Genomic DNA, 288358 nt, shown 5'->3' with positions numbered 1-288358 from the left:
ATATGCCCAACCGCAGAAGCTGCAATGAAATTCTGTTCTGGGTTTGGTGCTGCTGTGTTACGGTTCTTCCTCCATCTCTTTTTATCCTCAAGGCCACCCCTTCATGCGTTTTTGAAGGAGGAGACAGACTGATGAATGGAATGTCGCCAGGCCGCATAATTGGAGGCTAGAGCAGACCACTGGCGATGGTCAATGTGTCCTTATACATCTTCTTCGGAGCCCCTCTGTCATGGTGGCCAGTGGACTGATCACCATACAGCACAATCTTGGGCAGGTGATGATCCTCCATCCTAGAGATGTGCCCTGCCAAGCAGAGCTGTGCCTTCAACATCATGGTCTCAATGCTGATAACCTCTGCCTTTTCGAGGTCTTCAATGTTGGTGACAAAGCCACTCCAGTGGATACTGAGGATGGTGCAGATGCAGTGCTGGTGGAAGTGCTCAAAGTGTAGTAGGTGGTGATGGTAGGTGACCCACGACTCAGAGCTGTACAGGAGGGTGGTCAGTTCAATGGCTCTGTACACATTGATCTTTGTGCCTTTCTCAGATGCTTGTTGTTCCAGTCTCTTTTGTACAGCCTGCAGAATGCACTGTTTGCCTTTGCCAGTCTGTTGTCAACCAATATACAAGGTTAGAGAAAAGTAGAGTTAAAATAGTGTAGGGGTTTCATCTTTTACCATTGAAAAAAATCATTCAAGCAGGAAAGAAAATGTCCTTGATTTTTGAGGTAATGTATCTTCTGCTGATGGAAGAGGAGGGGGAAGGGAGTGCGGCCTGGTTAGGATGAGGTCTTTAATATGTTAACACCTTTGAGGGGAGGATGGATTGTGTGAAGGTCTGACTTGGGTTTACAACCCTGCAGTTTCTTGCAGTCTCAGGCAAAGCATTTGCTATACCTTGCTGGGATGCGTCAGACAGGATATTTTCTATGGAATAGTACTACATTTATTTTTAGAGCAGAGCTAAACCAGTGAAGTTTTATTTTTTGGGGGGATCTTATTTGCATTTTTATGATAGGAATCTGTACTAATGTGAGTATATCTGGAAAATTAGGTCTTTTTCATGGTTTCAGATTCAAATCCTAGAGGCAAAATTTAAACACAAGGATCTAGGATTCATCCTTTAATACGGAGGGATGCAACACTCATGGAAGTATGTTAACACGTGCCACCTCCATCCATGTGACTGTAACTGTTTAAGAATTCAGTCTGAAGTTCAGGGACTAGTGGAGTTCCACAAGGATCTGTTCTGGGACCCTGGTCTTTGAGATCATTATAAATGACCAGGATGAAAAGAGCGAAAGGATGGATTAGTAAGTTTGTTGATGATACGAAGGTTGAAGGAGTTGTGGATGTGTAATGCAACTGATTGCACTCAGAGACGTGGGAAGTACAAACACGCTTTTAATAGCTTACAATCAATGGCCGGTAGACACAATGGTCCTCAGGTGAATCTGAAGTAAGGTGGGAAAACCAGGGTTTATATTGGGTTAGGTGAGGGTGGAGCCAAGGGAGGAACCAACCATCTGAACAACACACAGACAGTGAATTCCAGTTCACTGCAGAATGTCGAAAGTTACAAGAAGATATAGACAGGATACAGAGTTTGGCGGTAAAGTTGCAGATGGCGTTCAATCCTTTTAAGTGTGAAGTGATGCATTTTGGAAGGACAAACCAGAAGGCTGAGTACAGGGTTAATGGTCAGAAACTTAGTAGTGTGGATGAACAGAGGGACCTTGGGGTCAAAATCCATACATCTCTTAAGGTCACTGAGCAGGATATTTAAGAAAGCCTATGTGATGCTGGGATTCATTAATAGGGGGATTGAGTTCAGGAGTAGAAAGGTCATGTTACAACTCAACAAATATCTGGTGAGACCACATGGAGTATTCTGTTCAATTTTGGTCACCTCATTATAGGAAGGATGTGGAAGCTATGGAGAGGGTGCAGAGGAAATTCACCAGGATGTTCCCTGGATTGGAAATTAAGTCTTATGAGGCAAGGTTTGCAGAGCTGATGTGTAAAAGGATGAGAGGAGACTTAATAGAGATTTTCAAGATTATGAGAGGCATAGACAGAGTGGACAGCCAGTGCCTTTTCCTCAGGGCAGGAAATAGCAAACACCAGAGGAAATATATACAAAGTGAAGGGAGGGAAGCTTAGGGGAGACATCAGGGATGTTTTTTTTACACAGAGCATTGTGGTGCCTGGAGTGCCTTGCCAGGGATGGCAGTGGAGGTTGAAACATTAGGGGCATTTAAGAGACTCTTAGACAGGCACATGGATAGAAGAAAAATAGAAGGCTATGGGGTAGGAAGGGTTTAATGTTTTTTTAAATATTATAGGTCGGCACAACATCAGAGGCTGAAGGGCCTGTACTGCACAGTGCTATAATGTTCACTGGACTTAAACCTGATGGATTTATATCAGCAAAAAATGGAGAGACTGAGAAAAGAGAATGGGACTTAACTGAACTGGATTAGATACTGAGAGTGGAGAGGATGTTCCCTTGTGTGGGAGAATCTGGAACCAGGAGACGATGCTTAAAAATGAGGGGTCTGCCACTTAAGATGTATGAGGTGATTTTTTTTTCCCTCAAAGGGTAATGAGTCTTTGTAACCCTTCCCTAAAGAGTCTGGATATTTTTAGGGCAGAGCTAAACCAGTGAAACTCAAGCACTGTAAATCCTGGAATCTTGAGAAAACAAAGAGAAATATGAGAGACTCAGCAGGTCAAGCAGGCATCCATGGAGTGAACTGGACACTCAACAGTTTGGCTCTGCTTTCTTTGTTGAACTAAGGAACAAGGTCATATTCATTCTGGCAGTCCAAACCCCAATAGAATGAACATTGCATTCTCTAATTTCAGATAACTTCATATCTATTCAGCACCAAATTCTAATTGTCCTTTGTATGGTGCTAAACTTAGTTTTCTCTCTAAATCCGACCACTCTCCATCCCTGACATCTTCCCCTGCCTTTATTGCCATATCCTATTACCTTATCCCAGCTTTATCTCCCACTCCTCCCCCCTACTTTATATTTCCCCTTCCCCAAGCCTCAAACATGTGTCCTAAAAGGAGAATATTAATCAGTTTAAAATGCATGTTTGAGAAACACAAGGAATTTGAGCACTCAGCTAATCCCGTCCTCATAATATACAACCTCACCTGCAAATCCTGTGTGTACTTGGGGTATTGTGTGTAGTTCTAGTTGCATCACCTTAAAAAGAGCATGATGGAAGTGGAGAGGGTCCACATAGCCTGAACTGTACCTTTCCTCTTCAACGGTGGACATAATCATCAACGGCCTCTATTGGCTCTGACTGATTTATCATTTATTTCCTCCTGGAATTTGAAGAGACCTCCTCTGGTTCTCACCTTCCACCATGCCAGCCTTTGCAGTTTCCACCAGCATTAACAAGGTTAGAACTCTTAACAAGGTAGAGTTCCCTTTCAGCATTACAAAGGGATCATTTGTTCCACAACTCAGTCGTCTGCTATTCCATGCTCATCAATCATTCACAATCACACAGTACCATCCTATGCAACAACAGGAGGTGCAACAGCCATTGTTTTTCCCCTTCCCTTCCCATCATACAGTTTTTTACAGTCGAAGCAGGGATTCATTCGCACTTCTTCCAATCCAGAGCACTCTATTCACTCTTCACAATGGGAGGAAAGCAGGGTGGAAATGGAGAAAAGACATTAAGTGATTACTTTGCAGTTAATCTATGTTCATTCAGCAGGAATGACACCTTGGCAGCCTGCCTCTTTAATTCCCCAACCCATTCCTATTCTGATGGCCTCACGCACCATGACAATGAGGACCAATGCAAGCTGAGGAACTACCACTCATCTTCTCTCTTGGGCACATCGCAGCTTATAGGACTCAACTTTTTTCTCTGTCTTTCTATCTGTATCAGAACTGGCATTGCCTGTCAATCTTCTACGTGTGACTTTGACTCAGCTTTTCCTCTCTCCTTTAGTTAGCATGGCTGGCTAGACATATCCCACAGCTCTGCTATTAGCAACACAAACTCAATTGGCCTCACCCTTTCAGAAAAATTCCCTTTGTTCTATACATCCCTTCTCTGTTACTGAAACCCAATCATTTTCTCTCTTTCCCTCTTCTGATGAACATTCTCAGACCTGAAATATTAACTTTGTTCCTCTTCCTAAGCTGCTAAGTGTTCCCAGCATTTCATGTTTCTGATATATATTATTATATTAATTAGCCACTGTAAGTTGTACCAAATGATAAATGACATTTGTATAGACAGGTACGAAGGAGCATTGGACAGGGATGGATGAAGGGTCCTTTTCCATGCTGTGTAATTTGAAGAATCTAATGTGAGGGAGTAGAAAATGTGACTGGATTCATGCAACTTGATGCTTGATGGCATGGACTTCATGGACTGAAGTACTCACTGTGGGAGGACCTTTGAGGAAGATTGATCAGTTAGTGTTGTGTGTGGTTTGTAATGAAGGAAAGCTGCTTTATCATATCTAAAATAAAAGTAAACATTCATAAAATCCCTGATCCAACTCCCAAAGCACTTCACAATTAACCACATAATCCTGAAGTGTGGTCATGGTTCTAACATAGGAAATGCAAGGCCATTTTGTGACCTGCGACTCCCATGGCCAGATAATCTGCTTCTAAAGATGTTGGTACAGGGATAAATACTGTCCACCATTATCTTTTTTTTTAAACACTGCCATCACTAACTCCTCGGTTATCCTTATATGATTCATGACCTCCCCACTATTTTTCTTTACTTCAACTGGTACAATATATTTTTCCCTAGTGATTTCCTCCAAGGGTATTCAAAATAGTGACCTTGGATCCCTTATGTCCTCTTGAGATGAAAACCTAGGCCCTAAAGACACCATTTCATCTGATTTGAATTTTTGCCAGATCATAAATCTATAGTTACTCAAGTGCAAGTAAAGAATGTAGATCATGAAGCAGAGGCTGATGCTTTATTGGTCAACAGCAGGAAAATACTAACAAAATAAGCTGATTAAAAGAGATGATTCATTCTAAACTATTTGAACATGTGTGAAGCATTACAAAAATTCAAAACATAGAGACCAAACAGAAAATGCAAAAATACATGATGAACTGAGGAACGGATGATGAAACAACAGCTGTCAATTATGTCAGAAAGAATGAAAAACTTTTTTTTGCTGAAAAAAAACCTTTGAAATCACGCTTCAGAGAAAATGCCAGAGAACCTGTCAGACTATCCAACACTTAAGAGCCTTGTCAAAATTCTGAACCACTGAACCTTTCTAAAGTATCAAAGACATATTTTTGGTACATTTTTATCCATGTTAGAATATGCTCTTCTACAATGACCAATGTAATTTTTTGTAAAATTTAAAAGTAGTTTAAAAAAAAAACTAATATATATTTCACTATATCAGTCGACCAGTGTATAAGTCAACCCACATTTTTCAGCCTCATTTTAAGGGTATGATGGTATATCTAGTGCATAAGTTGACTCCCATTTTTTGAGAGATTTTTTGGGTTTCACGACTCAACTTATATGCTAAAGTATCTTTCTTTCTTCTTTGGCTTGGCTTCGCGGACGAAGATTTATGGAGGGGTATGTCCACGTCTGCTGCAGGCTCGTTGGTGACTGACAAGTCCGATGCGGGACAGGCAGACACGATTGCAGCGGTTGCAAGGGAAAATTGGTTGGTTGGGGTTGGGTGTTGGTTTTTCCTCCTTTGTCTTTTGTCAGTGAGGTGGGCTCTGCGGTCTTCTTCAAAGGAGGTTGCTGCCCGCCGAACTGTGAGGCACCAAGATGCACAGTTGGAAGCGATATCAGCCCACTGGTGATGGTCAATGTGGCAGGCACCAAGAGATTTCTTTAAGCAGTCCTTGTACCTCTTCTTTGGTGCACCTCTGACTCGGTGGCCAGTGGAGAGCTCGCCATAGAACAGGATCTTGGGAAGGCGATGGTCCTCCATTCTGGAGATGTGACCCACCCAGCGCAGTTGGGTCTTCAGCAGCATGGATTCAATACTTGCGGACTCTGCCAGCTTGAGTACTTCGATGTTGGTGATGAAGTCATTCCAATGAATGTTGAGGATGGAGCGGAGACAGCACTGATGGAAGCGTTCTAGGAGCTGTAGGTGATGCCGATAAAGGACCCATGATTCGGAGCCGAACAGGAGCGTGGGTATGACAACAGCTCTGTACATGCTGATCTTTGTGTGTTTCTTCAGGTGGTTGTTTTTCCAGACTCTTTTGTGTAGTCTTCCAAAGGCGCTATTTGCCTTGGCGAGTCTGTTGTCTATCTCGTTGTCGATCCTTGCATCAGATGAAATGCTGATACTCTGATATGCTAAAGTATACAGTAAATTAAATCATATTTTCCTGGATAACAATATTTGTGTTAATTTTCCTTTATGGATTGTCAGTTAAAAAGCCCTGTTTACAACTTTTGACCACAGTAGTCAGGAAAAAAAGAGATTGTTCTTTGGAAAACTCTACAGAACTTCATCATGAGAAATAAATTTAAATTTGAAATTTAAAAAATTTAAATTTAGACATACAGCATGGTAACAGGCATTTCGGCCTACGAGCCCATACTGCCCAATTACATCAATGAACCTACAACCCCCAGTACGTTTCAAACGGTGGGAGGAAACTGAAGCTCCTGGGGAAAACGCACGCAGACCCGGGGAGATAGCGTGAGATTCAAACCCTGGATCCGATTGCTGGCACTTTAATGGTGTTGCGGTAACTGCTACACCAACCGTGCTGCCCTATTTGGTTGAAAAACTTGATACATTTTGGACTAATTCTGCCACGCCAAACTTGAACTTTTCACCTTTCCACTACTGTACAGGCAAACAAGTGTCCAATTATTTGGACCAAGCCAGTTTCACATGACTCATCCGCTGTGTGGGTTGTACAGAATTAAAGCATTTCATAGTTGGACAGATTCAGGATCAACAGCTATGTCTGACACAACCGGTTTTGTTTGCTAACACAACATTGAAAACTGGAAATTGACTGTGGTCTGCTTTCAGGTAGTGCATATCCGAACCAGGTGGCCACTGGGAAAAGAAAAGTAGCACGAGTGCATACATTGGGCTGGTGTCCAGCAACTGTTATGGCATCACAAGCAGCACACTTTAACAGTTATTCATAACCTATTTCTTTCCACTCACATATCACTTTATATAATCCATATGCCATAGGTTAGTAAGGGATTACTTAAGGTGGTATATGGGTGGAAAGAAGAAGTTTGAAAACCACTGTTTTAATTGTACCTCATTGACTCGTTATGTGCACAGTTTCATAACTCCAAAGGAATTGGGCCAATAACAATTTTACTCAAGCAAAATATTTCAGTAACAATTGGGTCTAGAGCAATGATTCTTAACCTCCCCTTCCCACTCACATCCCACCTTAAGCAATCCCTTACTAATCACGGAGCACCGATGGCATGGGATTCTTAAAGTGGTATCTGAGTGAAAAGAAAAAGGTTAAGAACCACTGCTTTAGATCATTGAATAAAGAGAGTGAGCTCAAAGTAGGTCAAATTAAAAGGAAAGCATGAGATAAGGGAGAGTATTGAAAAAACAATTTAATGAGAATTATTGGTACTAAGTAAATATTCCTTTTCTTTTTGATTTCTCCCTTCAAAAAAGTGCTCTCCAGTTAGAATGAAACCTTAAGGATTCTGAATGAGCCAGGCTTAGATTCCTAACAATCTCCTCTGAAAGGATCTTAATTGCTTATTAAGTAGGGTTTCCTTCAAGCATCATTTCATGGAGGAATGTTGTCCTCCAAAATGAATGTTCAGTTTTGTAGGGAATTAATATCTTTCTTGACTGCAAGACCACAATTAGTCCAGGTGGCATCAAAATTTCAAGTCCCATCACTGGTGCACCTCAGGACTGGGTGCTCAGCCCACTACTGTTCACACCTGCTGACTCACGACTGCACTTCCAGATTCAGTTCAAACAGAATCATCGTTTGCAGATAATTCAACAGTAGTTGGGCCTCATCAGCAACAATGATGAGTAAGCTTACAGAGGGGAGGTTAGGAGGCTTGTAAAATGTTGCAAGGCCAACAAGCTGAGTGGTAATGTGGACAAGACAAAGGAAGGACTGTAGAACAATGGTAATCGATCACTCCCCACTGCACATCATTGTGGAGAGAGTTATGGCAGACAAAAACAAATTTTGTGTAATATTGCACTGTTTTTATTACATGACAATAAATTGAATCTTGAATTTTGAATTGAAAGCCCAAAATTCTTTGGTGTATATAAAAAAGACGACATATCCTGGACCCTCAATACCTCCTCATTAGTCAGGAAGGTGCAGTAGTGCTTATACTTCCTAACGAGGCTAAGGAAGGCAAGGTTACTGGGTCCCAACTTGACAGCATTTTACAGAAGCATAATTGAGAGTGTCCTGTCTTGCTGCATCATTATGTGGTGGTAACTGCAAAGCATCGGACTGTAAGTCAATACAAAGGATCCTCAAAATGGCTGAGAAAATCAGTGGGTCTGCTTTTCCTTTATTGACGCATTTACCAGGGTGGCTTAAATAGGGCTCAAGGAATTTCTGAGGACCCTTTCATCCAGCACAGTATCCTTGACCCAATACCATCAAGAAGGAGGTACAGGAGCATGAAAATCAAATTTGCATGGTTGGGAATAACTTCTTCACGCAGGCTGTGAGATTAATGTAACTGAATAAATCATTCCAAATATTTATGTATATTTATTTTAAATTATATCTCTGTATGTACAGGATCTGTGATTATTGTGTGCTGTGTACTGTATGTGTATGTGTGTGCACCATGGTTTGGAGAAATGCTGTTTCATCCAATTTTATGAATACAATCAGATTATAATAAACTTGAATTTAAACAGCTTGCTGTGCAAGGCTGATGATTTAAACACACATATTCATTTGACAGTCATTTTTTTACACAGCATTATGAATTGATTTCTCAATGTGAGATCTTGGCCATAACTCTCTCCATGATGATGTGTAATGGGTTGCTTATGTTTTGAACTTTGAGCAGACACAGAACCTTTGCAAATTCATCTGTAGGAGTACTTGTTCATTCACCTAATAAAGGAAAGTAACAAAAGCTAGCACTGGACTTAGCAGCGAAGATTTTTGGTAAACACTTTTACATATCAGAAGATCAACCACAAAGGTAAAGTTCAAGTTGATTTATCATCATATTGCGCTATTACAACCTGATGAAACAATGTTCTCTGGTCCTCAGTGCAAAACATGTATAGATATAACCAGACATATCACACATACAGACAACCAATATATACACAGGAAAAATATACATATTCAGTATAAAAATAGATAAATACTGTTTAATAAATAGTAGCATCTCAGATTATTAGTGTGAGCAGTTCATTAAATCATTCAGCATTCTCACTTCCCATGGGAGAAAGGTGTTTCTCAGCCTGGTGGTGCTAGCTCTAATATTCTGGTATCTCTTTCCCAATGGGAGTAGCTGAAAAATAACCTAGTCAGGTGGTGGACGTCTTGGTAAGGGACCATTTTGGTGAGAGTGACCACAACTCCCTGAGCTTCAACATACCTATGGAAAAGAATAAAAACAGACAAAATGAGAAAGTGCTTAACCAGGGAAGAGCTAATTATGAAGGGTTGAAGCAGGAACTAACGAGAGTAAATTGAAAACTGATGTTCAAGGGTGAAAGCACAAAAGTAAAGTGGAAGACTTTTAGGGGCCATTTCTGCTGGGTTCAGGTTTGTCCCATTGGGTCAAGGAAAAGATGGTAGGAAAAGGGAATCATGGCTGACAAAACAGGCAAAGCAACGAGTCAAGAGGAAGAAGGAAGCATATGTTAGCTATAGGAAGCAGGAATCAGGAAGTGCTCAAGAGAAATATATGGTAGCCAGAAAGGAGCTTAAGAAAGGACTGGAGAGCTTGAAGGGGGCATGAGAAGGCCTTGGCATGTAGGATTAAGATGAACCCCAAAGCCTTCTACTCATATGTGAAGAACAGAAGGAGGACAAGAATGAAGGTGGGGCTGCTAAAGAATAAAGAAGGCAACATGTGCCTGGAGGTGGAGAATGTCGTGGAAATTCTAAATGAATACTTTGCTTCAGTTTTCACAAGAGAAAATGACCTTGATCAAGGTGAGGTCGAAATTGAACAGGCCTGTGTGCTGGACAATGTGGACATTAAGGAAACAGAAGTGTTGGATCTTCTTAACAACATCAAGATTGATAGTCCGTGGGGCCAACGTGATATACCCCAGGTTGCTGTGGGAAGTGAGAGAAGAGATAGCTGGGGCAGTAGCTATGATCTTTGAATCTTTTTGATAATTGGGAGAACCCTGGGAATTATAGACCAGTGAGTCTTACGTTAGTGGTGTGGAGAGGATTCTTAAGGATAGGATCTATGAACATTTGGAGAAGTACAGTCTACTCAAGAATAGTTGGCATGGTTTTGTGAAGGGAAGGTGGGTCCTCACGAGCTTAATTACATTTTTTGAGGAAGTAATAAAATAAATTGATGAGAGTAGGGCAGTAGATGTGATCAACATCGATTTTAGCAAGGCATTTGATAAGGTCCCCATGAGAAACTCATGCAAAAAGTTATGAGGCATGGGGGTCAGTGGAACCTTGGCTGTGTGGATAAAAAATTGGTTTGTAGGAAGAAAGCAGAGAGTAGTAGTGGAAGGAAAGTATTCTGCCTGGAGGTTGGTGACTAGTGGAGTGCCATAGGGATCCGTTCTGGGGCATCTGCTCTTGGTGATTTTTATAAATGACCAGGATGAAGAGGTGGAAGGATGGGTCAGTAAGTTTGTGGATTATAAGAAGGTTGGAAGATCAGTGGATGGAGCTGAAGTTCGTTGAAGGTTACAAGAGGATTTAGACAGGATGCAGAGTTGGACAGAAAATTGGCAGTTCAATCTGGATATGTGTGAGGTGATAGATTTTGGAAGGACAAACCAGAAGGCTAAGCACAGGATTAATGGTTAGTTACTTAAGAGTGTGGATAAACAGAGGGACCTTGGGGTTCAAATCCATACATCACTCAAGGTCACCACACTGTTGATAGAATAGTTAAGAAAGCCTATGGGATACTGGGCTTCATTAATAGGATTGAATTCAGAAGTAGAGAGATCATGTTGCAACTTTACAAATCTCTAGTAAGACCACTGGTCATCACCTCATTATAGGAAGGATGTGAAAGCTATGGAGAGGGTGCAGAGGAGATTTACCAGGCTGTTGCCTGAATTATCAAGTCTTATGAGGCAAGGTTAGCAGAGCTTGGTCTTTTTTTCTTTGGAGTGAAGAAGGATGAGAGGAGACTTGATAGAGGTCTACAAGATTATGAGAGGCATAGTTAGGGTAGACATCCAGCACCTGTTTCCCAGGGCAGGAATAGCAAACACCAGAAAAAAAAGTGAAGGGAGGGAAGTTTAGGGGAGATATCAGGGGTAAGTCTTTTACACAGAGAGTTGTGGATGCCTGGAATGCCATGCCAGGGATGGTGGTGGAGGCGGAAACATTGAGAGCATTTAAGAGACTCTTACACAGGCACATGGATGAAAGGAAAATAGAAGGTTATAGGGTAGGGTGGGTTTAGTACTATTTCTTTAAAGAATATATGAGCCATCACAACATCGAGAGCTGAAGAGCCTGGATTGTGCTGTAGAGTTCTATGTTCTATACGTGTGGAGTTGAAGAGGTCCTCAATGATTTTGCACACCCTCTTCTGTCAACGATCCTGGTAGATCATGTGGATGGGGGGGGGGAGGGGTGGGAGGAAGACCCCGGTGATCCTCTCTACCAACACTTTTAGTCCTGTGTATTGACCTCTGATCTCCTTCTCTACAGCAACCGTACTACACTGTGATGTAACCGCTCAGGACGCTCTCAATAAATCTCCTTTAGAATGTTAACATGGTAGTGGCTGGTAGTCCTTCCCATTTCATTCTTCTCAGGGTGCAGTTGCTGTTGAACCTATTCCAAGCATTTAAAGTGAGTGGGAGGAAGTTTAAGGGCGATGTGCGGGGGCAAAGTTTTACACAGGAGTGATTGTTGTCTGGAACAGGCTGCCAGGTGTAGTCGTGGAGGTAGATAGAATTGTAGTGTTTATGAGGGATCCATATCAATATGAAGGGTTGGGGGGATATCTATCAGGTGCAAGTTTTGGTTTGATTTGGACATCATGTTTAGGATGGAAATGTGGGCCAAAGGACCTGTTCCTATTCTGTTCTATGTTCTATCCCTGTTCTCTTTGGGTCTCTTATGCCATTGAATTTTTGCACAGAGCACGAGTGATACAAAAATCAGCCCCATAGGTGGGAGAAAACCAAAGAAAACTGAAACCTCTGGCATCCTTTAAAGCTTTAACAGTGAGCTCATCTTCTGCAGTATTAGAAATCTACGGTGGTTTTGTGACTTGGAGTAATTTTAGTTCTGAGTAAATTACTTACACAATCTAACTGACTGAAAATCAGACCACAGATCTGAAATTTCACACAGATTTCAACATTTTTCAGTGCAAAGTCAGGGAATGTCCAACACAAAAAATGGAGAAGCCTCTTTCTCCAGTCAGAAGGACTGAGGCAATTATGGGAAGGTTGGCAGTATAGATCATCTTTCAGGTGATTTAAGTCATTCTGATGCAGATAATGAAATGGCTTCAACTTATGTTCTATGTTCTATATATGATATGATATGATACTTTTATTGTCATTTAAGACCAGATTGTAAAACAGTCCACAGTAATAAATTTCTCCAAACCAATGCTACCAACACATCATGAGATTACACAAAAACAACATAGGCAACACAAGACTACACTCTTCCTACACCAGACAAACACTACACAAGACTGGAACACACCTACACAGTGAATAAAAAAAAACTGTGCGAACTATAGAGCAAAAGATGAAAAAACAATTAGACAGTAGTCACAGCACAGACAAGTTACATTTTCGTTTACTTCAATTAAAAAAATTCAAGTAGCTTGAAGTGAAGAACCACCACACAGTTCACATATCCATATGGGCCCGCAAGCTTCAGCACAATAGCGATAAAGAGACCCAACGACCCCTTTGCTGACTTCACCATCCACTGCAGGGCCCCGCTGTCCAAGATGACACAGCCTCCAGAAGGTCCAGGCCAGGCACTCGACATGGCCGCTCCAGGCTCCCCGACACTTCCACTGCAGAAGACTCTGCATCCTACCAATATCTCTCTGTAACTTCCAACAAACCTCCAGACTTCAGATCCTCCCAGCCAGACGCAAAATGCAACCCATTCTGGCACTGTAATAGTATGGATTGTACTCATTGGCCGGGCTGGCCTGCCCCCTGATGACACTCTCCCCTGGACTCCTCCCCGTGACCCAGGCCATAAAGGTCGAGCCACCTCTCCCTTCCCGGCACTTCCCTAGCTTGGATCCGGGCCAGCTCAAGTCTTATGTACAATAAAGCCTATCATTCTCCTCAGTCTTTGTCCTTGTAATTATTGGGGCAACTGGTAGTACCCAACAGGCACATCTCCACAAAACCCACCACAGTGTATCCTCCTTGGCCACTGGCAGCAAACAACGTCAAAGTCTGGAGGCCTCATCCCCACAACTGTACTTACCACCAGGCAGCTTAAAAGAATGTTTCCTCATGTTCACCAATTCAGCCCTGGGAAAAAGCCTCTGGCCATCCTCTCATCATTTTATTCACCCCTATCAGGTCACCCTTCAAACTCTGTCACTCCAAAGAGAAAAGACCAAGTTCACTCAACCTATCCTCACAAGGCATGCTCCCTAATCCAGACAACATCCTTGTTAATCTCCTCTGCTCCCTCTCAATGGGATCCACAGCTTTCCTGTCGTGAGGTGACCAGAACTGAATATAATATTCCCAGTGTGATCTAATAAGGTAATATATAGCAGCAATATTACATCACGGCTCCTGAACTCCATCCCATGTTTAATGAAGGCCAACACACCATACTCCTTCTTAACAATACTATTACCTATGCAGCAGCTTTGAGTGTCCTATGGACATCAACTCAAAGATCTCTCAGTTCATCCACACTCTCAGTAAATTCAAATTTGACCTGCCATAATGAACATTTTTCCTGGTTAAACTCCATCTGCCACTTTTCATCCAAGCTCTGCAGACTATCCACACCACCTCTAACTTTTGTATCATCTGAAAACTTCTGAACCACTTCCTCATCCAAGTCATTAATAAAAATCACAAAAGGAGGAGTTCAGGAACAGATCACTACAAAACACCACTGGTCACTGACTCTATGAGCTTTCTTAGAGATCTCTGAGTAAGAGAACATCCTTATCAATTCCCTAAATTCATTATAATGAATGAAACTATGCCTTTAGTAGCCCCATTCACACTGCCAACCCTCCTAGGAAGCGGGTAAACTATCCCACAGCACCATGATTTACCTGGTTAATTGGCAACCCAGCATTTTAAGGGGAGAGGGGTCCTGCCTCCAGTGGCAACAATGCGAGAGCAAGTTGTGCTTTCACACCATCAGAAGCCGATTAGTGAGTTAACTCAGCCGGGCTCCAACATTTGGTGGAAGCAAGTGTCAGAACCCAGTTGAATTTAACTCGCCCTGCCATGTTGGGATGTTTCACACCGCATGATTACCGGGAACGGACCCGTTAAATTAACCAGTTAACCTACATGTAATTGGTGGTATGAAAGGGGCTTCCTGTGGTAGGAAGCTGGCAATTGCGGATTATGTTCAGTATGAATGAGAGTTGGGTCAGATGAATCCCAGGCTGGGAAATAGCTTCTTCTCTCAGGCTGTGAGTTGGCAGGGCATTACAGGCCCCCGCTACCCTCTGCGTAAACAAACTTAACCCGTGATGATGTCTCCCCTAAACTTTCCCCCACTTCACTTCACTGGTATTTGCACTCCTGGCCCAGGGAAAAAGGCGCTGGCTGTCTGTGATGTGCTGCAGTGCGAACAAACAAGCACAAACAATGAAAGGCTATACAACAGGCTTTAATTAGCTTAAAACTTGCACACCAGGTTCCTTATCCTATCTGGCTCTGTGCGCACATAAGGGTCTGGCGTGAGCTTTTATGTGGGCCGGTGGTGATTAGCAGAGAGTAAGTGGAGCCGATCTCCCAGGTTACCTCCCTGCAGGAACAGTGGATTGTCTCCTGCATTAGGCAGTGCAGGAGTGCGGACAGGTGCATGCAGTCACCGACAGGCCAGTGGTTGTATCACCACATTCATACCCTTCTTAGAATGAGCCCGGGACTGGAGGGAAAAACAGTGTCCACCCACGTTGTTGTGCCAAGTGTCTGCTAGATACCGAGTTGTTGGAGATAAAAACAAATATTTACAAAGTTTACAATTCGGGCAATCTGGTGGTTACCATTGCCTCTGGGACTGTCGCTGGACAGGCTGCTGGTCAATTGTTGGTGGAGACGGGAACACCTGAAGGTTGGCTGGGTCAGGGGTGGCCGGGGCGACCAGCAGTGTGAGCAGGGTGGTGCATGGCAGCGAGGGGGTGTAGTCAGGGGAAGGTCCGCAGGCAGCAGGGTCCTGTGGTTCATGGTGGGCGGTGGAGGATATTGGCTCCAGGGGGGTCCTGGAGGTACCAGGGGCACCCAGAATGGTCCGCACAGACCCGACAGGACTCAGTCATGGTCTGGACTTCCTGGACCATGAAGGGGAAATTCCGGGATTACACAAAATGGTACAAGCATGTGACACCCTGGTGGCAAAGGGTGTAGTGCAACGTCTGAAGTTGGTCAGACTGTGCACTGGTGCAAGACTGGGACAGAGCATCGGGGGAGTTATTGAGCTTACCCAACCTATACTGGATGTCATAGCTGAACGTGGCTAGCTCGACTCTCCAGCACAAGATCTTGTCATTTTTGATCTTGCCTCTGTGGGTGATGCTGAACATGAACACCAGTGGCTGACTACTTCTACGATTTCTTGGCTTTCTTTTCGATGGTGGAGTGACTCAGCTCTGAACCGTGGAGGGTCTGGGAGTAAAAGGCCACAGGTCTGCCCCCTTTGTTGAGAGTGGCAGCGAGGGCAACATCAGAGGCATCGCATTCTACCTGGAAAGGGGTGTTTTCATCCACAGCATGCATCTTGACATTGACAATATCTTTTCTGATGCAGATGAAGGCCACTTGCACCATGGTGGGGAAGGGAAAGGTGGTGGTTTGGGCCAGTGGGTGGACCTTATTTGAGAACTGGGAGACCCAGTGGGAATGGTAGGAAAACAGCTCTAGGCACCTGTGCCGCCTGTGGGGGAGTGGAAGTTCCATCAGGGGGCGCATGTGTTTGGGGACGGGACTGATGACACCATGTTCCAGGATGGTGAGGTGGGCGGTGCTGAACCCACACTTCTCCCTATTGTAGGCGAGATTTAATGCCTCTCCCATCCAGAGGAACTTCTCTGGGTTTGCTTCGTGGTCCTGCTGGTCGTGGCCACAAATGGTGAATGAGCCCGGGACTGGAGATTGCTCTTAGGTTATGTGGGTCTACCAAATGATCCATCTCCCTCTGGAACACATAGACTCCATTTGTGGCCCAAAAGATTGCTCTTAGGTTATGTGGGTCTACCAAATGATCCATCTCCCTCTGGAACACATAGACTCCATTTGTGGCCCAAAAGGGACCTGACAGAACTGGTAAAGGTGCCCGTCAGCTTTGAAGGCAGTATGGGGCTTATCCTGGGCCTGGATGGGGAGCTGATGATAGGCCGAATTTAGGTCAATGGTGGAGAAAACCCTGCACTGGGTTATCTCATTGACCATGTCGACAATACAATGTAGTGGCTAGGCATCCAGCTGGGTGTACCAGTTGATGGTCTGACTATAGTCAATGACCAACCTAGGCTTACTGCCTCCTTTGACCACGAGGACCTGAGCTCAACAGGGAATAGTGCTGGGCTCTATTACCCCTTCTGCTAGAAGCCATTGCACCTCGGCCTTGGTGAGGGCCCTGTTGGCTGCACAATAGCGCCTGCTGTTGGCCACAATGGGCTTGCAGTCTGGCGTCAGGTGATTGAAGAGGGAGGGAGGGGGTGCCCAAAGGGTGTACAGTCCACAGGTGGAGCAGGGACGGTTGCTAAGTTTAGTGTTGTGCATGGTGAGAGGGGGGAGTGGGCCTCCGAAGACCAGTGTGACACTGCGGAGATGGCACTGGAAATTGAGACCAGGCTAATTGGGGGACAGAGCTATGACATGATCAGGACCCTGAACCTTTTGTAAGTTTCCCCTCCCTCAGTCAAATTTACTGATCAGTACCCCAGGGTTGAGATGGAGTGGTCCTAGGCCGCAAAGGCGATGGAAAAGTTCGCTGGGCGTACATTGAGCATCAGGTTATGGACCACGGGTAAACTACTATAATCGAACAGACATTTTATTACCTTCCCTTTGACAGCGATGTCCATCATTGAGCACCCAAGTCCATGGGGGATGTTGTCATTACTCCCAGTTAGCAGTAGTGAGTAGCGGTTTGTAGGTGCAGTCCCAAGGAGCCAGGATGATGGAGGCATCATCATCTGTGTGGCGTGGGTCAGCATGGGGAGCGATGAGTGTGCAATTGGCGGGGCAGAAGTGACATGTTCAGTGCAGGCAGAAGTCAGCCAGTCCAAGATGGATGTGCCCATGGGAAGCACATGGTGGCGGATTGGTTCGACGGCTGGGCTGGAAGTGAGATCACTGGTGCAGGTGTAAGTGACAGCCAGAGCAATGGTGCTGCCCAATATTCGCATATGGAGGCACCTGGAGGGTTGAGGGGTGCTTCCGGCTGGTCGTGAAGGGCCGTGGCACTCCCAGTAGGTTTGGAGAGGCACACCTTGGCAAAGTGGCCTTTCTTACCACATCAGGAGTGATGTGAGTTCCACACGGGGCAGTTCTTCCGGGAGCGTCTGTCAGACCCACTGTACTTACAGCAGCAGGATGCATCAGCAGCAGCAATCGCTTCTCCACAGAAGGGGCCCTCGACGGCAGCGGTTGTCTGCGTCAGCCAAGCCGAAGGGGGAGGCAGGCGAGCATCGAATGCTTCTGAATGATAGGTTGCAGCTTCCAGGGTGCAGACTATATCAAAGACCCTCGTGAGAGAAGCATTGCTTTCTTCCAACAATCTCTGTCGGGTCGCCCTCGATCACAGGCCTCACACACACACACACATCCTGGATGAGTCGTTCCACTTCCCCAGTGGTCACCCCAGTCTTGGCCATGCATAGGCACGCCAGTTCACACAGTGCCCCAAAGTAATCCTCTACTGTCTCACCCAGCTAATGTAGCCTGGTGCTAAGCATGTACCTGGAGTAGAGAACATTCGCTGGCGGCTTGTAGATGCTTTCCAGGATGGCCATCGGTCCAGTTATGGGTCAGTTGGAATGCGAACGGGATCAATTTCATGTGCAGTACCCTGAGTTTATTTTGGCCTGAGTTGATGACCTCAGCCTGAGTGCGAATGATTGCCCCGATCGCATGCTTCCAGACCTCAAAGTGTGCTGGAGCTTCCGGGCGTTGGGGGTCGATATCCAGCTTCTCTATGCTGAGAAACTTCTCCATGGTTCTTTAAAATTTAAGCTAATTAAAATGTGGTGCCCTGCAGTGCGAACAAACATGCACAAACAACAAAAGGCTGTACTACAGACGTTAATGAGCTTAAAACTTGCACATAAGGTTCTGTATCCTTGCTCTGCTCCTGCCCAAAGGCCAGCATGAACCTTTAAGTGGGGCTGTTGATTGACAGGGAGTAGGGGACCCAGTCTCCCAGGTTACCTCCCTGCAGGTACAGTGGGTTCCCCCCTGTAGTGGGTGGTGCAGGAGTGTGGACAGGCGCAGGCAGTCACCAACAGTCCAGTAATTGTATCACCACACTGTCCACTTTATAATCTTGTAGGCCTCTATTACATCACCTCTCATCCTTCTTCGCTCCAAAGTGAAAAGTCTGAGCTCTGCCTCATAAACATATTTTCAACATATTTTGCAGCATAGGAGTTAAGTTTTTTCACAGAGAGTGGCGGGTGCATGGAATGCACTGGTAGCAATAATGGTGAAGGCAAGTACAATAGGATCTTTTAAGAGACTATTAGATAAGTACATAGAACTGAGAAAAATGGAAGGTTATGCAATATGATCATTCCAGGTAGTTTTAGAGTACGTTATTAGGTTGGTTCAACACTATGGCCCGAAGTTACTCTACTGTAAAATTTTATGTTCAATGTTCTGTATTCAAGGTTCTATGTCCAATGTTCAAGTCAGTGAGACCAGAGAAATGAGTTTCAGCATTTTGCACAGCCCTCAAACAAAAATCCCCTCCTTCCCTTTAGACAAACCAATTTATTTTAAGTTGGTTAACACATTCACTAAAATAGAAGAGGGGCAAGGCTATTAATGTTTTGTATCACACAGTATCATTTCAGAGCATAAATGTAATCGAACAATACTGAGCAGAATACAATTCCCCCTACTCTGGTACAACAACACATGTCTGACTAAACCCCACAATCTCATGGATCAGTAGAAATATTTCCATTTGTTATAAAGGCACTCTTCAAGTTTGTCTGACTCATTTTACCATCTTTGGCCTAAATACACACTTGGCCACACCCAAAAGATTTGAAAATGCTCAAACTTGTATTTTGAAGGTTCATTTAATGGGCAACATTAATGTTATAATAACAACTGGACTCTTGAACCACAGAACATTACACAGAGAAAAATCAGATCAATGAATAAAATGATAGAACAAGCTTTTGGAGTTGAAAAGTCTCCCCCTGTTCTCACATAGCGAGGACGAGTTGAAAGAGAAACGACAAAAAAATGGCGAGCTGCTGTAATGGCAGTGTTCTGGACCTGCAGGGAGCCGGGAGCAGAGACAGTGCTCCTCAAGGGTCAAACCACTTAGCCCAACTTCCGTTGGTTCTGAACAGGCTTTAAATGGCTTGTTAATGGAGCTGGCAGTGGTTTTATTTAAAAGTTCTGCAGCCACAGGGTCTGCACCCGCCATGAGGGGAAGCAGATGACTGGTGCAGGGCACCAGAAAATGGGGAGAGCAGCCCCCCCCCCACCCCGCCGAGAAGAAGAAGCAGAGGAGTCGACCCATAGGTCAGTGACCACAGCAGCAGACCAGTTCTGAAGGTTTTCTGATTGTATCAGAGGTTAGAATCTGGACCTTGGGCTGTTGATGGCTTGGAATGGACTCTATGTGGCTGTGGGGGCTGTGACAGCTCTAGAAGGGAATTCACAGGCACTCGGTGACTCTGAGGGCACTCTCTTTTGCTTCTCTTTCTCTGACTGTAAGAGGTACTTCAGGCAATTTCTCCCAATGGTGAATCTGTCTGCCTTACAGCAGATGAAAGCAAATTCCTTGTAATATTGCATTGTTTTTAATTACATGACAATAAAGGAATCTTGAGTTGTTGGCCATAATTGGAACATTAAGAGATTCACCAAGGAAGTCTAAAACAAAAGGATGTAATATGGTAAACATTCAGTCAGTAAGGAGGGACCTGTCTAAAATTTACCTGGGAACCTTTCAGTTAGATGTCAAACGAACAATTTGGATTTCAGCATGTGTGAACACAACAGCTTGTGAATTCCCAAATTCCCAGTGGGGTGGAGCTGATATTAAATGCCTGCCTTTTTAATCCTTGCAATTTATTAGAGTTTAATTGCCCATGTGCTGAAAGGCTTCAGGAGATATTCAAGTAAGTTTGCTTAGTAAAGTCTCTTACTTCCCTGACTGTACTTCATCCATCATAGATGTTACAAAAGTCAGTCATCCCTGCTGGATCATTTCACATTGATCAGAAAACAGCAAGTGGAGCATTGAAGCCCTCTGCACAAGATTTGTGGGGTGTTTTCAGTCATTTTATTGAATGATCTTCACTTCAAACCACATGATACAGCATGGCCACAGAGTGCATGGTTAATCAGACTAATTAATTTTTTTCAATTTACCCCAAAAGGCACTGGGAGCTGGCAATACATTGAGTGGAATGTTTCATGCATACCTCATGATTGCTGGTATGAGATGAGGTAATTTTTTTTTGTCATACAAATTACTATAATGGACAAATGCACTGAAATTCTTGCGTGCTACCATTACACAGGTACATAACATACAATTTATAAATTAAATTGCCACATGGAAGAAAAAAAATCATAATATAAAAGGATGGATAAATGTTCACAGTTGTAGTCAGTGCAAAAAGAAATGTGATGTTACAGTTGTACAGACAGATCCAAAGTAGTTTATGGTTCGGATAGTATGAGCAGGTTCAAGACCTGGATATCTGTTCGGAAAAATCTATTCTTGAACAGAGAAGTGCTGGACTTCAGGCTCTATACCTTGTGCCTGAAGGTAGTTCCAAGAATAGATTATGATGGGGATCCTTTATGATGCTGGATGCTTTCCTGAGGCAGCACCTCATGTCTGTTGGAATTCTATTGGTAAACAAGTTATATGCTGGGAGAAAAGAGGTGCTACTATCTTTAGAGCAAATCAGGAACTCTTGCTGTCAAAATGGGAAATCTTAGATGTGAACCTAAGTGGATGGACACAAGAGTACAAGAAAATAGAAGCAGGATTAGGCCACTTAAGTCTGCCCTACAATTCAGGATGATCATGTCTATCTCTACTGGCCTCAGCTCCTCCTTTGTGCCCATAACCCTCACTTCCTGGATGTGTGACTGCACATGTGCATATGTGGGAGAAAGGAGTTTTCACAGTCCTAATGATAACAGGAACAGGAAAATACTTAACTCAGGGTGATCAGGGCGTCTTAATTAAATTATCACAAAGCTTCCAAAATTTAAACTTTGCGATTTCTACGTGCAGGGGCAAATTTTTGCACCTCGATTTTTTCCAATCAATTTCTTTGACAGCAGCAGACTTCTTTTTTGCACCACTGGAGGAAAGAACTTGAACAAACCTCCAGTTGTGGAGCTTTTCAACACAGAAAGAGGCCCTTTGGCCCAATTTTCCATGCCTACCAAGTTGTCTACCTTAGCTGCTCCCACTTGCCAATGTTCTAAACCTTTCCTATCCATGTATCTGTCTAAATGTCTTTTGAATGTTGTCATCATACCTGTCTCCACACTTAGTTCCTTCATTGTAGCATGGCTTTTGTTGATTGGCACAGTGGATCTTCACTTCCATTGCTCCTCCATCATACAACATTGAACCCTACAGCACTGTACAAGCCCTTCGACCCTTGATGTTGTTCTGACCCATATATTCCTTAAAAAATACAAAACCCTCCCTACCCCGCAACCCTCTATTTTTTTCTTTCATCCATGTGCCTGTCTAAGAGACTTTTAAATGTCCCTAATGTTTCAGTCTCCACCACCATTCCTGGCAAGGAATTCTAGGCACTCACAACTCACTGTGCATAAAAACCTTGCCCCTGATGTCTCCTCTAAACCTCCCTCCCTTCACTTTGTACCTATGTCAGCTGGTGTTTGCTAACCTTGCCTCATAAGACTTTTATTCCAATCCAGGCAACATCTTGGTAAATCTCTGCACACATAGCTTCTACATCCTCCTTATAATGAGGTGACCAGAATTGAACAGAATACTCCTAAGTGTGGTCTCACCAAAGATTTGTAGAGTTGCAACATGACCTCCCTCTACTGTTGAACTCAATCCTCCTATTAATGAAGCTCAACTTCCCATAGGCCTTCTTAACTATCCTATTAACCTGCACTCTCCATTTAGTTGAAATGATCTGTGTAAGCATATTAAACCCATTTGTTGAAACTAAAATTAAATCTAATCTATCCCCTCCTTCTAATCAGGATTACCTTACAAATTAATTTTTAAAAATCAATAATGTGGAATCACTGGCGACCCTTGAAGAAATGGCAATGAAGGTACCTAACCTTGTGACCACAGAAAATGGTACATTTGTGCCTTCACCACCTTCCAAGAGAAACAACACTTTTAAAAAATATTTTATTTAAAAATGTTTAGACCATACATGTAGTCAAAAACAAAATTTAAAAAAAAATGAATACATAAGTAGACAAATTTATGCTGCATGATGACTGAAATGCAAACCGTCCAAACCACACGCCCCCCCCCCCCCCAAAAGACCCTGAAAAAAATGTATGTGAAGAGAAAAAGGAAGGAGAAAGAAAAATAGAGTGGGAAAATAAGAAAGGTTGCTGGAAAGTGCCGTTCACTCCATGGATTTCAATTCATTACTTAACTAGTCTTCTTTCAAGAAGGTTAAAGTGGTTTCGAGGACTGGAAGAAACTCAACTAAAGATTTACATCTGAGATCTGTAAATATGGTTTTCATATTTGCAGAAATGTCATACTTATTTCTTAGGTTGTAAGTAATTTTCTCAAGAGGAACACAACTAAGCATTTCTGCATCCAGATGGGAGTCAGACTTCCAAGTAACTGCCATACACCTTCTGTCCATTGCCAATGCAATTTTAACAAATTCAACTTGATATTTAGATCATTTCAATTTTGGTCTAATCCCCATCATGTTTCCCAGTAAAAACAATTCTGGGTTTTGGAGAAATGGAATTCCAACAATCTGTTCTAAAAAATGTCCTAAATCCACCCAAAAAGGTCTCACTTTGGAACATGATCAAGTCGATGTAGGAAACTTCCTATCTCCTCACCACATCTAAAATATTTATCTGATAAATCTAATTTATTTAATTTCTGTGGTGTGAGATATAACTGATGCAAAAAATTGTATTGTACTAATCAATACCTTACATTTATTTTGTAAATCAGATCAGTTTTGCTCAGCAATATAGTCTGATACCCATCTCTGTCTAGACTTATGAAGCCCGTGTTTATGACCTCATGTTTGAAGTAAGAGATACATTGCCAAAGTGAATTTCTTTGTGTTTCCCTTTCAAATCAGAGTCTCCACATCACTATACTTTGATAAAAACATTGTTGGCCCCAAATTTTTCCCTTATGTATGCTCTTAATTGAAAATAGAAGAAGATAGTACTGTTAAGGATTCCATATTTATTTTTTAATTGTTCAAATGATGTAAGTTGCCCTGCTCATAGCAATCCTCAATATATCTGATCCTTTTACAAGACTAAGTTTCTAAAACGTTATTACCCATTGTAAAATGGATTTATTTTATCCCAAATATTCAAACATTACAGCACTGTACAGGCCCTTCAGCCCCACAAGTGTGTAGAACTGTATAAAAGTGCTAAACTCTCCCTACCCTATAACTCCCTACTTTCCTTTCGTCCATGTGCCTATCTAATAGTCTTTTAAGGGCTCCTAATGTTCAGCCTTTACCACCACTCCTGGCAAGGCATTCCAGGTCTCAACAACTCTCTGTGTAAAAAACTTACCCCTGATGTCTCCCCTATTCTTCCCTCCCTTAATCTTATACATATGTCCTCTAGTGTTATTCCCACCCTTGGAAACAGGTATTGGCTGTCCAACCCATCTATGCCTCTCATAATTTTGTAGACCTTGATCATGTCCCCTCATCCTTCTATGCTCCAAAGAGAAAAGTCCCAGCTTTGGCAACCTTGCCTCATAGAACATGCCCTCCAATCCAGGCAACATCCTGGTAAATCTCTCCTCTGCACCTTTTCCATAGCCTCCACTTCCTTCCTATAATAAGGTGACCAGAACAGGACACAATACTTCAAATGTAATCTCAGCAGAGACTTATAAAGCTGCAACATGACTTCTCTACCTTTATACACAATCCCTCTATTAATGAAGCCCAGAATCCCACAGGCTTTTTTAACTATCCTATCAATCTGAGCAACGACTTTCAGGGATGTATGGACATGAACCCCAAGATCCCTCTGTTCATCCACACTCTTAATTAACCGACTGTTAACCTTGCACTCAGCTTTTAGATTTGCCCTGCCGAAATGCATCACCTCACACTTGTCTGTATTAAACTCAGTTTGCCATTTTTCTTCCCAACACTGCATCCTATCAATATTCTCTTACAACCTCTGACAACCTTCAGCTCCATCTACAATTCCTCCAATCTTCATGCCATCTTCAAAGTTTCTCACCCAACCTTCTGAATCATCATCCTGATCATTTATAAAAACCACGAAGAGCAAGGGACCAAGAACTGATTCCTGTGGTACTCCACTAGTCACTGCCCTCCATACAGAGTACTATCCCTTCCACCACTACCCTCTGCCTTCTTTCTGCAAGCCAATTTTTTATCCAGACAGCCTAAGTTCCGCTGATCCCATGCCTCTTGACCATCCAAATGAGTCTCTCATGAGGGACCTTATCAAGCGCCTTACTGAAATCCATATAGACTACATCTACCACCCTACCCTCATCAATTTCATTTGTCACTTCCTCAAAGAACTCAATTAGGCTCATGAGGCATGATCTTCACTTTACAAAGCCATGTTGACTATTCTTGAGTAAATTATACCTCTCCAAATGCTGGTATGTTAATGTAGTTAACAAAACCTATTGAGTCTCTATTGAGTAGGTCACATTAAAAACACTTTAAAACAGATCTTATTTGAAATACTGGAGCTTTGCCCCATGCTAGACATATCAGCTCCACAGCTTTTGCAAGAGCTTTGAAGAGTGCTCAAGAGACCTCTAATAAATTGTTGTTTACAAAAGACAACAGATGAAAGATCTTGTTGGAGTCGCTTTCTGTCTGGAAGAGAGCTTGGTGTTCTAAGAGGATCATGTGGTTTTGCAAGCAGAGAGAGTCAAACAGGCTTTCTCTCAGAGAGAAAGAGATAGAGAGACAGATAATTTGTACAGTGTTACAGCCAGCAGGAAGTAGCTGGGACTGGAACAGGACAAAGTGGCAAGCTTATGGAAAGTCCCCCTTTGGAAGACAGCCTGGTCTAAGCCTTTGTGGTTCATGCAAGAGGAGAGGACTGGCTGCCTAATGTTTCACTTGGAATAAGGGAAACAAAAAGGAACTCTGTGGTGACCTGAAAGAAAGAGGTTATCATCTGAAGAACCCTGAAGGGGCATGCACATCAGTTGTGGATGTCCTGGAACAACAAATCTCTCTCTGAAAACCGAGAAGAACCTTTCTGAGTGGTAACCATTTACCTTTCAAGCACCAAAGCCTGGTGAACTTTATAAATGTTAAATCCTGTACATATATAAGAATTTCCTGCAACCTGTGAACTTGGAGGAATGTGAAGTGAGATTGGACTGTGAACCAAAGAACTTTTCTGAACTTACACACACATTACATACACGTGCGCTTAAAATTAGAAGGGGGTTAAGTTAGGTTAAGTAAGTCAATAGAAATAAGTTAAAGTTTGATTCTATTTTCATGTTTAAAGATCATTAAACGCAACTTTTGTTTAAGTAACCATTTGTCTTGGTCAATATCTATTGCTACTGGGTTTTGGGGTCCTCTGGGCTCATAACACTATTTCTATCAGGAGTATGATGAGTAATTGACAACATTTCTTGCGGTTTCTATCGGGCATACATCGGTAATGTAGGTTCTTGATTTTGCTGGTGTCCGCAGGGATTTGGAACCAGATGGATAGGGTTTTTTGCTCCATTTCGTCTTCCTTAGTTTCCTCTGTGTTTTATTTTTACCGCTTTACCCAACGACACATAGTATTCAGGTTTTTAGCGGAAGTCTAATGTAATATGCTCAGTTGCTGGATGAGCCTGGGCCGGTGCTATGGCTACTAAGGCTGACTGTGCTGATTGCAAGGCTTGAGGGAAGACGGCCTCTTGGACCTGGGGCAGAGACGGGGGTGGGTGAGCCCAAAAGGAATCATCTAACTCCTCAACCTCATTGTTCTGCAGAAATAGTATTGCCATGCCTGATAATGGATCCCAGGGGTTTTTCTCTTTCATTATGTTTATTAAACATTTGCTTCTTAGCTCTGTCTTCATCTCTCATTTGCTTTTTCTTTTGATTATCATACCATTCACATTCTGCCTGCAGAATCTCCCACTCTTTTAATGCACCTTCTCATGCACATAATTCTATCCCCCTACATTTCTGCCCCATAATTATTTACCAGCTTTTTCATTATCTTGTATTAACCATGTTCTCATTTTTGGCCAGGTGTCAATACCCAGCCTGTTTGTTAACACTGCCCACAGCAATCAAAAATCTTTATCATACTTCAGGTACATGTTACACATTTGCTGTACCGGGGCAGATTCATCTGCCATACCCATTTTCTGTCCCATATCTTATTTCCTGCCTGTTTCACAAATTAAAACCTTTTTACTGGGCCTCTCTGGCCAAATGTTCAAATTAAATTGAATCTCAGGCCTTATAACCTTATCACTGCAGTCACATAACCTTAAACCTTATTTATCCACTGACATGTATGCTTTATTTCTCTTGGTTCTTTTGCCACTTATTCCATCTGTGTCAATTCTTTCTGCGTAATCCTGCCAACTACGCCAATGTGCAAGTCAGCCCGTGCCTCTGAAGTTAAATCAGACTGCAAAAGAACACACAGCAAAAATATCTCTTCAAAGCTTGCAGGTTTTATTGTAAATGTTTAATTCATATATGGAAAGTGAGGATGACTAGTAAGGAGATGTCTCAAGCAGACATCTCCTTGAAGTCTTAGCTCTCACTTCAAAGATACAGATGGTTGCTTCTATATTTATATAATTTCAAATGAGTAAGGGGCAGAACGACCCTCACTCTTAATGTTACATCATTCTATGGCACCTGGCTTTTTGGTGTTTTCTTTTCATAAGACAAAATAGAATGATGCTAACTTTATCTTTATTTTTCCATTGCATCTGCCCTTGCAAAGTATGCACAATCAGTGCCTATTCTCAAAGCATGTTTGCAAGGTCATAGTTCCAGGTGTCTGTTTTCAGCCATCTTATGTCACACTAAAAGTTTGTCAGCCATCTTGTGTTAAAAGCAAAAGCTTTAGCATTGAGATATGTCAAAAGCATTAAAATATAAGTGAGATATAAATCATTCTTCCACAGATCCTATCCTAGAGAATCCTCTCCAATAGTTTACACACCACTGACATGAAACTCACTGGTCTATAATTCCCAGGTTTCTCCTTATTACCTTTTTTAAACATTTCCCATTTTCCAATCATTTGTCATTTCCCCCATAGTCAAAGAGGATACAAAGACCATAGCTAATGCTCCCACAATTTCTTCTCTTACCTCCCTCAGCAACCTAGGGTATATCTCATGTTGCCCCGGGGACTTATCTATCTTGATGTAATTTAGAAGATCTAACACTTCCTCTTCCATAATCACCACATTCTCCAGCATATAGTCCTGCTCTATTTTGAATTCATCCTGATCAAGGTCCTTTTCTCTTGTAAATACTGATGCAAAGTATTCATTCAGGTCCTCCCCTACCTCCTTCGCATCTAGGGTCATGCTGCCCCTTTTATCTTTTAGTGGCCCTACATTCACTTTCATAATCTTTCTATTTTTTACATACACCTAGAATGCCTTGGGGTTATCCTTAATCCTACCTGCCAAGGCCTTTTCATGCCCCCTTCAAGCCCTCCTAATTTCCTTCTTATGCTCCTTCCTGGCTTCTATATATTTCTCATGAGCCCTATCTGTTCCCCGCTTCCTCTATCGAACATAGGCTTGCTTCTTCCTCTCTACAAGTCGCCTTGCCTGTTTTGTCATCAACCGTTCCCTTTTCCTACCACTTTTTCCTTGTTCTAGTGGTACAAACCTGTGCTGGACCCAGCTCAATTGGTCCCATAACTTCCTCCACATTAGTTCTGTAGTCTCCCCCTTGAACATCTCTTTCCAATTAATATTCCCTAGTTCCTATCCAATCCTTTCATAATTAGCTCTTCCCCAGTTAATCACTCCTATTTAGCCTGAGTTTGTCTTTTTCTATGGTTATACTGAAGCTAAGAGAGTTGTGATCATGTTTACCAAATTAATTATATGTTTCAACAAGGGGGCTTCTTTCCCACCAAATACAGCATTAATTTTGCTTCCCATTTATACATAAAATTTTCTGCTATTCTCTCTCCTACTTTTTCTAGTTTTTTTTTCAACCATGCAGATTTGTCTCCTTCCTCAAAAAAGAAAGCAAGAAATCTCATCTGGACCACTTATTAATAATTTTTAAAATTTGTGAGCTGTAAACCTCCCAAATCATATTTCCTTGTTAATTTTTATATGGAGGCTCTGGACACCTTACCCTTCCAAAGAAATTTTCTGACATATTTATTTAACTCCAGAAAAACCTATTAGTTAATGGAATGGTCAGTGTTTGAAATAGGTGCTGAATGCTTGGAAATATGTTAATTTTGATACAATTAACTCTTACAAATAATGTTATTGTAAAGCTGTCCACCTGTTCAAGTCTTCTTCAACCTTTTTAGGCAAAGGTGAGTAATTTAATTCATATAAATTCTTTAAATTGTTATTTGTATGTATTTCTAAATATTTTATCCCATTAATGCCCACTTAAATTGCGTGCCTCTTTGGCACTGAATATAATCCCCTTATGAAAGTGGCATAATTTTGCTCTTATCCCAATTTATTTTGTAACCTGTTACTTTCCCATAATCTTCCAGTTTCAAGTACAGTTTCTGTAACAAAGTTACTGGCTCTGAAAAATATATCAATACATCATCAGCAAATAAAATTATCTTATATTCCTCCTGGTTTGATCCTGAATCCCTTAATGTCTGAATCTCACCGAAGTACTTCTGCAAGCACTTTCTATAGCTAGAATGAAAAGAACCAGAGATAGTGGACATCCTTGTCTACTAGATCTTATCAATTGGAATAGTGCAGAGACTTGACCATTTGTCACTACTTTGGCTTTAGTAACATTGTACAGTGTCTTAATGCAATTTATAAAAATTTGCCCTAATCCAAATCTTTCCAGTACTTCAAATAGGAAGTCCCACTCCAAATTATCAAATGTTTTTTCTGCATCCAAGGCCACAGCTTCACTCAGATCACCTCTCTTTCGTGCCAGAAAAATTATACTAAGCAATCTACTTAAATTATCAACAGGTTGCCTCTTTTTCACAAAGCCTGTTTGGTCCATATTTATTAATTTCAGCAAAAGGCTTTGGCAATTATCTTATAATCTGAATTTAACAGTGAAATAGGATGATGATGGTTTTAATGGATCTCTACTTTTTTTGGCATTACTGTAATTATTGCTATTGAGAATGATTCTGAGGGGGTATGTGTTTCCAATGCCTGATCTAACATCTCTATAAAAAAGAGGAATCAGCAAATATTTATAAAATTCAAAGGAGAAACCATCCTCTCCTGGAGTATTACTGATTTGCAAAGAAACCAGCACCTCCCTCACATCCATATGAGTAAAGGGGGCATTAAGTTCTACCTGTTCTTTCAGGCCTAACCTTGAAAGCCTAATTTGTGAAATAAACTCTTCTATCTTCTGAATGGCTCCTTGAGATCCTGATTGGTATAACTTGGAGAAAAATTGCCTAATAGCCTCATTAATTTCTTGAGGCTTGTAACTGGTCATATTTACATTTGTTTTTATTTCATTGATTGTTCTTGAGACCTGTTCTGCTTTCAACTTCCAACAAAGTACTTTATGGGCTCTTTCACTGAGTTCATAATAGATCTGCTTTGTTTTTGTTATTGCTCTTTCTATTCTATATGTTGGTAATGTATTATACTGAAGTTTTTTATTAATAAAAAGCAGTCTACGCTTCTCTTCAGAACCTCTCATTTGAAGGTCCTTTTCCAAGTAAAGTATTTTTCTTTCCAGTTACTCCACCTCACTTGTATATTCCTTCTTGATCTTAGAAGTATAACTTATAATTTGTCCTCTTAAATATACTTTCAGAAGATCCCAAATAATAAATTTATCAGTAGTTGAATTGCAATTGGTCTCACAAAATATCTGAATTTGTCTCCAAATAAAATCACAAAAGTCTGTTCTTCTCAACAGCAAAGAATTAAGATGCCATCTATAGTCAATATTTTCTTTATCTGACATCATGATAGTCAACATAAGAGGTGAGTGATCTGATAAAATTCTTGCTTTATATTCAGAATCCATGATCCTACCATGTAATTGGACAGATATCAAAAATAAATCAATCCTAGATTAGGAATCATGTCTATTTGAATAAAAAGAATAATCTCTTTCTCTTGGATGGAACCTTCTCCAGGTGTCCACTAAGTTCAGCTCTCTCATTATTCTCAAGTGGCTTTTGCTACTTTTGCCCTTATCACAGCCCTTGTTGCTCTATCTAGAATTGAGTCCAGACAAAAACTGAAATCTCCTCCCACTAAAATATTTTCATAGGCATCTGCCAATTAGGAAATGTTTCATGGATGAATTTCTCATCATCAACATTTGGCACACATAGATTCATAAGGGTCAGAATATATCTGACAGTGCAACATAACATACCTACCTGCTGGATTTATTACTATGTCCTCTATTTTAACTGGAAGGTTTTTCCACATCAAGATCACACTCCTTTTGCTTTTTAATTGAATGACGAGGAGAATACATTGATGCTCTTTTTCAACTAAATGACTTTCTTGAAGGAATGCTAGACCAACTTCCATTTTTTAATATGTCTTAACACTTTCTTTCTCTTCACCAACCCATTCAAACCATTAACTTCAAAACTTATAAACTTGACTGTTTTATTCATTTCTACAAAAGCTCATTTTACTCTCTTTATGCTCAGCTATCCCCACGCCCCACGTGCCAGCTCCAAAAGGTTGCTTATTCTTTTTCTTCTGTGGTGAGATGCACAGCTTCTAGCAAACCAAGTAGGAAAAGAAAAGAATATAGTTAAAATAAACCTAACATATGCTGTGTCCATAATAATTAAGCAAACCACCCACTAGCATTGTTAATATAGTATACAACACTACCCCCCCCCTCCATTTTATGGTTGGTGGCAAATGCCACATGACATAATAGGGATCAAGTTGCCATCACCCCCAAATTCCCAGAAAATTCTCCATATGATAATTACTCAATGTTTTTAATACAAGAGTAACATCTAAATAAAACCAAAATATAGAAAGTTGTCATTAATTAATTAATCAATCCACTGGTCTAACATTCTGCAATGGTTTCTCAAACTCTGCTGCAAATTTAAAACCTGGAAAAAAAATATTTCCACCATCTGGCAGAATGATTTTCAAACTTGTAGCTTTTCTGCTAGAGAGATTTTTTTAACCGGATTGAATTCTCATCTTCACTTCAAAAGAGCCACATTTATATCCGGATAGAAGAATGCACTATTTCCTTCATATTCCAGTGAACCTCCTTGATCTATTGCACCTTTCACCACTGCAGCCAGTATTTACTTTCCCTGTTTTGATGTCTTAAGCATTTTATCAATATAGAACGTGGTTTTTGATCTGGTGCTGGTCCCGGTGCCCTTTCAGTTTCAATATTTTGTTCAATCTTTTCTGCTGCCTGCATTCTTGGATCATTGGGATCTCTTTTGGGGAAGACATGATCTTTACAAGAGGGACGGATTGCACCTAAATCCAAAAGGTGTCAACATTTTGGCAAGTATGTTTGGTACAGCAGTGGGGCAAGGTTTAAACTAATTTGGCAGGGGTATGGGAACCAGAGTGATAGGGAAAAGGGTAGGGAAGATAAAGTAATGGCCCGGAAAAGTAAAATAGGAAAAGTAATGTTGGGCGGAGAAAGTAAAAAATCAGATGGTGCAGTGAGTTTTTGGATCAATGATAGTGTTAAGAAAATTACAAAGAAAAAGAGTGGACAGAAAAATCAAAAGAAAAGGTAACAGAAGTCACTAGATATTAAAAGGACAAAGAGCATAAGGGCACTTTATCTGAATGCCCGCAGTATTAGAAATAAGGTTAGTGAACTTGAGGTGCAAATCGGTACCCATGCCTATGATTTGGTAGCCATCATGGAAACATGGCTATAAGGTGACCCTAAATGGGAATTAAACTTTCAAAGGTATCAGGTGGTGCAAAGAAATAGACAGGATGGTAAGGGAGGTGGAGTTGCACTCTTAATCAAAGATGAGCTCCAGGCAGTAGTGAGGGATGATATAAGATCTAAAGAGCATAATGTTGAGTCCATTTGGGTAGAGATAAAGAATAACAAAGGGAAAAATTATTGGTGGGTGTTATCTATCACCCACCAAATAACAACAGTTTAGTGACACAGGAAATAAATAGAGAGATAAGTGAGGCATGTAATAATGATATGGCAGTAGTCATGGGAGACTTTAACTCCCACATAGATTGCGAAAATCAAGTTGGTCGTGGGAGTCTGGAAGAGGACTTCATAGAATGCATCCGCAATAGCAGATGTTAAGGAACCAACAAGAAAAAATGCTCTCCTGGATCTAGTGTTGTGCAATGAGATAGATAGAGTAAATGATGTAATAGTCAGAGACCATTTGGGAAATAGCGATCATAGTATGATTAAATTTTTCATTCAGATGGAAGGGGAAATAGTTAGATCTAAAACTACTATATTATGCTTAAACAGGGGTGACTACCATAGGATGAGGGAGGAATTGGGCAGAGTGGACTGGGAGCACAGGCTAACTGATGAAACAGTTGAGGAACAGTGGAAGATTTTCAAAGAAATATTTTGTAATGCTCAACAAAATTATATTCCGGTCAGGAAAAAGGCCAGCAAGGGAGGGAAAAATCAACCGTGGTTAACAAAGGAAATAAAGGAGAGTATAAAATTGAAGGCGCAGGTGTACAAAGCTGCAAAGAGCAGTGGGAAACTGGAAGATTGGGATAACTTTAAGAGACAACAAGGGGTTACAAAGCGGGTAATAAGAAATGGGAAAAAGGATTATGAAAGTAAATTGGCACAAAATATAAAAACAAAAAGCAAAAAATTTTATAAATATATAAAACGGAAGAGGGTGGTCAGAGTTAATATAGGACCCTTGGAGGATGAGAAAGGAAAACTGGGAGCAAAACATGAGGAAATGGCCGAGGCATTGAACAAATACTTTGTGTCAGTCTTCACTGTGGAAGACAGGTCCAGCATGCCCAAGGGTGAAGTTAAGGATGCGAATGTTGGGGAGGGCCTTGATAAAATAGTTGTTACAAAGGAAGCAGTGATGGAGAAACTAATGGGACTAAAGCCAGACAAATCACCTGGTCCTGATGATATGCATCCAAGGGTTCTGAAGGAAATGGCAGAAGTTATAGTTGATGCATTGGTGGTCATATACCAAAATTCCTTGGATTCTGGGCAGGTCCCGGCAGACTGGAAGACAGTAAATGTCACGCCACTTTTTAAGACAGGATGTAGGCAGAAGACTGGAAATTATCGGCCAATTAGCTTGACATCTGTAGTTGGAAAAATGCTTGAAGCCGTCATTAAAGATGAAATAGTGAAACTTTTGGAACCTAATGGTTCAATCAGGCAGACGCAGCATGGTTTTAGAAAGGGAAGATCTTGTTTGACAAACTTGTTAGGATTCTTTGAGGATATAATGGGTGCGGTGGATAGAGGGGAACAGGTTGATGTTGTATATTTGGATTTCCATAAAGCGTTTGATAAGGTGCCGCACAAGAGACTTCTCAGTAAGTTACAGGAAAGTGGAGTCCGGGGAAGTATATTGGCCTGGATTGAAAATTGGTTGTCTGACAGGAGGCAGAGAGTCGGGATAAGTGGGAGTTTTTCAGGTTGGCAGAGAGTGGTAAGTGGGGTGCCACAGGGGTCGGTGTTAGGCCCACAACTGTTCATCATTTACATTGATGACTTGGAGGAGGGGACAAAATATGGTGTAGCCAAGTTTGCAGATGACACCAAATTGAGTGTAAGAGCACATTGTAATGAGGATGTGGAGAGTCTGCAGAGGGATATAGTTAAGCTGGATGAGTGGGCAAAGGTCTGGCAGATGGAGTACAATGTTAGTAAGTGTGAGGTTATCCACTTTGGCAAGAAAAATAAAAGAGCTGAATATTATTTAAAGGGTAAAAAAACTACAGCATGCTGTTGTGCAGAGGGACTTGGGAGTGCTTGTGCATGAATCGCAAACGTTAGATTGCAGGTGCAGCAGGTTATTAAGAAGGCAAATGGAATGTTGGCCTTCATCGCTAGAGGAATTGAATTCAGGAGTAGGGAAGTAATGTTGCAACTGTATAAGGTACTGGTGAGACCGCACCTGGAGTACTGTGTCCAGTTCTGGTTTCCATATTTGAGGAAGGATATACTGGCTTTGGAGACGGTCCAGAGGAGGTTTACTAGGTTGATCCCTGGGATGAAGGGGTTGACTTATGATGAAAGATTAAATTGTCTAGGATTGTATTCGCTTGAGTTCAGAAGAATGAGAGGAGATCTTATAGAAACATATAGGATTATGAAGGGTATGGATAGGATAGATGTAGGAAGGTTTTTTGAGCTGGCCGGGGAAACTAAAATGAGAGGACACAGTCTCAAGATTCGGGGGAGTAGATTTAGGACAGAGATGAGGAAAAATAGTTTTTCCCAGAGAGTAGTGAATGTTTGGAATTCTCTAACCAGGGAAGTGGTTGAGGCTGCTTCATTAAACATATTTAAAATTTGATTAGATAAATGTTTACATGATAGAGAAATTAGGGGATATGGGGAGAAGGCAGGTAGGTGGAGTTAGGTCATAAATTAGATCAGCCATGATCTTATTGAATGGCGGAGCAGGCTCAATGGGCCATTTTTGGCCTACTCCTGTTCCTACTTCCTATATTCTATGTTCCTATGTATCCATTCCTGGAAGAAATGAATAGGATCTGGACCTTCCGTACCTTCTTTAAGTCCAATAATATTGATATTATTCCTTCTACTAAAATTTTCCTGTGTATCCAATTTTTCCCATATTTCGTTACTTTCAGTGGTCCATGCATTTGCCTCATATTCTTCTTTTTCCACTCTTTCCTTTACAAATGCCATTCCATCTTATACAGTCTTAACTCTTGCATCCAAGTTACCCATGGAAATTTGCATATTGTTCACAACCTTAAGATACTTGTTCATTTCTTTATTTGAAATTCTCAGTTCTCTCAATTCTCTCATTGCATCTTCAAGGGTACACAGTGCTCTCTGAGCCTTTTGGCTGTTCTCCTTTACCAAACAGTAGCGCTTTCTTCTGTGTAGCTTGTTGTTCTTCTTCCTCTGCACTGTTATTGCTGTCCAGTGAGTCCATTATGACTTCATCCTCCTCCTCCTTCGTGTCCTGTTGCAGCAGTTAGAATCTGCTTGTACTAGCAAAAGCACTAGTTGTGCCAGCAAGCAGTGGAGATGTACCTCCAGTTGCCCCAATGGGTGAGCTACTCACTTGAGGAGCGGACCGAACTCCAGCACCAGGTTTTTTCTGGCCAGCAAGCCTCTAGCCTTCAACTGCCCATTGGACTCTGGAAGACCCTGCAGCAGGTTTGTTCCTCTTTGGTAACATTCTTGGTGTTTAGATAGATTCTTTTCTTCAAGGTTGTATTTTAAAACTTCACTTATTAACTCTTTTAAATCACTTTTGCGGGAGGTTCGGGTTCTCGCTTCCTAACCCTGCCACATCATGTGACTTCCTCCAGGTAAAAAACACTTTCATGGAAATCTGCAATGGTTATCTACTGTATCCAGTGCTCCCTTTGTGGCTTCCTCTACATTGGAGAGACTGCATGCAGATTGGCAGTTCACTTCATCGAGCACCTTTGCTGTGCCCACTGAAATAGCAGGGACCTTCCAGTGGACAACTATTTCAATTCTGCCCCCCATTCCCACACTGATAGGTCTGTCCATGGCCTCATTTGCTGCCAAACCAAGGCAACCCGCAAATTGGAGGAACAATAACTAATATTCCGTCTGGACACTCTCCGACCAGATGGCATTAACATCGACTTCTCCAGTTTCCAGTAGGCCTCTCCCATGTCTCTATCTTTTTCCCATTCCTCCTCTCCCAACCTTCAGCTACCCACCCCCTTCCCTGTACATTCAGAGAGCTAGCCTGCGCCCCTGTGACTTCCCAGATTATTTCTCTTCTGTTACCCCACCCATATTCATTTATGACTTCTTTCCTGTTGGCCTGTCCTCCTCCTACAGCCCCTCCACCCATTTGTTTATTCAGATGCTTGCCTGCTCTTTGTTCATACCTTGACAAAGGGTTCAGGCCCAAAACATTGGTTATATTCCTTTGCCATAGAGAACACTGCATGACCTATTGACTTTCTCCTGGAATTATTTTGTATTAAACTAAAATCACAGCGTCTGCAGACTTTCTTGTTTAAAAGCACTCATCTTCTGTTTGAATATACCCCCAAGGTTATTTGCGGTAACCTTGCAGCAAAATTACAGAGGATCCTTCCATGAAAGTACATAGCAGAGAATTTGTTGCAGAAGTTCCTTGAATTTAATTTGCCTTCCTCAACAGTTCTATGCTTTCAGCTTGCCTGCACAAATAACATTCAACAGAATTAGTAAAAACATCACATTTTAAGTACAATAAATGGTTTTAGTCCAAAACGCTGACTATTCTTTTTCTCCCACTGATGCTGCTTGACCTGACGAGTTCCTCCAGCACATTGTGTTTAGCTTCCGATGCCAACATCTGCAGTCCCCTGTGTGCTGTATTGGTGTTGCAGTAACCGCTACACTAACACAATGCCTTAATACAGTGGTTCCCAACCTTTTCTTTCCACCCACATACCACTTTAAGTATTCCCTATGCCACAGATGCTCGTGATTAGTAAGGGATTGCTTAAGGTGGTATGTGGGCGGAAAGAAAAAGGTTGAAAACCACTGTTTTCATCGTACCTCATTGACTCGTTATGTGCACAGTTTCATAACTCCAAAGGAAATGGACCAATGACAATTTGTCTTGAGCAAAATATTTCAGAAACAATTGGGTCTAGAGCAGTGATTCTCAACCTTCCCTTCCCACTCACATACCACCTTAAGCAATCCCTTACTAATCACAGAGCACCAGTGGCATAGGGAATACTTAAAGTGGTATGTGAGTGGAAAGAAAAAGGTTGGGAACCACTGCCTTAATACATCATTGAATATATCAAAATGTGTTACAATTTGATGATGGGCTCGGAGTTCCCTTGTTTAGAATTTTTATTGTGGGGTGTGAGTACAGGTATGTTCTTTATACTTCCCACTTGCCATTTTTCTCCCTTCTTGGCACTAAAATGACAATTTTGCTTTTACTGAATGAATTTACAAAAATTTGTGGGAATCTGATATCATTCCTTTAGACTGCCAAAATACTGGATCTCATTCATCACCAATATTGGGACATAATACCATTTTTACTTCTTGGTTAAGTCTAAGTTTTAATTAAAGTTTCAGCAGAATTCTGGATAAATATTGATTCTATCATTCCTGTGTTGACCACAGTTGCTCCCTTCTACATTCCTGGCTCTCCTGGCTGGGTATATGAACACAATTTGCAATGGCAGCTTGTGATCTTAATATTAGATTGCAGCACTAATTAGACAGCTTTACTTTTGACATTTTTGCCTATTCATTTGTTAGATATGTTACAGCTTTTAAAGTGAAAATAGACAGCTGTTCAATTTTTTAGAAAATGAACTTCAGTGTGATGATATTCATGACATGCACTGTACTTTGAACAATTGAAAATAATGTCTTGATGCCAGTATCGTGAAGAGAAGTAATGCATATTAATTGCATGAATCAACTAATTGTTCCCTTTCCAGATATGGTGGAACAGAGAGGAAGTCATAAGAGATTTGCATTTGTGTCTCAGCACCATGAACAGGCAACCATTGTATTTCGAGATGACAGCCTACATTATTGTGGGTGACAAACATTACTAAATTTACTAATATAGATAAAGGCATCAGATTCAACAAATTCATCTTTATTTTGATGCTGACAAAGTTAATTTGATAATCTTGAAGGGTTTCGGACCAAAGTCTTAACATTTCTTACCCCCTCCCCCCCCCCCCCACCCCCACCACCACCACCACCACAACTGGCCAATGCTGCTCAGCCATTGAACTCCTCCAGCAGATTGCTTTAGCTTCAGATACCAGCATCTGCAGTCTCTCGTGTCATACCTTTATTTTGTTTCATCAGAACCTCTCCGTGATGCCTTCTCACCATTGACATTTTCTCTTTTCACTCTAATTGCCTTTTGAATATTTTAATGATATTTGTTTAACAACTTTCCCAGGTAACTCATTCTTAGAAACCTATTAACCATTGTACAATTAAAGTTTGCCTGACTTCTTAATTCCTGGCATCAGGATACAGCAGTCGAGGTGTGTAGAGCTCGTCGAAAGAATCAAAGACTTAGTGATCCAAACCAAGGCTTTTATTAGCAAAAGACAGGAGCTCTTCACAGGTGGCCGACCAGTCCGGAATGATCTGACCTGGCTAGGGACACAACCCTTTAAGGCCCAGACAATAGGCGTGGCTTAGCTCTCAGCCAATCGCTGTAAGCACAGTCTAGATACAGTAACTATATACACTATGTACATTGGTGATAGATCTGTACTATCACAAGGTGAGATACAAGATACATGCAAATAAAGGATCAACTGGAATGGACAGAAATTAGATGTAATGAAGTAAAACTGATCAGTATGGCTTTAGAGTGCAAGAAGTATTGCAAGTCAAGGTGACAAGATACAGGCTTGGCTTGCCTCGTGAGGAGACCTGATTTAAATATAGGAAGGAATGGGAACTGAACATACTTTGCTAAAAATGTATTCCAGAGAAGTATGCAAACAAAAATCATGGGCATGGGTTTATTCAATGTTATCGCTTCTTGCAGAGGGTGATGATCATTGAAATCCTTTAGCCCAATGGTTATGGAAGCTAATTTACTGGAGGTATTTAAAGAGAAAATAGATACTTGTTTTTGAAGGTTACGAGGAACTGTCCCTGAGGAGGAAATGAAGCCAAGAACAGATCATGTATGATCATAATTGAATGGTATGAGAGGCTACTTTTGTTGCCAGTTATTTCTGATCTTATGAAAGATCATCCTCAATAGTACATAAACTGGAATGCTCAAGGATCAAAGCTATTTGAATATAACTGTAGAACATAGTTACTACATAGCTGTCACATAGACACCCAAATGTTTGACAGGAGAAAGAGGAGCTAACATTCGTGTAAACCAGAAAATATAAAAGTAATTGAGCAGTAACAGTACAATAATTCAGGACATTATCATAGCCTTGGAAAGAGGACAGAGAAGGTTTAACAGGGTTATACGAGGGCTGAACATACTGGAGAAAATGGAATTGTTCTTCTTGAAGCAGATGAAGACCTAGCAGAGTCTTCAAACTGATGTCAAGTTTCAAAAGAGCAAATAGAGAGAATTTAATTTTTCTGGCAAGAGCGGACCTACTTGATCACCGTCAATCTGCCTGCACCTTTGACACAGCTCATTTTTTGCATTATCAACCAATGTGAAAAGCTAGTTATTTATTTATTTTATATTTATTGCCTTTTCTTTCTCTTCTTGGCACCTTATGTGTTAAGTATACTTAAATTGTTCTTCTTGTGTTTAATGTACCTGGGAAGCTGCAGCATGTCAGACCTTCACTGCAACTGAACATTGTACTTATGTCATGACAATGAATTCTTCATACATTCACTCCTTCCTTCCTTCCTTCCTTCCTTCCTTCATTTCTGACCCTTCTTGGGTCATCCAATCCTTATCCCTCCCCATCCCCAAAACATTTTATAATTGCTATCTCCCCTTTCCACTTTATGCTCAGATGTCTTTGATAGGTATACACTGTAAAGGTTGACACAAAAATCATTCTCCAAAGGGCTTGTACTGTGCTGTGCTGTACTGTTCTATATTCTATTTTTCTCCAAAGTATATTTATTGAGCATCAAAAACAGCTTCATACATGTATATTTTGAGGAAGAGCTCAGGCCCAAACGTTGGTAATATATCTTTACCTCCTATGGAGGCTGCAAGACCAACTGAGTTCCTCCAGCATTTCTGTGTTCTGGCTGCAATCATAGAGTCTGAAGACTTTCATGTTTCACTCAATGACCAGATAATCCCTTCCAGAAAAGGAATTGAAGAATATATTGTGGCCAGGGTTCTGGAAATAATTCTTCCTCAAAAGTGCAATTATATCCCCTTCCTATCAGTGTTAGTGGTAACTCTTTCCAATGTTCTAAGTCATCTTGTAATTTCTTCATTAATGGCTGATAATTTAATATGTATAGATGGCCTAGATTATTATCTAGTTGTATACCTAGGTATCGGATTGCTTGTGTTTGCCATTTAAATGGTGATTCTTTCTTAAACTTTGTGAAATCCACATTATTCATTGGCATCGTTTCACTTTTATTTGCATTGATCTGTTGACCCTGATATTTCTCCATATTCCTTCAATTTCTTATGTAATTCTTTTATTGATAATTATGATGTATACTATGATGTCATCTGCAAATAGACTGATTTATATTCCTTCCCTTTTATTTTTATCCCTTTTATTTTATTTTCTGTTCTTATCAGTTCTGCCAAGGGTTCTATAGCTAAAGCAAACAGTAAGGGAGATAGTGGACATCCCTGCCTAGTTGACCTGCTTAATTTAAATTGGTTGGATATATATCCATTTACTGTCATCTTCACCAATGGTCCCTTATATAATGCTTTAATCCAATTAATATATTTCTCTGGTAGGTTGAACCTCTGTAGTACTTTGAATAAATAATTCCATTCTACCCTGTCAAAGGCTTTCTCTGTGTCTAAAGCAACCACCACTGTTGGCGTCTTATTTCCTTGTACTGCATGGATTAAGTTAATAAACTTACAGATATTGTCCGTTGTTCATCTTTTCTTAATAAATCCAGTTTGATCTAGTTTTACTATTTTTGGTACACAGTCTGCCAATCTAATAGTTTTGTTATCTTATAATCTGAGTTAAGTAGAGATATTGGTCTATACGACGCTGGTGTTAGTGGATCTTTCCCCGTCTTTGGTATTACTGTAATTATTGCTGTTTTACATGAATCTGGCATGTTTTGTGTTTTTTCAATCTGGTTCATTACTTCCAGGAGAGAAGGAATTAATAAGTCTTTAAACGTTTTATAGAATTCTATTGGGAATCCGTCCTCTCCAGGCGTTTTATTGTTCAGTTGCTTTTCTAAAATATCCTGTATTTCCTCTATTTCAAATGGTTTTATCAATTTGTTTTGCTCCTTGCAATTTCAGTAGTTCAATTTTAGCTAGAAACTCATCTATTTTTTCTTCTTTCCCTTCATTCTCAGTTCACTATAATTGCTCGTAGAATTCTTTGAAGTTTTCATTGATCTCTGTTGGGTTATATGTAATTTGTTTGTCCTTCCCAAGGATACAATACCTATTTCAATCGTTACCATTTCCCTTAACAGAGAAATTCTTCAATGAGCTAAAGAAAATAATAAGTAAATTCTTATGGAAAGGGGGGAAACTTAGGATAGCGCTAGATAAATTAACAGAATGGTACAAACAAGGGGGCTTACAGCTACCAAACTTTAAGAATTATTATAGAGCAGCACAATTAAGATAACTATCAGATTTTTAACAAACAAAGGAAAAACCAGATTGGACCAGGATAGAGCTAGATAAAATAGGGGAAAAGGTACCAGAACATATACTTTATAAGTGGGATGAAAAACTGGTGCAACATAGAAGTTCACCAATACTGCACCATCTGCTCAACATTTGGAAGAAGATTCACATAGAAAGGAAAAAAATGAATTACCAACTACCAAAGTTATTATTGACGCAGAATCAACTAATCCCTTTCATAATAGATAACCTTTCCTTTGGAGAATGGGAGAGAAAAGGGATCAAAAGAATAGAAAATTGTTTTTTGGGAAATAATTTATTATCTTTTGAACAAATGAAGTTCAAATATGGTATAACTCATGGTAAATGTTTGCATACCACCAACTGAAAACCTACTTAAAGGACAAATTGGGAAGCAGGCTGAGGTTACCAGAAGGAAGCAGCTTTGAATATGTGATTACAGACACAATGATAATTAAAAGATTTATAACAAACATGTACATCAAGCTGCAAGAGAAAGAGAATGATGAAATAAGCTGTAAACCCAAACAAAAGTGGGAACAAGATCTAAGCATAAAGATAAAAAATTGAAAAATGGGAAAAGCTATGCTCTGGAACTATGAGAAATACAATAAACATGAGGTTATGCATGATACAATATAATTGGTTACACAGGCTATATACCATGCCCCAAAAGTTAAATAAATGGGACCCAAAAGTATCAGATAGATGTTTTCACTGTAAGAAGGAAACGGGAACAACAGTACATGCAATTTGGGCATGTGAGAAAGTGAAAAAGTTTTGGGAAGATCTAAATCAGGTATTAAATTAAATCACAAAAAGCAACATACCAAAAAATCCAAAGATCTTTCTTCTAAGTAATATAAGAAGTAAAGAATTAGGCCTCAAATTGGATGAAGCACAAAAAAGATTTATTATGATGGCCTTAGCTGTAGCAAAAAAATGTATAATGTCAACCTGGAAATCAGAAGAGAGCCTGAGAGTACAGCAATAGTACATAGAAATGAATAAATGTATTGCATTGGAAAAAATAACATATAATTTAAAAAATAAAGTCACAGTATTCGAACAAATTTGGGAACTGTACATGGAACATAACAGAGAGGGCCTACCGTGGTCCTTCACTCCCTAAAATGATAGAATGAGAAGGAGACGAAATGAACTGACCCAGTGTGTAAAAGTAGATGACACAATTTTCTTGTTTATTTTCATTATGTGATGACATTGTTTAATGGGTTTATTGTATTGTATATGTTGAACGTTTAGTGGGTAGGGAGGGGGATGGGAAGGGGGAAGGAAGGGAGGGGGGGAAAAGGGGAGAAAATGACACTGTATATTCAAGAGGGAAATGTTTGTGTGTAATTTGGTTCATAGTGTGAAAAATAAAAAATTTTAAAAATAAAAAAAAGTGCAATTAAATGCATTTCTTCTCTCACTTCCCCTCTATCAACTCTATCTTTACCTCCTGCTGGCTTGGGAAAATAGCCAACATAGCAGAGCAAACAAAAAATTGCTGGAAGAATTCAGCAGCTAGACAGCGTCCATGAGTAGAAACGATCTGACAGTGTTCGACTCTGAACCTATATCAAGATGAAGATAAAGCAGATAAATTTTCATTTAAAGGGGAAAATAAGCTGGGGAGAGGACCAGAGGTGATAGTATGTGAGGATGTAGAGGCAGGTAGAGGGGGAAGCATGAGGGGGGGGGAATGGGGGAAGGGGTTGGAGGAGAAAAAAATTGGAGAGAGAAAGAGAGAGAATATATGAGTAGGATCCAATTTAGTTGATTACCTAAATAAAGTAGAAAAATCTATGTTAATATCATTATTTATTAGGCTGTCCTTGCCCTGACAATGGATGATGCCAAAAACAGACATGTTGCTGTGGAAATGGTTGGAGAGTTGAAATGATTGGCTACAGGAAGCTAAAATTTAGATCCACACACAGAGCACAGGTGCAATCATAGTCCCCACAAATTCACCCTGTAACCTATTCTCCACTTATTTCCCCAGCATTCTAGCACTCTTCCACACACCAGGTGCAACATATACTGATCAATTGACCTACCAAGTAGCACATTTTTAGGATCAGGGAGGAAACCAGAGCACATATTCCCCAGGCAATAGCTCCAGTTGCTGCACCAGTGTATCAACCAAACTTAAACTTACAACCTGCTGAGCCCAAAGTGCTGCTATATGAGTACCCATTGCTATTACCTGATTTCATTCATGTAAAGATCTGATACTGATCCTATCGTTCAGTTTACCTGCACCTCTGATTGTCACAAACCATGATGATAACATTATTCATCATATATCATTGTTCATGGGAGTGAAACACAAAAGTCTGCAGATGCTGTGGTTGTAGTAAAAACACATCGAAATGCTGGAGGATCTCAGCTGGTCTTTTCAGCATCCACAAGATACAAAGATATATTACTAGCATTTCGGGCCTGAGCCCTTCCTCAAGGAATAAGAAAAAAGAGCCAGAAACAGGAAATCTCAGAATTCAGGCTGGGGGAGGAATCCAGACCAACAAAAGATGTTAATTGGATATGCTAAGGGAGGATGTAAGATTCTATCATGTTTGTGCGATAGGAGACAGAAGGGAGACACCAAGCTGGGGGAAGGTAACGGGGAAAGAAGTGGGAGGTGAGGGTTAACAAAAGCCAGAAAAATTAATATTAATGCCATCCAGTTGGAGGGTGCCCAGTCAAAAGATGTGTTGTTCCTCAGTCTGGCACAGTCTGGCAGTACATGAGATCATCGACATACATGTCAGCAAGGAAATAGGATGAGGAATTGAAATGGGTGGCCACTGGGAGATCCATGCAATTGCGATGAACAGAGTCGAAGTGCTCAACCAAGTGATCTCCCAATCTGCATCCAGTCTCTCCAACGCATACTGGAAGATCACTTGGTTGAACACCTCACCTCTGTCTGCTGCAATAGCATGGATCTCCCAGTGGCCAACCATTTCAATTCTAAAGGTCAAAGCATTTACCATTCTTTTTCTTCCACTGATGCTGCTTTACCCACTTGAGTTCCTCCAGCAGATTGCTTGTTGATCTAGATTCCAGTATCTGCAGTTCCCCATGTGTATTCAATGTTTTGCAAGGGACCAACTTTAACTCCAATTGGAATGAACACAGGGAATGAAAAGAAATGCACTGATTTATGAAACTCGACAAAATTTAAGGCTGTTTTAACTGTTGATACATTATCATGTGAACAAATATTCCAACTTGGGAGTAATACTGACCTGGTGTTCCCCAACCAGAAGATCTGGATGAATAAGAGAATCTGCAACCTGCTGAGGGCATTTAAGGCCAGGGATTGAGATCTTTACAAGAAGTCCAGGTACGACCTGTGGAAGCCCATCTCCGAAGCAAAGTGGCAATTCCAGGGAAACTAGAGACAGAGACAGATACATGCCAGCTATGGCAGGAAGTGCAGGCCACTACAGTCTACAAAGCGAGGACTGTGATGCTTCACTACCCAATGAGCTGAACACATTTTATGCCTACTTTGAGAAGAAGAACCAAACTGTGCCTACTAGAATCCCTTAAAAGGCTGAGAACCCTATGATAGCTGTCTCTGTGGGCAATGTCAGAACATCATTTAAGAGGATGAACCCTCGCAAGGCATCAGGCCCTGACAGTGTACCTGACAGGGTACTGAAAATCTGCACCAAATAACTAGCTGGAGAGTTCACAGGCATTTTCAAACTCTCATTGTGGCAGTCAGAGGTTCCCACCAGCTTCATAATGGCATCAATCATCCTGGTACCCAACCAACTGCCTCAACGACTACTGCCCAGTAACACTAACTTCTACTGAGATGAAATGCTTCAAGAGGCTGGCCATGGCCAGAATTAATGCATACATAAGTAAAGATTGGACCCACTATAATTCGCTTATCATCACATTCACTCCACAGCAGATGCAATATAATTGGCTCCTCACTCAGCTCTGGATCACCTCAAACAGCAATTCATAGATACGGCTGCTCCTCATTGACTACAACTCAGAATTCAATACCATTATTCCCTCAGTGCTGGTCAAGAAGCTACAAACTCTAGGTCTCTGTACCCCACTCTGAAACTGAATACTTGACTTTCTCATCGGAAGACCACAGTCAGTACGAATTAGAAATAAAGTCCCCTCCTCACTATTCATCAATACAGGTACACCCCAAAGATGCATCCTTAGCCCACTGCTCTACTTGTTGAAAACCTATGACTGTGTGGCCAGGCATAATTCCAATGCTATATACAAGTTTGCCGATGACAACATAGTTGTCGGCAGAATCACAAACGGCAATGAGAAATCATTCAGGAGGGAGAGAGATCAGCTCATTGAATGATGTAATGACAACAACCTTGCACTCAACGTCAGCAAAACCAAGGAAATGATTGTGCACTGCAGGAGGAAGTCAGGAGAACACGACCCAGTCCTCATTGAGGGCTCAGTAGTGGAGAGGGTCAGGAACTTCAAATTCCTGGGTGTCAACATCTTCGAGGATTTGTCCTGGGGCCTCCACATTGATGCAATTACAAAGGCCTGCCAGCAGCTATACTTTGTGAGCTGCCTTAGGAAATTTGGTATGTCACCAAAGACTCTCGTAAAATTCTATAGGTGTGCAGTGGAGAGCATTCTGGCTGGTTGCATCACTGCCTGGTATGGAGGCACCAATTCTCAGGACAAGAATAAACTCCAGAGGGTTGTTAATTCAGCACAAAACTTCACTCCATCAAGGTCATCTGTATGAGGCGGTGTCTTAAAAAAGCAGCCTCTATCCTCAAAGACCCCCACCACCCAGGCCATGCCCTCTTCACCACTGGGAAAAAGGTACAGGAGCCTAAAGATGAGCACTCAGTGTCATGGACACCTTCTTCCCCACTGCCATCAGATTCCTAAATAATCAATGAACCAAAGACATTGTCTTACTTTTTGTGCAAAATTATAGTTATTATTATTTTATTTTATATTTTATAGTAACCTTGTAAGATAGTTATAATATGAATATTTGCTCTCTGATGCTGCCACAAAACATTAAATTTCATGACTTGTTCATGACAATAAATCTTGATTCCGATTCTATTACAATGAAGAAGTTCACTCAGAAAGCAATCAGAGAGCATGAATTTGAGGGGCCATGGTCAGTGCCATCCCAAATGAGTTGTGGTGACCCCCCACCCCAAAAAAGCTTTTGATAAGCCAGAATGGGATTTTTTTATTTAAAGTATTGGAAAAATTTTGGTTTGGATCAATGTTTATAAATTGGATTAAGGCAATATATAAACAACCTAAAGCTAGAGTTGTGACTAATGGAGTTTTATCTGATTCTTTTAATTTGGAGAGATCTACCAGACAGGGGTGCCCTTTATCACCCGCATTGTTTGCATTGGTGATTGAACCTTTAGAACAATTAATAAGACAGGAAAGGAATATAAAAGGGGATTAAATCAGGATTGATGGAACATAAGATTAGTTTATTTTCAGATGATGTACTAGTATATTTGACTGATTCAAAAGAGTCTTTGAAGGTCTTACAGGAAAAACCGTTACAATATGGGGAATTATCTGGCTATAAAATGAATTAGAAAAAGAGTGAACTTATACCATTGTTGGAGACTGATTACTCTGGTTGTAAGGGAGGGATAAGTTTTAAATGGTCAAATTATATTAAGTATTTAGGTATTAAAGTGAATAAAAGTATAAATCAATTATCTGATTTAAATTATCAACCATAAATGTCTGTAATAAGAGAAGATTTGAATAAATGGAAAGATTTGCTGTTATCTTTGGTAGGTAGAGTGAATTGTATAAAAATGAATATATTTCCTAGACCAGCATTTTTTCAAAATATTCCTTGTAATATAACGAAAAGATTTTTAAAAGATTTAAATGTAATGGTTAGGAAATTTTTATGGAAGGGAAAATTGGTGAAGGTCTCTATGCATAAATTAACTTGGAAATATGAGTTAGGGGGTTTGCAACTTCCAAATTTTTAAAATTATTGTAATCCCACTCAACTGAAAATTATAAATAGAATGTTTGATTTAGATAGTCTGGTAACGTGGTTAGATATAGAATTGAAAAGAATTGGAGAGGATAGAAGAGATTATTTTATTTATAAATGGAATAGTAAAGTCATTAGTGGTTATAAATCTCCTATTTTTATCTCATTTGAAAACGATTTGGGAAGAGGTAAGTAAAACTATTGGAATTCAAGTTGAAATGTCTAGAAATACACCTTTGTTTCAGAACAAATGTTCATTTACGGTTGATAGCAACCTTCTTAAAATTTAGAATCAGAAATGAATTAAAATGATAAATGACTGCTTTGAGTTGAATCATTTTTTATCATTTGAAAGGATGAAGAAAAACTAATTTCTTGACTTGTTCATGACAATAAATCCTGATTCTGTTTCTATTACAATGAAGAAGTTCAGTCAGAGAGCATGAAATACTGTTTGAGGGGCCAGGGTCGGTGCCAAGGCGGGCATTGCCATCCCAAATAAGTTGTTGTGACCCCCCTCCCCTAACCAGCTTGCAGCCATTGCCCCCCCAAGTGAAGTATTGCATCTAGCGTCACAGCAGGATCAATGGGCTTCTTTGTTACCCATAATTCCCCATGTAGCTGGAACCACTCTGCAATACCAGTGCTAGAAAACACAAATGCCTGTTGCCCGCAATGCATCACAGCAAGGTTGACGATAGAAAGCAGGAGAAATCTCCAGGAGTCATGGGTGAGGAGCATGGGGTGGAAAGGGTCCATGCAGCAGCCCGAGGCATCGCAACCACCCTGCAGTGCTGAGTGCCTGTTGAACCAGCCTCAGTCTCCATGCTGATGGATGCTGTTCCCCTGCTCTGCCTTCCAACCTGCCACCTGTCAGGGAGGTGCACGAGGCCTTTATATTTTTTAACTTTATTTTTGTGCATGTGAGTGATTATTATGTCCTCTGTGTGTGTGTGTGTGTGTGTGTGTGTGTGTGTGTGTGTGTGTGTGTGTGTGTGTGTGTGTGTGTGTGTGTGTGTGTGTGTGTGTGTGTGATTGCGCACGCTTGCACTGTGGTCTGGAGAGACACTCTTTCATCTGGTTTTATATGTACAGGCAGAAGATAATTAACTGAACTTGAATTGCAGTGTAAAGAAAGAAGAAAATCTTGCTTCTGGGACTGTTTATCGTAGACTACCACACAACGCGAAGGGGGTCATAGAAACCCTTGGATGTGCTCCATGAAGCATACAAGTCGGACAGCGCTGGGACTCTGTGGACACCCGAGAGCTCCTGAAGGAGACCAGGCACATGCTTCAAGACCAGATGCCAATGCCGGAAGGGAGCTCTCAGGCTTGTGCAAGACAACACCACCACCACTCCTCCACTCCCCACCTGCTGAGTGAGTTTCCAAAGGTCAGATTGTGCTCCCGCTAAGATTTGTTCTGGCGCCAACCCTGTGAAGGACACAGAAAATATCTATACTTGCAAGTACCAGCAGAGAAGTTCAAAATAACTTTCTTAGAACCATGGATGTTTGGTGGAACACAGTACTGTGGGCATGTCCAGGAATATCCTCATTCTGCCTTCTGTACCTGTAGTCCTTCCCCATAAGATCCCCTTGAGCCCTAGTCTCATCCCTCATATCTACCTTGGATATAAGCCAACAGCATGAAGAGGCATGTTTGGGTCTTCTGATCAATAAAGCCTTTGACTCTTGCTTCGTGTCAACCAGTGATCATTGATCACGCCACAATTTATTGATGAGAATTTTGAAGTGGCATCAACTGGAGAAGCTGGAGATTGATCTAAAGGATCCAGAGGCCTTCTTAAAGTTTGATACGTGCTACACAGTTTGAAGACCTACCTGAGGCACCACAAAATCACAGCCGATAGTGATCGGTTCAACCTGCTCTTCGCAGCGGTGGGCCACCGAGCGTACCAAATAATTTGCGACTGTACTGGATATGAAGAGGCAATAGCTCTACTCCAATGCAGTACGGAGCCCCAAGGAACGTGCTTCCAGCTTGGTTCCCGATGCCAGGATCCGGATGAGTCAGTTGATGATTTTGTGAGGGCCATGCAGGAACTGAGATGAGACTACAGGTGCCAGAATGTGACTGCGGCGACCTACCAGGAGAAGCTCATCCGTGATGGGCTAGTCGCTGGGTTCTGCTCCCATCAAAGGCATTCAGATCCTACTGGAAGTGGTGCAGAAGGCCCGAGCAATGGAGACTACTTAAAAGAAAGTTGAGGTCTATTTAGCAGGCCACATGGTCACGAGATGGGGAGAATAGGTGGCAACATCTTGGGACTCAGGGTCCCTGACTGCTGCTGCCAGCACCGAGCACACGAGGTGCAACTACTGCGGCCGAAACAAGCACACACAAACGTACTGTCTGGCCCATAGCGCGATCTGCTCGAACTGCCAGAGGAAAGGGCACTATGCCAGGGTACATCATTCTAAGCCCCTCTCTAACAGTGCCGCATGCGGACCGTGACCCACATCACCATCTTGGGCTGACCCACTTCCGTCGTCATTTCTAGTTGCTGAGAACCAAACTTCCAGGCCAAGGGCACAATGACACAGGGGGGCGTCACATCCAGCTTCAGTTCCGGACTCCACCGTGTGCAATCCATGAGGATGGCCATCTTCACGATCACCAGAGTGGGCATTTTGGTGGTAGCCATCCCAATGACATAGCAGCAGTGACTTGGACAGTGAGCTGATGTTGGCTTCCATTGTGCTGGACCAGAGTAGACCACAGCAATTAGGACAATCAATGATGAACGTTGAGGTAAACGGTCACACTACTGAGTGCCTGTTTAATATGGGAAGCACTAGGAGCTTCATACACCTAGGCACAGCTAAACGTTATTCCCTGACTATGTCCTCAGCCAAGGGCAAGGTAGCACGAGCCTCCAAATTCCTCTCTGCAGAAACCACAGGAGATTCATCCTAACCGTGGGGGCACCAAATATAAGAACTTCAGACTGCTGGTGATACCCCACCTCTGCACACCCATCACATTGGGGATGGATTTCCAGTCCAGCTTAAGAGTGTGCTGATGCAGTTTGACGGGCCCCACCCCACCCTCACCATCAGTAATAACCAATTCCAGGAAGCCCCTCCCCTCTCCTCGAAGAGGCCCAATCATTCACCCAAACACTGGCCAAGCTCCCAACCTGCGGACTGGCCACCCTTCGGGTCCCTCCATCTCTGCTGTTCCAAAACCTCACCCCGGACTGCAAACCTGTTGCCACTAAGAGAAGGTAATACAGCCCTGAGGACAAGGAATTCATTAAGACAGAGGTGGAGTGACTGCTGGAGGAGGGCATAATAGAACTGAGTAGCAGTCCCTGGAGGGTGCAAGTAGTGGTGGTGAAGAGTGGGGAGAAGTACTGGATGGTGATAGACTATAGTCAGACCATCAACTGATTCACCTTACTGAACTCCCTTTGCCCTGCTTAGCTGATATGGTGAACGAGATCACCAAGTATAGAGTCTTCTCTACCATACACCTCAAATCGGCGTACCACCTGTTATGTCTCTGGAGTTACTTGGGAGGTTTCTTAAATAACTTAAAAGATGCAAGATTCAAATAATAAAAGAGAGTTTATTTACTTATGCCTTCCACTATCTCTGGAAACTGTTCACACACACACACACACACACACACACACACACACACACACACACACACACACACACACACACACACACACACATATGCATGTGCCCCACAGTGGTGCACTACAGTTACTACAGTGAGAAGAGTGTATTCTTACGCAGTTACAAAATAGTTCACATTATCCTGACTATATAACATCCCTCCTTCTCAAGGTAAAGCAAAAATTAGTGTTCTTTATCACTTTCTTTTTAGTGCAACCTAAGTAACTGAACTTGTACGCTAATTTATTTACACAACTATTTTTAAATAGTTCTTATCGATATCGCACTGGCAACAGTATGTTCCTTCGCCAGCTTGTGGATTTGGCTGCGTCCATTGGGTTCTGTGTTGCTGGTCCACATGTAGGTGATGTAGCTTGTTGTGGTTCACCTGACAACTGCTATGTTGATGTTTCGGTATTAGTGGTTGTGGTCTCTTCACTTGATACCTCCATTGATACTGGTGTTGCAGGCTTTGCTGGTATTAAAACTTTCTGCTTCATCACATCTTGTGTCGGCTAGATGTAAATTCTGTTCCTCCTCAGCTGATTGCTAGAGTCTGTCTCGACAATGTATGATCTTGGTGTCTCAGCTTCTCTGATGACCTTTGCTGGGGTCCATGTTATCAACATCGGCTCCTGAATATGCACATGCTGCCCTCTGAAGAGTTCTGGCAATATTTGTGCATGTTTGCTATGATGCTGGCATCCTTCCTCTTGTGAGTCAACCAGTCTTCTTCTGGTTTCCTCCTGGTCTTCTGGAGGATGTATTTTGCTTGGCAGAGTTGTTTTATACCTCCTGCTATTTAGAGGTTCTGCTGGTGAGTCAGCCCTTAAAGGTGTTGCTCGTAATGATAGAAGAGCAAGGTATGGGTCTTTTTTTTTGCGACACTTAACCAGTGTGCGTTTCACAGTTTGCACATGTCTTTCAATGAATCCATGACCTTTGAGGTAGTATGGGGTTTTATTGTATTTTCTTTTGTTTTAATTTCAGATTTGTGCATCTGCCATTTTATTTTCATTTTCTTTATTTGGCAACTCTACTCAGGATAAAAACTGATTGGTATATCCTTCCTTATATTTCACTTCTATAAATATTTGCTCTATTACGTTTACAACTTGCTCGTTCAATTTAGTTATCTGAAAAAAAAGTTTTTAGCTGTGACACACATTCATTGCTGACCCATTAAAAGTCTTTCTGTTCTCTTTAACAATACAAGCAATATTGGCATTATAATTGTGATAAACATGCAAGGTGTTTCAGTGTTTATTGGATGGTGGAGATCATTTTTTGTCATGTGATTATGAAACTACTCTGGCTACAGTGGGTAACAACGTAAGATTTCCAACACGTCTTGCAATGTGGGAGCAGAACCATCCTTTATGGTTACTTCTTCTTCTCAGAAATGGATTTTATTCACTGGAGCGTCAGAGAATGAGGGGAGATTTGATTAAGGTGTGCAAAATTATGAGGGATATAGGTAGGTTAAATGCAAGCAGGCTTTTTCCATGAGGTTAGATGATATAAGGACATAGGTTAAAAGTGAAAGATTCTCCTAGTCCTTGACAATGCACCTGGACATCCAAGCACTTGAAATGACCTTAACTCCCCAACACCACATCACTATTTCAACCAATGGATTAGGGAGCTGTAGCCTCCTTTAAGGCCTATTATTTATGGTGGGCCTTCTCACGAGCAGTCAGGCCTACCCAAGATGATGTGATGAGGCTTCAGGGAGTTCTGGAGGAATCATAACATTTATGATGCCATCAAAAATATTGCTAATTCTTGGGATGAAGTGAAGCAGTCAACTATGAAAGGAGTGTGGAACAAATTGTGTCCCCAATTTTCACATACTTTCCAGGGGTTTACAGATAACGACATCATCGAAGCCAGACAGGCTGTGGTTGATATTAGTAATCAACTGCAGTTTGACATCAGTGAAAATGATGTTGTAGAGTTACTCGACTCCCATGCCGAAGAACTGACCAATGAAGACCTTATGGAACTAGAGCAGCAAATGATAGCATTTGAGGAAGAAGACTGAGACCTAAAAACTCCAAAACCAAAAATGTTTTTGATGAAAGGCCTGGGTGGTGGGAATCATTGAGGATAGAGGCTGCATTTTTAAGACATCACCTCATGTTAATGTCCTCGATGGAGTGAAGTCTCGTGCCTGTGTTGTCGCAGGCCAAGTTAACAGCCCTCTGGAGTTTTTTCTTGTCCTGGCAGTTGACGACTCCATACCAGGCAGTGATGCAACCAGCCAGAATTCTCTCCACAGTACACCTGTAGAAGTTTGCGAGAGTCTTCAGTGACAAACCGATTCTCCTCAGACACTTCACAAAGTATAGCCGCTGGCAAGCCTTCTTTGTGATTACATCAATGTGGAGGCTCCTGGACAGATCCTTGGAGATGTTAACACCCAGGAATTTGAAGTTCTTGCTCCTCTCTACTACTGCACCCTTGATGAGGACTGGGTTGTGTTTCCCTGACTCCCTCCTAAAGTCCGCAATCATCTCTTTGGTTTTGCTGATATTGAGCGCAAGGTTGTTATTGTTACACCATTCAACAAGCTGATCTATCTCCCTCCTGTATGATTCCTCATTGCTGTTTGTGATTCTGCCGACAACTGTGGTGTCATTGGCAAACTTGTAGATGGCATTGGAATTGTGCCTGGCCACACAGTTATGGGTGTATAACAAGTAGAGCAGTGGGCTAAGTACACATTCTTGGGGTGCAGTTCAGTCTTCTCAGAGATAGCATGGCCTCAGGAACCTAATTGAATTTTTGGAGGAAGTTTAAAAAAAAGAAATTGATGAAGGTTGAGGTGCAGATATGTTGTATATATGGATTTTTGCAAGGCATTTGACAAGGTCCCCCATGGGAGACTCATTCAGAAAGTCATGAGGCATGGGACCATGGCTGTGTGGATTCAGAATTGGCTTGCCTGTAGAAAGCAGAGAGTAGTAGTGGACGAAAAATATTCTCCTGGAGGTCAGTGACTAGTGGAGTTACATAGGTCACTGGGACTCCTGCTCTTAGTGATTTTATAAATTAAATGGATGAAGAAGTATAGGGATGGGTCAGTAAATTTGCAGATTATACAAATTTTGAGTCTATTTTGGACAGTGTTGAAGGCTGTTGTAGTTTAGAATAGCATATAGACAGGATGCAGAGTTGAGCGGAACGGTGGTAGATAGAGTTCAATCCAGATAAATGTGAAGTGCTGCATTTTGGACAGTCAAACGAAGCCAGACTATATGATTAATGATCAGATATTTAACAGTATGGAAGAATAGAGGAACCTTGGGTCCAAATCCATAGATCTCCAAGGTTGTTGCACAAGTTGATGGAACAATTAAGAGGGCCTATAGTATAATTGAGGGATTGAGTTCAGGAGTCATGAGATAATGTTGCAGCTCTATAAATCTCTGGTGAAATGACAATTGGAATATTGTGTTTAGTTCTTGATTTAATTTAATTTAGGCATACACCACAGTATCTGGTCATTTCGTCCACTAGCTCATGCCACCCAATTGCAACCAATTTACCTACAACCCCTGGTACGTCTCAAATGGTGGGAGAAACTGAAGGCTGCAGGGAAAACCCATGGAGACACGGGCAGAATGTACAAACTCCTTACAGACAGCACAGAATTTGAACCTCAATCTCAATCACTGATGCTGTAACAATTTTGCACTAAACACTACGCCATCCGTTCTGGTCACCTCACTGCAGGAAAGATGTGGAAGCTATGGAGAGGATGCAGAGGATATTTAGTAGGATGCTGCCTGGATTGAAAAGTATGTCTTATGGATAACATAAGATTAACAGGACTTAATAGTGCTTTGGCTTTTCACTTTGGAGCGAAGAAGAATGAAAATTGTCTTAATAGGGTCTACAAGATTATGAGAGGTATAGATAAAATAGACAGTCAGCACCATTATCCTAGGGTGGATGTAGCAAACACCAGAGGAAATCTGTACAAATTGAAGGGAGGAATGTTTAGAGGAACCATCAGGATTGAGTTTTTTTACACAGAGTTATCAGTGCCTGGAATGCATTGCAAGGGGTGGTGGTGGAGACTGGAACAATAGGGGCATTTGAAAGATTTTGAAACAGCCACATGGATGAAAGCAAAATAGAGGGTTATGAGGTAAGGAGGATTTCATTTTTTTTGGTAGGTACCGGTATAATTTGGGTCGGCACAACATCGTGCACTGTACTGTGCCTTGCAGGTTTTGCATCTTCAAGCAAAGGCTAGGAGAAGGTAACTCTGACTTCAAATCCCCAGGCTTGGCTAGCCCAGCCATCAGGTCCTGGAAAGGGCCCCAGCTATGGGCAAATAACACATGTCAATCTGGCAGCAGGGGCTGGCAGCTGTGACAGAGCGGTCTGCAGCAGCAAACTCTGTGGGCGAAGGATCCGTAAAGACGATGGCCAGCAAGCACAGTCTTGGAACAGACCACTGCGGGGCAATCCCATGTCACTCTGGCTGTCGTGCCTCACACTCCGCAAGGCCCAGAGGCGTGGGACCCAGAGAGAGGCGTTTGTCCTGAGCAAGCACTCGCCTCCAAGTCCTTATGCTGGCACATGGTGCCTAAAGCTCCATGGAAAACAGAACAAAAGTTCTGTGAGGACAGAAGAGCTACAAGGCACCGTGTTCATCTTTGCTTGTGAAGGGATTGGCCATGAGAGAGAGAGAGAGAGAGTTCTATGTAGAGCAGCCACAGAGAGGAGACACTGCGGGGATCCTCCATTCACACATGTTTCTGGTGCAAAAGACAGAAGCTTGGAGGGATGCTTTGTGTCGGGGGAGCCACTGGTAGAAAAGTCTGGTGGGAAATAATTGAATTAACATTGGCCAAGAGAAAGAACTCCTAAATAATCAGCAATACTGCAAGAAATTTCATGGCCTTTCTAGCAGGTCAAATTGAGCTGCTAAACAACAAAAAAGAATGCCTTTTCATACATAGGCACCCATGTACAGACATGCTTATTAAAAGAACCATCCCACCTCCTTCAGCCGCTCTTCCTCCAGTTTCAAGGACAGAGTTGCTCCCCTGCCATTATCTGTCAATTAATTAGACTTATAAGTAGAATAATGTTGCCTCACACTGTTTTAATTGAATATGGTTATATGGTTATATGGTTATTTTACTCAGTGACACGATACACTACACTTCTGTTTTGATTTGCACTACTTGTACACAATGAAAGGTTGACTTGGATGGATATCAGGAGAGACAATGTTTTTCACTGTGTCTTGATGCACATGAAAATACTTCAATTCAATTCAAATTTACAATTGTCTCAATTTGATAAACAATCCCTTTCCATGAAAATGCACTAAGCAGTCCAGTTTCCAGTTAAATTCCAGCCCAGTACAATTCTCTCTTCTTGAGTTCCTTTTTGCACTCCACCCAAGCAATACTGCATGCAAGTATTCAATTACCAAAAGCTGATCCAACAAGCTTTCATCTCTGTGGAAAAACATAATGGAGATACGCACAGAACTTCTGACAATTTCAGATGTGGAATATACTGTATGTTCTATCATCTATTTATTAAAAGTAATTTAATAATTCTGACAAAGCAAAGTGTTCTGTGGCACCCTTTCAAAAAATGGGATTAAATAAAATTACATGGAATTTTATTACATGGAAAGGCATTCAACCCAACAGGTTTACGCCAAATGACAACCCTCCTAATTTACTTCATCAGTATCACTTCATCAAAATCTCTAATTCTGATACTTCATAAACCTAACATTTGATTTTGCTCTCTCGTTGATGCATCTAGACTATAAACCAGATACTCTCTGATTTAAAATTATATCTAATTTAGGGTGGCACAGTTAGTGCAATGCTATTACATTGCCAGTGTTATAGAGTCCAGAGAACCCAAAAAACCAGTAGCAATAGATATGCACCACAACACAGGGTTACTTAAACAAAAGTAATTTTTAATTATATTGGAACAAGAAAACAGAATTAAACTTTAACTTATTACTTAACCTACTTACTTAACCTACCTAACCCACTTAATCCCCCCTCTAATACTAAGCGCAGGTGTGTGTAATGTATATTTAAGATTAGAAAAGCTCTTTGGATCACAGTCCAATCTCACTGGTTGCAGGCAATTCTTGTACTATGCACAGAGTTAGCATTAACAAAGTTCACCCGTCTTTGGTGCTTAACAGGCAAATGGTTACCACTCAGGAGGGTTCTTGCTGGTTTTCAGAGAGAGATTCCTCTTTCAGGACTTCCGCAACTGATTCCTTCTCAATCAGTTTTGCTGATGAAACTTGTCCCCTTCAGGGTTCTCCAGATGATCCTCTTTTTTTCAGGTCACCTTTCAGACCGCCAGTCTTCTCCTTTGACCAGGCAGCCTTCCAAAGTTTGCCAGCTTGTCCCTCTGGAACTGATTTCTATGTCTCCTTCTCTCTCACTCCCTCCCTCTCTCAGAGCAAAGCTGTTCAGTCCCTTGCCTGCAAGGATCACAGGCTCTCCAGGCAAGCTGCTGCCGTTGCTACTTCGTTGCATTTTTGCAAAAAGAACTCTGCAAAAGTCCTGCAAATATCCAGAGTTTTAAAATGTGTGTGTGTAGGCTGCTCCAGCAATTCCTCCCAAACCACCTCAAAATACTCTGTCACAGCCAGCATCCTAGGTTTGAATCCGGCATTATCTGTAAGGAGTTTGTACGTTCCTCCCATATCAGTGTAGGTTTTCCCCAGATGCTCCAGTTTTCTCCCACCCTTCAAAATGTATGGGTTTTTTGAGGTTGATTGGTGTATTTGGGGTGAGGAGGCATGGGCTCGTGGCCTAGAAAGGCCTGTTACTGTGCTGCATGTCTAAATTTTTAGGATATTTAATTTAAATTTCTCGATTGAATTTATATAAAGTCTTAAGGCATAGGAACAGAAATAGCCTACTCAGCCCATCGAGTCTGCTCTGCCATTTAATCAAGAGCTGATCCATTTTCCACTCATCCCACTGCCCATCCTTCTCCCCATAACCTTTGATGCTCTGGCTAATCAAGAACCTATCAATCTCTGCCTTAAATGCACCCAATGACCTGACCTCCATAAATGCGTGTGGCAACAAATTCCACAGATCTACCACCCTCTGGCTGAAGAAACTCCTTTGCATTTTTGTTCTGAACAGATGCCCTTCAATCCTGAAGTTGTGCCCTCTTGTCCAAGACTCCCACCATGGGAAACAAACTTTCTACTTGCTATTTGATGGCTATCCATCATTTCATAATCTCTTTTTGGTTATATCTTTGACTATATGAGGGATACAAGTCCTTAGTGTCAAAATAAAAGTTGAACTTCTCCAGATACTTAGTTAAATGTGTTATTCCTCTATATTATAACCTCATATTCTGCTTGGGCACCCAAATGATATGAACATTGAAATTTGCACTTCCCCTACCACACCCCTTACCCATCCACATCTCCCCTCCCCTCCCCTTTGATTCCACCCTCTCCTCCCTCACCTCACCACTGGGTTCTCCTGTTCTCTCTCCACCGCTCTCCGCCTTTTCAGTTCTATCTGGGTTCAATCATTCTTTACCTCCCACTGATGCTGGTTGACCCGCTGAGTTACTCTCACAGACTGTGTTTAGTTTTGGATTTTGCAGCATCAGCTGTCTCCGGTGGGTTTCCTGTACCAGTCTTTATTACCTGATTAACATTTGAAAAGGAAGACGATAAAAGGGTTTGGGGATGGGTAGGTAGCTCCAGATGAAGAGCAAGCATTGGAATAGCAACGATGCTCTGACCTCCACTAGCAATGTATTCTCAATCATCCAACAACGCAAATTATTGCACTCGGTATAAACTAGGTTTGTGTCTGGAATATGTGGAATAACCCCTGTAAAACAGTCCATCAAATTTCCTTCTGTTTGCTGGGGGTGAGAATCAAAATCAGAATTTATTGTCATGAACAAGTCATGAAATTTAATGTTTGCAGCAGCGTCGTAGAGCAAATATACATATCATAACCATCTTAAAAACAATAATTTATATTTTTAAAAATTAGAGCACAAAGAGTACGGCCGTGTCTTTGGTTCATTGAACCTGATGGCAGCAGGGAAGGAGTTGTCCCTGTGCCATTGAGTGCTTGACTTTAAGCTCCTGTACCTTTTTCTCAATGATAGCAGAGTGAAGAGGGTGTGGCCTTCATGATAGGGGTCTTTGAGGATAGAAGGTGGTTTATTATGACACCACCTCATGTAGACGTCATCTATGAAGAGCATCTAATCATAGAAAATTATTTTGAATGCAAAGATCAGGATATTTTTTCACTTGGAGGCTTGCTTGCTCCAAATATGACCCATTTGTTTTCTGTATATGTGTTTTATGCATGCTATTTCCTCACAACTATAAATTTTGTACCAAGTCTGAGGTCTTGATCTTCCAATACTCTTCTTCAATCCACCAAAGGCTGAGTGTGCCCAGTGAAGGGGCAGTGACTCTTACCATTGAGTAGGCCACACTGTTCACATACCTGACACCAACTCTATTCCAAATTCTGTCATGGGTAGAGATTGCCAGGCATACGACAGATGTGCTCAAAGTCTCCTTGAAGTAGGGAAACCTCTGGTCTATGTTGCCCCAAATAGATACAAAGCACACAGGATTGGTTTGGAAACTAGAAGCCACACGTCTTGAGCACACTGGAGACCTACACAAACAGCAGAAGGAGGATATCACCTCACAATTTAACTACCCACAAACCAGCCTCATCTGGGGAAGAATCAGCAGTCCAATATTTAGCCCCAGAACCTAAATGCCAGCGATAAAGTAAGTTAGTTAAACTATGGTTTTAATGCTTAAACTATCCTTAACACTAAATCTATCCCCAACTATGTGCAGGTGTACTAGTGTGTGTGTGTGTGTGTGTGTGTGTGTGTGTGTGTGTGTGTGTGTGTGTGTGTGTGTGTGTGCGTGCGTGCGTGCGTGTGTGTGCGTGTGTGTGCGTGTGTGTGTGTGCGTGTGTGTGCGTGCGTGTGCATGTGTGTGTGTGTGTGCGTGCGTGTGCATGTGTGTGCGTGTGTGTGCGTGTGTGTGTGTGTGCGTGTATGTGTGTGCGCGTGTGTGTGTGTGTGTGTGTGCGTGCGTGTGTGTGCGTGTGTGTGTGTGTGAGTGTGTGTGTGTGTGTGTGAGATATACCCAAACCATTATAGTCCAGGTAAATATCTAGAAAATTACTTCAAAATTCAGCATTTAAACTCAGTGTTGAACCATAGGCCTTTGAAATTTGATGCCCAGAATTAATGATGAACTGATGGGAAGACTGGAGTTGTGGCTGCTACAGAGTCACAAATTCTCCTTGTGTTGCCTTTGAAGAAATGTCCATCCACACGAGCTGTAGTCGCAATACTCCTGGTCATTTTGTAGGCGAGACTCGAACTGGATGGCCTTCACAAAGCCACCAAGATCCTGGCGCCAGTCTCTCCAAGTGATCTTCACTGTTAGTCACAATCAAAGTGAAGCATTTTGCTTCCCAAAAGACCCTCCTGGCACAGGACAATCCACCGAAAAGGCCCAGTCATTCATAGAGCATGCTTTGCTCTGAATTCCACCAAATGGCTGGTCACAAGAGCTTCAAAAAGCTGTTTTCTCTTCAGCAGTCTGAATGGTGCTCCCCAGCAAAATCACAGGGTCTTTACAAATGTATCGAATTCTTGAACACACTGTGACAAATCTTCCCTCAGTTCTGCCAGTGTATCAAATTGTCGTTGGGCTATGACTTGTGTTATGAAGTTGCTTTTGTGAAATGTTAAGTGCTATCTATGACCATTCAGTTCCCCTGTCTATACTATCCCTCACAATGATAATTCCATTTTACTAAAACGGGAGCTTGTAATACCTCCTACAATAAGGAAAATTTAGATCTGTAAGAGAAAATTTTTTAACTACTATCTACAACATTAAATAATGTCTTCACTATTGATATCTAATAAAATACAGACAAATAACATTCTTTTAGAAGCATATACAACTAATAAGTTCTGCTTAATGTGAAACATTGCAAACTTAACATCTGAAAAGGCAATCAGCAATTATGTTATGTTTTCCTTTAATGCAAGTTATCATTAAATTATATTCTTGCAGAATTAAACTCCAGTTTAATAATCTTCAATTTTTGTTTTTCATCTTACTTAAGAACACCAAGGAATTATGGACAGTATACACAATAATTGGTCCTGAGCTGTGCAGATATAAACATCAAAGTGCTGCAAAGCCAGTACAACAGATAATAGTTCTTTCTTGATGGTTAAATATTTTTTTTTGATGTTCATTGAATTTCTTGGAAAAGTAAGCCACTGCATGATCAATAGAATCACAATCATTCTTTAGGAATAACACTGCTCCCACAGCCTCTTCACTTGCATCCACAACTAAAGAAAATGGTTTGTCTAAATCAGGAGATTTAGAATATCTCCTTTAAGTTTTCTAAAGCTCTGACAAGATTTTGTCCACACAAATTTCTCCCACTTCTTCAGAAGTTTGGTTAAAGAACAGCAATTTCTGCAAAATTCTTGTAAAACTTCCTTCAATATCCTATCATTCCTAAAAACCTTCTTACTGCTTTCTTGTAATTGGGAATAGGGAATTCAGAAATTACCTGCACTTTTGCTTGAATAGGCCCAACTTTGCCCTGACCAACTACATGTCCTAAGTATGTCACAATAGCATGTCCAAATTCACTTTTAGCTAAATTGATAGTTACGTTTGCTTCAGATAATCTTGCAAACAATTTCTCCAATTCTATCAGATGTTCTTCCCATGTGTCACTTTTTGTGACCAAGTCATCAATATAACCATCTTTGAGTTTTAAACCTTGGTTTACAGTACTTATCATCCTTTGATGCATCACTGGGGCATTTTTCATGCCAAAAGGCATCACTTTATAGTTGTACAATCCTGATGGTCTCACAAATGCAGAAAATCCCTTCATCTTTTGGTTAGTGGCATGCACCAGTAATGCTTCAACAGATCTATCTTAGTAAGAAATTCAGCTTCCCCAATTAAAAACAATCATCAATTCTAGGAATGGGATAAACATCTGTTTTGGATACTGTATTAACCTTTCTGTAATCTGTCAAAATCTAACAGTTCCATCTATTTTAGGTACCAGAACACAAGGAGATCTCCAATTTGAGTTCCAACATGTATTCCACCTCCTGATCCATTATTTTACTCTTTTCAATGTTTATTCGATAGGGGTTTTGTTTTATGTCCACATCATGACAAATCACTGATGTTCTTTGAGGCACATTGGGAAACAAATTTTTTAATTTTAGAAGTAGCTGTTTCAATTGCTCCTTTTCCTGGGGCTGGAGATGATCTAACTTATCATCCAGATTCTGCAAATAATTGTATTAGACAGCCGAACTGGAACAATGTTTTGTTTAAAGTGACCCTCACAAGAGTCAGCTTGCACTATCTTGCATTATTCATCAATTCCTTAACCTTGTCAACAACCAATACCTCTGGGGAAGGTTGTTCGTTACTAGCACCTGAACTCTCAAAATATGGCTTCAACATATTTGCATGATGATTTTGTGTTTTGTGTCTCTGATCAGGTGTTTTAACCACATAATCGACTTCATTAATCTTTGATCCTATTTCATATGGTCCTGAAAATCTACCCCTAAGTGGATTAGAGTTTGTTGGGAAAGAGTTACCATGACACTAGCTTTCCTATCATACCAGATCTTCATCTTTTCTTGAGCCACCTTCAAATTCTCTTGAGCCAATTCCAGTCTTTCTGCAAGCAGTCTTTGAACTTACAAACATAATCCAATAAATTTAACTGCACATCCCCATTAACCCATTTTCTTTCAATGCACATTAAAGATCCTCTAACTTGATGTCCAAACACCAACTCAAAAGGACTGAAGTCTAACGATTCCTGTACAGACTCTCTTACTGCAAACTGAAGCAAATAGACACCCTCATCCCAGTCCTTCACATGATCACACCAATAGGTCCTCATCATGGTTTTGAGAGTCAAATGTAATCCCTCCAAGGTTCCTTGAGTTTCAGTTTGATACACAGATGATGTAATTTGTATAACTGCCAATTTATAAATGATTTGTTAGAAAAGTCCTGATATAAAATTACTTTCTTGATCCAAATGAATTTCCTTAGGCAATCCTACCAATGTAAAGAATTTAACCAAAGCTTTGGTTATGGATTTAGCTTTTATTCCTAAGTGGAATAGCTTCTGTAAACCTGAAAGCTACCCACATAGCACTTAACAAGTACTGATTTCCAGCTTTTGTCTTAGGCAATGGACCAACACAAACCACAATAACTCTAGAAAAAGGTTCTCCACAAACAGGTTGAGGTGGTAATGGTGCCTTTGGCAGCTCTTGATTAGGTTTATCCACAACCTGACAATTGTTACACATCCTGCAAAAAGTCACAATGTCCCTCTTTAAACTAGGCGAATAAAAGAGTTTTGTTAATGTATCTACAGTCTTCTTTATTTCAAAATGACCACCCAAGAGTGTTCTATGGACCAAGTTTAAAAACAACCTGATGAATAACTGCCCATTCTTCATTAGCAGGTATATCCACTTTCTCATAAGCATGCCATTTTTAAAAATAATATCCAACTGGCACTTTCTCTATTTCCTTCTCAGATAATACCTTATTTCTCACCTCAGCAAGAGGGGAGGGTTGGAGGAAGGGGGAAGAATGAAAATATCACTGTGTTTATTGTAATTATGTATATTTGTATATACTATTATTGACATGGTTCATGGTGAAGGATTAAATAAAAAATATTTTAAAAAAGCAAGATCAATATCTGTTTTTTGTTTTCCTATTAATTCCTTTTGTGATAAAAAAAAATCCTTACTTTCAGGTTCAACATCAATATTCTGGTCAACAAGAAAAGTTTATGACAAATCCACATAATCTAAAAACTCTTTTGCCTTATCAATAATTTTATCTTCCTTATCAAGTTTCTCTGCCATTGGCCAAATCACTGTGCAGGAGAAATAGATTTCAAAATCTGTCCTTACCTCATCAATAACTGGCTTCTCCATCAATTTCACCACAGGACCCACTTGACCTTCTGTCAAGTCATTCTCCCAAATCAATGAAACTCCATCTATTAGTAAACTCTCTTGAATCTCGATAGTAACCATCCGATTAATTCTTTCTGACTTCAACAATATCCTATGCAATGATACCAGTTCCATTTCACCACCCAAACCTCAGATTAAATTTATTTCACCCCTGGCAGTCTCATCACCAAACTTTAAAATACTGTTCAACACAAGTGACTGGGCTGTCCCAGTATCTTGAAGTATGTTCACTGGTACTTGTAGTTCCCCTTCCTTTACCAAACCAAACCCTCTGACAAAATATTTAAGCTCATCTCTAATGTTGTCAGCAGATCTGAACCTTTGTTTCCAGGTCTCTCATCTTTTTGAACACAGGTGACTGCCTCTTTCTTTTTCTTCACCTTGTAACAATTTGCCATCACATGACCAGATTTTCTACAATAATCTCAAAGGGGGCCTGCTGGTTTTTCCCTTTCCTACTTCCCTTCATCTTTAATTTTCACATTATTTCCTCAATTATTTTCAAATTTACTGGATGAACCACATTAACCTTTTGAGAGGTTTTATTGGGTATAAACTTAGCCTTCATTAGCTAATTTAGCATATTCTATCCAAGTTCCTACTTCTCTTTCATCCAATTATGATTTTAAATCATTAGGAACACATCTTTTGATTTCTTCAACTGACATCAGTTCTCTTAATCTGTTGTAATCATTCTTCATTTCTTTTGATGTGCACCATAGCTTTTTCATAAGCAAAATTCATAAAAGACTGATTCACTAATTTCCTCAAAGTCCTGAATTTTTGTTCTAAGCTTCAGGAACCAATTTGTAAGCTTTAAGCATGGCTTTCTTTACTATCTCATAGTTACCAGCTTGTTCTGTAATAAGCGCTGAGTAAGCCTGCTGTGCTTTCCCTTTACTTACACTTTGTAGCATGAGGGACAACTGATCTCATGGTCATTTTAAACTTTCAGCTACCTTTTCAAAATATTGAAATTATTTATCAATTTCATTTTCATCAATTGGAGGAACTAACGTCACCTCTCTACTGGCTATAAACTTCTCAATTGGACTAGAAGGTAGAACTCTGCTTTGTCTCTGCTCTGCCTCGAATCTCCTTTCTCTCTCTTTTTCTTCTGCCTCATATCACCTTTGCCTCTCTGCATCCTCTAACTCCATTTTTTTAAACTTGCCTCAATCTTTTTAAACTCAATCCTTTCCATCACCAGCTGCTGCTTAATGGAGTTACTCTCAGGAAATTCCTCTAACTCTTGAAACTTTCCCTCTTTTACATATTTCCATGCTATAATTTCCTTTATCTCCACCCTTCTTAGGGATCATTTTCCTTCAGCAAGTCCCAACTGTTGAGCAATATTCAACAAATCATCCTTTTTTTTGCCTTCTGCAACTCTGCAGGAGATGGTAACTCCAAAATTCGTTCAGTTTTCATTGCTCCTATTACATATACACCCAAACCTCTGAATTAATTTGCAAAAAGGAATTTGTGATGTGATGTGATACAATTTATTTTCACTATGCTGATAAACCAGCCCATGAAACATGATTAGCATCAACCGGGATATAAAATAGAAAACAATATAATAAACACATGCAATAAAAAAACACACAATAAACCATGTACAATAAAACCACAATATTCTAAAATAAATTGTTAAAATAAGATTACTGATTCTGAAATATAAGTGCAGCACCACTCAATGCCGTGAGTTGGTATTTAACATTATCACGGCTTCATGAGAAAAGCTCTTTTTAAGTCTAGCAGTTCTTGAGCGAAAGTTCTTGGGCATCTGCCCAATGGTTGGAGAGTAAATAGTCTATGTGTTGCAGCTTTAATGATATTCCTCACCCTGTCCAAACATCATCCCCTATAGATAGATTCGATGGTAAGCAATTGCATTCCAACAATCTGTTAGGCAGTTTTCACTACCCTCTGGAGTGTCTTCCTATCTTGTTCAGAACAATTCCCGTACCACACCAAAATACTCCATGTCAGTATGCTCTCAATAGTACGTCTATAGAAATCCAACATCACTCTGGGGCTGAAGTGTAACTTTCTCTTACATCTCAAAAAATAAGGACATTGTTGTGCTTTTTTGATGAACATTCATGAATGCAAAGACCATGTGATCATCAGAGATATGGAACCCCCCCCCCACCCACCCCAGGAATTTGTAGCTCTGCAACCATTGATGTAAGTTGGGGCATATGTATGGCTTTCTGCCCATCTAAAATCCATAATGATCTCTTTTGTCTTCTCGGTATTGAGTAACGAATTGTTCTCAGCACAAGGCTAGGTGCTGAACCTCAACCCTATAAGCCGTTTCATCGTTCCCTGTGATCAGGCTTACCACTGTGGTGTCATCTGCGAACTTTATAATTGAGTTTGAGTTGTACATAGGATCGCAGTCGGAGGTAAAGATGGAATACAAAAGGGGGTTCAGCATGCAACCCTGGGGCATTCCAGTGTTCAAAATGAACTGGAGGAGAAAATATTGCCCAACCTAACAGACTGGGGTGTGTTAGTAAGGAAATCCAGAATCCAATTACAAAGGGATAGCTGATACCATACGAACAAAGTTTGGTTATCAGCTTTGATGGTACAACAGTGTTAAAAGCTGAACTATAATCAATAAATAGTAATCTTGCGTAAGAATTCGGTCTAGCCAGGTGAGTCATGGTAGGCTCGAAATGTTATCGGTTGGTTACAAAGCTTCAAATTCTGTACTACCTTCTGTAGCACATATAATATAAACTCCCCAATTTGGTTAAGGTTCAATTAGCTCCAAATGTGGTAAAATCCCAGAAGATGATCCCCCAATTTTGTTATGAACTGCATGTAACGAGCAGCAATAGACAATTAACTCGACAGTGTTTAATTTTAAAACACATTTTATTTCTAACTCTTCAACTATGCTGTGCACAGGTGTGTGTGTGTGTGTGTGTGTGTGTGTGTGTGTGTGTGTGTGTGTGTGTGTGTGTGTGTGTGTGTGTGTGTGTGTGTGTGTGTGTGTGTGTGTGTGTGTGTGTGTGTGAGATATACCCAAACCATTATAGTCCAGGCCAAAATCTAGAAAATTATTTCAAAGTTCAGTCTTTTAAATTCAGTGTTGAACCATAGGCCTTTGAAATTTGATGCCCAGAATTAATGATGAACTGATGGGAAGACTGGAGTTGTAGCTGCTACAGAGTCACAAATTCTCCTTGTGTTGCCTTTGAAGAAATGTCCATCCACACGAGCTGTAGTCACAACACTCCTGGTCATTTTGTAGCCGAGACTCGAACTGGATGGCCTTCACAAAGCTACCAAGATCCTGGCGCCAGCCTCTCCAAGTGACCTTCAATGTGAGTCACAATCAAAATGAAGCTGCTTCCTGGCACAGGTCAATCCACTGAAAAGATCCAGTCATTCACAGAGCATGCTTTGCTCTGAACTCCACAAAAATGGCCGGTCACAAGAGCTGTTTCAAAGGGCTGTTTTCTCTTCAGCAGCCAGAATGGTTCTCCCACCTTTCCTCAGTTCTTCCAATGTATCAAATTGTCGCTGGGCTGTGACTTGTGTTGTGAAGGTGCTTGTGTGAAATGTTAAATGTCATCTGTGACCATTCAGTTCCTCCTGTCTATACTATCTCTTACAGTGATAATCCCATTTTACTAAAACGGGAACTCATAATAATCCTCATTTCTAAGGGACTGCCAAAAAAGTAGGAATAAGGAGATTTTACCACAGTCTACCTACCGCCCTGTGCACGGCATTTTCTAGCTACTCCTGTTGGGAAAGAGATACAAGAGGATCAGAGACCGAACCCCCAGGCTGAGAGCAGTTTCTTCCCACGAGCAGTGAGACTGCTAAACAATTGAAGAACTGCTCATACAAACCCTCCGTGACTCTGCTATTGATTTAACAATGATATTTATTTATTTAATATTTGTATATACATAAATGTATCATTTATCTGTATGTATATTATGTCTGTATGTGGTTTTGCAGTGTTTTACACCGACAATCAGACAATGCTGTTTTATGGGTTGTACATGTACAATCGAATGATAAATGAATTTAGAGTCAACCAATCAGAATGCGGCTCAGAACATCAGGAAAGTTTCTCTCCCCTTCATGGACTCCATCTAGCAAAGTCAGCCAACATACTGAAGGACCCTCTACATCCCAGACACGCTCTCCTCTCCTTCCTCCCATCAGGAGAAGGCTTAAGAGTGTGAAATCATGCATCAACACCTTTAAAGACTGTTTCTCTCCTGCAGCTATCAGGCTCCCAAATGAACCTCACAGCAGGTCTATCGTGCTGCCCTTGCTTGAGACTAATGAATCTTTTATTCATTGTAATTCTATATTCTAAAGTGTGTTCATACTCTATTCAACTGCACGAATGTTAGAATTAACCTGTTAGATGGCTTGTGGAAGAATTCTTCACACTAAGGATTTACAGGTACAATGTGACAAATAAACTTAAATTTAAAATTAAACTTAAACTAACCAATGAAATAATCATTTATGGCCAGGATCGAAGTGATTTGCAGGTTTATTAAGTGTGGAGGCTTTTTAACCGCATACTGCCCATGCACGTTAAGGGCATTTCTCTTTAAACAGAAGTCCAAAAGTCCATAAAATTACTGTCCCAACTTTATGACTGTGAAAGCTGGGAGCTTGACATTTCCAGAAATGATAAGTATCTAAATCCAAGTTCCTCAGAAACCTCGTCATACATACAGATATGAATTCCCCACCTGTTTTGTGTTGGTCACACATCAGGTTTTGAATTAAACTAAGAAAATGCATCTGATCTCCTGACCTGGAAGGGATACATCCATCCACCTTACTAACAAGCACTGATTTAACCTTCAGTTCAACTTCATCAGCACATGTACAGTGTTCAACTATTGAACCCACAACAGGAAGTTAAAAAGTTCCACCTACTGATCAGAAAGTGATAGGTGAACAATAGAATTAATTTGAATTTGCTTGTACATTCCAAGAAAACAGACTATGACGTACTGCCAACTGAATCAGGAATCAGGTAAGGGTGTGTGAAGTTTCCTTCTGCTTATCATCACATCTCTAATACTAACAGAAAAATATGCATTTTCACCAAACAATACAGCTCATTCTCCAATGAGCAAGGTATTAAATTAAACCAGGTGGACAAAAGAAAACATTTTTAATTTAAAGGTAAGTTATTTGAGTTTTCACACATTCTATTCAAACAGCTTCCCTGTACTGTAAACTAAACTAAGGCGATTTGAAAAGCAAGTTTCAACTCAGCTGGGAGAGTTTAGCTAGAGGGTGTTACCATAGTTAAACATTGTTCAAACCAGGTGCAGAGTGCAGAGGGTGGAGGGCAGGGCATGGGGGAGTAAAAGGCAAAATGAAAGCATCTAAGGACAAGGCAACAGACACTGCTAATCAAAACAAGAACGGAGAAAAATCAGATCAAATTATAACTGTTTCTCTGCAACATATGCCAATAAACAGAATCTGTTTTGTCATTGAACAATAAAAATCAATATATTATAAAATATTTCCAGTTATCGTTTCAATCCATTTTGTAATGGTCCCAAGGTGATTTTCTAGTCCATTCAATACAGCCAAGATCAATCAAAATCAGTGATTCATGTGCATACATGCAGCCTTTCAAAAGAGGTTAAAAGTCGGGTTGGATACATTTAGCAGTGAGTGCCCCAGGTTGTCGTTGGGTGTTTACTGGCAATTAGCATAATTATTGATTTCCAGAATTCATTCTAAAATGTATTTGTGCACCACATATTTTCTAAAACATACAGGCTATTATTAGAATGGAGAATTGAATAAAATTTTTTTGCAGAAAAATGTCAAAGAGTCTCAGTTTGCAGTGTTGCGATAATAGAAGGCTGATTAAACACCAGGATCTGGATTGGGGTTTTAAGATATGTTTTAAGTTAGTGAAGTGTTTGCTTTTATTCCAGGTGTCATTCCACATAAACAAACCAAAGTGGGATGATTTAGAAGAAGAGATAAAGAGTTGTCAAAAATAAGCCGTCAAAATACACCATTCACTATGCTCCAGAATTCTCTCCCCAAATCATTTCACCTTATATCTCACTTCAAAGTCTCCTGAACACCTTGTTTATTGACACTGATGTAGGTTTCAAAACACATCTCCAAACCAACACTCTATTCCATTATTCATTGCCAGAATTAGCTCAATGTAAACACATCTTCCTGGAAACCAAGAACCACACAAGACTTTGTTTCTCTGTGGCAATCTACATCCTACTCACTGCCCTATTTCTTTAGACATATAGCACAATAACAGGGCATTTCGGCCCACATGACTGTGCCAACCAATTACACCCAATTAACCTACAACCCCTGGTACGTTTTGAACAGTGGGAGGAAACCGGAGTCCCCAGGGAAAACTCATGTAGACACAGGACAATGTACAAACTCCTTACAGACAGCACAGGATTCAAACCCTGGTCCCAATTGTTCATGAGGTAAAGTGTTGCGCTAACTGCTACGCCAACTGTGCCACCTTTTTGCATTATGCTAAGGGCTGTGATTTCCATAGCTGCCTCTAGTAAAAGCCCGATGCTGAAGGAACTCAACAGGTCAAATAGTGTATTTTATATTGCAAAGATAAAGATACAAAACCAACGTTTTGGGTTTGTTTTCCATCAAGACATGATAAAATGTAGGCAGGCGCCAAACAAAATGGTAGGGGAAGGGCAGGGGGAGACACACAGTCCCACAGGCAGGACGTAATAGGTTTGACGCAGGTTTCTAACTTGGCCCCGGCCGACCCCCCCCCCCCCCCCCCCCCAACCACCAGAAAAACTCACCCAGTCATAGCTGCTTCTATAGGTACACGATCCTTTATCCAGACATCTAAAATCCGGAAAGCTCCTAAATCCGATAAGTTGGGAGAGAGGCGGCCGGGCAGCCAATGCTTGGGGGTGGCGGCTGGGCGGCAGGCACTTGGGGGAGGCGGCCGGGTGGCCAGTGCTTGGGGGAGGCAGCTGACGGACCAGAACTTGGGGGAGGTGGCCGAGGGACCGGTGCTTGGTGGATATGGCCGGGCGGCTGGAAGGGGGTTGGGATGGATACGGCAGCATGATTCGGGTGGGCTTTCCAAAATCCGGAAAAATACGAAATTTGGAACACACTGTCCCCCAAGGGTTCCGGGTACCTGTACCGGGTATCTACCCTTCTCCTCTTCACTGCTGCTTTCCTTATCCATTCTTCTGCACTAACTCACTCAAATTTCATAGGCTCGTAGAACCATGGAGTCATGCAACATGGAAACATGCCCTTTCGCTCAACACCTCCATGCTGAACATCAAGCCCACTTCAGCCAATCCGACACTAATCACATTTTATTCTCCCCACATTCCTATCTATTTCTCCCAGATTCTATCACTCACCTGCTCAACAGAGGATATTTACAAGTGGGCAATTAATCTATGAATTTGCATATCTTTGGAATATGGGAGCAAACTAGAACACTTGCAAGAACCCCATGTGATAACAGGGAGAAAGTGCAAACTTCACATAGACAGCATTGGAAATCAAGATGGAAGCCAGCATCCTGGAGCTGTGAGGAAGCTGCACTGCACTCCATGCCACAGTGCTGTGCTGCCATTTCACACTATCTCCCAGCTTCCCACAATCCCATCAGCTCATTCGCTCCAAGAGGACTCAAACTAATTGCTTGCCCTTCATCCACCCTATGGTTTTTGCTTGGAAACAGCTTCAATGCTTGTCTCTTACTTTCAAATCTACTGTTACCTGTTTCTTCGAAAAACACAGCACAGGTTCACAAATGATATCTGCTGTGACTAACAGTGACTTTGGTTCTTACAATCCTGTTCTCTTCCTCCAGAGTGCAACTACATCAGGCTTCCCTCACTTACTCCACTCGATTCATCTTTGCAAACCTTTCCAAAACATGTTAATCTAACCCTCTAGATCCAATTCTATGTTCTCATTGTGAGGTATCATGAAGTCCCTTCTGTATTCAAGGCATTGCATTGGTGTTCTCATCAAAGAGGATTTCTGTTCCCTTGAGACTTCCTGAAGTTGGCATTGTATGGAACTCTAACTGTAGCCTGTGGCAACATAAATTCTCGATGGAGAAGTGAAACCCTGTCTCAGAATCCCATCAGTGCCATTGACTTCTGACCAATCAGAAATGCAGAAATTGATCAGGAACTTCATCTTCACTCTTGTGTCTCTACTGAAAGTTCGATACCGTTACCAGATATCATCAACCCAAAACATCTTTTCTCTCTGCAGCTGCTGCATACCCTGTTGTGTATTTTCTCTTTTTATTTTGGATTTTTGGCATCTACAGATTTTTTTGTCAGTTTTTATTTATTGAATGTGTTGCACATGTCCTCATGGACAATTCTGCTTACCGGAAATAGCCCAAATGATCTTGTTACCTACAGCCAGACAATTTGTGAAATGTAACTTTTCTCAGCTCCAAAGCCTCTGATTACTGGTCCCTTGTGTATACATCAGTGTTATCACAACTTCAGCTGCATGTGGTGAATCTTGGAAGGTAAATTCAATTCCAGGAGCCATCAGCACCCATCCTGATTCAATCTTCAGTCAGTGGCCACATGATAGGTTAATTTGACAACAGTGATTCTTAATCCAGGATACTGACACGACGACTATAATCCAAGGCAAGATAACTTAACCCTGAATGGGGATATTTGTGGCCTGTGCTTTTCAATTGCACTACTTTGCATCAAGAATTTGATTCTCAAAGGAGCATAAATGGTGATAAAAGTCAGCTACTGCTGATCTCATGTGACATTTTAGTATTCTTGTTTGAACTGCAGCAGCAGTGTTTAAAACCTTCTTTGAAGAAACTTGCAGGGTTTCTAGAGTTATTCAGTATTACAGGCTAAGGTCAAGGAACAGCAGCACCAACAAAGGAAGATGCGCAGAATGCAAAGATCCCAAGATCTAAAACTGGCAAACAAGGGATGGGACAGGCAGTGGAGGGGACAAGTGAAAGAGTTTGCAGAAGCTCTTGGCCCACTACTTTCTTTAATTGAAGTACGACAAGGTCATTCCAGATGGCAACACAAGTAGTGTCATGGAAGTTGCAATCTATTACCGCAGAACATGCATGACGGCTATCTGATTTCTTGTAATCCTCTTCTTCTCCAAATGGGCTGGTGGGTTGTTTGCAACAATTTGACAGCATTAATTGAGGTTAGGTTTAAATCAATGATCTCACATTTATGTCAAAAGGTTATGGGTTCAAATTCTTTGCCAGGAATGTGGAGCACTAAAGTCTAGGCTGATGCTGCAGCACAGTATGGAAGTAGATTGGACTTTGCAGAGGTGTTGTTTGGGAAATGCGATTGGAGATGTTAACTTTGCATGAAATGTTATATCAAGGCCCTAACTGCTTCATTAGAATGGTTCCAGAACACCATTCACCTATTCCTGCTGTCGTGGTCAACTTTTGTTCCTAGAAAAATAAAAGCAGGTTAATTTGGCATTATCAATTTACTAGATGTGGGAGGTTTCAATGCAGAAACTGGCTTCCAAATTTCCCAGCAAACAAAAACAATTTCTTTGAATTGACTTTCTTCATTGTCTATAAACTGGTTTTTATTGAAATCTAAAATAACAATAGAATGTATCAAAATACTCATCATGTCAGACTACCCCTGTGAAGTGGGAAGCAGCTAATGTTTAATTGGTTGTAAATCAATTTGCAACCAATAAGAACTGGAGCATCTTGAGCATCTGAAAGATAGAATACAAAGCAAATCTTTATTATAATTTCTATAATCTCCTCTACATCGGAGAGACTAGGCACAGACTGGGAGATCACTTTGTTGCACACCTTAGCTCTGTCTGCCACAATAGCATGGATCTCCTAGTGGCCACCCATTTCAATGCCCCATCCCATACCCTTGCTGACATATCTGTCTATGGTCTCATACACAGCCAGACTGAGACCACCTGCAAGTTGGAGGAACACCACCTCATCTTCCAACTGGGCACCCTCCAACCCGATGGCGTTAATATTTACTTCTCTGGCTTTCATTAAAACCCTACCCCCACTCCCCCAATTACTATTTTCCCTGTCACCTTTCCCCAGTTTTTTCTCCATCCCTTTTGCCTGTCTCCTATCACACAGACAAAATCAATTTTCACCTCTCCCCTTTCATATCCAATTAACATGTTCTGTTGGTCTGGACTCCTCCCCCAGCCAGAACTGTCTCTTTTCCATCATTTCCTGCTTTTATCTTATTCGCTTATTCTATACTTATTCCTTTAAAAGGGCTTAGGCCTGAAACATTGGCAATATATCTTTGTCTCCTATGGACGCTGAAAGACCAGCTGAGTTCCTCCAGCATTTTGGTGTGTTTTTACTACAATCACAGTGTCTGCAGACTTTCGTCTTTCACTCTGTCATCATTATTCAGGCTCCAGGAACCAAAAGATGTGTCTGCATCACTTTTTTTTACTAACTATAACTACAGATATATATTTATCTATATTTCTATATTTATAGTGTATGGAAATGGGAAAAAGGCCTTTTGGCCCAACTTGCTCAAGCCAACTAAAATCTCCTACCACCCTAGTCCACCTGCCTGTGTTTGTCCCATTAGCCTCTAAAGTAAACCTATCCTATCCATGTATCTGTCCAGTTTTTTCTTAAAGGTTGCAATAGTACCTGCCTCAATCACCTCTTCTGGCCGCCCATTCCGTACAAAGACCACCCCCCTTAGGTCCCTGTTAAATCTCTCACCCCCTCACTTTAAACCTGTCCTCTGGTTATTGATTCCTCTATTTTGGGAAAAAGACTGTGCATTCACCTAGTCTATTCCTCTCACAATTTTGTATACCTCAATGAGATTGCCCCTTATCCTCCTGTGCTCAGAGGAATAAAGTCCTTGTCTGTTCGACCTCACCCTATAGTTCAGGCCCTTGAGTCCTGGCAACATCCTTGTAAGTCTTCTCTGCACCCTCTTCAGGTTGACATCATCTTTCCTAAGCAAAGTGATCAAAACTGAACACAATACCCCAAATGGAGCCTCACCAATGTCTAATACAGCAGTAGCATGACTTTCCAATGTCTATACTCAATACTCTGATGAAAGCCAATGTGCCTTTTGTAGTGATACAACCACTGCACTGGCCACACTCCTACCAGCCCACTTGCAGGGGATAACCACTGCACCTGCAGGTAGACAACCTGGAAGGCTGGCCCCACCTGGCTGGCTGTCAATCATCGGCCTGTATAAAGACTCGAGCCAGCCCCTTCAGGGGTCAGTCGGACGTGGAACCAGCAACGATACTAAGACGTGTACAAAGTTTAAGCTAATTAAAACCTGTTGTACAGTCTGTGGACTTTGCATCAGAATCATTCATACAGCAGCGCTCACAATTTAATTAGCTTAAAATTAAAAGGACCATGGAGAAGTTCCTTGAGAGGCCGGATATCAACCTTCAACATCCAGACACTCCAGCATACTTCGAAATCTGGAAGCATGCAATCATGAAGATTATCCACACACAGGCTGAGGTCATCAACACTAACCAGAAGAGACTCATGGTACTTGGAACCAAGCTGGACCCACACGCTTTCAAGGTTAACCGAGACTGCACAAATTTTGAACCAGCGATGGTCATCCTGGAAGGCATGTACCAGTCCCCGACAAACATACTCTACGCCCGGTACCTGCTCAGCATCAGAGTATAGCAGCCAGGTGAGACGGCAGATGCTTACCTGGGACACTGCGAGAAATAGCATGCCCATGCGTAATTGAAGCTGGGGTGACTTCTGGGGAGGTGGACCGACTCATCTAAGATACCTGCGTGGAGGAGAATAATGTCTCCCTTACCAGGATCATGATGGTCCACTTCCTAGAAGCTGCAGCTCATCATGTAGAGGCTTTCGATACTCGCCTTCCCCAACTTCGGCCAATGCCGACGACTGCAGTCGTTGAGGGGCCCCACGTGGAAGAGACAATTGCTGCTACTGATGCAGTCTGCCGCTGTAAGTGCTGCTGGTCCCGGTATGGATCAAACAGGTGTTCCCGAAAGAACTGCCCTGCGAGGAACTCACATTGCTCCCGATGCGGCAAGAAAGGCCACTTTACTAAAGTGTGCCTCTCCAAACCCACCAGGAGTGCTGCAGCCCTCCATGACCAACTGGGAGCCCCTTTCGACTCTCTGGACGTCCCCACATGCAGATGCCAGGCAGTGCCATTACTCCTACCGCCATTTCCACCCGCACCGACGATGTCACTTTCGGCCCAGCCATCCAACCACATCGCCACCATGTGCTCACCACATGTGCCACCATCTTTTATCGTCCAACTTCCGCCCACACTGACAATGTCACTTACTTCCAGCATCACTTCCAGCCAAGTTGCCCGACCATACCAATGCCATGTACGTCTCCTGGATGCCACTATCATGGGCCAACTGACCCCCGACCATCTCAACCCACCTGACTCGCTGACCAGACAACATGGTCAACTTGCTGCTACTACTCACCACAACCGTTGGGAAGCAGCAACTCAGACCCTAAGGAGGTCCTTGTATCCACCACACTGATGGAGGACATTCGCTACAGACTCAGGCATTCGATGACGGACATCACTGTCAACAGGAAGGTAATAAAATGCCTGTTTGATAGCAGTAGTACTGAGAGCTTTGTGCACCCGAATGTGGTCTGTACGCTGAAACTCAATAGCGAACTTCGCTATCGCATCCCAGGACCACTCCATCACCGCACTAGGGTGCTGCTCAGTGAACTTGACAGTGGTGGAGGGAACATATCAAGGGTTCAGGCTCCTGGTCATGCCCAAGCTCTGTGCCCTGGATATCCTGGGACGAGACTTCCAGTGTTACCTCCACAGCCTCACCCTTACTCAAAGCACAAAGTACAGCGATTGCTCCCAGACTACCTGCATGCTCTCCACCCTACGGGTGCCCCCTCCATCCCTCTTCAACTACCTGAAGATAGATTGTAAGCCCATAGCTGCCAAGAGCTAAAGGACAGGATCTTTATCAAGGCTGAGGTGAGACGGCTTCTGGCGGAGGGAGTTATAGAGCCCAGCATCAGCCCCTGGTAAGCCCAGGTCATTGTAAAAGGGAGCAGCAAACCGAAGATGGTCATCAACTATAGCCAGACCATCAACCGGTACACCCAGCTGGATGCCTATACACTGACACGCATTGCTGACATGGTCAACAAGATAGCCCAGTACAGGGTTTACTCCACAAATGACATGAAGTTGGCCTACCACCAGCTCCCTATCCATACCCGGGATAAATATTATACCACCCTTGAGGCAGATAGATGCCTCTACCAGTTCTGCATGGTCCCGTTTGGGGTCACAAATGGAGTCTCCAAGTTTCAGTAGGAGATGGACCATATGGTAGGCAGGCACAATCTCAGAGCGACTTTCCCGTACTTGGACAATGTCACCATGTGTGGCCATGACCAGCAGACCATGATGCCAACCTGGAAAGATTTCTCCAGACGGGAGAGACACTTACAACAGGGAGAAGTGCGTGTTCAGTACCACCTGCCTCACCATCCTGGGCTGCATCATAGAACATGGATCAGTCCTGACCCTGAACTCATGTGGACCCTGAATACATGTGCCCCCTGATGGAACTGCCCCTCCCCTACACACTCAAGGCCCTCCACAGGTCACTAGGGCTCTTCTTTTACTACTCTCAATGAATCCCTCGCTTCTCAGACAAGGTCCGACCACTGGCCCAAGCCATTACTTTTCCCCTCCCTGCCGAGGTGCAAGTGGCCTTTGCCTGCATCAGACAGGACATCACCAATGCCACGATGCATGCCGTGGACATGACCATCCCATTCCAGGTGGAGTGCGATGCCTTTGATGTTGTCCTCTCTGCCATCCTCAATCAAGGGGGCAGACCTGTGGCCATTTTCTCCAGGACCCTCCATGGTTCAGAGCTTGTGAACTCCACCATCGAAAAGGGGGGCCCAGGTGATCATGGAAGCAGACAACCACTGGTGCCACTACCCGGCAGGCAGGAGGTGCACCCTTCTCAGACCAGCACGTGGTGGCATTTATGTTCAGTACCACCCACAGAGTCAAGATCAAAAACAACAAGATCTTGCGCTGGAGAGTTGAGCTGGTCACATTCAGCTACAACATCCAGTATAGGCCGGGGAAACTCAATGACTCCCCCGATGCCCTGTCCCAGACCTGCGCCAGTGCATAGTCCGAATAGCTTCAGGCAATGCTTGACACCATTTGGCACCTGGGCATCACATGCCTGTATCATTTCATTAAGTCTTGGAACATCCCCTTCACTGTCCAAGAAGTCTGGCCCATGACTGAGACCTGCAGGGTCTGTGCAGAGTCCAAACTGCGCTTCGTCCATTCGCCACTCGGCCCTCCAAGAAACTCAGCATCAACTTCAAGGAACCACTGCCTTCCACGAATAAGAACTTCTATTTCTTCTCAGTCATAGACGAATACTTCTGTTTTTCCTTCGCCAACCCTTCCCCTGACATCTCCACCGCCTCCATTATCAAGGCACTGGCACAGATCTTCACCATTTTCGGATAACCAGCATTCATCCAGAGCGACCAGGGGCTCCAGCTTCATGAGTGAGGAGGTACAACAGTACCTGACAGTTCAAGGCATTGTGGCTAGTTGCATGACTAGCTACAATCCCAAGGACAATGGGTAGGTGGAGCATGAAAACAGGATGATCTGGAAAGTGGTCCTCCTGGCCCTGAGGTCGAAAGGCTTGTCCATCAACTATTGGCCAGAGGCCCTTCCTGAGGCACTCCATGCCATAGGTTTGCTCTTGTGCACGGCTACCAATTAGACCCCTCACAAACCCCTTTTCTCCTTTCCTTGGAAATCAGTGACTGGCAGCGACCCTGCCAGCATGGCTGATGTCTCTAGTACTCCTCCGTAAGCACATTAGGACCCACAAATCTGACCCCCTGGTCAAGCAGATGCACCTCCTCCATTCAAACCCAAATACTGCCAACGTCAGGTATCCCAATGGATGTCAGGACACCGTTTCGACCAGGGGCCTGGCACCAGCAGGGGCCCAGCCCTCTCAACCTGGAAACCCCTGGCAGCAGGATCCCCTGGGAGCCAATTCCCTCCCCGCCTCTTCAGAGGATCCCACTCCCCGTGGACCCACCCCTCCCCTGTCTGTCAGACACCATCCCGCCCACACCACCAACCACCCCGAACCCAGCCAACCCTTGGGCAGCCCTGCCCCTACTGACCATTGTCCAGGAGCCTGTCCTGTGACAGTCCTAGAGGAACAGACGATCACCAGACCACCTAAACTTCTAGATACTACCGGGCACCGAGGACATGCCACCCCCCCACCGGACTGATTTTACTACACTACACTGGCCACATTCTTAATGGGTTACTGCAGGGGGCAACCACTATACCTGTATGTCGGCAACTTGGAAGGCTGACCCCACCTGCTGGCTGTAAATCACTAGTCCGTATAAAGACTCGAGCCGGCCCCTTTGGGGGACAGTCAGACATGGAGCCAGCAAAGATACTAAGACTGGTGTACAAAGTTAAGCTAATTAAAGCCTGTTGTACAGTCTGTGGACTTTGCATCAGAATCATTCACAAGGCAGCACTCACATTTTTTTGACAACCTTACCTCTCTGTGATGCCACCTTCAAAGTAATATGAACCTGTTGTCCTAGATCCATCTGCTCTACAACACTCCCCAGGTCCCTACAAATGTGTAGGTCCTACCCATGTTAGACCTTCCAAACTGTAGCATCTCATACTTCTCTGCATTAACTTCCATCAGCTAATCCTCTTCCTGTCTGCCCAACTGTTCAAGATCCTGCTGCAATTTGTCTTCACTCTCTACAATTCCTAATATTTCAGTGTCACCTGCCAACTTGCTCGTCGTGACATGTATGTTTTCATCCAAATCATTAATTTTGAAATCAAACAGCAATGGGCCCAACACCGAACTCTGTAGCACACTGCAAAATCACAACAACCTTCCACCATCAATACAGCAATTTTCTGTCCAATCTGCTATCACCTTGGACCTCACCTTCCGAGCACCCTACCATGTGGAAACTTACTGTATGCCTTGCTGAAATCCATATACACAACAAACAGAACACTGCTTTCAATCTTCTCAGTCACATGTTCAAAAAACTCAATCAGATTTGTGAAACATTTCATCGCATTAACAAAGTAAATACACAATGCTGGAGAAACTCAGCTGGTTGAACAGTGTAATTTATGTAGCAAAGATAAAGATACATAACCAATGTTTCTCCAGTGTTGTGTTTTTACTTCTTCCATGGTGTCTGCAGACATTCATGTTTTACTTCCGTCCCATTAATAAAACCATGCTGACCATCCCTAATCAGCATTTGTCCATCTAAGTACATGTATATCTTCATATTTTCTCTCTCAGAATACTCATTAGTAACTTAACAACCACATATGTCAGGTTCAGTGGCCTATAGTTTCTACGTTTCTCCCTGTAGCCCTTCTTGAATAGAAGGACAACAATTACCACCCTCTATTCATCACCTGTTCTTAATGGTGACTCAAAAATCTCAGGCAAGGTGGCTTCAATTTCCTCTCTAGCTTCCCACAGTGTCCTTAGATATATTGAAGGTTCAACATTCAGATTTATTGTCAGAGTATATACATGACATCACATATAACCCTGAGATTCTTTTTCCTGTGGGCAAAGCAGAATTACCACTTACTGGTGGTACAAAAAAAACTGTACACAATGTACACAGTAAAAAAAAGAACTGTAAACAGATACTGAATGTAAACAAACTGCAATACAGAGAGAATTTAAAAAAAACAATAAAGTGGAAAAGCAAGAGTCCTTAAATGAGTCCCTGATTGAGTTTGTTGCTGAGGAGTCTGTTGGTGGAGGGGTAGCAGCTGTTCCTGAACCTGGTGGTGCAAGTCTTGTGGCATCTATACTGCTTTCCTGATGGCAGCAATGGGCACAGAGAGTGTGTTGGGTAGTGTGGATCCTGATGATTGCTGCTGCTCTCCAATGGCAGCATTCCCTGTAGATGTTCTCATTAGTGGCGAGGGTTTTTCCTGTGATATCCTTGGCTGTGTCCACTTCCTTTTGCAGGGCCTTGCACTCAGGGGTATTGGTGCTTCATATCAGACCATGATGCAGCGGGTCAGCACACTTTCCATCAAACATCTGTAAAAATTTGCCACGGTTTCTAGTGTCATAGAAAACCTCTGCACACTCCTGAGGAAGTAGAGGTGCTGATGTGCTTTCTTCATGATGCCATTAGTGTGTTGGGTCCAGAAAAGATCCTCCGAGATAGTGACTTCCAAGAACTTAAATTTGCTCACTCTCTCCTCCTCTGATTCCCCCAAAGATCACTGGATCGTGCACCTCTGGTTTTCCCTTCCTGGAGTCAACAATCAGCTCCTTGGTTTTAGTGATATTTGGTGTAAGGTTGTTGTTTGCATACCATTCAGCCAAATTTTCAGTCTCCCTCCTCTATACTGATTCATCACCTTTCTTTATATAACCCACTACCATGGTATTGTCAGCAAATTTGTAGATGGTGTCATTGCTGTACTGAGCTATAGAGTCATAGGTGTAAAATGAGTAGAGCAGGAAGATTAAGACTGTACTGATGGATACAAAAGAGAGAAATATAAACAAACTGACAGTACAATATAGAAAATTAATATTCAATACTAAATAATGTGTAAAGTAAGAGTCCTTAAATGAGTGTCTGATTGAGCTTTTGGTTTTGCAACTGTTCCTGAACCTGGTGATATGAGTCTTGTGGCACCTATACCTTTTTTCCTGATGGCAGCAATGAGAATAGAGCATCCTGGGTGGTGTGGATCCTTGAACCTGTATCATCAAGGACCCTCACCACCCAGGCAACGCCCTTTTCTCACTGCTACCATCAGGAAGGAGGTACAGGAGCCTAAAAAAACACACCCAACATTACATAAACAGTTTCTTGCCTTCCGCTATCAGATTTCTGAACGGATAATGGACCTTTAGACATTAACTCACTTTTTCTCTTTTCATGCTAATTATTTATTTTAAATTATTGTATTTACATAACTGTAATTATAAGCAATTTTTGCACCTGTAATGTGTAGCTTTGTTGCCGCAAAACAAATGTCATGACCTGTTCCTGACAATAAACCTGATCTTGATTCTGATGATTGCTGCCGCCCTTCAATGACAACGCTCCATGTAGATTTTCTTGATGGGGGTGTTTGGGGTGTGATGTACTGGGCTGCGTCCACTACCTTTTGCAGGGCTTTCCACTCAGAGGTATTGGTGACCCTATACCGGGACATGATACAGCCAGTCAGCATACATATCTGCAGAAGTTTGCCAAAATTTTCAATGTCATACCAGACCTCCTCAAACTCTTGAGGAAGTAGAGGCTCCAATGTGCTTTCTTCAGGATAACACTCATGGGTCGAGGCGAAGACTGATTTATTGCTCTGCCAGCTCTGTCTATATTCACTCCCTGCCTCTTAGAACAGGAGTGACATCATCACAGCACCAGCCTCCGAATGACCGGCGTTCCTGCCATTGCCTGTTGTTTCCCACCATGTGGGAGGTCATGCAGGATGATGGACGTTGGTCCCTACAGGGACCTCGCAATCGCCGTTTGTCAACCATTTTGTGAACCAGGTCAAGATACGGTTCATGGGCTGCTACACAACACCCTCCCAAAGCCGCCAACCAGAGTATCGATTGCTGTTTTAGATGGCTAACCTCTGCGTCACGGGGCTTGTATCTCGACTGCTGGCTAACGACTACATGGACCAGTTTCAGGCAGTTGAGGCGGAAGGTCCCTCTCTGCTGGCAATGTCAAATACACACATTGACCCATTATGCCTGACAATTCTCCCCTTTGTACAAAAACATATTCACAGGTGTGCAAGTCTTTGGGATGAAAGATTTGGGCTGGCCATGCGGCGGAGGCTGTGGAGGGTACCCAGGCTTACCCTCAACTGTTTTAGTGCCACCTTGGGGGGTCTCTGGATCCTTGGCAGCAGCCAAGAACCACCCCCAGGTGCACTGTAGACCATTTCCGCTGCAGAGGAATTAAAGTCCTCATTAGGCACGGTGCTTATCCCCAGAAGGACACAAAGCAGTTCACCCAGTTCATCCACCCAGTTGAGCCCCTTGAGCTGGGCCATCAGGGCTGCTTCTAAGTGTCTATGGAACTGCTCCACCAACCCATTGGCCTGCAGGTGGTATGCCGTGTTGTGGTGGAGTTGGGTTCCCAATAGTGCCCAGAGCCCAATGGTAAACTGTGCTCCCCTGTGGGAGGTGAGATGTTCTGGGAGTCTGAACCTGGACATCCAAGGGACGATTAGTGCCTTGACACAAGCCTCCGAGATTGGGTCGACCATCGGGACACCCTCCAGCCACCTTTTGGAGCAGTCAACCATAGCGAGGAGGTATCTCGCCCCATGAGAAACCAGTAGCAATCCCACAATGTCAAAATGGACGTGGCTGAACCTATGCCATGCTGGCTCAAAAGTCTAGGAAGGTGCTTTAGTGTGAGTTTTCACCTTGGATGCCTGGCAGAACATGCAGGTCTTGGCCCACTGACTGACCTGCTTGTGGAGCCTGTGCCAGATGTACCTGCTGGCCACCATCTTTTCTGTGGTTGTGATGGCCAGATGCGCCAAGTTGTGCACCACATCAAATATCTGCCATCTCCATGCTGCTGGCATAATGGGGTGGGGTTTGCTGGTGGAGACATTGCAGAGGCATGTCTGGTTGCCAGGGGCAATGACAACATCATCCAGTTGCAGCCTGGAAAGCGCCTTCCTATTCATCGGGATCTCAGGGTTCTCGTGTTTTGCCCTGGCTAGGGTTGAAAGGTCTATGCCCTGTGATAGGGTTTGGACAGACTCAATGACAGGACAGGAGAGTGCATCGGTCACCATGTTGCTCTTGCCAGCAATGTGCTGGATGTCCATGGTGAATTTAGACTCATAGGAAAGGTGCCTCTGCTGCCTGGCTGACCACAGGTCAGACACTTTGTGGAAGGCAAAAGTCAGTGGTTTGTGGAGACCTTGAATTGTCTGCTTTCCAGAAAGTATCAGAAGCACCTGACAGGCTTCATTGAACTGCCGACCGGCCTCCACCTTCTCGGGCAGTGGTTTCGCCTTGTACTTGTCGGACCGATGACCCAAAAAGTCAATTGCATCCCACCCGAACTTACACTTGGTGGGGTTGATGTTCAACCTGAACTCTGCAGGCAGCTGAATAGTTGTCTGAGGTGGGCTGTGTGTTCTGAATGGTGCAGCTGGCAGTAAAGATATTGTCCAAGTAGATGAGTAGATGAACATGAATGGGAGGTCCCAGCCCACTGTATCCATCAGCTGCTGGAAAGTTTGAGCAGCATTCTTAAACCCGAAGGACATTCTCATGAATTTGAACAGCCCGAAGAGGGTGATTATGGCAGTTTTCGGTATGTCTTTGGGGTACACTGGGATTTGATGATAACCCCTGTTTAAATTGACTTTTGAAAACACCTGTGCCCCCTGTAAAGTCTTGGATATGGGGCACAGGATATCTGTTCAGTAGCCTTGTTGAGGCATCAGTAATCACCACACAGCCTCCAATCTCCAGCTACTTTCGGAACGATGTGCAGGGGAAAGGTCCAGGGACTGTCCGACCACTGCACCATCCCCAATTCCTCCACTTTCTTAAATTCCACTTTGGTAAGGGCAAGTTTTTCGAGAGGTAAGGCAGCGCACCCTGGCTTGGAGATGGGGGCGCGGTGAGGATGTGATGCCCTACCCCATGCTTTGATTCTGCAGAGGAGAATTATGGTGGCATGATTGCGGGGTACTCCACCAGGATGCATGTGTAGGCATCTTTGGACAGCATGATGGAGTTGAGGTGGGGGTCCGGTAGTTTAGCTTCCTCCAGGGGCATCAGTTGAAAAGTTCTGGTGTGCACCAAACGGCACCACCTTCAAGTCCACCAGAAGGCAGTGGGTACGCAGGAAGTTGGCTCTCAGGAGTGGTTGCGCCACCTCAGCGACAGTAAAATCGGTGGCCAGCAAATCGTAAGGGGACGGTGCAGGTGCCATTAGTTTATTTAGAGGTGTTGTTCGCTGCCCTCAGTTCTGGGCCCAGCTTGGTGTTCCAGGTGTTGTAGGCCATGGGTAGAAGGAGACATATTTCGGCATCGGTGTCCACGTGCAACCACCTTCCTGACAGAGAGCCCTACACCTTCCATCCATCACAGCCATTAATAACGGCTGGCCATGGTGTAGCCCAGAAATGTGCAAGGTGGGCAGCATCAATGGTCCTGGCACCCCATCGTTGATGGCAATAACAATGTGGCTGGGTAAGGGGATCCACTTGCCTCTCCATCTGCTGTAGTCTTGTTGCCAGCTGGGATCATAGCTTGGCGATCTGTTCCACTGAGATGTAATTTTCTTTCTTCACTCTCCAGAACACGTCCACCCCGGCTGCAACTTTCCATGGGTCGCTGAAGTCCTCGTCGGGAAGCAACAGTCAGATATCCTCAGGCAGCTGCTCCAGGAAAATCTGCTTGAAGAGCAGGCAAGGCTTGTGCCCCTCAGTGAATGTAAGCATCTCGTTCATGAGGATGGATGGGGTCCCTCTCCCCCAACAGGTAGCGTGCTCGCACCACGATAGCCCAAAAGTGCAGGTTAGTAGCTCTTTGAGGACCGTATTTGCCTTGCTCCAGAGGCTGCCATAGGAAATTGAGAGCCCTCTCTGCCATGTCCTGGGCAAGCGAGCTCACTACATAGTAGTAGTGGGTGTCAGTGGCAGCAATCTGTCAAAGGTGGAACTGAGCCTTGGCTTGTTGGAACCACCCATGTGGCTGTGATGCCCAGACATTGGCAGCTTGAGCGAGACCTGCTTGGCCTGTTATCTGTGGTTGGGGTCACCAATGTAGCATGCCGTGCTACGCGGTGTGGAGTAAGAATAACACACACACACACACACACACACACACACACACACACACACACACACACACACACACACACACACACACACACACACACACACACACACACACACAAAATCGAGTCGAGGTCAATGACTGATTTATTGCTCTGCCAGTTGTTTATGTTCACTCACTGCCACTGACAACAGAAGTGACATCATTGTAGCGCCGGCCTCTGACTGGCCAGCATTCCCGCTGTTTCCCACCATGCGGGAGGTCATGCAGGACAACTGTTAGTCCCTGCGAAGACCTCATGATCGCCACGTTCGCCGTCTGTATTGTGAGCCGGGTCATGACTCAGTTCAAGGGCTGCTACACTTTCACATTTTCTCTTTTTTTTTTCTGGTTGCTAGCCAGCTACTTCACTGATCCCTGTTGGTCACCTTTGGGGACTCAGATGATTCAGTGAGGGGAGTTCAGAGGTAGAGGGGAATGATAAATCAGAGCTTGGATGAGGGATGAGTGAGGACAACAGTAATGTGGCAGAAAAAAGTCTCCCAAACCTACCAACTACTTGTGTGAGCTGCTCCAACCCATTCTCTTCAGGGTGTGACTGGGAATATCTGTCTCACATGATCCACCTTTGGGGAAAGTAAAAAGCGCAGGAAGTGTGGAAATATACAAACCCACTATAGTTCAGTAACTTGATATCTACAGCGGGGATTAAAGAACAGGGCAGGGCCAAATCATGAAGCAAAATTGTGTAAATAAAATAATGACTCATATGGGACACATACAGGAGTTAGGCAAATTGTAAATGAAGCAATCTTACAATTATGAAATATAAACATATTCATATGACATGAATAATATTTTGATTTTCTGCAATTTATATTACACTCTTTAAAATAGACAAACATACACACATGTGTGTGCATACACATGCATATGCACGCATGCACACTTGCAGATAAAGGTGCATGCACACACGTCACTCACTCATTCATTCACTCACTCACACACAGAATGGAAGATAATAGCAGAATTCAAGCTCCAAAGTGGCACTGATCATTCCTGAGCTGATTGCCAGTAGTAGATCATAGACAATTGAAAACAACTCAATTCTTATTCTCAATCCACATTCCACACCTCAGTCAACTAATGTTCCACGTCTTCCAGTTCTGATGGAGAAAGTGGAGACAGTGAGGGTGGAGAAGGGGTTGGGGAGGGATAGGGTCAGAGCATGAGTGGGGAGAAAAATCTGTGGATGAATGCGGAGGGATGATGGGCAACAGTTATGATTCTCTTCCAAGTGCCTGCTGTTTAGGTTTGCATTTAGACATGGCAGTGAGGTTGAGATGTGTTGGGAGGGATCTGGGCTCATGGTCATTGTTGAGCTAAGGTAGCTCAAGAGGAGTCACAGCAATTAGGAGGAACTTACCTGCACTTGGTCCCAAGCATCAGGCTCCCTGAGCTGGGACTTCCTCAGTTAACTCACTCCTCAGTTGAAGCACACAAGTCAGCACTGCCGACCTTGAACCACCACTCCTCCATTACCTTCCCTTGTTAGCACCACGTTGGTGGAGAGGACTCAAGAGTAATTGCACACATTTTAAAATAGGGTAAGTATCTAATTTCATTCAGCTTCTCCAATAATATTTAACCATATCACGCATATACAGATGGCAATATGCAGTAGGGCATTGTTACTCAATTTATGGGCTGCCAAGTGATACAGTCCACCACTTTGAGACTGAACCAGGAAGGAGAGAATCCCTGCACATAGAGCTGAGGAAAGAACTTCTCCAGGGGATTTGTTTTTGCACAATTTCCCCTGAGGAATTTGAGGGTGCAGTTTACAGGTGAAGGCTAAAACTTATGAACAATGAAATACTTGCTGCCTTGGCAGGCCTGCTGGGAAGCCTGAACTGCACTGCAATGTCAGATCTCATGGAGAGGCTTACGATGAACTTTGACCCAAACAGTTGTGCACTGCTTGGAAGTCCGTCAGTAACTCCACCAGTGTGCATGACCACCTCCAGCTGCTTGTTCCTCTGCTCCTGCTCTTTGCTCATTATCCTTCTCATACTCTATCCTCACATTTGCAGGATTATTCGACTGGTGAATTTTAATTTCATGGGACACATAATTCTCTATTTTCTCTCTGCAATACACAGATAATATGGAGTAAATCAGCAGGTCACACAGCATCCATGGAAATTGAAGGGCAATCAACATTTCAGCCCTGGGCCCTTTGTCAAATTTTACTGTTTAACTAATTTCTCACTTCTTGCTTTCTTGAACAGCAGTGGAATTCCAATTCACTCAGATCGTTCCAGAATCTAGGGGCTTCTGGAAGACCATCATTGATTGTACTCACTGTCCCTGCAGCCACCTCCAGAGGAGTTGATCTGACCTTGATCCAACCAGCATCACAACCTGCTGGTCTTCTTCTGTTGCTATGGTTATCTTACAACCAAAGTCCTTAGACACATTGGGAGACATGAGGTTAGTGTGTGGAGAACAGCCACAGCTTCACATATTCTTACTGGATTGTGATTAACTGAAATTTAAGAGGAAAGTGTTGTTCAGTCAGATTTATATATGACCAGCCAAACACTACATGTCAAAGTGACACAACGACTGGGAGGACCTGCTTGATGTAATGCTAGCACCTCATCAGATTAAAGCCTCAAACATCCTAGCTGTGGGATTCCTGACATCTGAACTGAGGTGGCAACACCCTTCCTCCCAAACTAAATGGGTCTTTTGTCACTGCCCTTCTAGGCTTGAGAGAACTGACATGTCAACAGAGAAATTTTAATCCAGTCCTCAGTTAGCCTTCTTGAAATGGTGGACGAGTTGCATACAAGTATCCAGCCAAATATGCACTGCCGCCATGACAGTGAAGTGTAAGGCTAGTTGCATGTACACAATAGTAAGGCTTGGATCTCCACTTACAGCCATGGGAGAACCACTGGCCAATATTGTGCGAAAATCATAGCATTCCCAACCTCTGTGCCTGGGCACTGTGGAGTGTAAGTCCAGAACACACAGGAAATCATATACCGGCATATCTAACCTCCACCTCCACTGCTAGACAGAATGCTGACTTCAGCAATGGTGCCCAGTAATACCCACTGAGGGGCTTGAAATTTTTTTTTGTATCTGGCCCCTTAACTTTATGTCAACCGATTATTATTTCAAAGGGCTTCCAACCCCTAATGGAAAAGTAAGCAATGGTAAAAGATTTGTATTTTCTTTTATTTTAATTACTGTTACTGTCTCATGTTAATTAATGTTAGTGTATAGTGATATGCAAAGAGTAGTTCACGGACAAGTTTCTCTTGTGTCTTGGTGTGAGCTTGCAGGCGCCTCAGATTGAAGAGACTGCCATCCGTGCGGTACCGGATGTAAACAGCGTCTTCATTGTTGGGGTCTTTCATGGCTTGGTTCAGCATCATGCTGAAGAAGATGCCGCTTTAGTTGCCCATTCAGAGTTAGCTCTTCAGCGCTTGACGTCCTGCTTTGCGGAAACTGCCAAAATGTTTGGCCTGGAAGTCAGCCTGAAGAAAACTGAGGTCCTCCATCAGCCAGCTCCCCACCATGACTACCAGCCCCCCCACATCTCCATCGGGCACACAAAACTCAAAACAGTCAACCAGTTTACCTATCTCGGCTGCACCATTTCATCAGATGCAAGGATCGACAATGAGATAGACAACAGACTCGCCAAGGCAAATAGCGCCTTTGGAAGACTACACAAAAGAGTCTGGAAAAACAACCAACTGAAAAACCTCACAAAGATAAGCATATACAGAGCCATTGTCATACCCACACTCCTGTTCGGCTCCGAATCATGGGTCCTCTACCGGCATCACCTAAGGCTCCTAGAACGCTTCCACCAGCGTTGTCTCCGCTCCATCCTCAACATCCATTGGAGCGCTTTCATCCCTAACGTCGAAGTACTCGAGATGGCAGAGGTCGACAGCATCGAGTCCACGCTGCTGAAGATCCAGCTGCGCTGGATGGGTCACGTCTCCAGAATGGAGGACCATCGCCTCCCCAAGATTGTGTTATATGGCGAGCTCTCCACTGGCCACCGTGACAGAGGTGCACCAAAGAAAAGGTACAAGGACTGCCTAAAGAAATCTCTTGGTGCCTGCCACATTGACCACCGCCAGTGGGCTGATATCGCCTCAAACCGTGCATCTTGGCGCCTCACAGTTTGGCGGGCAGCAACCTCCTTTGAAGAAGACCGCAGAGCCCACCTCACTGACAAAAGGCAAAGGAGGAAAAACCCAACACCCAACCCCAACCAACCAATTTTCCCCTGCAGCCGCTGCAACCATGTCTGCCTGTCCCGCATCGGACTTGTCAGCCACAAACGAGCCTGCAGCTGACGTGGACTTTTACCCCCTCCATAAATCTTCGTCCGCGAAGCCAAGCCAAGCATAGTGATATGCAGTCTCTCGCGGCGAAGCAAATGACAATGCAGAGGAAATGGATGGTGCTAAAATGTACCTCAACTATAATTAAATTTCTCTCTTTATCAGTAGAAAAAGGACTGATTATTTACAGTTTTAGTGTTATGTGTACCAAGGTACAGTGAAAAAGCTTTGTTTTGCATGCTATCCAGGTAATTCAACCCATACTTAAGTACAACAGGTAGTGTAAAATCAAATTTAAGTGCAAAGTTAAGTGTTACCGAGGAAAAGTTTGATCAGGGTGAAATGGTTCTTTTATTACGTTGGCTGCTTTTCTGAAGCAGTGGGAAGTGCAGACAGAGTCAATGAAGGGGAGGTAGGTTTGTGTGAGGGGAGGTAGTTTCAGGCAGAGCTGTTGTGATGGATCTGGACACGATATTTTCTATGGCACATCTATAAAAAATTAGCAGGAACCATTGGGGATGTTCCCCATTTAAGAAAGTATAGGCACTGGTGTGCTTTCTGAGCCGTAGCATCGATGTGGTTGGATCAGGACAGATTGTTGGTGACATTTACACCTAAAAACTTACAGCTTTTTACCAGCTCCACCTCAGTACTGTTGATACAGACCAGCAGATGTTCTCCACCCTGCTTCCTGAAGTCGATGGCCTGCTCCTTTATTTTGCTGACATTGAGCGGAGGCTGTTGTCCTGAACCATGCTACTGGACTCTTCATCTTTTTTCCTGTGCTCCGCCTTATCACTGAGAACACTTACAATAGTGATGTCACCTGCAAACTTACAGATAAAGTCACAAGAGTGTAATGTGCTGAGTAAGCAGGCCTTGCTGAACACCAGCAGTCAGGATTATTGTGGAGGAAGTGTCGTCGCCAGTCCTCACTGATTGTGATTTGCAGATCAGGAAGTCGAGTATCCTGTCACAGAGAGGCGTGCTGAGACCCAAGTTTAGGAGTAGAGAGAAGAATTGATTTGGATCTATGCTGTGGAAGTTGGAGCTATACTCAAAAAGAAACCATTCCACTGACGAAGTTATAGCCTTGTCCCTTTACTCAGTTCTGACCCACCTGGAGGACGATGCCTCATATGCCAGGCTGCGATTCATTGACTTCACCACAGTGTTTAATACGATCATTCCCCAGAGCCTGGTGGAGAACCTGTCCTCTCTGAGACTCAACATGCCTCTCAGTAACTGGATTCTGGACTTCCTAACAGAAAGCCACAGTCTGTCCAGATCGGTAGCAGAACATCGAGCACCATCACGTACTGGTGCACCTCAAGGCTGTGTACTCCTGTTCATGTAACTGACCCATGACTGCAATACCAGATTCATCTCTAAGAGTGTCATCAACATTGCAGATGACACCCAGGCGTTGGCTTCATTAGCAACATTAATGAGTCACACTGCAGAGAAGAGATGGAAAATTTCTTCATATGGTGCAAGAGAAACAACATGAGTGTCAATATGGACAAATCAAAGGAAATGAATGTGAACTTCAGAAGGACTGGGAATGACCACCCTCCACTGCACATTAATAACTCAGTAGTGGAGTGAGTAGAGAGCAGCAGGTTCCTTGGTGTCCACTTAAGAAGTGACCCATCCTGGATACACAATATCTCCTCACTAGTCAGGAAAGCCCAACAGTGTCTACATATCCTAAGAAGACTGAAGCAGGCAAGGCTACTAGCTCCATCATGTCAACTTTCTACAGGAACTCTGTCAAGTGTCTTGGCTGGCTGCATCACAGTGTGGTAAAGTTGCTGCAGAAAATTGGATTGAATGTCAATCTGCAGGCCCGAAAGAGTGGCAGAGAGGATCAATGTAGTCTCACTACCTCCCATTGACGTGACCTACTGGGATCATTGTCTGAGGAAGGTGCACCAAATCTTTAAGGATCCCCTTCCACCTGGCCTACAGCATCTTTCACCTTCATCCGTCAGGATAGAGATACAGGAGTGTATCAGAGTCAGCTCCGCCAGGCTGAGGAATAGCTTCTTCCCATGGTCAGTGAGAATGCTGAATGATCAAAGGAACTGCTCATACTAACCATCCAAAACTTTCATTTGTACAAAGCAATATTTATTTATTTATGTATGCATGTTATGTCTGCTTGTGTATCTATATGTTTTGCACGAAGGACCTGAGAATTCTGTTTCATTAGATTATATTTCTGCATGATAACAAACTTGACTTGAAATAATAGGAGTCTGATACAGCTGTCCTTGTTATGTCAGTGTTCCAGTGCAGAGTGTAAGGCCAAGGAGATGGTGTATGCTGTTGACCTCTTGCATCTTGTGGACAGTGAAGAAGGTTTTCAAAGCTTGTAAAGGGGTCTGGACCATCTAGAAAAATGGGCTGAAAAATAGCAGATGAAATTTAATACAGACAAGTGTGAAGTATTGCATTTTGGAAGGATAAACCAAAAAAGGACATTTCTACCGTGCTTCTCGGTGCCCTACCTTTTACTGTGTATGTCCTACCTTGGTTTGTCCTGGGATCTGGGAATAGAGATACATAATTCCCTGAAAGTGGTGTTAGGTAAGGTTGTAATGAGAATTTTTGGAATATTGCCCTTTATAAATTAAAGTATTGAGTATAGGAATTGGAATGGTAAAGTTGTATAAGACATTGCTGAGGCCAAATTTGGAATATTGTTTGCAGTTTTGGTCATCTAACTATGGGAAAAGTATCAAAAAGATAGAAAGAGTGTCGAGAAGATTCACTCGGATGTTGCCCAGGAAAAGTTAAACAGGTAAGGAATATATTCCCTGAAGCATATAAGAATAAGGGAAGATTTTATAGAGGTACAGTATTTAAAATTTGAGGGAGATATACGGAGTAAATGTAGGTTGGCTTTTTTCCTTTGAGCATAGGTGAAATACAAATCAGAGGACATAGTTTAAGGGTGAAAGGGGAAATGTTTAGGGGGAACATCAGAGGGAACTTCTTCACACAGAGAGTGGTGGAATGAGCTGCCAGCTGAAGTGATGAATATGGGCTCAATTTTAACATTTAAGAAGAATTTGGACAGGTGCCTGGATGGGAGATGTATGGAGGGCAAAGGAGATGGTGAAGGACAGTGGGACTAGGCAGATAACTGGTTCAGCACAGACTAGAAGGGCCAAAGGGGCCTGGTTCTCTGCTGTAATGTTTTATGATTCTATAAATGGTCATGGATCAAGGTCCTCTGGAAGACAGATCTCTGTGCTGGGGCCTCCACACTGATACAATCACAAGGAAGACTCATCAGCAATTATATTTTGTGAGGTGTCTGAGGAGATTTGGTATATCACCAAAGACACTCATAAACTCATACAGAGACCATTCTGGCTGGTTGTCTGATTGCGTGGTAAGGAGGCGCAAGCTCTCAGGACAATAATAAACTCCACAGACACCAGATCACTCCATCAAGGACATCTACATGAGGTGGTGCCTTCAAAAAGCAGGCTCTATCCTCAAAGAGCCCCACCACCCAGGCCATGCCCTCTTCATCTGCTACCATAGGGAAAAAGGTATAGAAGCCTAAAGATGAGCACTCAATGGCGTAAGAACAGCTTTTTCCCCACTGCCATCAGATTCCTGAATAATCAATGAACCAAAGACACTGCCTAACTTTTTGTGCACTATTATTTTTATATTTTATAGTAATATTGTAAGATGGTTATAATATGAATGTTTACACTATGATGCTACCGCAAAACACCAAATTTCATGACTTGTTCATGACAATAAATTCTGAATCTGATTCTGACTCATGACTAGTCTGACAAAGCACTTTGACGATGATGAATGTTGGGTCTACTAAGCACTAATTGCATTGGTACCTTACCTTGTTTTCTTAAAACAGGTGGAAACATAATCTCACAACCATCAAACTCACCTCCATGGTTTTAACCACCTCCAAGCCTCCCTTGGACCATCTGTTAATGGGACCCTTGTTAATGGTTCAGTCTCCAAAATCCGGACTATTCCATCCCTTCTGAGGTACCTTCTTCCATGAACTTCCCTTGAAAAGCTCTTCTGCCAGGACATGGTTAGAATTAAATCCTGCTTCCTCATTATCTCGGGCTCCCAACCTTCCAATGCTTCCATTTTACCAGGAATAGATGGTCACTTGGTCCTTCAAGCCTGCCCCTTCATTCAACATGATCTCTCCCAGGCTTCAATTCTTCGCCTGTCCCATTTTCCCAGAGACCACCATTCTCTGATCATTCAGAAACACAAGAATACAAGAACAAATCAAGTCAGACATTTCTGAGTGCTGCACCTGAACTTTCCCAGTCTAGGCTTCCTGACATGTCGGTGTCATCCCTTGAATTTCCTTGCTAAAACAGTCAACTCAACAATTGCAGGTTGGTACAAGTTGCAAAGTCATCAGCTCATTAATCATCCATCAGACTTCATGCGACAAAAAGAAATGTGAGTCAAATCATAACAAGACCTGATATATGTGAAACTATTAGAATCCATTGCATTCCTCCAGGAGTTAATTGTCTTTATTTGTACCTTCTCTATTTAACCCGTAAAACATTGCTTCTACTGTGTGCACTTTAAAAGTTGATTCTTTGAAAAAGGAAACATTGAGTACATCCTTCACATTCTCTCCAATGTTCAAACCAACTTTGTACAACTGATATACCTTGTCTACTGTTGCCCAGTTTTCCTGAGTGATTATATCTCTTTAGCATTCAAAGTAAAACTCCAATCATCTGGCCTCTGATTGTTCAGAATGTCTGATGGTTTGGCATTAGGGTCGCTCATGAGACTGGAATGTCACCTGGGGATTTAGGGTGAATCTGGGGCTGGGGTCCAGACTACAGATAGAGATGGGATTAGAGTTTGGAGCACTAGTGTGGGAAATGTGGAAAGATTTGCAATAGGATTCGAGGTCTGCAATGCATGTTTATTTCATACTTCCTTTAAGCTCACTAGGTTCCCCGGAAATCTGTTATTCTACTGTGTGAAATAAAAATGAATTTGAATTTTAACAGGATAATGTCAATAGTTGAACAGATTACTAATTTGGCATTATCAAAGTCCCAAATGATGCCAGATTATCGGAATTTTACTTTGGCATCGTGTTTGGTGTGGACATCGACTGCTGAAGGGCCTGTTCTTGTGCTGGACTGTTATTCTATGGACCCCCCCTCCCTTGGGCCACATTGCTAAGTCTTAGTTCTTCCAGTTCTGATGATGTCACTCTACAGTCATTATCTTTGATACATTCTGGGACAGGCTGAGTGTTTCAGGGCTCTGAGCTGTTTTAAATCATTGCCCCTCTGAACTGGGTATGGTTCTCCAGGGTTGGAGGTAATACAGTATATTTAGAGTTGGGTGACACCAGTGCATTGTTGGTTTTGAGGTCTGGAGAACTATTTGATGAGTGTTTTTAGCTGCAACAGCGGCTGCACTACTAGCTGTGACACTATTTCTAATTAAACCAATCTACCTTTTATTTCTTGACTCTGTTACACTGTTATCTTGATGCTATCTCCATTAAAATGGCACTCTCAAGAAAAAGGAGTCATCATGGAATCTGGAGATCCAGGGAGAATGATCACCACATGTATCCCTGAGTGTCATGTACACAAAGGTTGAGCAACAGGAATTGATCACATTCACTTGATCAGCCATACTCACATTGAATAGTTGTCCCAGCTCAAAGGGCTGAATGGCCTACTCGATGATCCTATGGCATATGCAGATGGTGCCAACCTGTGGACAGACATCCTCTTGCAGTAGAATATTCTGCACAATGTCATTCCCATCCACGAAGATATAAACTGAAATACACCTGACTTCTCCATGCAAATTAAATGGTTCATTTTTAAAGTGCCCTGTCATGCTTGAAACATGTTCATTCACAGAACATGTACTCATGGAAAACTAGCTCTCTGTTCTTTCTGGCAAACTTCAGCGAGAGATGTGGCACACAAGGATTTCTGTAAAATCAGGAGGAGGCCACAATCCTGAGAGAAACCATTTCAGTCCCATTTATATTAGATTTTTGACATTTGGTACTTTTTCAGATTACTTTGAACAAGTTGACTAAAAGGCTATCATTCTTCGAGAGAAGGTCATTATTTTAGTTTAGTTTATTTATTTAGCACATTTAGAACCACTCACATTGACCAAAGTGCTGTACAGATTATAAATTACATCTTAACCTAAGCAGCTATTTAAAGTGCTGTATAAAACGGATACCCGAAGTTCAGAATTGTGCATATAACATGGTAACAATCAACAATCACCTCAAAACGCTTGCGAGTAAAAATACAACTTCAGCCTGGATTAGAAGAGTAAAAGGAAGGGGCTGATTTGATGGAGGGAGGAATGTTGCTCCACAGTTTGGGGGCTGCTATTGCGAAAGCGCAATCTCTCCTGAGTTTGCGATTTGAGTGCGGAACAACCAAACGCCCTAAATTGGCCAATCTGAGGGGTCTTGAAGTGGAATAGGGTGTTAGGAGATCAGTGATGTAGGAAGGGGCTAGCCCATTAAGAGTGTTGTAAACAAATTGGAGAACTTTAAAATCTATTCTGAGCAGTACTGGCAGCCAGTGGAGGGAGGCCAGAATAGGGGTGATGTGGTCCCTTTTCTTGACTCCTGTCAAGTTGCAGACAGGATCTTGATGACTGACTAATTCGTGTATATAGAGAGTTGGAGTAGTTGAAACGGGAAAAAATGAGGGTGTGGATAATTTTCTCGTGGTCTTTCAGTGACAGGAATGATTTGATTTTGGCAATAGTGTGGAGCTGGAAAAAGCTAGCTTTTACTACTGCATTTGTCATACTTGAAGGTGGAATTAAATATCACATCAAAGGATTTGACGTGTGGTTTGATGAGGATAGATGTTACCAAGACTACTGAAGATACTTTGGTGGAGTTGGGGGTGCCAAATAGGATGATCTTGGATTTGCCTTCATTTAGCTGCAAAAAGTTTTGAGCACTTTATGTTCTCCTGAGGCTAATAATCTTTGCTTGGTCATTGGAGTTCAAGGGGAGATAGAGCTGAGTATCACCTGCATAGCAGTGGAAGGAGATGCCATGTTTTTGGAGGATATGGACAAGGGGAGGCATGTATAAGAAGAGAAGGGGGCCTAGAAGAGACCCTTGTTGGACCCCGCAGGAAAGGGTAGCAGGAGAGGATGAAAATTTTCCCATGTTGACTGAGAAAGTCCTTTCACTAAGATAAGACTTGAACCAGTTCAGGCCTGCGTCATCGACACTTGCTCTCTGCTGGAGGTGATCTATTAAAATAGCGTGATCCACAGTATCGAACGCTGTGCTGAGGCCCAGGAGAATTAGAATGGCAGAGGTCCCTGAGTGAGTGGCAAGGAGCAGGTCATTGTATATTCTAGTAAGACCAACTCTGTGCTATGGTGTCAAACTAGAAAACAGAACTGAGCACTGAACTTAGAAGGGAAATGTTTGTTTACTCATAATGAATAGTTGTAAGATTCAAAGCAGAACCAACATAGAATGCATAATGATCACATTTACTCGTCATATATGCATCTAGGTTTGTGCACATGAATTTGAAAACAGATTGATGAACATAATGCCATGGTTCATTTAGGCTGGCTTGTGGCAAGTTATCTTCCATCACTATAATTGCAGAATTAAACAACAGAAAAGAGGTAATTTGACCAAACTTTTGGGTATCATGCTTTGAAAATCTACTTCATTCCAGTGATCTTTCCCACTTCCCTCCACTGTTGTCCCCTTCAATAAGTTTACAAGGGCTGTACATTCCAGGTCACAACCACTGACCACAGAAGGGTAGCTGAGATAGGCTAGGTAACTAGCAGCTGGTGAGTCTCTATCATTGGTAGGGGAACTATTGGAGGGATTAATTAGCACCAGTAGAGGCAGCATTAATCAAGGAGAATCAAAGGGAAATCCTACTGACTAATTTGATTGAAATTTCAGCATTGATGATGGTTACGTGGTTGGTGTTGTCAAAATAGACTTCACTAAAACCCTTTGACAATGTCCCAAATAAGATACATGTCAAAAAGAGCAATATGGAAAATTGGATCTGAAATTGACTTGGGGATAAAAGGCAGAGGGTGGTGATGAAGATTGTGACTCTGGGATTAGTAGTCAGTGATGAGCCAGATTGGAAAGGGCACAGTCGGTTTACCATGCACAGTTCTGCTTATCAAAGCACAGGAAGTCTGTGATACAGCAGAAATCTGGAGAGAAACATGATAGGCTGCAGATCCTGTAACTGCAGTAAACACTCCGAAATGTGGGAGGAACTCAGTCCTGCTTCTGCCTTTTCTAATTTTTCCCTGAAGAAGGGCTCAGTCTCGAGATGTCGGCAATATATCTTTGTCTTCCATAGATGGTGAAAAGACCAGCTCAGATCCTCCAGCACTTCAATGTGCTTACTACAGCAGAAATTCACCAGGATGTTACCTAGGATGGAATAGTTCAGCCTTGAAGAGAGAATGGACTCCTTGTGTTTGTTTTCTTTGGGTGTTCTGATTCAGATATATTCAATTATGAGGGGCATAGCTAGGGTATATAGTAGGAAATCTTCACTTTAGCAGAGGTTTCCACAACTAGGGTCCAAACGTGTAAGGTCAGAGATTTAAAGGGTAATTGAGGATGATTTTTTTTCACCCAGAAAGAAGTTGAAACAAACTCACTGTCAAAGTGGAGGTAGAGACTCTCCCAAAACTTATGAAATTTTTAGATGAGCCCCTGAAATGTCATGTGACATGAGATTAGCAGCAATAGGTAATGATGGTAACATGGAAACAGATAAAGAGCAACACCAAAATGATGGAGGAATTCAGCAGGCCAGCGCATAAAGTTGACTGCTTATTCCCTTCCACAGATGCTGCCTGATCTGCTGAGTGTCTCCCATGGTCAGTGCCAAGGTGGGGCATCCGCAGGCATTGACCCCTCCCCCCAAAGCAAGGTGCTTCTCCCCCCCCAATACAGTTGCAGCCATCGTTCACCATCAGACCCGCCCCTCACCCCCTCCAGCGTCACTAGCATGTGTCAAGTGTCACTAATGACACTTGATGCCATAAAATCCCTCCCCCCCCCCCGCTAGGAGAGTTTATGAACGTTGTACAGTGCCCCTTCTCTAACACCCTAATGCCCCTCTCTAACATTCTTTCTGATGCCAACACTGGTGTCTCCAGTTTTCTAGCATCTGCAATCTCTCTTGTTTGTCTCTACACCCCTTTTCCACTGGCATCCCACTTCCTATCCCAGAACACTGCATAGTGTCCTGGGATAGGAAGCCCTTTGTGCCGTTTCCATTGGGCCATCTTTAACTGGGACACTATGGGGATGGGAGTGTTCTATCTTCAACTGAAAACAGGTGACTTTCTGCTGTTCTGTTTCCATTGGTTTTATCAGCAAAGCTGGTGTCAGCAAACACCGGGAATATGACGAGGGGTAGAGGTGGTTAATCCCCGGCATGACATGAAGTCATTTGACACTGGCATTTGGAGAGTATTCCTTTTCCATTGGATGCTGTCCCAGTTAATTCCCAGTTAATTCCTGGGACAGGATGCCAGTGGAAAAGGGGCTTATGATGGGATAGAGAGCCTGTTTCCATCGACTTGATTCTTGCCTTCAAGATTGATCATGCTCAATCCAACCAGCTCACTGTCCTCACCACCCACACATCTTGCAAAACCCCATAAACTTTTAATGGCCCCAGGAGTCTGTACAATCTCCAGACCTCGCAGCTAAGGCTATTCCACAGGGCAGAGTAGCCTGTGAGTTGTGTGTAGGCTTCTGGCGAAGGATCCCAAGGTCCCATCCAGATTACCCTGACAATCTTTTCAAACAGTTGAAGAAGTGTTTTTAAAAAAAAACTAATAATTAATGAAAATGGTCAAAACTTAACTGTATTTACATAATAAATATTAATTAAAATAATGAAATTAATAGAAAACACCATTAACCTTTCTAATCCAGGTTGTGCTTAAATTCATGAGTGAAACACAAAAGTCTGCCAACACAATGATTGAAGTTAAAACACAATGCTGGAGAAACTCAGCAGATCAAACAGTATACTTTATATAGCAAACATAAAGATACATAACCAACATTTCAGGCCAGAGTCCTTCATCAAGGTATAGGCAAAATGTAGGCAAGTGCCTGAATAAAATGGTGGGGTGGTGAGGGGTGGGAGAGTGTGGTGATATGCATACACTGTTCTGGGCTGTTCTGTGTATAAATGGCTGGCCCGCCCACTGATGACTCGATCCCATGTAACCCCTCCCCCTGTGACCTGGTCATAAAGGTTGACCTCCCTGCCCCCTTCCATTCATTCGAGCACATGGAGTTGGGCCAGCCAAAATCTAATGTATATTAAAGCCTATCGTTCCTCACTCAGCCTTTGGATTTATTGATAGTTCGTATCAATTTAATACACATTAATTTTCCACTCAGGATGGACAAGTTGCTGAGACCTGACAGACTCACAATTGATCCTCAGACGCCCGGAGCTGCTGAACGGTACAAGCTTCACAAACTTCCTCGAAGTCGTAGTGGGCTTGGTGGACTCTTATGAGAAGAAACTCAAGGTACTGCAAGCTAGAATGGGCCTCTGAACATACCTGGCAATCCGGGACTGCATGACCTACCCAGCTGAGCTCTGCAACCTCTATCGACCCTGGGTGAACGAAGTGAACTCATGGTATTGACTGGCCTTGAGGAGATAGCAACCCGGTGAGTCCAAGGACGAGTTCCTCCGAGCACTATACTGGGGAGAGATTGCTGGGGCCTTTAGCCCAGAGTGTGGAGGAGCTGGGGCGAGATGCAAGCATGGCTGGAGTAAGGTCTGACTACATTCGTCAGTGACTGCTCGAGGAGGACAAGCTGCCCCTGAAGCCAGCCTTCCTGTTTCCAAGGACCCTTGACTCAGTCCAATGCAACGCTGATGAGATCGCCGGTAAGAATGGGGCCTCCATGTGTGGACCATGTTAGGACCTGGCATTACAGACGGCCTCCGTGATACCAAGCCATAAACTCACCGCTGCCACAATCAGACACCCGAGATGCCACTTCTGCAGCCAGCAGAAGCATCCCCGACGACTCTGTCCGGCTAAGGAGGTGATCTGTTCGGGATGCGGAAAGAAGGGACATTACTAGTATGTATATAAGTCCAAACCCTCCCAAGTGAGCAGCGTGACCCCGACATCATGTCTGGCCCCGACTGGCTCAACTGTGTTCACGACTCATGAGTCGCCATCTTACCCAGCGTCTCCTCTGCCCTCCTGGATAATGTCATCTCCATCTTCCGTCACCCATTTGACATCATTTCCTCATTCTTCCACCGATGTGATAGCGTGGTCAACATGGTGGTTATCATCTTACCAGTTGGGCCTCCCCTCTGACAGCGATGACGACGATCCGATCCTGGTCTCCGTTACTCTGAACCAGGGCAGCCCTCATCCTATCGCCCCATCAATGATGGAGATCAAGGTAAATGGGAAAAGAACAAACTGCCTGTTTGACAGTGGGAGCACAGAGAATTTTATCCACCCGATCACTGCTCAGAAACTCTCTCTCTGTCAGACCCACGAGCGGCACCATCTCTCTGGCCGTGAAGGACCAATTCGCGGAGATCCAGGAGTACTGTGTTACGTCGTTAATGGTGGAGGGGTAAATGTTATGATAACTTTAATTTGCTTGTGATGCCACAGCTCTATGCAGCGATACTCCTAGACCTTGACTTCCAGAGCCAGTTTAGGAGTGTGACAATGGTGTTCAGAGGACTGGAACCACCCATAATAGTAAACAACCCCCTACTCGCAACCCCCTCCCCCCGATAGCTGGCCCCCATCTGTGGTCTCTCCATCCTCCACATATCCCCTCCATCATTATTTGCAGGTCCATTGCCACAAAAAGCAGGTGCTATAGCGCCAAGGACAGGACATTTATAAAGTCCGAAGTGCAGCAACTCCTGGCGGAGAGGATCATAGTTCCCAGTTTGAGCCCATGGCGGGCCTAGGTTGTGGTGGTCAGGGGCGGGAGCAAACCTCACATGGTGATCGATTACAGCCAGATGGTCAACCGCTTCACTGAGCTAGATGCTTACCCATTCCCCTGAATAGCCGATATGGTCAATAAAATAGCCCAGTACAAAGTGTACTCCAACACCCACTACACCCAGGGAAGTGCAAATATACTGTCTTCAAAGCAGATGGCAGTCTCTATCACTTCCTCAGGGTCACCTTCAGAGTCACTAACGGGAACACTCCCTCAGTGTTCCAAAGGGAGATGGATCAGATGGTAGACAGGCATAAACTGACGGCGACGTTCCCCTACCTTGACAATGCCACCATCTGCGGCCATGACCTTTTATTATAGGCCTCCAAATGGGGAAAGGGAACTAGAAGAGCAAATGTGCAAGGAAATAGATGAGATGTGCAGAAGAAATAGGGTGGTGTTGGTTGGGGATTTCAATTTTCCAAACATAGATTGGGAAACGCAGTCAGTAAAAGGGCTGATTGGCTTAATATTTATTCATTGTGTTCAGGATTGCTTTTTGCAGCAATATGTTGAGACGCCAACTAGAGGGGGAGCGGTGTTAGATCTGTTGTTTGGGAATGCAATGGGGCAGGTGACGGAGGTAAGCGTTGGAGAGAACTTTGGATCCAGTGATCATGGGTCCATTAGCTTTAGCTTAATGATGGAAAGGGATAGGTCAGGTCCGAGGTTGAAGATCTTTGAGTAGGGGGAGGCCAGATTTGGAGAAATGAGAAGGGATTTGCAGAGAGTTGTGTGGGCTGATCTTTTTGCCAGAAAGGATGTAGAGGAAATTTGGGGGACATTTAGGGGTGAGATTTTGAGAGTACAGGATCTTTATGTTTCAGTCAAGCCGAAGGGGAAGACTAAAGGTTCGAGGGAGGTGTAGTTTTCTGGTGAAATTAAGAAGTTGGTTTGGGACAAGAGGGAGGCCTAGACAAAATATAAAAAACAAGGGATTGATGAGACATATGGTCGTTACTTAGATTATTCCCTTAAGAGGGAAATTAGAAAGGCAAAAGGAAGGTATGAGGAATCCATAGCTAATAAAGTGAAGGTAAATCCTAAGGGTTTTTTACATATAGGAGGGTTAAGGATAGAATAGGTCCACTGGATGATGGGACCGGTGAACTATGTCAGGAATCGTATGAGATGGGAGAAATATTGAACAATTGTTTTTCTCATCCGTATTTACGAGGGCTATATGAAATAAGAGATGCAAAGGGCTTAGTTATGGAAAGGAGAGGGATTAGTAAAGCGAGAGTTTTGGAGCTTCTAGGGTCAATTAAGGTAGATAAGTCTCCTGGTCCTGATGGGATTTTTCCTAGTACTCTAAGGGAGGGTCAGGGAACAAATAGCGGGGTAATTGACAGTAATTTTCAAAGATCACTTGAGGAGGGGGTGGTACCACAGGATTGGAGGGTTGTAAATGTTGTCCATTGTTCAAAAAAGATAGTAGGTGTAGGCCAAGTAATTATCGGTCAGTAAGTTTGACTTCGGTGGTGGGGAAGGTTATGGAGGGTATTCTTCGAGATAGTACACACACATATCTAGATAGGCAGGGATTGATTAGGGGCACCTAGCATGGGTTTGTAAAAGGAAAGTCATGTTTGACGAACCTTGTTGAGTTTTTTGAGGAAGTGACAAAAAAGGTGGATGAAGGTAGAGTGGTGGATGTGATCCATTTGGATTTTAGTAAGGCTTTTGATAAGGTTCCGCATGGAAGGTTAATAAGGAAGGTTCAGTCACTAGGAATTAGTAGAGAGATTGTGACATGGGTTCAGAGATGGCTGGGAGATAGACAGCAGAGAGTCATGGTGGATAACTGTATATCAGGTTGGAAGCCTGTGACAAGTGGGGTGCCTCAGGGATCGGTGCTGGGTCCCTGTTGTTTATTATTTATATTAATGATTTAGAAGAGGGTGTGGTTAACTGGGTAAGCAAATATGCGAATGGTATGAAAATAGGGGAAGTGGTGGATAGTGAGGTAGATTCTCTTGGATTACAGAAGGATTTGGTTTGTTTGGAAGAGTGGGCTAAAACATGGCAGATGGAATTCAATGTAAACAAGTGTGAGGTGTTGCATTTCAGTAAAAATAACCAGAATAGGTCATATACAGTTAAGGGGAGGGCATTGAGGCACGCAGAGGAGGAAAGGGACCTGAGGGTTATGGTACAGAGCTCACTGAAGGTGGACTCCCATGTAGACAGGGTGGTTAAGAAGGCATATGGTTTGCTGGCCTTCATAAATCATAGTATAGAGTATAGGAACTGGGAGGTGATGCTACAGCTGTTTAAGCCATTGGTGAGGCCAGGTTTGGAGTACTGTGCTCAGTTCTGGTCTCCAAATTATAGAAAGGATATAGATAAGGTGGAGACAGTGCAGAGAAGATTTACAAGGATGTTGCCTGGCTTACAGCATTTGGATTACAGGGAGAGATTAAGGAGACTGGGACTTTATTCATTGGAACGTAGATGACTGAGAGGGGACTTGATAGAGGTATTTAAAATTATGAAAGGAGTAGATATTCTTTCCCCTGAGGGCAGGGGAGGTTGCAACAAGAGGCCATGAGTTAAGGGTAAGGGATCAACACTTTAGGAGAAATTAACACCTCTAATTTTTTTTTCACTCAGCGAGTGGTGGCAGAATGGAATGAACTTCCAAATGAGATAGTTGTGTCAGGATCGCTTCTGTCATTTAAAAGAAAATTGGATGTATATATGGAGGTGAGGGGGTTGGAGGGTTATTGGCAGTTAGCAGGAGGTTTGAGCTAGTGGAGTTGTTCTAGTGAACTGCTGTGGACTCGAAAGGCCGACATGCCCTGTTTCCGCTCCTTAAATGGTTAAATGACGATGCAAACCTGGTGAAATTTCTCAGCACAGCCAAGTCCCTTAATCTGACATAACAAGTACCACTCACCTGGCCCTCCTTGGAGCATCATGACGCATGGTGTCATTGCCCCCGACCCCAACCACATGTGTCCCCTTATGGAGCTCCCGATATCACACAACCTCAAGGCGCTGAAACGGAGCCTGGGGTTCTTTTCATACTATGCCCAATGGGTGCCCAATTATGCCAATAAAGCCAACCCCTTAGTAAGGTCCACAAACTTCCCCTTATCGACATTCGACCAAATCAAAGGAGACAGCTAAAGCCATGATGCTTGCCGTGGACGAATCCATCCCATTCCAGGTGGAGAGTGATGGCTCCAACTTCGCACTGGCCGCCACTCTCAACCAGGCAGGCAGGTGAATAGCATTTTTTTCCCACATCCTCCACAGCCCTGAAACATGGCACTCCTCAGTCAAGAAGGAGGCACAGGTGATCAATGAAGCCGTGCGCCACTGGCATCACTACCTGGTTGGGAAAAGATTTACCCTGCTGATGGACCGACATGTTCAACACAAAACTGGGTAAAATCAAGAATGATAAAATCCTAAGATGGAGAATCAAGTTCTCCACCTATAACTACGATATCCTGTAGCAGCCTGGCAAACTCAACGAACCCCCCCCCCCCCCCAACTGGAGTACGTGCACCAGCATGCATCTCGACCACCTCCAGTCCCTCCTCGATGACCTCTTGGGTCACAAGGTGGTGCCACTTCATAAAATCCTGGAACCTCCCATACTCCATCGAGGACGTCAGGTCTCTGATCAGATACTGTCGGGTTTTCACGGAAGGTAAACTGCAGTTCTTCAGGTCTGACAAGGCACACCTTATCAAGGTCATACACCTCTGCGAACGGCTGAGCGTCGATTTCAAGGGACCCCTGCTGCTCTCGACCAATAAGAATGTCCTTTTCCTTAATGTCAAAAACGAGTTGTCCAGATTCCTGTTCGCCATCCCCTGTCCCAGCATGACCTCTTCTACAGTCATCAGGGCACTCTGCAGCATTTTCACCCTCTTTGGGTACCCAGATTACATCCATAGTGAACGAGGGTCCTCATTCATGAGCGATGAGCTGTGGCAGTACCTGTTGGCTAGAGGCATAGCCACTACTAGAACCATAAGGTATAACCCCAGGGGAAACGGCCAGGTGGAGTGAGAAAATGCCACCATTTGGAAGGCAACCTCCCAGCCCTTAAGTCAAAAGGCCTAGTGGTGTCTCATTGGCAGGAGGTTTTGCCAGAGGCACTCCATCCATCCGATCCCTCCTATGCACTGCTACAAATACGACCCCTCATGAATGCATGTTTTCCTTCCCTAGGTGACCGGAACCACTAGGCTGCCCTGGATCTCATCTCCAGAACCTGTCCTGCTAAGGAAACATGTGAGGGGCCATAAGATCGACCCATTGGTGGAAGAGGTGCAGCTCCTGCATGCTAATCCACAACATGCTTGCATGCAGCACCCCGACGGCCATGAGGACACTCTCCCTGTCTGGGACATGGCGCGTGCCAGAGTCAGCCACCTACCCCTGGCCCCTGCCACCACATACACACACATCAGCCCCTACAGGGACTTAGTGCAGGCTAGCAATGCCCCCCGGGCATTCCCACCACATGCCCAGGACCCTCACCCAGCCGAGCCAACCACCATGACCGGCCCCACAGACAACCAAACCCCACCCCCTATGGCGACAGCCTTGCTCCACCCCCCAGCTCAAAACACCTGACCAGCAACAGAGCTGACCAGTACACCACCAGCGGACCTGCGCAGGTCACAGAGGCAGAGGAAGCCACCTGACTGGCTGAACCTTTAGGACTGGGATGTTTTAAAGAGGGGACGAATGTGGTGATATGTATATACTGTTCTGTGCTGTCCTGTGATGTCCTGTGAATAAGTGGCCGCCCACTGATCCCCTGTAACCCCTCCCCCTGTGACCTGGCCATAAAGGTTGACCTCCCTGCCCCATTCCATTCATTCAAGCACATGGAGTTGGGCCAGCCAAAATCTAATGTGTATTAAAGCCTATCTATCATTCCTCACTCAGCCTTTGGAGTCATTGATAGAGCCCATTAGGGAGGAGCACAGGTAGGAGGTAATAGGTGGATAAGGGAGGGCACAACAGCAAACAGGGGGAGGGAGAGATGCTTTGTGAATTGAGAGGGAAAAAGATGGAGAGCTGGAGGAAAGGATGGGTGTGATAGTACAGATTCTATCACTAATGTGTATATGTACAGATTGTAGTGTAGGATGACTGTGATTGGCAGAGAGCGTAGCCACACCTACTGGCAGGTCTTAAAGGATTGCTCCTAGCCAGAACAGGTCATTCTGGACTGATCGACCTACATGTGATGCACTCCAGTCTTTTAGTTAATAAAAGCATTAGTTTGGATCAACAAGCCTTTGATTCTTTCAACTTGCTCTACAATGGGGAAGAGAGAGAGAGAGAGAGAGAGAGAGAGAGAGAGAGAGAGAGAGAGAGAGAGAATGGGGAGTGGTCTAGCAGAAACCTGAGAAGTTGATGTTAATGCCATCTGGTTGGAGAGTGGCCCAACAGAAAATTAGGTGTTCCTCCAATTTACAGACCCTTGGTTTGGCAGTACACAAGGGCATAGACAGTCATGTCGGCACAGGAGTGGGGCGGAAATGGGTGGAGTAAAGCATTGGGGCAAGATATCCATACCCTCTACTCAGTATGCCTGGACTCTGCCCTGAACCTGATGTTGAAACCAGCACTGATCAAGAAGGTTCAGGCCCTATTTTCTGACCTCCAGCTCGTGCTTGACTTCTGCAATGGGCAAGTACAGAAATCAGGTATGACCTGATCCATGCAGCTCTGTATGGAATGGCTGGCTGGTGAGAAGCAAGATCCGATCCATTACATCCTGGCTGCTCAGCATTCCACTTTCTGTGCTGACCCTGTGCTCAGTCTGCAGTGTTAATTCTTCTCTGTTTGCTTTGTTGGCAATCTTCTAGTCAGGCTTTGCACAAAAATCTTGGCAGATCTCCATCAACAGCTTCAGTCTTTTAAAGCAGCATTTCTGAAAAAAACTCAATAGCCTCTCGCTGAACCTGCTGGCTTAATGCTTCTTTGCACACTCTGGCTCAAACAGGATTTAAAAGTACAAAAGGGAGAATACTGACCACTTACATTGCTTTCCACTTCCTCAAGACACGTTTTTGTACTAACAAGAAATCTCTGATTCCACAGATACATGTAAGACATTCCCTGCTGCAGAGTGCAGCAGCTTTCTAATTTTATTCAGGGTGCATTGGCACTGCGAGACACCATATTAATCCACCTAGTTCTTGTCATGAAGTTTGAATTGTTTTACCACAGGGAGAAGAGTCTCAGGAGATTCTGAGTGATGGTAAGAATAGAGTCCAGAGGTTTTATGACTCCACCCTTCCCAGACTGGGCCCGCCCTAAATATGGGAGATCATGTGATTGGAGCAGGGTATTGGCAGTGTTCAGGGCAGTAGGATTCACATTACATGCACATTCTCAAAGGGGGAGAGAGAAAGAAAGAGCAGTGTGTGTGAATTAAAACCAAGGTCTGCAGTGAGAGGATTTATTTGGCTGAAGCAAGTAAGTTTTTTCTATAATAGTTTGGTAGATAATCCTGTTATGTTCTAAGTGCATAAACAGTATATACAGTGTGTTGGAAGTGTTTTGATGAGCACAATTTTAGTTCAATTAACGTTGGAGGGGCTAATCAGGAACCTTCTTCAGAAGTTGTTCCTTATTCCTGCTTCGCTCAGCTGTAACTGTTTTCTCCCTGACTGTACTTCTTCCCCCCACCCCCCTACCACCTTTCTCATGTCTCTTTTACATTTGTCTCCCCTTCTGAAACTTCTATCAATTTACTTCCACTTGTTTATTTCTGGATGTCCTTAGTTTTTTTTTAATAAGACCTGCTGTGTCATGTTTAAAACTCTATGTTGTTTACTCATTTGCTGGTATAAGTCACTTCCTTTTATTCAGCAATAGTCCTGTCAGCATACATCCAGAAGGAGAAAGAGGCCAGTTTGACAGACTACCTGAAGAGGCTCAGAACATTTTTATTTCTTGCTACAAAAAGTACAATGTTACACCGATTTGCTTCTTTGACATAATGTAATTGAAGCCTCGTGCTGTAAATGCAAACTACTTTGATCCATGCTCATATAAAGGAGTGAAATCCAGGAAGATTCACAGGAATGAACTCACAACCAGTCAAGTGTTTTTGTCTTATTTAAAATAAGAAGGAATGTGGTTACCCTCTGATCATTCACTGAGAATAAAGTTAGTAAAAAATGAGCAAACAATGTTCAATAATGTGTAATGTGATGGGTGAAATGGCTCCTGCATATCTTTTCATTTTTATATTCATTGTCTAGAAAGGCCTTAATCAGGGCTTATTATTTAAGAGCTTTGGAAAATGATGGGATCCTGATTACTAATGTCAAAACTGTGTGGCTGATACAAGGGTAATAATGAAATGGTCACAATCTTCCTCTAAAAACACATTCCTAACATTGTTTTTTTTTATGTGCTTGCTGTGAATTCTTTCTAATGTGGTCAAAGGTGAAAATCTTTTAGCTTTTTGATTGATTCTGGCCTTGAAATGGAAAGCCTAGTTAAGTATTGTAATGTAATGGGAAGAATAATTAAGGCATAGTTAGATTTTGCATTGTAGCAGTAGTAAGGAAATGGGGAAAAGCTAAGTATGTGGAGCTGAGTCCACTGCCAGATCAGGCATGATCTTGTTAAATGGCGGAGCAAACTTGACAGGCCAGATGGCCTACTCATGCTTCTATTTGAAAGGGCCTACCCAGAAAATCACAAGAGAGTCCTTTTGTTTCAAAACTAGAAACTCCTGGAAATGGAAATACTCCAGGGTGATGCTGAGGCAGCTCAGGTGTGATCAAGTATTGTGGAGTTGGTTCCAAGGCAAAACTTCATGGGACCAACTTGGTTTATACATCAAATGATATACAAAGTATAGTTCTATATTACAAGATAGCCACGCTGAATTCTGTGCAGTGGACTCATGCATGTACATTTTAATTGCAATGAGTATTGTATACAAGAAAGCTCGTAGTTTGGTAACATTTTAAAAGGGCACTGCAATGTGCAACACGTTTGATGAGACTTTTCTCATGAAAGGGTTTGCCAAACAGGGATTTGTCAGGGACATTTTCTACGGCCCTGCCCCTTTAAAATAGATTTTATAAATGTTCATAAGAATGGTTTAACAAAAGACTATTAAAACACCATTATAATTTTCAAATCAGTTTATTGGCTAATAGTAATATTTTATTTTTTTAATGTATAAACCTAATTTTGTCGCCATTTTCTTTACTAATGGCCCTAATTTGAATCCTCTCATGATCACCATGAGCTAGATTTTAATTCAGCAGGTAGATGCTTCAAATGAAAGGACTACAGTAAAATTCCAAGATTTTTCTTGTGCTTGCTTATAATTACAACCAATCGTGGTCTTAAAAGCAGAATTGGGATGTAGCCGTGTTAGTATCTGGTCAAAGTGGCTACTGGCAAGTGTCTATAAGCTTTGCTGTGTCTGAGCTAGAAAGAAAATGGGAATCATGAAAGATACCCTTGCTGAATGCTGTTTGAACTCCTCATTGTAAGCAAGGTGATTGAGATTGTGGATACACCTTGCCTACTTTGATCCCTTATTTCATTACACTCTTGATGGTTCGAGGTGCACTTCAAGGTAAATAATTGTCATACTATCAGTAAGTTACACCTGGCAAATGACACTGGATCACAATAATACAGCATTTTACAATTCAGTGGAAAGGAGTGGAGCTGGCATAGTGGGACAGAGATTGCAGGGATACTAATGTGGATAAAAGAGCAACAGTGTGACTTATTTCTTTGAGGTCATGAGGAATACTTTCAATCTACCTATCAAATTAAATGTAATTTTTCATCTTCTATCTGGGACCTCTTCCTCTTTATGTGTGTGTGTTGCGTGCCCCACGATGTCTTGTGAAAATGCTTCAGATTTTGGATCTGAGATTCCCATTTGAATCTGACAGGTGCCCCAACCATTCTGCAGGAGGTCCTGGAAGGTATATGTGTGAAGGAGAGGCACATAGTAAGTATCACAGCAGTGATTATAAATGTCAATTGATCTCCATTCCCAACTTCACCGTTCATTCATTTTCTGTATCCTATCCTCCTACCCTCTCATCTATTTCAGATGTAGCCCCATAATCACAAGGCTGCACCTCCGGGTATGAGCCCAAATGATATAAGAACACACATTTCTCTCACCTGTTGCTACCCACTACATATAACACACATGAAGATCAGTGACATTTGCTGCACATAACTTGAGTGCTGACAGCTATATCAGCACATATCCCAATCTTCTAGCAGAGTGGTGAGACTGCAGAAGGTTTAAAGGATTGGGCATTGGCTCAGAAAATTAGAGTTTAACCATTCTATTCATGTATAGTATTATGTCTTTAAGCTTGACAAAATCCTAAGATCGATCTTTGGAACATCCAATATGCTCCAACCTCGAAAGAATATTTCTACTTGAATCCAGCTGTAGAAAATAACATAATTCTCATTCATAATACACTAACATTTATGAAGATTCTTTCTAGCTGAGGCCCCCCCCCCCCCATGAGATATCATGACTGAAGAACAATGAACGGTGAAGTTGGGAATGAAGATCAATTGACAATTATAATCATTGCTGTGTTGTCTTAGTGTGGTACATCTTTCCAAGGGAATTTAACGAATTAAAATAATAATTATTGACTATGATTTTGTGCAGGTTTGTAAGGTTCTAAGAAAATTATTTAGTTTGCTTTTAGTTTTGTTCCAAAATTTGATATATTCTCACATATTTCTGCATTTTATAGGTTTGAGAAATATTTTGATCTTAATTCATGTTTTCTGATAATTAAGTCTTCAGATCAGACAGTGAAAGAAAAGTATGTTAAGGACTTGATCAGATGCCAGAAAAATGTGCCTAATCAGACATCAATAAAGAATTCTACGTGACAAATGAAAGTAAACCTCTTTTTCAGTTTGTTTTAAAAGATCCACCTGTGTTAGATTTTAGATGCCAAGGCCCAGAGTTCAAGTTCCCTTCCTAAACCACTTTATTCTCTGTCTATCTCCTCTCCTTTAAAAGGTTCCCAAAAAACTGGACTTTAAATCACCTTTCTCCCTCGATGTCAAATTGTATGTATGTTCCTCCATTTACTATATTAAACATGCAATGTACATTTTTGCTGTTGTTGCTTAGTCTAAATTCAGCATTTTCAGTAGGTGAAGCTCTAAAAGCATTATTCTATAAATATCCACATTATAATTTAATATTCCACCATATCTACATTGTTTACTGGAATCACATTTTCTGTTTTGAAGATTCTCAGTTGACAGATTTTACGGGTGCAAGCTTCAATCTGATATGCATTGTGGGAATAATCGGGTTAATAGCATGGAGCCAGCAGAACTGTTTATTGACAAAAGTTGTTGTACATAGCACGGCATCAGGAGAAAGTGTAGTCAATACAAGGACAGATTAATACCTGCGTGATACTTTTTTGCTGAGTGGCATAGTTTAAATTTTGAGCACCCACATTTTCACTCATGTCTTGGTTTGATTAATCAGAATGCCATTGGAGCAAAGTGTAAGTCCAGAGAGCTGGACTAAAGAGTTACATCGAGTGCAGTGGGGTACTCAATCCATCGGAGCTTGAGCCAGAGGTTGTTAAGAATTCAATGTTGTTGCCTTCATATTAATTGCACTCTATATTTTTTCACTATATTACCCATTTTTTTTTTACAGCCTTCATTTTTTTTTCCCTAATTAGCATTGTAGACAATTGAAGAAATGTTACCTTTGGACTGTCACCCTGTACAAACATAGATAGCCTGTAGGTACAGCTACTTTGATATAGTCTGAAATGGTTTCTGTCCTGCATTAAGCTTTTTGCTCATGAGTGAGGAAAGGGTAGGATGAGAGAGGATTTGTTTGATCCAGTGTTTCGCTATGGTCATACCAAAAGGTTTAAAGTCGAGTCCAAAGTCTAATTCAATCTTTCCAAAGGGAAAATACCAAAGATATGTGCAGGGATAGGAGAGATGAGTTGAAAAGTCAGCACAGCCTTGACCTTTCACCTGAGCAGTATTGCCAGGTCTCCTGTTCGCTGCCTACAAATTCAGGAATCCCTGTTTCTTTCAGCATTTTTCTCCAGCAGCTGGCCTCACATAAAACCCCATGGAATAGGTAGGATATGTGCTATGCAATAGTAGGCAGCCTTTTAAGCAAGGTGATCTGACAACATTTTAACATTTTCAGATAATGCCCTGCTTGTAAGATACCAAATCTTTGATATTAATATGTTGAATGCATTCAAACAAGTATAGTGGGGGTGGGGGGGAAGCATTTTTAGGTGTCTGACAGTAATCAGGCAGTAATATTTTTAAGAGATCAAGTTACGACATTAACAACTAGCCAGGTCCATCCAACTCGACCAGCCACTGGCACAGCACAAAAAAAACTCCATTTACAAATTAACCTTGTGCCTCAAACCTTCCCTACAAATGAACATGACCACATCAAAAATATAAAAGTTTCTTCATACTTTCCAAGCCCCCAAAATTTAATGTATTGTCTAGCTTCTGCATAGACATGTCTACATGGAGTGTATTTCAATTACCAATGTTTTGGGGGATTTTTATGAAGTAGATAACAAAATACTTTACAATTAAATAAATTCCCAAGTGAAATTGTAAACAAGAAACAAGTAAAAAAAACTCAACAAGAGCAATTCATTGAGAAAAAATACTAAGAAGGGAATATGTATTACTGTATTTTTAATTGCAATGAAAAGCTGCATGACCCACTGAAAACCTTGATGGGCCTGAGCTAGGGATACAGCTTCACGGGAGCAATAAATATTGTCTGACTGGTATTCCTGTCATTTACTCTTTGTTTATAAATTTTGTGGGCGTTACGCATTTTAAAAGGTACTTGCATCCAAAACTGACAAATGATCCCATTTAATTAATTGTTGCTGCCCTCTAGAGGTCATATCCAAACTAGGTGTGGAGGTAACCACGAATGAACATCATGCGTTATGCATTTGATTCAGATCACTAAAGCAAAATAAGCCTTTGCATCTTGCAGGGGAAAAAAAAATTATTTTACACCTGGCCTTAATTTGAACTAATTCACGATGAAATTGAATACAGTATTAAAGAAAGAAAGATACACTAAGTTCTTACAATTTATTTGAGTTTTCTTGTCTGCAGTGTGTTTTAATATTATCTTGGAAGTATGTGTCATATAGTATATTGTTGTTGCCAGCTCTAAGGGTGTAACTGAGCAGACTGGCAACAGGCTGAGAGAGGTGGCTAAATGCTGTAAAGTTGAACTGTTGGAGGAAGTGCCTTTGTTCCCTGCCAGGGAAGCACCATCAGTAACTCCAAAAGACTAGAAGTTATGTAAAACTGATAGGCTTTTATTAGCAATAGAATGGAGGCCTGTCCATGCTGGTCGACTGTCCTGAACTGGGGAGGGAACTGTGGAACAGTCACCTGTGTTCAGGAGTCTGTGGGAGGAGCCACAGGTACAATCAACCAAAGGGGTGTGCCCTGACAGCTAAATATTACAAACAGTGGTTTACCACATTGTTGTTAATGGATTTTCTTAAATTTAGGTGGTCCAAACATTAATTATTTTTAAAGTTACGAAAAAACTATGCAGTTTTCAATGATCCAATAAATGTTAATTTATCCCATTATAAATGACCATGCTAAAACTTGTAGCAAATGAAAGCGCCAATGCAGGTATGTTAGAGTTGGTGATAAAGAACTTAATGTGATAGAGTGATTTAGAAATTTATATGGCTTATCAGCACTTAATTATACCCTCGTGTTTGTGTTCGTGCATTTCCAATCCTGAATCAGTCATCACACTTCAGAAATATTTCATTGCCATGAAAAGGTCATGAAAAGTGCAATACAAATGCAAAGTCTTTCTCAAAGAATTTGATTAACTTCTTTGTGTAGAAGCAGCTATCAAATATTTGCCAACACAAGGGGAAAAAAATGTCATTTTTAAATATCTGTAACTCAAAGGTTCTTTGGAGAAATAAGAAACTGAATATTGGAATAATTTTAATAAATACCCGATTATCTTTTGCATCCCCAAATTTGTGCCAATGCTGTTTACAGGCACCAGAAGCAAAATAATTTTTACCTTGTTGAAAAAGGGACTCATTCACTCCCAGGAACTGCAGACAAGGTTTAACTGAACTGCATAAGCTGAAAGAAAATTTGTTTTCTTGAATGGATGTATTTTCCCATTAGGTATCATATATAAACAGTAGCAATATCCAAAAAAGTAGGTTATAGCTGAACTTGCAATTTAAAAGAATGCTTCTCATAACTAAAGGACACTGGTCGACGTCAGTCAGAGTTAAAATGGCAAGCAGCCAAATGATCATTTCCTCAAAGCTCCATGACCCAAACTAGCCCAGCTGCCCATGTAAATAAGACTGTACAGAATGTATAAATGCTTCTCCCTGGTTTAACTCCACCTCAGCCAGCCAGAGCAGTTTCCTGCTCTTTGTTTCAAGGCTAAGGTTTGCGTCATGCATTCCAAGTGCTATTTCAATGTTCTTTCCTGTTTAGGTTGTTTTCTACCAGAGGAGCTGCAACTCTTGTCCCTGCCCTAACCCAGTCCCCAGCTCCTCCCTCCTCACCCCCCCCCCCCCCCCCAGAGCTATTATCTGTTGACACATTCTCTACTGATGGTCACTTCTCCCTGGTGGTCTCCAGTCTGGAGAGATGAAACCACTCCTTAGATAACAGTTTGTGGATTGATCTAAAGGAGTCGATCAAGCAGCACTTTGCAACTACTTTCTTTCTGACTGGATGTTAAAACCAATGAAGGAAGTATCCAGTTGTTGTAAGTTAGATTTATGCTGATGAAGAATTGGTGAAGTCAGATTCATATACTTTAAATTTTAAGTTAATTTTTCTGTTGTGTTGCAATTTAAATGTTAACATTTACTTGTCTTTTCTTTGTCAGAAAGCAACTACTGACTGAGAAAGAGGCAGCATTGTTTGAGGGAAGACAGGGTAGGTATTTGGTTGTGATTACCTCGTACATTACATGGGAGAAGGCTGTGTTGCTCCAAATATAACTGTGTATTTGCTACTGAGCTACTCATGAAGACTTTTTGTTAAGTTATTTTACAGTTGCTCTTGCACGTTAAGTGTTTTATTGTGATATTGTCCCATTGGTTCTCAATGTGTGGGTCCTGCAAACCAGGAACAATCTTTAATGAATTCAGAGGATTTGTTTGGGCTGACTCGTGTAATTGATTGCTGATATAGTTGGTGATCAACTTTAGTATGTTGGGATGACTGGTTACATGAGTCTGGTGATGCAATCATATCCCTTTAAATCTAATATGCGTAATGCATTTGTTTGCTTAAGGTGAACGTGGGGTCTCTGGGGAGATATTAGATCACAGACACAGAATGTAAAGATGTTTTGGAGAGCGTAAATAATTTGGCTGATTTTTAAAAAATTAGTTTCTATGTAAACACTGATAAATTCATATTCTCCTTATTTTTCTGTAATTATCCTCTACTTAGTTTGCGAAATAGAATTTGCATGGTTAATGAAACAACAAGCATGTGTAAACTCCTGTTCCTATCTTCACACTTTGAACATATGGGAGTGCAGAGTACAATTGCCACACTGGGAAAGTTCTTGTGCTTTAAAGCTTTATATGATCCTTTCACTAGCCGCATTCAGGTGCTTGGACGCAGATAATGCGCCAGCAGACGCAGCTGGGGGAGTGCAGCTAGGACGTTCAGGTGGCCACAGAGAAGAAGCCTTTCTGTCACTTGAACGTGCCGGCTGAAGGAGAGCTGCATCCGAGCAAACACAGACTTCTGTGGACTATAGCTGTAGACCCACTGCTGCATTCAGGTGCAATGGGGGATTCTCCGAGCCGGAGAATATACTTACAGGAGGAGGGTTAGGTAAATCCTCCTCCTGGCCAGATTCTCCACTTTCAGGTGGCCACCCAACAACTGCATTGGGGTAGAATAGACGACTTTACAGTCAGGTATTCTGGCCACCTGAAAGTAGCTACTATGGACTTGATGCCCCTTTCTAACTTTATGGCTATATTGGAGTCAAATTGAGACCAGATACAGGGCTTTCTTTATCATTGCAAAGCAGAAATCTTGATAACATATAAAAACAAGAATATTAACAGCAAACTTAATTTATCATGGTAATCCACTTGCCATCATTTATAGTTGTACATTTGTTGCATTCAAACTTACTCAGAAACCAGGTTTCACTTGTGGTGAGCTTGCACTATGAATAATATCATGGTATGATCTTTTAATTTGTGAGAATCTTGGCTTCTTAATTTTTCTCAGTATCACAAATTATCGCAAATTAAACTATAATGTGCTATGTATATTACTGGAGTTAAAAATTTTTAAAATGGTGAAAATGGAGAAAATATTCCAAGAACATGTCAGCTTCTGGAAAAAAAAACTTTTTAGGTTCAAATAATTTATTGGAGCTGTTCTTGGGTTTGGGGAAAGGCCTTAACCCAAAATATTACCATCTTTTTCTCTCTCTTAAAACAACTATGAGGTTGTAAAGTACAGTGTTTCTAATAATACTGTAGCTGGCTATTCATCGAGACATTACTATCTTTACAATATGCATGTTTCTCATGCTTCTTTTCAAATGAATAACAGGATAGGTGATCTTTTTTGTCCATCTGTAAGTGAATGCTCATCAGGCTGCTATAAATTGAAGGTGTATACTATTTTCTGTGTCATTCTTAATGTTTTTCAACTGTTAATGATTAGCTGATAATAAGGTTGCACTAATTAGTATTAGTTTAAAAGGTCACATGAATGTAGCTTCTTTCCTGTGTCAGACAATCATAAAATTTGGATCACAGTTTTGGTGCAAATAGCTTGGCTGCAGTCAAATTGATGATTCCAACAGAGGTCAGTACACTCATTTCTAAACAATCTAATCTATTGGGATTCCCATTAAATTGTTTTGGCAGATGTACTTTCACATTATACAATGGTTGTTCAAAATATGGACCATGTTTTATGATGCTACTCGATGATCTGTGCTTGAAAATATTGCAGGCTATAAACAAAGAATAGTTATAGTCAAACAGAAACATGTTTTGAAATGTGTTTTACATAGAGAAACTGGTTAGCAAGCTTATTGATGTGATGTATTCTTGTTCCAATCTTAAGTGTGGGTTTAAGACAGGAAACCAGACAGCAGTCTGTCCTGATAAGGGAGGGTATTGTCTGAGGGAAACTGGCTCATGTGCTCTCCCCAGAGGTTTTTGGGTGGGAAAGGATGGCTGACAGGATACCACATGTAATGCTGCCTGATATTCTTCTCCAAAGCTGGATGTTTTTACATGAGTGAGTAATGGAAAAAGCCTGCAAAAATTCGCAATGTTTTCTTTTCAATTTACTTTGAGTTTTTAAAAAAAAATTCTGACTTCACTATTTGAAATAAGTTATAATGGGATGCATTCATTAGAAGGAAAGAGAAATATGATCTAAATTGTATGTGCACAAGCATTGCGGACGGCATATTTGTGAAGCACCTATAAATACTTGGTGGAACGATTAAGTGGAATACAGTTACAGCACCATCATGGTTGTATTATTGGACTAATAATGCAGAGACCTGGGCTAATAATTCAGGGATTCAAGTTCAGATCCTGCAGGTCTGTTGAATAAATATAAATAAAGTTCACACAATGACGATATAGCTTTACGATCAAAAACCATCTGGTTCACTAGAAGGAAATCTGATGTCCGTGGACTTGCAAGTGTGCTGCTTGTGTCAAAGTGGCATGCAAGTCAGTAGTAAGATTGGATCACTCACCCTCAGTTGATTGAGGTTGCACACACCCAGCCCAGTCAACCATGCAAAGTCCTCCTCAGAAGCATCTCACACCCTGCATCAGAACTGGAGAGCTGCCCCAGTCAGACCAAACAGCTGCTGACATACACAACTGCAGAATACCTGTGTTCAAGTTAGAATCTCTCATAATTAATGAAAATTACTGGGGCTTCAAGGACATCATTGCTGAGAGCATTACCTGAATTCAGTGGGCTGCAGGCTCCAAACAGTATCTGCACATCACCAACATCAGAGCATGTGCAAGTTGGAGACTACAAACTGTTTGTGAACTTTTTCCCAAAATGAGACTTCCCAAAGTGCTCATTTAGTCATTCTCAGAATTAGACCTCTTGAAGGTGCCACACTTTTCATCCCCTTCCTGAGGTTTGTCCTGTTCCATGGGTAGGCAAGATAGATCAGAGCTGACAGTGCAGTGGTACACAGGTAGGAAGGAGTTTAATTCATACCCGTGGCATCAGAACAAACATGGGCAAGGAAACCACTTGGTGATAACTGCCTACCCTCAATTGATTGAATTGTTTCTCCTCCATTTTGAACCATCCTTGATATTTTTTTTAAAAACTCAATGTAAATTGAAAAGAAAACATTGCAAATTTTTGCAGGCTTTTTCCATTACTCACTCGTATAAAACATCCAGCTTTGGAGAAGAATATCAGGCAGCATTACATGTGGTAATGATGGTTGTAAGGACATAGAATGTATTCTTGGTCAGTAATTTTGAAGTCTATTTCAATTGCACCTACTATTTACTGAGCAACCTTAAGCTGAAGGACTTTGCTGCCAAACTGAATCTGAAGAGGTGCAAAAAGTAGAAGTCTTCTTGAATCGACTTGCTGAACTTGCAATTTGTCCATAATTGATTTGGTGGATGTGATAACCACATGAGCACACAGAGACAAATGCCTGACTTTGCAATTAGGACATATTCCACTTTGTGGTGCATACTGCGACTCTTCTATGTTGAATGGATTCAGCCCAAATCTAGCAACTCCAAAATGGTGGTACACTGAGGCATAGTGAGCTCTCGGCAGGATTGGTATGTATTTCACAGTCTGTAGCTTTATACTTTGGATATCCAGTGCTCCACTGTTATCATTACTCCAGCAGAATAATCCTGGTTCCATGAAGAGAGATGTAGAACACACATGAGCAGAACCAGGTGTTCCTGAAATGACAGTACAGAACTGCATGAATCAGAATGTCAGAGTGGAGCTGAGTAATCCTACATTTGTGGTCAAACAATTAATGGGAAATGTAGTCTCCATGATTATCACTACCCTGACATCACAGCAGATGAATGTATAGAACAAGTGTTTGTAACCACCTTCAACCAATGGTACGGAGTGGATGATCCATCTTGACTTCCTCCTGAGATTCCCACCATCACAGAAGGTACAGGATGTTAAGAGGATTGGATTCCAACAAAGACAATGAGAAGTGGGCTTCAATTATCTACAGTTAGCACAACAGTTAGCCCATAAAATCAGTGTCCTGACCACCAACGAAAGGGCAAATCCAGACTAGCTAATTATTTGCATCTTAATCATCAGCCAAGTCATTGACATTGATCAGTTTAACTATTCTCCATCTGGCCTCAACATCTAAGGGGACTGCAAGCATTGGATGGAAATAAACTAAACCAGTCTCTTAAATATTTCGACTTGGCAATCTGTGACAATGCACTTAGTTCCACAAAACCTTTGAATTTCTACAATTGAGAAAGATGATGGAATAGTCTTCATTTTCTTGAATGAGTGTAGTTCCACCATCACTTGAGAAGCTTTTTGCTTCACATTATTCCATTACTTCCATTTCTGTGTCATGTGGACCACAGAAAAGATGAAGCAGTGGAGGTGAACTTTGGGTTTGGTATGACTTGGTTTTGTTAGTGATGTTACACAGAACTGCTACCATTTCTCAGCACAAACACAGGGATGTTTTCAGATTTTTGCACAATTGCAAGAGTCCCAAATTTATTAGTTGGGCTCCAATTGCCTATTTATTTCTCAGTATCCTGCTGCTAGAACCTAAATATCAGAGAGGCTCAGAAAAATGAAGAAAAATTGAATGATGTAACCAGATGTGCTGTATGACTAAATTTAAGCTGACATTCTGAAAAGCTAGAGGTAAGGTGTGCTCACTGTCAAAAGCTTTTTAAAGGAATTATGACTTCAGCTTGTAACTTGGTCGTACTGTTGCAGGGCCTGGCATCAATCAGTGGCTTGCTGGAAAGCTTCATCTAGACTTCTCGCCCCAATGGGGAATATGGATGCAGTGGACACTGCACAGAATGATCCAGGCCAGTGACCTCAGCCTGAGCTCACAGGCCTTGGAGATGAGGGTGGAGGAGAGAGGTTTGAGGCAGCAACAAGAAAACTAGATTTTGAAAAAAACTGGAGGATGACCATGGAGTTGTAAACTCTTTTGGCTGGCATGTTTTAGAACTTACATTTCATTCTGTTTAGTTATTTTACCTTGGCATATATTTCCTTACTAAAATCAAGGTTATGTGCATTCTTGCTGTTTTATCTTTGAGTCCCCTAAAATAGCATCCATAATTGTTGACAATGTTGAAAAATTCATGATTTGGTGTGAGAGCTTCTGGTGATATAATGAATAATATGAATCTATACAAATCATATGGCAATTATATGTACCAAACAGACAAAGTCTATAAACAAATTCTTGTTGCTGTGGTGTTCTGCAATTGTAAATTGCGACAGCTTATTCGATGTGTTCTTTGTGGAAACATAAGGATTGGAGTCTGAGTATATTTTGAAACCAACATTTGGCCCCAGTTTTCTTCAAGTTTTCTTGAATTTATTGGACAAATTCTAAAAATAAATGCTTGTTATTTGTGTGGGTTATTGATGTTGGTGTCCCATTGAATCTACTTTTAGAAGTGTAAGCTTAGACCTCGTGTATATCATCCATTCAATTAGATTATTCCAAAGCTTAAAATCACTTCAAAAAGACTCTCTTCAAAGTATGCTTTTCCTTGAATTAATTATTGGTAAGCTGCTGTGATTTGAAGCATGATAAAGTTCTGTTTCTTTGTGTATGTCTATATATGTTTGATTAATTTTCACTGAAGTATTTTTCACTGGGCCGGCGCGGTTAACCTAGTGGTTAGCGCAATGCTGTTACAGTGCCAATGACCCAGGTTCGAAACTGGCTCTGTCTGTAAGGAGTTTCTACGTTCTCCCTGTTTCTGCATGGGTTTCCTCTGGGTGCTCCGGTTTCCTCCCACCGTTCAAAAAGACGTACCAGGGGTTGTGGGTCAAGTGGGTGTAATTGAGCAGCATGGGCTTGTGGGCTGAAAGGGCCTGTTACCATGCTATACATCTAAATTTAAAATTAAACTGTAATATAAAAAAAATTAAAACTATTATTTTGATATGTAAATTGGATTTTAGATGTAAGCAGAATGGCTATTAAAGTCAAATTAATTTCTTGTGGCAGGGTTAGCTGTAGAAAAGTGCATGACCCAATAGGTTAATGTCTTGTGACAAATTGGATAGATTTTAGTGGCTTTGCCTTGTCATACACCTCACTTGCATGCTGAAGTAGCTGCTTGGTTTCATTATATGGGAATGGGTGTGTTACGATTGTTACAATCCCAAATTTCTGTCTTGTTTGGGCAAGTTAACAAAGAACCAAAGAGCTGGGTGTGGAAAGATAGGAATGTAAAGTTCTACAGAAACATTTATTAACAGAAGAAAAGGTGGATTGTTTGTTTGCATTAATAGCACCTAGAACTCTGGGAGTAGTTACATTGCTGGACTAGTAAGAAGGGGAGAGGTGTAGAAGAATAGACTGACATTTGAATCCAGATCCCACCTTGATATCTGGCAAATTTATATTGAATCAATTACATTAATCTTGATTTAATTCTCATACCAATAATGGCGACTGGAGTAAACCATTCTGTTGTAAAACCCTTCCTCTTCACTTAATGTCCATCAGGGGAAAACACTGTCAAATTTCTTGCCTGTTGCAACAAATTACTTCAAAAACAGTAATCTGAATAAAGAGCTAAAAGAAAAGTTCTGGATGATGTACCATCAATAGTTCACAAAAGGCTGAGTGGTGAAACAATCAGGTTTTTAATAGCTAAAGACCAGATCACTATCAAACAACCGTCCACCTTGACTGATCAGAGCAAAAGTAAAAGGGTATCCTGCAAGGGACTACCGGTAGGATTGGTCTCTGGAGGAGCGTCCAGTCAGTAGCAATGGTTTACCACAATGGAGCAACTCAGCAGGTTGAGTTGCATCAGTGGGAGAAAGGGAATTGTCAATGTTTTGGGTCAGAATTCGTCAAGACTTGATAAAGGGTTCCGACCAGAAGTGTCAACAATTCTTTTTCTCCCACTGATGCTGCTCAACCCCACTGAGTTCCTCTTGCAGTAACCAGAATGAAGTCGTATGTGTTTTCTGGCATCAAACCAAGCACCAAACAAGACAAAGCATTCCCAGCCCTGACACCCAGATCACCTGTGGAATTGGGAGACCAGTAAACAACAGCCTCCAGTGGACATACTCACTCAGGCAGCATCCCAGGCTTCTCTGTCGCCACCGTCACTTGCAGGCAGACCCAACAAAGCAAGTGGTATGGTAGGGCGCAGTTAGATGCAGTAGCCTTGGAAACTTTCAGCATCGAACAACTGCCCATGAAGTCTGGCATCTTCAACCATGAGCACTAAAAGTAGCAGAGACATCACCAGAAGTGGATTTGTGGCACAGTCATAATGATTGAGCTGTCTGAGCCTTGAAGGATATAGAAGCCAAGCTGGGTTAGTGCAAACCACCATTTAAAAAATGCCTGCTTGATCTCATCCACACTAATCTCTGTGTTACAAGTGTATTTATCCATGGCAGCATCTTTTTATGTGTGCGAATTCCCATCTTCACTCCTAGAGTTTTTGTTCTTCATCTTGTTTAGATGTATCAGATTCAGTAAAGATCAAAACTAAGTATCAATGAGGCAACCTGGGTCAACATCAGCTGCAGAATTATTTTCCACTACTTTCTGTAACACCGAAACACACTCCACACTCTCCATCTTCCCTAGTTCAATGAAGACCACATGCAAATTGAGAGCAGATGCAACTGTTTTAACCAGTGTATCTCAATGGTATTAAAAAAAACAGTGCTGGAAAGACTCAGATTAGGGAGTATCTATGGACATAGATTTTTTTTCCCCTCCCCACAGTTTCCTGCTCCACTGAGTGTTTCCAGAATTCTGTTTTATTTCAACTTTTCATCATCTGTAGTTGTTTGATTTTTCTCCTTTGCCAAGGCCATCTTATATTTTTTTGTGGTCTCAGATACACTAGTGGTGATATTCTTTCCATAATTAAGCCCTAAGTGATGCTGTTCACCACAACATGTAGCTCCATCTGCAATGGCCCTGATAATAAAGAAGCTTTTGACCAGGTGCAACTCCCCAGTCTCTTCAACACACAGATGTCAATGGTTCCATCGACAACACAGTTCCACTTTCTCACAGGCGACTAGTTGGGAGTGCAAATAACTCTCCATTTTGCCAGAGGATGTAAATCAATTGATTTGTCAAAAACAAACAATTGGTTCATTTCAATGGAGACACAAGAGTCATGGTGAAGGGTACAGACCTGAACTGTTGACCATCCTCTTTCTCCCTGTTGTGTTATTTACAGAGAACATGTGTGATTTTTTTTCCATTCTGAAGTGTCTCCCTACCTTCCCAGAGTGGCCATTTGCACAGGAATTACCAAAACTTCAAGTATCCGTATCACACCTCGAGTTTAATCAGAATACCTGAAGTGCGGTATTGTCAAAACCTGGATGTCCTATTCATTAGCCCATTATTCACAGAATGCCTGTAGTACTGTTTAGACCACAAGCGATCCATGAAAATTACTAGGAGTCGAGGAGGTAGAATGCCAGAACGGGAATTCCCGTTCATATCTTTTTACACCGAAATCTTCCAGCAGGTTCTTTTAGTATTCTGAATGTCGATGGTTGCATTTAGCAGAAGAAAAGTCATGAGAGTTTATAATATTTTTTTAAGCATATTTGGAAACTTCCTTGTGTCGTTAATTCCTTTGTCAGCCAGCTTAGATCTCCCAAAGCACTATTTCAAAAATGTACAAGTTACTTCAAAGGAAAATGTCCAAATCAGATATTCATAAATCAAGATTAAGGTGGGAAATTGATTTAGATAGAACAATAGATCAAAATGATTGGATAATGTCATGTAAAGATAATATGACAATAATTATTAATGTAAGATTAGTACAATATAATTTTTTGCATCATTTATATTTAACTCCTCAAAAATTAAAAAGATTTAATTTAATATCAGAGTTATGTTTTAGATGTGATAAAGAGATCCATTCTTTTTTTTCATTTGACTTGGCCGTTTTGGATACAAATTGAAGTAATTTTTGGAGAAGATATTTAAGGTAAAACTTCTGTTGGACCCAATATTATTTTTGTTGGGAAATATTAAGATGTTTAAAATTAAGATTAACTATGCATCAAATTGAATTTTTACATTAGCTTGTTTCAAGGAAATGTGTCGCTATTGCTTGGAAGTCTGATATGGATTTAGGGATTCAATGATGGCATATTGAAATTAAATCTTGTATTCCTATTGGAAAAATATAACATAGTCTTTGGAAATTTGGAGCCCATATCTGAAACATGTTGATTTGAAAATTTAAGCTCTCAATAGCTTGTCCTGGTAGTGGTTCTTGGTTTCACGGTGGTTGATTTGAATTTATATATTTATTTGATAATCTCCTTTTATTCTTTCTTTCTTTCTTTTTGGGGTAGTTGAGAGGGAGGGGGTGGTGGGGAAGGAGGGAGGGATTATGTAATTCATTATTGATTGAATGTAATTGTGGTTTTAAAATTTTAAATAAAATATTTAAAAAAAAAAAAAAATAAAATAAAATCTATGAAAGGCAGGAGTGGAATAGCAGAAGGGAGTCTTTTAGAAAAGCAACTTTGTGTAGCGAGGTCACTACGGCTACAGATAGGTTATAGCTCTCGATTATAGCCCTAAGGCTGTAGCTCAAATCCACAGGAGAAGAAAGACACACACACACTCCAGTAGAGTGTATTCGACACTGAGTTTATTCAGTGGCAGCTTTGACTTTTATAGTCAGCTCGGCAGTGTCACCACCAGGGTGTGGCTTGAGCGAGCCGGCTGCCGATTGGCTTTCTCGGATGCCCGGTCCCCAATTGGGCCTCCTGTGATCCACTGGCAGTGATTGGCCAATTTCAGCGCTCTGCCAGCGGCCTATGGACAGGGGTGTTTCAGCCCGCATGATGTTTTGCCGGTCGCCACATTCAACAGCCATTTCCTGTGTCAGCCCAAGGTGCAGTCCATGGGTCGCTACAATAGTAATTTTTTAACAAAGTTTTGTTAGCCATTTTCTTCTTTACAGATGCACATGATAATAATGTAACTTTCATTAAAATGTACTATGCCACCATGGCAGGTGACATCACTGTGACAAATTTGCTTTTGTCTTCTGCCTCCTTTAACAATAAATCTTTCCAAATTACTTCAGAAATACAATGAAACCAATGAGCTAAGATGAAGATTGATGGAGCAGTGAGTTAATACAGGAAAGGACAGTTCTGATAGCATTATAAAGATAAAATCTGCAGACGCTGGGGTCAGGTACAGTGCACAAAGACTGTACGGTGCAAAAGAAACTCAGCAGGTCGTGCAGGATCAGAACTTGGGCCCAAAATGTTAACTGCTTTTTACTTCCTGTGGATGCTGCGTGACCTGCTGAGGTTCTTGCATTTCAACCTTGTGCACAAGGTTGAAATGCAACAAGTGTAATAGCAGTGGAAAAATATAACTATGATAACCTTAACAAAAGGGGAACCATTCAGCATTAATTAAATTACATTTTGACATACAGCACGGTAACAGGTCATTTTGGCCCACAAGCCTGTGCTGCCAAATTTACACCCAATTAATCTACAAGCCCCCAGTGCGTTTCAAATGTTAGGAGGAAACTGGAGCCCACGAGGAAAATCCATGTAGAAACAGGGAGAATGTGCAAACCCCTTACAGACAGTGTGGGATTCAAACGCCAGTCCCAATTGCTGGTGCTGTAAAGGCGTTGCGCTAACCGCTATGCCAACTGTGTCGCCCCATGTCGAATATCTGATTAGCTTAAATATATCTAAATATATTAGTATATTTCAACATATGATCTTTTACATAGCACCAACCTGGGAAATAGAATCCTTCTAATTAGCTGTAACTACAACAGGTTGCTCAACATAGTTTCAGAAAAAAAAATTATTAAATGATACATTAACAACAGCACAAGTTTTCCATACAATAAATATAAATACAAGCTTTAAATATAAATCCAAGCTTTAAATATAAATCCAAGCTTTAAATATAAATCCAACCTTTGTTTAAACTTTAAGTTGACTAATTCCAGATCCTTGAAATGCTCGCAGTTCAATGAAGTTTATGCATTTGAACTGCTTTGTAATAGGGCTGTACATTTTCATATCCTCCTAAGTCATGGTCTAGTATCACTTTGTACAAAAGTACTGAATGAAAGTTACTCGTTTTTCTTTGACCATTAACGTTCAATATAAAACTGACTTGAAAGATCTGCAGTGAGATCTTCAACTCTACATAGGGATTTCTGAGCTGTTACTTTAGCAAACAAGAGAAAGAGAGAAATACATTTTAAATTATGTTGGCTTTGTTTCTAGGAAACCTTGGAAGTTATCCAAGTACTGCATGAGCATCTGTTAAGTTTTTCTTCCAATAGTGAAGCAGACAGGGAATTAAATACCTCCAGAGTCATTTCAGACATTATGCAATAGTGTTTGCTGGTCAAAGGATGATGCGACTTTGGAAAGGTAGTGTTGCTTTAATCCTCTCCATCAACACACCACTACTCACAACTCCCCAGATCCAAAGGACCAAACATAAGATGACAAGAGCAAAAGCAGATGTGCAGTGTTTAAAATGCCATGAAAAATACTCAGAATACTCATTGCTTTTCCGTCAATACTATCAAAGGTATGTGAATCTGTAGGTGCTTCTCATTGTCAGAAATTTACAACAGGGCCTAAAGTGATTCAAGAGAACAGAAACCTTTAACTTCCACTCCATCAACCCCCCCCCCCACCAGCACCCCCAGTCCTCCTCCAACATATCACTTTCTATCAGGGTGGAGATTGCTGGGCCTGACAGAGAATTTTAAAGGTACAACTTTATGAAACTTTAATTTGGCCACAAGTGGAGTACTAATCTCCACAATGTAGGAAGGAAGTGATTGTGCTCAGGTCCGGATTAAGCCAGTGCGGGTATGCCTGTAGCATATGTTATAAAGGGGCCCTAAATTTAAAAAAAATATACATAAATATTAACACACACAAAATCTTTACTTGCATAGTAAAGTAATACATTTTTTTTCATTTGCTATACACCTGCCAATCTGTAGCTGTACTACAAGGTCATCTACTCTACATCTTCTGCCTCGTGCATCTAAATGCAAAACCTTTAGCCCTGTATTTGTTACTTTTCTTGACTCTGTGTCCCTGTTGCATTGTATCTCATCTCCATGGCTGTAATTTTACCCTATCTGTCTGTCTTTCCACACAAACTCCCCTCTCAGGCCAGCGCAGCGCTGACCAGCAGGCAGCAATGCTTTGCACGAGGGGGACAGCAAGACTGCGGCAGCATTACCTTTCATGGAGTTCATCCAGATTCCATCCCCACTCCATGTTACTCAGGAAACCGCTGCTCATTTAGTCAGACGGCAGAAAGTACCGCCAACCCTTCTGCCAGAGCTGCTGCAACCCTCCATCTCCAACAACAGGCTAGTGGCAAATTAATCTGGGAGAATGAAGGAATTGAATAAACATTTGTAGCAGCACTATGCGGGGAGATGGAACTTTATATTTCCTACCTAAAGTACACTGTTTGACCTAAAACACAATGACACCTTGATTAAAGTAAAGCACAATGTAAAAACTTCAATCACAGTGCGTGCAGACTTTTGTGTTTTACTCTTTGACCTCCTGAGTTTTCCCCAGCATTATGTTCTTACTGCCTTCAGTATTGGATGTGTCCCAACAGAACTCATTCTTGTTTGTGTGCAAAACCACATCAAGACATTACCCTGGGATGAAACTCTAATATTCAGAATTAGTTCCCCAGGTTTTGTTGCCTTGAACTTTGTAAGTTAGATGGAGTTTGAGACTCATTAGCGCTTCACACTTCCCATCAACTTCAGACTAATTACATTTCAGAGTCGATCCTTCACTTTGCTTTTAAATATCTGATTCAACCTTCACATGTTGTTCTGGGTAACATTTAGACTGTTTGAGAAGCAGATTTACCCCTTTGAGGCCAAGTACAGGACACGTACTTTATTTCGACAATTGGCATTAATAGTTCTAGTGCAAAAAAAAACCCTCCAGCTTAAGAAGAAATGTAAAATGTAGATTGGGCTTATTATCACAATTGCAATGTGCAACAATGTTGGGGATACACAATAAAGGCTTGCAAGTATTTAGCACGGGGTCCTTGAAAATGTGGGGCCCGTAGCATTTGCTACTAGGTTAATCCAACACTGATTGCGCTGGAGAGGCTGAGAGGTGATAGAGAGATTGATAAAATCTTGAGGGGCATGGATGAAGTGAATGCTCGAAGTCTTCTTCCCAAGGAAGATGAGTCCAGAATAAGAGGGCCTGGATTTAAGTTTTAAGGTTTGAGGAGATAGATTTGAGAGGGAGCTGAGGGGCATCTTTTTCACTCAGAGGGCGGCCCATATCTGGAACAAGCTGCTCAAGGAAACCGTGCAAGGAGGCCCAGGTCTGACATTCAAAAGCTATTCAGACAAATTTATGGATAGGAAGGTTTTAGAAGGACATGGAGTAAATGCAGATAAATTGGACTAGCCCAGAATGCCGACTTGATCTGCATGGATTAGTTAGGCCAATGGGCCTGTCCCATGCTATGGCTCTATGAGACAGTGCAGCAGATAGTTACCATAACGTTGCCTGAGATAAATTATTGCAGTTTTGAAGCGTGTCTGGATAGGCCAGGTTTGTTTTTCTTAGAGTGGAGGAGACTGGTAGGGTACCCAATTAAAGATAAACTGTACCAGATTAGGAGGGGCAAAGATCAAGCAAATAATGAGAAATCTTTCCCCTTAAAAGATCTATCTAAAACAAGAAGATATAGATGTAAGGTGAAGAATAAAAGGATTAGAGAGGATCTGAGGTTTTGTATTTACTTGGGGTGGTTACAATTTGGAGCACCTTGCCTGAGAAGATGGTAGAGGATGTTTCTCTCATAACAATTAAAATTAAATAATAAAAAAATTAATGGTACTTCACAATAAAACCCATGCCACACAATCATACCCAATGAACCAACTAACACTGTAGGTTTTGGAAGGTGGGAGGAAACTGGAGCATGCAGGTCATGGGAAGAACATGCAAACTCCTTAAAAACAACATCTGATTCAAACCCGGCTTGCTGGTGCTGTATTTGCATTGCACTAACCACTACACAAAGAGTCCCTCCCAAAAAATATCCGGATGAGAACTTGAATCACCAAAGCATAGAAGGGTTTGGACCAAGTGACGAGAAATAGGATTAGAATAGGTGGCATGATAATAATGGGTATGAAGGGCCAAATGTCCTATTCCATGGCTGTATAACAATGCCCCTAGTATAATTGCTGAGAATGAAGATGTGTGCATATGCGGAGATTGCTCTGGGTGGCTAGAATACTGCAGCAATGACTGGCTGTGCTGTGTCAAAGAACTAAATTGAGAGGATGAGGTTAGGATCATTGACACAGGGAAGGAATAATATTACAAAATTAACTCTTTCCATTTATGATGTACCATGCACCTCAGTCAGAATCAAACCAATTTACATTAAAATAAGTTCGGTCTCCTTCAGTCCATGAAACATTAAAAAAAAATTTCGGAGCAGCTTCAATTGCTGCTCATCCAAAGACTTCAACCCACTTCCTCTGCTTTACAAACTTTTTTTCAGGTTATTCATAATAAGCAGGACACTTCTGCTCCCCACAGGATAGAAGTAAGCTTTGCCTTGGCACAACGTGCTGTGACGTTTGTATGACTAACCAGAAGCACAGTTCAGGTCATGACATTGGTGAGCTCTCAATCTGAAGCACAAATGAGTATTTTCTTGGCAAACAAAGTTCTTCACGCAGGTGGCCATGTATTCCAGTATTTTTTTTAAAAATGACTCAGTTGCTCCTTTAATTCAATTTAAAATATTCACCACAGGTGAAGGAACAGGATGCAAAAATATATCTGGTTACTGAATAGGTAATGCTTGTAAACCTGTAAGAATCATAATCAAAATGAAGTGTACAATTGACCAAAGTCATTTTACTAATGGTGATTCAGCAGCAGAGAAATGTTTTAAAAATTCAAAATTATTTTATTGTCGTGTAATAAAACTGAAAAAGTGAAAGAAAATTCTTTTAGTCTACCATAAAGCAGACAAAGATTTGCTATTGCCCGGTGCCCCTTACAGTCAGAGAAAGAGAAGCAAAAGAGAGCCTCACCAGAATCGCTGAGTGTCCATGGAACAAAACAATTATTTCTTAACTACATGTTCTCTGCCATTAAAAGACAATGAAATTGAATAATTGACCAAGAGCATCTAAAAAGCAGTGTAAGCTGTGTTTAAATGTAGCTCTTTCCATGAGACTCTGTCCTGTCCAGCCTCCCCCATCCTTTGGTAAACCGTAACTCATCCACAACTCTGCTTCCAACTTTTCACACTCATTCAATCCCATTCATCCATTAGTCTTGGCCATTATGGACTTCATTGGCTCCTGTCCAGCAACACTTCACTTTTAAAATTTAACATCCGTGTTTTAAATCCTTGCCCCACCCGATCTATACAATCTCTCACCCAGCACTGTGAGTCAGTGTTCTCTGTGTTCCTTTGGTTCTTGTGTTTCATGATTCCCATCATCCTATTAATGTCAGCTGCCCTCCTCTTTAGAATTCCCATGCTACCCACTCCACTCCCCTCTGTTTTCCTGTTAAGCCACTTCCTAAAAATTGTAATTCTTTGACCCTCACCACACCTGTATAAATTTTTAGGTTTAACATTTTGACTTTCATATGCATTTTATTCCTTAGAAAATTTTGATTACTTCATTGTCACAACATAGAGATAAAATATTGTTGTCATATTGAGTAAGTCATTAAAGCATGTGCTTAGTTACAGATATTGTACAGATATGGAGAGGTTGTCAGGGTTTGTACTAGCCATATAACATGACTCCGTGTTTAATGTTTCTCCAAATGAGGTGGGCATCTTGTAAATTTTTAGCTGTCTTGTACAATGCCCACACAGAACTGATCATATCTCCCTGAAAAGGCCACAAAAAACATCTCCATCACCTCCAATCCACATCACAATGGCTTTGTAACTGGAGTGATGTCAATAATTACACCACTGCAGGATGCACAAGTCTGGAGACTGAGTTTCCCTGAAAGACATGAAAACAGGTATCACTCAAATTTCTTCATGCCATTTGCTGGAGCACAGGAATTCCAGAAGCATTTATGCTGTGGTATCAACCTGTCCTGTGCATGCTCAGACACCTCTTCCTATGCGAGATATAGTATGCAATCTGTTTAAACCTAGTGCTCAAGGGGCAATCCCCAGATTGATTAATTATTCTCACTTGGCATTCTGAAAGAAGTACATTCACAGCTTAAAGGGTGTTTGGTTGGCTTTGTCGCTTGAATAATGGCAGCATTCTTTTGAAGATCAGGATCTGACACAATGAACAAGTGTAGTAAACTGAGGAATGTACCACACCTATATTGACATCAGAGGGCAAATACATTATTTTGCTGTGCAGTAAGATACGCAAAATGTAACTTGGCATGTGGGAGTACTGAGGTATTGTAATGCACAGTAGCAAGGGATGATTTAAGCCACAGTTCCTGTCACATCAGTTCTTGAACTGAGCAGGGGAAGTTGCAAACGATATGTTTCAGAAGGTGTTTTTTAAGGAGGCCTCCGCTTTGAGGCTGGCTCCATCCACGCAGAAAAATCTGCACCTACCTTTTCATAGAGCAGCCCTAAAAGGCTACTCCAGCGTTGCTCTTATGCTGAGTGGCTCCTCGATGTGTCCTCCAGAGCCAATGTAGGTGGGGCAACTGTTGCCGTGGTGCAGCCTGTCAACATAATGGCATAAATACGTGGCGAACAATGGCTGTCTTCGTTACCCATAATCCCCCACTCAGCTGGAACCGCTGAGATTATGGGTAACAAAGATGGCCATTGAACCGCCTTCTTCCTGGATCTGCCCCTCCGGCTTGGCGCTGGAAGTGGAACAGTGGCTGGAGGTTTCTGCATTGCTAAACCCTGTCCAGCCCCCTTCCCCCTGAGTGAGTGGAGGGGTCATGGAGGGAGAGGGGGTTGAGTGACGGGGGAGATCTTTCTTTATGCAGGAGCCTTGGCTGTCACTCAGTGCAGAGCCACCACCTCTTACAGCACACCAAAAGCGTCAAGGACATGTTACCATGACAAACAGACTCTACAACATTGTCACTCATGTCTTGTCATGCTCAGAATATCACAGATTATTTTTAAAGCAGACCTGATTATTCAGTGCAAACCTAATAAAATACAATAAAGAATGCTTGACTTGGCTAGTTATTGTAATTCCTCAACATCTTCAAACCTCTAGCTTTAAGTCTAGTCAAGTCAAGTTGTGTTTTTTTTGTCATTCATACCATAGCCATTGCAGTGTACAGTGAAAGTGACCATGTAGCTGATTATTTACATGCTGAATTACATTAGAATTTTTTTATAAATAGATTACTTATAAATATCATGTTAATATGCTAACCTTTTGTCCCCAGAGTTCAGAAGCCTCACGGCTTGGGGGAAAAAGCTGCTTCACATTCTGGTCATGAGAGCCTGAACGCTTCAGTACCTCTTCCCGGATGGCAGGAGGGAGAATGGATTGCGGGTGGGGTGTGTGGAGACCTTCACAATTTTTATATCTTTCTGCCAACAACATCAGTTATAAATGTCTATCATGGTAGGGAGAGAGGCCCCAATAATCCCATCAGCAGTCTTTACTATCCGCTGCAGGGACATGAGTTCTGGGATGGTGTAGTTCCCGAACCAGGCAGTGATGCAGTTACGTAGGATGCTCTCAATTCATCCCCTGTAGAATGTAGTGAGGGTAGAAGCTGAACTTTCCTCAACCTCCATAGGAAGTAATCGTGTTGTTTGACCTTCTTGGTAATGGATCTTGTGTTGGGGGACCAGGAGAGATTCTCTGCTAGGTGCACACCAAGGAATTTGGTGCTCTTGACTACCTCGATGGTGGAGTAAGACTAATTGCAAAAGAGAACAAAGGCAGTGAAGTGGGAATGCAGCAAAATCAAAGTGGAGCGTGACTGGTTTGGGCAAAAGTTCATCTGTGTCCAAACATGTCAGGAACAGGCAAGGGGTGACAATATTCCAGTTCCAAAATCTGCATTAATTACTAAATATGGTTGATTGTGCCATGGATACTCATTCTCACGCATCTGATATACCGCTATGTTTGCGTGTAAATATGAAGTCTTGGGTCACAGGTGGACGGCGTCATTGTGACATTATCAGCCCGCCCCTAGCCAGCCACTTGCAGCGGCAGTACATTTATGAAGCAAGGTGGAGCGCTCCGCTCAACCTCTGGCACAAGCCTGAAGAAGGATCGGAGTCAGCATCTTGGAGCCACTTGCGATATGAGGGTAGGGTCAGCGACGTGAGGGTGGAGACTCCCTTTATGGTCGCATTTCTTTTTACTCTATAAAAGGGCCTAGAGATACACAGGAGACGATCATATACTCACTGAGACTCGCTTCCCCTTTTATCTGTGGGTCTGCATTTCTCCCCTGCCATTTCATTTCTTCAGGCACCTACCTCCTTTTTCTCAAACCTTGAAGAAAGGCTCAAGCCCGAAACATCAGTAATATATCTTTACCTCCTATGGACGCTGCAAGACCTGCTAAGTTCCTTCAGCATTTCTGTGTATTTGCTATAATCACAGCATCTGCAGACTTTCGCTTTACTCCAAGTTAACTGCACTTGTACATATACATACTGTATGTGAATGATTTGAAACATAATTTAAAAAAAATAGTTTGAATTTATCCAAACTTCTAATCCATAAATGGTTACATCATTTTTTATATTTAGTTACAGTAGCAGATAAAACGTTTCTGGGAATGTCATCCATCAGAACTTAATATACTGTATCTTCTGATTTTATTCTGTGTGCCATGGATACGCTCTGAAATATTTTCTGATCTTGCCAGTCACTCTGAATGCAAAGCAAGTCCCCAATTTAGCCAAGCCATTCAGGGACTTGGATCCATGCTTTGCCTGCCTGGGCTAATGACTACATGGATGTGCTTTTTGCTTAAAGAAAGAGATTCATGAGTATTTGGGTTAGCCCAAACCCCATCAACTACCCAGTCCATACATCTTAGATGTCAAGGAGCAGGAACTGTGAAATGACTGTCAATCAAATTGCTGTAAAGCAATTGCATTACTGAGATGGGCAAATCTCATGATTTAATAGGAAGAGGGTTGCACAACTCTTCATAAAGTTATTTATAAAACTTGGGATGTCATATTAAGAGGTTGGTTACTTCCAGTTACCTTGTCTTCCTTCATCCCCTCACCAAAACAGAATGGCTTTTTTTGGTCCAGTTTCCTCCCACATCCCAAGGGGGTTGATAGGTAAATTGGCCACTGTAAATTATCCCAAATATATATATGTGAGTTGTAGGAGACGAATATTTCAATGGGGAAAGCTGCTCCTCATACAGAATGTTTCAAAGGTCCCAAATATGTACTTTTGATTGGGGTTCATGAAATTTATTTCAGAGATTGGAAGGGCAACGTATGACTTTCCCATCTATTTCAACAGTGCACTTAAGTTCTGAAGACTTTTCGTTATAGTAAGGCTGATAATGATAAACTTGTTGAGTAATGTGTATTCAAAGCAATGTTTACCTAAAAGCAATACAGTGTGCTGGAATTGTTCTGTTCTCACTCTCTGGAAGGAGAATAATACTATAGCTGCCAAAGTTTCTTAGGAATTTCAACCCCAGTGTCTTCAACTCTGGGAAACAAAGTTCTCCAGATACCTAACTAAGAGCAGAGAAGCACAACTATTGTGGATGCTGGAATTTTAAGCAAAAAAATGAGAAGCTGGAGAGATTCAACAGGACTGGCAGCATCCATAGAGAGAAATGGTTAGTTAAAATGGAGGAAATCACATGAGTGGGAGAAGAGGAGAGAGGTTGCAAAGAAAAGTGAGACCAGGAGCATGTTAACATAGAACAACACAGCGTAGTAAAGGTCCTTCAGGCCTCAATGTTCTGCTAACCCATATATCCTTTCCTTAAAAAAAAATGTACTAAACCCTCCCTACCCCATAACATTCTATTTTTTCTTTCATCCATGTACTTGCCTAAGAGTCTCTTAAATGCCCTTAATGTTTCAGTTTCCATCACCATCCCTGGAAAGGCATTCCAGGCACCCACAACTCTCTGTTTTTTTAAAAAAACTTAACCCTGATGTCTCCCCTAAACTTTCCTCCCTTCACTTTGTACAATTTATCTTCTGATGTTTGCTGATCCTGTCCTGGGAAACAGGTGCTGGCTGTCCACCCTCATAATCTTGTAGACTTCGATTAAGTCTCCTCTCATCCTTCTTCGCTCAAAAGTGGAAAAACCCAGGTCTGCTAACCTTGCTTCATAAGGGTTTTTCCCCAATCCAGGCAACATCTTGGTAAATCTCCTCTGCACCCTCTCCCTAACTTCCACATCCTTCTTATGATGAGGTGACCAGAACTGAACACAATACTCTAAATGTGGTCTTATGAAAGATTTGTAGAGTTGTAACTTGACCTCTGTAGTCCTGAATTCAATTCCCCTATTAATGAATCCCAGCATCCCATAGGCCTTGAGGGATCTTGAAGGATGTATAGCTTTGGATTTGGACCCCAAGGACCCTTTATTTATCCACATTATTAAATAACCGACCATTAACCCTGTACTCAGCCTTCTGGATTGTCCTTCCAAAATGCATCACTTCATATGTATTTGGATTGAAATCCATCTGCCACTTTTTTGCCCAACTCTATATCCTGTCTATATTTTGTAACCTTTGACAACCTTCAGCTCCATCCACAACTCCTCTGAGCTTAATATCATTCTAAAATATACTAACCCATCCATCCACCTCTTCATCCAGGTAATTTATAAAAATCACAAAAAGCAGAACCCGGCGGTACTCCACTAGTCACCGACCTCCAGGCAGAATGCTTTCCTTCCACTCTGACTCTCTGCTTTCTTCCTACAAGCCAATTTTTTATCCATGCAGCTAATTTTCCACTGATTCTATGACTTTCTGAAATAGTCTCTCGTGGGGGACCTTGTCAAATGCCTTGGTAAAATCCACGTAGACCACATCTACTACCCTACCCTCATCAATTTCTTTTGTTACCTCCTCAAGAAACTCAATTAGACTCGTGAAGAATGACTTCTTTTCACAAAGCCATGCTGACTATTCTTGAGTAGACTGTACTTCTCCAAATGCTTATAGATCCTATCCTGTCCATTAGTTTGCACACCACTGACATAAGATTCACCAATCTATAATTCCTAGGATTCTCCGTACTACCTTCTTTAAACAAGGGGGCTACATTTGCCATTCTCCAATCCTCCAGCGCCCCCCTCCCCACCGTGTCCAAAGAGGATTAGAAAATCATAGCTACTGCCCCAGCTATCTCTTCTCTCACTTCCCATGGCAGCCTGGGGTATATCGCATCGGCCCTGGGGACTTATCAATCTTGATGTTTCTAAGAAGATCCAACACTTCCACTTCCTTAATCTCCACATTGTCCTGCACACATGCCTGTTCAATTTCAACCTCACCATCATCAAAGTCCTTTTCACTTGTAAATACTGATGCAAAGTATTCATTTTGGACCTCCCAAATCTCCTCCTCCTCCAGGCACATGTTGCCTCCCTTATCATTTTCCTTCATTCCCATCAGGCAGTGATGGAAACAGTGGAACCGGATTGAGGTGGAGGTTACTTTAAATAGGCAAATTCAATGTTCTTAGAGTGTTTTGTGTGAAACAATTCAAATGAGTTTGAGTAGCATGCTAATCCAGGTGCACTGCTGTAGAACTACCAGAGTTTGGATCAATATCACAGAGGGACCAGTTAAGGATATGAAAAAAATATAATTTCTCCTAGATCAGAGTTGATCCATTCTGAATTTGTGCATATGCCACACTAATGTAGGACAAGCAGAAGAAATTATGACCCAGATCTGGTCATCATACACCGAATACTCAGCAGAATGGCATCTTGTTTTGGGCCAAATACAGGCAAATGGGATGAGTCCCATATGGCATTTTGGTCAGCCTGGATGTTGGGCCGAAAGGCCTGATTGTGTCGTGTGCTGATACACCTGCTATAGCTTCCCATAGGGAGCTTTCCTAAGACTACAAAAGAGTGCCAGCAATGAATAACCAGCAACTTTAATAGCACCTGGAAGGACTAACATTAAAGGAATCCATGAATGAATGGCTATCTGGTTGACAAGCTGGAGAAAAGCTTGTGGCATAGATGATCTGACCTGTTGGGCAGAAAAATTGCAGACAGATTCTAATCCAGAACAGTATGATATAATGCAGCCAAGGAGGTGCAACAAGGCAAGGGAATATTACAATAAATGGATATTGACAGGCTTGGAGAAGTAGGATCTTCTAGTGTATGTCCAAAGGCAGCAGTGCAAGTGAATAAAGGTGGATAAAAAGACATATAATTTATTTTCCTTAAAATATTTAGAATTTATAAGCAAAGAAGTATGCCACAATTATTTACATAATACAGATAGACTATTGGTCACCAAGACAGGAGAGTGCTGGAGAGGGTACAATAGAGATTTGCAATATATTGCTGGGATTATAAACTTGCAGCCACAAGGATAGATTGGATAAGCCAGAGTTATGTCCTTGGAAACAGAAGAGGCCAAGAGAACACTTAATTAAGGTGCCTTAGTAGAAAAAAATAGAAATAATCTAGATCACCCAGTAGAATATCAAAAACACAGATGGCAAATTTTTAGAGTTATGAGATAAAATGAAAAAAGTGTTCATTATGCAGAGAGTGGTGGTGATTGGAACTCGCTACCCTAAGAAAGTGGTAGAGGTAGAAATCCCCATCGCCTTTAAATGGGACTTCAAGGTGAACTTGAGGAACTGTGACCTGCAACCTATAGATCTAGTGCTGGAAAGTGGGCTTGGGCTGCAGCATTTTGTCTTGACTAGCACAGGCATTCTGGACTGACTGGCTTATTGTTGTAAATGTTCTCTTAATTCCATGATACATGACCACTATAAGTTCAAAAGCATTGAACCAAATGGACAAGAATTCCACCAAAAAATAATTTGTTTTGCAGGCCCAACGATAAATTGTCAAGGTTTACTGGTAACAACTGTAAATAATTAAATTTAGGTTCCCTCATGTTGAAAATGTAAATCAGTGGATTATCAGAACAACATTTGGTTTTAAATGCATGGTATAACAATTTTATAAGCATGGGAAAGAGACTCAAATAATATAGATAAGAAATACGAGCAGATGATCCAAGGAAGTAAACTCCCAATCCTGGCTTTGTTTGTCTGGCAGAATCCAGAATAATGAATAATGGCAAGTTCACTGTAATAAAAAGCATTCTCCTCCATCTCTTTGTTCAAGTGAATATATACAGTGCATCATTCATCTGTTCCGATAAAAAGAAAAAAGATAATACCTGAAATCTGAAGTACAGAGAATGCTGAAAATGAACAATTCAGTCACTGTCAGAAAGGACAGAAGAATGATTCAGCAGAGAGAGACCTCAGCATCATTACCGAGCTTTAGAAGAGAATTATACCTGAACCATTTATCTTTTTCAGCTGTAGATACAGTATGTCTCATTGTATTTCCAGCATCATCTGTGCTTGTATAAATTTAATTTGTTCTAAATACTTTTATGAATTTGCATTAATGTTAGAACTGTAGCGGCAGCTACACTGCTACTGAAAGAACACACAACCAGACGGGTTGAGCTCAGTGAGCAGAGCTGATTTATTGCAGGCTGCTGGGCTGGACTTGTACTCCCAGCCCAGACCTGGTTGAGAACCGTGCTGGGGGGCGCTGATGTCACCTGGGTGTCTACGTGGTCCCCCAGTGCGGACTTCTGAGCCCTGTGCTGAGAAGAAGGGGAAAACCCCGACAGCGCCATTTTGGCCGGCTGCCCCGCTGTGTAGATTACAAGCGGGGCCGGTTCGCCTGCCTAGTGGTGTGCCGCCACACAGGCCCACACCCCACCCCCCAGAACCAGCACCAATGTTCTTTTGAGCTGGGCGGCCTCGCTTCTTGGGCTGGGCCATAATCACTGGTTCGGTGGGGTCGAGGTGTGCTGGCTTCAGCCTATCCACAGTAAACAGTTCCTGCCTGCCGCCGATGTCTAGTATGAACTTAGACCCTGAACGCTGGACAACGTTTTAAGGCCCCTCGTAAGGTCTCTGCAGAGGTGCCGCGGGTGGGCCCCGCCGAATAAAAATGTACTCTGCAGAAAGCAGCTCGCTGGGGACGTGAGATGGCCGTGTGCCATGTCTGTGTGGTGGTGGGAGTGCAAAGGAGTCCAAGCGGGCCGTGAGGTGGGGAAGCAGATCATGCGGCAACCGCTGGAGGTTGTGAGGCGTGTTGATGAACTCACCAGGAAGTGCCAGCAGTGCGCCGTAGACCAGCTCAGCTGATGACGCCTGCAGATCCTCCTTGGGCGTGGAGCAAATGCCCAGGAGCACCCAAGGCAGTTCGTCCACCCAGTCGGGACTAGTGAGGCGGGCCATAAATGCCGAATTAAGGTGGCGGTGCAGACGCTTTACCAGCCCATTGGCCTGTGGGTGATAGGTGTGGTGTAGCTCCATCCCCAACCTGTTGGCGAGCTGTGCCCAGAATGCAGAAGTGAACTGGGCACCCCGATCGCTGGTGAGGTGATTCGGAACACCGAACCGGGTGACCCAACCGTGCAACAGCGCTCGGGAACAGGAGTCCGTGGAGGCGTCCGGCATCAGGATTGCCTCGGGCCAACAAGTGGTGCGGTCCACCACCATGAACAGGTAATGGTTGCCTTGGGAAATGGGTAAGGGCTCGTCTAGGTCCACATGAATGTGGCTGAACCATTCCCGGATGTGCTCAAACACTTGCACTGGTGCCCTGGTGTGCCTGTGTACCTTGGACATCTGGCAATGGGTGCATGTTATGGCCTAGCCCACAATCTGCTTCTGCAGCCCGTGCCAGACAAACCGCTCTGCCACTATCCGGACCGTGGACCTGATGGGCGGGTGTGAAAGGTCGTGGATGTGATGGAAGACTTGCCTGTGCCACTGCTGGGGGACCACTGGCCGCGGGGTGCCCATGGAGACATCGCACAGGACGGTGCTTCCACTGCTTGGAGTCGGAAGGTCTAGGAACCGCAGGCCTGTGATTGCAGTCCTGAAGGCTCACGTCTCCTCGTCAGATTTCTGGTCTCGGGTGAGCTGGTCGAAGTCAAGGCTGGGCATCAGTGCACAGATGGCCGGTCGTGAGAGTGCATCGGTGACCACATTGTCCTTCCCCGCCTTGTGCCGAATGTCGGTGGTAAACTCCGACATGAAAGAGAGGTGACGCTACTGACGGGCCAACCAGGGGTCCTTCGGCATTGTGAGTGCCTGGGTGAGGGGTTTGTGGTCAGTGAAGATGGTAAAAGTCCTCCTCTCCAAGAAATAGCGGAAATGCCGCACCGCCAGGTATGTGCCCAGTATCTCACAGTCAAAAGTGCTATACTTGTGCTCTGGTGGGCAGAGAAGCCAGCTGAAGAATGCTAGCGGCTTCCATTGTCTGTTCACCTGCTGCACCAGGACGCCGCCGACGGCTGTGGCAAAGGCATCGACGGAGAGCTCCATATGCAGGTTGGTGTGGGGGTGGACAAGCATGGTAGCCTTTGTGAGGGTGTCCTTGGTGGCCTCGAATGCACTGAAGGCCTCTGGGGTCCAGGTGAGCATTTTGTGCTTGGCTGCGATGAAGCCGAATAGCGGCTGCATGATGTGCGCAGCTCCCAGGGTGAATCGGTTGTAGAAGTTGACCATACCCGCGAACTCCTGCAGCTCCTGGAGATTGTCCAGATGTGGGAACTCCTTGATAGCAGTGACCTTCGTAGCGGCGGGTGTGGCTCCCTCAGCTGTGATGGTATGGCCCAGGAACTGCACGGACTCTTACCCAAATTGGCACTTGCCTGGGTTGATGGTGCGGCCGAAGTCGGCCAGTCGGGAGAAGAGGGTGCGCAGGTGGGCCTTGTGTTGCGCCCGATCCCTGCTGGCAACGAGGATGTCATCTAAGTAAATGAAGACGAAATCCAGGTCCATGCCCACTGAGTCCATGAGGCGTTGGAAGGTCTTCAGCCCGAACGGCAAGCAAAGGAATTCGAACAAGCCAATGGGGGTGATAATGGCCATCTTGGGCATGTGTTCAGGGTGCACCGGGATTTGGTGATACCCACACACCAGATCAAGCTTGGAGAAAACTCTCGCACCATGCAGGTTTGCCGTAAAGCCCTGGATGTGATGGATGGGGTAACGGTCAGGAACTGTCGCCTCGTTGAACCGTCAATAGTCTCCGCAGGGGCGTCAGTGGCCGGAGGCTTTCGGGACCAGATGGAGCAGCGAGGCCCATGGGCTATCAGACCGCCGAATGATCCCCAGCTCCAACAGATACGAAAACTCCTCCTTCGCCACCTGGAGCTTGTCGGACGGGAGCCGGCATGCCTTGGCGTGAACTGGTGGGCCATGGGTGGGGATGTGGTGGAACACCCCATGGCACGGTGAAGCAGCAGAGAACTGTGGCCTGAGGAGGGTCGGAAAATCGTTCAGGATTCGCTGGAACTAGTCTCTGGGTGTGCTGATCGTGTCCATCTGCGGCTGCTCTGTGCGGGAGACATCGAGGCGAATGGCCTGGAAAGTATGGACGTCCACCAGAAGCTTGTGGATGAGGAGGAAGTTGGCACCCAGGATGGCGGTCAGAAGGGACGAGACGGTGAACCTCCACGAGAACTTTTGTTGGCCAATCTGGAAGTGGACTGTCTTGTCTCCATATATCTGGATCTCTGTTGTGTCAGCCGCATGGAGGGGAGGTCCTCGAGGCCGGTTCCTGGACTCAATGGCCGTGGCAGGGATGATGCTGATCTGGGCTCCAGTGTCAACAAGTCCCGCAGGTAGAGGAGGCTGTGTCCTTGGCCAGCCACCACAGCCATTAATAGCGGCTGGCCTGCTCGTTTCCCTGGAATGAGCAGGGCTGAAGACACTTCCAAGCCTTGGCTCCCCACCACTGACTGTAGAAGCAGAGGCCTGGAGCGGATGGCGTGCCCTTGGTTATGCTCTTGGTGGCCCCTGCATGGGCTGGATGCTCTACTGCAGCGCTAGGGGTGCGCTTGGCGTGGTCATGCCCGTGCCTCATGACCTGTTGGATCGCCGAGCCCTCCGGAAATTGCTCGAGCCATAGCTCTTGGGCCCTTTGAGCAACCTTCCTCAGGTTGGTAAAGCCCTCTTAGGCCATTATTGGCCAGATGTCCTCTGAGAGATGGTCAAGGAAAATGTGCTCGAAGAGTGGGCAGTTGGTGTGATCACCCATGAGCGTGAGCATCTCATCCATCAGCTCCATGTCCCCCAAGGCATTGAGGTGAATCATCCGAGCGGCACGCTGGCACCTGGATAGTCCGAGGGATCCAGTGAGCACTCGCTTGATGGTCTCGTATTTGTCTTCGGCAGGTGGGTGCTGAACGAGGTGCAGCATATGTTTGGCAGTGGCCTGGTCCAGGGCAGCGACCACATGGTAGAATTTGGTCATGTCAGATGAAATCTGGTGGAGGTGAAACTGAGCCTCTGCATGGCCGAACCAGGTCTCCAACTCCTGGACCCAGAAGTCAGGTAGCTTGACAGCTATAGCACTGATTCCAGGTTCGCTCATGATGGGTTCAAAGATGTTTGAACTAGTCGGGATCACCAATTGTAGTGGCAAGAAAGAACACACAACCAGATGGGTTGAGCTCAGTGAGGAGAGCCAATTTATTGCAGGCTGCTGGGCTAGACTTATGCTCCCAGCCCAGACCTGGCTGAGAGCCACAATGGGGCGGGGGGAGGGAGGAGGGGCGCTGACGTCACCCGGGCATCACGTGGTCCCCCAGCGCGGACTTCTGAGCCCTGTGCTGAGAAGAAGGGGAAAACCCTGACGGCGCCATTTTGGCCGGCTGCCCCGCCGCGTGGATTACAAGCGGGGCCGGTTTATCTGCCTAATGGTGTGCCGCCACCAAACCATAAAACTTCAGCTTTACGGTGCTTCAATTTTGCTCAGAATGACTTCGATGATTTGCACGTGACCAAGGCATGCTTTAATGGAAGAACACCTTCCTTCCTTTAATGTATTTCTTTCATTCTGAGTGTATTGTCTTAGGTATTATCTTAACATTATCTGCCTTCACCATTAAACATGCAGCTAAATTTTCACTCCAAAAACCATCCACTTGAGGTAAATAATTTAGCAGGTAATTTTTAAATCTCCTTTTACAGTAGTCTGGAAAATATGTGCAGCATTTCTACGTATGTTTGTCAGCCACTACTTATCAAGGATTTGCATCATAAGCTGATTCTGGTATTTGTAGTTTGAAGATCAATATTTATTAATTCTTTAAACATAAGCAGACATTTGATGGTCCATAAACAGGCAGGGCATGGATCATCAACTGAGATCCTGGTTAAGTGGAAGAGAAGGTTGGGTTGTCTGTGAAGGGAGATGGTGATCAAGGATGTTGTCAGAGACCAGCAGTGGCATCACAATCAAGTTAGATGAACGTGAAAGGGTGGTTATTGAGTGGCAGGGAAAATATTGAGGACTGGTGAAGTGAGGAGGAAGTCTTTAGTTACAGGTGACCAATCTGAAGCTGGTTCCTTAGGGCTGGGTTGTGTTTGGAGAGGCCGCTTTATCTCAACGCATGCCTCAGATACATGTTGTGGAATAGTTCTTTGCAAGTATCATGCATCACCCACAAGACACATATGCCTAGATCAAAGTTGCAGAAATACATTGAATGTCACCTCACAAGTCTAGGCAACTCCACGCACTAATATGCAAGATGCTGATTCAGATTCAGAATCAAAATTTATTATCATGAAAAGTCATGAAATTCGGTGTTTTGTGACAGCATCATAGTGTAAACATTCATATTCTAACCATCTTCAAACAATAATATAATAAATAAAAATACAAGTGCACGAAAAGTAAGGCAGTGTCTTTTGTTCATTGATTATTCAGGAATCTGATGGCAGTGGGGAAGAAGCTGCCCTTTGCCTCTGAGTGCTTATCTTTAGGCTCCTGAACCTTTTTACTGATGGTAGCAGAGTGAAGAGGGCATGGCTTGGGTGATAGGGGTCTTTGAGGATAGTGGCTGCTTTTTTAAGACACCACCTCCTCATGTGGATGTCCTTGATGGAGTGAGGTCTGGTGCCTGTGAAGTCACAGGCTGAGTTACCAACCTTCCTTGTCCTGATATTTGGAGACAACGATGCAACCAGCTAGAATGCTCTTCATGGTAGTTTTTGAGTCTTTAGTGACACATCAAATCTCCTCAAACATCTCACAAAGTATAGCCACTGGTGAGCCTTCTTCATGATTGCATCAACTTGGAGGCTCCAGGACAGAGCCTCGGAGATGTTGATACCCAGGAATTTGAAGTTCTTGACCATCTCCACTACTGAGCCGCGATGAGGACTGGGTCGTGTTCCCCTGACTCCCTTCTGAAGTCCACAATCATCTCCTTCATTTTGCTAATGTTAAGCACAAAGTTGTTGTTGTGACTCCACTCAGAGAGCTGCTCTATCTCCCTCTTGTACGCTTTGTCATGGCAGTTTGTGATTCTGCCGACAACTGTGGTGTCATCGGCAAACTTGTAGATGGCATTGGAATTGTTCCTAGCCACACAATCATGGGTGCATAGTGAGTAGAGCAATGGGCTAAGACATATCCTTGGGGAGCACCTGTGTTGATAATCATTGAGGAGGAGATATTGTTTCCAATTCGTACTGGCTGTGGTCTTTCGATGAGAAAGTCAAGGATCCAGTTGCAGAGAGGGGTACAGAGGCCCAAAGTTTGTAGTTTATTGACCAACACTGAAGGAATAATGGTAGTGAAGGTTGAGCTGCAGTTGATGGTGCTAATAGAAAATTATAGACATTGCAATCCACAGAGTTAGTCCAAATTTCATTTTGGAAGATTTTTTTCAGGAACTCAGTCTTATCTAATATATATTTGTGCATGTATGTCTGTGTGTTTGTCTGTTCTCCATGGAAATCAATATGGAGCACTCTAGAAATGTCCAAGGAGGTTCATTAGGGATAGGATTTGATGCTGAATGTCATGACCACATTGAATTTAACCTTTAAGGTCATATGAAGTTCAAAAGTGTTTTTTGACCAGCTTGCACTGACTTGCATTATAATTGTGGTCATATTTGATGCTGAATGTCATGACCACATTGAATTTAATTTTTAAGGACATATAAAGTTCAAAAAAATTTTGAACTTGCATCAAGGACTCCTGTATCAATGTACAATCAGAATAAAAACAAGTGGCCAAATCCAGTTCAATATGGGCCCAAAAAAGTGAAACAACATTGGTAGAAGCTCTTCACAAGCCCGTAGAGTTAGAGAAAGGAGAAAGCAAGAGACAACAGTGGACCATCAGTCTCACCTCACTGTTGATGCTTCCAGACAAGCAAGGAGCAGGCAGCAGGGAACAGAACAGCAGCGATATGCCCATCTCAGTGCTCAGGCCTCCAGACAGGCAAGGGGCAGGCAACAAGGAACAGAACAGCAGCAATACGCCTATCTCAGTTTTCCTCTGTTACAAGGAATATAAATGTTCTATTTGGAATAAATTATATTTATGCAGAATTACCATGAAGATTTTGTGGTATTTTGTTTCAATCATGTAGTCAACAACTGAGTGTTTTATTTCCTGGGCTACACCAGGTATCCAGCTGGTGATAAAATAAATGTTGCAACACGCTTCCAAATCTATGGCTTTGGTGTCAGTCATTAGCTTTGGTTTCTCAGAGTGGTGTTCTTGACTCTTTGACAAAAGGCTCTGGATTCAAGTCCCTTGAGCGCAAAATCTAGCCTGGCTCTGAATCTGAGGACATGCTCACAGTCAACAGTTTTGCTTTTGGTAAACCCAGGCCTTGATAAAGTGGGATAATTGAAAAAAGAAGTAGTGAATCTGTTTTAGCCAACATTCATTCCTCAAAATGCATCTAAAACTTGCCATCAAATTATTTATTCAAGGAAGTTTGTTCTACATAATTTGACAGCTACACATCCTGCATTGCAAGAACAACTTCACTTCAAAAGAAGCTCAATTGGTCATAAAGTGTTTTGCCAAATCCTAAGGTTGTGAGAACTTTCGTTTGACAATAAATGAGGATCCTAAAATGACTGCTATGATAGATAGGCCTCGTTTCCATTGGGGGCTGTGTTATTGCACTTGTTTAGGTATCCACTGCCGTTTTCTGTGCAAAAATAATGACAGAGAAAGCAGGAGGTATTTTGACACTAATTCAGTTGTGCCAAAATCCCTGCAGCTATCTTCCTAATAGTTAAACAGAAAAGTCTACAGACACTGTGATTGTAGTGCTGGAGAAACTCAGCCAGTCACACAGTAGGCCTTTTTATGGTGAAACACCTCATTATGATGATGACCTATAAGGCGGATCCTGTGGTGCCTTTATGCAGAACTGAGTTGGGAGCCAGCTTCCAGAACTGAAGGAGGAGGGGCAGGTGAAGCAGTAGCTCTGCCCACCACCATGACGTCAAACCTGCGTGCCAAAAAGGGACAGCGGCCAATACTCGAAAATGGTGACCGAAGAGCAGGTAAGAGCTGCGCAAGCAATCTTAGGACTCTGGCAGATCTCTTGGGCAACGTAATAGCCTCTATTAACCAGATGGTTTTTAAAAAAAATTCACGCCTCTGGGTCATGGGCTGACATCATCAGCCCAACTTTTTGTAGCTGCTTTCAGCAGCATTCCTTTTATGGAAGAGGTGGGGTGACTTCACTCGACCTTGAAATTAAGTGTGCACCCTTAGGCGGATGGAAACTGGAGCGAGTTCGAGCAGTCAGTCCACCTTTGGCCCTTTTATGAAGGTAAGTGCAGCAATGTAAAGATGGAGGATCTCTGTCTTTACATTCACTTATTTTTCTCTATAAAAGGACCTATATCTCATAGCAAAGTGATAAATAACCAACATCTTGGGCCTGTGTCCTTCATCAATGATTGAGCGAAAAAAGGCACTTTCCTGCTTTTGAGCCCTTGAAAAATAGCCCAGGACATCAGAAACAACACCAGAAACAAAAGGAGAGGTTTTTCTAAAGGGATCAATGGGACCTATAGCTAAGCTTTCCTTTTCCTGGAAAATGTAGAACATTCTTTGTTTTATTCTATTCAGATACACCCTTCACCAATTTACTAGTATACTGATGACCACTTAATACCTTCTCCTGTCCCCACATGTAAATTTCTATCTTCTGCCTGTACTTGTAAATTTTCTGTCTTCATTGCCCTACCTCTAACTCGGTGGTTCTCAACCTTTTTCTTCCACTCATACCACTTTGAGTAATCCCTATGCCATCAGTGCTTTGTGGTTGGTAAGGGATTGTTTGAGGTGGTATGTGGGTGGGAAGGGAAAGTTGAGAACCACTGCTCTAGACCCAATTGTTACTGAAATATTTTGCTTGAGAAAAATTGTCATTGGCCCATTTCCTTTGGAGTTATGAAACCGTGCACATAACGAGTCAATTAGGTACAATTAAAACAGTGGTTTTCAAACTTTTTCTTTCCACCCACATACCACCTCAAGCCCAGGTGCGGTGCGGGCTCCATGTGTTCAGTGCCTGGGGCCGGGCCTTGATGGAGCAGGGCTGCCCTTACTAATCACAGAGCATCTATGGATAGGGATTACTTAAAGTGGTATGTGAGTGGAAAGAAAAAGGCTGAGAACCACTGCTCTAATTCAAGGCTTACAAGCAGCCATTTCATGTTCATTTCACCCTCTTCTGGGTTCTTGGCCCCTCATGTCTCTTTTGATCTTTGCTTTCCAATTTCTCTTTTTGTCTTTTACATGATTTCCCTCGACCAAGATTGTCAGGACTCTTTCTTTACCCGTAATTCTGGACACAATGCTTGCTCTCTCTTCCAGGACAATTATGCCATTCTTCTTGTCCTGACTTTTTAGCCTTCCAATGTTCACATTCAACAGATCAACCTCTGCAGTTTACTCTGTATCCAGACTACTGCCATGACTTCTCTTCCCATTCTCTTTCAGTATTTGGAAGCCACCATTCCTCCTGTGACACTCTGGTTCACTCCATAACCATGGCCCCTCATCCTTCATCTACTATAGCATCTTCCTGTGCAAGCAGTGGAGATGCAACATGTGCTCTTTAACCTCTTCCCTTTCGAACCATATGGACCCCAAAATTACTAGGTGAAACAATGTTATGTGTATCTCCACATTTTATTCACTGTTTACATTGTAGGATTCTCTGCACAGGGAAGACAAAATACAGAGTGGATGGCCTTTTTCAGTTATTTTGTTCTTCACAACCTGGACATTGAGGTCAAGGCCACCATTTACTGTTCATCAATAATGGCCCTTGAGAAGATGGTGGTGGCTTACTTATTTATACTGTCTCTCATGAAAGTTATCCCTCCAAGCTTTGGGAAGGGAGTTCCAGGATCTGGGCTCAGCAATGGCGACATACTTCCTAGCCAGGAAGCTGGTCTGTGATTTGGAGGAGAACTTGCTGGTTCCTATGCACCTACCATACTTGGTCTTCACATACTCGGGTGCATTTGTGGGTAGTGCAGACACTGCATTGCTGGTAAATTTTTAATGTCGCAGATGAGGTGCAAAACAAGGGTACTTGTCCAAGGCAGTACTAAGCTTTTCTTTTAATACTTTATTTTAAAAGTTTAAAATTACAATTACATTCAATTATAATAAAATGCATATAAAGGAGAATATATGTAACAATATATGTGAATATATTTTATTTAAAAACCCAACTCCCTCCCCATTACTCCCCTACTTCCCTACTCTCCTCCCCCTACAATTACCCACTAAAAGAAAGAAGGAGATCATCATTTATCTATATAATTCAACTGTACAGCTGTGAAAGCAGGAATCATCTGCAGAACGGAATGAAAGCACACATCTTCAAACCAACAATTTGTAAATATGGGCTCCATATTTTCAAAAAGAAATGATATTTATCCCGTAAATTATGTTATCTTTTCAAGAGAGATACAAGATTTCATTTCAGTATGTTCATCTTTGTATTCCCAACACCAAATCAGATTTCCAAGTAATAGACAGACATTTCTTAGATACAGCTAAAGCTAATCGTAAAATTTCAATTTGATACATAGTTGATTTTAAACTAATAATTTTAATATCTCCTAATAAAAACAACATTGGATCAAATGGAAGTTTTACTTTTAATATTTTTTCCAAAAATAATTTAACTTGTATCTAAAAAGTTTTAACTTTGGGGCATAACCAAATCAAGTGAAGAAAAGAACCTATCTCTTGACCACATCTAAGACATATATCTGAGGATATTAAATTAATTTCTTGTGTGGTTAGAGCTGACTTATCCTGGAAAATGGAGTGTATTCCATTGTGCACTTCAATATTCCTCATGATGATACGTGGCAGATATTATAACTGTACTGCAGATAACCTACTAAATTCATCCTCAACAATCCAGCTGTGCATGACAAAACTAGTTGGAGTAATCAACCCACAACCCTGAAGGAGACCAAGACCTGCTCTTACAACAAAGATGATTGGCTGGCTTCATGGACATATGAGAAGTGGCCTAGGCATGGGGATGGAGGTCAGTATTGGCCCCAGACGGAGCAGGGCTGAAGTGGATAGGGAAGGCCCTCCTGTGCCCAGTGTCTGAAAGCTGTTTATGGAGGAGGCAGTGACCAGGTCCAGGTCCAGAACTGAGATGTGGGGCAGCCCAGGTGCGGTGCGGGCTCCATGTGTTCAGTGCCTGGGGCCGGGCCTTGATGGAGCAGGGCTGCCCTGAGGGGGAAGCGCAACCTGGGGGGCATGGCTGATGAGCGGGTAATGGGGAGGAGGGCAGGCAGCACCTCAAGCAAGGCAGGGGCTTCCCTCCCCACAGTCAGCCCATATATCATAAGCACAGGATCGCCTGGAAGTCGCCTCATGGGGTATGGGGCCATAAAGGGAGTTGTTGGCTCGTTGGCCTCATACTACCCAATGTTGAAGAGGGGTGGGGGATTATGTGGAAGGTTTACACCGTGTCACTGAGGCCAAGGTTGGATTAGTGGGTGCAGTTTTAGTCACCAAACTACAGGAAAGGAATCAATGAGATTGAAAGTGTGCAGTGAAGATTTACAGGGATGTTGCCGGGACCTGAGGGACTGAGTTCAGAGAAAGGTTTGGATTTTATTCCCTGGAGCATCAGAGAGTCAGGGGATAGAGGTATATGAAGTTATGAGGGGTATAGATGGAGTAAATGCAAGCAAGCTTTTTCCTTTGTGATTCGGTGAGACTAGAAGACCTGGATTAAGGGTGAAAGGTGAAAAGTTTAAAAGGAACTTTCAGGATAACTTTAACAGAGTGGTGAGAATGTAGAGTGAGTTGTCAAATGAAGCAGGAAATACATACTCAGTTCTGACATTCAAATATCTTTGGATTGGTAAATAGGGATTTTTTTTGGAATTGAGGTTTCAGCTGCAAGGCCAGTCCGAGTTTATCGCTCTATAATTCCATGACAATAAAGGGAAGAAGGCATGAGGGTCCTTCACTTCATTCATGGGCTATGGGACAGAAGAGCAGCAAAAATATGGGACAAGTTGATCAAATATTGGTTGGGCTGCAGATGACTTGCAATTGTTGGATCTGCTACTTATCTCTGTCCTGAGAATGCAGATTCAGGGCCATGGGGTTTTACTCCACACAGTGAGATCAGACCCCATGGGTTTTACTCCGTACAGTGGGATCAGACCCCATGAGTTGGGAAGATGAACCATTACCCCGACACAAGCTGAACTGAAAAGTTCATTGCAGAGAAGCCCTCCCTCCTGTTCATAATTCTAAGAACAGCTGACAGACTCAAATGTACAACTAAAGGCAAAGAACATTCTGGAAATGCTCAGTCGGTCTGTGATCGCATCTGGGGAGAGAAGCAAGGATTCAGATCCATCTCTCAGCTCTGCTCTGCTTTCCAGACACTGCCTGCACTGCTGATATTTCCAAAATTGTCTGCCTTTACCTCAGATTTCCAGCATCTGCAGTTTTGTTTTTCTTCCATCTAAAAATTGGAGGCTGAGGTCAAGGAATAAACTGATGAGGGGTCGGTCTATACGTGCTGGTGCTTTGAAGAATGAATGATGATCTAATTAGCTTCTCTTCTGGTTTGCAGATTGATTGGAGTGTAAGAGAATGAGAGGGGATCTCATAGAAACATTTTGAATGCTGAAAGGATTGGACAGAGTAGATGTGAATAAGATGTTTCCCTTGGTGAGTGAACCCAGGACAAGAGGCCACAGTCTTAGAATTAGAAGGTACCCATTTAAAACCAAGATGAGGAGAATTTTTTTTTTGCCAGAGGGTCATGGATTTGTGGAATTTGTTACCATATACAGCTATGGAGCCCGATCATTGGGGGAGTTTAAGGAGGCAATTGATAGGTATCTAATTAGTCAGGGTATTAAGGGATGTGGGGTAAAGGTCAGAAATTGGAACTAAATATGAGAACAGTTCAGATCAGGGTGGATTTACGGAGAAGATTCAATGGTCCAAATGGCCTAATTCAGTTCCTTTATCTTGTGATCTTGCTGTGTGATTCAATGATCATGCAACATGGACACAGAAAAGATCCGGCAGCTCAATGCTGGGCATCCATGATGCTTTGTACCAGCAGAAGTCTCATGATTTGCAATAACCTTCAGTCTACCAAGGAAAGGGATCAACCTCAATGGTGAGTGAGGAAGAGCTTGTTGGGAGTGGAAATGGACATGCCTAAAATTGAGGTACCAGATGGATCCCATTAACAGATCAGCCAAGTTGCCTGGAGTCCCATATAGGATGGAATAGGGTTCCTTCTCTCAAATGAACTATGCACACGTTTATGAAAATCTGGTTGTTATGTATTTACACTATTAAGATCAAATTCAGGAATTTTGACTGAATTTACATTCCACAACTGTATAGATATTTATAGTCCAGTTAGGGACCTGGAGTTGGATAAACTGCGGATCTTGAGGAAGGCACAGCTATGGAAAAGGATATAAACAGTTAAATTGGGGAAGGGCTAATTATGAAAGGATGAGGCAGGAACTACAATAGTAAATTGGAAACATATTTCAGGGTGAAAGCACAGAAGTACTGTGGAGCAAGTTTAATGACTATTTGGGTTGGGTTCAAGATATGTTTGTCCCACTTGCACAAGCAAAAGATGGTAGGGAAAGGGAGCCGTGGCTGATGAAGCAGGTCACGCATCAAGAGGAAGAAGGAAGCATACATTAGATATAGAAAGCAAGAAACAGGAAGAGCTCATGGTATATGGTAGCCAGGAAAGAGCTTAAGAAAGGAGAGCTTGAAGGGGGTATGAGGAGGCTTGGCATGTAGGATTTGGGAGAACCCCAAGGTGTTCTATGCGTATATGAAGAACAGGAGGATGACGAGAATGAAGGTGGGCTGGTAAAGGATAAAGGAGGAAACATGTGCCTGGAGGTTGGGGGGGTGGGAGGTCCTAATTGAATACTCTGCATCAGTATTCACAAGAGAAAAAGACCTTGATCGCGATGAGGTCAAAATTGAACAGGCCTGCATGCCGAACAATGTGAAGATTGAGGGGGATTAGAGAATGCCAAATGTAGTCCCCTTGTTTAAAAAAGTAAATAAGGAGAAACCTGGGAATTATAGCCCAGTTGGTCTTAGATCAGTGGTGTGCAAACTAATAGAGAGGATTCTTAAGGATAGGATCTATGAGCATTTGGAGAAGTACAGTCTACTCAAGGATAGTCAGTATGGCTTTGTGAGTCGTGCTTAATGAGTCTAATTGAGTTTTTTGAGGAGGTAAGAAAAGAAAATGTGGTCTACATTGATTTTGACAAGGCATTTGATAAGGTTCCCCCATCAGAGACTCATCCAGAAAGTTGTGAGTTATGGGATCAGTGGAAAATTAGTTGTATGGATAAAATATTGGCATATAGGTAGAAACCAGAGAGTAGTAGTGGAATAAGATCACAAGAAAAAGGAAAAGAAGCAGGGCATTTGGCCCATTGAGTCTTCTCCGTGAAACCTCCCTGAGCTAAACTGTTCCCACATCTAGTTCCAAGTTCTGGCCTTGTCCCCATATCCCATGATACCCTGACTAATTAGATATTATCAATTTTCCCTTTCAATTCCCCCAATGATCCTGTCTCCACAGCTGGCAACGAATTCCACAAATCCATGACCCTCTGACTAAAGAAATTTCTCCTCATCTTTGTTGTAAATTGGTACTTTTTAATTCCAAGACTGTTCCCTCTTGTCCTGGAATCACCCATCTTATTTACATCTACTCTCTCCAATCTATTCATTATTCCAAATGTTTCTATGAGATCCCCTCTCATTCTTCTATATTCTAATGAATAGAGTCCAAGAGCCACTAAATGTTCCTCATATGTTACCCTTCTCATTCCTGGAATCATTCTAGTAAACCTCCTCTGTACCCTCTCCAACCTTGCTCTATCCTTTCTAAGCTATGAAGCCCAGAACTGCACACAGTCCTCCAAATGAGGTCTCACCAGTGCCTCGTAGAGGCTCATCAACAGCCGCTTTCTGGTGGCCACAAAGCCCGACTGTCGGGTGGCCATCTGAAACCAGAAAAGTTGGCCAGGAGGATTACTTCCCTAACCCTTCTCCAAGAGGTATAACTATCCTGCTCGGAGTATCGATTATGGCAGCTGAAAGCGGCCGGGCTGCCAGGGGTTGGGCTGGTGATGTAGTCAGCCACCGACTCCTGAGACAAGGAAGCCAGACTAAAGTAGACTTCTGCAAATTTTATTTCGCCTCTCTCCCGGGTCAACCCCATCCCCCACCCTCACCCGCCCGACTCCCACTGCTGCTGCCGGTCTCCCCATCCACCCGACTCCTGCTGCTGCTTCGGGAGTAGGGGTGAGGGAAACTGGCAGCAGGAGTCAGGCGGGCGAGGGTGGGAGGGGGAGACCGGCAGTGGAAGTCGGGCGGGTGAGGGTGGGGGTGGGGAACCGACAGCGGCAACGAAAGTCGGACGGGCGAGGATGGGAGGGGGAAACTGGCTGCGGAAGTTGGGCGGGCGAGGGAGGGAGACCGGCACCAGGAGTCGGCGGGCAAGGGTGGGGGGGAACCAGCAATGGCAATGGGAGTCGGGCGGGTGAGGGGGGGGGTGCGGGGAGACTGGCAGCGGGAGTCAAGTCGTGCCTGAGTTGTTTGTCCTTGATGTACTGCTATGACGTGAGGTCAGAGTGGGTGGGACTAGGCACCTGTCCAGAGGAGCCGACTGTCGCTGCTAGATGGCTAGCTGTCAGCTGGCACGTTTAGGTGCCAGAAAGCCGTCCATTCTGTGCCCACCTAAACGTGCTAACTCAACTCCTCTAGCCGTGCCTGCAGGCACCTAATCTTCTATCAGAACACCTGAAAGCGGCTAACACCTCTTTATTCTAATACACAATCCCCTTTGAAAAGAATGCCAACATAGCATTCGCCTTCTTTACCGCCGATCCAACCTGGCAGTCAACTTTCAGGTTATCCTGCACGAAGACCCCCAAGTCCCTTTGTACTTCTGAGGTTTGAATTTTCTCCCCATCCAAATAATAATCTGACCATTTATTTCCTTGAACAAAATGCACAACCGTACTTTTCTCAACATGATGTCTCATCTGCCATTTCTTTGCCCATTCTCCTAAGCTGTCCGAGGCTCTCTGCAAGCTTTCGATTTCTTCTACACTACCACCTATCTTGGTGTCATCTGCAAATTTGGCCACGAAACCATTTAATCCACTATCTAAATCATCAATGTACATTGTAAAAAGAAGCAGCCACAACACTGACCCTGCCTAGAGGTTGGTGACTAGTGGAGGGCTGCAGGGATTTTTATAAATGACCTGGATGAAGAGGCAAATGGATGGGACAGTACGTTTGTTGATGATATGAAGCTTGGAAGAGTTGTAGATGGAGCTGAAGGTTGTCGAAGGTTACAAGATGATATAGACAGGATGCAGAGTTGGGCAGAAAAGTGGCAGGTGGATTTTAATCTAGATAAGTGTGAGGTGATGTATTTTGGAAGGACTAACCAGAAGGCTGAATACACGGTTAATAGTCGGTTACTTGATAGCGTGGATGAAACAGAGGGACATTGGGGTGCAAATCTATATATCTCTCAAGGCCTGTTGGTTGCTGGGATTCTTTAACAGGGGGATTGAATTCAGAAGTAGAGAGGTCACGTTACAACTCTACAAACCTTTGGTTAAGAGCACACTTAGAGTATTTTATTCAGTTCTGGTCACCTCATTATAGGAAGGATGTGGAAACTGTGGAGAGGGTGTAGAGGAGGTTTACCGGAATGTTGCCTGAATTGGGAAAAATGTCTTATGAGGCAAGGTTAGCAAAGCTGGGACTTTTTATTTTTGATGAGAGGAGACTTGATAAGAGGTCTACAAGATTATGAGAGGTGGACAGCCAGCACCTGTTTCCTAGGCCAGGATCAGCAAACACCAGAGGACATGTGTACAAAGTGAAGGGTGGGAAGTTTAGGGAAAACATCAGGGGTAAGTTTTTTTTTCACGCAGAGAGTTGTGTGTGCCTGGAATGCCTTGCCGGAGATGATGGTGGAAGCTGAAACATTAGGGACATCTAAGAGACTCTTAGACAAATGGATGAAAGAAAAATAGAGGGTTATGGGGTAGGGAGGTTTTACTACTTTTTTTAAGGAAAGAAGGAATATACGAGTCTGAACAGCATTGAGGGCCGAAGGACCTGTACTGTGCTGCATTGCTCTATGTTCTAAGCCCAGTATCCTTACCACTGCTCCACTATAAAACGTTAACTACTTTGCAGAACACCTCCATTCTAACAGTGAGTTTTACAGTTTCAGATCATAAATACTTTCACTCCCACATAGTAGTACAGACAGAAAATAATTTCTTCCTTCAGCAGATGTTGGTGATGATCCTGCTCTTCCACTTTATACTTCTCCAGCCATCCGTTTTTTGTTACTTTTCCTGTACCACAATCACTGTTTATTTTTGCCTTCCCATCACTGTCATTTTTTCGTCTACGTTGCCTCCACCCCGTCACAAGCCCTTTGCTTTTGTACTTTAAGTCCTCTCCCCTTTCCCTACCTCAGTGATTACTCAATAATTCTTACATTTCCAACATCTTCAGATTTAATACCTGAAGTTCATTGCAGGACAATATCGATGAGCTAAAAATTTGGTGACTTGTCACCAAAGCACTGTATCTCCCAGAGAGCACAGTGCCCGCACCAGTGGGGATCTTGTGGCATGGAAGAATCTACTTTAAAATCAGTCTCTTTCCTGCCATGGACATTAATTTATTTAATGCATTTATTTAACAGTATTACTGCTACAATTGGTGTCATGGGTAATTACAGGGAGTACTACCTGTCCTAATGCACATTTTGGATTCCCAAGCAACAGGAGAAGGTCACAAGATAGAGTGAAGTGATCTTTTCTTGTATGTCAATTGAATCTCCAGTGCTAAAAGTTAATCATGTCTGACTCATGACAGGACTGCCAGATTCAGTTTGTAAAGAATCGTGAAGTTTATGGATGATATAACAATAGCTGGTCTCATCGGCAACAATGATGAGTCCCACTACAGAGATGAGGTTGGGAGGTTCGTAAAATGGTGCAAGAACAACAACCTGAGTCTCCATGTGGTCAAAACACAATAGATGATTGAGGATGAAGGTTGACCACTCTCCAATGCACAGCAGTTGAGAGCAGAAAACTTCTTGGTGTGCATATTACCTACTGTGGACCTACAACACCTCCTCATTAGTCAGAAAGGCGCAACAGCACCTACATTTCCTAAGGAGGTTGAATTTAGTCCAAGGCTTTCAGCCCCAATCTTGACAATATTTTACAAAAGCACAATTGAAAATGTCCAGACTAGCCCCTTCATTGTGTAATATGGTAGCTCTTAAGCATTGGAAATACAGAGGATCATTGATCAACCAAGATCACTGGGGTCATACTTTCCTCTATTGATGACCTTCACCAGGAGCACTGGTTAAATAGGGCCCAAAGAATTATTGAGTATCCCTGCCATTCATCACACAGTATATAGACCTTTATATTGTAAAAAAAAAAGCGAATGTAATGGTGGATATTCTACGCCTTTACATCACTTAACTTACTTATTGAAACCTCCGAGGAAGAATTCAGGAGGCGAACTCCGATCCGCCTGGGGGGGGGTAGACTCAGAGGTTGAGTAAATCTCTCCACCTCCTTCATGAAGGCAATGATGCTGCAAATGACTGCGAAGGGGTGGGCTGATGACATCGTGATGATGTCGCCAGCCCGCAACCCAGGAGCACAAATTTTAAAGATCTCAGTGTGGACAGATTCTTAATGTATATTATTGTAGATTTATTTTTACAAAATGCCTGTTTGACTGCCATAAGAATTTTATTCTTTTGGGTGGGAAAGAATGTCTATATTAATTTTTCACTTGCTGGCGCGTATGGATAACGTCACGGCAATAGACGGCACTACTGCACCACTCACCCCGCCTCCCTCAGCTCCGGAAGACAGCTCCTGATGCTGCTCAGTAAGAAAGCAATGCTGGATCTGCATTATAAGCCTTCTCCATAAAAAGGTAAATTCACCTTTGTTTCTCGTGAGTCACCTTTAAGGTGGCGTTGCACCATAAAATGGCCTAATGTGACCTGCTATTATCAGGAAGGAGATACAGGAGCATCAAAAGCAGGATTGCCAGGCTGATGAACTGTCACTTTAGGTCTATTGTAAATAAAGTGGAATAAATTATTCTGAAATATTTACACATATTTATGTTATGTTATATTTTTAAGTATGTATGATTATTCCAAAATCTTCATACATATTTATTTTATATGGGCTGTGTGAGAAATGTGTGTACCATGGTATGGAGGAATGCTGTTTTGTCCAGTTGTACATGTTCAGTCAGAAGATAATAAACTTGAACTTGAGATATCAGAGTTGGATGTTGTCTAATGAACGTTTGGGAGAATGTTGATAAACTTTTGCTTTGGTCAATAGTTTACAGTGTTGAGTTCATGCCAAAAGATGTATGCAGGGGTGGATTTGATTTCCTGATGGTAGTGGTGATGGCTGTTCCTCAGATAGGTAGTGCAACATTAGTGATGGCTATTCATAGTCCTTGCAACACCAGAGTCACTTTTGTGAGATAGGTGATGAGTTCTCTTTTGCCAATATTATGCCCTGTCAAAGATTAATTAATTGCTCGAATTGAATTGTGGGATCACACTAGGACTTCCTTGACTTGAAAAATAATTCTGATGAGTTTTGTGTTTTTGATTTTTGAAGATTGAATTTTGAACTCACTTTTTACTGTTGTTTTCATTTGTCTGTTGTTTTCTGTGGTCCTGAGAAGGTGTGGTGCCGTGCGAGATAGTTTGATAATAACTTCTGACAGATAGATCAGAAAACAGATATTTCTTGTCACAGGCAAATAATTCTGCTTCAATGTATCTTTAAAGATACTGTGATTTCTCAATCAAAATTATCTAGAAGACTCATTTAGGCTGCACAATTAGCACAGCACTTAGTGTAACTCTATTACAGTGCCAGGGACCTAGGTTCAAATCTAGTGCTGTCTGTAAGAAGTTTGTACATTCTTCCCACGTCTATATAGTGCACTGGTTTCCTCCCACCCTTCAAAAATAGACAGGGATTTTAGGTTAATTGGTGTATTTGGGCTCGTGGCCACAAACATCTCACCCTGTTAGTGCCATGATTATCCTTCCTTTGGCTTGGCTTCGCGGACGAAGATTTATGGAGGGGGTAAAAAGTCCACGTCAGCTGCAGGCTCGTTTGTGGCTGACCAGTCCGATGCGGGACAGGCAGACACGATTGCAGCGGTTGCAAGGGAAAATTGGTTGGTTGGGGTTGGGTGTTGGGTTTTTCCTCCTTTGCCTTTTGTCAGTGAGGTGGGCTCTGCGGTCTTCTTCAAAGGAGGCTGCTGCCCGCCAAACTGTGAGGCGCCAAGATGCACGGTTTGAGGCGTTATCAGCCCACTGGCGGTGGTAAACAGCGGCGGCGGCGCCGGTCCCGGGTCGGGAGAGCAGGAGCCGAGCGGCGGGCGGTGCTGAATTCCGGGGGTTTTACTGTACTTTGTAGACGGCGGTGGCCCCGATCCGGGCAGGAGCAAGGGGGAGACGGCGGCCCCAGTCCGGGCACAGGGAGAGCAGCAGCGGCCCCGGCCCCGGTCCGGGCGAAGGGTAAACGGCGGCGGCCCCGATACGGGCAGGAGCAAGGGGGAGACGGCGGCCCCAGTCCGGGCACAGGGAGAGCAGCAGCGGCCCCGGCCCCGGTCCGGGCGAAGGGTAGACGGCGGCGGCCCCGATACGGGCAGGAGCAAGGGGGAGACGGCGGCCCCGGCCTCGGTCGAGTGAGGCAGGCGGAGGCCCCGGTCCGGGCAGGGAGTGGGAGGCGGTGGCCCCAGTCCAGGCACAGGGTGAACTGCGGCGGCCTCGGCCCCGGTCCGGGCAGTATGGACCGACCTAGGAGGGGAGGCAGGCCCCTCCAGCCCGGGTAAGAAACCTGCATAGGAGAAGGCCACTCCGATATAAAACCTACGACCCAAGGACCTCGCTGCCACGTCCCAGCTTGCTTGGCCACGGCACACGAACCATGATTATAGATGTAGGGTATTTAACAGGCACATTGATAGAAGCAAACTAGGGGATTATGAGGTAGGAAAGGTTTCTTTTTTTTTGGAAGGTGTACAGTATATAAGTCAGTACAACATCATGGGTCAAAGGGTAAAGGTAAAGGTTCCATTATTGTCAAATAATACTACATTTAGAATAGAAACATAGAAGATAGGAGCAGAAGTAGGACATTCGACCCTTCAAGCCTGCTCCGCCATTCAACGAGATCATGGCTGATCTTAAAGTTCAGTACCCCGTCCCCGCCTTCTCTCCGTAACCTTTAATACCCTTATACTGAAGAAATAGATCTAATTCCCTCTTAAATATATTTAATGATCCTGCCTCTACTGCCCTCTGTGGCAATGAATTCCACAGATTCACCACCCTCTGGGTCAAGAAATTCCTCCTCATCTCGGTCCTAAATGGTTTGCCTATTATCCTCAAACCATGGCCCCGGGTTCTGGATTTTCCCATCATTGGAAACATCCCATCTTCATCCATCCTGTCCAGTCCTGCCAGAATTTTATATGTCTCTATGAGATCCCCTCTCAATCTTCTAAACTCCAGCGACCAATTTGCGCAATCTACAATGTAACATACATGAAATTATTTAACTTTTGTCTACCGTAAGGCAGACAGAGGGTTCCACATTGTCCACAACCCTTCACAGAAACCTACAGCACCTGGTGTTCCTAGGCGATCTCCCCTCCAAGTACCCTCCAGTCCTGAGCCTCCTTAGCTTTTGAGATCAACCAGTCTCAGCCTATTAGCCTTCTACTGTGTTGTACTGTGTGATAATGTTCAATGCTCTATTTCTATTTTAATATTAATAAAAATTAATATTAATTTTAATATTTGTATATACTTATTGTGTATATGGATCATTTGTTTATATGTGTGGTATGTCTGTATGTGTGTTTGTTTTACACCAAGGTCCACAGTACACTGTTTCATCAAGTTGTATTTTTACAATCGAATAATAAATAAACTTGAACTTGAAGGGCCTGTTTACCAAGTCAAGTCAACTTTGTCAGTCATACCATGCTTACCTGATAGGTTGAGATAGCATTTCTCCAGGACCATGGAGCATGTTTACATAGATATGTTAGAAAACAGTTAACACATTAAAATATTAAGGTATTAAGACGTATACACTGGAAGTCCATGGCGCACTATCCACATCTGTACTGGAAGTTCAGGAGCCTGATGGCTTAGGGGATAAAGTTGTTTCCCACTCTGGACGTAAGGGCTCGAGTGCTTTGGTACCTCCTGCCAGATGGCAGAAGGAAGAACGTTTACATGCAGGATGTGTGGTCTTTCACAATTTTATTGCTTTCTGCCTGCAACGAGTGTAGTAGCTGTCCTACTAGAGATTCCTCAATAGTCTTTTCCATTGACTTCACTATCCACTGCAGGGTCTTGCGGTCCGAGGTGGAATAGCTTCCAAGCAAGGCGGTGATGCAGCAGAATGTGGTGAGGATGGAGGGTGGGAGATGGACTTTCCTCAGTCTTCACAGGAAGTAGAGACGCTACTGGGCTTTCTTGACTATGGAGCTGGTGTTAAGGGACCAGGCGACTTTCTCTGCTAGGTGCACTCCAAGGAACTTGATACTTTTGACAATCTAAACAATAAAGCCGTCAATGGGCAGAGGAGCGTGATCTCCCTGGGCCCTCCTGAAGTTGACAACCATCTCTTTTCTATTTTTAAAATTCAGATACAGGTTGTTGGCTTTGCACCAGTTCACAGTGTCTTCACTTCATCTCTACGCTGCCTCCTCAAACTTATTGATAAGCCCCAACTTCCTTAATCAGGTACTGAGGTATGATTGTATTGAATGCTGAACTGAAGTCAATAAAAAGCATTCGAACATATGAGTCTTTATTTTCCAGGTGGGTGAGGGCTAGATGTAGGGTGGTGGCAATAGCATTGACCATGGAACGATTGGATCTCTATGCAAACTGCAGGGGTCCAGTGAGGGGGGGCAGCAGGTGTTTGATGTGCCCTTTGCAAGCCTCTTGAAGCACTTCATAACGATGGATGTGAATGCGACAGGGCGGGAGTCATTGAGGTAGGACACAGATGACTTCTATGGCACAGGGACAATGGTGGTGGCTTTGAAGCACATGGAGACCACAGTGCTACTCAGGGAGATGTTAAAGATGTCAGAGAGAACATCTACCTGAGCCACACAACCCCTGAGCACTCTGCCAGGAATGTAATCTGGTCCAGCAGCTTTCCTTGGGTTAACTGTGCCTGGTTCTCTCTTAACATCGGCCACTGTAAGGCACAGCACCTGATTGTTAAGAGGAGAGGTGGTCTTCTCCGCTGCCACATCCTTTTTCACCTCAAATCGCTCACAGAAGTTGTTCAGTGTATCTGGGAGGGAGGTATCACCAGCAAGTGCAGATGGTGTAGACTTGTGGTTAGTGATATCATGGATCCCCATCCACATGCGTCGTGTGTCCTTGCAGTCCAGGAAGTGACTATGAATGCAATGGGCCTGCTTATGCTTAGCCTCCCTGATGGCCTTAGATAGCTTGGCTCTTGCCATCACTAGGGCTGCCTTGTCACCCACAGTTCCTGAGCAGCACTCGCACCTCCACAGTCATTCATGTCTTCTGATTAGAGTGAGAGTGATGGACTTGGGCACAGTGATGTCGCCAGTAGCTGATCATTGTTGCCGTATACTCCTCCAGATTTATGCAGTGGCAACTTCCAGTCAATGAGCTCAAAGCAGTCTTGAAGTGAGTGAATGTCCCCCACTGGCCAGGTTTTAACCTGCTTCAGGACTTGACTGGAGTGTCTAGCGAGCTGTCTGTATACTGGGATTAGCATAACAGAGATGTGATCTTAGTATCCAAGGTGGGGTCAGGGCTCCACCTGATACGCATCAGAGATGTTCTCATAATTAAGGTGGATAAGTCTCCTGGTCCTGATGGGATTTTTCCCAGGACTTTAAGGGAGGTCAAGGAACAAATAGCAGGGGCACTGACAGTGATTTTTCAAAGATCACTGGAGGAGGGGGTGGTACCACTGGATTGGAGGGTTGCAAATGTTGTCCATTGTTCAAAAAAGGTAGTAGGTGTAGGCCAAGTAATTATCAGTCAGTAAGTTTGACTTCGGTGGTGGGGAAGGTTAGAGAGGGTATTCTTCAAGATAGTATACACGCATATTTGGATTATCAGGGATTGATTAGGGGCACCCAGCATGGGTTTGTAAAAGGAAAGTCATGTTTGACGAATCTTGTTGAGTTTATTGAGGAAGTGACAAAAAAGGTGGACAAAGGAAGAGCGGAGGATGAGATCTATTTAGATTTTAATAAGGCTTTTGATAAGGTTCCGCATGGAAGGTTAATAAGGAATGTTCAGTCACTAGGAATTAGTAGAGAGATTGTGACATGGGTTCAGAGATGGCTGGGAGATAGACAGCAGAGAGTCATGGTGGATAACTGTATGTCAGGTTGGAAGCCTGTGACAAGTGGGGTGCCTCAGGGATCGGTGCTGGGTCCCTTGTTGTTTATCACTTATATTAATGATTTAGAAGAGGGTGTGGTTAACTGGGTAAGCAAATATGCAGATGATAAGAAAATAGGGGGAGTGGTGGATAGTGAAGTAGATTTTCTTGGATTACAGAAGGATTTGGTTTGTTTGGAAGAGTGGGTTGAAAGATGGCAGATGGAATTCAATGTAGACAAGTGTGAGGTGTTGCATTTCGGTAAAAATAACCAGAATAGGACATATACAGTTAAGGGGAGGGCATTGAGGCACGCATAGGAGGAAAGGGACCTTGGGGCTTTGATACACCATTCACTGAAGGTGGATTCCCATGCAGACAGGGTGCTTAAGAAGGCATATGGTATGCTGGCCTTCATAAATCATAGTATAGAGTATAGGAGCTGGGAGGTGATGTTTAAGCCATTGGTGAGGCCAGGTTTAGAGTACTGTTTTGGTCTCCAAATTATAGAAAGGATATAGATAAGGTGGAGAGAGTGCAGAGAAGGTTTACAAGGATGTTGCCTGGCTTACAATATCTGGATTACAGGGAGAGATTAAGGAGACTGGGATGTAGACGACTGAGAGGGGACTTTATAGAGGTATTTAAAATTATGAGAGGAGTAGACATAAACAGACTCTTTCCCTGAGGGCAGGGGAGGTTTCAACAAGAGGGCATGAGTTAAGGATAAGGGGACAACACTTTAGGAGAAATATTAGAGATGGCTTTTTCACTCAGCGAGTAGTGGCAGAATGGAATGATCTTCTGAATGAGATAGTGCGTCAGGGTCCCTTCTATCATTTAAGAGAAGGTTGGATGTGTACATGGAGGTGAGGGGGTTGGAGGGTATTGGTGGTGAGCTGGAGGTTTGATCTAGTGGAGTTGTTCTAGTGAACCGGTGTGGACTCAAAAGGCCGACATGGCCTGTTTCTGCTTGGTAAATGGTTATATGATTATACAAGGTCCAATGTGTTCACCTCTCTCCTCTCTCGTAGCAAAGTCCATGTACTGATGGAATTTAGGTAGCCCTGACTTGAGGTTCACCTGGTTGAAGTCCCCAGTGATGCTGATCAGGGTGCATGGTCTGCAGTTCGTTTATCGCCATGTACAGTTCCTAGATCACCTCCTTAGCATTCGCGCTGGGGGGGGAGAGGGTATGTACACACCTACTACAAGGACTGTGATGAATTCCCGTGGTAGATAAATAGTCTGCATCAGACAATCACAAATTCCACCAGCATAGAGCAGTGACCGGAAACTCATACCAAATCCTTACACCATTCCGTGCTGATGTAAACGCACAGGCCACCACCATGGGCTTTTCCACATGGACCAGCATCTCTGTCAGCCCAAAATAAGGTGAGCCTGTCCAAATGAATGGTGGCGTCCGGGACCCTGTCATTGAGCCACGTTCCTGTGAAAACCAAAGCACAGCAGTCCCTGCTTTCTGGAGTTGGATATTTTCCATTTTATTCACCAGGGAGCAGACATTGGTGAGCAGGAAGGATGGGAGAGCTGAGTGGCAGGGATTTGCTCTCAGCCTAGCACAGACCCTTGCTCGCTTACCATGCTTTCTCCACCTCGGGCATGCTGTGTGTCTATATTTAAATATATTCCGAATTTTTTTTTTAAATCAAGAAATTTACTGCTTTTTTTTTCTATCCAAAATCTTTAAAAAGAAAATACACAGCTTGACACAAAAAAATTAAAGTTCCAAGATTGATGTATGATTTATCACACACCCCACTATCTACAAAGGACACATGGTCAGGAGTTACAAAAAGTCTTCTCTAGAATAGAGGTAAGAAGTCAATTTAGGGAACTTAAGAAATAAATTGATGCACCATAATGTTGACTAACTGTGAAATTTAAGTAAAACAATAATTCCACCTCTGTGTCCCCATAAAACAGATTTCAAAACAAACTATGATGACAAGATAAGGTAGTTTTGTTAATTAGTTGGTAGTGTAATTTTAGTCCCTGGAATAGATAGGTGGAAAACATAAGGAGCAGAAGTCCAAGAGGTCTGTAAATTCCCATCAGAAACAAAATTCATTCTAGAGGAGTCACGTGATGGAGTATTAGCCGGTAAGGTAAAACCAGCCCGCTCCGGAAAAAAAGTCAAGAAAAGACAAAGTTCAACAAATATAAAATATAAGAAATAAAAGATAAAGTTGCAGAGAAGGGAAATAAGATGGCACCTAAGAAGGAAAAAGTAAAAACAACGGGAAAAAAAGGAAAGACACCAGAAAAGAAAGGAGAAGGTCTTACCTGCATGAAGGAACAGGGAGCCGTGGTGGCGAAGAGTGCCCGATCTCTGAGGTTGGTGTCGGTGGACTGCAAAAATGGCTTTCTGAGCCAAACAAAAATGCGCAACTGCACAATCTAAGGTAAAGGAAAACATTGATGGGAGAGGGGCTCAGCTGAGGAGTGACCAGCTGAGGGACACCCGACACCAGGGTTCTCAGCTGGAAGATGAGGAAGGCGGCAGGAGAGGGAGTGAAGTACCAGGTGAGAAAGAAAGTCGATGGGGTGAACGGCAAGAGGAGTAGCAACAGAAGGCCTGACAGATGAGCAGCTGAGAAGGAGAGGACCAACAGCAAGAGGCCCGACAAAGTGAGTCAAGCAACTCATCAGGAAAATCAGAAGAGACACAGATACAAAGAAGAGAAGAAGAAGACATAAACACATGTACAAACACAGAAGAAGAAGAAGAAGAAGACCAAGATCTTCACAGAGAAATAGAAGGTCAAACAGATGGACAGAATATAGATAAAGCTTTTTTTGAAGAACAAATGAGAGCATTAAAAGAATGGTTATCATTAGGATTTAGTGCAATTAAAAGAAAAATGAAAAGAACAGAAGATAAAATGCAAAGATTAGAACTAGTCATAACAGAAATAGGGAAAAGAGTAGAAAATGTGGAAGAACGAGAAGCGGCTGTAGAAATGGAAGTAAACGACTTAAGCGGAAAATTGGAAGAAAATGACAAAAAAATTAAAGAGACACAAGAGTTGTTAGCTCAGAAAATTTATATGTTGGAAAATTATAGTTGGCGAAACAACATAAAAATAGTGGACCTGAAGGAAGATGAAGAAGGCACAGATATGAAGGAATTTATAAAAGAATGGATCCCAAAGGTCCTGGAAATGACAGAAATCCAGGAAATAATGGAAATAGAAAGGGCACACAGAACACTAGTTGCAATACTGCAGATACATCAAAAACCAAGATCCATCTTAGTAAAATTTTTGAGATATACGACAAAAGAAAATATACTGGAGCGGGCAAGGAATAAAATTAGAGAAGATAATAAACCATTGGAGTACAAAGGTCAAAAAATATTTTTTTACCCAGACATAAGTTTTGAAATCTTAAAGAAGAGGAAGGAGTTTAATATATCAAAATCGATCCTATGGAAAAAAGGTTATAAATTCATGTTAAGACATCCAGCTGTGCTTAAAATATTTATCCCCAGGGAGCAAAACAGACTGTTCTCAGATCCGGAGGAAGCACAAGAATTTGCAGAACATTTGCAGGACAGAAGGAGAAATGAAGAGATGTAACAAAAATGAAGAACGGTGATAAAGTATATATAAAGATGTAAAAACAATATATATGTAAAGAACTAAAGAAGGAAAAGAGAAGGGAAGGAAGGAAGTAAGGGGAAAAAAGGGAGAAATTTGTTATATCTGTAAAAAGAAAAGTGTTTTCTGGGGGTAGTTGGGGGGTGAGAGAATAACCGTAACTGCAAAATCAGTTGACGCTTGCAAACAGGATCGCAATCCAAATGGAAAGGGGAGTTGTGGTTGCCCGGCAAGGGATAAGGAGCAACTCAGAGATAGAGGGGGGGGGGGGGCATTTGGAGTTGAGGTAATATTGGATGTTGGAGTATTTTATGATTTAAATGTGTCATCATACATTGAGTTTAAAAAGGGAAAACTGAGAGTTGAAAATGGGGAAAAGAGGGATGGTGGTGGTGAGGAAGCAGAAATGAGGTGTAAACAGGATATGAGATGACCATATTGATCTATATGACTATAAACATTAAAGGAATACATAACCAAATTAAAAGGAAGAGGCTATTAAATTTACTGAAAAAAAGAAAAAATAGATAGAACATTTGTGTAGGAAATGCATCTAAATGAAGTGGAACATAACAAATTAAAGAGAGACTGGGTAGGACACATAGCGGCAGCATCTTATAATTCAAAAGCTAGAGATGTAGCTATATTAATTAATAAAAATGTACCAATCAAAATAGAGGAAATAATAGATCCGGCAGGGAGGTATGTAATGATAAAGTGTCAGATATATTCAGAATTTTGGAATTTGCTCAATATACATGCACCTAATGAAGAGATCAAAAGTTTTTGCAAGATATGTTTTGAAGATTGTAGATACACAAGGGAATATATTGATAGGAGGGGATTTTAACCTTAATTTGGATCCAATGTTGGATAAAACTGGACAAAAGACAAGCAAAAAGAATAAAATGGCCAAATTTATGGTTAAATCAATGCAGGAAATGAAACTTATGGATATATGGAGGAGGCAACAACACCCAAGAGAGAAGAAATGCTCATATTATTCGAGTAAGCACAAAACATACTCAAGGATTGATATGTTTTTGTTGTCAGCCCATATTCAAGGGAGAGTTAGGAAAACTGAGTATAAAGGTAGATTACTATCTGATCATTCACCCCTGTTATTAGCAATAGAACTGGAGGACATCCCACCAAGAACACATAGATGGAGGTTAAACTCCATGCTACTTAAAAGGCAGGAATTTAGAGAGTTTATTGAATGCCAAATTAAAACATATTTTGAAATAAACAGAATCAGTGAAAGACAAATTTATATTATGGGACGCAATGAAAGGCTTCATTAGAGGGCAGATAATAAATTATGTAACTAAGATGAAAAAGGACTACAATTGGGAAATAGAGCAGTTGGAAAGGGAAATAGTAAGTACAGAAAGGAATTAATAAAAAGAGAATTGGCAGACAAAAAATAAAATACGAAACATTACAAACGTACAAGGTGGAGAAGAATATAATGAAAATAAAGCAAAAGTATTATGAACTGGGAGAAAAAACAAATAAAATATTAGCCTGGTAACTTAAAACAGAACAAGCTAAAAGAACTGTATTGGCATCAAGGAAAAAGGACAAACAAATTACATATAACCCAATAGAGATTAACGAGAACTTTAAGGAATTTTGTGAAAAATTATACCAAACTGAGAATGAGGGGAAAGATGATAAAATAGAAGAGTTTTTAGCTAAAATTGAACTGCCAAAATTGCAAGAAGAGGAACAAAACAAACTAATAAAACCATTTGAAATAGAGGAAGTACAGGATATATTAAAAAAGCTGCTGAACAATAAAATATTGGGAGAGGATGGATTCCCAATAGAATGCTATAAAATATTTAAAGAGTTATTAATTCCTTCTCTCCTGGAAGTAATGAACCAGATAGAAGAAACACAAAACTTGCCAGATTCATGTAAGACAGCAATAATTACAGTAATACCAAAGACGGGGAAGGATCCATTAACATCAGCATTATATAGACCAATATCTCTACTTAACTCAGACTATAAGATAATAGCAAAATTATTAGCAAACAGATTGGCCGATTGTGTTCCAAAAATAGTAAAAAAAGATCAAACTGGATTTATTAAGAAAAGACGAACAGCAGATAATGTCTATAAACTTATTAATCTAATTCATGCAGTTCAAGGGAATAAGAAGCCAACAGTGGCTGTTGCTTTAGACACAGAAAAAGCCTTTGACAGAGTAAAATGAACCTCTGTAATACTTTAAATAAATAGTTCCAATCTACCAGAAAAATATATTAATTGGATTAAAGCATTATATAATGGACCGTTGGTAAAGGTAACAGTAAATGGATTTGTATCGAACCAATTTAAATTAAGTAGGTGAACTAGACAGGGATGTCCATTATCCCTCTCATTGTTCACCTTAGCAATAGAACCATTGGCAGAACTAATAAGAACAGAAAATTAAAAAGGGATAAAAATAAAGGAGAAGGAGTATAAAATCAGCTTATTTGCAGATGACATCATAGTATACTTAATGGAACCAGAAATATCAATAAAAGAATTGCAAAAGAAATTGAAGGAGTATGGAGAAATATCGGGGTACAAGATCAACGCAAATAAAAGTGAAGTGGTGCCAATGAGTAACGCGGATTATACAAAATTTAAAAAAGAATCACCATTTAAATGACAAACACAAGCAATCTGATACCTAGGTATCAGGTTAGATAATAACTTAAGCCACCTGTACAAACTAAATTATCAGCCACTAATAAAGAAATTGCAGGAAGACTTAGAACATTGGAAAGAATTACCACTAACATTGATAGGGAGGGTAAATTGCATTAAAATGAATGTCTTCCCAAGGATACAATACTTATTTCAATCATTACCAATTCCCTTAACAGAGAAATTCTTCAATGAACTAAAGAGAATAATAAGGAAATTCTTATGGAAAGGGGGGAAACAGAGGATAGCGCTAGATAAATTAACAGAGTGATATAAACAGGGTGCTTTGCAGCTACCAAACTTAAAAAAATTATTGTAGAGCAGCACAATTACAGAATCTATCAGATTTTTATCAGACAAGGGAAAAACCAGACTGGACTAAGATAGAACTAGATAAAATAGGAGAGAAGGTACCAGAACATATACTTTATAAGTGGGATGGAAAGCTGGTGCAATATAAAAGCTCACCAGTATTGCTTCATTTACTTAATATATGGGAGAAGATCCACTTAGAAAAGAAAAAAACAAATTACCAAATACCAAAATTGTTATTGACACAAAACCCACTAATCCCTTTAACCATAGATAACCTTTCCTTTAGAGAATGGGAGAGAAAAGGAATCAAAAGAATAGAAAATTGTTTTTTGGAAAATAATTTATTAACATTTGAACAGGTGAAGTACAAATATGGAATAACTCATGGTACAATGTTTGCATATTATCAACTGAAATCTTATTTAAAGGATAAATTGGGAAACAGACTGAGATTACCAGAAGGAAGTAGCTTTGAATATGTGATTACAGACACGATGATAATTAAAAGATTTAAAATGAACATGTACATTAAGCTGCAAGATAAGGAAAATTATTAAATAAGCTATAAACCTAAACAAAAATGGGAAAAGGATTTAAACATAAAGATAAAAAATGAAGCATGGGAAAAGTTATGTTCTGGAACGATGAAGAATATAATAAACACAAGGTTACGCATGATACAGTATAATTGGTTACACAGATTATAAATCATGCCTCAAGTTAAAAGAATGGGATCCAACATTATCAGATAGATGTTTCCGCAGTAAAAAGGAAATGGGAACAACAGTACATGCAATTTGGGGATGTAAGAAAGTGAAAATGTTTTGGAAAGATCTAAATCAGATATTAAATAAAATCACAAAAAATAACATACCAAATAATCCAGAGATCTAATATAAGAAGTAAGGAATTAGGCCTCAAATTGGATAAAGCACAAAAAAGATTTATTATGATAGCCTTAGCAGTAGCAAAAAAATGTATAATGTCAACTTGGAAAATGGAAGGGAGCCTGAGAATATAGCAATGGTACATGGAAATGAATAAATGTATTCCATTGGAAAAAATAACATATAATTTCAAAAATAAAGTCACATTATTTGAACAAATTTGGGAACCGTACATGGAACATTACAGAAAGGGCTTGCCTCGGACCTCCACCCCCTAAAATGATGGAAAGACAAAATGACTTGATCCAGTGTATAAAAGTAGATGACACATTTTTCTTGTTTATTTTTAATTGTGTGAAGACATTGTTTAATGGTTTTATTGTATTGTATATGTTGAATATATATTGGTTTTGGTGGGGGGTGGGAAGGGAGGGTAGTGGGGGAAAAAATGGAAAAAATTCCTCTGTGTATATTTAATGAGAAACGTTTGTATATATTTTGGTTGATATGGTTCACAGTGTGAAAAAATAAAAAAAAGAAACATAATTCATTCTGTGTTCAAAGTAATCCTTTTAGATTTTACGTCCTCTATTCAAAAAGAAAGTCTACCTTTTGAAAATGGGGGTTGCTATTGGAGAATTCTCACTTGTGTTCTAGTCATGATCTTTAATGGAGGGGTACTGGATCCTTATCTGTGAAAGATACTTTACATCCTGTTTTGTGGAAAAGCTCATCACTATTTCCTTTGATCCATGTCACCCTATTGTTGGGAGTCAGAAGATCTGTCCAGCCAAGCAGTCTGAGATAAGAAATTTTAGCTGTTATTGGAGCCTTTGGAAAATTAAGCTGTTTTGTGTGAAATTCATAATAAAGTTCAACCCATCCATTTGTCTGCTAAAACTTAGTAAAAGTATTAACCTATTTTATATTGGCTGACATTTGAGTTTTAAAAAACTGATAGGAAAAGTTCCGTCTGTGGTAAGCTTGGTGTGTGGGTGTGGGGGTGTGTGTGTGCCCATATGCATTGTTATCCGTTTATCTTACTCAACTGTTTTACCATAATTCCCTTTATATATCCTGCCTAAAATTTTCAATAGGTCCCTAAGGTCTCTGTTCTATATCTGTAAATTTTTCCTACATTTGTTCACAGAACGGCTTTAGCAGAAGTGGTCTTGACCTGGTGCTGTGGAATGAACACTGTTTTCATCATGTGGCGCAAGTTACTACAATCACAACTTTCACTTCTACACGCAGACCTGGTCATGACCATAGCATTGTGCAAGATGTCTGTGCAGTCCGTTGTGTGCTGCTGGGAAAAAAAAGATCCGCAATTGATATTCACCAGTTAATTCTCAACTTCATCAATGAGAGCAGAAAACTCCACAAGAGCCTACCCAGCTGAGGCAAAACTCTGCTTCTCCTGCATTGGTTAAAGTCAAATGATATTGAATTGATCCTGGAGCCATTATATTGAGGCAACCATGAAGAAGGCTCACCAATACTTGAGCTTTCTAAGGAGTTTGAATTTGAACTTGAGTCTGAGGAGATTTTTCAAATCATTGCCAGATCTGGGCCTTAGGCCCAGCGGGGCCCAATGACAAACAATTTTTGTGGGGCCCCAGCTTCACAGCCCAGGACAGTAGAATCGTAAATATAAGTTTATTATAGACTTTTTATCTCTATGGTAGAATGGAAAACAATCAAAACATGTGCTTAAAAAGTGCATGTGAGTTAATGAACTAATATAAAATATAAAATTGCACACATGCAAACCTACAAGTAAACAAACAAAATTGTAGATTACCTTTGTAAATGTGTTGATTCGTTTTTCTTGTACTTGATCAATAAATTTTTTCAGCAGATCATCTTTGCTGCAGTTCACAGCAACTGAGCATAGCTGGCAAATGCCTTTTGGAGTTCTCATGATCAGCTCGTCCTGTTTGGCCAGTTATTAAAGTTGCAAGTGCACTTGCTGGGTTATTGTCAAAAAGCTTGCAGTAGTAACAGAAGACTTTATCACTTGATACAGTGATTAGCCTGGGGCAATCTACAATTTCACCATTTGGCAGTTTTCTTTTGCAGCAAAATTTTGAAAAACGTGATTCACTCTTATTTTTGGGGAAGACTCACCCTCTCCACCAGGGCATCAGTCTTACTTCTCCTCACGTGCTTTATTAGAAGGGCCGGACCTAGTGTGGTGAGCCAGGTTAGGAGTGTAGTTCCCAATGCTGATCTTCTTTCAAAATTGAATAAAAGCTCATGAGGAGTCGCATTGGTCGCTGGACAGAGCAGCGACCGGATGGAGTGGAGCACCATGTGTAGGACATCCTGCCAACTTGAGTCTGGGAGGCCTCTTGAGTTGAGAGCCAATTTGACAGCTTTCCAGACCATGGTGTTTCCTTTTTCAACCTGCCCATTCCCCCAGGGTTTGTTGCTAGTTGTCCTGCTGGATGTAGTGCACTTTGCCAGCAGGTACTGATATAGCTCCTCACACATAAATGACGAGCCCTGGTTGCTATTGGATCGAGCCGGGATACCTGAATGGGGTGAAAATAGAATCTAGGGCCTTGATTACTGATGAGGTGGATGTATCTGGACATGGGATAGCAAACAGGAAGCGGGAGTACACATCAATGATGGAGAGAAAAAATGTATTCCTGTTCGTGGAGGGGAGAGGTCCCTTAAAATCGACACTGAGCCATTCGAAGGGCCGGGATGACTTAATCAGGTGCACCTTAGCGGGGCAGTAGAAGTGCAGCTTGCACTCCACACAGACCTGGCAAGACCTGGACATTTCCCTGATAGTTTCCATTGAGCAGGGCAGGTTGGTCTCCTTGACAAAATGAGCCATGTGGATAACCCCCTGGATGGCAGAGCTCATTATGTAGAAACTGCAGTTGGCCGACCTAGAGTGAGACGATGCCTCACTAGGACCTCATTTTGTGATTTCAGGTACCGAGCCTTCAAAGCCTCACTGGCAGCATCATAGGTTGCACAGTCCCGAATGACTGCATACCCTTTAGTTCCTAACCCGGAAACGAGGACCGACTCCTCGAGTTCATCCGAGTTGAACACGTCCTTGGTCGCATTCAGGTAGGCCTGGAAACAGTCCAGCCAGTAAGCAAACTCCTCGGCAGCATCTAGAGATAGAGGGTCGACCAGGAGCAAACTCAGCTAGAGCAGCGCTTCCATCTTCTTGTTATAAGTTAATAAAATTGTGGCGCAAATAAAAGCTCTCACAACTGGAGGAAGAACACCCACTTTTATTAGCTTATAATAATGGGTAGGGTCTTTAGTAGGGCTCAGGGTTTAGGTGGGAAACCTGGGTTATATATGGATAGATGGGAGCGGAGCCTGGGTGCAGTAAACTAGGATTCACTGCTAGTGTGTTGTGCTGATGGTTGGCCCTGCCTCCCGGCTCCACCTATAACCCTGGTTTCCCTCCTAAACCCAGAACCCTTCTGAAGACTACATCCATAGTTATAAGCTAATAAAAGCGTTTGTTCTCCCTCCAGTCATAAGAGCTTTTATTCACACTACACTGGGGGAGAAGCCAGCCATCAGCACAACCCATCACCACTGAATCTCAGTTCACTTCATAGGCAAGTTTCTTTGTTTGTCAAATTGAACACTTTTGAAAGGGCTAATATCACTTTTAGTAAATAAATTCAAACTTTGATTATCTTGAATAACTTCTTCAGACTGGCTTCCTTTAGTGTTACCAACTTCACTGTGATGCGGCTCCACTAGCTTTTCTGTATTTTCTGAAATACTCATCTAATCCACCTTTCTCCTTTTCTTTTTCGGCCTTCTTTGCCTTGGTTATAGCCCTCTTCTGACTACGACTTAAATATTTTCTTCTTTTATCCCTTAGTCTTTTATTCATATTTACAGGAACCATGGAATCCTAAAAAAAAAACCCACAAAATATTAAAAGAATGTGTGTAGCTTGCTCACAGCATGGATCACAACTAAAAATGGCGCCACAATGTTTGTTGACATTAATTAAGCAACATTAGTGCTCACATGTTCAAAACTTGAACATCAGTGGCACTAAATCTAAATTTCAGGACAGAGTTTTAAAAAGTTTGTTATCTCAGGCAATCCAGTATTTTGGAGGTCATTATTTTGGATTTCTACAGTAAAAATAATTTAAAATATAAACAGTATAAACAAACACTACTGACTTTTTAAGAATTCATAAGAAAATTAAAATCGTTGCTGTTCTGTACAAAACCTGCAATATGGTATATTTAACAAGACTAAAGATGATATTACCCTTAGGCATGGGACCCAATTGGGAGCAATTGGTCCAATTGGCTACTCTATCCAACTTCTACAGGTGCACTATGTCAAGTACACTGACTGGTTGCATCACGTACTGGTTTGGGAATTTGACTGCTCAAAAACACAGAAGGTAACAAACATAGCCAGGTCCATCACAGGCCCTGACCTCCCTCAAGAAGGCAGCCAAAATTATAAAGGATCCCCATCACCCTAGTCACAGGCTCTTGTCACAGCATTCTTTAGGGAGAAGGCATAGAAGACCAGCATCTCTAGATTCAAGAATTGTTTCTTTGCAACAACTATCAGTCTCCGAAGCCTCCCCTTGTTACTCTTATCATCAATTACTTCGTCATCACAAAAAGGACTGTCTGCATTATTGCAAGTCACTTTTTTTGCATGAGGAATACAATGAATATATTATCTTTCAATTTAATTCACAAAGATAAGCGTATACAGAGCCGTTGTCATACCCACACTCCTGTTCGGCTCCGAATCATGGGTCCTCTACCGGCACCACCTACGGCTCCTAGAACGCTTCCACCAGCGTTGTCTCCGCTCCATCCTCAACATCCATTGGAGCGCTTACATCCCTAACGTCGAAGTACTCGAGATGGCAGAGGTCGACAGCATCGAGTCCACGCTGCTGAAGATCCAGCTGCGCTGGATGGGTCACGTCTCCAGAATGGAGGACCATCGCCTTCCCAAGATCGTGTTATATGGCGAGCTCTCCACTGGCCACCGTGACAGAGGTGCACCAAAGAAAAGGTACAAGGACTGCCTAAAGAAATCTCTTGGTGCCTGCCACATTGACCACCGCCAGTGGGCTGATATCGCCTCAAACCGTGCATCTTGGCGCCTTACAGTTTGGCGGGCAGCAACCTCCTTTGAAGAAGACCGCAGAGCCTACCTCACTGACAAAAGGCAAAGGAGGAAAAACCCAACACCCATCCCCAACCAACCAATTTTCCCCTGCAACCGCTGCAATCGTGTCTGCCTGTCCCGCATCGGACTTGTCAGCCACAAACGAGTCTGCAGCTGACGTGGACTTTTTACCCCCTCCATAAATCTTCGTCCGCGAAGCCAAGCCAAAGAAAGAATTCAATTAGTTCACTATTATATTTTTTCTTTGCAAGTACCCATTCAGCTACAGCAAGTAAGAATTTTGGTGCATATGTACTTTGTATGATGTATATGATAATAAACCCATCATTTTCATTGTCACTGAACGAGCTGGTGTAATAATGTGAGGCATTAACTGAATGCAGTACCAGGACCAGTTCTTACCTGCTGCACAGTGCCTAGTATCCAGAGAGAACACCCTGGATCATGTGTACACCAATGTCCCTGGTGCATACAAGGTTTCACCTCCCCCTCCCCCCCCCCCCACCTTCGCTACTCAGATCACATATCTGTCCTGCTAACCCCAATATACAGACCGCTGGCAAAGATTAGTTCACAGGGAGATAAGGACATGGCCTGGGGGTGAGACACAGCAATGCTGCCAGTCTGCTTTGAGACCAAGGACTGGAACTATTCCTCAGCTGTTCCTACATAAGTTGTTCTGGTCTCATAGTTATTTTGAAGTTCAGTGTAAAAGCCAGTAGGGACTTTCTTAGGGACTCCTGTTAATTTTCCTCCAAACCTCAACTGAGGCAAATCAGAACCTCTGGGGAAATCTGACTTGAAATGTGATTTGGAATCTTGCTGGTCAGTAACTCCCAGCAGAGGCTTGTAGGGATAAAAAACAGCAGTTTTGTAATCAAGAATTCCCTCCACCTCACCTTAATTGGATTCTCCACCATCACTTCAATCCCAATTCTCTCCACACAGAATAATGCTGATTTGCTTTATTGGCCAGAGGTTGTGCAGGGTAATTTCAGAGTCCCTGAAAAGACTCTGCACCAAAATAATACAGCACATACATCATCAAAAAAAATTATCATATCCATACTGACCATCTCTCACTATCACAGTTAATAGCTATCCCTGAATCTATATCATCAAATACATTATCTGTTATTATCACATTACTAACTTTGGGGACAATGTAATCTCAAATTTGCCATTACCTATCTTACATTACACCCCTGATTAAATCAATAAATACATAATTGGATCTACCACTATGAGATATACTGAGAGGATGACTAATATTGCATAAATGCAATTCTTCCCTTTCCTTTGGACCTGATTTATCTTTCTAGAAACCCTATAATTTAATATAAAACATTACCAGAACAATGAGTCGTCAACTCAAGTTTATTGTCATCTGATTCCACAAGTACAACCCGACGAAACAGCATTCGTTGGTACTCGATTCAGACACACAACCAGACATAACACACATACAAACAGTACATGTGCAGGACAGGTATTCATATATACAAACACATAAATATTGTTTCGTAATAGGAGAGCCTAATTTGATTAGTGAGAGCACATCCTTTGGTCATTCAGCATTCTCACTGAAGCTGTTCCTTAGCCTGGTGGTACTGGCTCTAACACTCCTGTATCTCTTTCTCGATGGGGGCAGCTAAAAGATGCTGTGAGTGGGGTGGAAGGGATCCTTAATGATTTTGCACACCCTCTCAGACAATGATCCCAGTAGATCATTGTGGGGGTGGGGGATGGGGGGAGGGATACTCCAGTGATACTCTCTGCCACCCAATTGAACTCCAATCCATTTCTCTGTAGCACCGTACCACACGGTGATGCAGCCAGCCAGGACATTATAACCATATAACCGCTTATAGCACGGAAACAGGCCATGTCGGCCCTTCAAGTACTGGTTCACTTCTTGTTAGAGATCCTATAGAAGGTTGGCATAATGGTGTCCTGTATCCTTGCATGCCTCAGTCTTTTCAGGAAGTGTAGCCGCTGTTGCATCTTCCTGATAAGTGAGATGTTGTGTGTCCACGATAGATCACTAGTTAAGCAAACTCCAAGAAACTTGGTGCTCTCCACACTAACCACTACAGAGTTGTTGATGTATAATTGAGGGTGGTCATTACTGGTCCTCCTGAAGTCCACAATCATCTCCTTCATTTTGTCCACACTGAAACTCAGGATGTTACTCTTGCCCCATATCACAAGATTTTTCACCTCTTCTCAATATTAGACAATAGACAATAGACAATAGGAGCTGGAGTAGGCCCTTCGGCCTGTCGAGCCAGCACCGCCATTTTACAGATCATGGCTGATCACTACCATCAGTACCCCTTTCCAGCCTTATCCCCATAACCCTTAACTCCTTTGCCCACTAGAGTCTTATCTAACTCTCTTTTGAACATAATCAGCGAATCTGCCTCTACCACCCTCTGTGGCAGAGCATTCCACAGATTCACACTTCTCTGGGTAAAAAAAATGTTTTCTCATCTCCGTCCTAAAGGGCCTACCCTGTATTCTTAAACTATGCCCTCTAGTCCTCGTCTCCCCCATCATTAGGAACAAGTAATCCGACTTCACCCTGTCTATCCCCCTGATGATTTTGTATACCTCAATCATGTCCCCCCTCATCCTTCTAAACTCCATCGGATACAAGTCCAGTTTTTCTAGCCTTTCAGCATATGCCAACCCCGCCATCCCTGGAACTAACCTTGTAAATCTGCGCTGCACACCCTCTATAGCTAGTATGTCCTTCCTCAAAATTGGAGACCAGAACTGGACGCAATACTCCAGGTGGGGTCTCACCAGGGCCCTGTACAACTCATCTTTGTTGCTGATTAAACCAACTACTGTTTTGTTATCTGCAAACTTAATGACACTGTTAGAGCTGGATCTGGAGATGCAGTTGTGAGTCCGTAATGTGAATAAGAGTGGGATAAGCTCACAGCCCTGAGGTGCGGCAGTGCTCATCATGACATTGCTCGACATTCTGATATCAACTTGAACAGGCTGTGGTCTTTCCATGAAATAGTTCCAGTCCTTGGTCTCAAAGCAGTCTGGCAGCACTGCTGTACCTCACCCCCAGGCTATGTCCTGATCTCCCTGTGAACTAATCTTTGCCAGCGGTCTGTATACTGGGGTTAGCAGGACAGATATGTGATCTGAGTAGCGAAGGTGGGGGGGGGGGGAGGGGCAAAGTGCAGGCTTGTATGCACCAGGGACATTGGTGTACACATGATCCAGGGTGTTCTCTCTGGTGGCAAAATTGACATGGTAAAGCTTTTTCATGGTTTCACTCTCATTAGCCGAAGGCAGAACCTAGACTGCAGTGATTAGCGTGGCTGAGAATTCCCTGGGCATGTGGAAGGGTCTGCGTTTCACAAGAAGGTACTTTATCTCTTCTGAGCTGAATGACTTCACAACAGAGACATTTGTTCACCAGTTCTCGCTGATGTAAATGCACAGTCTCCCCTCCTCGAGGTTTGCCAGAAGCGGCAGCATCTCTGTCTGACCTGAAGGTCCCCTCAGCTGGATCGCTGAGTCTGGAATGGAGTTTCTGTAATCATTAGAACACAGTAGGCCTGCAGTTCTCTCAGGTTCAGATCCAGCTTCAGGTAATCAATTTTCTTCTCCAGTGATCTTACGTTTGAGAGTAAGATCAATGGGAGCGTGGGTCTGAAGAGGTTATTTCTCAGTCTAACCTCAATGCCAACCCATTTTCTATGCTTCGGCCTTCTCCAGCAGCGCTTTCAGATGGCCTCCCAAGCTTCTCTGGCAATGCGCTCTGCAGTTTGTTGCAGTCTGTGTTCCCTACTTCAGGAAGTTAAAACTGCCCAGAATCTTACTGAACCGATCCGCTAATTTGAAAGTCTGGTTCATATGAGGATGTAACAAGTACTTCTCAGGTAATGTTGTTCGTCCATTTCTGCCATAGATTATTAAGGCTTCTTTCTTCTTTGGGATGGACAGTTATTACAGTAAGAAAATAGAACTTTACAGCAAAGTACAGGCCCCCTGGTGCCAACCTATATAAACTTACTCAAACTAAACCTTCACTACCTCTCCTTCAAAACCCTCTATTTTTTCTTGTATCCATATGCCTGTCTTAAGTTTTTTAAATTTCCCAATTGTACCAGCTTCCACCACCAAACCTGGTAATGCACTCTAGGTACCCACTACTCTTTGTGTATAAAAAATTACCCCTGATGTCTCCTCTAAACTTTTCTTCCCTCACCTTGTAAAGGTATCCTCTGCAGTTTGCTAGCCCCACCCTGGGAAAAAGGCTTTGGCTGTCCACCCTATCTCCTCCTCTCACAATCTCAGTCATCTCTCTTCCTTCTTCACTCCAAAGAGAAAAGCCCCAACTGTGTTAACTTACTCTCAAACGTGAGACATTTTCCAATCCGGGGAATATTCCGGTAAATCTACTCTGTGCCCTTTCCACAGTTTCCACATCCTTCCAGTAATGAGGCAACCGGAACTGAACACAATACTCTCTCTAAGTGTCTAACCAGAGTTTTGTAGAGCTGCAACATTACCTCATGACTCTTGATCTCAACCCCATGACTAATGAAGGCCAACAAACCATAACCCTTCTTAACAACCCTATCAACCTGCATGGCCACCTTGAGAGATCAATGGATTTATTGCCCCAATGTCCCTCTGTTCTTTCACACTGTTAAGAATCCTGCCACTAACCATGTACTCTGTCTTCAGGTATGACTCTCCAAAATGCATCATCTCACACTTATCCAGATTGAACTCCATCTATCACTTTTCCTCCCAACTCTGCATCCTGTCTATATATTGTTGTAACCTGCAATAACTTTCTATACTATCCACAAGATCTCCAATCTTTATATCATCTGTAAACATAGTGATCCATCCCTCTACCTCTTCATTCAGATCATTTATAACAATCACAAAGAGCAGGGCCCCCAGAACAGATCCCTGTGGAATTCTACTAATCACTGACCTCCAAGCAGAATATGTTCCATCTACTACTACATTCTGGTTTATGCAGGCAACCAATTCTGAATCAATAGAGCCAAGATTCCATGGATCCCATAACTCATGACTTTCTGAATGAATCTATCATGGGGTACCTGGCCACATGCCTTACTAAAATCCATATACACCACATCTACCATCATCAATTTCTTTAATTGCCACCTCAAAGAACTCAATTAGGCTCGTCAAGCACGAGGTATCCATCACAAAGCCATGCTGACTCTCCCTGAGAAGATTGTACTTCTCTAAATGCTCGTAAATCTGTCCTTAAGAATCCTCTCCAATAGTTTGTCCACAGCTAATGTAAGACTCATTGATCTATAATTCCAAGGATTCTCCCTTTTACATTTTTTAAACAAGGGGACTACATTTCCCATTCTCCAAACCTCTGATACCTTCCTTGTGGCCAGGGAGGAGATAAAGATCATTGCTAATGCTCAAGCAATCTCTTGCCTTGCTTTCTGTAGTAACCTGGGAAATACAGCTCCTCATCTGGTCCCAGGGAATTATCAATCAAATATTTTTAAGAAAATCCAGAACTTTCTCTTTCTTAACCTCAACATGCTCCAGCACATAAGCTTGTTCTACACTGACCTCACATTTTGACCAAGGTTCCTCTTTCTGGTGAACACTGAAGCAGAGTATTCCTTTAGGACCTCCCCAAGCCTCCTCCACCTCCAGACTCATGTGGTCTTCTTTATCCTTAAGCCTTCATTCTTTTCATCCCTCTGTTCTTCACGTATACATAGAACACCTAAAGGTTTTCCTTAATCCTACTTGCCTTCTCATTCTCACTTCCTGCACCCCTTAGTCCATTCTTGAGTTCTTTCTAGCTACCATATAATTTTCTTGATCCCTTCTTGTCTTTTGCTTCCTAAACCCTTTGTATGCTTCTTTCTTCCTCTTAATAGCCACCTTACCTCTTTTGTCAAGCACAGTTCCCTTATCCTACCATCTTTTCCTTGTCTCAATGAGACAAACCTATCCTGAACCCCACGTAAGTGATCACTGAGCATTCTCTACATTGTTTCTGTGCTTTTCCTCGAGAACATCTGTTCTCAATTTACTCTCCCCAATTCCTGATTAATCCCATCATAATTAGTTCTTCCCCAATTAAACACTTTACCTGTCTGTCTATATCTTGTTCATACATATGCTAAAGATCAGGGAATTGTAGTCATTGTCACCAAAATGATAATTTTACCCAGTACTAGGTCCAGTATGGCCTCTCCTCTGGTCAGCTTGTCTACATCCTGTGTCAGCAATCCCTCTTGGATCCACCTGAAAATTCTGCCCCATTACCAGAACAGGTCCTCTTGCAGTAAGGAGCTGCCAGTCAATATTTGGGAAGCTGATCCTCCATAATAACAATCCTATTATTTCTGCACCCTTGTAAAATCTGCCTTTGCTCTTCCATGTCCCAAAGACTATTTAGGGGCCTACAGACTACTGCCAATACAGTGATTGTTCCCTTCCTGTTTTGACTTCCACCCATACTGGCACAGCAGACAATCCCTCCTCATTGTCCCCTTTTCTGGAGCAGTGATGCTATCCCAGACCAGTAATGCTACTCCTTCCCCCTTCCCACCTCGTTTATCTCCTTCCTATTCCTTTTAAAACATCTAAAGACCAGTATCTGCATCAGCCAATCCTGTCATTGCATCATCCAACATAACGGTAGCAACAACGTCATAATTCCACATACTGATCCATGCTCTCACTTCACCTCCCTTATTGCGAATAGTTCTTGCATTGAAATAAGTAAGTTTCAAATCCTCCAACTGACTATGTTTATGCTCTGAGTGAGTACAAGTTGATATTAATGCCATCCGATTGCAGGTGTTCTTCCTCCAATTTGTCGGTGGTCTCAGTCTCGCAGTGCACAAGACCATGGTCGACATGTTGGCAAGGAAATGGGGCAGAGAATTTCTCTGGTTTCCATTAACCTCCCCCCCCCCCATCTATCCCTATGTCTCCTCTCCTGTAGTTCTGCCTCTCTCTCTCTTTCCCTTCCCCCCAGCTTTGCACTCACTGAGCCAACCCCCTCTCCCAATCAATAATTCTAATCTTTCCTCTCTCCTGCCCTATATCCATATCCAATTTACTCCTTTTGGCTGTTGGTCTGTGCTCCTCGCCCTTTTAATTCAGACGCCTTCCTGCTTTTTTGGAGAAGGGAACAGGTCCAAAACTTCACTTGTATATCTTACTTCCTAGGGACACTGCAAGACCTGCATTTCTGTGTGTTTACTACATTTATGCTCCCTTCTCTGCAAATCCTTCCTCACAAACTCACTACACATAGCTTAAACCTTCCACCATTTTCTCAATTCTGTGCCCGCTCATTCTGGCTCCCATTTCCCTGCTAAACTAGTTTAAAACCTTCCCAACACCTATTCATCCCCCTCCTGTTCAGGTGCAACCCATCCTTTTTGTTCACGTCATACCTTTCCTAGTAAAGGTCCCAACTTCCCATACACAACATGAGCAACACGTTTTTTTGTATACAAAGGCTTATGTATGTAGGTACTGTACTGTACTTTCTATCTATCATGGCTCCTATCTGTCATTCATTGAAGAAGGGCTCAGGCCAGAAAAGTCGTCAATACCTCTTTCTCATATTGTCTGTGCTCAAGATGGTGGTGCCTATTAATTCGCAGCAGCCATGAGGGTTTGCAGACTCTGGGGACGTGGAGGACTGGAGCATGGCACCAGAGAACAGAAAGATCACCCCCCCCCACCACTGTCTGAGAAGGAAATGTGGAGGAGATGACCCATGGGACAGTGACCACAGTGGCTGACCTGTGAGGGGCTCTGAGGCTGAGGGACCAGTGAATGCAGTGGGTTGCTGGTGACTTGAGGCGAGGAACACATGGAGGCTGTGGGCTTCTGGAGACTGCTATCAGGAGACTTGTGCCAGGCTACAGATTGCTGGAACCTGGCTCAAACTGGCTGGAGGGATACCAGATATCGGAACCAGGATGTGAGGGGGGGGGGGTGCCGATGGTGCTGAAGGGATCCTGACTGTGTAGGAGGTTCAAATCTGGAGCTCGGGTTGCCAATGGTTTGGTCTAGACTCTGAATGGCTGCGGAAGTACTAGAGGTGAATCTACGGACATTCGACTCTGGGAGGACTTTCTTTTGCTTTTTTTTCTCTGACTGTATCTGACTGTAAGAGGCACTTAGGTGATTCCTGCCAGTGCTGAACCTGTCTGCATTGCAGCGGGCAAAAAGAAATTTCATGTAATAGGACACTTTTTTTTACTATGACAATAAATTAAATCTTGATCTTGAAATGCAGCAAAACCAGTGTTAGTGATAACAGCAGCAAAAGGCAAAGGAGAAATATCGATTTGGAAGTGAAACAGAAGGTTATTAAGTGGCATGGAAGTGAATTCTATTGTCCATGATTTAGGAAGGTCGCATTCGACAATCAAGATGATCCTCAAAAACAAAGAAATGATGTGACCAAAGAGTGCGTGAATGGCATATGTAGCAGTATATACATGTCTTAAAGGAATTTGAAGAAGATGTTGAGATTGCAAAGATTAATAGGGCTGTTGTTGAGATGGTAAACAACAACCTGAACCTAGATATAGATAATGAGGTCATTGAAGAACTAGAGGTGGTTCCTGAGGAACTAACAAATGAAGAGTTTCTGGAGCTAGAGTGAATAGCTGAAGAAGAGGCAAGGGAAAAGGAAACTGCAGAAGAAGAACAGGTGCAGAAGAGGTTCACTGTTAAGGGATTCGCCAGATTATTTGCAGTCTATAACAGCTTGCTGAAGAGATGGACCCAAACATGAATGCTTTTCACTGATAGAGTGTTTGCTGAATATAAAGAAAGTTATGAAGAAAAGAAAAAGAAAACTAGGCAAACAACACTGGCCATGTTTCCTGAAGAAGCCAACACCTCCCCAAAGAAGAGCCTCAGCCAGGTCCTTCAGGCTTTACAGAGCGACAATTCATCAATGGACTGCCACTCTGTAATTTCATGTTATTCGACCTGCCACTCTTCCAGTGGAATACTATGAGGAAGTTGAGAATAGTGATGTGGATGATCCTGATCCTCTTTGTTAAATTGTGTGTGATGTAGGCTAAGAAAGTATTTACATAAAAGTTTAAAAAGTGAGGAAAAATTAAACAATTTAATTTAATGTAAGTTCAGTACAGGGGCATAACCTTTCATCCGGAATTCTGAAAAATGGCCACCTCCAAAAACCAGCACTTTTTTTGGTAGATGACATCTGCTCATCAAAGATGGAGTTTGGCGGCAAACATGGCCCGATGCGACCCTCGCTCAACTCCCATCTATCCCATCGCGTTCCACATTGATAATTTGCGGTATCATCGCTCTGACTCTTCCTGGCGCGTGCTGTCTCTAATTAGTGCAACTATCACTTTATAAGAGCAACTCCTATTCGACCGCCATCACTGATTAGCGCTATCGTAACTTTATAAGTGCTCCTCCCTGTCGAGCATCGTCGCCACCTGCCCTTCCAGTCGACACTGCCAGTCAGAAGCCTTGGAACACGGCAAAGAGAGCTGCAGAGTCCCTTATGGGTAGCAGTAAGATGCAGAAAAGGAAGCCTCTCTCATTATCGATTGTGCAGAAGGTGGAGTTACTGCGGAAGCTTGATAGTGGCATATCTGTGCATTGTTTAACAAAAGATTATGGTGTGGGATTGTCCACCATATATGATTTGAGAAAACAGAAAGAATGATTGTTGAAGTTTTACAGTGAGAGCGATGGCCACAGACTGATGAATAAAAGGAAATCTTTGCCTAGGGGGAAAAAAGTAGATATTGACCGAGTGCTTATTGAGTGGGTGCGACAACAAAGAAGTGAATGCGTGCCACTGCCTGGTCTGCTTGTAATGAAACAAACCACAAAGAACTGAACCTTGAGGGTGAGTGTGAATATTCACATGGTTGGCTGCAAAAATTTAAGAAGGATCACAGGATAAAGTATCTTAAATCTGTGGTGAAAAAATTTCTGCAGATTATGCACTTGTTAATGCATGGAGAAATGTAACTGAAGCAACATTAAAACATGCTTGGCATAGACTTTGGCCATCAACAACGTTCGATGAAAATGAGCCTACAGGTGAAGACTTTGAAGGTTTTCGTGTCAGTAACGAGAGGAAGATGATTGTTAACCTCATTGCCTATACCAAAAGTGTTAGAGGCAGCTGACATCGAAGAAGTGCTGAACAATTGACAATGATGCACCCGTTGTGCATTCCTTAAGTGATGGGGAAATTGCTGAAATGGTGTTACATATTGATAAGCATGAGGAGAGTCATAATGAGGACAAAGACATTGTGCACACAGGTGAAAAAATGCCCATTGATGATATGGATAAAATGTGCGATCAGTTAATTGGTGGGATGGAACAACGTTCATTTATCAGTGAGCTTGAAGTTATGGCTGTTTATTCAACTAAAGAGAGACTGCTTAGACAGAAACCTCTTTTAATTAAACAGACAACACTGGAAGAAGTCTTTAAAAATAGTTTATTCTCACGTGATGTTTGAGCTGAAATGTGCGTTTACTGCATTTGCACTGTTTGAGATGTCTGCAGTGTCTGAGCCAATTTATTTTGAAGTTCTATTTTAAAATTTAAAAAAGCCCGCTAATGATTTTTATGGTCTTTATTTATCTAAATTAATTTCACACCCCATGCCCCCTGTTTTGTGCAATTTTGCGTAATTTGAAACATCAAATTTGATTAAAGGGACCACCATTTTAAAATGATTCCAAAATTCTGGAAGATTCTGAACAACAGCAGGTCCCAATGATTCCAGATTAAATGGTTAGGCACCAGTATCCCACATTGCTTTGCTAAGTATATACTATACAGTAATATGATGTTTGCACAACGTCCACATCGCATAACACTTATTTTCACAGAATGTGTCATGGACATTAAGCGGCGCATACCATATAATATAATATGAGAGTTTATCCCCATACAATTTACAGATACACTGAAATTTGTGCCAGGAAAGTTGCTCAGACTTGCTTACAATAGCCACTTTCAGGTCCATTCTCCTCCAAGAATGTGCCTGCAGAAGAGGATTCAGTCCTATGTAATGGTTGTTCAGGTAGCAGCGCTAAAAGTGCAGCACTGACCACCTGAAAGGGAGAGCTGCATGGGAGGCACCTCGGAGCACACTCCGGCTCCTGTCCCTTCGAGATGTCAGGGCTGGGGTGGCCAGTGCAGCCCTGACGTCCTGCACCGCCTGCTCCTGCCCTGACATCCCGTACTGGGGGGCAGGGGCTGCGGGGAGGGGAGCTGTCGTGCGCTCGCCAGCTGATTGTCATCCCCTTAGCAGTCGCTTTCAGGCAGCTGCATTCAGGTGCCTAGGAGGACTTCAGTGCTCCGGTGATTATCCCTCTCGGAGGAGGGCTGGAAAGTGCGCCTCCTGTTCTTTCAGGGGTAGAATATGTGGCTTTACATCAGGGTATTTTGGCCACCTGAAAGTGCCTAATAACTTTATGTTGGCTGCCTTATTTTTAACAGTGTTGTAACAGTATTATTACATTGTAACAGTATACTAATGTGAACAGGAGATCACTTGTGAAATTAAAACAAGAAAAGTATTTTCGAATTGGATGTAAAAGTAAAGAAGATGCCCATCATCAATGGTTTTGGGGAAAAAGCAGAAGGGCTCTTTAGATGGGTCTATCTTTGAGGAAGTGACAGGCACTTCTGAGAAGATCCATAAGAGCCAAGCAAAATTAATTTATACTGTCATCTTCCACAAGTCAGACTTGTGTAATTTATATATTTATATTTGGCATTTCAAAACAAGTTGAACTGTTTGGGCTATATTTGTGCAGAGAGATGGTTTTATTTATATTAATTTGAGTGACAATTTGTATAAGTTTAATCTTATGGCTGTGTCCAAAACTCTTGAAGGTTCTGTGTTGTGCTTTGTGACTGCATCCTTCATGCAAGAATGCATTACTCAATTAATTTGTGCATGATGTATCGTATAATAAAGTGCACTGAGCTTACATTGAGATGTATTGTTTTATTTCACTTCCCATACTTTATCAAGTGTAGAATAATCATTAATTCAAAAGTATTAATATGAATAATGTTAGAATAATTACAAATGCAATTTTTATCAATCTATTTTAGGTTTACTATCCAAACATCGTAAAAAGCTGAAAAAACCTTTGGATTTGTTCCATTTAATTCAGTTTTGATTTAACATTTATAATTTATCAATAGAAGAGAGACACATTATGCAGTAGTATTCAACACTGATGCATTCTCAATTCCATTTGAAAATTAGGGTATTCACCAAGTGAGGACTTGCATGAGTCCCATGGTGGAGACATCACACTGTGGAAACAACATATTGAAGAGACATTCACTAAGTCAGGTGAGGGTAGTTCACATTTGGGGATTATCAAAGCAAAGAGATTATCTGATTCTTTTTTAGGTACAACATTGGGATGGACTACTTTTGTTGTGATGTTGGAGGCCAACAGTCAAGTAGTCATGTGCAATTATTGGCATTAACCCATGGCATCCTATGCAATGATAGGGTAGTAAGAGAAGGTCCTCTGTGAAAGGAGACCAAATTGTTTCCCCAATATTGAGCAGAGGGCATGTAGGACACGCTTCAATTGGATGCCTCTCATAGGTGCTTCATTTACTTGGGTTGTGCTATTCATGTGGGCAAAAAGTGATTACATGAGTCATACTCAGGATTTTTTTTCTTTAACAGGTAGAAAAGTTGAGTCTTTCTGGCACTGAAGTTTCCTCAAAATGCTCATGTTTGACTGCTTGCCTGCCAAACAAGACCCAATGGAGCCAGCTTCAACGGTGAGCATGACTCTGAGGAGAAACATGAATCCTAAAATTAAAGTGTTTCAGATTAGCTATTATTTGCATTTTCAGACTCTGTGCTTCTTTAATACATGTGGAATAGCTATGATAATTTGGCCCTCCTTCAAACCACAGAAGATATTTGAAAACCCTTCTTCCTCTCTAACAATGGGTTTGAAAAGAATGCAATATTTTGATTGTGATCTATACGACAGTGAGTTTATCCAGTGAACTGCTGAAACATGCAGGAAAGAAAAAGCTCCCATCTTGATTGATAGATTATCCAATTTGATAATCTCAGTTCGCTGGTGAAAATACACATTCTTGAGCTTTGACCAAGGACAAATTCAAGTTGGTGTTTCTTCACAGCCTTATCCAAATTAGGCGGTTTGTACTGAGCTAGGATATATAATTTCACTATAAATATTTGCTTTTGCAAGTACACAAGAACATTTAGCCTCTTGTGCCTGCTCCACCATTCAATAAGATCAGGCTGATCATTCACCCAGTTCCATTTTCCTGCACTAACCCCACATCCCATGATTCCATCAATATTTAACATTCACACTGGGAGACTGAGCCTGGATGGCCCTCTTAGCTAAAGAATTTCAAAGATTCATTGCCCTTGGTATGAATAAAATAGCTTCACATTTCCATCCTGATTGGCTATCCTCTTATTTTGAGACTGCGATCCCATCCAAGAGAAACATCGGATCCACAACCATCCTGTCAATCTCCTGAAGACTCTTGTTATGTTTCAATGAGATCACCTATCATTCCTTTAAACTTGTTCAGTCCTTGTCTGGCATAGGGTGGCTGTTTGTATTTTATTTGAACACATTTTGGCCTTCACAAGAGATGCTAGCAAAATATGTGTCAGAAAAGGATGCTATTAGCAGGGCAATATTTGTTTTTTTAAAATGAAATAGTTCATTAAGATAATTTGGCCCCATTACACAAAAGTTTATTTGAGTTTATCATCAGTGTCGCCAACAAAATAACTATTAATTTTTAAATATTATAAAAAGAATGGGACCTGTTGCATCTTTTCAATTGCTTTGTAGAATTGATAGGAAGTCTACCGGGTCTATTGGGCTATTATTGAGGTAAATCTTCAACCAACTATGAGCGGCCTGGTTTACGTAGTGGCTAGCGCAATGCTGTTAGAGCACCAGTGACTGGGGTTTGAATCCGCCACAGTTTGTACATTCTCCCCATGTCTACATGATTTTCCTCCGAGTGCTCCAATTTCTTCCCACAGTTCAAAATGTACCAGGGTTGTAGGTTAATTGGGTGTAATTGAGCAGCATGGACTCTTTACCATGCTGTATATCTTATTTGGATGAAAAAGTAGGTGGGTAGATTAGTCAAGTCAAGTAAGTTTATTGTCATCTGATTGTACAAGTACAACCTGATGAAAAAGCATTCTCCGATCTTCAGTGCAAAACATGCAGACACACAACCACACATACAGACAAACAGTACATGTGCAAGTATTCTCTCTCTCTCTCACACACACACACACACACACACACACACACACACACACACACACACACACACACACACACACACACACACACACACACACAAATAAATATTGTCTCGTAAATATGAGAGTCTCGGATGGTTAGTGTGAGCAGATCCTTCGCTCGTTTAGCATTCTCATTGCTCTTGTGAAAAATCTGTTCCTCAGCCTGGAGGTGCTGGCTCTGATATTCCTGTATCTCTTCCCTGATGGGAGCAGCTGAAAGATTTATTTTAAATGTAGTCATACATACAGCATGGTAACAGGCCATTTTGGCCCACGAGTACATGCTGCCCAATTTACATCCAAATAACCTACAACCCCCCACCCGGTAGGTTTAGAATGGTGGGAGAAAACCAGAGCACCCAGGTAAAACCCATGCAGACACGGGGAAACGTAGAAACTCCTTACAGACAGTGTGGGATTCAAACCCTAGTCCCAATCACTGGCGCTGTGATTTAAATATACAATGATCTTATACTTAACATCGACCTCGGAAATAGAATCCTTCTAATCAGTGTAACTACAAGCTGTAAAGGCGTTGCGCTAACCGCCACACCAACCATGTGTGCAGGGTGGAAGGGGTCCTTAATGATTTTGCTCACTTTCTTCAGTCAACAATCCTGATAGATCACATTGATGAAGGGGAGGAAAACTCCAGTGATCCTCTCTGCCACTCTTATGGCGCTGTGAATTGACCTCCAATCCATTTCTCTCCAGCATCCGTAGCATACTGTGATGTAGCTGGCCAGGATGCTCTCAATAGAGCTCCTGTAGAAGCTTGACATTATTGTGGCTGGTACCCTTGCCTGCTTCAGTCTTCATAGGAAGTACAGTCATTGTTGGGCATTCCTGACAAGAGTAGAGATGTGTCTCCACTAGTTAAGTGAACTCCAAGGAACTTGGTGCTCTCCACTCTCTCCACTACAGAGTTGTTGATGTGTAGTAGAGTGTGGTCATTTACTGGTCCTCCTGAAGTCCACGATCATCTTCTTCATCTTGTCCACGTTGAGACTCAGGTTGTTACTCTCGCACCATTTCACAAGATTTTCCACCTCTTCTCTGTAGTGCAACTCATCATTGTTGCTAATGAGACCAACTACTTGATGACACTGTTGGAGTTCGATCTGGCAATGCAGTCTTGCGTCAGTAGAGTGAACAGGAGCAGGCTGAGCACATAGCCCTGAAATGGACCAGTGCTTAGTATTCTGCAATCTACCCAGACCGACTGTGGTCTTTCTGTTAGGAAGTCCAGGATCCAATTACGGAGAGGGGTGAGAGTTCCAGCGAGGACAGCTTCTTTACCAGCCTCTGAGGAATGATTGCATCAAACACCGAGCTGAAGTCAATGAACAGAAGCCTGGCGAATGAGGCATAATTCTCTAGGTGCACCAGGTCGGAGTGAAACGACAAGGTTATGGCATCGTCTGTGGAACGATTTCTTCTATAGGCAAATTGAAGTGGATTCAATAATTACTAAGTTTGCAGATGACACAAAGATTCGTGGAATTGTGGACAGTGTAGAAGGCTATTAAACAATACAACAGGACATGCATTAGTTATAGATATGGCCAGAGTAATGGCAGATGGAGTTTAATCCAGATAAATGTGAGGTGTTGTATTATTGGAGGTCAAGTGAAAGGGGAATCAATACCGTTACTAGCAGGATTTTCTTTTTGAATATTTTGTTTATAATTTTCCAAACTTGAACTCAGTTATTGTAGCGGCTGCTACTGCAGGAGAGGTTATGCTCAAAGAAGAGACCCACTCTACGGGAGTAAATTCAACACTGATTTATTGTTCTGGCAGCCCTGCTTATAAAGGGGTCAGAAGCCCATCTCTGACATCATCATGCCACTCGGCCAGCTATGTAGACTGCGGGCTCCCGGTATCAGATCGCCACTTCAGGCGTGGAGCGTTCGGCGGCTCCTACATGATCAACATTATCAATGTGAACAGTATCAGCATTGACTACAATTTACAATTATCAGCTTTATACATTTTCTGCAAAGTTAAAGCTCTTTTTGCCCCCCTGCCTCCCCACCCCTCACCTTCAACATTTAACACTTAACTAACCACAGATACACACAACATTCAAAACACTCATAAAAAAGGTATAAGATGCACATCAGGATTTTATGGGCTTATCACAATACAGCGGCCAGTGCTCAGACTGCTTTCTTCTCTTGACTTTCCCTGGTTGGGATGGGATAGAACCCCCATCCCCCCCCCCAACCAATTGAGGATAGACAGGGAAAGTAGGGTGGCAAGGTATAATGGTCCACACTATAATCGTGCTACTATGGAATTTAAGTATGGTTGCCAAATTTTTTAAAAAGTGTCATACATTTTTTCTTAAGTTGTAAATAATTTTCTCCAGCGGAACACAGCTTTGCATTTCTGTGTTCCAGCGAGTAAGGTTCAGGCAGGAGTTGGATTTTCAGGTAGCCACAGTGTACTTCCTGGCCATTGCCCTCTGTGGCAATGAATTCCACAGATTCACCACCCTCTGGGTCAAGAAATTCCTCCTCATCTCGGTCCTAAATGGTTTGTCTATTATCCTCAAACCATGGCCCCGGGTTCTGGATATTCCCATCATTGGAAACATCCCATCTGCATCCATCCTGTCCAGTCCTGCCAGAATTTTATATGTCTCTATGAGATCCCCTCTCAATCTTCTAAACTCCAGTGAGTACAATCCCAATTCGCGCAATCTTTCCTCATAAGTCATTCCTGCCATTCCAGGTATCAGCCTGGTGAATCGCCTCTGCACTCTGCACTCCCTCCATTGCTCAACATTGGGAACAATCTTCCTGCATCTAGGCTGTCAAATCCCTTAAGAATTTTGAACGTTTCTATTAAATGTCAAAAGCACCACAGTAATGATAAAGTTTCCAATTGAGTGCTCAAACACCTGTAGAAAAATATGTAATTTATTAAAAATTATATCTGGCTCTCTAATGACAATCCTTCCAATTAGACAATACGTGTAACAAAGGGGTAGGAATTATCCTCAGCTGCAAGCACCAAATATACTTTATAAAGCAGCAGTTGCAAATTGGAACAAAATTTCAAAAGTACCACACCCAGTTGCTGCATTGTTCATTTTTTCCAAGCAACTTAGGTCAAGTTTCTCCTCACCTGTGAATCTGGTATTTAAATTCATTTGTCTGGGATTAACTCGAAGCTTTTCAACACAGGAACTCCAGCTAAAAGAAAACTACCTTGTATGTAACATCTTAAAGTGGAGCATCAACCTGAAAACTTTCCCTCTGCTGATACTGCCATACCTACTGAGTCCCTCAGTAACTCATTTTGTTTTGTTCCAGATTTCAGTATCTGCTGTCCCTTGTGTTCCTATGAATGCAGGACTGCAACCTTCCAAGCTGCTTTGTTCTTGGATAACAATGGGAATGTCATTTGTCTGAAACACTAAAGTTTGCAAACGCTGTGATTTGTAGTAAAAACACACCAAAATGCTGGAGGAACTCAGCTGGTCTTCTCAGTGTCTGTTGGAGAGAAAGATATATTGCCGACATTTCAGGCCTAAGCCCTTCTTCAAGAAAGAAGGCAGGAGGAGGAAGTCTCAGAATTCAATCAGTGGGGAAGGAACCCATTTGTCTTCCATGCCTACTGAATGATCATACAAGAATTTTTTAGTGGTTTATCAAATTTATATTTTTGAAAATTTTCATCTTATTTTTGATCCTGGATAATTCCAATCCATCATTTGATTTACTTGAATTGAATTCCAAAGAAAAACCTCTCTCTGCTTGACCTTGATATTTTACATGTTATGTAAGTGCTTCACATTAGAGCAGTGGTTTTCAAACTGCCCCCCCAAACTCAGATTCCACCTTAAGTAATCCCTATGCCACGAGTGTTCTATAATTAGTAAGGGATTGCTTAAGGTGGAATGTGAGTTGAGGGGGGCAGTTTGAAAACCACTGCTTTAGAGGAACTAACCTCCAAATAGTAGTGTAGAGGTGAGGGAAGGCATTAAAAGAGAAATTAGAAAAGCGTGCAATAAGGGAACAGCTGTCATCATGGGAGACTTTAATTTGCATATAGATTGGACTAGCCAAATTAGTAAAAATACTGAGGAGGAGGAATTCCTTGAATGTTTACGGGATGGTTATCTAGACCAATATGTCGAGGAACCAACTCGGGAGCAGGCCATTTTAGATTGGGTATTATGCAATGATAAGGGGCTAATCAACAATCTTGTTGTGCGAGGCCCTTTGGGTAGGAGCAATCACAATATGATCGAATTCTCACTCGACATGGAGAGTGATGAAATTAAAACCGAGACTAAATTCCTGAATTTAAATAAAGGGAATTATGATGGTATGAGATGGGAGTTGAGTAAGATTGATTGGGTGGTGTTTATGGGGGAGTTGACTGTGGATAGACAATGGAAAGCATTCACAGATCTAATGGAGAAATTGCAAAAATCATTTATACCGGTTTGGCATAAAAATAAACCAAAAAAGGTGACTCAACCGTGGATAACAAGGGAAATTAGAGACAGCATTAGGTCCAAAGAGAGAGCATATCAATTGGCCAAAAAAAGTACCACAACCGAAGACTGGGAGCAGTTCAAGATGCACTAAAGGAGGACAAAGGGATTAATCAAGAGAGCAAAAATAAATTACGAAAGTAAACTTGCGGCAAATATAAAAACCGACTTCAAAAGCTTTTATAAATATGTCAAGAGGAAAAGATTGGTGAAATCCAGAGTAGGTCCTTTGCAATCGGAATCAGGGGAATATATAATGGGGAATAAGGAAATGGCAGACCAATTAAATTCTTACTTTAGTTCTGTTTTTACAAGAGAGGATACAAATAACCTTCCAAGGATGTTGGGAAACATAGAGACTAATGCAAGGGAGGAACTGAAAGAAATCAGTATCTCTAAGGACATGGTCTTGGGGAAATTGATGGGATTGAAGGCAGATAAGTCTCAAGGGCCTGATAATCTACATCCTAGGGTACTTAAGGAAGTGGCCATTCAGATAGCAGATGCTTTAAGAATTATTTTCCAGAACTCGATAAACTCAGGATCAGTACCCATGGATTAGAGGGTAGCTAATGTTACCCCACTATTTAAAAAGGGGGGTAGAGAAAAAGCGGGGAATTATAGGCCGGTGAGCCTTACATCAGTAGTGGGCAAAATGATGGAATCCATTATTAAGGATGTAATAGCGGAGCATATGACTAGCGGAGAAGGGATTGGACAGAGTCAACATGGATTTACAAAAGGTAAATCGTGCTTGACAAATCTATTGGAATTCTTTGAGATGGTGACAGGTAAAATAGATGGGGGAGAGCCAGTGGATGTGGTGTACCTGGACTTCCAAAAGGCCTTCGATAAGGTCCCGCATAAACGACTGGCTTACAAAATCAAGGCTCATGGGATTGGGGGCAAAGTATTGATGTGGATTGAGAACTGGCTGGCAGGTAGAAGACAGAGAGTTGGGATAAATGGCTCATTTTCTGAGTGGCAGGCGGTGACCAGTGGGGTACCACAGGGATCTGTACTGGGACCCCAGCTGTTCACAATTTACATTAATGATCTGGATGAGGGGATTGGATGTAATATCTCCAAATTTGCAGATGACACTAAGCTAGGAGGGGTTGTGTGCACAGAAGAGGGGGTCAGGAAGCTCCAGTGTGATTTGGATAAATTGAGGGACTGGGCAGATACATGGCAAATGCACTACAATGTGGATAAATGTGAGGTTATACTTTGGTAATACAAACCGGAGGGCAGATTACTATTTGAATGGCAATAGATTAAGAGATGGGGAAGTGCAGAGAGACCTAGGGGTACTTGTACACCAGTCTCTGAAGGCGAGCATGCAGGTACAGGAGGCGGTTAAAAAGGCAAATGGTATGTTGGCCTTCATATCAAGAGGGTTTGAGTATAGGAACAAGGATACCTTACTGCAGCTGTACAGGGCCTTGGTGAGACCGCACCTGGAGTATTGTGTGCAGTTTTGGTCACCTTATCTAAGGAAGGATGTTCTTGCAATGGAGGGAGTGCAGAGGCGATTCACCAGGCTGATACCTGGAATGGCAGGAATGACTTATGAGAAAAGATTGCGCAAATTGGGATTGTACTCGCTGGAGTTTAGAAGATTGAGAGGGGATCTCATAGAGACATATAAAATTCTGGCAGGACTGGACAGGATGGATGCAGATGGGATGTTTCCAATGATGGGAAAATCCAGAACCTGGGGCCATGATTTGAGGATAATAGGCAAACCATTTAGGACCGAGATGAGGAGGAATTTCTTTACCCAGAGGGTGGTGAATCTGTGGAATTCATTGCCACAGAGGGCAGTAGAGGCAGGTTCATTAAATATATTTAAGAGGGAATTAGATATATTTCTTCAGTATAAGGGTATTAAAGGTTACGGAGAGAAGGCGGGGACGGGGTTCTGAACTTTAAGATCAGCCATCTCGTTGAATGGCGGAGCAGGCTCGAAGGGTCGAATGACCTACTCCTGCTCCTATCTTCTATGTTTCTAACCCTTACAATAAAGAAGCATTAGCCCTTTATTGTAAACATTTACTCTGCACATCTCCTTTAAACTTCCTCTCCCCTTATCATAAATACATGAACTCTTGTGTGTGATGCCTTTACACTGGGGACAAGATTCTGACTGTTAATCCTATGAATGCCTCTCATGACTTTAATATGAAGTTCAATCAGCCTCCTACATTCCACAGCCCCTTTTAAATTGCAGCACCTGGATAGCCTTCCTGGGACCCGGGTGCAATTACTGGGGCAAAGGTGCTGGAAGCACCTTCCAAATCACAGGGGAATCTGCCCATTAAATTGCCAAACCAGCGTCCCCGCATTGACGCATCACGCATTCACCGATGTTCAGATGCTGGCTGCTTGGTGACGCATGAAAGTGCTGACGTCACTGGAATAAGTGGGTCGGCCATTTTTTGTTCAAATCACCTGTGGCCGTGACCTAGGTAACTTTAACTGGGTTCCTTCATTACCTCAGAGGTAAGTCAGTGACCTGATTGGGATCCAACGGGGTTGACCGGATCGGACCTGTTCTAACTGCTGTGTAACTGGGGTGCTAACTGGGCAAACCCCATTTCACACAGCAGTTTGAAAGGGTCTATTGAAATGCAAAACTGTCTCAGGTAAGTATTTCTCAGTGCTTCAACACTTCTGATAATATGATTGTGGACTCTGAAGGACACTGCTTTATCAGATCATTACCACAGTCATTAATCATTGTAACCTTAAAAGGTTTTATTAAGGCTTTATGTTCAACAAGAGTGTTTAGAACAAGGGAGGAGGCTGCTATTATTTTTAGAATGAAGCATTGCATGATTAAATTTGAGGGGCGGGGTGTGATAAAGGTAAAATAGTGAACAGATGGAATCTGGTAGTTGATTAGTAGAAATGTGAACACTTCTTGGCAGATTAAGAGAGAGGTCCTTTCATGCAGTGAAAGAAGCCTGACTGTAAAGGTGGAGATTCTCCACCCTTATGTCGGGAGACTTACCTCTATGAATGTGCTGTGGCCGGCTCCAAGGTGCTGAGGGCAATCCTTCTCAGGGAAGGATAATCGGCAGAGTGCTGCGCTCCGCCGCCTCACATAAATGTATGGCCGCTGCAAGTAGCTGGCTAGGGAGTGGGCTGATGATGTTGTGATGATGCCATCAGCCAGAGACCCATCTCCCCTCTCTCTCCTGCCCACACACCCCCCCCCTCTCTCTCCATGACCCCCTCAGGGCAGGGGTGGCCGGGAGGGGCCATCAGGTCAGGGGCCATCAGGCAGGGGGGGCCGGTGGGAGCCATCAGGGACTGTGACAGCCTCACCAGCCACTTTGGCCTTCGGGGCTGCTCATCAGCAGCTCAAAACCCCGCAGAGCAATGGCTGCCTTCCCTACCCATAATCCCCCATGCAGCTGGAACCGTTCTGGGAAACAGAGTGATTCCAGATGCCTGGGGGATTATGGGTAGGGAAGATTGCCATTGCTTTGCTACATATTTATGACAGACAGCGCCATGGCACCAGTTGCCTGGCTTCCATCAGCTCCAGAGGGCATTACAAGGTGCCGCTCAACATGAATGTGACACGAGAGCAGCCTTTTAGGGCTGTTCCATGCAAGGTGAGTTTATAGTTTTTCCTCTGTGCTTATAGCTGGCCTCCAGGCAGAGGCTTGTCATGAAAGGACTTAAGATTTGCACAAGTGCTGCTTTTTGCACTGAAACAGTATTAAATAGTGAAGTTTCAAATGGGAAAAAAAAATCAGATTTCTAATCAAAACTGGGAAATAACTAGCCTCAGCTTCATAATTCAGCAAAGCAGCTGAGCTCAGTAATGAATTGCATGGCCATTGTAAATTAAGAACAGAATAGGTTCCCTCACAGAGATTCAAAAATAGCGTTATATGTAAGCAGAAATGTGAATCAGATTGGATTGGTCAGCACACGATAAAGAATGTTTTCTGTCCCATCTCATGGAAGATATTTTTTGTTAAATTCAATACCTACCATTAATTTTACATTTCTGTTATTGGCTTATATGTCTCTTCACATTTGTGAATCTTAGCAGATATCAAAGGTAAATGCTCCATTAAATTTGGTAATCCACCAATTAGTAATCCACTGCGCCAAACAACTAGCTGGAGTGTACACCGACATTTCAACCTCTCAATGCTGCAGTCAGAGGTTCCCACCTGCTTCAAAAGGGCATCAATCTTCATCTGCCAAAGAAGAGTAGAGTGATCTCCCTCAATGACGATCACCCAGTAGTATTAACATCTACTGTGATGAAATGCTTTGAGAGGCTGATCATGGCCAGAATTAACACATTCCTAAGCAAAGGTCTGGAGCCCATGCAATTTGCCAATCATCTCAACAAATCCATCACTGGTTCACCACTGAGCTCTAGGTCATCTCGAAAACAGCAACTCATTTATACAGCTGCTCTTCATCCACCACAGCTCAGCCTTCAACACCATTATTCCCTCAGTGCTAGTCAAGAAGCTCCAAACCTTGGGCCTCTGTACTCCCCTCTGCAACTGGATTCTTGACTTTCTCATCAGAAGACCACTGTCAGTACAAATTGGAAGCAATGTCTCCTCCTCACTGACTATCAACACTCTTGTTGAACAGGTGCACCTCAAGGATGCGTGTTTAGCCCACTGCTCTACTCACTGCGTACTGTGTGGCCAGGCACAATTCCAAGGTCATCTACAAGTTTGCCGATGAGACCACAGTTGTCAGCAGAATCACAAATGGCAAAGAGGAAATGTTCAGGAAGGAAGTAGATCAGCTTGTTGATTGGTGCCATGCCAACAACCTTGCACTCAACATCAGCAAAACCAAGGAGATGATTATGAACTTCAGGAGGAAGTCAAGAGAACATGATCCCATCCTCATCGAGTAGTGGAGATGGTTAGGAACTTCAATAACTCTGAGGATCTGTCCATGTCGATGCAATCACAAAGAAGGCTCACCAGCAGCTATACTTTAAGGGTTGTCTGAGGAGGTTTGGTATGTCACCAAAGACTCTCAAAAACTTCTACAGGTTTACCATGGAGAGCCCTCTAGCTGCTGTCTAGTACGAAGGTACCAACGCTCAAGACAAGAAAAAAATCCGGAGGATTGTTAATGGCCTTCAACATCACGGGCACCAGACTTCTCTCCATCAAGAATATCTACAAGAGCCAGTGTCTTAAGAAAGCAGCCTCTATCCTCAAGGACCCCCACCACCCTGGCCATGCCCTCTTCACAATGTCCACCATGTTACATCAGGAAAAGGTACAGGAGCCTTAAGATGAGTACTCAGCGACACAAGGACAGCTTTTTCCCCACTGACATCAGATTCCTAAATGATCAATGAACCAAAGACACTGCCCTACTTTGACTTTTCGTGCACTATTTTTATTTATTTTTGAAAGGTGATTTATCATGAATATTTGCACTGTGGTACTGCCACAAAACAACAAATTTTATGACTTGTTAATGACAATAAATTCTGATTCTGAATTAGTACTTTAATGTTTCCAAAGTAATTTCTCAGTCATTGGGACAAGAAAATACGTGGAACAGAGCAGAAATAATATGATGTATAAAATTCTGCAAATAATCAAATATATCCATCAGTTCTACTTTTTGCTTCACTCAAAAACAGGTTTTTCTTGTGTGATTAACTACACAAATTCCATTTTTTTAAATGTGTTACAAGTGAAGGAGTGTTTGAGATAACCTACTGCAAAAACACTGTGTTGGCCATTTCCCACATTGGGAAATTTATTTAGTTATGGTTCACCTTCCTCTAGTGGTTTCAAGTGTAACTTCTAATTTCATATATGAAAGCTTTCTCCCCATTTTGCTTTCACACCAAATTCATTGCAGGACATTTCTACAGACCCTATGATTTCCAAAAATACTTTTTCATACAATGAGCAGTCCAGTATGAAGTAAGCTATTGGCAGTATGTGAGAAAATATTGTTCATAGCAGTATTCGCCCAAATATAGACATAATTATGTTTTTACACAACTATAATAAGCAGTTGTTGAATGAAGAGTATTTACCTTTAACTCAGGAAGAATCAGATCAGATCAGATGCTATTTATTCTCATGTAATAAAACAGAAATGTAATATTACACAAAATTGCCTTTATTCTGCCACTCCAACTTCCACATTTTTAACTCTTTCATCCATATTGTCCAAAGTAACTTGCATTTTATTCATGATTGCAAAATTATTTTTAATCTCTTTATTAAAATTCTCCTCTTGATTCTCTCAACAAGTCTGCATTAGAGTATTCAACTTCTTCTGGTTTCTTGTTTTTTTTTACCTTTAGTAGAAACTTTAACTTTTCCTTGTATAACTTCTCATTCCTCTTCATCTTCACCTTCTTTACTGTCCTCTCCGATTTCCTGCTGTAGAGGCCTGTATCTGCTGCCACTAACAAGGACATTAGCTACTCCAGCTGCCTCCGGGGCCTGTTTGAATCCACGCATGTGCAACTTCTGGCACATATGTGGTAAATTTTCTTCTTTGACATCATATCCCCATTCCGGTGGCAGAGATACACCTGCGGACATCCCATGGGGGAGGTGACTTACTTGGGAGGCAATTCGCACTACAGCTATGGGCTTCATTTGGACACGAGGCCTCTGATGGCCATCTTCTTGCTCCAGTCCTTGGACTCCAGATGGTTCAGTGAGAGGCTTCTTTCTTTTCCGTGATATATTTAAAATTATCTTATGCAGTTCTGATTTATTTCAGTTGGTCTATCATACTGTACTTAAAGAGTACTTTCTTAACTCATTTCCCGGGAGGGTTAGGCTCCTACATCCTGACTCTACTGTATCTCGTGATGTTCCCCCCTTTCCTTGCTTTTCTTTCTTTTTTTCTCTTTTCCATTCATGTCTTTTTTTCCTTCTCTTTGGATTTCTAGGGTGGGAGAGTGGAGGACTTAAACATCACGAAGTGTATAATGGATTTATATTTTTTCTATTTGTATCTTTTCAATTTTGTAACTGACTTCATGTATGAACAAAAGTTTTAAATAAAATATTTTTAAAAAGTCAAGAACCTGAGCACCAAACAGGTGATAGCAGCCCACTTATGGCATCTCACTTACAACCTTCACTTACTCCTCCACCAACACATGGTGGCAGCAGTTTGCACCATCGACGGATGCACTGCAGTGACTTACCTATGCTCCTGAGACGGCACCTTCCAAACGCATGACTTCTAACAGCCAAAAGGACAAGGGCAGCAAAAGCATGAGAGCATCACCACCCCACTCCCCACTTCCCAGGCTACACACTATCCTGACTTCGAGTTCGAAATCCTTTGCTGTTGTTGGCTCAAGATCTTTGGAACTTCCTCTGCAAGAGTATTCTGGGGAAACCCACATCTCAAGGACAGCAGTAGCAACAGCCCATCATTAAGCTTCTGCATTTCAGATCACAACATCGTCATTTGCAAGATCGATCCTTTACAACTTATGGATGGTAGTTTCAGTTTTCAGCAGATAACCACGAAGAGGTGTTCGAAGAGATGCTGAGACCAAGTAGAGCAACAAACCTTATGGCAAAACTGAGATAATTGAAATCCCATGGGCTGGGAAATGAATATCTACTCATACATACTGCAAATTAATGACAATGCCATCAAAAATGTTAAACATTTGATCCTGGAGTGTATTTCACAATAGTTCATCATTGTGAAATCCAGGTATTATACAATTCCACTTCTTCACAAATGATCAGAATGACTAAGGTTTGGATAAGAGAGAGGACATGATTTCCATTATTGCTGTGGGCTTTGTGATCTTTGGATAAAAAGTGGGTTCATCTATGATTTTCTCTTCGGTTGAGCTACTTGGTTCTCAGATGAGGAGTAGCTCTTGAATGTTATAAGAGGAGACTATAAACATCTAATGAAGGTGCAGGCAGAAACTTCTAAGAATCAGGATTTATTGTCATGTCATGAACAAGTCATGAAATTTGGTCCAAACATTCATATTATAACCATCTTACAACATTACTATAAAAAAAAGTAAAAATAATAGGGCACAAAAAGTAAGGCCGTGTCTATGGTTCATTGATTATTTTGGAATCTGATGGCAGTGGGGAAGAAGCTGTTCTTGTGCCACTTAGTCCACGTCTTTAGGCTTTTTCCCCGATGGTAGCAGAGTGAAGAGGGTGTGGCCTGGGTAATGGGGGTCTTTGAAGATAGAGACTGCTTTTTTAAGACACCGCCTCATGTAGATGTCCTCGATGGAGTAAAGTCTGGTGCCTCTGATGTCGCAGGCCGAACAAACAACCCTCTGGACTTTATTCTTGTCCTGAGAGTTGGTGCCTCCATACCAGGCAGTGATGCAACTAGCCAGAATGCTCTCCACGGAACATGAGTAGAATTTACGAGACATACCGAATCTCCTCAAACACCTCACAAAGTATAGCCGCTGGAAAACCTTCTTTGTGATTGTATCAACATGGAAGCTCCAGGCCAGATCCTCAGAGATGTTGATACCCAAGAATTTGAAGTTCTTGACCCTCTCCACTACTGAGCCCTCATTGAGAACTGGGTCATGTTCCACTGACTTCCTCCTGAAGTCCACAATCATCTCCTTGGTTTTGCTGATGTTAAGCACTAGGTTGTTCTCATTATACCACTCAACAAGCTGTTCTATCTCCCTCCAGGACGCTTCCTCATTGCTGTTTGTGATTCCGCCAACAATTGTGATGTCATCAGCAAACTTGTAGATGGCATTGGAATTGTGCTTGGCCTCGCAGTCATGGGTATATAACAAGTAGAGCAGTGGACTAAGCATGCATCCTTGGGGTGTGCCTGTGTTGATAATCAGTGAGGAGGAGACTGTCTGTGGTCTTCCAATGAGAAAGTCAGGGATCCAGTTGCAGAGTAGGGTACAGAGGCCTAGAATTTGTACCTTCTTGACCAGCACTGAGAGAATAATGGTATTGAAGGCAGCCATATGTATGAATTGCTGTTGTTGAGGTGATTCGTTGCTGAGAGGAGAGCCAGCGATATTGCATCTGCTGTGGAGTGATTGCAATGATAGCTGAATTCTTAACATTGAATGGTTAAATTTTTAATAATTGATTTCAGTCTTGTCCATTGTCTATTAATTCACATATAGGCAATAAGTGTTATAAATAGGGTGGATGGAGTTTTTCCAGCTCACTGATTTTATATAGTTTGGTTGCAACAACTTTAAAGATTTTCACAACAGTTAAGATGTGGTCTCAAAGTATTTATATGGTTAATTAATACAAAATGTAAGATGCTGTTCCATTTTGGATGTTCTGTCTTTTTGGCCAACAGACTTTTCTTATACACCACAAACCACTATGCACTCAAGATGCATAAACTTAATTGGTCCGCAAGCTTTTCCCTTGAACTTCCACCTTAATTCAGGAGGAAATGTACTGGACAATCTGGAAAAATTGTCAGCCTCCAGCCTACTGAGAAAGTTCTCAATTGGCCTTTGATGAGCATAAGCTCTAATTATGTGTGAGAACCAGTGTGGTGGAATGGATGAAGCTGGAGACAGGAATTGTCTTCACATTATGTTAATACAGCCTTCCAATTGAGTCATTTCAAACATGTTGATTTGGGTTTTGCCACAGCTAATTATTTTCCATTCTTCTCTTGCAGCCATTCCAACAAGGGTACATGGCCCGATTAAAACATGATATTAAAACAGAGAACAAACACAGCATCATTTACTCCCTGCACCCTGGCTCCCACACTGGACTTTTTCAATCACCTGAGGGCCATGGAGGTCAAATCGAGCCAGTAGATCTTTCACTGAACAAGAGACATTCTCCACGTATGTCAAGTTCCCCTTCGTCACCATACTCATTGACTGTGCTGTCTTCCACATCTCCAACAATGAATCTATCTCACTCAAGCTCACCTAGTAAAAGGTCACCTCAGCCTCCAATCAGCATGCCATTAAACAACCCCACCATGCTTACAAGCCACCTCTTATCCCGTTCGACCATCCCAGGCTCAGGATTGTACCCAGTGATTCACCCAGTGGTGGTACAGCCTGTCGTATACACTCAGCCTATAATGGTTCCAAGTATGTTAAAGGATGAAATGAGGAATAAACAACATGGTGAGTGCACATAGTGTGAATACAAGGAACTATTTGACCATTCTGGTATACAGGACAAAGGTCTCTTGTCTTTTCCCTGTGTTCGTGTGTGAAGTACTGATTACATTGATGTCATCGTCTTTATTTAAAATTCATAACTTGGTTAAAGCTTGTGAGTATCAAAGTATAGTCATCTCAGATCACGAGTATTAAAAAACAATGGCGGCATAATACCCTATTATTTAATAATAGAGTTTTTGACTTTTTTAGAGAAACAAATTCAATTTTTCTTTGATGTCAACCAACCCCAGATGTTTCAAATTTAGCAATATGAAAGCCTACCTACATGGCCAAATCATTTCTTATACAGCCAATAAAAACAAAAGGGCTAGCGAAGAAAAATTAGATTTGATCAATCAGATTTAAGCAAATTGATTTAAACCTTGCCCAAAATAGAGACTTGGAGCTATTCAGAAAAGAACTGAACTAAAATCTAAATTTGACCTTCTTTCTGTACACCCAATTGAACAACGGCTTTTAAGAACTAAGGACCAATTTTACATTTATGGAGAGAAGTCCTGTAAACTGTTGGCTAACCAAATGAAAGCCATGTCGGCTAGTAGGCAAATTAATAAGATACATCTCTCTGATGGTACTACTGCTAATGCTAAATCCAAAATAAATAATATTTTTAAAGATTTCTACACTAATTTATATTCCTCTGAATTTAATAACAAGCACAATTTAATGAATGAATTTTAAACCATTTAAATATACTGATAATTTCTCAGGAAAATAAAGAATGTGTCGAAGCTCCAATTTACAAGAATTCAAGTAAAGCTCCAGGGCCGGACGATTATCCAGTTAAATTTTATAAAACTTTTTCTAAACAACTAGTCCCACATCTAAACTTGGTATTAAACAACTCTTTCCGAGAAGGAAAATTACATAGATTGAAGATCTGGAATCAATTCAGAATTTTTTTCAGATTTACTGTATTTTTAGTTACAAGTCCTATAATATCTAATTATTTATTTCAGCCAGCTATTTTAGATGCTGTTTTTCAAGAATCGAATTTTTTAGGTATTAATAGTTTTAAAGATACAACAACATTTTATATCTCTTCAACAACTGGGGATGATACTTAACCTATCAAATACACATTATTTCAGATACTATCAAATTCGACATTTTGTTCGCTCTAAGCTTTTAACATTTTCTACTCTTCCTGACCCAAATTTTATCGATGAATGCTTCGAGTTACAATTTGCTCATAAAAGCATGATATCTGTTTTATACTATAAACTATTGAATATGAATGCAATTTCTTTAAGTGGAATTAAAACTGAATGGGTTCTGTTAACCTTTCTCAGAAGAATGGACTTCAGTTTTGGGCCTGATTTACGATTCATTATTGTGCGCTAGGCATAGTCTTATTCAGTTCAAAGTGGTACATCGTGTACATTTCTCGAACTTGCTCGAATTTATTCTGACATTAGATCACTTTGTGACAAATGTAAAATATTCGATGCCACTTTGCTACATATGTTTTGAACTTGCCCTAATTTGCAAAAATATTGGACTGACATTTTTAGAACTTTTTCAACCATATTTTGAATCACTTTAGATCCAGGTCCAGTAATTGCATTATTTGGTTTTTGTAAAAATATAAATGTTATTTTATCTTCTAACCATAAACAGGTTATAACATACTCCACTTTATTAGCAAGAAGAGCAATTCTGTTAAAATAGTAAGATGAGTTCCCTCCTACACATAATCATTGGTTATTAGATACTATTTGTAGCGGCCTGTGTACAAAGATGGGGACCGGCCTACAAAATGGCCAACGAACATGGAGACCGCGCAGACCTGGAGTGACACTGACTGTCACCCCAGGCAACCTCCCGCATGGCAGGAAGACAGGGAACTGTTTACCTTTCTCAGAAGAATGGACTTCAATTTTGGGCCTGATTTACGATTCATTATTGTGCGCTAGGCATAGTCTTATTCAATTCAAAGTGGTATATCGTGTACATTTCTCGAACTTGCTCGAATTTATTCTGACATTAGATCACTTTGAGACAAATGTAAAATATTCGATGCCACTTTGTTACATATATTTTGAACTTGCCCTAATTTGCAAATTAGTGTAGAAATGCCAGCTAATCCCAGGCCAGCGGTCCGATATCACGGGGCCCTGACGTCAGCACCTGGGTCCCACATAAACGTGATGGCCGGTGCAATAAACCAGTCTCGACTTCAAGGCTTTGGTGTGCATTTCATTCTTATCCATGACTGTGTAGCACAACCACTATATTGGTGACCTCAACAGGCCCAACCATCAGTTGGACCCCAAGTTGATGGACCAGGCGGAGCTAGCAACCATATACACGGTCTCACTAAGGCTCCCAACATTTTGGGTGTCACAGATGCACGTGTGATTGGAGCAGGTCGAGGCTCAGTTCCAGTTTCAAAATATCATCAACAATGACACCTGCTACTTGTAGATCGTGAGCGTTCTCAATCAAGACACGGCGGCAAGGGTCATGAACTTCTTATGGCAGTCTCTGGAGCAAGACAAATACACAGCCCTCAAGAGCTGTTAACCCACACTTTTAGGCTCTCCCGGCGTGTATGGACGTATTGGGGGACAGTATCCTGTCCACCCTAATGAGCGAGATGCTCACTTTGACCAAAGGCCTCAAGCCTTGCCTGCTCGTCGAGCAGATCTTTCTGGAGTAGCTGCCCAAGGATATCTGACACTTGCTCACAGTGAGGACTTCAGCAATCTCCAGAGGGTTATGGCTTGGGTGGATATGCTCTAGAGAGCAAAGAAGGATACCAGTGCTGTCATAGACCACACCAGCACACACCACGAATAGGCACCTGTGAGATCAAGACGTCAGAGAGGCAAGTTAATATCCCAGGACAATTCTGATACTATCAACAACGATGGGGTGTGGATGCCCATTGATCCAACTCTGTGGGTTTCCTGGAAATGCCCTGGCTGTTGATGGCTGCAGTGGTTTGGCCCTGTGATAGCCTTCTCTATGTCTGGGACTCCTCGTCAGGCAGGCATTTCCTGATCAACACCGGCAGTGAAATAAGCGTCCTGCTCACCTGCAGAGCTTGACAACTGCAATGGCAAGCAGGGCCCAGCACTAAGGGCAGCTAACAGCTCCTCCATCAGGACTTTTGGTACCTACACCATCACCCTTCAGTTTGGCACAGCCGCTTTATATGGACTTTTACTCTCGCAGCAGTAGCGCATCTGCTCCTCGGGGATGACTTCCTTCGTGTCCACTGCCTGTTCGTAGACTTCAAGGGATGACACTTGGTGCAGGCCAAAACTTTTCAAACTCTACCTCTGGGGGAAGCCAAACTATCTGCCCCCCACCTTGACTCAATAACATTTTCAGATAACAAGTTTGCCTACATCCTGGCGGAGTTCCCCTCAATACTGGTGCCAGTTCTCCACAGCCGAGCCAAAGTATGGGGTAAAGCACAATATTCTGAATGAGGGCCCCCTGCTTCACGCCAGGGCATGCCGACTCCCTCCCAAAAAGCTCAGCCTCGCGATGGAGGAATTTAAGAAAATGGAGGAACTAGAGATTATGCGGTGCTCCGACAGTCCCTGGACCTCCCCACATGGTGCCAAAAACAATGGGGTGGGCAGGGGGTGGAGGCCATGTGGCGACTACCGCCACCTCACCAAGGCCACCACGCCCAACAGATATCTTGTGCCCCACATCCAAGAGTTCGCCGCCAACTTGCATGGGGCTCGGGTGTTTTCCTAGGTGGACCTTATCTGGGGGTACCACCAAATCCCAGTTCACCCTCAGGATGTCCCCAAGATTGCAATTAAAACCCCCTTTGGCCTGTTCAAATTCCTCCACATGCACTTCAGTCTGAAAAACACGGCACAAACTTTCCAACAGCTGATAGACGCAGTGGGCCAGGACCTCCCATTTGCATTCATCTATTTGGACAGTATCCACATCACCAGCTGCAGCTGCAAAGACCACGGTGCCCACCGGAGACAACTGAGCACTCGGTTGAGTGAATTCAGGCTGATGACTAACCCCAATAAGTTGATTTCAGCCTGGATACTATTTATTTCCTGGACACAGAATAATCCAACACAGGGCAACACCACCCCCCCCCAAAAAAAAAGTTTGAGGCAATCTGGCACTTCACCAAACCACAATGCTACAGGAATTTGCCAGTGTGATAATACTGACAGCAGCCGACATCATTATTCCCCCTCTTCACGTTGATGGCAGGCGTCAAAGGACATTACCTGGGGCTATGAGTCTTCAAGGGCGTTCCAAAATGCCAAGACATGCTGGCCAATACCACCCTCCTGGTCCACCCCTGACCAGAGGCACCTACCGCTCTGACAGTCGACACCTCCAGCACAGCGGTAGAAGGTGTACTGGAACAGCTCATTGAGGGCCAGTGGCAACCCGTGGTCTTTTTCAGCAGGCATCTCCGCACCCCCCCCCCCCCGAGCTTAAAATACAGTGCTTTCAACTGAGAGCTATTGGCGCTGTACCTGGTGGTAAGACATTTCATTTCTATTTCTTTTTGGAAGGATAGCAATTCAAGGTCTTCACCTTCCCTAAGGTATCAGAACCATGGTTGGCCCGACAACAGAGACACTTGTCTACGAGTCCCAATTTGCCATGGGCATACAGCACATCATGGGAAAAAGCAATGTGGTAACTGATGCTCTGTCATGCCCCGCGATCAAGTCAGTCTCTGGACCCTTGTCGCGCAACAACCCCCACCACACAACAAGCCAAAACATAACATCCCCAGGGACTTAAAGACTTGTCAGTATGTGTTTGTTCAAAGGGGTGCACACCAGCCGCCCCTCAGTGACCCTTCTTGAGGCCCTACAGGGTCATCAGGGAGAATGGTTCCACTTTTGTCCCCACCATCGACAGTAAGGAGGAGACAGACCTTTACCATCGACCGCCTGAAGCTGGCATATCTGGACTGTAACCAGCTAGTCTCCACTCCTCCCCCGCCATGCAGGGGCAGACCACCCAAGTCAACGAACAATGGCCTAATTGCCGGTTCTTAGGGTGAGATTGTGTAGCAGCCCGTGCACGGGGATGCACACTGGCCCACAAAATGGCTGACAAACACAGTGACTGCACGGACCTGGGGGTGACACTGGCCATCGTCCCAGATTACCTCCCACATGGCAGGAAGACAGGGAACTATAGCGGGAATGCCGGCCAATCCCAGGCCGGTGCTCCGATGACGCGTGGCTCTCATGTCAGCGCCTGGGGCCCATATAAATGTGACAGCCAGTGCGATAAACCAGTCTCGACTTCAAGGCTTTGGTGTGCATGTTGATCTTCTTCACCGCGACCGCTGCATTATGTCCTTTTTAAATCTGGAGAAAATTCAGCATAATGTCACGAAAATCAAGATATCTTTTGATAAAACTTGGGGCTCATTTATAGCTCACTTCCATAATTTGACTAATTAGGTGCGATGGTGAATGTTGCTGGACGTGCTTGTTTGGATCCTCTGAGGCCACTTGTTCAGATTTATCATTACTTACAATATGAATATGAATTTTAATCTTGATTACTGTGGGTTTTAATTTTTTTTAATTTTCTTTTTTTTCTTACTTACCTCTTACAATATTATAGGATTTAAAATTACTACTGCACCATATATTATTTGTAAATCTGAAAAGGTTTCATTGCAGTTGATTTACTGCTTTTTTGTTTATTTTTCTGATTTAAAATCTCAATAAAAATAATTTTAAAAGAAATAAATAAATCTTTTTTCATGTCTTCAGTATATTCCAAAGAACTACCCCTTGCCCCTTGCACCAACTCCCCGCACCCACCCCACCCCCACCCCCTCCACCCAAAACACAAAAATTCCGAATGAACTTTGACAACCATCTAAGTATTGATACCTGACTGGCAACTATGAAAGCTGTCAAAAATGTGACATCTGGAAATATTCCAAAACTGTGAAAAATATAATCAATGTTTTATGGGTTTTTAAGGTGGAAATTTTTTAATTGAAATAAACTCAAATAACTAAAAAACTCTAAAAAATATTGCCAGTCCATTATAGCCATCCTCAAATGAAAACCTTATCTTCATTGATTTTGAGCCCATCATTATAGCTCATTCCATAAATCACCAGAAAAACTGGGCAACAAATTCTGCACCTCCACATTCAGAATCAGAAATTATTGTCATGAACAAGTTCATGAAATTGGGTGTTTTGTGGCAGCATCATAGAGCAAACATTCATATTACAACCATCTTACAACATTACTATAAAAATACTAGTGCACGAAAAGTAAGGTAGTCTCTTTGGTTCATTGCTCAATCAGGAATCTGATGGCAATGGGGAAAAAGCTGTTCTTGTGCCACTGAGGGCTCATCTTTAGGCTCCTGTGCCTTTTTCTCAATGGTAGCAGTGAAGAGGGGATGGCCTGGGTGTTGGGGGACTTTGAGGATAGAGGCTCCTTTTTTAAGACACCATCTCATGTAGATGTCCTGGAGGGAGTGAAGTCTGGTGCCTCTGATGTTGCAGGCTGAGTTAACGACTGTCTGGAGTTTATTCTTGTCCTGAGAGTTGGTGCCTCCATACCAAGTGGTGATGCAACCAGCAAGAATGCTCTCCATGGTACACCTGTAGAGGTTTATGAGTATCTTCAGTGACATATCAAACCTGGCCAGTCAGCACTGGAATCCCAAACTCACTGTCACACGCAGGAAAATGTTGGCACTTCCATATGCAGCTGCCAACATTTTACATCAATGTTAACTCCTTGGTATGGTAAGAAAAATCTGATCTGTGTTTCACTTTGCTTGGTGTTTTCTCATGTTTACATTTCTGTTCCCTTGATAGGTCTTCCTATGCAATGTGCGATCTCTAGCCCCCAACATCTCTCCCGGCCACAGCATCAGCAGTTTTGTAACCATTCAAGAGGAGGTAAACAAGAATAACTTGCATGACCAGAAAGTGCCCTGCCCCACATTAGTGAAACAGCTTAGTGCTAAACATTACAGTACAAAGGTTTCATGACTAGTTTTCCCAAAAGCAACATTTTATTCCCAAGCTTTTTTTTTGTCAACCAAGTCCAAATTCTCAATAACCTGAGGTGCAAGTCCACATCCTGCTACTTATTTTAACTTAATGCATTGGTCTACCAATTGGCAGGTTTCTTTCAACATTTGTTGTGCTTCAATGCGAGAACTGTTTTTGTAAATAAACATCACAGAGACTGATGACATAGTTTAATCAGTTGCACCATCTTATTCCAGCTGCCTCGTTTCAACAGCCTGGTAGATGTCCTACAGTTGGCAATACTTCACTTTCTTTCCTGGCAATATTAACTCCTCGCTGGCATTCGCCTCCAGGCATTGCCTGTGATAGCCTACTTTTTTCCTGTCAGGTTTGACAGTGAGTAGCAGCAGTTTTTCTAATCCCAGTGTAATCTACTTGTTCTCATTTAATATGTAAATGTGCATAGGAATATGTTCATCAATGCATGATCATGAGACCTTGTTTCTCAGAGACTTAAAACAATAATTAGTTCTTGTGCTGTCACTCACTGGTTGGGAGTGGGGGTGGGGGAGCAGTAGTGCAATGGTTAATGCAGCTGTCTCACAGCTCTGGTGACCCGGTTTCAGTGCTGTCCTCTCCATGAAGTTGCCACACAGTAGTGAGGCACTGGACTATTCCTTATTTATAAATCGAAATACATGCAGAATTATAAGCCATGCATGATAAACTAGTGGAACTGAAAACATTACATTATCATTTAGATTTCATTTTTTTCTAATTGTATGTGAAAGCCACAGAATTTAGGCCATACACTTTAAAAAGAAGGAACTGAATTATAAGTGGAGGGAGTGGGATTGCCTGAGATGTTATCTGGTGCTGAATGTTAAAACAGACTGATCTTCATGAACAAAATATTATCATGTTTTTGACTGTTCCTTCTTTTTTTTTGTTGACTAGTTCAGTTCCATAACTCTGATGATCAAAGTCACATGATGATGAAAGCATTAAAGACCAAGCAGAACTATGACCTGTTAGATAACTGCATCAATGAGGTGTCTTCTTCAGTCCTCAGTCCTATGCAGCCTGTTACATCGCACGAGTAAGTGTCAACTTTTTCTTTTAAAAAAAAGATTTAATTTAAATTTAGACATGGCCTCACAAGCCCATGCCGACATTAAATTAAAACTATTAAAACTATTGTTTGCACATGTTAATTATCCCCTTCTTTCCCTTCATATTTTTTTATCCATCTAGAAGCATTTTATATACTACTACCTTATATTGTATCTGTTTTCACCACCTCTATTAGTAGCCTTTTCAGGAACCCTCCACTCTCTGTATAATAATTTGCCCCACACATCTCCTGTAAAATTCCCCTCAAACCCTTCAACTTGAATGCATGTCCTCCAGTGTGTGCTGCTTTTATCCTGGGGAAAAAATTCTGACTGTCTACCCTTTAAAGGCCTCTCATAATTTTATAAATCCATCAGGTCACCCCTCAGCCTCTTAAGCTCCTGGGTAAACAATCTAGGTTTGTCCATCCTGACCCATTATACCCTCTAAACTAGGCACATCAATGGTTTTAAGGGTTCTGCCATTCACCGTATACTTTCCCTCTGCATTTGGCCTCCCACTTATCCAGATTAAACTCCATCTGCCATTTCTCAGCCAGGTGTATTCTTTAATAATCCTTGACACTGTCCACAACTCTGTCAATCAGTGTAATATCACAAGACCCTTTTATAGAGTAAAAAAATGCAACTGTAAATGCAGAGATTCTTCACCCTCACGTCGCTGACCCTATCTTCATAAATGCCCTGGGAGTGGCTCCAAGGCGCCATCTCCGATCCTTTTGAAGGCTTGTGTCAGAGGTGGACCAGAGCACCATCTCTATAAATGTCCAGCTGCTGCAAGTGAATGGCTAGGGGTGGCCTGATGACATCACGATGACTTAGTCAGCCCGTGACCCAGGACTGTTTAGTGAACTGTTTAATCTGCGCTAAACAATTCATGTCAAGCAGAATCCTGGGTGCAAATGTGGAGTGTTGGAGCACAAAATTTCCCAGGTAAACCAAAGCATTTCATTCCCAAGTCATTGACTCCAAAACATCTTGCAGATGAACATATTATGCCAACTCGTTAGAGTACTGCAGGATAGCCATCATCGGTGTGACCACCACCACACCTTCGGGGCCCCAGACTTACCGCTCCACTCCCTCGTGCTCCTCAATCTCCCGGCTGCAGCGGGTCAGGATCATGGAGCCCATGACGATCATTCTGCAGCAGATCAGCAGGAGCGGTCTGACTCTACCACACCCCCGCCCCCAGCCCCACCCACCATGCTGGCCCAGCACCATCATTCACCTGTAGCAGCTCTGGGGATGGCTTCTTGATCCTGATCCACCATGGCTGAGAGATTGAAAAGGATGAGGGAATGGAGCAGAAAGTCCGTGGCCCCGAAGGTGTGGTGGCAGGTGACGGCAGCAGTCATACCGATGATGACTATTTTCAGAGACGTAAAATCCATTTATAGAAGGAAAGGTTTCGTGCTAGACACCTTTGAGTACATTCTCACTGTTGACACAGACAGATCAATGGCTGACTTCTTTACCCAAAATCCCACACACAGCTGGAACTGCTCTGCATTTCCCAGAGCGGTTCCAGATGCTTGGAGAATTATGGGTAATGAAGACGGCCATTGCTCGCCGTATATTTATAACAGGCAGCACCACAGCAATAGTCACCCTGCCTACAGCAGCTCCAAAGGACACACTGAGTGCCGCTCCACATAAAAGTGACGCTGGAGCACCTGCTCTTTAAAAGGGTAAGTTACAATTTTTCTCCACGGATGAAGCTGGCCTTGAAGTGGAGCCCTCTATAAAACCACCTACAGATTAGGCACTGAAACTATCTAAATTAAAAATAAAAACAACAAATCCCGGAAAATTGATGTAAAGTCAGAAAGCACTGAAAACATTCATCAGGTCAGACAGCATCAGTGGAAAGAAAAACAGAGCTAACATTTCTGGCCAAAGGCCCTCCAGATGATGAAGGATTTTCAATCTAAAACATTCATACTGATACACTTCAGATCTGCTTTTGGGTAGTCACCGTCAGATGATGTTCTTGAAATAGCTCTTTTAATGGTGACTTGTTTCTGGGGTAAAGGAAGCATTTGTATTGTGGTGTACATGCATGTGGCTCTCTACTTTCTCAGCTATTTTTATGATCTAAAATCCACACCTACATTCAACAAAGAAAAGGACATGATGATCTTGTCTCTACATCAATATTTTAGTCTAAATAAAGGTCAGAACAATCAGCATTTTAATGTATCAATCAGTTGAAAGTATAGATAATTAGTTCTGTAATTGGACAAACTTAAAAGATGCAATTCCTTTTCAAGAAAATGTAAGCAGTCCTAATATAAAACTCACTTCTAAAATCTAGTAGATGTAAGAATTTCAAGTCAACCTCTCCAAACATCTTTATGCTTTAGAGGCTGGGCAAACAAAAGGAGCCCTTTGGAAATCTATTTATGAGGTGGTAGCTCTGCAGCAGACATCCTGAGGGTGGGGCCCACAGTAGAAACTACTTTTAGGTGTTGACATCAATGTTTGAGAGAAGCCACACCCTGCAAGCTGCATCAAAACAACAGGAAACATCGAAGGAGTGGCTCCAACAGTAAAAATCCAGAATGCTGAAACTTTACAGACAGCAAAGGAAACGAAGGAGGATTTTTTATAGAATCAGAAAAAACTACATTGCCCTGCCAATATCCAAACATATTTGTACTCAGAGGGGTCATTTCTACAGGGTGGAATGCTTGAAAGGTGTAGCTGCCAGAAATATTGTCATACGATCGTAAAATAGATCTATTTTAGCAAAATAAACTTAACAAGGAGCTGCTAATTTTATTTCATTTAAAAGGAGTGATAGTTCAGAAACTGGTTAAATTTGGATTTATTTTTTTTTGCAGTAGCATTAAAACAATGACAAAGTCCCCAGATTTCTGGTGATCCTCTATCTTGCCAGAGCCACGAGGGAGAGGTGTCATTTGTCAATAGTTGTGAATTTAGGTTCTGGGAACAAGGAACCTCTGATGCCATGGGTATGAAGTTTTCATTTTGCTGCCCAGTTAAGAGAGTGAATGCATATTCTTGATCATAACCAGAAGGGCATCTTTGTTGAATGTGTCTGAAAAAGATGTCAAGACAAACCAATTTTTTTTTTTAATCTGCAAGTGCAATAAGTATGAAATGAAAACAGAAAACGCTGGCAGAACTCAGCAGTGGCAATTGTGAAAAGAGAAACAATGTTAACCTTTCTGATCCATAACCCTTCACCAGTACCAGGATCAAAATGTTAATTCTGTTTTTCTCTCCACAAATGTTTCCCAGCCGACTGAGTACATCTTGCATTTTTTTTGTCTTTGAGAAACTGTCAGCATTGTAAAGTGGAACCGTACATCAGTTCATTGGACAGATTCTAAGAGGCTAATTAATCTTTGGAAGCAAATTATTTATTATGATGTGGTAGGAACAGTTCTTTCCCATTGAAGTATAATAAACAAAATTTATACAACACCGTAGTGTGTGTTCTACATTTATATTTACAGCATTTCAACCAGAAAGTTTGTAGCACTGAGACGCTATAGAATAATATCAAATTCCTCACACCCTCAACGCACCAGAGCTTTTACCATGAGAGGAAAGAAAGAAAAAAAGTCATCCCTTTTCATTTAAGACATAAGGATGTATTTAAAGCAGTGGTTCTTAACCTTTTTCTTTCCACTCACCACTTTAAGTAATCCCTATGGCATCAGTGCTCTGTGATTAGTAAGGGATTGCTTAAGGTGGTATGTGAGTGGGAAGGGAAGGTTCAGAATCACTGCTCTAGACCAAATGTTACTGAAATATTTTGCTTGAGAAAAATTGTCATTGGCTCATTTCCTTTGGAGTTACGAAACCGTGCACATAACGAGTCAATTAGGTACGATTAAAACAGTGGTTTTCAAACTTTTTCTTTCCAGCCACATACTACCTTAAGCAATCCCTTACTAATCACAGAGCACCAGTGGCATAGGGAATACTTAAAGTGGTATATGAGTGGAAAGAAAAAGGTTGAGAACCACTGATTTAAAGAATAAAATGAAAATATATGAAAAGAAACCTTAAACCTTGTCAAAAACATTTTGTAATGTACAGTATTTTTTTTTTTCCATGTTATGTTGTGGCTTCACTAACTCTGCTTCACTCATTCTTCTAAAGGTGAATGTTTAGGTAGCTCATGGTTTTATTGGTCTCACTTGGAAAACAAAATGTAAGTGGTAAAGGTACCTCTCTGCCCCACCAGCCTGCAACTCAGCTCTACATTCAATAAGGACACGGCTAATCTAATTGCAACAGCATTAAATGATCCCCTTTCTGACTCTGAAGTGTTGATTACATCTGATAGATTCATAGTTGACAAAATGTACAATAACTTTCCATGATCTGTTACAGTTTATACCCCTTTAGTTATTTTGCACCTTAGTGCAAAGTGCCTCACCCATCATCCCAGTGGCGTCACTAGGTTTAGTGTCACCATCCCTTGCTCCCCCCCCGCCACCCCCCTCACCCGGACTTCCTCCTGTACCAAACCATACAGAATCTTTAGTAATGTGTTTTGTCCTAATGTTACTAATGAGATAAAACACCAGCAGCAACGAAAACAACAGCATGCGCTAATAGTATAAGCATGCAGACTAAACCTATGTGATTCTAAGCATCATTGTAATGGGGTAATAATGACAGTTTTGACCAGGTTGCATTAGAAGGTTCAAAAAGTAAATTAGCATTGAATTTTAGCCTTGTAGGTATATTGATGCATGTAAGGTGGGCTTATGAAAAATATTTTTGTTGTTATAATTAGGGATATTTTTATTTAAAAAAATAATAAATTTCTGATGAAACACTGCAAAAACATTTTATAGACAGCCTGATGGTGTCACCCAGTGTGGTCCACACCCCCTAGTGAGGCCATTGCATCATTCTTCATCTTGCTTTGGTGTGGTGCCTCTCCTAGTAGAGAACATTGAGTCATAAATTGGTTTATGGCTATGGCTGTTCACAATGATTATCACAAAGCCTTTCCATCACCAAGTCACCTCCATGGCAGCCTTTTATGCAGCTAGTCTGTCGCTGACATCAGGAGGGGTTGTTAAAGGTCTAATAGTATTGCTTGTGCACAAAATAAGTGATGGGGAGCTGCATGAAAGTAGGACGTAGTGGTCAGGGAGGAGAAATGGGATTGGCCTGTCAGGAAGCCACAAGATGTTTCAAATGGCCACCTTCTTGATAACAGCAATGGTGATTTTCCTCTGAAGCTCCTGTGAAGAAATATGTTTCTCAAGCTTTCCCATTCCTTTTGAAATAAAAACAATATCAGTCTAAATGCTGCCAACTAATCCAAATTTCCAAATAATACTACCTTTTACAGCTGCTCATTCCCCAAATTGAACAACCCTTTCTTTACATTTTTCCAGGGAACTCATTAACTCATCTTTGGTTCCAGTTCACAAAAGGAAGTTATCATAATATTATAGTTCTACGTGGATATAAATAAACAGCATGCACCTTGCAGAAATATTTTATATATTTTATTATCAGGAGTATTGTATAGGTCTGTGACATTATCAAAATCTTTGCACATGTAAACTAATATATAAGCTACAGCAAGAAAGCAATTAGATCGATAAGGTGACTACAAACATGCTAAAACATACTGTGGTTTGCAACAACAACGTAAATATGTTTGAAGTTGAGCACCAGTATAAACATAAGATATAGTGAAGTACAAAGGAAAGAGCTTTTGCAAAGGCATACCAATCCATGGTGTTTATTGAGGCAAAGTGCAGAACAATTATGTTCATTCAAGAATATCTTAAGTCTGAAAATGGCCCAATCAAAAGCCTCAGTGCAGTTCTTTGAGCCTGAACTTTCTTTGCAAGATCAGTTGGCTTTGACTGTTTGGATAATGTGCACTGTTAGTGCATGACCAGCCTTCCCATCAGGTTCTGTGAAAGAAATGAGAATTAACGTGAAATTCTGAGCATGTCTATTACTGACCATCTACAGAGAAATGGATTGTAGTACAAAGTTTAGGGATTTTGAGATTCATCTCCCTGTTTTTTATGAATTGGGTACATATCCCTAAGTGATTAAGTGTCTGTCTGCTGTGATCTTTAAACAATCTTAATGAGGAACAATTACATTGAGGTACAGTACTTGTACAAAGAATCTGTTCAGTGCCAAGTCAGTGTGTAAAATGCAGGTATATTTTTCATGTTATGAGGTCACAGAGGTCTACAGCATGTAAACAGTCCCTTTGACCCAACCTGTCTAGGCCAACCAAGTCCCATTTCCCTGCATTCGGCCTATATCCCTCTAAACTTTTCTTATCCATATACCTGTCAAAATCTCTTTCAAACTTCACAATTGTCTCCACTTATAACACTTCCTCTGGCCGCTCATCCCATTTTCCCACCACATCAGTATGTCAATCAGGTCCCTTTTAAGTCTTTTCCCTGGAAAAAAGGCTTTGACTATAATTTTATAAACCTCATTAAGGACTCCCTTAGCCTCCTATATTCCAGGGGGGAAAAAACTAGATTATTGGATTTGTCATTGTGCATGGAATCTTTTGTTGGCTGGCCAGCTGAAAGCTGATGTAATTTTTTTGCTTTCTCCAGGAGTCATACTGCTTCAGTTATCGTTCATACTGCTGGACGACCACATCCTGTTGAATCGCCAGATACCCAAAGGAAACGTCGCATACACAGATGTGACTTTGAAGGATGCAACAAAGTGTACACAAAGAGTTCACACCTCAAGGCACATAGGCGGACACACACAGGTAAGTAGAAAGAATGTTGTAACAAAGGTATTGTGTCACGATGTTTCAACGTAGACCCTTTTATAAGTTATACCAGCTAGTTGCTTCTATGATCAATTCATATAAACATTTAAAGAATGCCATCTTAATTTCCCAGAGGGTTTTTCTGATCTCTAACCTGGCCTCACCACACATTAACAAAAACCATGAAGAGGTGATGCTAAATGTGATTTAAAATGATTTAGATGTTTCTCTAATGGAAATATTGTGCATCTCTGGGACAAGTCCAAGTTGATTATGATTCTTTATTGCAGCCACATTGCCTGTCATTTCCAATTGACAGGTCATCCTTTCCATCTGTAGGCACCTTTGCTATTTTCAAGTCAAGTCTATTGTCATCTAATTGCACAAGTACAACTTGACATAACAGTGTTCTCGTGGTCCTCGGTGTAAAACATGTTGACACACAACCAGACATAACACACATACGGACAATCAGTACATACGTAAGTATTCATATATACAAATAAATAAATATTGTTTCATGAATATAAGAGTCTCAGATGGTTAATGTGAGCAGTTCCTTCGGTCATCCAACATTCTTACTGCCCGTGAGATGAAGATTTTCCTCAACCTAGTGGTGCTGGCTCTGATACTCCTGTATCTCTTTCCCGAAGGGAGCAGATGAAAGATGTGTGCAGGGTGGATTTTGCGCACCCTCAATGGGGGTGGGAGAGAGACTCCAGTGAGCCTCTCTGCCACTCTTAAGGTCCTGTGGATTGACCTCCGATCCATTTCTCTGCAGTAACCATATCACACTGGGATGCAGCTGACTGGGACACTCTGATAGAGCTCCTGTAGAAGGTTGACATAATGATGGCCAGTAGCCTTGCCCACTTCACAGGAAGTATAGTCGCTGTTGCGCCTTCCTGACAAGTGAAGAGATGTGTGTCCACAGTAGGTCATTAGTTAAGTGAACTCCCAGGAACTTGGTGCTCTCCATTCTTTCTACTACAGAGTTGTTGATGAGTAATGGAGGGTGATCATTTCTGGTCCTCCTGAAGTCCATGATCATCTCCTTCATCTTGACTCAGGTTGTTACCCTCAACACCATATCATGAGATTTTCCACCTCTTCTCTGTAGTGCGATTCATCCTTGTTGCTGATGAGGCTAACTTCAGTTGTGTCATCTGCAAACTTGATAGCCCTTTTGGAGCTGGATCTGGCAATGCAGTCATGGGTTAGTAACATGAACAGGAGCGGGCTGAGCACTGCCCTGAGGTGCACCAGTGCTTAGTGTGAAGGTGCTCAATGGTCTGCTACTGAAGCAGACAGACTGTAGTCTTTCCATTGGGAACTCCAGATTCCAGTCACAGAGAGGGATGTTGTGTCCCAGCGAGGACAGCTTCTCCACCAGCCTCTGGGGAATGATTAAATTAAATGCTGAGCTAAAGTTGATGAAGAGTTTGATGTATGAGGCACTTGATAGTCTTCCTGTATTCTTTGAATTTAAATAGATACGGTAAAATCCCCGCTATAAGATAGCTACAGGGATTGCAGATGCTGGATATGCGCATTTTCCGGTTGCCTGAGACACATTCTTACAATGGCTAGCAGTCTAATGCACCTACATTAATAATAAACAGTGTAAAATATAAAGGAGTGCATAATATAAAGTAATATGAAAAAAATCAGTATTGAACTCCTTAGTTATGTAAAATTCACTTTAATCAGGTCATTCCCAGAACTTACAAAATTTAAATTTGAACCCCAGTCACTGGTGCTATAACAGTGTTGTGCTAATCACTGCCCTAACCATGCTGCTGTCATAATTAACCCCCCGCCCCCTCCAAATTTATGGATAAAGCCTTTCTAATCTACTTAATACTAATGAAGATAAAGATAATGATTCAGATTTACTTTACTTTCTTAAATCTGAATTTTCCGTTATATACATGTTAATTTTTTTTAAAATCATAGCAACAAGCCTTTCTGGCTGAGCCCTTGCTGCCCAAATACACCCATGTGACCTATTAACCTCCTAACCCTGCCTGCTTTTGGAATGTGAGAGAAAACCCAAGCAGCTGGAGGAACCCCGCATGATCATGAGGAGAATTTACAAACTCCTGACAGACAGCGATGAATTTGAAGGCAAATCGCTGGTGCCTTAATGCTAACTGCTCTGCAGTGCCGCCATAGCAGTGCAATCACTTCATACTATGTGTTATGACTGAACTTACATCCTTTCTTGTTCCTTAAGGTGAGAAGCCCTACAAGTGTACTTGGGAAGGGTGCACATGGAAGTTTGCCCGCTCAGATGAGTTGACCAGGCATTACCGGAAGCACACAGGCATCAAACCTTTCCAGTGCCTTGACTGCGACCGCAGCTTCTCTCGTTCAGACCACCTTGCTCTACACAGAAAGCGTCACATGCTGGTCTGAGTTGGTCACTGTTCACAATGTAATCCAGACCAGATTCAAACTATTCTCCAAGTTTTTTTAGCCAAGATTCAGCTGGACCGAATCCTTTAGTAGATGAACACTTCCATTTTTTCGGTACCTCAAACACAAACAAAACTCATTTATATGTGCAGGAGTCATGGTGAACAATAGCGTGCCCTTACATCGCATTCTCCACTTTGTCTTCTCGTTTGCTTATTGAAATTATCAGGATCTTCTTTGAATAATAAGCCTTTATGTTCTTGCCAGAGAGAGAAATTCCCTCTTCACTGTAGAATGCTGCTCTTTACCATTTCCTTCATCAAAACCACATCTCATGTAAAAAGCATTTTTTAATGTCAAAAATGATATCAGTGATGTCTTTCATTGTGCTGAGACTGGTTTGTGTGGCAGATTGTTGTGAGGTTGGAGGATTTCAAGAAATTTAAGTCCTAACAACTGTGAAAGAAGGAGATGCCTCATCATGACCCTTGCCACCATGTAGCCAAATTACATTGTCGATTCCTCACTACTTTTGTTGAAGATTAACTCCCTGGATACCTGGCTTTGTATTTCAGTATCAACTCAAGCAAGTGAATGAAGCACCAAAGATTCAAGTTCAGCAACTTCACTTTATATTTTTTTGTACAGTGGACTTGCAAATTCCATGATCAGAAGAAGTTTCATCAACCAGATGGCAAAACTTCCATTTTCCCAAGAGAAAGTTCCGTACTTTCAATGGTGATGCTCAAACATGATCAAATAAAAAGACAGAAAAGAAATCTGGTACCTCTGAGTTAATGACTATGTAGTTCAGCAACATAATTTATGACCTTGATTATATTGCCTATTTTTTCATTGCTCATCGGTTTTTAGTTTTGGATCATATTAGTCAACTTAAGAATATGGATGAGCACAAATGGTAAAATGGGTTTACAAATCAGGCAGTTTTAATAAAACAAAAATATAAATTTTCAATGACTAAGGCAAAATTGTTACTAAGAATGTTAAATTTTTGAAAAACAAGTGATTATACAGCATTTGGCTTTTTTTTTCCTTTATTATAATCACAGATAGTTAAAACAGGAATGTTGTGAAATCAGTGCAAAACACTTAAAAGTTTTGCAATCACTAATTCATTTTAAATTGAATTGTTGTGGGACATTGATCAAAATAATTCAGTTCACATTAGAAAATAAAAATACTCTAAGCTTCTGAGTGGGAAATGAGGCCATTTTGATTTTTGTTTTAAAAATTTCAGTTCCTATTATTCCCATTAGTTTTTCAAACAGCTTAACACATCTGTAATTATACAGATTTTCTTGACATATTCCATAGGCCAATAGAATGCAATCCCAATTTCATGATGCATTCACCAGGTACAGCAATTGTTGTGTTCCTTTAAAGTTAATCCCAGAACATCCTAAAAGGTGTAATCAATAAGAAAGAAAAACAAATTGGGAAATGAGTGTAAGGAAATATAGCTAATCACCAAGACATTTATTGCAATATTTGTAAAATCTTATTTTAATTATTTTGAGGTATTGGGTAATAGCATTAAGCTGCTTAAAGAATATCAATTCTGTTAATTCATGCTGAAATATTTTTAGTATTGGTTCATTGCTTGCATTTGTTGAGATTTTGTAACCTCTCATTTTATCCTGTCAACAAATTGAATGCTCTGAATAGAAATAACAGCACAACTTTTCTATCTACTTTGGGTAACATCATTGTTACTCACGCTGAAATCCATTTTTATTGTTAATTTCATACTTTGAGTAGTAAACTTTAACTGAATTGCAATGTTTTCAAATTTATTCACTATAATTTTTTCCATTCGGTTTATTGCAATAGTTTCCTTTTAAGCTTTTAAATAAAAGTCAAACAAAATGACGGCCTAAAATCCAATATTACATATATTAAAATAAATTTCTGACACCTGTGAAAATGTTTGTAAGACACACACTACTAACATGCTCAGCTATAAATCACAGTTTTAAAAACACATCTTAAATTATTTTCCCATTTATAAATTAGTAATCAGCATTATATTAGTTTTCAGTCTGCATTTATTTTGAGCACCCATTTGCTGTAAGGTGTGTATTGTGACCACTGCATCCTATTTGAATAGGAACTTAAATTAATAATTACTTCAATATAAACCAATCCATTGAATTCCATACAGTCTTAAAACTAAGGTTACAACATTTTTACTGACCACAATATTTTTTAAAAGCACTCACTAGTTTGAGACTGCACCTAAAAAGTAAGAAGCCAGTAAAGTCAGTTCTAATTTGTACGGAGTTTGTAATCATAATCCAACACCCTTGGTAACTCAGGAGTTTCCACAATCATTGTCCTGAGAAAAAAATGAAAGCAGCAGGATTTTCCATTTACAATCAAGGTCAATAACTTGCAACTACAAGGTATATGCATCCATGGCTGTCAGGGAAAGATGTGGCTGTGAAATCATCAATAGTTAAATGGGGCACCACGATCAGTGACTGCAGGTCCGGATTATCTAAATAGAATTAACTCAGTTGGAGTGAGGATAGAGTTATCTATATCTGTAGACTGCAGGCCAACAGTAGATCAATCAGATCTAATATGAAAATGGTTTAATTTTCTTTTTCAAGTAATTTTGGTAGAAAACATGAGATTTTAATTTATTTTCATGGGAAAGTTTAACCTAAAGTAAGGTTTCTGCATTGAAGAAAAGAATTTCACCACATAAAAAGTTAGATTTAGGCAGATCAAAACTCATCTTTAGTTATTTTCAAGGATGTGATATAACAGTGCCTGTGGATTAAAGTCTGAACTGACCAAAGATGAATTTTTACTCCTCTGGAGTTTATTATTCAATGAACATGAATGCTGAGAAGTAATCATTTAAGGTGAAAATTTTCAAACCAGTAGCTGTTGATAGGAATACCTGTCTGGATTTGAATTACAGGTGGCTACAGGGGCGCAAGATGTTACATTCTGTGCAATAGGACGAGATCAGGAGAAACCACATACGACTTGATAAAATATCGCAAAGCATTCAAGTCTGTGTACACAACAGTTTGTGGCAGCTGGCCTGCCTCTTGGACAGTAGTTTTTTTTTCTTCTTCTATCTTTCATATAAAAGAGTGACTTATTTCCTGTAAGGAAGTGGCATGGGTGATCTGTCAAAGAATTTAAGATAAAATGCATTTGCAAATGAGTGCAGTCAGGTAATGTTTGCAACATGAGTAATGCTGGGATAGTTTTGTTTCAGAGGGAGTTGTAAAAGTAATTAGCCCTCTCTGTTTTGAAACAGTAAAGCAGCAAGAGTTTTAAAAGACTATGAAACACCCCGTTATATGTTATGTCATATACCGAGGTGGGAAGGGAATTTTGGATGACAGACACATTTTAAATCTATTCTTCTCAGCTTTGATACCCAAAATGTGAATTTTTTTGAGGGAAACATACACTTTGGTTTAGATTGTTAGTTTGGGGATAATTAGCTAGAGAGGTTTATTGTGACACTTATAAAATAAAAGTGATGCTGAACAGATGAAATAAAATATGTTAACAAATATGGTTCATTTTTTTTGCAATAGCATGCAGGACCTATTATAAAAAAGAATCAATCGTTAGAAGTTTTGATGAGATGAATAACCAATCAAAGTTGTACTGGGCAAAGGGATGATTGTATTAGGCAGTTTATGCAGCTGTCAATCCCATACGTTTTTTAAAATATTTTGAAAATTTTTAATTTTAACATTGTAGAGATTTTAACAGGTGCAAATAGGCACTTTTTGGTTGTGCAGTAATCATGCAGGATATGGTTTGATTAGGTAGAAATGAAACAAATGCCTCAATAACAGCTCCACCTAACCATGGCATTTTCTGGAGTATGGAGAATTTGGGGGGGAAGTTCATTTTTTGCTGAAAGGAATACATCCAGGAAAATGCTGGGTCTTTGGGAGATGTATCTCCAATTCTTTCAAGCAAAAGGTTGCCATGTTATTTTCAAAAGGGTGCAGGGGGGGGAAAAAAAGTAAGTAATTACCAAAATAATTCACAAGGTTGTACATCAATTCAAACCAGAAGGTGGCTGAATTATATACCCATTTACAAATCAAATCTGACTTCATGGGATGGATTCATCAGCATCAAATGGGGCACCAGAACAGTGAGAGAAGGGAGTCATTTGCTGTTGCACCCCATATATCCCCCAAACCTCTGACAAAATGTGGCAACCACTCAACAGTGTGGAAAAATGATTTTCAAAAGTACATATTAAATTCTTACAGAAAATGCTGGAAGCCCTCGACAAACCAATAGCTTCTGGCAAAGGGTCTTTGACTTGAAACATCAACTCTGTTCACTTTCCTATTGCCAACTGCTTGGTGAGTGTTTCCTGTATTTTCTGGTTTTGTCTCAGATTTCCAGCATCTGCAGTTGATTTTTATTTTAAATTTTTGTACAAATCATTGAAATTTCATTGGAAATCATTGTTTTCACAAATGGGGGAACAGAACACAATCTTCTCATTTCACAATAATGTATTTTTGCTTGTAGGTATACAGTATAGCATCCCTTTGTTACATGACTAGGATGTTTCATCTGGTCAGCATCTCTGCAAGCCTGCTTTTGAATACTCCAGCAGATTTATTGCTATAGATTATGCAGTACATTTTGCTGGAAAATATAGAACAACATAAGAGACTAAATGAGTAATTTTGGGTTTATATTAAGTCTTGTTAACTTTATTTAAATCATTTAATAGTGTCTGAAGTCAGTATAATTAAAGATGTGAAATTTTAAAGATATTTTCTACTATTTCTTCAACATTTCTGATTGTCCCATGGGAGTTTAGTAATGACATTTTGTCATATCAAACTGTGAACACAAATTTGTACTGTACAGTCTTCTTATTCTGTATTCAACATATATATGTATTGTACATCTGTCAATAAAACTATATGCACAAACAAAACTTTTAAATTTTATCAACATATTTTGTAATGTGCCTATTCAATTAGCAAGTTCTGTACTTTCATCATGAGCGTACTCAAGTGCGTACTTGAGAACAGTTAATATAAAAAAGGCATTTTTTTTAGCAAGGAGCAATTGGTGTTCCATTTCAATCGGTAAACAATGCTATTGTGATCTGATTCCCAATGTCAGCCACTCTGTAACACACTGGCTGAGATATGGAAGAGATTTACCACTCCTGGTGGATTACGCGTCTGCAGTTTAGACACCACTTGCTTCCAGCATGGTCCACCAGCCTTCCATTGATGGAAAGCAGTGCCTCTTGTGACACAAGCAGTGGGCTGCATAAACAAGAATGAGGTTACCAGTAGTGAGACCCTGCCTTCAGCTTAACAGCATCAAACTTGTCTGTTTGTATTTTAATCAATCAGAACCCAATTTTCAAAAATGCTAGAAATAATTTTAAAACAGAGTATTAAAACATAGAGCTAAAACAATTATAGTATTTTAACTAATCAAATATTATCCTTTTTGCTTAGCAGCTGATTTCTCCATTGATTTCAATGGAACCATTGTACTTGTGCCAAATTAACCTGGCCCAGTTTCAGCAGGCAGATGTCCCAGTTTCAGAGCTGGGAAGGTCACACTGCCCTTTTCAAATCTATGATGAGTCCAACCAACCACCCCAGAAATTCTGCTGTTGGTGCTCGGTTACCCCGACAGCATCCGCTCGAAAAGTGCCTTGTTATGGGCACATCTGCTGGCAGATTTATTCAGGACATCGGCAGAAAATGTGCATACACACTGGGTGTGAATATTCTGTGAAATTGTGAATAAGGGAACATGAAGCAATCTATTGGCATGGACGTTGGAGAAAATCTAACTGTAATTGTGCTACTCCTGCACTTAGGTCACATCCAAATTTACGTGAAATTTATTGAACCAGGCTAGTTGTGATTCACTGTAATGATGTGTCCACCTGCTGCCACACTACAGGCAACAAATTTACACACAGAACTGTGGGTGAGAGGCAAGGTTACAAATTCAAAAGTTGGGATAAAGTAGATCTTCACAAGGTAAGGATTTTTTTTATAAAACCTTGAGGAAAACACAAATGCCCATCAATCATTAGCATGGAGCAAGAGACTGATAAGTGACAAATAAAGGAAAAAGGCATTGCCAAGTAAAGGCCCAAAGCTGTGTCTCAGCGGTTCTGTAATTAACTGAATTGCATATAACAATGCCCAGTGTGGATGAGGCCTGTGATTTGGATCACTGACACAGATCTTGTGAAGATATTATCTCAGTTAAAATAAACAAGAGGGGGCCCATGCAAAGAATTGTACAAATGTCTTCAAAACTGCTCCAAATAGATCTTTTGACAAAGGGAAAATTGCCAGATACTCCACATGGGGAAAAATACAAGTGAACCAGATGGTTCCTGGATCCAAGGACATAAGTTCAAAGGACATAATTAAGTAAAAAAACGCTTAATGCAGAGGTCATTTATCTGGAAGGTTCTGCCTGCAAGGAGATGGAAAAAGAATAATTGCTGCTTCATAAATTATTTGGATTGGTTCATCAGGGACATTCATTTGAAGGCCTGTCCATAGAGTGAGGGAATGAGACTGAATCAATTGTCCTGCAAGGAGCTGGCATGGACATGATGTTAAGAACATAAGGGATGGAAACAAATCCATTGGATCTCCTCTACCACTCAATAAAATCTTCACTGATCACTTAGAGCATGGAAATAGGCCCTTCAGTCCAATTCATCAATGCCAACCAAGTTAGCGTTCCTGGCTCGTCCCATTTGGCTGTATTCAGCTCATATCCTAAATCTGTCCAAATGTTTTTTGAACACTATAATTGTACCCACTTCTTTAGTTTACCCTAGCAGCTTATTCCACACATGGGACTACCTCCTGCATGAAAGTGTTTTCCCTAATATCACTCTTAAATCTCTCATCTCTCATCATAAACCTATGCCATCTAGTTATAGAATCATATGTCCTGGGATAAAGACTGAAAGCATTCACTTTCTCCATGCAGCCTCATTATTTTTAAAACTCAGCACTTTATGCTCCAAGGAATAAAAGCGTAGCCTATCCAGCCTCTCCCTATAACTTGTGCCCTCCAGCCCCACCAACATCCTGTAATCTCCTCTGCTCCCTTTCTAACATCAATATACTCCCTATAGTTGGGCCACCAGAACTGCACATGGTGTTCCATGTGGTGTTGCCAATGCCTTGTACAGCTGTATTACAAGGTCTAAATTTCTGTACTCAATATCCTACCCAATGAAGACGAGCATGTCAAATGCCTTCTTCACCATCCCTTCCAACTAAGTCACCACTTTCAAGGAATTATGCACCTAGACTCCTCGGTCTCTCTTCAATGACACTTGCCAGAGCTTTTCCATTTATTGCTCTAGGTTGACTTATCAAAGTGCAACAGCTCACACAGTTAAATTCCATTTGCTACTCTTTAGCCCACCTTCCCAACTGTTCCATATCCTGTTACCATACAAGTTTAGGATTTCTACCTCAATGTCAAATACGCCACCAATTTTGGTGTTTTCTCTAAATTTACTATTATTGTTACCAGATAACCATCCAAATCATTGATATAGGAAACAGAACTGTGGACCTACCACTGAATCCGATGGCTCACCACAATCTCCCATTCATTAAGACTACCTTTAATCAATTCCTGTCTATCCAAATACTGACAGCTCCTGTCCCTCAGAATCCCCTCCAGTAACTTTACTAGTCCTAATATCAGCCTCACTGGCCTGCAGTTCTCTGGCTCATCCTTGCTGCCCTTTTATTGTAACCGTGCAGTATTAACCACTGTGGTAAACCTCTATTATGCTATGATTGGCGGCTGCCAGCTGGACATGCCTCCCGAGACAGATCCTACCCATAGCCCTTTGCATGCTCCACATTTCACTCTGCCTTGATCAATCAATGAGGGAGGTTGACAGCTGTTCCAGTCTATAGTTAATAAAAGCCTATCAATTTCACAACTTCAGTCTTTTGTGATCAAACACCCCCTAGTATTCTGGCATTTCAACTGTGGCAAAAGATGACATAAATAACTCAGCAACAGGCTCTGCAGTTTCTTCCCTAGCTTCCTACATAGTCCAATGATATACCTGGTCGGGCCCTGTGGACTCATCCACCATAATGCCCCCAAGCAGCCACTCCTGCCTGGCATTTCCTACATTGTCCAGGCATTGCCACACATTTGCTTCAATCCCTTGGCCTCCATCTTTTACACAGTGAAAACTGATGAGAGGTGTAAAATGTAAAATCTCACCCATCTCCTGTAGCTCCACTCAAACATGTTATTTTGATCTTTAATGAGATCAATTCTCTCCCAAATCTCCATATTACTCTTAATATAGCTGTGGAACTTTCTTTTATTCAACCTGCAAGATCCACCATGTGTCTTCTTTTTGCTCTTCTGATTTCCTTCTTAAGTGTGCTCCTATACCTTTTCTACTCACTGAGGGATTCATTGACCAGAGCCTCGATATCTGGAGTCTCAATTTACTTGCTAGAGTGGTCCTTAGTTATAGATGAATCAATCAAGACAACTATCAACCCTGTATCCACAATCTTAAATCTATATTGAGTTTGTATGTTGAATCGGGGAATGTGTATTCTTCTAAACCCCAATTCTAATCTAGTTAATTACTCCTCAAAGGCCAATTACCTTCCCAGGAATCAACTTGGTGAACCTTCATGGAACTTTCCATTGCAAGTGTATTCTACCTTTGGTAGGAGGAGCGAATTGTCTCCTGTGTTACAATTGTGTTCTAACCACAGGTGTTATATTATTGCAGTAAGGTGTTTTTACCCTTGTCTTCAAATCCTTATCCAATGAAGGTCAGTCATTAGTTTCCTTCTTAATTGCATTCTGTGCCTTCAAATGATCTCTCAAGATCTCTCTGAACGTTTATTACTCTACCCCATTTTAAAGGGCCATAGAGTTGTATCAATAGCCAAATTAAATATATATCTGGTCATTTCATCCAAATCATTGATAAAGATTTTGAACAGCAGTGGACCCAGCACAGGTTTCTCTACCCTCCTTCAACCTAACCACCTGTAACGTCCTCTGCAGCGCAAATGTGAGCCATTTATTTCTACTTACTCTTTTCTGTCCATTTTCCAATCTTCAGTACATTCCATTATGCTATCCCCAATCCTGCCTGCTCTTATTTTGTTTAATGAGCTCTTATTCACATCCTTCTGAAAGTCCATATACCTGACACCAGTAGGTTTACCCTCTTTTCTTCTGCCAATTAGAACAGATATGTTAGACATGATTTGTCTTTCACACAACCATATTGACTCAGCCAAGAACGATCACTATTTTCCAATTGTTTCATTACCATTTCCTTACATAGAACCTAAGACATAGAACAGTGCAGCACAGGACACGATGCACAAATTAAACTAAAACTTGGCAGCTAGCAGAGTTGAATGGAGAAATGGCAGATCTACAATATGGAAAAATGTGACATGATACTTCTTGGAAAGTCAAACTTGAAGGCACAGTGCAGGATTTTTGACAGGATACACAAGAGTGTGGAGAATCTGGGTGATCTTGGGATCCAAATCCATAGATCCCTCAAGGTTTCCATGCAAGTTGATAGAATAGTTAAGAAGGTGTATGTTATACTGAGTTCAAGAGCTGCGATGTAATGTTGCAGCTCTATAAATCTCAAAAGAATATTGTGTTCAGTTCTGGTTGCCTTATTATTTGAAGGATATGGAAGCTTTAGAGTGGAGAGGATATTTACCAAGTTGCTTCCTGGGTTGGAGAGCATGAGGAGAGGCTTTTTGAGCTAGGGCTTTTTTCTTTGGTGTGATGGAGGATGAGAAGCAGCTTTATAAGCTTAATGAGGGGCTTAGATAGGGTGAACAGGCAACACCTTTTTCCAAGGGTGACAATGGCCAATACCAGAAGAAATCCATTTAAAATGAATGGAGAAATGTTTTGGGAAGACATCAGAGCAAAGTTCTTTTTGTTTTTTTTGACTCATAATTTTTTTATTTTTCACACTATGAACCATATTATCCAAAATACACACAAACTTTTCCCTTTTGAATATACACAGTGTCATTTTCTCCCCTTTTCCCCCCTACCTTCCCTCCCCCCTGCAAACCCATTCAACATATACAATACAATAAACCCATTAAACAATGTCATCACACAATGAAAATAAACAAGAAAATTGTGTCATCTACTTTTACACATTGGGTCAGTTCATTTCATCTTCTTCTCATTCTATCATTTTAGGGGGTGGAGGTCCGCAGTAGGCCCTCTCTATTGTGTTCCATGTACTTCCCAAATTTGTTCAAATAATGTGACTTTATTTTTTAAATTATATGTTATTTTTTCCAATGGAATACATTTATTCATTTCCATGTACTATTGCTGTAATCTCAGGTTCTCTTCTGATTTCCAAGTTGACATTATACATTTTTTTGGTATAGCTAAGGCTATCATAATAAATCTTTTTTGCACTTCATTCAGTTTGAGGCCTAATTCTTCACTTCTTATATTACTTAGAAGAAAGATCTCTGGATTTTTTTTGGTATGTTGCTTTTTGTGATTTTATTTAATACCTCATTTAGATCTTCCCAAAACTTTTTCACTTTCTCACATGCCCAAATTGCATGTACTGTTGTTCCCATTTCCTTCTTACAGTGAAAACATCTATCTGATCCCATTTATTTAACTCTTGGGGCGTGATATATAGCCTGTGTAACCAATTATATTGTATCATGTGTAACCTCATGTTTATTATATTTCTCATAGTTCCGGAGCATATTTCATTTTTTATCTTTATGCTTAGATCTTGTTCCCACTTTTGTTTGGGGTTATAGCTTATTTCATCATTTTCTTTCTCTTGAAGCTTGATGTACATGTTTGTTATAAATCTTTTAATTATCATTGTATCTGTAATTACATATTCAAAGCTGCTTCCTTCTGGTAATCTCAGTCTGCTTCCCAGTTTGTCCTTTAAATAGGTTTTCAGTTGATGGTATGCAAACATTGTACCATGAGTTATTCCATATTTGTGCTTCATTTGTTCAAATGATAATAAATTATTTCCCAAAAAACAATTTTCTATTCTTTTAATCCCTTTTCTCTCCCATTCGCTAAAGGAAAGGTTATCTATTGTGAAAGGGATTAGTTGATTTTGTGTCAATAATAATTTTGGTAGTTGGTCATTTGTTTTTTTCCTTTCTACGTGAATCTTCTTCCAGATGTTGAGCAGATGATGCAGTACTGGTGAAATTCTATGTTGCACCAGTTTTTCATCCCACTTATAAAGTATATGTTCTGGTACCTTTTCCCCTATTTCATCTAGCTCTATCCTAGTCCAATCTGGTTTTTGCCTTGTTTGATAAAAATCTGATAGATATCTTAATTGTGCTGCTCTATAATAATTCTTAAAGTTTGGTAGCTGCAAACCACCTTGTTTGTACCATTCTGTTAATTTATCTAGCGCTATCCTCGGTTTACCCCCTTTCCATAAGAATTTCCTTATTATTTTCTTTAGCTCATTGAAGAATTTCTCTGTTAAGGGAATTGTTAACAATTGAAATAGGTATTGTATCCTTGGGAAGATATTCATTTTAATGCAATTTAACGTTCTTATCAGTGTTAGTGGTAAATCTTTCCAATGTTCTAAGTCATCTTGTAATTTCTTCATTAATCGCTGATAATTTAATTAGTATAGATGGCTTAGATTATTATCTAGTCTATTACCTAGGTATCAGATTGCTTGTGTTTGCCATTTAAATGATGATTCTTTTTTAAAATCTGTGAGATCCACATTGTTCATTGGCCTCGCTTCACTTTTATTTGCGTTGATCTTGTACCCCAATATTTCTCCATATTCCTTCAATTTCTTATGTAGTTCTTTTATTGATATTTCTGGTTCTGTTAAGTATACTCTGATGTTGTCTGCAAATAGACTGATTTTATATTCCTTCTCTTTTATTTTTATCCCTTTTATTTTATTTTCTGTTCTTATCAGTTCTGCCAATGGTTCTATTACTAAAGCAAACAGTGAGGGAGATAGTGGACATCCCTGGCTAGTTGACCTGCTTAATTTAAATTGGTTGGATATATATCCATTTACTGTCACCTTCATCATTGGACCCTTATATAATGCATTAATCCAATTAATATATTTCTATGGTAGGTTAAACCTCTGTAATACTTTGAATAAATAATTCCATTCTACCCTGTCAAAGGCTTTCTCTGCATCTAAAGCAACAGCCACTGTTGGCGTATTATTTCCTTGTACTGCATGTATTAAGTTAATGAACTTACAGACATTGTCCGTTGTTCGTCTTTTCTTAATAAATCCAGTTTGATCTAGTTTTACTATTTTTGGTACACAGTCGGCCAATCTGTTTACTAATAGTTTTGCTATTATCTTATAATCTGAGTTAAGTAGGGATATTGGTCTATACAGGTCAATCCTTGAGTATGTTTTATATCTACTTGAATAATATGTATTCCTTCTCCTTTGGGTGTTGTCTCCTCCATATATCCAAAAGTTACATTTCCTGCATTGATTTAACCATAAATTTGGCTACTTTGTCCTTTCTGCTAGTCTTCTGTCCAGTTTTATCCAACTTTGAATCAAAATTATGGTTAAAGTCCCCTCCTATCAATATATTCCCCTGCGTATCTACAATCTTCAAAAAAATCTTGCATAAACTTTTGATCCTCTTCATTAGATGCATATATATTAACCAAATTCCAGTGTTCTAAATATATCTGACATTTTAACATTACATATCTCCCTGCTGGATCTATTATTTCCTCCTCTATTTTGTTTGGTACATTTTTATTGATTAATATAGCTACACCTCTGACTTTTGAGTTATATAATGCTGCCGTTACATGCCCTACCCAGTCTCTCCTTAACTTCTTGTGTTTTGCTTCAGTTAGATGCGTTTCCTGCATGAATGCTATATCTATTTTTTTCTTTTTTCAGGAAATGTAATAGCCTCTTCCCTTTGATTTGGTTATACATTCCATTAAAATTTATAGTCATATAGTTCAACATGGCCATTTCATACTTTGTTTACATCTCATTTCCACTTCCTCACCACCACCTTTCCCCTTTTCCCTATTTCCATTTCTCAGTTTTCTTCTTTTGAATGCACTGTATGACAATACTTCTAAAACATAAAATATTTCAACCATTCCCACATCTAAAATTCCCTTAATCCCAAGTGCTCCCCCCCCTCTCTTAGTTGCCCCTTATCCCTTTCCCTTGCCAGGCAACCACAACTCCCCTCTCCATTCGGACTGTGAACCCGTTCGCAAGTGTCAACTGATTTCGCAGTGACTGTTATTCTGTCCCACCAAACCCCCTCCAGAAAAGACTTCTATCTTCACATTACAACAAAGCTCCCCCTCTTTTCTTCTCTTTTTCTTTTTATTTTTTAACCCCTCCTCTTTTATTTCCCCCTTCTCCCTTACTTCCCTTTTCTTCACTCCTTTAGTTCTTACTTATACATTATTTTTACTTCTTTATATGTAGTTTGTCATCATTCTTTGTTCTTGTTACATCTCTTCATCTCTCTTTCTGTCTTGCAGGTGTTCTGCAAATTCTCGTGCTTTCTCCGGATCCGAGAACAGGATCCTGCCCCAGGATAACTATTTTAAGCACCGCTGGATATCTTAACATAAATTATAGCATTTCTTCCATTGGATCAATTTTGCTGTGTTAAACTCCTTCCTCTTGTTTAGGAGCTCAAAACTTATGTCTGAGTAGAAAAATATTTTTGACCTTTCTATTCTAGTGGTTTTTTGTCTTCTCTAATTTTATTCATTGCCTTCTCCAATATATTTTCTCTTGTCATGTATCTCAGAAATGTTACTAAAATGGATCTTGGTTGTTGTTGTGACTGTGGTTTCGGGGCTAAGTTCTGTGTGCCCTTTCTATTTCCATTCCTTCCTGCATTTCTGGCATTCCCAGAACTTTTGGGATCCATTCTTTTATAAATTCTTTCATATCTTTGCCTTCTTCATCTTCCTTAAGGCCCACTATCTTTATATTGTTTCGCCTACTATAGTTTTCCATTATATCCATCTTCTGAGCTAACAACTCTTGTGTTTCTTTAACTATTTTGTCACTTTCTTCCAATTTTCTTTTTAAGTCGTTCACTTCTATTTCTACCGCCATTATACATTCTTCCACATTTTCTAATCCTTTCCCTACATCTGTTATGACCAGCTCTATTCTACTCGCTTTTTCTTCTGTACTTTTCATTTTTCTTTTTATATCACTAAATTCTAGTGTCAACCATTCTTTTAATGCTTTCATTTGTTCTTGATTTTTTTTTAATCTATGTCCATTCATTTTACCTCCTATTCCTCTGTGCAGAGCTTGGTGTTCTTCTTCTTCTTCTTCTTCTTCTTCTTCTTCTGTGTCTGCTCTTGGGTTTGTGTCTTCTATAACTCTTCCTTGTATCTGTGTCTCTTCTGACTTTCTTGTTGAGCTGCTTGTCTCAGTTTGTTGGGTTTTTTTTCCCATGGTTTCTTGATGTTGGTCCTCTTCTTCTGGGCTGGTTATCTGTTGTGTCTCTTGCTTCCTTTTTTCTTTCTCACCCTTCCCATTCCTGTTGCTTTCTTTATCTTCAAGCTGGAGGCCCTGCCATTGGGCCTCTCTCAGCTGTTCGTGCTGTGGAGTTTCACTCCACAGCTAGTCCCCCTTCCCATTGGTGTTCTTCTTGTCATGCGCAGTTGCGCATCCCTGTTTGGCTCTGTGAGCCATTTTTGCAGTCCCGCGGTTGGTGGGTCGCGACCCTGTGGGGTCTCCACTAACCTCGGGGAGCGGGCTCCTCTTTCCATGGCGGGTCCCTGCTTTTTCATGCAGGTAAGGCCTTCACCTTTCTCTTCCGGCGTCTTTCATTCTTCTTTTCTTCCCGTTGATTTTGGCTTTTCTTTCTTAGGTGCTATTTTCTCCACACCTTTAATTTTTATTTGCTGTGATTTGTGTGTCTGGGGCTTTGCTTTTTCTTCACTTTTTTCCTTCTTTTCTGGAGAGGGCTGGTATTCTCCTACCGGCCACTCACTACTCCATCATGTGACTCCTCCCATATCAGAGCAAGGTTTGATGGAAAGAGAGTTGTGGGTGACTGAAATAAATTGCCAGGTTTTGTAGTACAAGCTGGTACAATAGGGACATTTAAAGGACTTTGAGCTAGGTACAATGGATGTTAAAAAAAAATGGTGGGTTATGTGCTGTGAGAGAGGAAAGGGTTAGATTGATGTGGAGTAGGTTCACATCAGCCAGCATAACATCATGGACCAAAAGGCCTGTAATGTACTGTTTTTGTTCTATACCTTTTAAAAATTTTCCTAATCCAGGCTCATTGTAAACTTTTTCTCTAATCTAATGCTGGCTCAACTTTTCTTCGTCACAGTGGAACGACAGTTCCACTTAGGCTGGAAGACTTCCTGTGACATAAGAATTCTCTGAAAGAAAGTGGGGAGAGTTAAAAAGAGAGAGAGAGAGAGAGAGAGAGAGAGAGAGAGAGAGAGAGAGAGAGTGGTGATATGTAATTACACCACTAGGTCACCAAGGGTCATCCCGGTGACCTTGTATATAAAGCTGTCCAGAGCTACAGTCTAGCCTTCCAGGTTCATCTTGCAGAGACAAGACCTCTTAGTGTACATATTAGTTTATTATAACTGTTTTATACTTGCACTGCTGGTGTGGTTATTGTCAGTACAATTTAATAAACTAATATCACAGCTACTAGGATAGAAGCTGCTTCTGCTCCAACGTGCATTGCCGACCACCTGGAGACTCTTCCTGAGGAATGGAATCCGGGGGTGACCAGCACACACGTGTATCCGAGAACAGAGACGGTGAGGGACCGCTGTACTGGAATCATGGTGGAATGTGGGGAAGACCACAGAAGTATGATAGGGCAGGTAAGAAATGGCCAAGAGCCCTGCCTGCCCGTGGGTTTGCTGGTACAGGCAGCGCCGACCCTAAACCCTGGTCCGATCAGAAAGGGGCCACTACAAGAGTGGGTGGAAACATCTCCACAAGTCATGCTCCCGATTGCCACATATGTGCAGAATTCCCAACCACTCCAGGGCCAGGGAAAGCAGACACCGCTACCGTCACTCCCCCAGCAGCAGTTTCCCCAGTACCACAGAGACCTGACGCTACCACTAAGATCCCCCCCTAAGGCTGCTGCAAATGTCCCAAAGCCAGAGACTCAGCCAACAGCCCCAAGTACCCAGGTTACTTCTCCAGCAGACACAAGCCCAACAGAGGCTCTACCAGCAGCTCCCAGTACCCCAGGATCTGCCCTTGCTACACCTAGACCGAGACCACGTGGAGACCGGGAATGACTCCCGGGGTGCCCCCACATTACCTAAGGGACCAGAGACTGTGGCTTAGCCATGTGCTGCAACCAGACAGGCTGGAGCTCAACCCCAGAAATCCCAGAGCCGGTACGCACTTCAACCACTGACAGAGATGCTTTCTGAATTACGTGGAGGGTGCTGAGGCATCGGATAATGTGTTATTAATGCTGCTGTTAGCGCACCTGAGAGACCACCCTTATTCCCTTATACAGGATGCATGGTGCTACCAAGAGGTCTTGTCTCTCTGCAAGACGAACCTGGAAGACTAGACTGTAGCTCTGGACTGTTTTATATACAAGGTCACCAGTGATGTAATTACCTATCACCACAGAGAAAAAGGGAGTCAGAGAGAGACAGAGAGAAAGTAAAAATTGAGGATAACTTAATACAATAAAAATAAGATTTGAAAAATGTGGTTAACTTTTAACTTGGCACACATGCCAGGATGAAATATACTGAACATGGTTGTATAAACAACTACTACTTAAACTAATCAGACACAGGATGCCACAAAATCCAAATTACACTTTCAACATTCCCACTGGGTATTTTAAAATATGCACCTGGTTGGCAATCAATTCCCATTTAGGTACAGGCCCATGTAATACAAATTGAAACCTTGACTAGTTACATATATTGGCACAGTTGAATGTGATTAAGGTTGACAAAACTAGCTTTAGTAAAATGATCAATTAATGTGAAAAGCTTTCTTTTTCATGCCGTTTAAATACCGGCTAAAGTACTCATGGCAGCAATATGAGTAGCTAATCAGTCCTAACTGCTTTGCCTTGGACATTTACAATTAAGTAGGAAAAAATGGAAAAGTAGGATATTAGTTTAAGGTGAGAGGTGGAAACTTCAGGGAAGAGATAAGAGGTACGTTGTTTTACTCAGTGTAGTGGGTGCCTGGAAAGCATTGCCAGGTGGAGGCTGGTACAACAGGAACATTCAAAAGACTCTTACATAGGTCCATGGATGTAAGAAAAATAGAAGGTTGTGGGTGTGAGGTAGGCAAAAATTAGATTATTGAGGACCAGGTTTGCACATCATGGGCTGAAGGGCCTGTACTGTGCTGTAATATTCCATCTTTTAGCCAGGAGGTGAAACCTCAAATTAGGCATTTGGGTAAACCAGCAATAAGAGGTAGCACCAATGTGAAGTCGATTTCTGGAGTGCTTCTTTTTGAAAATCAACAAACTGAAAGCAACATAATGTCATACTGAGCCTTACCTGTGATTCCCAGACTCAATTATGAACAAGTTATAAATTATCCACAATCTGCACATTCATTATAATGTTCTCTATTCAGACAGCAAGTATGGTATTAATGCTGTGTTTGATCATTTTTCTGTGCAGTTTGTAAAGAGAGTAAAGAATGGGAAAGCAATACATATGAGTTATATGATTATTGTCATCTGTACAGAAATACAGTGAAAAGCTTTCTTTTGCATGCCGTTTAAATACCGGCAAAGAGTCACCAAACTCCAGCACCATACTGCAAAATAAAAGAATGGAGAAACAGAAAGAAAAGAAATAAAGAAAGAAAATCCCTTCAGAGACAGAGAGCAGTCAAGGATCAACCCATCTCCTCTGACATAACCACCTACCCAGGCCTGGATGCTGAGCCTGATGCAGTTTGCTCTCCTCACACTTTCTCAAACCACTGGTCCCTTTCTCATTTGGCTCCTGCAGCCCAGTGGAAGGCCTTCAGCTACTGAACCCACGGAGGAGCCCATCTTACCCAGCCACCTTTGCTCCACCCCGCCAGCAGAAGTGACAGAACTGCACTGGAGGTAGCATACCTGTGGCTCAACACATGAAGATTGATGTTTGATTTTATCCTCGGTAATATTCAGCAAGATATACTATTACAGAATGCCCTACCCACAAAATGCCAGAAACAAAGCCACAGATCTGTCTCATGTCATTAATTATATTGTGATTCCTGTTAATGTATAAGTCAAGAACAAAATAAAAACATATCTACTTCCTCGTATACTTTAACTGGTTATGACAGTGGTAACCTCAGCCATGTCTTTCAGCAGGGCCCAGAATCAGTAGGTAAACTATTACTAGTCAAATTCTGACACATCACCTCCCTGCCCTTTTACTGGAGAAGACACTGGGCTAGAGGTATTTTTTTTAAAAAAAGAGAACAAAGATTTATTTAAGAAGAATGCTGAGCAAAGAAAATGTAAAAAGTATAAATGTTTCATATATAATTAATGATCCATGCAACCACTTACCAAATCAACCGCATTTTACCAACAGGAAGAACAGCAATTTATTGGAACAGCAGAATCAGAACCTTCGTCCCACCATGTCAATGCTGCCTTTCATAGCCTTGTATATTTTAGCGATTCAAATATTTGTCCAGATACCTCTTAAATTACCACTTCACCAGACAGCACGTTCGATACTCCAACCACCTTCTTTGTGGAAAGATTCCTCCTCTGGTCCTCACCTCTTAACTCTCACCTTAAACCTATGCCTTTTACCTTCAGCACTCCCACTAAGGCAGGGGTCTGCAACCCACGGCTCCAGAGCCACTTGCAGCTCTTTCATCCCTCTGCCGTGGCTCCCTGTGGCTTTAAAAAAATAATGTGAATGCAGTAAATGGCTATTTTATTTAAATTATTTTTTATTTAGTTAGTTTTATCAATGTAATAATTATTATTTTGGAGATTAAGGTGATTTTGTAACATCAAAATAAAACGTCTTGTAATACTTTGTCAATCAAAAACGTTTCCTCCGGAATGCACAGAAGTGATGAATCTTGTCATACAGATAGTGAACAAAATAATGGCAAAAGAATTAAATCACCGATAGTTCCATTCATTATTGGAAGTTGAAAGCACATACTCTGATTTCCTTCTGTACAACAAAGTCCGGTGGCTGTCCAAAGGGGAGGTGCTGAAGCGGTTTGCTGCATGTCTGGAGCTTGTAAAAAACTTTCCTGAAAGCAAAGGGCTCACCTTCCGGAGTTAAAACAGCCAGAGTGGCTGGAAAAGCTGCACTTCATGGTGGATATGACAGTGCCCCTTAACATGCTGAACAAAAGTCTTCAAGGGAAAGGAGGCACAGCCCTGCAGGTGCTGGAGGAGGTTTTGGTGTTTGAGCGCAAGATGACAGTGTTTGCTAGAGATGTACAGAGAGGTACGCTGTCTCACTTCCCTTCTTTGAGAGAGTTCAAAGAAGCACACAATCAGATCAATTACGAGCATTTACAGTGAGCAATCATTGCAATGCAAACTGTGTTTGGGGAGAGATTCTGTGAGTTCAGAGAGGAAAAAAAAACATTTTGTCCTTCCCTGTCACCCCCTAAACATCGATTTATCCCTGTTGAATATGACTGCATTTACAGATGTAAGTCAACCCGATCTTGAGATCGAACTGGCCAATATAGCTGACAAAGACTTATGGGTGTCTAAGTTCTGAATCTTGACAGCTGATCTTCAAGATGTTCCTCATCAGAAGGCCATTCTTCCTCAGAAGCACAAAGGGAGAGACGTTGAAAACCTCCCCAAATCACACAAACTTGTGTTCGAAACATGGAATTCAATTCCTGACATTTATATAAATATGAAAAATTATGCATTCGGAGTCCTGTCTATCTTTGGATCCACATACTTATGCGAGTAGGTTTTCTCCAGTATGAACTACATAAAATGCAAACATTGCTCGCGCCTCACAGATGACAGCATGCAATCCTGCGTGAAGATCAAAGTGACGTCTTACACCCCTGATATCGATCAGTTGTGCAGTGAGATTTAGGAGCAGAAGTCGCATTAACCAGGTGAAATAAATCATTTAATGAGTTACTATTTTGCAAATATATATTTAGGTTGGTAGTTGACCTGCTGTAACTACGCGACTGAGGAAATCAACGGATCACGGCACCTTCAGAATAAAATACAAACTGGCATTTTATTGTTTGCTCTTTTTAATTAAAGCAAATATTTCTTTTTTTTTAAATTCCACATATAAGGGATGGACTCAAAAAGCCCCACATTGTGTATTTTATTTGAAACTTATATTTGCCGGTGTCTTTTTTTTTAAGAGTTCAAAAGAATTTTTTTTTGCTTTTTTAAAAACCGAAATAAAATGTCAGTCGTTTTCTGTTTGTAGTTCCTTTATTTCATAATGTAACAAATTATAGTCCTTTTATACATAGCATAAGTGTAATGAAACTATATATGTGGTGTTTTCTTCATTTTAGGGATCAAACTGGTTTGCAGCTCCAGATGGGTTTTATTTGGTGGGAAACAGGCCCAAATGGCTCTTTTAATGCTGAAGGTTGCTGACCCCTGCACCAAGGGGAAAGATAAATGAGGGCCTCACTGTCTATTCCTTTCATAATTGGATATACCTCTGACTGGTTACCTCCTAGTCTCTTCTGATCTAAAGGAAACAGACCAAACCTATTAATTCTTCTATTATAACATATAGAGTTGACATGGAAAATATGCTTCCAGTTGTGGGACAGTCTAAGACCAAAGGGCATAGCCTCAGAATAAAAGGACGTTCATTTAGAATGGAGATGAGGAGAAATTTCTTCAAACGGAGTGTAGTGCATCGGTGGAATTTGTTGCCACAGATGGCTGTGGAGGTCTAATCATAGGGTATATTTAAAATAGTGGTTGATAGGTTGTTGATAAATAAAGGGAATGGGGTTGAGAGGGAAAACAGATCAGCCATGGGTTAATTCGGCTTGTACATCTTGCGGTATTATGGACAACTGCAAAAAATATTTTTGTACTATTGTGAAACACAATAATGGCCTTTTCAGGGTGAGTTCACCCCAGTCTGGAACTATGAAAAGGCAACCTCTGGCCTTGAAGTCCCCTTGTTACCTGATGCATTTCCCATTTTGGGGGCATTCAAGATTATGCTGTTATTCAGGTGATAGTTATTTTGGACACAGATTAAATATTTCCCAGCAATGTAAAGGTAAAGGTTAAAGGAAAATGTTCCATTATTGTCATGTAATGTCAGTATAAGGGTATTAAAGGTTACGGAGAGAAGGCGGGGACAGGGTACTGAACTTTAAGATCAGCCATGATCTCGTTGAATGGCGGAGCAGGCTCGAAGGGTCGAAATGAAATTCTTAACTTTTGTCTACCGTAAGGCAGACAGTCGCCACTTGTCCTGCTGGACTGGGAAGCCAGCCAGGTAGTGAATTGTGTATTTCCATCTTTCAGGGCACATCTCAGCCCTGCACTGCATCCACTACATGCATTTTTCACTCCTGACTCCTCTAAACCCCTCCATCACCTGAGTCCTGACCATTAATTCTACCAGTTCTAATTTCCTATCTACTCACCTCCACCATCATTGGTCAGACTCTCCCACATCCCAACCTCACAAGCACCGGTCTGAATTCTTTCCCCCATTCTTCCTTAAGGTCACCTCCAACGCTTTTCCCCCCACCACAGAAATAATACAAGCCCAACTATAGCTACTGATTCCTTGAACCCTGACATCAGTTGTGCCCAAAATGCTCTGCTGCTGCACCCACGAGGCTAGTCTGCTTATTTGCACTGAAAATCCTTGGCATGGATAATTGTTTTTACTTAGAATTTTTATTTCCAATTATGGAGGAGAGCAAAAAGTTTATGACATCAGCAGGAAATCAAGCAAGAAACGCAAAAGACGATTCTTTACCCAGAATACTGAGAGGATGTGAAACTCACAAATACAGTGGTCAAGGAAAATAACAGAAGTGTGAATGTTAGTCAAATATCTGAGGGGGACGTGGGAATAGAAGGTTGCATAGACAGGAAGCTGGAAATAATCTTGAATATTGCCTGTGGTATTATTATGATGGTGTATAATTGGATAAACAATCAGAATGAGTTCAAATCCCACCTTGGCAAGCAATAATATTTATGGGCTGTACCGTGCTGCCTCACAACTCCTACGATCCATGTTTAATCCTAACTTTCAGTGTCGTCATTGTCAAACTTATGCCCTGTGACAATGAGGGTTTCTTCTGGGTGTTCTGGTTTCTTGCCACATTCCAAAGACATGCGGGTTGATTGGTTAATTTCACTGTAGGCGATTGGTAGAAACTTGGGGGGTAAGGGGGCAGAGAGTTGATGGGTCTATGAGGACAATAAATTATAAGGAAAATAATGGGAATGGGATTACTCTGTGAGCTATCTCTGGATTGAAATATCTCTTATATGTTATGAAAATATGTATGGGAGGACTTATTTATGAGCTGTTTTGTACAAGTTGCAAGGGATAATTGTACCTGTTGTAACAATATTGGAGTTGAGAATAAAAGTATGGGGTAGCAGGAAGAAGGTCAAGTCACCTCATCTCTGGGAAAACAGCAAAATAAATGCATGAATAGATAGAAAGATTGGTGATGCTGCTGGAACGGCAACACTGCTGCTAGTGTAGATCCATGACTCCTCCGCAGGGTTCTACTGTCCAGTCCAACAGGCTTTAAACGTCCTGTTAAAGGAGCTAAAGGTGATTTATTTTAAGATCCTGTGACTGCAGGGTCTGGCTCCAAGATACCTGTGTTCACCAGCAGCCTCAAAGGTTGCATACTCCGGAGAAGCAGAGGACTGGTGCAGGCAGGGTCGGCACCAGAACAAGTGTAAGAGGGGGACATTGGGGTGATGGCGGAGGGTGGTGGGTGGCACTGTCTAACTTTTGTAAACTCACTCAGCAGTGAGGGGAGGGTGCTGATACCACCCTCCTACCTGCCAAATGAACATTAACCTCCTTCATCCCTTTGACATAGCAGCCGAAAGTGTAGCTTTTATTGCATGGAGAGTCACTAGCTTGCATCAAGCTAACAAGCTAGACGCTAGTGATGCTTACGCCTGCTAATGATGTGGGTACAGCACCTCTCTTGGGGAGCAATGCCAGTGAATGCCCCCCCTTGGTGCCAACCCTGGGTGCAGGGCATCAGAAAATGGGGAGAAAAACCCTTTTTGATGAGAAACAGAGGAGATTACCCTACAGGGCATGGCAGCAGACCAATGAGGGACTCTGTGGCTGTTGGTGACTCGAAGTGAGAAACCAATGCAGGCTGCAGGTTGCTGGCCACAGCAGTTCAAAGATTCACACCAGTCTGAAGACTGCTGTAGACTAGTTTGAGACAAGCTGAAGGGGTACAAAGGTATCACAACTGGGATGTGAGAGGGTGCTGAGGGCACTGAAGGCTTCCTGATCATGTCAAAGGTTTGGATCTGGAGCTCAGATTGCGAATGGTTTGGACTGAAGTCTGTGTGGCTGCAAAGTCTTCAGGAGTGCTGAAGGTGGGGGCGTGGCAAGATGGCGTAGGGAGCGGACGTGCATTCCCGGTCTCCCCCAGGCAGTTATATAAATACCCGTTTTAAGAATATTTCTTTTCTGTTAAAAGTCTTTGTTTTGTTTATCAATTGTTTTTAGTTTAAAATGGCAACAAAGATTAAGGAAAATAGAGTTCAAATACAGAACAAAACTACACTCTCCGACTTTGGAAGAAATTTGGCCTACTTTCCCAGACAGAACCACGGAGTCAAGGCTGGAATTTTCTTAAGAACGGAGCTCATTAATTGGACTGTCGGATAAGCTGGCCTTGGACACCCCTTTGAAAGATGGTGAGGAATATTGATTTGAAATGTTTTATGAAGATAAATTGCAGTAATTGGCATTGGTTGCCCGTGAGTTTTAAAAATCCAGATAACATTAAAGTTTATTAGTGATTTTTTTTGGATGGAATATCGGAAGGATGAATTTGTTATCTATAAATACAGAACAAAATTACATTCTTTGACTTTGGAAGAAATTTGACCTATTTGCCCAGACAGAGCCGGAGTTGGTGCTGGAATTTTCTCAAGAACAGAACTTATTAAAGTTGATTTCGGACTCCTTTTTGAAAGATGGCGACGAATGTTGATTTGAAATATTTTAAATATTTTCTGAAGATAAACATATATATGGAACTCCTTGACCTGCAATAAGGTTTATCAGTGATTTTTTTTGGATGGAATATTGGAAGAGTGAATTTATTATCTGTGAGTATGCATACATTGCAAACAGATTTTAATAGTTTTGAAAAGGTTTTTTTTAAACTAAACAACAAGATCAGTTTAATATTGAGAAAATTGGAAAAAACGGAAACTTTATTATTAAATTTGGAAATTCTGTAGAAAGAAACTATGAACAAGATTGATGATTTATAAAATTAAAGTTGAAGGAGCAATGTCCAAGAAGAGTTAAAAATTTTGAATAAGTTTTTCTTGAAAATAAACAATAATTTCAACTTAACATTGAGAAGATTGACAAAGTGGAAAATTTGGTATTAAATTGGGAAACACAGAAAAAAGAACTTATGAATAACATTGATGCTTTAGAAGATCAAGACCGAAGGAATTATGTTTAAGAAAATTTTAAAAGATTTGAAAAAAAAACTTTTTTTGAAAGTAAGCTACAAATTCAACTTGAGAATGAGAAGAATGGAAGATTCGGTGTTGAACTGGGATGTTCAGAGGTGTTTTAATTCAGTGGATGAAATTCAGGAAGACTTGAAAAAAAAATTTTTTTTTAAACTTTTATTGATTGTAAACAATGTTTAACTCAGTGTTGGGAGGGTGGAAAGGGTGCAAAATTTAATATCAAGTTTGGATTATCAAAAAAAAGAGTTTATGAATAAGATTGGTTAAATTGATGGACCGGGGTTTTATGGATATAAGAAATGATGATTTTTCGGTTTATACGTGTATTTTGTCTGCCTGGGGGGGGAGGAGGGAGTGGTACTTCTGCTCCCGAAAGTCATTTGCCACTTGTGGTTTATACCACACCCATTTTGGTTTTTGGGAATTAACCACCACAAGGTGGTTTCCTAAGGGGTTAGGGGAGGTGGGGGGGGGGGTGAAAATTAGAAAATTATTTAGTATCTATTATGTAATATTATACTAAGTCAATTTGAAATGAATGTATGGAGATACTATAAATAAATTTCGAAAAAAAAAAAGAGTGCTGAAGGTGAATCCATGGACACTCGGTGACTCCGGGGTGACTCTCTTTTGCTTCCCCCCCCCCCTCTCTCACTCTCTCTCTCTCTCTGTTTTATTATGACAAAAATGAGCCCCAGACTAACACAGCATTGATATACATCTGAGAAGAACTAAATAACAAATGGACCTACATCTGACCTCCCCTCTGAGTTCTCTGCAGCTAGCCTCTGCATAGAACTCAGCCACAAAGCCTAGGATGGAAAATCATGTCTGGTGTGTAAATCTGGAGGTGCGCAAGTCTGGAGACCCCATTGATTTCAAAAGATATTCTCAACCTATGGATTAGGGTGTACAGGGTTAAATAAGCTTTTTTTTATAACAAATGAGAGAGATAAAAGTAAAAGTCTTTTTTTAAGATTACTGAGTGAAGGAAAGATAAATAGTATCAATATTTTACATGTGATTTGTGGCCCATGTGACCACTTACCAAATCCAGATGCTTTTACAAATTGGAGGACGAACAGCAATTTCCTAGGAATCCATCACCATGGTGAGACATAGCATTGTACACCATAGAAACAGACCCTCCTGCCTATCACATTGACATTGCCTGTGTTACCTAATTCATAGGTTTGTGTGCCTTGATGATTCAAGTATTTGTGAAATGCTTCTTAAATGCCCTGAAAGTATCTGGATCCACCACTTCTTTAGGCAGCATGGAACATACTCCAACCACTTCCCCCTCAAATCTAGACAGGGACTGTGAGAGCGTGACTGAGCAAGAGGGGTGTTTAAAAAAGGTTAAAATCTCACCATTTTTTAATTAGCTATTGCCAATAAAAGGAAGGGGAGTTCAAGGGGAGCGGCCATTGTGGAGCAGCCATTATAAAAGTGGTCCTGTGTAAGAATGGAAATTTGAGGCTTTGGCTCGAGAGGCTTCAGCGAACAGAGGTTGAGGTAGTAGTGCAGGAGTTGAGGTAAGGTAAAGACAACCCATTGTGGAACAAATAGATTCTGCAACGTGGCACAGATAAGGATAGGATTTTTCTTTTTTTTTCTATTTTCACAGACAGTGAAAATGGCTGCCAGGGCAGGGCCATGGATATGTGGATACTCAGGAAACCCAACAGTATTCCTGAGGTCTTCATATGTGACAAGTTCCCAAATGCAGCTCCTTACAAATCATGGAAGGAATTGGAGCTGCGGATGGGTGAACTTTGGATCATTTGGACACTCTGGGGGCAATCGATAGGAGTTACAGGGATGCAATTATATCTAGGAGGCAGCAGGTCGCCCACCGGGTTTTCCAAGTGATAAGAGACGATTCTACTTACTCTGAAGTGATGGAGTTCCTGCAGAAGCGGTACTGGGCACTAATAAACGTCATATACACACGATTCTTCCTGGGCACCCGAAAACAAGCGCCGGGTGAGTCGATTCTTGAATATATATGTGGGCACTGTGGTAGCTGGGGTGAGCCTGTGACTGCTGAAAATTCTCTGCAGCTGCCCACCTCAAAGGTCTAGTATGGGACGCGTGCGTGGCCGGGTTCAGCTCTGACTACATCAGACAGAGGCTCCTAGAAAAAGGCGATTGGAGCCTGCAGGAGGTAGTGGACCTGACTAAATCGCTGGTGTCTGCACAGCAAAGTGCCGAAGCATTCTCTTCAGGTAATGCGGCCACCACATGGAGGATATGGGTCTACTATCTTGGGATGCGGGGTCCCTCAATACTACAGCCGCTATCAAGTGCCACAAGTGCTACTCCTGCAAGCGGAGAAAGAACCCCCAGAAGAGCTGCCCAGCCCAAAGTGCCACATGCTCCGCTTGCAAGAAGAAAGGGCACTACATGAAAGTGTGTAAGTCCCAACCTTCTCCTACCAATGCCATGTGTGACTGACAGCCATCATCAACTTGGACCGTCCCACTTCTGGCTCCACCACAGGTGTCACTTCCGCTGGCCAGGGATGGATTGATGGGGCCCTGGGGACAACAAGTCGAGGTGGCACCACTTCCGTCAACACAGGACAGCACTGCATGTGGAACATGAGGGTGGCCGTCTTGGCGATCCCCCTAAACCAACACAGCAGCAACTCAGACAGTGACCATACACCGACCTCCATCATCAGCCCGCACCAATGAGCCAAAGCCATGATGAACGTCGAGGTAAATGGCCAACTTACGAACTGTTTATTTGATACCAGAAGCACCGAGAGCTTGATCCACCCGGGTTCTGTACACCAATATTTCCTTATAGTGACCCTGACACAAGATAAAGTCTCCCTAGTCTCCCAATCCCACTCGGTCGAGATCAGTGGCTGCTGCACTATGACGCTGATGTTGCAGGGCACTGAGTACAGGAATTTTAAACTCCTGATCATGCCCACCTCTTGCGCTGGTCATACTTGGACTGGATTTCCAGTGCCAGCTACAGAGTTTCTGCATGCAGTTCAATGCAGTCAAAGTCCGCAACACCAATCGGCCGAGCCCTCCCCCAAACATGATCTGTGGCCTCTCTACTCTCTGGGTCCCTCCATTGCCCCTGTTCAAGAACCTCAATCCCAACTACAAGCCAGTAGCCACTGGGACAGAGCCTTCATTAAAGTGGAGGTCAAACGACTCTTATCGGAAGGAGTCACAGAGCCCAGCACCAGCCAACGGAGAATCCAAGAAGTGGTGGTAAAGTACAAAGAGAAAAAACACTTGGCTATTGTTCAGACCATAAACTGCTTCACTCTACTTGTCACCTACCTACTTCCCCGCATCACACGGTCAACGAGATCACCCATTTCCGGGATTTCTCAGCCATCAACCTCAAGTCAGCTCACCACCAGCTACCAATCTGGCCGGAGGGCAGCCCTTACACTGCCCTTGAGGCAGACTGCCGCCTCTATCACTTCCTCTGTGTCCCTTTCAGAGTCATCAATGGGGGTCTCAGTCTTCCGGAGGGAGATGGACCACATAGTTGATGACAATGGACTCAAGGCCACAATCCCCTATCTGGACTATGTGACCATCTGCGGCCACAATTAGCAGGACCATGACGCCAACTTCCTCAAGTTTCTCCAGGCAGCCAAAAGCTTCATTTTGGTGTATAACCAAGAGAAGTGCAACTTTAGCACTTCAAAGCTAAAGAGAATGGTGTAATTGGGCCCGACGCAGACCACATGCGCCCCCTGTTAGAACTCCTATTACCCCTCACTCTCAAGGCCCTGAAAAGATGCATGGGCCTCTTCTCCTATTATGTCCAGTTGGTACCCAATTACACAGACAAAGCCACTTTCTCCCATCGGTAGAAGGCTAAATAGCATTCACACTTATCAAGGGCTGTATCGCCAAGGCGGCGATGCATGGTGTAGAAGAATCCATCCATTTCCAAGTGGAGGGTGGATATGTCCAACTTCGCCCTCAACCATGTTCAACTTTGCCCTCAACTTCGCCACCAGGCAGGAAGGCCCATGGCATTCTTTTCCAGAACCCTCCAGGGCCCCGAACCCAGGTGCTCAACCATCGAGAAAGAAGCCCAAGCCATAGTGGAAGCTGTGTGCTTTTGGAGGCACTACCTGGCCAGAAAACCATTCACCCTGCTGACTGACAAACATGCAGTTGCTTTTATGTTTAACAGCAAACAGCGGGGAAAATTAAAGAACGACAAGATCCTAAGGTGGAGAACTGAACTGTCCAGCTACAACTACGCGACATGTGCCAATGCATGGCTGGATCGTCTCCAAGTCCTCTACAACAACCTCTGCCAGGCACTACCACTTTGTTAGAGGCCACAAACTCCCCTATTCAGTCAAAGATATCAGGGAGTTAACACGCAACTGCCCAATCTGTGCTTAGTGCAAGACCCAGTTCTATCAGCCGGACAAAACCCAGTACCTATTGGCCAAGGGTTAGCCACGAACAGGACCATGAGCTATAACTCCTGAGGGAACAGAAACATTGAGAGGGAAAATGCCACCATTTGGAGGGCAGTTCTCTTAGCTCTTAAATCAAGAGAACTACACACCTCCTGGTGGCAAAATGCCCTCCCTAACGAGCTCCATGCTACCAGGTCCCTTCTCTGTATGGCCATGAATGCAACACAGCATGAAAGGCTATTTTCCTTCCCAAGAAAGTCCTGGTTGATGAACCCTGGACTGGTGCTGCTCCAAAGGCACATCAGACCCCACAAAACTAGTCGAGAAGGTCCACCTCCTCCACGCCAACCCCCAATATGCTTACGTGTAGTATCAGGATGATCGACAGGACATCGTCTCCATCCAGGACCTGGCGATTGCAGGAGACCCTTCGACCGACCAGCCAATCCCTCCCCCAATAACCCTGACCAACTGACCCCAACTGATTTTGTGCCCTTAACTCCAACTGACCCAAACAGCACCATTGTACCAACCTCTCCCATTAGTCACTGGAGGCACCACCTGTTGCACAAGACACTGGCTGGGAAACTACAGCTGCGCCACAGCAGACCCTGTGACAGTCCCAGCATCAGACGAGACCTCTGGACAGACTGAACCTGTAAGGGACTTTGGAACTGCAATGAACACAAAAACCACACCACCCCGCCAGACTTTGTTTAAAAAAGAGGGGTGAATGTGGTGCTACCACTATGTGTATAGATTGTCTCCGCTCCATCCTCAACATTCATTGGAGCGACTTCATCTCCAACATCAAAGTACTCGAGATGGCAGAGCCCGACAGCATCGAATCCACACTGCTGAAGATCAAACTGCGCTGGGTAGGTCACATATCCAGAATGGAGGACCATCGCCTTCCCAAGATCGTGTAATATGGCGAGCTCTCCACTGGCCACCGAGACAGAGGTGCACCAAAGAAGAGGTACAAGGACTGCCTAAAGAAATCTCTTGGTGCCTGCCACATTGACCACCGCCAGTGGGCTGATATCGCCTCAAACCGTGCATCTTTGCGCCTCACAGTTCGGCGGGCAGCAACCTCCTTTGAAGAAGACCGCAGAGCCCACCTCACTGTCAATAGACAAAGGAGGAAAAACCCAACACCCAACCCCAACCAATCAATTTTCCCTTGCAACTGCTGCAACCGTGTCTGCCTGTCCCGCATCGGACTTGTCAGCCACAAACGAGCCTGCAGCTGACGTGGACATTACCCCTCCATAAATCTTCGTCCGTGAAGCCAAGCCAAAGAATGGGCTGGCCTGCCCCCTGAACCTGTTACTCTTCCCTCCTAGATATCCCCATAAAGCCTGTCATGCCCAAACCCCTCCCTCAATACATGTCTTGGAACCAGGCCAGCAAAATGTAAGCTGTGTTGACACTTTAAGATGTTTAAAGCCTATTATTCATGATTCTGTCTGAATGTGGTTGATTGGTAGTACACAGGTATAGCCTATTGGCATTGATAATCTTTAATGCACAATTGATTTAAATATCACCCAAACAAATTGAACAGAAGCTGTGTGGTTCTTTTTATCCAAGCTCCATGCCTGCTTGCATGTGAAGGTATCTAATATAAAGTTACCTATTTATTTATGTAGTATTTGATGTAGTAAAGTGATAATATTACAAAACTAAAAACACAGGAAAATACAGTAACTGCTGGGGTCCAGTGTAGGTCTAATGTACTTGGATTGCCCTCTAGTGACTACTGGTGCTTAAGATGGCAACATGACTACATTGGGCTCCACTGATAAAAGTTCAAGGGAAGATTCTGGAAAACGTGGACCACTTCCCCTTTGTCAAGCTCTCTTCCCCAACTCGGTGAAGACTGACATCAGCCTTCAAACTACCAGCTAAGCCTTTGATCAATTGAAGTCATAGAAGATAGGAGCAGGAGTAGGTCATTCAACCCTTCGAGCCTGCTCCGCCATTCAACAAGATCATGGCTGATCTTAAAGTTCAGTACCCCGTCCCCGCCTTCTCTCCGTAACCTTTAATACCCTTATACTGAAGAAATATATCTAATTCCCTCTTAAATATATTTAATGAACCTGCCTCTACTGCCCTCTGTGCAATGAATTCCACAGATTCACCACCCTCTGGGCAAAGAAATTCCTCCTCATCTCGGTCCTAAATGGTTTGCCTATTATCCTCAAATCATGGCCCCAGGTTCTGGATTTTCCCATCATTGGAAACATCCCATCTGCATCCATCCTGTCCAGTCCTGCCAGAATTTTAAATGTCTCTATGAGATCCCCTCTCAATCTTCTAAACTCCAGCGAGTACAATCCCAATTTGCGCAATCTTTTCTCATAAGTCATTCCTGCCATTCCAGGTATCAGCCTGGTGAATCGCCTCTGCACTCCCTCCATTGCAAGAACATCCTTCCTTAGATAAGGTGACCAAAGCTGCACACAATACTCCAGGTGCGGTCTCACCAAGGCCCTGTACAGCTGCAGTAAGGTATCCTTGTTCCTATACTCAAACCCTCTTGATATGAAGGCCAACATACCATTTGCCTTTTTAACCGCCTGCTGTACCTGCATGCTCGCCTTCAGAGACTGGTGTACAAGTACCCCTAGGTCTCTCTGCACTTTCCCATCTCTTAATCTATTGCCATTCAAATAGTAATCTGCCCTCTGGTTTGTATTACCAAAGTACAACCTCACATTTTTCCACATTGTAGTGCATTTGCCATGTATTTGCTCAGTCCCTCAATTTATCCAAATCACACTGGAGTTTCCTGACCCCCTCTTCCGTGAACATAACCCCTCCTAGCTTAGTGTCATCTGCAAATTTGGAGATATTACATCCAATCCCCTCATCCAGATCATTAATGTAAATTGTGAACAGCTGGGGTCCCAGTACAGATCCCTGTGGCACCCCACTGGTCACCGCCTGCCACTCAGAAAATGAGCCATTTATCCCAACTCTCTGTCTTCTACCTGCCAGCCAGTTCTCAATCCACATCAATACTTTGCCCCCAATCCCATGAGCCTTGATTTTGTAAGCCAGTCGTTTATGCGGGACCTTATCAAAGGCCTTTTGGAAGTCCAGGTACACCACATCCACTGGCTCTCCCCCATCTATTTTACCATCTCAAAGAATTCCAATAGATTTGTCAAGCACGATTTACCTTTTGTAAATCCATGTTGACTCCGTCCGATCCCTTCTCTGCTAGTCATATGCTCCACTGTTACATCCTTAATAATGGATTCCATCATTTTGCCCACTACTGATGTAAGGCTCACCGACCGATAATTCCCCGCTTTTTCTCTACCCCCCTTTTTAAATAGTGGGGTAACATTAGCTACCCTCCAATCCATGGGTACTGATCCTGAGTCTATCGAGTTCTGGAAAATAATTCTTAAAGCATCTGCTATCTGAATGGCCACTTCCTTGAGTACCCTAGGATGTAGATTATCAAGCCCTTGGGATTTATCTGCCTTCAATCCCATCAATTTCCCCAAGACCATGTCCTTAGAGATACTGATTTCTTTCAGTTCCTCCCTTGCATTAGTCTCTATGTTTCCCAACATCCTTGGGAGGTTATTTGTCCAAATGTACAAACATCATAGTCCACCAGACAGCTGTGATCTTGTCCTTCTGTATGCTTCTGAAACCTAGACTACATTCAACAGGTGCCTCAAGGCACTGGAAAAATTCCACCAACACTGCCTGTGAAAAACTCAGCAAATTCACCGGAATGAGCAGCAAACCCCTCCCCCCTCCCCACAGCCCCCCACCTCCATTCTCAGTCTCCTCCACTCAAAGGAAAATAAATCCAGTCTACCTTGTCTCTCCTTCCAACTGATACACTCCATTCCAAGAAGCTTACTAGTGAATCTCTTCTGCACCCTCTCTAGTGCATCATGCTCATCCTATAGGGTAGAAATCAGAATTGCCCTCCAATGCTCCAGCTATGGTATAACCAATATTTTATAAAGTTCTACCATTGAGGGCAAACATTCTACGATCAATACCCATAAACATACGACTTCCATCCCATCAAATATATTTCTGAAAATTATTCCACAGCTGATTAAGAGGAATTGAAGCGTAATGTTGCTGATGAGAACATTCAGTGACCTCCATGATGTTTGGGACAAAGACACTTTTTTTCCTTTATTTGCTTAATCTTAACTCTGTGCTCTAGTTTTAAATTTGTAATCAAACAATTCACATGTAATTAGAGTGCACATTCCAGATTTTATTCAAGGTAATTTGTATATATTTTGGTATGATCATGTGGAAATTATAGCAGTTTTTATACATAGTTCCCCCATTTCAGGGCATTATAATGTTTGAGACATTTAGGGTTCACAGGTGTTTGAGAGTACACAGGCATGTTTAATTGCTTCATTGGTGCATCTGATTTGTCAGGCATATGTTTGAGGATTTTTCTTCATTATTATAAAAATTCTTCTGTCATCAGCAGTGGAGATCTTCCATGGAATATCAGTCCCTTTGCGATTACTGAGCTCCCCTGTACACTCTCTCTTCCTAATGATGTTCCAAAGAGTTGATTTTGGTAATCCTAAGGTATGGGCAACGTCTCTTACTGTTTTATTCTTATTTTTCAGCCTCATAATGGCTTCTTTAACTTGCATTGGCACAACTCTGGTCCTCATGTTGAAAATGGCAACTACAGACTTCAAAGGTGATAAAAAGCTTAGAAGCCAGCCTAGCTCTCTTATACTTGTACCAATGAAGCAATTAAACATATTTGAGCACTCACAAACACCTGTGAAGCCAAATGTCCTAAACCAATGGTTCTCAACCTTTTTCTTTCCACTCACATACCACTTTAAGTATTCCCTATGCCATAGGTGCTCCGTGATTAGTAAGGAATTGGTTAAGATGGTATATGGGTGGAAAGAAAAAGTTTGAAAAAAACTGTTTTAATTGTACCTAATTGACTTGTTATGTGCACTGTTTCATAACTCCAAAGGAAATGGGCCAATGACAATTTTTCTCTTGCAAAATATTTCAGTAATAATTAGGTCTAGAGCAGTGATTCTCAACTTTCCCTTCCCACCCACATACTACCTTAAGTAATCTCTTACTAATCACAGAGCACTGATAGCATAAGGATTACTTAAAGTGGTATGTGAGTGGAATTAAAAAAGTTGAGAACCACTGTCCTAAACATTATAGTGCCCTGAAAAAGGGTATATTGCAATTTCTATATGGTCAAACTAAAATGTATAGAAATAACCTTGAATAAAATCTTGAATGTGCTCTTTACATGTGAATTGTTTGATTACAAATTTAAATCTGTGAAGCACAGGGAAAAATAAAGGAAAAAAGTGACTTTATCCCACACATTATGGAAGGCACTGTATGCATTTGTATGTATGTATGTACATGTGTGCATGACTGTGTGTTTCGACACATCTATTTGAGTTTATAGATGCATGTGTGTGTATACAATTGGTTGACTAAGAATAGGTTTCAGTGGTGGTTTTCCAGAACTCTAAAACTTGAATAATTAGCAAAGGGGATGATGTGAAAAACTGTCACTTGGGACAGGGTTGGGAAGACCACCAACCACTTGAAGATATAAGTCAGCACTTTCAAAAGAATGGCAAGGATCAAAATGTTGAAGTTATATTACCAGATTCAGTCTATTATTTTGATGCGAATATCCCACAAATCACTGACAATTGTTTTTTTCTATTTCCTCAAAGCACACTAGCCTTAAACAATCCCATGAGATTGAGGATGGCTTGCTTCCATTTCAGTTTTGTGGGTTTTCAAATGGCTAATGAGTCCTTTATGGGAACTGCAGATGTCCAACTGGCAGTCAAGTGGGTATCACTTGTCTTTCTAACAATTCTTGACAGCCCATTGCATTAAATATTTGGTCCATGATTTCTTTTTTCACTTGTAAACATGTTCTCTCATTTTAAGAATGTTATTGTACAATGTTGCCAAAAAGAGTACATCCTTTAATATAAACATTTTTACATTCAGCAAAATAGGCCCTTCAGCCCATCATAACCATTCTGACCAGCATGTAAATGACTATCAATTGAATTTGGTTAATGATTTAATTGATTTGAAGCAAGGCTATGTGACTTTCTTTAAATTGCTCTTTAGATGTATCCCAATAAAGCAAGTTGCTTCAAATCTGGTAAGTATGATTCCCACCATAAACAGTAAATTGAAGTTCTTCAAGAATCAATCTGCTCTTTTATTTTTAAATGCTTTTCATAGATGGTTAACTAAATTTTGGTCAAAACAAATCCACAAAGGCAGCAGTAATTTAAAATGCAAACCATAAAGTTTATTTTCTAAAGTTAAGTAGACATTCAAAATGTAAATGAACACCCTCAATGGTCGATTCACATTTCCAAGCATTGCAATACTTTATAAACTCTCTGCTAAATTTTATTTGGTACTCTTGGATCATGAGTCAAGAATACCTGAACATTTTAAGTAAGTCCAAAACCAAAAGCATAATTTAAAGTATCTGAGAGATAATACAAGCGTGAACAAATACAGGTGTATAGGGGAAACCACTAGTGAATGTAAAATAGCAATGCCTAACTAAAATAGTTTCAAAACTGAATATCTAAGGAAACAAAAGGTTAAATCAGTAAGAATTACCAAAATACTTTCATATCTGTGTGCTTGCAAGATGTTCAAAATTTTTAAAAAATATTTATGATCATCTGTCAATTACTCTTGTGGGCCTTGCCACTGCTTGAACCATCCTGGTTCTGGACACTGGTCTTCCAACTCCATGTTAATATTGGTTCATAACTTCCTCAAGTTTATTTCCTGCCTTGCATTACAGAACTTTTGTTATCTCCTGTGGCTTAATTAGCATGCTTTATGCCTTTTGTTCAGATGCCTGCCTTTCTTCCATTCATGCCTTAATGAATGGCTCAAGCCTGAAATGTTGGTTATGTACTTTTACCTTTGTTTAACCAGCTGAGTTTCTCCAGGATTTTGTGTTTTTACTTCAACCAAGGCGTCGACAGGTTTTTGTGATTTACTTCATCCCTTGGTATATGGAGAATGCTTTGCCTCGTGCTCTATATCCATTTCCATTTGTTGTTTAAGAAATGCACTTTACCTGCTGGTTAAATCTACCTTCACCACCAATTTTCTGCCCTCTCCCTTTAATTTTATCCATTATTCCTGCTTTTCTTGATTGCTTCTGATTTTCCTTTTCAAGGCTCTTTCAGTCTAAAGGCAATTCATGCATGAAGATAAAGCCCTGTGGAAATAATTTTTGGGGTAATCATGTCAGTACTCTATATAATTCTATAAAACATCATGTTAGGGAACTGGAGCTGCAGCTCGATGACTTCACTCTGGCCAGGGAGAGTGAGGCCATCATAGATAAGTGTTATAGCCAGGTGGGTCACACCAGGGCCACGGGAGGAGGATCAGTGGGTTACAGTTAGGAGAGGGAAAGGGAAGAGACAGGTACAAGAGAGGGCCCCTGTGACTGTAGCCCTTAACAATAGGTACTCCTCCTTGAGTACTGTTGCGGGGGGGGGGGGGGGCAGTCAAGCTGGGGTAAGCATCAGTGGCTGTAACTCTGGCACAAGTTCTGCCTCTGTAGCCCAGAAGGATAGAGAAAGGAAGAGGAGGGCAATAGTTAGAGGGGATTCAATGGTTAGAAGGACAGATAGGGGATTCTGTGGACACAATAAAGAAAACCGGATGGTGGTTTGCCTCCCTGGTGCCAGGGTCCAGGATGTAGCTTCTCATGTTCAAGACATCCTAAGGGCGGAAGGAAATAAGCCAGATGTCTTGGTACCAATGACCATAGGGAGGAAGAGTGAAGTGTTCCTACAAAATGAATATAGGGAGTTAGGTAGGGAGCTAAAAAGAAGGACCATAAAGGGAGTAATCTCTGGATTACTTCCTGTGCCACGTGTTAGTGAGGGCAAGAATAGTATCAGGTGGAAGATGAATGTGTGGCTAAAGGGGTAGAGTAAGGGGCAGGAATTCAAGTTCTTGGATCACTGGGACCTTTTTGGGGGGAGGTAGGACCTGTACCAAATGGACGGGTTGCATCTGAATCCCAGAGGGACTAGGATTCTGGTGGGGGCATTTGCTAGGGCTACTCAGGAGGTTTTAAACTAGTATGGTTGGGGGAAGGGAACCAAATAAAGGAGAATATCAAAGAGAAGGTTAGTCTGCAAATAGAGAAGGCTTGTAGACAAAGTTTAGAGAAAGAAAATGATCAGTGCAGTGATGGAGGGGGGATAACGGTAATAAATAATAGAGTTGACCGTAAAGATAGGGACAAATAGAGGAAAAGATGTGGGAAATCTCTGAAATGCATTTACTTTAATGCCAGGAGTATTGTAAAGAAGGTGGATAGACACTTGGCAGTATGACAATGGTAGCTATTAGTGAGACATGGTTGCAGGACTGGCAGATAAATATTCCAGGATTTCGCTGCTTTAGGTGTGATAGAATTGGAAAGGTAAGGGGTGGGGGGGTGTAGCATTGCTTGTCAGATAAAATTTTACAGTGGTGCTGATGCAAGATAGATTGGAGGGCTGACCAAGGGAAGCGGTATGGGTGGAATTAAAAAATGGAAAAGGAGAAGGGGCATATTATAGACCACCTAGTGGGAAGCGAGAAATAGAGAAGTAGATGTGGAAGGAAATAGCAGAGTTAGTGGGGGATTTGTAAAATCTGTGCAGAATAGTTTTTTGCAATAATATGTTGAGGTACCGACTAGAGAAGGGGCAGTGTTGGACCTACTGTTGGAGAATGGAATAGGGCAGGTGAGTGAGGTGTGTATTGGGGAGCACCAGTGATCATGGTACCATTAGTTTCAATATAATTATGGAAAGGGATAGGTCTGGTCCAAAGATTAAGGTTTTTGAGTGGGGAAAAGCCAGATTTGAAGAGATGAGAATGGATTTGCAGGGTGTGATTTGGGATGATTTGTTTTATGGGAAGGAGGTAGAAGAGAATTGGAGGTCTTTTGAAGGTGAGATTGTGAGGGTGCAGAATCTTTATGTTCCTGTTAGGATAAAAGGCAGGGCCAAAAGTTTGAGAGAGCCATGGTTTTCAAGAGAGATTAGAAATTTGGTTTGAATCAAAAGGGAGGCATACATTAAATATAAGAAACAAGGTATAAACGAGATGTTTGAAAAATACATGGATTGTAAAAAGAAGCTTAAGAAAGAAAATTAGGAAAGTGAAAATTAGGTGGCTATAACGAATAAGGTGAAAATAAATCTGAAGGGTTTTTACAAATATGTAAATAGCAAAAAGAGAGCGAAGGATAAAATTGGTCCCTTGGACAATCAGAGTGGACAACTGTGTGTGGAGCCAAATGAGATGGGGGAGATACTGAGCAAGTTCTTCTCTTCAATATTCACTAGAGGAAAGGATATGGAATCGTGTAGGATAAGGGAAGCAAAAGGGGTAATTATGGAAAATGTAGGGATTAGGAAAGAGGGAGTGCTGGAATTTTTGAGGCATATAAAGCTGGATAAGTCTTTGGGTTCTGATGATATTTTCCCCGGAACTTTGAAATAAGTCAGGGAGAAAATAGCGGAGGCTCTGACAGTGATTTTTCAAAGGTCATTAGAGGGTGGCAATGGTTCCACAGGATTGGCGTATCGCAAAAGTGGCTCCTGTTTTAAAAGTATTCTTAGTGATATATTTAAGTATCTAGAGAGGCAGGGACTGATCAGGAACACTCAACATGGGTTTGTGCAGGAAAGGTCATGTTTGACAAATCTTGTTGAATTTGGAAGGTTGATTATAGTAGAGCAGTAGATGTTGTCTATATGGATTTCAGTAAGGCCTTCAATAAGGTTCCACATGGAAAGTTGGTAAGGAAGGCTCAGGCGCTAGGTATTAATTTTGAGATAGTCAACTGGGTTCAACAGTGGCTAGAAGGTAGATGCCAGAGAGTCATGTTGGATAACAGTCTGTCAGGATTGAGGCTGGTGACAAGCAGCATGCTTCAGGGATCAGTGTTGGGTCCCTTGTTGTTTGTCATTTACATTATTGATTTGGATGATGGAGTAGTAAATTGGGTTAGTAAATATGTGGACGATACAAAAATTGGGGGAGTTGTGGATAATAAAGATAGTTTTTGGAGACTGCAGAAGGATTTGGACTGTTTAGAAGAGTGGGATGAAAGATGGCAGATGGAGTTTAATACTGATAAGTGTGGAGTGCTTCATTCTGGGAAAAATAATCAAAACAGGACATATGCAGTGAAGGGGAGGGCATTGCGGAATGCAGAGGAACAAAAAGATCTTGGAATAACAGTTCATCGTTCTTTGAAAGTGGATTCTCATGTAGATAAGGTGGTAAAGAAGGCTTTTGGTATGCTGGCCTTTATAAATCAAAGTATAAAATATAACAGTTGGAAAGTGTTGTTGAGACTACTCAAGACATTGGTGAGACCAAATTTGGAATACTGTGTGCAGTTCTGGTCCCCAAATTATAGGACGGATATCAATGAGGTAGAGAGGGTGCAGAGATTTACTAAAATGTTGACTGGATTGCAGTATCTAGAATACAAAGAAAGATTGAGTAGACTGGGGTTTTATTCATTGGAGCATAGAAGGTTGAGGGGGGATTTGATAGAGGTATTTAAAATGATGAGGGGGATAGATAGAGTAGATGTGAATAGGCTCTTCCCCTGAGGGTAGGTGAGACTGAAATGAGAGGTCATAAGTTAAGGATTAGGGGGGAAAAAGTTTAGAAGTAACATGAGAGAGAACTTACAGAAGAGGTGGTTGAAGCAAGGTCAATTTTGTCATTTAAGGAAAAGTTGGATAAGTATATGGATGTGAGGGAATTAGAGGGTTATGAGCAGAGTGCAGGTAAGTGGGACAAGAGATCACTTAAATCGGTATGGACTAGTGGGGCCAAGATGGCCTGTTTCTGTACTGTAATTGCTATATGGTTACTTCATGAACAAAAATAGTGCAATGAAAATTAATAAGATGCAACTCAGAATTTGGTTGATCAATATTTACATGAGTGTTTCTTCTTTTGAAGTCGTAAGTTTTATTCCTATTGCTGCCTGCAAGTTGGCCCAGAATAGTCTCTGTTTGCTTTTGTCTTTAGGCCATTCGAGGTAAGTCTTCTTTGCCATCAGTGATTTTAGTTTATAATATTTGGATGGGATCATAAATTGAGGGATTGGCTCCAAAACAACCAGGATCAAGTTATCAGATTGTTCACTCAATACCTGGTGCTGGGCAAAATAAAGTTCATAGTGGCACCATTCACTTTGAACAAAGTTGGGTGATAAAACAAATATTGATTTGTAACTCTTCTCGATACAAGTGATTATGTTTTCAATAATGCCTTTGCCAGGAATAAAATGTCTTTCATGAAGACAGATCCGGAATGGGTTTTCTCTCTCTTCCAGATTTGGCAACAACTGTTCCTTTACCCACCTAGAGTCATGCTGACTATAGGACACAAAAGCATGATAGGTCAAATTCTCATTTAATTGGAGGATGTCAGTCATCATCACTCTTCGTCTCATCTGGGTCCATTGATAAATCATCCTCAAATACCAAGGCAAGTCCAAAAAATGACATGTCAATCCCATTATAGCTGCTAATGCAATCATGCTCCCTAATATAATCATCAACAAGAGACCTGTATTGCACATCACTTCTGATAAATGGAAATCCTTCAATAGAGTTCCTCTAAGCTTCTCTGGGTAAATACACTGATATGACTCTGGCCACCCCAACAAATCTATCTGGGTGTTTTCCTTCATCCTGCTAAAGTCTCTCAAATGACAGGTACATGAAAATGGATTAAAGGCAGCATTCAGCCTGGTCAGTCTTGGACAGGTTTGAAGGAAACTACTAGAAGGTTCATGATAGGAGTTTTCCTCAACAAACAAAATCTCAAGATTTCTAAAGTTATTGCATTCAGGCAGTCTTACCAGTTTATTAGAGCCAAGGTATAATTCCTTCATCATTTCCAGATTGTTTATCCTTTTGGGCACAATATTAATATTATTTTTTTCCATGTCAAGGATTTCTATGTTACTGGGTAAACAAGAAAAAACTGCATCTGTCAGTCTATTTGAGGACAGGTTCAGAATTTTCAAACTATTGGTCCAAAGACAATTTGTTTTCTCATTAAGAGTAAGATGGTTTTGACTTACATCTAGATGTACAAGGGATTTCATATATTGAGTCATAGAGCTCACTTTATAAAAATGAAGCAACATGTTTTGCTGTAAAATAAGAGTCTCCAACAAATTCAGGAAATGGCAATCTTGAAAAAAAAAATCACTGGTCATTGAATTATTTGTAAAATCAATGAACTTATAGTAGTTTCCTTGCTCTGGACAAGTCATGAATATCAAATCTGAATTGGAAATGGTTAGATTTACAACCTTTATTTTAGCGAAGAAATTATATATAATAGATTGAGTGAAGTAGAACACAATGATTCTTAATTCTCTGATACTCAACGACTCTAGTACTCGGTCTGAATACTGAAACACAGCAGATCTTATATCACTTAATGTAATCTTTGTAATACTTAGATTTTTAATCTTTGTATCCCAGATAGGCTGTATGATGCCCATGATATCTTGCCAAGTCATGGTTAAATTTTCTAACAACAAATTACTGACCCTTGAGAAATTTCCTAGTGCTTTAAAACCAATAATGTAATTGCTGCATTCTTCGTAGCATTCAATGTTTGATAATTTTAAAGTATTAGAAGACATGAAAGCATCACGTAAAATCATTGTAAATAAACTTGATGAGCCAGCAGATGGCAAAACAAGGTGAAGCTTTTTAGTTCTCAAAACCAGTAAAGTACCTGGATCGTACTCTGACAAACTTTCTAATCCAATTGAAACTTCTTGCAACTGCTTCCTTGATATCTCTTTCAGATCGCTTCTCTGTAAGTTCATTGCTTCCTTACTGCCTAGTCCTAAATATTCCAGGTTTTTCAAGAACCTAAATACTATCCCAAGTGTAAGGCTAAGAAAACGATTATAAGAAATATCCAAATATTTGAGAGATGTAACATTATGTAAAAATTGGCATTCAATATTTAAAAGTTCATTCTTGGAGAGATCTAAACACTCAAGCTTTTGATTTGACCTGAAGGATGCATTCGCTATGTTTTTTATTCTGTTAATGGACAAGTTCAAACTTCTCAACCTGTGAAGAGAAGCAAAATCCTGGATATGAATCTCATTGATCCTGTTTTGTGATAAATCCAGTATTTCTGTCTGGTTAGGTAAGTTGCTTGGGACTGCCATTAGTGAGGAGGATGAATTGTTTATTGCAATGTTGTTCTCAGCAGGAAAACACAAACTGTAGCCAGTTTTAAAAATAAACATCCAAGCGACGAAGAAAGGAATGAAGGCCATACTGGGTTATTTTCCTACAGTCTTTCTTTCCCACAATGAAACCTTGTTTTTTAAATGAAATTCATTTAAAACAGCTGAAAGAAAAAACAAAAGGAAAACAATATCAGTAGTATGAATTACGCAAGCTGAAATGAAAACAGTCTCAACAAGTACACATTCAAGTGACAATCACAAGTTACACAGTAGCTAAATAAAACACATCTACAATAATAAGGGCTTTGCATGTTTTAACTAGACACAAATGTTTAAAAAGGGTGATAGAATTTAATTGTAAAATATGGTGAAAAATTGTGGTGGTAATAATAATGCAAAATTTAGGAGACTTAAACCTTTAATGGGTACATTAACAATTCGATTTTAAAAGACATTGCATCTTTTAATTTCTTTGATATCACAAACATTCCTAGGGCTACCTGTTTTCTATAAAACTCCATTAATCTAGCATGTTTGGAACTTCAGTCCTGCATATTTTCTGGAGTAATGGATGTTTTTCCATTTAGTACTCTAATGCTCTTATAGTTCACCTTTTTAGGATGTCACACAATAGAACAATTAATTTTTCAATGATTGGAGTTAGGGTAAATGGATTGCAGTACTCAATGATCTTAATGCCAAACCATCATCATTTCCAAATGGTCATACAGTAGTTTATCAAAGTTTGACTGTGTATTTGCTTTTCAGATAATTTTTAAGGGAAGAACAGTTTAGAAGGCAACAACATTTGCAGGGCACTCATTTCATGAATTCCCTGCAATACATTATGTGTGTATTCATCCACCCTAATTAATGGACCAGGTTTTTTTCAGGTTTGGCACTTCTCATGATGTGATTTAGTGTTTGTGGGGGAGGTGGGGTATACAATTCCTGAAAGCACTGTTCAAGCAGGGAAGTTCAACATGTGGACATGCCAAAGTTAATGCAAAGAAATCTTCATGCTTTCCAAGTTCGAGGCAATGACTATCTCCATCCAGGAGAGAATCCCTTAACATCAACATCTTGCAAGGTCACCTTTGAACACAAATTTAACAGGGATGACTACAGTATAAGGAGGCTACAGGAAAAGTTGAGCTACTGGTGACAAGTAACTTACCTCCTAACACACCAAAGCATTTCCACCATATACAAGGCACACACGAGTAGTGATGAAATCCACATGAGTCTGAATGAGTGCAGTCTCAATAACATTGAGGATCCTAATGTGAATGGCATAATTGGAGTTGAAATGGAGATTTGGGGGGAAGAATTATTAAGTGCCATTTATGAATGGCCATTGATTGTAAGCTAGACAGCAACCCAACTCAATGATATCTACTCATTTGAATAATTTGCAGCCATCCAACATTAAACACTAATGCCAATATTGAAAGGGTCAAGTAAATAATTGGCCTGTTATACTTATAGCCATGCTTTGTTACTTCAAAATGTTAGAGCAAGGATTTGAAATTGATCTGTGAAGCAGTGACACATGGCACAGGAAATAGAACAGAACAGGAATAGAACAGGCTCCACATTTTTTCAGATGCTGCATTTTATATCATTTAGAATAAGAACATATTATAATACTCAGCCTTTCTTCTTCTCTTTGACTGATCCCATAATCTTTTCTGATTTTCAAGCTGAAGATGGTATAGGAATGCACCTGTACCTCACCCATTCCTTCTTTCCTCCTTACATCACAACATGGGCATCTGTCTTCTCAAGAACCAAAGCCCAGGTGGATGCAAACTGAATAGTGGCCAGATATGATTGTGAGCGCTGCTGTGTGAATGATACTGATGCAAAGTCCACAGACTATTCAACAGACTTTAATTAGCTTAAACGTGCACCAGTCTTAGCATCTTTGCTGGTTCAACGTGTCTGATTGTCCCCTGAAGGGGCTGGCTCGAGTCTTCATACGGGCCGGTGATTTACAGCCAGCAAGTGGGGCCAACCTCCCAGGGTACAGTGGTTGCCAGCTGCAGAAGGATGGTAGGAGTGCAGCCAGTGTATAGTTATATCACCACATTCACCCACTTCTTAAAATGAGTCCTCAGGGGTGCGGGTGCAGGGGGCGGTGCCATCAGTACTGAGTAGTATCTACAAGTTCAGGCAGTCCGGTGGTTGTTTGTGCCTCTGGGATCATTGCAGGACAGGATCCTGGTCAATGGTCAGTAGGGGCAGAGCTGCCCGAGGGTCAACTGGGATGGGTGGCCGGTGGTGTGGGTAGGATGGTGTCTGGCAGAGAGGGGGTGTAGGTGTGGGACAGGTCAGCAGGGTGTGGGGCCTTCTGGAGAGGGGGTCAGCTCCAAGGGAATCCTGGATGGGCCAGGGGTGCCCAGGGTGAGAAGGCTGTACCCCTGCTCATGCCATGTCCTTGGTCAAGACGGTGTCCTCACATCCATTGGGGTAACTGACATAGACATAATTTGGGTTTGGATGGAGGAGGTACACCTGCTCGACCAGGGGGGTCAGATTTGTGGGTCCTCATGTGCTTACGGAGGAGTTCTGGTCCTGGGGACATCAGCCACGCTGGCAGGGAGATGCCAGTCACTGATTTCCTAGGAAAGGAAAAAAAGTGTTTGTGAGGGGTCTGATTGGTAGCCATGCACAAGAGCGACCATATGGAGTGGTGTGCCTTGGGGAAGCCTCTTGCCAATAGTTGATGGACCAGCCTTTCGACCTCAGGGCCAGGAGGACTGTCTTCCAGATCACCTCGTTTTCACACTCCACTTGCCCTTTGCCCCTAGAGTTGTTGCTAGTCATGCAACTAGCTGCAATGCCTCCAACTGTCAGGTATTTGTGCAGCTGCTCACTCATGAAGCCGGACCCCCAGTCACTGTGGATGAATGCTGGGTATCCGAACATGGTGAAGATCTGCACTAGTGCCTTGATAATGGAGGCAGTGGAAATGTCAGGGCAAAGGATGGCGAAGGGAAAACAGGAGTATTTGCCTATGATCGAGAAGAAATAGACGTTCTTATTTGTGGAAGGCAGTGGTTCCTTGAAGCCAACGCTGAATCACTCAAAGGGACTAGTGGCCTTCACTACATGGGCCTGTGATGGGCGGAAGAAGCGTGGTTTGGTCTCTGCACAGACCCTGCAGGACTCAGTCATGGTCTGGACTTCTTGGACAGTGAAGGGGATGTTCCAAGACTTAATGAAGTGGTACAGGTGTGTGATGCCCAGGTGGCAAAGGGTGTCATGCAGTGCCTGAAGCTGTTTGAACTATGCACTGGTACAGGTCCAGCACAGGGCATCGGGGGAGTTATTTAGCTTCCCTGGCCTATAATGGATGTTGTAGCTGAAAGTGGCCAGCTCAACTCTCTATCAAACAGGCACGGTTTTGCATGCATACGTGTTGACCAAGTCATCCAGTCAGTGAGTTGGGATGGTCGGGGGTTTGGTGGTCCATGATGGTGGTGCCCAGGAGACGCACATGGCGTTGGCATGGTCGGGCGACTTGACCGGAAGTGACATTGTTGCAGGACGACCATCGCTGGTTCGAAATCCGTGCAGTCTCAGATAGCCTGGAAAACAGCTTGGTGCGAAGTACCATGAGTCTCTTCTGGTTAGAGTTGATGACCTCAGACGTGCATGGATGATCGTCTCGATTGCATGCTTCCAGATCTCGAAGTAAGCTGGAGCGTCTGGGTGTTCAGAGTCAATATCCAGCCTCTTGATGATGAGGAACTTCTCCATGGTCCTTTTAATTTTAAGCTAATTAAATTATGATCGCTGCTGTGCGAATGATTCTGACACAAAGTCCACAGACTGTGCAACAGGCTTTAATTAGCTTAAGCTTTGAACACATCTTAGTATCTTTGCTGGCTCCACGTGTCTGACTGTCCCCCGAAGGGCCCAGCTCGAGTCTTTATTCGGGCCAGTGATTGACAGCCGGCAGGTGGGGCCAGCCTCCCAGGTTGCCTACCTGCAGGAACCGTGGTTTCCCCCTGCAGTGGGCTGGTAGGAGTGCAGCCAGTGTAGTGGCTGTGCAAAGTGAGAGAAGTGATAGCTGGGGCAGTGGCTATGATCGTTGAGTGCTCTTTGGCCACAGGGGAGGTGCCAGAGTATTGGAGAATAGCAAATATAGTCCCATTGTTCAATAAGGAAAATCCTAGGAATTATATACTAGTGCAGTGCAGCTGAAGCTCACCGGAGTGCTGTTCTGGAACCTCACGTGGCTGCTCCGGCACCTCATCACTCCAAGAAGTGTCGTTTTCTACCCCCAACTCTCCTGCTGAACACTATTCTGGACATACAAGGTACCTGATTCTTCCTTGACCAGTCATCCTCCTTTTTGTCCTACCGTTAGCTCTCAATTATACAATGCCAAATACAACATTGTGGCCACCAAGACCAATGGTCGCCATTTTTGGTGAGCTCCAGCACCTGAAAAATTAGCACTGCACCACTGGTCTTATGTCAGTGGTGTGAAAACTACTAGAGAGGATTCTTAAGGATAGGATCTATGAACATTTGGAGAAGTACAGTCTATTCAAGGATAGTCAGCATGGCTTTGTGAAGGGAAATCATGCCTCAAGAGCCTAATTGAGTTTTTTGAGGAGGTAACAAAAGAAATTGAAGAGTTGTAGATGTGGTCCATATGGATTTTAGTACGGCATTTGACAAGGTCCCCCATGAGAGACTCATTCAGAAAGTCATGGGGCATGGGATTCATAGAACCTTGGTTGGGTGGACAAAAAAATAGCTTGCATGTAGAAAGCAGAGAAGAGTAGTGGAAGGAATATATTCTGCCTGGAGGTCAGTGACGAGTGGAGTTCCACAAGGATCTGTTCTGGAACCTCTGCACTAAATGAAGAGGCAGAAAGATGGGTCAGTAAGTTTGTGGATGAAATGAAGGTTAGATGAGTTCCGGATGGTGCTGAAGTTTGTCGTGAGTTACAAAAGGATATACATAGGATGCAGAGTTGGGTGGAATAGTGGCAGATGGAGTTCAATCCAGATAAGTGTGAGGTGATGCATTTTGGAAGGATAAACCAGAAGGCTGAGTTCAGGGTTAATGTTCAGTTACTTAAGAGAGTAAATAGAGGGACCTTGGAGTCCTAATTCATACATCTCTCAAGGTTACCACACAGGATGATAGGATAATTAAGAAGGCCTATGGGACGTTGGGTTTCATTAATAGGGGGATTGAGTTCAAGAGACAAGAAGTCATGTTGCAGCCCTACAAATCTCTGGTGAGACCACACTTAGAGTATTGTGTTCAGTCCTTGTAACATCATCATAGGAAGGATGTGGAAGCAATGGAGAGGGTGCAGAGGAGATTCACCTGGATGTTGCCTGGATTTCAAAATACGTCTTATGAGGCAAGGTTAGCAGAGCTGGGACTTTTCTCTTTGGAATGTAGAAGGATGAGAAGATTATGAGAGGCATAGATAGGGTGGGCAGCCATCATCTATTTCCCAGGGCATGAATAGCAAACACCAGAGGACATATGTACAAAGTTAAGGGAGGTAAGTTTAAGGGAGATATGGAAATAGGTAGACTTAGTCCCAACACAAATGTTGCCAAAAATTCATTTTGGGTCAAACTTGATATTAAGGTTGTGAAAAGTCCAGTTTTACCTCAGAGAGTTCAAGGGAGAGAGACTGAGTAAATGGCAAGATTATAGCAAAGACCAAATTCAATGGTTTTGGTCTTCCCAGGGTTAATTTCAATAGTCAATAGAAACTACAATATCTGGAAGAAATCCATGTAAACACGTGGAGACCTCTCCTGACAGAGAGCGCCAGATTAAAACCCAGGTGGCTGCCGCTATAATAGCATTACACCAACTGCTACACTAACCATGCTGCCATCGTCTGATTAGTTGTACATAGAAACTGGCTGTAATGAATATCATGGATCTCCCTTGCCTGATAAACAGTCTGATATCAGAGTCAAATATATTTAGCAACATAAAGATATATAACTCATCTATTTTTGAGAAGAGCATGAAACCTGAGGGAACAAGAGCAGCATTTTCATAATTCTTCAAAAGGGAAAAGTTAATAAGGCAGTTATGGAAGAATATACGATACTTATCTTTGCAGAACCTGATTGCCCCATCAAACCTTTACCAAACAATGAATGGGTGTTGTCTGGACTTAGAATTTAAAAAAGGGAAATGGGTGCCATTGTGAACATATGACATAAAAAGGCAGTGGAATCAGATTCAACACAAATGGAAATTTAGTTCTTACCTTAGCTTTCCCACAACCCTGAAATTTATCCTCTCAATGCATGTGGTTACCTGTTACAGCATGGGACTTCCCAGATATTCATTACAGTTAGCTTGTATGTACAACTAATCAGGCAATGGCAGAATGGTCAACATAGCGGTTAACGCAATGTTAGTATATCGTCAGAGACCCAGGTTCAAACCTGGCGCTGTCTGTCAGGAGTTTATACATTCCACCCATGTCTACGTGGATTTCTTCTAGGTGCTCTGGTTTCCTCCCAGCTTTCAAAATGTTCGGGGGTTTTGGTTAATTGGAATATTTAGATGGCACAAGTTCTTGAGCCAAAAGGGTCTGGAGCTGTGATGTATATCTATTTTTTATTAAAATTTTTTAAAAACTACAGACATTTTTTCCATTAAAAATTGTGCTGCACACTTAAGCAATTTGATATTAACAAAGAACATTAAGTAAATTTTTAAAAAATAGAAAGTGCTGGGAATGAGCTGGAGAGAGTCTCTGTAGTAAAGGCTCAATGCTCACCAGAGATAAGAGTACTTAATGGTGAAGTGTAGGCCCTTCTACTTACCCAGGGAATTCACAGCCACTCTAATCCTCCTTCTGCAAATTATGGGGAAGCATTGAATGAACGTTATGGGACAACCTACAAAGCCCAGGCAACTCACCCTGATTGGCTGTATGATTTTTGCCAATCACTTCAATCACGTCAGCTTAAAAACACATTCCAACATGTCAACTTTGCAACCAGGGCAGAGAATACCTTGGATCTGGGCTACACAAATGTGCCTGGAGCATACAAGGCTGTCCCCCAACCCTAGCATGGATAATCAGACCACCTAGCCATCCTGATAATCCCAACATACAGACCACTTGTAAAACAAGTCAAACCATTTCACAGGGAGATCAGGACCAGGCCAGAGGAAGCACTGAAGGATTGCTTTAAAACCATGGACTGAGTGCATTCAGGGAAGTGGCCACCTGCAACAATCATGTAAACATCAACGAGTACCTTGAGCATAGTGACTAGCTATATTATCTAGTCATACATACAGTAGGTCACTTGACCTATTCTGGACATGGATCTCTTCACATGTCAGGAAGGTGCAATAGCGATTGTACTTCCTGAGAAGACTGAGGTGGCCACGGCCACCATACCATCAACTTTCTCTCAGAGCTCTATCAGGAGTAGCCAAGCTGGTTGCTGCAGAGCATTGAATTGGAGATCAATCCACAGGTCTATAAAAGTGACAGAGAGCATCTCTGGAGTTACCCTCCACCTTCTCACTCTCCCCCCCCCCCACCCCGATGTGATCTATCGGCATCACAAAATCGTTGAGAACCCCTACCACCAAGCATTCATCATGTTTTAGCTACTCCCATCAGGAAGGAGATCCAGGAGTATCAGAGCTAGGATCATCAGGCTAAGAAACCGCTCTTTTAGGCAGTGAGACTGCTGAATGATTGAATGAACTGTTCATACAAATCCTCGAAGACTTCACTATCTATTAGAACAATATTTATTTATTTTAAATTATTTATATATATATATGTATACACACACTGTACATACATATTACACATTCATTGTATGCCTGCATATGTGTTATATCTGTATTTCTGTTTGCATATTTTTGTACCGAGGACTAGAGAATACTATTTTGTTGGGCTGGACTTGTACAATCGGATAATAACCTTGAACTTGAAGCAAAGGTATCGAGGTCATGGCGATCAAATGCTACACAGCCAGGCCAAATCAAAAACCATGGCTTGATGTGGAGGATTGTGCATTGCTCAAAGCTCATGACACTGCTTTTAGGATAGAGACAAGAGGGTATGAAGACACCTGTATGATACAGGCAAAACAAGCTGCATTTGTCAGGATATTCAAATAATAACTGATGATCTTGCAGGTCTACAGCAGTGATGCCTTCCTTTCTGACACGTTGAATACCTTCTAAACAATAAGATATCAAATAAAGCCTTATCTTCCTTGAAGAACCAGCACCCTGCATAGCCACGGCTGAGGTGAGGAAGCTTTTTCCAGGGTGAACACACACAAAGCAACAGGCTCATATAACATATCTGGTCAGGTGCTGAAGGTCTGTGTGGCCAGCTGACAAAGGTCATAATGCACATCTACAACATCTCACTGCAGCAGTCTATTGTCCCTATAGGTTTCAAGGCAGCCACCATTATCTCAGTGCCAAAGAAAGTGACAAAAACTAGACTAAATGAAAGATACCCTTTGTGATAGTATGGGATCCTATATAAATATATTTGTATAGATTTTCGTATAGCAATAGTGATTGGCTGAGAGCCATAGCCACACCTACTGGCAGGACATAAAAGGCTACTCCTAACCAGACCCAGGTCAGTCTGGACTGGTTGACCTCGATGTACTACGCTCCAGTCTTTTGTTAATAAAAGCCTTGGTTTGAGTCAACAAGTCTTTGAGTCATTCGATGTGCTTATGAAGTGCTTTGAGCAGTTGGTGATGGGACACATCAAAATGCACCTTCCAGTGACATTAGACCTTTTCCAGTTTGCCTACTGTCCAAATCATTCTAAAGATGATGCCTTGGCTCACCACTGCATAATGTGATCATATCTCAAAAGCTGGTGGATAAACTGTCCTTACTGGCTCTCAACACCCCTCTCTGCAACTGGATCCTGGACTTCTTGTTGGAAAGACCATAGTCTGTCTGGGTTGGCAGTAGGACCTCATCACATTGATCACCAGCACATCTCAGGGCTGGATGTTCAGCTCGCTGTTGTTCATGCTGTTGACTCACAACTGCACTGCCAGATTCAGTTCCAACAAAATCATCAAATATGTGGGTGATACAATAGTAGTTAGTCTCATCAGCATCAATGAGTTGCATTATATAGAGGCTGTTGAAAGACTTTTATAATGGTGCAAGAACAACAATTGGAGTCTCAACGTGGACAAAAAAAAGGAGATGATTGTGGATTTCAGGAGGATAAATGTTGACCATTCCCTACTACACATTAACAGTTCCGTCATCCCACCAATGGCGTGAAGCAAGGCTGCGTTCTTGCACCAACCCTCTTTTCAATCTTCTTCAGCATGATGCTGAAACAAGCCATGAAAGACCTCAACAATGAAGACGCTGTTTACATCCGGTACCGCACGGATGGCAGTCTCTTCAATCTGAGGCGCCTGCAAGCTAACACCAAGACGCGAGAAACTTGTCCGTGAACTACTCTTTGCAGACGATGCCACTGAAGAGTCAGTTCTTCAGTGCTTGACGTCCTGTTTTGCGGAAACTGCCAAAATGTTTGGCCTGGAAGTCAGCCTGAAGAAAACTGAGGTCCTCCATCAGCCAGCTCCTCACCATGACTACCAGCCCCCCCACATCTCCATCGGGCACACAAAACTCAAAACGATCAACCAGTTTACCTATCTCGGCTGCATCATTTCATCGGATGTTAGGATCGACAACGAGATAGACAACAGACTCGCCAAGGCAAATAGCGCCTTTGGAAGACTACTCAAGAGTCTGGAAAAACAACCAACTGAAAAACCTCACAAAGATTAGCGTATACAGAGCCGTTGTTATACGCACACTCCTGTTCGGCTCCCAACCATGGGTGCTCTACCGGCATCACCTATGGCTCCTAGATCGCTTCCACCAGCATTGTCTCCGCTCCATCCTCAACATTCATTGGAGCGACTTCATCTCCAACATCGAAGTACTCGAGATGGCAGAGGCCGACAGCATCGAATCCACACTGCTGAAGATCCAACTGCGCTGGGTCGGTCACGTCTCCAGAATGGAGGACCATCGCCTTCCCAAGATCGTGTTATATGGCGAGCTCTCCACTGGCCACCGTGACAGAGGTGTACCAAAGAAGAGGTACAAGGATTGCCTAAAGAAATCTCTTGGTGCCTGCTACATTGACCACTGCCAGTGGGCTGATATCGCCTCAAACTGTGCATCTTGGCGCCTCATAGTTCGGCGGGCAGCAACCTCCTTTGAAGAAGACCGCAGAGCCCACCTCACTGACAAAAGACAAAGGAGGAAAAGCCCAACACCCAACCCCAACCAACCAATTTTCCCTTGCAACCGCTGCAACCGTGTCTGCCTGTCCCGCATCGGACTTGTCAACCACAAACGAGCCTGCAGCTGACATGGTCATTACCCCTCCATAAATCTTCGTCCGCGAAGCCAAGCCAAAGAAAGAAAAGAAGAAGAAAGAAAAAGATTCTCAGTTATATTGGGGTAGAGGGGTTGGGGAGGTGAGGTGGGGGGGGGGGTACAGACTGTTGAAAGGGATTATATTGTTTCTTTGCATTTTTATGAGTCTATCAAATTCAAAATTTAAATATTTTTTAAAAAGTTCCATTGTGAAAAGAGTGGAGAGCACAAAGTTCTTTGGCTTGCATATAAGAGACAACCTATCCTGAACTCATATCTCCTCATTAGTCAGGAATGTGTAGCAGGGCCCACACTTCCTAAGGAAGCTGAGGAGGCCAAAACTACTAGCCCCCATCTTGACAATCTTTTACAGGGAGCACAATTGAGAGTGTCCTGTCTGGCTGCTGTTATAGTAGCTGCAAAGCATCAGACCAGAAATCTAAACAGAGGATCATTAAAACAGCCGAGAGGATCACTGGGGTCTCCCTTTCCTCTAGAGATAACATTTACTAGGAGGGTCGTCCAAATAGGGTTAAAGGAATTATAGAAGACTCTTAGCATCCAGTGCACAAATATCTTCAACCCACTACCATGAAGAAAATTATACAGGACCATCAAAATCAAGTCTCGCACAGGCTGTGAGACTGATGAACAGCATTCTGAAACGATGACAATCATCCAAATATTTATATATATTTATTTTGATTATTTATGCAATCTTTTGTGTTTTTATTTATAAACCAGGGTCTGGAGAAACCTTGTTTTGTCAGGTTATATATGTATAGGAGTTGATAATAAACTTGACCTTAAGAATCAACGTGCCAAGTTACCTCCAATTTTTATATACTCTAATTTTTTGAGAACTCAGCTTGATTGAGTAGTTTCTCCCCTTCCCAATTTCTCTTGAGAAGTGGTAATGAGTCATCTGCTTGAATTGCTGTGGTCCTTCCAGTGAAGGCATTCCCAAAGGGCTGTTTTGTAGGTACTTTCACCATTTGGACATAAATATGAAGGAATCGTAATGCTTTTCAAGATTAGGATGATGTGTGGTTTGGAGGACATTGGAGATTATTTTCCCATGGATTTGCTTCCTTTATTCTTCATGGTCAGAAAGATGGTGATGGTGGGAAAGAATATTCATGGCGATTGATGGGCTACTTTGACTTGGATGGCATCAAGCTTTTCATGGAGTTGCATTCATTCAGACAAGAGGGAAATATTCCATCTATACTGATGGAAATAATCTGGTATGTCAAGTCATAAGTCACTGTTGCTGTATATGCAGTCTCTAACTTGCTCTTGTAGCCACAAATATTTACGTGACTGCCACACTTGAGTTACCAGTCAATGGTAAGACTCAGGTAGCAGTAAATGGATTTTTTTTAACATATGCAAAATAATTAAATAACTTTTTTTAAATAATGTGGAAAATTTACTTTGAAAATTAACTCAGTCTTAACAAAATGTTGAAGAATATTTCAGAAAATGTCTTGTTAAAACATTTAACTTCTGTTCATATATTCCATTTTAAAAAACCAATAAATTATTTACTGTAATTATTTTACAACCTTACTACAGATGTTCAAAAAGGGAAGAACTCAAAATAAATGGCAACTTTGCTAAAAATGTAAAATAACTTCCTTTTTCTCAAAAGATTAATTTCACCCAGCAACTCAAATGCTGGAAATCTGCCCAAATACAAGAAGGAAACAAAATGAATACTCGGTGTGTTAACTTTATAGATGTATTCATTTTAAAATTTGAGGATTATTTATGCCTTGGATATAACAATCAGTATATGAAGAAAATCTACTTTTTAAATTACTGCTACCATATTCCTGCCTCCATTTGGAGGTCACAGGGTGTGCAGATAACTATGTGCAAGTAAATTATAAAATAGTTCTTTCATAAAATGATGATAGGAAAGTTAATATTTTGAATGATAACATCCTTCATCTGAAATTCAAATGCATGGTATAGCAGTTAGAGCAATGCTGTTACAACGCCCAGCAATCCGGACTGGGGTTCAAATTCCACGCTGCCTGCAATAAGTTTGTATGTTCTCCCCGTATATGAATAGGTTTGTCCCGGAGGCTCTGGTTTCCTCCCATTGTTTGAAGCGTACCAGGGGTGTAGGTTAATTGGGTGGCCTATTACTGTGCTGTATGTCTAAATTAAAATATAAATGTAAAAAAAATTATGAGCTAAGTGAATAGCAATGAAGCAATAAACAGAAGTTATTTAATCAAAGACAGTTGTGAATAATCTCTTAAAAGCATTCTGAAGTCAAAGAAACATGATATAGCAATTAATTTACACAGGGTGAAGAATCACATAGAACAATTAAATAAATTATGTTGATTCAGAGAAAATGCTGGCTATGCTCCCCTTCAAATATTACAACGGGATCTTTGAAATTGTTTTTTCATCAAACATATTCCCTCCGCCATCAGATCAGATGGGAATATTTGCTCAATTCCAATGACAATTTTTCAGATATTGAAGCAGCCTCTGCCTGTATAAATTAAAACTGCACAATTTGTGCCACACAAGTCCCAGATAAAAAACCTCCCACAACAGTGAGAATTAGAGTTGACCAAAAAGTTAATTGAAAATACAGGATTCAGGAAGAAAGGATGCAGTAATTTTGGAAAGTTCCAATAAATGGGAACTAGCAAAGTAATAAAACTCTAAATTATGCTTTCACTGCTACCCCTGGGCCATTTACTTTGTAGACCCGTAGGGGAAGACTGGAGATTGCTAACAAGCTGTGGTAAACCACTGTTGGTATATTTGACAGTCTGGGCACACCCATTGGCCACTTTACCTGTGGCTCCTCCCATAGACTTCTGAATAAAGGTGACTGTTCCACAGCCCCCTCCCCAGTTCAGAACAGTCGACTAGCATGGATGTGAATCCATTCTATTGTGAATAAAAGCCTATCAGTTTTACATTATTTCTAGTCTTTTGGAAGTATTGATAGTGCATCAATTTTATTCACAATAAATTTTGACACTGGAGATTATCCTAAAACCGGAGAAGTTAGAAATGGACCTCAATCACCTGAAGCCTCCACTAACTTTGAATTCTGGATGCGTTGCTTTGAAGTGTTCTTGCCGGCATCATCTGCCATCATTTGATCAGAGAACGACAAGCTGCAGGGTACCACACTCCCAGGTCAAGCCCCTGGTGTACTCAATGATCAGGGATGCCGCATTGTACATGGAGGCCAAGGACATTCTGAAAGGCCAATACCTGAAGAAGGTGAACTAGGTGATGGTGACTAGCATCAACCACACGAGACAGAGTGCAAATAAAATGCTAGTTTTAATAGGCTAATAGGCCTCTGTGCAAGCCTAGGCCAAAATGAATGAGAATGAGCTGCAACCAGTTTATAGTGGTGTAATAACATACTGCCACACTAGGTCTATGCAACACACCTCCTGGCCACCCGTAAACAACGACGCAGGGAATCGAGCACCGAGTACCTCCAGGCCCTATGAACTCTTGGACAGGTCTGCGGCTGCAAGGCCATGATGGCCATGGAGAACATGGAGATCTTGATTAGAGATGTTTATGTTGCAGGAATCAGGCCCAACTACATCTGTGAGAGACTGTTTGAGCAAGGTGAGTTCAATTTACGGAGGGCAGTTGAACAGACAGGCACATTGATGGTGGCCTTCCAGAATATGGAAGGCTACTAGCTGCCTCGTGGTTGCCCCGAGTACCACCATCCTGGGATGCGCCGCCACCACCAGCGATCCAACCATGGCTGCTATATTCCACGAGCACCTAACTCTGCTCTCGCCATGTCCCGCCAATGACCCAACCATGGCTGCTGTACTCCATGAGCACCCAAAGTGCTACTTCTGTAACCTGAGCAAGCACCCAAGGAAATGCTGCCCAGCGCAAGTCGCGGTCTGCTCCAACTGAGGGAAGAGAGGGTATTATCCAAATTTGTGCAAGTCCAAGTCACCTCAATCCAGCAGTGCCACATGCGGACCGTGGGGGCTACCATCTTGGACACTGCCATCTCTGAGACCTAGCAGCACCACGTGTGAGCTGTGGGGGTCACCATCTTGGATGCCTCCATCTTGCAACCAAACACACAACTCTCCACTGCAGCTACAGGCAGCGACCCAACCCTGACCTCCATCATGCTAGATCAAGGTAGTCCTCAGCAACTCGACAGATCGATGATGGACATCCAGGTAAACGCCCACGTTTCAAGTTGTCTGTTCAATAGTGGGAACACGGAGAGCTTCATTCACCTGGACATGGTTCAGCGCTACTCCCTCGTGGGTCACAAAGTCTCCTTGGCCTCGAAGACCCACACAGCTTGTGTCGGCGGCTACTGCGTAGTGACCCTGACTGTGCGGGGCACTGACTACAAAGACTTTAAACTTCTGATGATGTCACAGCTGTGCACTGCCATGCTCCTGGAGCTGGACTTCCAATGCCACCTTAAAAGTGTGACAATGGAGCATGATTGGCCCCACCACCCCCCCTTCACTGTCTGTAACTAGCAGTTCTTAAATCACCCACTGTGCTCCACCATCACTGTCCCCTGGCCTCTTTCCCTACCGTTCCCAGCCAGCAACCTGAAGATGGTCCAAGGCGCACAACCTGTGGACTCTCAACACTCAAGATCACCCCTCCACTGTTGTTCGCTAGCCTCATCCCCAACTGTAAACCCGTTGCCACCAAAAGAAAGCGGTACTGTGCCAGGAACAGGGCCTTCATTAGGTCGGAGGTGCAACGGATGCTCAATGTGGGGATTATTGAAGCCAGCACCAGCCCTTGTAGAGCTCAAGTGGTGGTGATTAGGAATGGGGAGAAAAACAGGATGGTTATTGACTACAGTCAGACCATTAACAGATACATGCAGCTGGATGAATATCCTCTTCCCCGCATATCCAAAATGGTAAACCAAACTGCGCAAAATTGGGTATTCTCCACCAGTGATGTAAAGTCAGCATTCAATCAGCTCCCCATCCGCTCGGAGGACTGCCAATATACTGGTTTCAAGGCGGATGGCTGCCTCTATCATTTTCTTCGGCGTCACCAACAGCGTCTTGATCTTCCAGCAGGAGATGGACTGAATGGTAGACCAGTATGAGCTGCAGGCCACATTCCAGTATCTGGACAACGTCACATTTGCGGCAATGACCTGCAGGATCATTATGCCAACCTGCAAAAATTCCTCCATACCACCAAACTCCTAACTTCACATACAATAAGGCTAAATTAGTATTTTCCACCACCCGCTTTCCCATCTTTGGCTGCATCATGAAGGATGGAGTCACTAGCCCCAACTTTGGAACTGACCCTTCCCCACAGCATTAAATCCCTGAAAATGTGCCTGGGCTTCTTTTCCTACTATACCCAGTGGGTCCTCAATTATGCGGACAAAGCCCACCCCCTTGTTAAATCCACCTCCTTTCCGCTAGCAGCAGAGGGCCATGCAGCTTTCAGCCTCATCAAGACAAACATTACCAAGGCCACGATGCATGCTGTGGACAAATCCATCCCATTCCAGGTGGAAAGCCACACATCTAACTTCATTTATCCAGGCAGACAGACCCTTCACCTTTTTTTCCTGCACCCTCCAGGGCCCTGAAATTTGACACTCCTCTGTCAAGAAAGAGGCTCAAGCCATTGTTGAGGTGGTACAGTACTGGAGACACTAACTCGCTGGCAAACAATTTACCTTGCTGACCAACAGGTGGTAGTTTTCAGGTTCAACAACCAGCAGCGAGGTAAAATGAAAAATGACAAGATGGATTGAAGTGGAGAATTGAACTTTTCACCTACAATTATGATTCTTGTACTGGCCTGGGAAACTCAAGATGCTCTATCCCATGGAATGTGTGCCAGTGCATAAATAGACCGATTGCAGACCTCCACCACCCTGGAGTCACCAGATTCTTCCACTTTATCAAAGCCCACAATCTGTCTTACTTCATCGTGGAAATCAGGACTATGACCAGAAATTGCCAGGTCTGCGCAGAGTGCAAACCACACTTCTATCTTCCAGACAAAGTGCAGCTGGTAAAGGCCACCCACCCCTTTGAATGTCTGAGCATCGACTTCATAGGACCCCTCTCCTCCTCTGACTGCAATGTGTACTTCCTCAACATCATCAATGAGTATTTGCGTTTTCTGTTCGCTGTCCCTGCCCAGACATGTCAGCTGCCTCAGTCAAGGCCTTATGCAGCCTATTCACTCTATCTGGGTTCCCCTGCTATATCCATAACGACCTGGGGGCTTCCTTTATAAGTGATCAGCTGTGCTAGTACCTGCTGGCCAGGGGCATTGCCACGAGCAGAACCACCAGCTACAATCCCCAAGGGAATAGGCAGGTGAAAAGGGAGAACGCCATCGTCTGGAAAGCCATCCTCCTAGCCCTGCGGTCTAGAAGCCTTCCAGTCTCCCGCTGGCAAGGTGTCCTCCCTGAGGCACTCCACTCCATCAGATCACTCCTATGTACCACCACCAATGCCACTCCACATGAAAAAATGTTTTCCTTCTCCAGGAATTCTGCAAAAGGGATCACGCTGCTGACCTAGCTGACATCCCCAGGGGCCAGTCCTACTCCAGAAGCATGTGAGGAGCCACAAGTCCGACCCACTGGTCGAAAGGGACAATATCCTCCACACCAACCCCCAATGCGCCTATGCAGCGTACCCTGATGGGCATGAGGACACAGTCTCTGTTTGGCGACCTGGCGCCCTCAGGGGTTCCGGAGACCCGAACCCCCTCTCACCTATCATCACCCACAATGCACTTTACCTCAGCCCCAATGGATGGCATGCCAGACTTGTCGCCACGCATCCACACAACCAATGCTGATGACTGCATAGAGTGCCCCAGACTGTCCAGGACCCTATTGCTGCAATGGAGCTACAGCCGGCACTATGACGGTCGCAATGACAGATCAGACCACCCGAAAGACTTAATTTATGATAGCATCAGATGTACTTCACCCCGCTGAACTCTTTTAAAAACAAGGGGTGAATGTGGTCAACCACTGTATGTATATTTAACTATCTGGGAACATCCATTGGCCAACTATACCTGTGGCTCCTCCCAGACTCCTGATTAAACGTGGCTGTTCCACAGGCCTCTCCCCAGTTCAGGGCAGTCGACCAGCATGGACCTGCTTCCATTCTATTGCTAATAAAAGCCGATCATTTTTACATAACTTCCTGTCTTTTAGTGCATCACAAGCATGTTCTAATTCTATTTCAGTCAATCTTCCTTGTTTATGTGGAAGAGAGAGACTGAGAGGATATTCTCACTTTTCCTTTCTCCTTGTGTGAGGTGTCTAAAATTTCTCATATTCTCTGACATATTAAAAAAAGCTACTCACTCAAAGTGTGGACATCTTTTTTTCCTCCTATCTGTTTTGTTTTTGTTTCTCATCTTCAAGGTAGACTTTGGTTGATATCCTTAGTTGCTCTTGAGAATGCCTGCAGTTCACCAACAATTCTGCACATAGTTAGACGATGAGAAAAAATGTTAAACTGTTTGAAATACGTAAATATGTTAAACTGTTTAAAATACACAGTTTTGTTCCATAACTTTAACTTTCCTCTATAGCACATTAAATATTACTTTTGTCCCATGGCTTTAAGAAGAACCAAACAGCATAACTTGCAAACTGTTGTAAATATGTAGATTCTTACCTCAGTTGCAGACACTAATTCTCCATGCCAGCACCAAAAGCCGTGCAGAACTGTCATCTGTGGTTACGAATGTTGCAGAGGAAATTACATAACATTTCCAACTCTCCAATTGTGACACAAAGTTCTTTCAAAATTTCTGAGCTGAAACTAATCCTCATAAATCTTGAATCAACCGCTGCAATAGATTTATCTAATTTTTGGTCTTTTTGTCCAAAATAAGAGCCAAATCATTGGGGCACTCTAGAAAAAAAATAAGAGCATCTTATAAGTTCTGCTTTCTGACAGGCAAGTCAGAAAGGGAAAACTAAAATAAAAGCAGAACTGGCAGTTTTGAAAACCCCTTGAATATTTGTGTGATTAGAATAACATATGTTAATGTAAAATTAGTAACATCCCAAATTCTCAGTCTTAATTGTTAAAACTGCATTGAATGCAAATTTTCAAATTCATGCTAAAACCAACTTTTAAAAACAAGTACAGCATTATAGAAATTGTGGGCCTGTTCTGCTTCACTGATACACTTAATCACCTATCTGAATTTATTCTCACATTGAACATCTCTTTTGATTCCACTAACCAGCTCCAGATCAAACTTACGGCTATTAGCATTCACAGGGGCCCAAACTATACCTGTTTTTTTTGTGTGGACTGTGAGTAACAATCATTTTAATACATTTGTGCTGCCTTATGTACTCATCAGAGTTTAACAATTTTATTACTGGAACTCACTGTGACCATCTCATAGCTCATAACATCCATTGCAAGCCTAACAACTCTCACAACTACCTTGATTACTTTTGTTCCACCCTACCTCCTGTAAGGACTTTGTTCAATTCTCCCAAATCCTGTCTCCATTATATTTGCTCTGAAGATAAAATTTTCCATATAAGATGCTTCTGAAATGACCACTTATTAGTAGTACAAAAAAAAACTGTATATAGCATATACATGTATACAAATAAAGAACTGTAAACAGATAACAAATTTAACAAACTGATTGTGCAATTCAAAAAGAATTTTAAAAAAATCAATAAAGTGCACAAGATTCTTTAAATGAGTCCCTGATTGAGTTTGTTGTTGAGGAGTCTGATGGTGGAGGGATACCAGCTGTTCCTGAACCTGGTGGTGTGCGTCTTGTAGCACCTATACCACTCTCCCGATGGCAACAGTGAATACAGAGCATGTGCTGGGTGGCGTGGATCCTTGATGATGCTGCTGCTCTCTGACGGCAGAACTCCCTGTAGGTGCTCTCGATAGTGGGGAAGGTTTTGCTTGTGATGTCCTGGGCTGTGTCCACTACCCTTTGCAGGGCTTTATGTTCAAGGGTATTGGGGTCCCCATACCAGACTGTGATGCACCCGGTCAGCACACTTTCCACCATACATCTGTAGAAATTTCTCAGTTTCTGGTGTCATACCAAACCTCCACAAACTCCTGAGGAAGTAGAAGCACTGGCATGCTTTCTTCATGATGCCATTAGTGTGTTAGGTCCAGGAAAGACCCTCCAAGAACTTAAATTTTCTCACCTTCTCCACCTCTGATCCCCAATGATTAGTGGATTTTATATTGCCAGCTTTCCCTTCCTGAAGTCAACAATCAGCTCCTTAGTTTTGGTGACATTGAGAAAAAGGTTGTTGTGGTGCACCATTCAGCCAAGTTTTCCATCTCCCTCCTGTATGCTGACTCATCACTTTTCTTTATACACATTACTTTGGTACCATTAGCAAATATGTAGATGGTGTTAATGTTGTACCGAGCCACCCAGCCGTAGGTGTAAAGTGAGTAGAGCAGTGGTGTTCCAGTACTATTAGAGATTGTGGAGAAGTCCTTACCAATCGTCACTGATTGTGGTCTGGAGGTCAGGAAATCCATGATCCAACTTCATTGCTTGGTGTTGAGTCCCAGGTCTTGGAATTTGCTGATCTATTTTGAGGGGATGATGGTGTTAAATGCCGAACTGCTGTTGATAAAGAGCATCCTGATGAATGCATCTTTACTGTCCAGGTTTTCCAGGGCTTTGTGTAGAGCCAATAAGATGGCATCTGCATGATAGGTGAACTGGAACATATCCATGTCACTACTCAGACAGCAGCTGATATGTGTTAACACCAGCCTTTCAAAACACTTCATCACTGTTGATGTATTATGAGGGGAAGGTCATGCCTCACAAGTCTAATTGAGTTTTTTGAAGCAGTAGGAAGTCAATGAAGATAGGATAGTAGATGTAGTGTATATGTATTTTAGTAAGGCATTTGATAATAGGGAGAATCCTGGGAATTATAGACCAGTGAGTTTTACGTCAGTGGTATGCAAACTATTGAAAAGAATTCTCTAGGATAATTTGGAGAAATATAGTCCACTCAAAGATAGTCAGCATGGATATGTGAAGGGAAGGTCATGCCTCACAAGCCTAATTTGGAGAGCATAAAGCCCTCAAAAAG

At 42.0% G+C, this 288358-nt stretch overlaps 2 protein-coding genes across 15 annotated transcripts; one reads left to right on the top strand and one right to left on the bottom strand.

Moving 5' to 3' along the window:
- The first annotated feature begins 110025 nt into the window (after positions 1 to 110025).
- LOC138757496 (Krueppel-like factor 3) lies at positions 110026 to 230219 on the top strand. Of its 14 annotated transcripts, XM_069924949.1 has the most exons (10): positions 110027 to 110148; positions 113491 to 113595; positions 117632 to 117681; positions 176653 to 176793; positions 191624 to 191721; positions 207438 to 207903; positions 214778 to 214861; positions 215894 to 216035; positions 222669 to 222832; positions 225072 to 230219. In XM_069924949.1, the coding sequence occupies exons 5-10, from the start codon at positions 191665 to 191667 to the stop codon at positions 225251 to 225253; spliced, it is 1095 nt and encodes a 364-aa protein (XP_069781050.1). In that variant the 5' UTR covers positions 110027 to 110148; positions 113491 to 113595; positions 117632 to 117681; positions 176653 to 176793; positions 191624 to 191664; the 3' UTR covers positions 225254 to 230219. The 14 variants fall into 14 exon arrangements, with proteins under 14 accessions (XP_069781056.1, XP_069781050.1, XP_069781046.1 ...); XM_069924945.1 differs by lacking the exon at positions 113491 to 113595; XM_069924947.1 differs by lacking the exons at positions 113491 to 113595; positions 176653 to 176793 and adding an exon at positions 149487 to 149624.
- A 30575-nt stretch (positions 230220 to 260794) lies between these two features.
- On the bottom strand, positions 260795 to 286186 carry tlr1 (toll-like receptor 1). Its single transcript, XM_069924941.1, has 3 exons — positions 285918 to 286186; positions 285602 to 285720; positions 260795 to 267964 (listed from the first exon to the last, which is right to left on the bottom strand). The coding sequence occupies exon 3, from the start codon at positions 267888 to 267890 to the stop codon at positions 265506 to 265508; it is 2385 nt and encodes a 794-aa protein (XP_069781042.1). The 5' UTR covers positions 267891 to 267964; positions 285602 to 285720; positions 285918 to 286186; the 3' UTR covers positions 260795 to 265505.
- Positions 286187 to 288358: the final 2172 nt, after the last annotated feature.

The sequence above is a fragment of the Narcine bancroftii genome, chromosome 3 (assembly GCF_036971445.1).
Source record: "Narcine bancroftii isolate sNarBan1 chromosome 3, sNarBan1.hap1, whole genome shotgun sequence".
NCBI classification, from domain to species: Eukaryota; Metazoa; Chordata; class Chondrichthyes; order Torpediniformes; family Narcinidae; genus Narcine; species Narcine bancroftii.
Note: the sequence above shows the minus strand (reverse complement) of the source record. Positions and strands in the feature narration are given on the sequence as shown.

What these genes read in the sequence shown, in the direction of transcription:
- LOC138757496 (XM_069924945.1), top strand. Translation starts at nt 191,665, where the DNA reads ATGCTCATGTTTGACTGCTTGCCTGCCAAACAAGACCCAATGGAGCCA. An exon ending in CAATGGAGCCAGCTTCAACG is followed by an intron (nt 191,722 to 207,437) that starts GTGAGCATGACT and finishes CTTCTCTTGCAG; the next exon opens with CCATTCCAACAAGGGTACAT. An exon ending in CAGCCTGTTACATCGCACGA is followed by an intron (nt 216,036 to 222,668) that starts GTAAGTGTCAAC and finishes TGCTTTCTCCAG; the next exon opens with GAGTCATACTGCTTCAGTTA.
- tlr1 (XM_069924941.1), bottom strand. Translation starts at nt 267,890, where the DNA reads ATGGCCTTCATTCCTTTCTTCGTCGCTTGGATGTTTATTTTTAAAACT.